Source organism: Pan troglodytes, chromosome 7 (genome assembly GCF_028858775.2).
Source record: "Pan troglodytes isolate AG18354 chromosome 7, NHGRI_mPanTro3-v2.0_pri, whole genome shotgun sequence".
Taxonomy (NCBI): domain Eukaryota; kingdom Metazoa; phylum Chordata; class Mammalia; order Primates; family Hominidae; genus Pan; species Pan troglodytes.
The window spans coordinates 64,447,489-64,735,846 of record NC_072405.2 but is presented as its reverse complement, the minus strand read 5'-3'; the positions used below and the strand labels follow the sequence as shown (position 1 = coordinate 64,735,846).

At 43.3% G+C, this 288,358-nt stretch overlaps 4 protein-coding genes, 3 non-coding genes and 1 pseudogene across 9 annotated transcripts; 7 read left to right on the top strand and 1 right to left on the bottom strand.

Annotated features, from left to right (window-relative positions):
• Positions 1–14,572: 14,572 nt before the first annotated feature.
• On the top strand, positions 14,573–14,683 carry LOC112204284 (small nucleolar RNA SNORA3/SNORA45 family). The gene has a single exon (XR_002937855.1). It is a non-coding gene; the product is annotated as a small nucleolar RNA SNORA3/SNORA45 family (small nucleolar RNA).
• A 7,264-nt stretch (positions 14,684–21,947) lies between these two features.
• On the top strand, positions 21,948–23,073 carry MOS (MOS proto-oncogene, serine/threonine kinase). The gene has a single exon (XM_528144.7). It carries the CDS (start codon positions 21,948–21,950, stop codon positions 22,986–22,988), a length of 1,041 nt encoding a protein of 346 aa, XP_528144.2. The 3' UTR covers positions 22,989–23,073.
• A 10,237-nt stretch (positions 23,074–33,310) lies between these two features.
• Positions 33,311–34,650, top strand: LOC107976312 (nucleophosmin-like; annotated as a pseudogene).
• A 26,373-nt stretch (positions 34,651–61,023) lies between these two features.
• Positions 61,024–62,591, top strand: RPS20 (ribosomal protein S20). The gene is made up of 4 exons (XM_016959501.3): positions 61,024–61,255; positions 61,478–61,577; positions 61,877–61,950; positions 62,373–62,591. The coding sequence occupies exons 1-4, from the start codon at positions 61,253–61,255 to the stop codon at positions 62,553–62,555; spliced, it is 360 nt and encodes a 119-aa protein (XP_016814990.1). The 5' UTR covers positions 61,024–61,252; the 3' UTR covers positions 62,556–62,591.
• Positions 61,744–61,810, top strand: LOC112204320 (small nucleolar RNA U54). The gene has a single exon (XR_002937887.1). It is a non-coding gene; the product is annotated as a small nucleolar RNA U54 (small nucleolar RNA).
• A 21,568-nt stretch (positions 62,592–84,159) lies between the features above and the next one.
• On the top strand, positions 84,160–85,480 carry LOC464183 (26S proteasome regulatory subunit 10B-like). Its single transcript, XM_063817116.1, has one exon. The coding sequence runs from the start codon at positions 84,227–84,229 to the stop codon at positions 85,394–85,396; it is 1,170 nt and encodes a 389-aa protein (XP_063673186.1). The 5' UTR covers positions 84,160–84,226; the 3' UTR covers positions 85,397–85,480.
• Positions 85,481–123,995: 38,515 nt separating this feature from the next.
• Positions 123,996–261,911, bottom strand: LYN (LYN proto-oncogene, Src family tyrosine kinase). Of its 3 annotated transcripts, none has more exons than XM_003311797.6 (13): positions 259,059–259,394; positions 193,541–193,614; positions 188,837–188,882; positions 187,607–187,712; positions 184,775–184,873; positions 184,548–184,651; positions 183,218–183,367; positions 181,346–181,498; positions 168,462–168,644; positions 165,564–165,640; positions 136,873–137,026; positions 135,833–135,964; positions 123,996–125,483 (listed from the first exon to the last, which is right to left on the bottom strand). In XM_003311797.6, the coding sequence occupies exons 2-13, from the start codon at positions 193,607–193,609 to the stop codon at positions 125,281–125,283; spliced, it is 1,476 nt and encodes a 491-aa protein (XP_003311845.1). In that variant the 5' UTR covers positions 193,610–193,614; positions 259,059–259,394; the 3' UTR covers positions 123,996–125,280. The 3 variants fall into 3 exon arrangements, with proteins under 3 accessions (XP_003311845.1, XP_528143.2, XP_016814989.3); XM_528143.6 differs by having other exon boundaries at positions 193,478–193,614; positions 259,059–259,390; XM_016959500.4 differs by lacking the exon at positions 193,541–193,614 and having other exon boundaries at positions 259,059–261,911.
• Positions 235,964–236,096, top strand: LOC112204287 (small nucleolar RNA SNORA1). Its single transcript, XR_002937858.1, has one exon. It is a non-coding gene; the product is annotated as a small nucleolar RNA SNORA1 (small nucleolar RNA).
• Positions 261,912–288,358: the final 26,447 nt, after the last annotated feature.

Genomic DNA, 288,358 nt, shown 5'->3' with positions numbered 1-288,358 from the left:
GTTGCATTCCAATAAAACTTTATTTGCAAAACAAGCCACAGGTAGAATTTGTCTGCATGCTGTAGAGTGCTAATCCCTACCTTAGAGAGTGGCAGCATCATCCTGTTTGCCTGTGTTCCTGAAATAAATATGTAGAATGATCACCTACCCCTCCTGGACTGTTCCATGAAAAAGAAATAAAGAGGTTTTGGGATCCTCTTTCTACAGCAATTTAGTCTTCATCATAACTAATACATAACCTTAAGAAATTAGGGAAAAAAGACAATAAAATGAATCTGAATAAATTAAATAGATAAAAATAAGGTGAATTCAATGAGGTAAAAATACAACAAAAAATAAATGCAAAATTAATTCATTAAACAAAAAAAGATAAAGTAGAAAACTCATGTTGAGCCTTATAAAAAAGAGATTTAAAAAAGATAGAGTAAAAGAATTATAAGAGACTACTAAATCTATGGAAATTATTTTGGAAATGTAGAGGACACTGATAGTTTTTGAGCAAAGTATTAATTACCCAAGGAGTAGAAAATTGAACTAAATTACTACAGACAAGAAAGGAAAAGTGATTTAAAAATCTATTATTTTAAAAAACCAGGACCCCATGGATAAAACTTACAGCTGAGATCCATTTAAACGTGCAAGGGCATGTATTCATTCATTCCACAAATATGTACTGAGTGGTTACCACCAGCCAGGCACAATTCTGGTCCTGGTGAAAAAGCAGTGAACAGAACCCAGGGTTCCCACCCACATAGAGATTACATTTTACTGGAGGGGGACAGACAATAAAGAAACAAATAAATACATGATACATACTGTGACGATAAATGCTGTAGACAAAGACAAAGCAAGGTGTGAGAGAAAATAAATATTCCTAATGATAGTAAGTTTCTCTAATAACACATCTTTGCATGTGATTGTCATCTGTACATCCTCATGCATGAAATGTCTCTTTTTGTCTTTTGCCTATTTAGATTGAGTTTTTTTTTAACTGCTAAGCTTTGAGAGTTCTTAATATATTCCTTAGACTAGTTCTTTGTTGGATATGTGGTTTGAAAATATGTGGTGTGTGGATATGTGTTTTCTCCCAGTCTGTAATTTATATTTTCACCCTTTTAACAAGGTCTTTTGTAGAGCAAACATTTTAAGTTTTTATGAAGTCTAATTTATTAACTTTTTCTTTTATGGATCATGTTTTTGGTGTCCAGTCTAAGAAATTTTGGCGTAACATTAGTTCTTGCAGATTTATCTTATTATTTCTTTCCCTAAAAGTTTTATAGTTTTACATTTTATATTAAGTCCTTGATCCATTTTAAGTTAATTTTTGTATAAAATGTGAAACTCAGGGAAAGCTTTCTTTTTTTGCCTATAGATGTCCAATTGCTCCAGAAATCATTCACTGAAAAGGTAGTCTTTCCTGGGTTTGTTTGTTTGTTTGTTTGAGATGGAGTTTTGCTCTTGTTTCCCAGATGGAGTGCAGTGGCGCGACCTTGGCTCATCGCAACCTCTGTCTCCTGGGTTGAAGTGATTCTCCTGCCTCAGCCTCCTGAGTAGCTGGAATTACAGGCATGCGCCACCACACCCAGCTAGTTTTGTAGTTTTAGTAGAGACAGGGTTTCGCCATGTTGGTCAGGCTGGTCTAGAACTCCTGACCTCAGGTGATCCGCCCACCTTGGCCTTCCAAAGTGCTGAGATTACAGGTGTGAGCCACCGCACCCAGCCATCTTTCCTGTTTTTAATTACTTGTGAATCTTTGTAAAAAATCATTTGGGCACATTTGTGTGGATATCTTTCCGGGTTCCCTATTCTGCTTTATTCATCTATGTGTTTATCCCTCTGCCAATACTACACAATCTTAATTGGTATAGCTAAAAAATCAGTCTTGAGATGGAGTAGACAGATTCCTCTCATTCTTATTCTTGCCTTTCAGAATTGTCTTAGCTCTTCTGATTTCTTTGCAGTCCCATCTAAATTTAAAATATTGTTGTCTATGTCTGCAAAAAAGTCTTGCTGGAATTATGTTACACCTGAATATCCATTTGGGAATTGAAATATTTACTATAGAGTCTTCCAATCCATGAACCATGGTATGTCTCACCATTTATTTAGGTCTTCTTTGATTTCTTTCATCAGTGATTTGTAGTTTTGTAGTATATAGTATACAAGTTCTGTACTTTTTTTTTAGATTTACACTTTAGTATTTTTTAATGATTGTAAGTGGGACCGTATTTTTAATTTTGGTGTGCACATGCTCATTGGTAATTACCAATGAACAATTGAAGTGCAATTGATTATTTTATGTTTATCTTGTATCATGTGACCTTGCTAAACTCACTTATTAGCTCTAGGGTTTATTTTTATTTTTTGTAAGTTTTGAGGGGATTTCTATATATCTAAGTATGTCATTAGCAAATAGGAACAATTTTGTTTCTTCCTATATGATCTTTTTGACTTATTTTCTTTTCTTGCTTTACTGCGCTGGCTACAACTTCTCATGCTATGTTGAATAAGAGTGTTAAGAGCAGACATCCTTGTATTGTTCTTGATCACAAGGGGAACATATTCAGCTTTTACCATTAAGTATGCCATTCAGTGTAGGTTTTTATAAATACCCTGTATCAATTTGAAGATATTCCCCTTCTATTGCTAGTTTTTAAAGAGTTAATCATGAATGGGTGTTGGATTTTTCAAATAGTTCTTCTACATCAATTGCTATGCTGATTATGCACTTGTACCACCTAAATCTATTTTTTTAATGGTCTATTAATGATATGGCATGTAAAATTGAGAGACCTTATCCATTCCCCTCACCCTGCACTGTAGTGATCAGGAAGAAATCAGGAAATCACTGTGGATAGAGCTTTGCACTCAGAACAGGGGCCTAAAATAGATGAGTGCATTGTTCCTAAGTGCACAATGCATTGGCCAGCTTGCTGGTTCTCATACTGGACTTGATGAGTAACACAAGGGGCTACGCTTATGGCTGGGCTGAGGAGGGCAAAGCTAGAGCTGCCTTCATGTTTCTAGAGCTGCCTAAATGTGTCCCCTTCATTTAAATTTCAAATGAATGTCCGAAGGTATTTCTGGGGCACCTGTCAAATTCCAGCAGTTAATGGAAAGGTGATTGGGGCTATTAGCTATCTAGAATTGTTGGTTTGTTCAGATGAAAACCAATTTTGGCACAATAAGTCCAAATACTAAGAAGCTCAATCCCTGCAGGTGGGAGAAGAGAATGTACAGTTGTCTCTAGAAAACAGCAGTTCTAACGTTTATGAAACACATGGGTGTTAATGCCACTCCATTGACTGAGATCAGACCCTGAAAAAATGCCGTGGTCACCACTTGCTCCTGAGTTCTATTAATTACAGGAAATTTATGATTTAATAGCAATTATAAGAGATTCAAAAGGATTATTTCCCAATTCTTAAACCTCTCAGCAACTTCACTTAAATCATCACACAAAGGCTGCGAAGACTCTAAACACAGCAGTGCACACTCCTGGGGGCCACCTCTGCTCCCCACTGTGGCCTCCTGGACCCTCTGGAGTAAGATGGGGAAGGGACCCCGCAGACACTCAGGGCACTGTCTGTTGAGTGCAAGTCCCAGATTTAGCCTCCCTCACTCTGTAAGTGCTTATTCTCCATATGGACATCAGATTTAAGGGGTTCTATAGGAGCTCTTCCGAACTGAGATGAGGAAGGAGAATGAAGAGAAACTGCATTCACTCAATTAGAATTGCGAGACTCCCAAATGAGACTTCCTGTCCTTTTGTTGTTGTTGTTAAAGACAGGGTCTCACTCTGTCACCTAGGCTGCAGTGCAGTGGTGTGATCATAGCTCACTGCAACCTCAAACTCCTGGGCTCAAGCCTGGCATGCCCTAGTCTCCTGAATAGCTAGGACTACAGGTGCATGCCACCATACCTGGCTAATTTTTTTTACTTCCTTTTTTTTTTTTTTTTTGAGACGGGATCTCGCTGTGTCATGCAGGCTGGAGGGCAGTGGCACAATCTCGGCTCACTGCAACTTCTGCATTCCCAGCTCAAGCGATCCTCCCACCTCAGCCTCCTGAGTAGCTGGGACCACAGGCACATGCCACCACACTCGGCTCATTTTTGTATTTTTTTTTGTAGAGACAGGGTTTCACTATGTTGGCCAGACTTGTCTTGAACTCCTGACCTCAAGTAATCTGCCTGCCTTGGCCATTTTTATTTTATTTTATTTTTTGTAGAACCAGGGTCTCACTACACTGCTCAGGCTGGTCTTAAACACCTGGCTTCAAGCGATCCTCCCACCTTGGCCTTCCAAGTGTTGGGATTATAGGTGTGAGCCACCGTGACCAGCAGAATTCCTAATCTTTTGGGGGCCATTATCTATCTATTCCCAGTTGTGTGAGGTCAGGTATCAGCATGGAATGTAAGTAACAGGACAGCTAACTAACTTTGATTTAAGCAATAATGGCAATCAATTATTTAATATTACTGGAAATATGGAAGTAGGCAGTCAGAGCTGTCAGAATACTTGTCACCTTAGTGTGCCACTTCCTGGTTGGAAGGTTTTCGCAGCTTCAGGCAGCATATCTACATCCAGGGCAGGAAGCTGGAGGGTGTAGCTGTCCCAGAAGTGGCCTGGAAGATTATCCTACATCTCTCTCATTTGCCACAAATGGGTCCTTTGACTACCATTAGCTGCAAGAGTAGCTGCAAAATAAATAAGTAAATAAAAATGGGTACGTAGCTTTTTCAAGCTCCTAGACAGAGGCAGGCAAGAGGGTTGGAAATGAGTGTGTGGTTGTGCAGCTCACAGTGCCTGCCTTTGGGGGCATTTTCAAATGTGGACCTACAATTTTGTAGGTCCACACCTACACATATTTTGTTACATTAATCTTTATGTTCATGCTTTCTGATGCTTTTGTAAATTAATTGCTAGTATACTGCCCTTGTATCCTGCTGCCCTGCTAAACTCATTTATTATTTCTAGAAGATGTTTTGTAGATTTCGTGAGATTGTTTATATATACATGATTATTTTTTCCAAGAATAAAGAAAGTTTTACTTCTTTCTTTCCAATCTCTATGACTTTTTTTCTTTGCCTTATTTTGCACTGCATAGGTGATCCAGTATTATATTGATTTAAAGACTGAAAGCAGACATTTTTGCCTTGTTCTCAATCTTTGGATGAAATAATTCAGTCTTTTACTATTAAGCATGATGTGAGCTCCAGGTGTTTTGCAGATGCCCTTTATCAGGTTGAGGGAGTTCCCTTTTATTACTAGTTTGCTTAGACATCTTAAATGGATTTAAATGTTATGTGCTTTTTTTGCCTCTATTTAAATGACAATACAGTTTGTCCCCTTTATTCATTAACTTAGTGACTTAATTAGTTGACTTTTTAAAGTTAATTCAACCTTGGATTTCTGGAATAAACTCTACTTGATTACAGTATAGTCTCTTTTGTATATATTACTAAATTTAATTTGTTAATACTTTTTTTTTTTTGAGACAGTGTCTTGCTTTGTTGGTCAGGCTGGAGTGCAGTGGCGTGATCACGGCTCACTGCAACCTCCGCCTCCTGGGTTCAAGTGATTCTCCTGCCTCAGCCTCCTGAGTAGCTGGGATTACAGGCATGCGCCACCATTCTCCGCTACAGAGACAGGGTTTCACCATGTTGGTCAGGCTGGTCTCGAACTCCTGACCTTGTGATCTGCCCGCCTTGGCCTTCCAAAGTGCTGGGATTATGGGTGTGAGCCACCAAGCCCAGCCTGTTAATACTTTTTTAAAAATTGTGTTTATGTTCATGAGAAATATTGCACTGTACCTGCCTTCCTTCTTCTCCATCTCCTGCTTCCCTTTCTCCTCCTCTTCCTCTTCCTTCTTCCCCTTCTTCTTTGCAATGTCCTTGTTTGCTTTTGATACTAGAATGATGCTATTTCTTAAAATGAGTTAGAAAAATCGATACGCCTCTATTTTCTGAAAGACTATGAATAAGATTGGTATTATTTTTTCCTTAAATATTTAATACAATTAACCTGTGAAGCCTTATGGTCCTAGAGTATTCTTTATAAAAATATCTTTAATTATAAATAAAAATTATTTAACAAATGTAAGGCTATTCAATTTTTATTTCTTCTGTAGTCAGTTTTGGTAATTTTTTTTTTTTTTTTTTTTTTTTGAGACAGAGTCTTGCTCTGTCGCCCAGGCTGGAGTGCAGTGGCGCGATCTCAGATCACCGCAACCTCCACCTCCCAGGTTCAAGCAATTCCTCTGGCTCAGCCTCCCGAGTAGCTGGGATTACAGGCATGTAATCCACCATACCCAGCTAATTTTTTTGTAATTTTTAGTAGAGATGGTATTTCGCCATGTTGGCCAGGCTTGTCTCAAACTCCTGACTTCAGGTAATCCTCCCACTTCAGCCCCCCCAAAGTGCTGGGATTACAGGTGTGAGCCACTGCACCTGGCCCAGTTTTGGTAATTTTTTTCTAAAGGAATGTGTCCATTTTACTTAAATTGTCAAATATATTAGCATAAAGTTGTTCATACTATTTCTTTAATATCCTTTTAAGGTCTTAGGCTCTATAGTGATATGCTCTTATTCATACCAAATATTCATAATTTGTGTTTACTTTCAATTTTTCTTGAGCGGTCTAGCTAGAAGTTTATCAATTTTACTGATTTTTAAAAATAAAGCAACTTCTTTGTTTCATTTACTTTTTCTGTTGGTTACCTTCCATTATTTACTCTATTTCTAGTTTAAGATGAAAACTTACATGAATTACTTTAGACTTCTTTTTCTAATATAAACACTTAAAGCTATAAGCTTTTCACTAAGCACTGCTTTAGCTGCATACCAAAAATTTTTGATATATCGAGTTTTCATTTTTATTCAGTTAAAAATATTTTATAACATTCTTTGTGATTTCTTCTTAAATTCATTAATTATTTGGAAGTTAATGATCTAATTTCCACATATTTAGGGAGCTTCCAGATATCTTCCTCTTAATGAATTTAACTTCATTGTGATGTGAGGAGCACTCTGTTTGATATTCATCCTTTTAAATCTAGTGACACTGGTTTTATGGCTTGTCTTGGTAAATGTTCCATGCAAACTTAAAAAGAATATGTAGTTTGTCAGTTTTTGGGTCAAGTCTGATCAGAGTTGTGATGATTAACTTTATGTATAATATCTTAGCTTGCTGGGCCACAGTGTCCAGATACTAGGTCAAATGTTAGTCTGGATGCTTCTGTGGGAAACATCACTTTTGTTTTCTATGAAATTAACATTTGAATCAGTGGACTTTGAATAAAGCAGACGTATCCAGTTAGCTGAAGGCCTTAATAGAACAAAGACTAGCCTCCTCCAAGCAAGAAAGAGTTTTGCCAGGAAACTGCCTGTGGACCTGACAACTCTTCCCTGAGTTTCCAGCCTGCCGGCCTACAGATTTTGGACTTGTCAAGCCCCTACAATCACAAGTCAATTCCTTAAATGTTGACAGATGATAGATAGATAGATAGATAGATGATAGATAGATAGATAGATAGATAGATAGATAGATAGATAGATAGATAGACAGATCAATCCTGTTGATTCTGTTTCTCTGGAGAACTCTAACACAAGCGTTGTTCCCCTTTTCTGTATAACTGACATTTTTTGTCTGCTTGTTTTACCAATCACTGAAGGAAGAGTGTTTATCTTCAACTATAATTATAGATAGTATCTTTCTGTTTCATCTTTTTTGCTTTATTAATTTTGAAGCTCTATCATGCCCATTTAGGATTACTACGTTCCTTGATTCCTTTACCATTCTGAAGTATCCTTCTTAATTCCTAGTAAAAGTTCTATTTTAAGTTATGCTTTTTCTTGCTGTTAATATAGCCATTCCAACTTTCTTTTCACTAGTCTTTGACTAGTATTTTATCATTTTCTATTCTTTTACTTTTGCTTTATAGGGATATTTATATTTAACTTAGTTTTCTTATAAACAAAATATAGTTGGGTTTACCTATTTTTATTCAGTCCAACAATCTCTGCCTTTTAATTGGACTGTTTAGACCACTTATGTTTAATTTAATTATTGACAGGTTTGGGTTTAAATATATCATCTAACTATTACCTTTCTATATATTATATAGATATTTTGTTCCTTTTTTCCCCACCCTCTTTTGGGTTTATTAAGTTTTGGGATTTTTTTTAACCTCCACTCTTGGATTATTAGCTATACCTCCTAGTTTTACTGTTTTAATGGTTCTTCTAAGGTTTCAATATATATCCTTAACTTACGATAGTCTACCTTCATAAAATACTATGTTACTTCAGTTATAATGTGAACCTTAGAACAACAGGCTTCCATTTTCCCTTCCTTTCCTTTGTGCCATTGTCATCATGCTTTCTACATATGCTTCAAATCCAACAATGCATTATTATTATTACTACTACTACTATTTTAAATATTCAATTGTCTTCTAGAGACAGTTGAAAAAGAAGAAAAATCTTTTACTTTAGCCCATATTTACCATTTCCAATATTCTTTATTGCTCTGTATGTGTCCAGGTTTCTATCTGGTATCATTTCTCTTTTTGTATTTTTGATAGTGCAGGTCTATAGGCAACAAATTCTCTCAGTTTCCATTTGCCTGAAAAACTCTATTTCGTCTTCATTTCTAAACAATATTTTTGCTAGATAAAGAATGGTAAGTTGATGCTTATTTTTTCTCTCTCAGCAGTTTAAATATTATTTCATTATCTCCAGCCTGATGAGAAGTCTGTGAAAGCAGAAGAAAATTATATTAATTATATCAAACCTTACTGCAGCCCCAGCTGAAACCCTGATTGCAGTGTTTTGAGAGTCCCTGAGCCAGAGGGCCTAGCTAAACTGAAACTAGATTCCTGACCAAATGGAAATAATGAGATAATAAATGTTAAATCAAACCCACTAAGTTTAGGGATAATTTGTTTTGCCAAAATAGATACCTAATTCAGAGAATATCCTAAAATCTTCCACACAAAAAAAAGTTAGTTACATGCAGAGTACCAGGAGGGAAGCATTAGACTTCTCCATAGATGTTCTTAAAATTGTGAGAGAAAATTAATTTCAATATACAATTTGGACCAAATTATTAATCAAATGTCAGAGTAAAACACATTATCAGGCATGTAGGGACTGGAACAAATGATCTCCCATGTATTCTTTTTCAGGAAGCTACTGAAGGATGTATTTCACCAAAATAAGAAAATAGGCCGGGCATGCTGGCTCATGCCTGTAATCCCAATACTTCGGGAGGCCGAGGTGGGCAGATGGCCTGAGCTCAGGAGTTTGAGATCAGCCTGAGCAACATAGTGAGACCCCATATCTACAAAAAATACAAAAATTAGCTGGGTGTGATGGCACGAGCATGTAGTCCCAGCTACTCGGGAGGCTAAGGTGGGAGAATCACTTGAGCCCAGGAAGTTGAGGCTGCAGTGAACTCAGTTCACGCCACTACGCTCCAGCCTGAGTAACAAAGTGAGATCTTGTCTCAAATAAATAAATAAATAAATAGAAAGAAAATAAATCAGATGAGAGGAAGGCATGGGATTCAGGAAAAAGTGAATCCAAACCAAGAGAATTCTAGGAATAAAAGTAAAGGGAGGCCAGGCACGGTGGCTCACGTCTGTAATCCCAGCACTTTGGGAAGCTCAGGTGGGCGGGTTACTTGAGGTCAGAAGTTCAAGGCCAGTCTGGCCAACATGGTGAAACCCTGTCTCTATTAAAAATACAAAAATTAGCCGGGCTTGGTGGCATGTACCTGTAATCCCAGCTACTTGGGAGGCTGAGGTGGGAGAATTGCTTGAACCCAGGAGTCAGAGGTTGCAATGAGCTGAGATCGTGCCACTGCACTCTAGCCTGGGCAACAGAGTGAGAGTCTGTCTCAAAAATATAAATAAATAAAACAAAATTTTAAAAAGTAAAGGGAAAACCCAAAACGGTAACTAAGTAGTAGGCATAACAGCCATCAACTTTGGAATAGGAGAGCTACAAAAGTGTATGCCAAAACAGAAGGTAAATACCCAAACATCCATCTCAAAAATTTGAAAATAGTTGCCTCTGGGTGACAGGAGCTAGGTGAGAAAGGGAGATGGTGGTGAGCAGGAGGTTCCTATCTCACCTACCTATAGGGAAATTTTTGTTTTTTTTTTATTTTTGAGATGGAGTCTCGCTCTGTAGCCCAGGCTGGGGTGCAGTGGCTCAATCTCAGCTCACTGCAACTTCCACCTCCTGGGTCAAGCAATTCTTCTGCCTCAGCCTCCTGAGTAGCTGGGATTACAGGAATGCGCCTCCATGACCAGCTAATTTTTGTATTTTTAGTAGAGATGGAGTTTCACCATGTTGGCCAGGCTGGTCTTGAACTCCTGACCTCGTGATCCACCCACCGTGGCCTCCCAAAGTGCTGGGGTTACAGCTGTGAGCCACTGCACTTGGCCCCTATGGGGAAATTCTATCTCAATCCCAATCAGGTCTTCCCCACACTCGCTATTTCTCCAAAGATAATTTATTTCCTGGATCACAGAACTGATGTCTCCATGAAGAGCTCTAACTTTATGCAGAATTAGTCTTAAGAGTTCAAACATTGTTCTGCCTTATTTTACAATCATTTTATTCTCAGACAAGCATACTCCTAAGGGCACTGTTTCTTCATTGCTGTAGAATATTCCAGCAACTGAGACACATTGCACCAATCATGATAACCAAGAGAAATGGAATATGATGATCAGCCAGGCCTGAAGACCCTAAGAAGTGAAAAGAACCTCCACAGCCACTGGAACTTATGGAGCCATGAGTGTGCAATTTGACTAAATCGTGCTGACACTCCAAGCAAGCCGCACAGGCCTGGTGCATTACCTGTCATCACAGGGTCACTCTCCCCTTCCCAGGAGTGGTGTAAGAACGATTTATTATAGTCCTGAGGGGAAAAAGAAACTATCCTTGAATGGGTGGAGAGTAAATTTTGGGAGGGACTGTAACTGGGTTATTCAAAACTAGAGTCTTTGGAATCCTGTATTCTTTTTCTTGAGACAGGGTCTCACTTTGTCACCCAGGCTGGAGTGCAGTGGCAAGATCTCGGCTCACTGCAGCCTCAACCTCCCGGGCTCAAGCAATCCTCCCGCTTCAGTCTCCTTAGTAGCTAGGACTATAGGTGTGTGCCACCACGCCAGGCTAATTTTTTTTAACTTTTAGTAGAGACGGGGTGTTTGTTGCCCAGGCTGGTCTCAAACCCTGGGGCTCAAGCAATCCTCCCTCCTCAGTCTCCTTAGTAGCTAGGACTATAGGTGTGTGCCACCACGCCAGGCTAGTTTTTTTTAACTTTTAGTAGAGACGGGGTGTTTGTTGCCCAGGCTGGTCTCAAACTCTGGGGCTCAAGTGATCCTCTCGCCTCAGCCTCCCAAAGTTTTGGGATTACAGGCGTGAGCCACCACGCCCTGCCAGAATCCTCTATTGTAACCGAAACAATGAGCATGAAATAGCACGAGGGGCTTAGAGGACTGAGACCCATTACAGCTGAATGCAGGAATTAGGTACCCTGGGGTAGCTTAAACCTCCGCTCCCCTCTATTGCTCTGGTCTTTGCCAGAGGTGCATCCCCTGGTAAATGCAGAGGACATTTGTTGCCTTTGGCTGCACATTTAGAGAAATTACTTCCCCCCAAATGCTCATGGTCTGGTTGAAATAGTATTTTTAGGTGCCTGCCTCCCAAAAAAGGAGGCAAAATGATGTACCAGTGTACCTATCGGTACACTGGTACAGCCAGGAAGTCAGAAAATGAACAAAATTGGCCTGTGGGTTGCTTCCTTTGAAGACTAAAGGAAGGGCTGAAGAATCAATCCAGTGGTGGTATTCTGGCCTAGCTTTCTGCTGGGACCACTGCCATAGCTCCTGCTTCCTAGTTCTCTAGGAACTAACTTCTTGCCTACTTTGGAGTATGGTTCTTAAGGTTCCTATTGGGTCTGTAATCCTCCAGAATCTTTCCAATAAATTTCTTTGCTTAAGTTAGGTTCTACTACTTCTTGGAACCTAAGAGCTCTAATTAATACAGTGGTTAACTGTGGACTGTAGTAAATTGAATGCAGCTATTCCTGTTCTGTCAATGCTATGCCTAATTTTGTTTCTATATTGAAAAATTGTCATAAGTAATTCTCAGTTTTCATGAGCCCTCTTAGGAATCAGGCTAATACAGTCTTCTCTCTCCCTGTTAACACCACTAACAACAATATGTTGATGTACCTACTCCAGCTTGATGTCATCATGTAGTGCAATGGAATTTAAACCGATGGCCTAAACTAGAGCCAAATATTATAATTACCCATTACATGGTAATATACTGATTAGGGAGGATAGGAACATGGAAGACAAGGCGTGGGTTATTTAATAAAACAAACCAAGGAGTAGAGAAGTGTAAGTTAAAAGCACAGGAAACAATTAACAAGGGACAACACAATGTAAAACCCAAGTTATTCAAAATGGTGACTAATTTTGAATAATTTCCTATATTTCTTCTAGTGTTTCCCTGCCCCTACTTTTTTGTTTTGTTTTGTTTTGTTTTGTTTTTTGAGATGGCATCTCACTCTCTCGCCCAAGGTGGAGTGCAGTGGCGTGATCTCAGCTCACTGCAACCTCCACCTCCCGGGTTCAAGCAATTCTGCCTCAGCCTCCCGAGTAGCTGGGACTACAGGCACACACCACCATGCCTGGATAATTTTTTTGTATTTTTAGTAGGGATGGGGTTTCACCGTGTTAGCCAGGATGGTCTTGATCTCCTGACCTCGTGATCCATCCACCTTGGGCTCCCAAAGTGCTGGTATTACAGGCGTGAGGCAGCAGCCTGGTCCCCTACTTCTTCTGACACTGGCTGCTGTTAAAATCTGGAGTTGCAGTCTTACTTCACCTGGATCGACAAGGTTGCTAAATACACGAACTCAACACTGATCCTTTTGGTGGAAAAAATGACACTAGCTACAATATGTCTGCTATCTCCTGTGGGGCCATCTGGGGCAAATTATTGCCCTTTCCCCACCATGCTTGGGTTGGGCCCAATGTGAGGACCAATATGGACTCAAGTTATTATAACATCTGGTTATATAATAGTACATAGTAAATGGGCAAGAGCTGCATCAATATTCAATGGTGGAAGAGACCGAGCCATTCTGTTTTGGTAACTGGCAACTCACTTTTTCTGAAAATAAGTGTCAATGATAATTGGGATATATAAACCTCAAGTCAGCCTCCCGCTGACCGTTCCATGGATTGTTAAGAATTACACTGTGGTGAGCTAATAAATACAAAAGCCTAAAGCAAATGTTACTGTGAATAACGGGAACATTTAGTAAGTATCCACTGGTCTGAGTGGAGGAGCAAGGATTTTGCGTGATGATTATCCCACTCCCCACTCCCAGAAGCCCTGCAGCCCCACTTGAGGCAGGTGCCCCTCCCCACATACTTCACTGCTTCCCAGGGATCTCCTGCACAGAGAAAAGCGACTCTCAGTTATATTCTGGGTTACTCAGTAAATGGGTTATGAAAGTCATTAAATTAATTTCTCATATTTATTACATACACACACAAAAATATCAACAGAGCAAACAAAACTTAAGATTCTAAGAAGGCTGGGGAGTTGAGCCACTGGTGTGTGCGTGCTTCTCTATCTCCTCTTCCTGTGTACAGATTAGGATGTGACAGAGTCTTAATTTAAAGTTTGAAACTATAATCCTCATTTCCATGAGAATTTGTAGTAGTAGGGAACCTGAGCTCAGCAAAGGAGGCTGCGGACGAGCCTCCAGTCTTTGGTGAGCCTCTTGTCTTCCTGTGGACTTCACCTCCTCACCTGCCTTTGCTATCCTGGGTTACCATGTTTAGACTCAACTCTAGCTCAGCACCCTCTGGTCTTGGGTAGGTATCAAAAATTAAATCTTTTTGTCTAGCCTTGGTTTCACACCCCCTCCCTTATATCTTTCCTATAACATCCAATAAGAGGATATCCTGCTTTCCTCCCTAGCCCAGATCGACTCGCCATGGGCACCACCATGTCTAAATGTCAGCAGGGCACTTCCAGCCTTCCTCAGTTTGTAACGGACCATTATAGTGCATGGTCTTTTAAATCTGCAATAGGTACACCAGGGGTGACCCCAAATTTTAATTTCGCCTTTATGGATCCTGGAACCATGGTATCCTGAAGCATTTAAAGGAGGACCAGGGAAGTCACCATGCCAACTAGATTGTTTCATGTATACATGGAAAGATTAGGTTCTGACACAAGTTCCCAAGAAAGTAACCAAAACCTCACTAAAGATGTTGAGAGAACCACCGGGAAGTCCTGTCAATTTCCTGTTCAAGTGTGACCCACTAAGACCACACCCCGCCTCCCATCTCACAACAGCTAAAGACCGAATAATTGACTTCCTCCTCCTTCTCTGCCCCCAGAGTCACCCAAAATCGCCTTGAGTAGAGTTCCAACAAGTGTCCTGATGTTCCATTTTCAAAGATGCCAACCGGAGATGCCCAGAGCTTTGCTATAAAGTGTCTCTTAATCGCATATAAAATTCAGCCTCACCAAGACTCAAGTCACATTCTGAGTGTCCCGGTGTGCTAGGGCACTTGCAGAGAATCTGCTGGTCTTGATTCACTGGTGGGGGCAATCGGTGCCCAGATTAGGAACATGCCCTGCCTGGGGTTTTAGACAGCGGGCTGGCAGTCATCTTTCCTCACACCTATCAGGCAGATGGTACCTGCCATGGTGTATTGTAAAGTTTTAAAAAAATAAAAAAATTAAAAAGAACAAAGAAAAATTCAGCCTCAAACCATTAGCACTGCAATCCTCAAGCCATTAAGAAGGCACATCCTAGAAATAATTAGAATATTTTCCATCTAGAAAAGGCAGAATATGGCTGGGCATTGTGGCTCACACCTATAATCCCAGTATTTTGGAAAGCCAAGGCAGGTGGATCACTTGAGGTCAGGAGTTCGAGACCAGCCTGATTAACATGGTGAAACCCCATCTCTACTAAAAATACAAAATTAGCTAAGCATGGTGGTGCACACTTGTAATCCCAGCTACTTGGAAGGCTGAGGCAGGAGAATTGCTTGAATCCAGGAGGCGGAGGTTGTAGTGAGCCGAGATCATGCCATTGCATTCCAACCTAGGCAACAAGAGTGAAACTCCACCTAAAGAAAAAAAAAAGAAAGAAAGAAAAGGCAGAATATTTGAATATTTCAGAATGGCTGAAAATAAAGTTAAGTCTCTTTTCAGATAAGTCTAGGCTGCAGAAGGCCAGGAGAGAAAGGAATTGTTTGTATTTCAAAAAAAAATCTTAGTCGACTAAGAGGCATTAAGAAGATACATTCTATATACATAAAGAGAAACTAGAGAAAAAGGAAAATTAAAGATTTGGGGACTAGATTATGATAAAATCAGCTTAGAGAATCACTTGGATTTATGCATTGTAAACTTTGGTATAATATAATAATATGTTGGTAGGAAATGTTATATATTATAAAAGGAAGCTCAAAGAAGAGAGAGAATAAATTTTAAAGGCTTTAATATCATTACTATTTACTAAATTAAATTGTAATGAAATACATGAAGCTGTGTGGGTTCTAATATTGCCAGAAATTGAATAGTAGAAGATAGAATTGGGTGCCATCCAGAACTTGTGCATACGAACCTTCTGTGTGTAATGTTGCACCTGGTCACTACGTAAGGATCAGATAATGGCTAAATGAAATTTTCATACATAACTGGGGAAATTCGTTTGCTTGATTTTCCCTTCACCCACATCTCATAAGGTAGACTCTGAGAACAGTTTTCTACCATACTCAAAGGTTTATTATCACAAAAGAAAAAAACCTCTTGGCTGAAAACTGCCACCTTCTAGGAAAACTGCCAGCTAGTTATACTGACAACCTCCCAGAACTGAAAACAAATTAATCATACATGGTTTATATAAAACAAAGCCACACAGAATGAGCTATGAGGAGTGACTCTACAAGAAAATAATTTGATTACACATCTTAGTGGCATACAGTATAAGGATAAAAACAACTGCAAAGAAATCTTAAATTTTATTTAATAATTTTTATCAGATAAATTAGTAATTAGATTAATTTTGTTTGGAATCAAGCTTTCAAGTATAAGGAAAGAGAAGGAAAATAATAAAATTTAAATGCTTTAATTGGAAATCATACTGTCAGAACTGAATTAGAAATATCATTAGAAATCCATGCTTTTTAAAAGAAAAAAGAGTATATGTTTTCCAATTCTGTCAGCTAAAATGAACTAATAACAAGGGCTTAGGAGAATGAACCTAATGTGTGCACTTAATGCTGAGATTATGGCATCTTTCCAGGATACCCTGGAGAAATGACTGATTCCAAGAGCCATTATGAGCCTGAGGCAACTTGCTGTATGTACCAAGAGGCAAGAAATAATTCATAGTAATGGGACTGTGTCAAAAGAACACAACAGGGCCCCCCACTGGCCAAAGTGTGTCAATTTGAGCAGCAAAAATAATAATTATTGCAGTTGATTAAATCACATTGAATCTATGAGAGGCCACGAGTCCATAATGATACGCATGAGAAAATTTTGCTTAAAATTGAGTAAAGATGGTGAATTGAATAGAGTATATTACTTTTGGATCCTTTATTCAAACATCCTATTATTTTGACACATTTATCAGTGAAAAATACAGAATTTAGTAAATATTAAATACAAAGTTAGAAAGCATTTTCTGAGGCGGGGCGTGGTAGCTCACGCCTGTAATCTCAGCACTTTGGGAGGCCGAAGTGGGAGGAAAGCTTGAGCACAGGGAGGTGGAGGCTGTAGTGAACTGTGATCGCGCCACTCCACTCCAGCCTAGAAGACAGAGTGTGAGACGCTGTCTCAAAAAACAAACAAAACAAAACAAAAACAAGCAAGCAAACATAGTCTGGCTTGAGGGAAGATGCCAGTATGTGATCATAAATTGGACAAAATCATTCAAGACAGCCGCATTTTAATCAGATCAAATTTCAAAATTTCAAATATCTATAAGCATTTTATGTTCTTAAAAACATGAGAAAATTGCAAGATATCATTAAATTCAAAGGTTTCCAAAACCAGTTTGAAACACATTTGTATGTCTTAAAACCTTTTGTGAAGTTTAGCTGTATTTAGAGAAGTAAAATTTTATTTACGTATCTCCAGAGTCAAAATACAAAACCCAAGCGATCAGGGCAAAGTGGAAGCAACCAACCCCAACCTCCCCGCATGGAAACAGATAGTGTGCGCTGGTCACATCCAGGGACGTGCTCCATGCAATCCACAAACTAAGATCTGCCCCGACCATATTATATGGACCATATAAAAATTAAAGTAGCTGTATATGTACTTTACTGACATAGAAACAAGTCTATGTTATATTGCTAAGTATAAAATTCAAATTTTAGAATGTCAATAGTATAATCCCACTGAAGTAAAAAAAAAATTGATATGTTTTTCAAGTTTGACTCTATAATCTTTGTATGGGAATTTTTAGTAAAGCATATATATTCATCTACAGCTTAACTTTTTAGTCTTAAAAAAGGCAAAAGTGAAATTTCGACGATGAAATCCACGGTTGTAACCAGCAATACCACACTTGCACGGTTGCAATACTCGCGCTCTTCGCACTGTAACCTCTGGAATCCACTGTAACCTCTCGAATCCGCTGTAACCCGAGATCTCTTAACCGGTCGGTCCCCTGCCAGGACTCGGGCGGCCGTCAAGAGTGCGCAGGCGCAAGCGCGGCCGCCGTCGGTGGGGTTTTATGTGCTGTTGAGACTGCTGTTGAGCTTCTGGGCCTTTTTAAGACTGCCTTCCAAAAGACGACGTGATGACTCTAAAGAGAAAGGAAAATTTGTTGCGTACGCAGAAGGGCAGGCTGGGCGCACTCTGAGCGTCTTTCGGGGACCGACGGCCTCGCCCACGTGCTTCCGGGCACCAGCGCGCCCAAAGCCAGTGCACCAGGAAACGCACAAAAGCCCCAGCGGGCGAGCCCGAGGGCGAGCCCACGGGCAGCCAGGAGGCGGCGAGGGCGGCTTGTCTTCCAGAGAGACTGGGGAATCAAGAAAGGCAGAGCCACCTCCTCGGCCCCAGCGCAGCAAGTGCAGGAGGCAGGGAGGGCGCAGCGCCCCGCCGTCCCCGGTACCCGTGGAAACCAGTGCGCGCCCCGGGAGCTGGGGCGGCTCAGGCCCAGCGTGCCCAGAAAGCCAACCACGTTGGTCAGGAGGACGCTCTCCCACGATCCGCGATCCTCAGGCTCTGATTAAAGTCAAATTAAAAGGAGCTATCCGTTCTGGTATCTGTTGTTACTCTTGTGATAAATATGGTGTTTGATACGAAAGTATCTTAATAGTCATGCTGCCAATCAAAGAACAAAACACGTAAAGCCTGTGCGCTAAGAACACGAGAGCATTTCGCTCCTCAGGAGGTGCAGCTTATCTTGTCTCCTTTGTTTCATATATAATTCCAAGGAGAATTCCTTGTTATCAACACATTTTGCTCTTTGCCTTTGGGGGATGACATAGGCATATTGCATTTGATCAGATTAGTGTTAACCTTCCACCCACGTTTTTACTACATGCTGTACCAGTAATACAGCAGGATTTTATACCTTTAACCGCAAAATTCAAGAGCAGAAAAATACTCAAATTTTATGTTAGTTTAACATGAAAACGAGTTATTTCAGCCCTGATAGGATACTTCTAAACCAATACTACCTAACAAATCTGTTTCTTATTCGTATAAGCCCATACACATGGTTTTTTAAATGAGTTTTATAAATAATAATTAGCATTGAGGCCCTGATCTAAGTATTTGAAACTCTGTTACTCTTCACAACAATCCTGAGATGGGCATATTTTCCTCATTTTGCAGATAAGGAAACAGGCACTGGGACGGTAAGAAACCCAGACCATCTGGCCCCTAATAGCCTTTTACCACCATGCTAAAGCTTTACCCATTTTTGAGATCCAAAATATTACATAGTGCACACATATTTGGTAACCAAATCAGGATTAAACATTAAAGTTAAGGGCCGAGCACAGTGCCCTGTAATCCTAGCATTTTGGGAAGCTGAGGCGGGCAGATCGCTTGACCTCAGGAGTTCAAGACCAGCCTGGAAAACATGGTGAAACCCCATCTCAACAAAAAAATACAAAAATAGTTGGGTGTGGTGGTGTGTGCCTGTGGTCCCAGCTACTTGGGAGGCTGAGGTGGGAGGATTGCTTGAGCCAAGGAGGCAGAGGTTGCAGTGAGCCAAGATCACACCACTGCACTCCAGCCTGGGTGACATAGTGAGACTCTGTCTCAAAAAGAAAAAAGCAAAATTAAAGTAAGAACATAATAAGAAATATGTTTGGCACTGTGTTACGGGGAGAAAAAATCAATAGGGAGATAGATCCTGCTTTCAGGGTAAGTGCAATTTGCTGAGTAAAAGAAATATTTTAAGATACCTTAAAAAAGAAAACAAAGGCTGTTGTAAATTGGATATTCAATTAAATATTCTTGGGCAGATTGGCAGATGATAGATCTAATGAACTTGGGGTTTATAAATACACAGAATGCCACATTTTCACTAATACCTTATGTTTTGGGTAAAGAGTAAAACCAACTTTGAAAATGAATTGTGTATACAATTATCTTAAAAATAAAGATTATATAATAAGTCACATTATCTTGCATTATGTGTAATATCTAGGGGGTTAAGGCACTCTTATTCTGCTAATATTCACAGCACTCCTATTATATAATCATTTCAGAGCCCTGAATTATAATCCCAACTAGGTGACAGTTACTGAGTAAATTTTGCAATGTAGATTTATTATAGAATATAATTGTATTACTTTTTCTCTATTCATTGGCATCCTTTTATATTTGGGGTTTGACACAATTGCACACAACAGTCTTTCTACTAAAATATTCCACAGAGTTGGCCAGGCATGGTGGCTCACGCCTGTAATCCTAGCACTTTGGGAGGCTGAGGCAGGTGGATCACCTGGGGTCAGGAGTTTGAGACCAGCCTGGCCAACATGGTGAAACCCCATCTCTACTAAAAATACAAAAGTTAGCTGGGCATGGTGGCATGCGCCTGTAATCTCAGCTACTCGGGAGGCTGAGGCGGGAGAATCGCTTGAACCCAGGTGGCGGAGGTTGCAGTGAGCGGAGATCGTGCCATTGCACTCCAGCCTGGGCAACAAGAGCGAAACTCTGTCTCAAAAAAAAAAAAAAGATTGAGGCTCAAGCAGGTTAAATATTATACACACACTAGATCACATACTAAGCCACACAGGTAGTATAGAATAGAAATCCTATTCCAGGGCTTCACAGACCTCAAATTGCTTCTGTAAATTGTTCATGTTTATTAATTTACCTTCTCAAAGTCAATATACTTCAAAAACAGAACTGCTATCATTAAAATGTGGTTACACATAACCTAGCACATAAGTGCTTTAGAAGAAGGGAACTTTACCATTTGATTTTTTAAAATATAGATCCTAACACTTTTGTGTGTGTGTGTGTTTTCTCATGAATATGGTAATATTATTGGTCCTTTTACCAAAGATATGGTATGAAATTAATTTTTTGCTTAGAGTCAGGATCTTGCTCCATCATCCAGCCTGGTGTGCAGTGGCACGATCATAGCTCACTATAGCCTCAATCTCCTCAGTTCAAGTCTCCTCCCGCCCCAGCCTCCAAAGTAGCTAGGACTATAGGAGTGCACCACCACACTCAGCTAACTTTATTATTATTTTTTGTAGAGGCAGGTCTCAAATTCTTGGCCTCAAGTGGCCCTTCCACCTTAGCCTCCCAAAGCACTGGTATTATAGGCATAACTCACTGCACTTGGTAGAAAATTAATTTTCATTATAAAAATCAGAAAGGAAGATCTTATTGTCTGATGGCCAATACCATGAATTTCATTCCAACTTCTGGTTTTCTACATTATATGTAGGTACCAGTGATTTTGTGCCATTTTTATTTCTTCAGATTTTTTCCTCTTCTACAATTCTCCCATATGTGTTATTATTTGAAGCCCTGATCACAGCTCTGAATCATTTCTATTCTTTTGTCTCCCCCAACTCTGGTTCAAAACTTCGGTAACTCATTTGCTACGAAGTCTAGAATCTCTCTTGCAAGTGAGCTGACCGGTTGGGCCAAATCGCCTTGGAAGGGAAGGATTGTTAGGAAGTCAGTATGTTGCTAAGATGTCTTGCTAATTTGCTGTGTAAGCTGCATAGAGTGTCAGGGGATTCTCCTTTCCACTGATGAATTTAGGTGTGTGTTATGATCTGTATCAGTGATTCTATTTGGATTGATTAAGGTTGCAATTTTTTATCCATATGAATGTTGCACCTAGTTTTTCCCTTTAATTGGTTAAACAAATGTCTGCTGTTTGCATTTTAACTCTTAGCCAATACCTGCTGGAAGTGATTTAATGCAGCTGGAGAATGACACTAACAATCATTACAGCCTGCAAAGTGTGAAACAATTTCATTGTGCTTTGTGGTCTCTTTAGTCTGAGGACTGATAATGTGCAGCGGATGAGACTTGAAAAAAACGTATTTTATTATAATTTAAGAAATAATGTAAAAGAGGGGTGAGTTCTGGGGCAGCTCCATGCTGTTTGTCTGGCATGAGCTTGTTTTTATAAGAATTCACTTCAAGTGTGGAAGGGAAATGCTTTCATCTGAAAGGGATAGCTGTGCTTCATTCCGGTTTCTCCCTCCATCTGATAAAAACTCTTGCTGAGTGACAGCACAGATGTAGCTCATTTGGAACAAGTGAAGGAAAAGGAGAAAAGGGATGAGGTGGAGCGAAGGAGTAGTCAGTCATGTTTCCAAAGTCCCGCGGTTTCCCCTAGTCTCTTCATTCACTCCAGCGGCCCTGGTGTCCCCCTGCAAAGTGCGATGCCCTCGCCCCTGGCCCTACGCCCCTACCTCCGGAGCGAGTTTTCCCCATCGGTGGACGCGCGGCCCTGCAGCAGTCCCTCAGAGCTACCTGCGAAGCTGCTTCTGGGGGCCACTCCTCCTCGGGCCCCGCGGCTGCCGCGCCGGCTGGCCTGGTGCTCCATTGACTGGGAGCAGGTGTGCTTGCTGCAGAGGCTGGGAGCTGGAGGGTTTGGCTCGGTGTACAAGGCGACTTACCGCGGTGTTCCTGTGGCCATAAAGCAAGTGAACAAGTGCACCAAGAACCGACTAGCATCTCGGCGGAGTTTCTGGGCTGAGCTCAACGTAGCAAGGCTGCGCCACGATAACATCGTGCGCGTGGTGGCTGCCAGCACGCGCACGCCCGCGGGGTCCAATAGCCTAGGGACCATCATCATGGAGTTCGGTGGCAACGTCACTTTACACCAAGTCATCTATGGCGCCGCCGGCCACCCTGAGGGGGACGCAGGGGAGCCTCACTGCCGCACTGGAGGACAGTTAAGTTTGGGAAAGTGTCTCAAGTACTCACTAGATGTTGTGAACGGCCTGCTCTTCCTCCACTCGCAAAGCATTGTGCACTTGGACCTGAAGCCCGCGAACATCTTGATCAGTGAGCAGGATGTCTGTAAAATTAGTGACTTCGGTTGCTCTGAGAAGTTGGAAGATCTGCGGTGCTTCCAGACACCCTCTTACCCTCTAGGAGGCACATACACCCACCGCGCCCCGGAGCTCCTGAAAGGAGAGGGCGTGACGCCTAAAGCCGACATTTATTCCTTTGCCATCACTCTCTGGCAAATGACTACCAAGCAGGCGCCGTATTCGGGGGAGCGGCAGCACATACTGTACGCGGTGGTGGCCTACGACCTGCGCCCGTCCCTCTCCGCTGCCGTCTTCGAGGACTCGCTCCCCGGGCAGCGCCTTGGGGACGTCATCCAGCGCTGCTGGAGACCCAGCGCGGCGCAGAGGCCGAGCGCGCGGCTGCTTTTGGTGGATCTCACCTCTTTGAAAGCTGAACTCGGCTGACTGAAAACCTGGTCAAGATAAGTTTTTGTCTGATTCTATTTGTTTTTAAAGGAAGTGGAGATGTCGAAGAAAACATATTTGTAGGATGGAGCTTTAGAAAATAAAGTTACTAAAAACTCCTTTAGTCTCCAGTGCTTTTTCTAGGACACATTAGCAAAGCTACAAGTCTAGTACCTGTTGTCTCAGTACTGTTAGTAACTAATCTTATTCATATAGTCATGTGCTTTGCTTTCCATTGCTAGTATTTCATTTATTTAAATTTGTTATTGATAAAAGTTTGTCCAAAATAGAACTCCACTGCAGAAATGTCAAAATTTTCTATAAATCCATATATATCCCATACCTACCACATAAATTCCAACTATTAATGGTGTAGTTGCTCCCACACCAAATCAGTAAAAACTTTTAAAAAATAAGTAATGCTTTCCTACTACTCCCCCCAGTAAAACTTCTTGTTTGTAATGACCTTCACTCATAAAAGTCATACACTGAGGTACATTTACATTCAAAGGAATTATATCATAAATGACTTATTGTAATATTTTTAACTTGTGCATTGCAATGAGTAGAAACATTTTGCTAAAACACTTCTAAACTGGGTCATTTTTACCTGGTATTGGGACTCAGAAGTAGAAGATAAAGATTATATGATGTGAGAGGAAAATGTAGGAGTAGAAGGTAAAGATTATATGATGTCAGGAATCATGAAATTTAACATTTGGATGGAAGAGAACAGACAAATAGAACTAGATTGCCCACTCTAGACATCAAAACAATGGATGTTGGTACATAGGATTTAAAGGAGAAGGTGATTGGATTTTGTCATTGGGACAGCTTTGACTTTCTTTTAGCAATAGCAGTTTCTGTGCATGGTGGAAAGCAAGGCTGATGCAATGGCTGGCAGAGGGAATGGCAAGGCCCTGAAGCAGAGGCTGTGCATGCACTGTTAAGGAGGGAGAGGCAGGAAGCTTAAAAGGGGGTCAGAGACATAGAAATGTTTTCAGATTTTTTATCTGGTATCATTTAGTTTTAGGTTGAAAGAAATAATTTTATTTGTAAAATGAGCCACCAGAGGCAAAGATAATTGATAAAGTTTAGATACTTGTAGAAGGGATGAAGCATAGTACCTAGGGGAAGAGATTGTCATCTTGGAGAGAAAGGGCATCTCTTCCCAGGATGGGAGCCAAGGGTGGGGGCACACTGGTATTATAGACACATTTACCCTAGGAAAAAGGGGACTGGGGAAGCACACATCTGTGAACTTCTATTTTTTTTCTGTTAAGAGTGGTTGAGGGTAGGGGAGTCTACAGAGTGAGAACATGGTTTGAAACTGTTCTTCAGAAAAGCAAAAGGGAGCTGTCTGTGGCCATGTAAAACACTGACAGAGTGCTGCTAACTCTGTCCAGGTAGTTGGGGGAACAAACCACCTATACCGATAAAGAATTCCCTTCTCTGATTATTATTATTATTTGAGATGGGGTCTCATTCCATCACCCAGGCTGGAGTGTAGTGGCACGATTTTGGCTCACTGCAACCTCCACCTCCCCAGTAGCTGGGATTACAGGCACGTGCCACCACACCTGGCTAATTTTTGTATTTTTAGTAAAGACGAGGTTTCACCATGTTGGCCAGCCTGGTCTTGAACTCCTGACCTCAAGTGATCCCCCCACATCAGCCTCACAAAGTCCTAGGATTACAGGCTTGAGCCACTGTGCCCAGCCCCCTTCTCTGACTATTGTGGCAATAGGAGTTCATGTTGGTAAGTTTAAATTACAATAGTATCTTCCCTTCACCTGGAGACCACATAGAATGACAAGATGAAGAAGGGGGAATAAACACTGTAGGCTCCATAATCAGTGAATCTGGGGTAGAGAAAACAAACTCTAAAATGTGATAACTAAAGATTGAATGGAGCCTTAAGGAAAGAGAGCAGAAAGGATAAGGGGTGGCTGGCGTCAGGGCAAGGGGGTGGGGACCAAGGGACCCAGCAGTGACAGATCCCAGAGAGACCTGCAAAATTAGGGGCCCTGGAGAACAGGAGCCCACTAGGAAGTGCAAATGTTGGGGAAGAAATCAGAGAACAGGAATGAGAGTGCTGAGGTTAGAGGAGTTGGTAGAAAAAGAAGGAAGAGCAGGTGTTACGGAGGATCCAGCCATGCAGAGCTCAGAAATTGGCAGCAAAATTCAGCTGCTGGACAGGAGGGGGTCACCCTGGGGACAGGGCAGGGAATACTGGACAGGCACAGAAGCCTTCTGGGCCCGGTTTGCTTTGGAGAGAAAGAAGGTTGTGGCTGCATGAAGAAATCCACAGAAATGCCATATTGGAAGGAAACAAACAGATGAAAGAAGTCTGAGTTGTTGGAAAACCACCCTGGTGAGAGGTAGAACAGGTGCATGACTGCTCCCTCTGTAGCAGCTAAGAGTCAAAGTATGCTCTTTGACATACACATCAAGTCAGAGGTAAAGGCATACTTAACAGTGCAAAGATAAGTATTAAGCAAGATAATACGGGCGGGCGCGGTGGTTCACGCCTGTAATCTCAGCACCTTGGGGGGCCAAGGTGGGTGGATCACCTGAGGTCCGGAGTTCGAGACCAGCCTGGCCAACATGGTGAAACCCCATTTCTACTAAAAATAGAAAATTAGTCAGGTGTGGTGGCACATGCCTGTAATCCCAGCTACTTGGGAGGCTGAGGCAGGAGAATCGTTTGAACCCGGGATGCAGAGGTTGCGGTGAGCTGAGATGGCGCCATTGCACTCCAGCCTGGGCAACAAGAGCGAAACTCCGTCTCAAAAAAAAAAGAATAACATTTACATCAAAACTCCATAAAGACTGCTTTTAAAAAAGAAACGACAGGTCAATCTTGTTTAAAACTATCAGTGTAAAAAATTATCAGTGTCCTAAGTAAATATTAGCACACAGAATCTAAGAGTTAATTTTTATAATCATGCACATGTTATATTTAATCAAGTGGATTTCTTCTAAGATGCAAAAATAGTTTCATATTAGAAAATCTATTGACTTACTTCATCATATTAGCAGGTTAAAAGAGTAAGAACATACGCTGAGAATACATTTGACAAAATTAAATGTTCATTCCGGGTTTTTAAAAAGAGACTCAAAAGAAGGAGGAATAGATATTTACCTAACCCACTTTTAAAAAAAAAAAATACATAACTAATGTTAATTTCTTATATTTCTTATTTTTTTAAATATATTAATACCATGATTATATAACATAGGGAAAACTGAATAAAGGATATGTTATACAAGAATTTTATGTACTGTCTGCAATTCTTCTATGTCTAAAGTTATTTCAAAATAAAAACTTAAAAATGTATAGAACACCACACATTTCAGCCCAATAGCTACCATATTAACAGGAAATCATTCCACTAAAGTCATGAATAATGTAAGAATGCCCACTACTGCTATTATGATTTAACGTTTTATTGGTCAGTGATATTTAAAAAGAAAATTAAACTTGAGGTCTAAAACTGTAAAGAGAGAAGAAAAACAAATTCTGTTTGCAGATTCTATTTTCAGGATGTATACTTGGAAAAGAAACACAAGACAATTAATAGAAAAACTAAAACAAAATAATTATGTAAGTTTGCAGGATATAAAATTAACATACAGAAATCAGCAGACTTCAACTATGTAAACAAAAATCAGCTAGAATTTATAAAAGAAAGATTCTTTTTACAATACCATTGAAAAAGATAAAATATTCCCTTTGACACAGCCACAGACTGCATGTTTGGTGATAGCAGGGCTGGAGGATGAGATACTTGGCTAATATGGTGGGGACATTAGTCATATACAGAAGGATTAGACAAGTAAGAAAATACATCGAGGAGAATGGGAGCCAGGATTTGTAACTGTTAGAAAAGGAAGTTACAAGTATAGAAATGAGGAAGTCTAGAATAAACCCTACTGAAATTGAAATAGGAAATGTCAGATTGAGTTTAGAAGTATCAGTATGAACATGTAGTTTTTAATAGAGGTAGATGAAAGGAGATATAGGGATAGATATACTAACAGACATTAATGTGTGTGGGTCTGTGTGTGTGTGTATGCACATACATGTATTTCCTAGCTCTTTCCTTTGACAGGACCTAAAGTAATGACACTCTGGAGCAGATTAACACCAAACTTTAGTTCTGAATTCTGACTTTTTAGTTTCTGAATTTTTATTCACAACAGGAGGAAACCAGGGCCTCTTGGAGAAATGGCGATTCCAGAGCAGGGAAAATACAAAATGAACCAGAACATCTTGTGCCTCCAAATAAAGAAATGCTCAGGAATGATAGACACCTGTTATAAGGACACAGGAGCTGGCTTGAATGATCTCCTACTGGCTGACCTGAGATAATTTTAGCATTAAAATGATTAATGATGGTAAATCAATTAGAAATGAATAGTCATAATGAAGGAAATAGGAATCAATAATGATATAAATAATTATATAAATAAATGTTGGAGAAAGGAAAGCTCTACCTTACAATAGAATACCAACAAATATTAATTGCAAATAAGCACAAAATAATTATCCTTACAGTGAAGAAGTCATACTGACATTATCTTACAAGTGATGTAGACAGATATACAGAAAGGTATCTTACTCAAGATAATATCACCAGTAATGGGGCAAACTGACAAACATTACGTGCCTCCTGATATGACGCACTGAGAAGAACATAGCACCACTTCTGTGGTAGTCCTGCAAAAGACATATAACCTTACCCAAATCAAGAGGAAACAATTATACACTCAAATTGGCCTGCTCATGTCAGAAGTATCAAGGTCATAAAAGACAAGGAAAGACTGAGAACTGTTCCATATAAAAGGACATGACAACCCAGTCCAACGCATAATCCAGGATTGGATTGTGGTCCTATAACAAACATTATTAGGACAACTGATGCATTTAAATGAGATCTCTAGATTACACGGGAGTATTATAACAAAATTTCTTGATTTTGATAGTTACACTGCAGTTATGTTGGAGAAAGCCATTGTTTTTAGGAAATACTCAGTGAAATGCTAAAAGAGTAATAAGGTATTATGTCTTCAACTTACTCTCAAATGATTCAGATAAGAAATAATTGTATGTAGAAAGAATAAAGTAAATGTCAAATTTAACAATCAGGGAACCATTGCTGAATGAGGAGGGTCACGTGCATCAGTGTGAAGAGACCACCAAACAGGCTTTGTGTGAGCAACAAGGCTGTTTATTTCACCTGGGTGCAGGCGGGCTGAGTCCGAAAAGAGAGTTAGCGAAGGGAGATAGGGGTGGGGCTGTTTTATAGGATTTGGGTGGGCAGTGGAAAATTATAGTCAAAGGGGGTTTTTCTCTTCCGGGTAGGGGCGGGGGTCACAAGGTGCTCAGTGGGGGAGGTTCTGAGCGAGGAGAAGGAATTTCACAAGGTTAATCGCTCAGTTAAGGTGGGGCAGGAACAAATCACAATGGTGGAATGTCATCAGAACTGGCCATTTTCACTTCTTTTGTGATTCTTCAGGCCATCTGGATGTATACGTGCAGGTCACAGGGGATACGATGGCTTGGCTTGGGCTCAGAGCCCTGACAAGGAGAATTTGGGAGATCTTTGTATTACCGTTGCAACTTTTCTGTAAGTTTGAAGTTATTTCAAACTAAAAAATAAAAATACCTAGGTAAAGCTTAATAAAAATGTGCAAAATCTTTAGGGCAAAATCTTAAAAATACTAGAAAGGTATATAAGAGGCCTCAAAGAAATGAAAAGACTGCTATATACTTGAATAAAGATTTGCCATAAAGATGACTATTCGCCCTAAGTTAACATATATTTAAAACAATTCCAATTTTATATATAAAGTAATATAAACTAGTATTTATATATAAATATAAAACTGATGTGTTTAATTTGGAAATGAGACAAGTTGACTGTAAATTTTTTTTTTTTGAGACGGGGTCTCACTCTGTCGCCCAGGCTGGAGTGCAGCAGTGCGATCTCGGCTCACTGCAACCTCTGCCTCCTGGGTTCAAGTGATTCTCCTGCGTCAGCCTCCTGAGTAGCTGGGATTGCAGGTCCACACTATCACACCCAGCTAATTTTTGTATTTTTAGTAGAGACGGTGTTTCACCACGTTGGACAGGCTGGTCTCAAACTCCTGACCTCAACTGATCACCCGCCTCGGCCTCCCAAAGTGCTGGGATTACTGGTGTGAGCCACCGCTCCTGGCCATAAAATTTATATTAAAGAATTTATTTGTTTAAAAAGATCAAGAAAGTTCAGAAAGAGAGAGGCAATGAGGGAGCACTAGCTCTATCAGATATTAATATGTTCTATAAAACCTAGATAATAAAAATATTGTGGCATGATATATGAATAGACAGACCATTTCAAGAGAATAGGTCAGCCATGGTGATTCACCTCCGTTATCTCAGCACTCTGGGAGGCCGAGGTGGGCAGATTACTTGAGGCCAGGAGTTTGAGACCAGCCTGGCCAACATGGTGAAACCCTGTCTCTACTAAAAATACGATAACTAGCCGGGCATGGTGGCGGGCCCTTGTAATCCCAGCTACTCAGAAGGCTGAGGCACGAGAATTGCTTGAATCTGGGAGGCAGAGGTTGCAGTGAGCCAAGATTGTGCCACTGCACTCCAGCCTGGGTGACAGAGTGAGACTCTGTCTCAAAAAAAATTTAAATTAAAATTAAAATTAAAATACACAGAATAGAAGTCCAAGAAGTCAGTCACAAGCACATATGGGAATTCTGTCTGCAATAAAGATGGTTTCTTGAGTCAGTGGAGAAAAGATGGACTTTCTTTTTTTTTTCTTTTTCTTTCTTTCTTTTTTTTTTTTTTTTTGGAGACAGGGTCTGGCTCTGTTGCCTAGGCTGGAATGCACTGGCACAATCTCAGCTCTCTGCAACCTCTGCCTCCTGGGCTCAAGTGATCCTCCCACCTCAGCCTCCCAAGTAGCTGGGACTACAGGCACACACCACCATGCCTGGCTAATTTTTATATTTTCTGTAGAGACGGGGTTTAGCCGTGTTGCCCAGGGTAGTCTCAAATTCCTGAGCTTGAGATCCTCCTGCCTCGGCCTCCCAAAGTGCTGGGATTACATGCACAAGCCACGGCACCTGGCCAAAAAAGATGGACTGTTCAATAAAATTATTCTGGGAAACTTGTGTGGCCAACTACCAAAATTAGATGTCGACCTCACATCATTTATTAGTGTATTATTCTGTTCTCACATTGCTATAAAGAAATACCTGAGACTGGCCCTCTCCCTCTCCCTCTCCCCTTCCCCCTCCCCCTCCCCCGCCCTCTCCCCACGGTCTCCCTCTCCCTCTCTTTCCACGGTCTCCCTCTGATGCCGAGCCAAAGCTGGACTGTACTGCTGCCATCTCAGCTCACTGCAGCCTCCCTGCCTGATTCTCCTGCCTCAGCCTGCCGAGTGGCGCGCGCCGCCACGCCTGACTGGTTTTCGTATTTTTTTGATGGAGACGGGGTTTCGCTGTGTTGGCCGGGCTGGTCTCCAGCTACTAACCGCGAGTGATCCGCCAGCCTCGGCCTCCCGAGGTGCCAGGATTGCAGACGGAGTCTCGTTCACTCAGTGCTCAATGGTGCCCAGGCTGGAGTGCAGTGGCGTGATCTCGGCTAGCTATAACCACCTCCCAGCCGCCTGCCTTGGCCTCCCAAAGAGCTGAGATTGCAGCCTCTGCCCGGCCGCCACCCCGTCTGGGAAGTGAGGAGCGTCTCTGCCTGGCCGCCCATCGTCTGGGATGTGAGGAGCCCCTCTGCCTGGCTGCCCAGTCTGGAAAGTGAGGAGCATCTCTGCCTGGCCGCCATCCCATCTAGGAAGTGAGGAGTGCCTCTTCCCCGCCGCCATCCCATCTAGGAAGTGAGGAGCGTCTCTGCCCGGCCGCCCATCGTCTGGGATGTGGGGAGCGCCTCTGCGCCGCCGCCCCGTCTGGGATGTGAGGAGCGCCTCTGCCCGGCCGCGACCCCGTCTGGGAGGTGAGGAGCGTCTCTGCCCGGCCGCCTCATCTTAGAAGTGAGGAGACCCTCTGCCTGGCAGCTGCCCCGTCTGAGAAGTGAGGAGCCCCTCCGTCCGGCAGCCACCCCATCTGGGAAGTGAGGAGCGTCTCCGCCAGGCAGCCACCCCGTCCGGGAGGGAGGTGGGGGTCAGCCCCCGCCAGGCCAGCCGCCCTGTCCGGGAGGGAGGTGGGGGGGTCAGCCCCCCACCCGGCCAGCCGCCCCATCCGGGAGGGAGGTGGGGGCATCAGCCCCCCACCCGGCCAGCCGCCCTGTCCAGGAGGGAGGTGGGGGGGTCAGCTCCCCGCCCGGCCAGCCGCCCCATCCAGGAGGGAGGTGGGGGGGTCAGCTCCCCACCCGGCCAGCCGCCCCGTCCGGGAGGGAGGTGGGGGCGTCAGCCCCCCGCCCGGCCAGCCGCCCCATCCAGGAGGGAGGTGGGGTCAGCCCCCCGCCCGGCCAGCCGCCCCGTCCGGGAGGTGAGGGGTGCCTCTGCCCGGCCACCCCTACTGGGAAGTGAGGAGCCCCTCTGCTGGGCCAGCCGCCCCATCCGGGAGGGAGGTGGGGGGGTCGGCCAGCCGCCCCGACCGGGAGGGAGGTGGGGGGGTCAGCCCCCCGCCCGGCCAGCCGCCCCGTCTGGGAGGTGAGGGGCGCCTCTGCCCAGCCGCCCCTACTGGGAAGTGAGGAGCGCCTCTGCCTGGCCACGACCCCGTCTGGGAGGTGTACCCAACGGCTCATTGAGAACGGGCCATGATGACAATGGCGGTTTTGTGGAATAGAAAGGCGGGAAAGGTGGGGAAAAGATTGAGAAATCGGATGGTTGCCGTGTCTGTGTAGAGAGAAGTAGACATGGGAGACTTTTCATTTTGTTCTGTACTAAGAAAAATTCTTCTGCCTTGGGATCCTGTTGATCTGTGACCTTACCCCCAACCCTGTGCTCTCTGAAACATGTGCTGTGTCCACTCAGGGTTAAATGGATTAAGGGCGGTGCAAGATGTGCTTTGTTAAACAGACGCTTGAAGGCAGCATGCTCGTTAAGAGTCATCACCACTCCCTGATCTTAAGTACCCAGGGACACAAACACTGCGGAAGGCCGCAGGGTCCTCTGCCTAGGAAAGCCAGAGACCTTTGTTCACTTGTTTATCTGCTGACATTCCCTCCACTATTGTCCTATGACCCTGCCAAATCCCCCTCTGCGAGAAACACCCAAGAATGATCAATAAAAAAATAAAAATAAAATAAAATAAAAAAGAAATACCTGAGACTGGGTGGTTTAAAAAGAAAAGGTTTAATTGGCTCACAGTTCCTCAGGCTGTACAGGAAGCATGATGCTGGCAACTACTCAGCTTCTGGAGAGGCCTCAGGAAACATACAATCATGGTAGAGGCGAAGGGGAAGCAGGGATGTCTTAAATGGGTAGAGCAAGAGCAAGAGAGAGACTGGGGGGGGCAGGTGGTGCTACATACTTTTAAACAACCAGTTCTCATGATAGCTCACTCACTTCCTGTCATGAGAACAGCACCGAGAGGATGGTGCTAAATCATTCACAGAGGATCCACCCCTATGATTCAATCACCTCCAACTGGGCCCTGCCTCCAACTCTGGGAATTACAATTGAATGTGAGATTTGAGTGGGGACATAGATTCAAACCGTGTCAATTAGGATAGATTCCCAATGCATCAAAGACTTAAGTGTCAAAAATGAAGTCATAAGAAGTACCAGAACAGTAAATTCTTTTATAACATCGTAGTAGAAAAGTCTTCCTAAAGCCGTAAATAAAACAATTGATGTTTTCAACTACAAAAACAGGGAACATGTCTTCATAGAAAGAAAATTAACAATATAAATAAAGATTAACGAGAAATAACAAACTGGAGGAGAGGATTTGTACCTCATATTACAGCAAAGGGTGAATCCCTCTAGTGTAAAAAGAGTTTCTGGAATTTGACAAGGAAAAGACCAACAGATGAATGATCAGTTCACAGACATAGAAATATGAGTGATTCTTAAATATATGAAAATTGCTAATTAAAACTACCTTTCAATACCATTTTCCATTATGGCCAAAATACAAAAATTTGACAAATATAATTGGTGAGGCATGGGGACCATGGGGAAATGCCTAGGCACTCTTGGATATTGCTGGTGGAAGTACAGACTTTAGGGAAAATAATCTGGGAACATCTATTAAAATTACAAAATTGCTGGTGTGATTCCATCCTGTGCAGCTGTTCTCTTGAGCAGTGGTCATTTATCTCTGTCCCCCTTCTCTGCCACCTAAGTGCGTGCTGCCACCCGATGGAAGATTTGATGGACATGGACATGAGCCTCCTGAGGCCCTAGAACTATCTTTTCGGTTGTGAACTGAAGGCCAACAAAGATTATCACTTTAAGGTGGATAATGATGAAAATGAGCACCAGTTATCTTTAAGAATGGTCAGTTTAAGGCTGGGCGCGGTGGCTCATGCTTGTAATCCCAGCACTTTGGGAGGCTGAGGTGGGTGCATCATGAGGTCAGGAGTTTGAGACCAGCCTGGCCAAGATGGTGAAACCCCGTCTCTACTAAAAATACAAAAATTAGCTGGGCATGGTGGCACATGCCTGTAGTCCCAGCTACTTGGGAGGCTGAGGCAGGAGAATCACTTGAATTCGGGAGGTGGAGGTTGTGGTGAGCCGAGATCGTGCCATTGCACTCCAGCCTGGGTGACAAAGCGAAACTCTGTCTAAAAAAAAAAAGAATGGCCAGTTTAGGGGCTGGTGCAAAGGATGAAATTGCACATTATTGAAGCAAAGGCAATGAATTACGAAGGCAGCCCAATTAAAGTAACACTGGCAACTTTGAAAATGTCTGTACAGCCAACGGTTTCCCTTGGGGGATTTGAAATAACATAACCAGTGGTCTTACAGTTGAAGTGTGGTTCAGGGCCAGTGCATATTAGTGGACAGCACTTAGTAGCTGTGGTAGAAGATGCAGAGTCAGAAGATGAAGAGGAGGAGGATGTGAAACTCTTAAGTATATCTGGAAAGCGGTCTGCTACTGGAGGTGGTAGCAAGGTTCCACAGAAAAAAGTAAAACTTGCTGCTGATGAAGATGATGATGATGATGATGATGATAATGATGATGATGAAGATGATGATGATTTTGATGATGAGGGAACTGAAGAAAAAGCACCAGTGAAGCAATCTATACAAGACACTCTAGCCAAAAAAGGACAAAAATTAAATCAGAATGGAAAAGACTCAAAACCATCATTAACACCAAGATCAAAAGGACAAGACTCCTTCAAAAAACAGGAAAAACTCCTAAAACACCAAAAGGACCTAGTTCTGTAGAAGACATCAGAGCAAAAATGCAAGCAAGTATAGAAAAAGTGCATTGAACAGTCCTGGGCACTACTGGTAAATTAAGCCCAAAGATGGGGAGAAAGGAAAAGGAGAGACCAATATAGTCCATACTGAGTGTCATCAACAATCCAGACTGAAGTCTTCTATTTTAATCCCAATCCCCTTTTCTGATTTGCCACCCATGCCTCTTCAGGCTGGAAACAATCTCACTCTTGGTTCCCTAAAGCACTTTCTTCTGACTGCTGTGATTCGGTGAACCTTGCCCTTTGCTTTCTATTACTTGTGCATTTGCATCACCTCTGACCATGTTTTTTTTTTTTTTTTTTTTTTTTGAGACGGAGTCTCACTGTCTCCCAGGCTGGAGTGCAGTGGCACGATCTCGGCTCACTGCAAGCTCTGCCTCCTGGGTTCACCCTGCCATTCTCCTGCTTCAGTCTCCCGAGTAGCTGGGACTACAGGCGCCTGCATGCATGCCCGGCTAATTTTTTGTATTTTTAGTAGAGACGGGATTTCACCATGTTAGCCAGGATGGTCTCGATTTCCTGACCTCGTGATCCACCTGCCTCAGTCTCCCAAAGTGCTGGGATTACAGGCGTGAGCCACCGCGCCCGGCCACCTCTGACCATGTTTTAAATCACCTTTGTATCTCCTTAGCTGTTCAATAAATATTTGAATGAATAAAAAAATTACATTTAACCCTGTGATCCAATAATCACACTTCTGGAGATTTATTTATATAGACATATGAACAAGTTTATTCATTGCAGCATTTTGGTAAGAGCAAAATGAGAGCAGGTCAAGTCTCCATCAATAAGAACTGGTTAGCTGATGATACATCCATATCATAAAACACTATGTACATGAGAAGAAATAAAAAAAGAAGCATTTTACTGTTACTGATAAAGCTGCATAATATGTTTTTAAATTAAAAGCAAGATGTAAGATGGTAATGAATGCAACTGAGTATGTTACAATATGCTTCCTTTTGTGAAGGAAAGAGGGGGAATAAAAATAGATATTCATGTTTTTTGTACTTTTACATAATAACTCCAGAAAGGAAAAAAAAAAAAGTCATTATCTGTGGTAAGGAAAAGAGAGACAGAGCAAGGATAGGAATGGGAGTTTTCACTGCATACCATTTATATTTGATTTTATGTCAATGTATTGCTTGCTCAAAAAGAATAGAATGTAATAGTAACAAATATTGAAACATAAAGTTAAACCTCAATCTGCACAAGCCTGCCTTAAAGCGCCTTTAATCCACTTCCCTAACTGTTCCTTGCTCTCGTGTATCACACTACTTGCCTTCCTTTTCATTCAGTTTTCTCAAGCTAACTGAATCATGGTAAACATGCTTTTAACTGTGCCAGGAATTCACTTTTCTCCAGCCACTTTCTAAAGTCAAAAGTAGAGGGCAGCAGCCCAGGCATGGTGGCTCATGCCTGTAATCTCAGCACTTTGGGAGGCCGAGGCGGTTGGATCACCTGAGGTCAGGAATTCAAGACCAGCCTGGCCAACATGGTGAAACCCCATCTCTATTAAAAATACAAAAATTAGCAGGCATGGTGGCAGGCACCTGTAGTCCCAGCTACTCAGGAGGCTGAGGCAGGAGAATTGCTTGAACCCGGGAGGTAGAGGTTGCAGTGAGTCAAGATCATACCACTGCACCCCAGCCTGGGTGGCAGAGCGAGACTCCGTCTAAAAAAAAAAAAAAGGTAGGGAGCAGCTGACAAGGCCATGAAGGAAAAAGACTAAAATGCACCCGTTTAAGTTATGCCCCTCTGGTAAATGTTCCCGTCACACTACACTTCTCCTTCATAACACTCATCACTCTTGTAATGTCCTCACGGCTCAGAAAAATCATCACTTTTTATTATTGTCATAGCTAAAATTTATTGAGAGTATTATAATCCAAAAACTGTAAAGTGTTTTACATAGACTAAAATCTCACAACTAACCTATTTACTATGATTATTTATTTAAAGATCAGGAGATTGATACCCAGAAAGAGTAAGTAACTTGGCGGAGGGTCATGTACCCAAATGACAGGGCAGAACCTATGTCCTTAATCCTTACACTCCACCACCTGGGATAGTCATGGTGGCAAGAAATACCCTACTTTCACTTTCATTACTTTAAATGTTTAAACAACTTATTTTATCTAATCCATTAAAAAAAAGAAAATTAGTGTCTAAGGCATTACTTGATACAAATATTAGAATACTGTAATTGAGAAAAAGAAGTTACATGAGAAGTATAATGTGGTGCCTGTATTAAGCCATTCTTGCATTGCTATAAATGCCTGCGACTGGGTAATTTATAAGAAAAGAGGTTTGACTGGCTCATGGCTCTGCAGGCTTTACAGGAAGCATGGTGCTGGCATGTGTTCAGCTTCTAGGGAGGCCTCCGGAAGCTTACAATCATGGCAGAAGGTGAAGAGGGAGCAGCCCCTTCACGTGATGAAAGCAGAAGCAAGTGAGAGAGTGTGGGGGAGGTGCCACACACTTTTAAATGAACAGCTCTTGTGTGAACTCAGAGCAACAGCTCACTTATTACCAAGACAATGGTCCAAACCATTCATGAGGGATCTGCCCCCATGATCCAAACACCTCCTACCAGGCCTCACTTCCAACATTGGTGATTACATTTTAACATAAGATTTGTGTGGGGACAAATACCCAAACTATATCAGTGCTCCATGCCGAAAAGGAAATAGTTAAGTGTATACTTATTCCTTTCCTTCACATAAATCCGATCATGGCCGGGTGCGGTGGGTCACACCTGTAATCCCAGCACTTTGGGAGGCCGAGGTGGGCAGATCACAAGGTCAGGAATTCAGGACTGCCTGACCAACATGGTGAAACCCTGCCTCTACTAAAAATACAAAAATTAGCCAGGCTTGGTGGCAGTGCCTGTAATCCCAGCTACTGAGGAGGCTGAGGCAGGAGAATCACTTGAACCCAGGAGGCAGAGGTTGCAGTGAGCTGAGATCATGCCACTGCACACCAGCCTGGGTGACAGAGCGAGACTCCATCTCAAAAAAAAAAAAAAATCTGATCATAAAATAATTCTTATTCCCATATTCAGCAAGCATATATTTCATCATCCACTATATCCTTAGCATCATGCCTGGAACACTGGGGAAAAGCAAAAACATACATAGACCCAAGATTTGATATTATAGTCTAGTACTGAAGAGATCATACAATACTAAATTTAACTCAAGATTTTTATAGATACTTATTTAAGTTTAAATTCACAGGATCAGGCAACCAAGCTAACACCCTCTAGGCAGGAAAATATGAATAGTGCAAGAAAATAGACCTAAAGATACTGATGATGGACGTTCCCCAGTAAAACAGTAGAATAAATGACAGTGAAGCTTTCATTCTTAAAGGTCTGTCCACATGTGCAGAGTTAGCAATCAGCTTTTAGTGCCTTACTCTTTTGTGTGTGTGTGTGTGTGATGGAGTCTCGCCCTGTTGCCCAGGCTGAAGTGCAATGGTGTGATCTCGGCTCACTGCGACCTCCGCCTCCTGGATTCAGACGATTCTCCTGCCTCAGCCTCCTGAGTAGCTGGGATTACAGGTGCCTGCCACCATGCCCAGTTAATTTTTGTATTTTTAGTAGAGACAGGGTTTACAATTTTGGCCAGTCTGGTCTCAAACACCTGACCTTGTGATCTGCCCGCCTCGGCCTCCCAAAGTGCTGGGATTACAGGCATGAGCCACCACGCCCAGCCCGCCTTACTCTTAAATAGAACCAATGAGCCTAATTTATTTCTGAGTAAAGGCTTTACTATGAAAGAGGAAGATTTTTTAAATCTTAACCATCCTTGGAGACATGTGAAAGGAGTGTTGGCTACGTGAAACAAACATAGGATTTTTTTAAAGCTAGAAAATAGTAAAGAGCTCTTGGAAGTTAACACTATAATATAAATAAATAATTCGTTAGAAAAATTGATACATAAAGGTAAGGAAATATCTCAGAAAGTAGAGGAAAAGTAAAAGAAATTGAAAATAGCAAAAACAAGACAATTGGAGGATCAATCTGAGAAGTCCAACATCTAACTAATAGAAGTTCCAGGAAGAGAAAACATGAAAAACAGAAGAAAATTATTAAAGAACCATTTAAGAAACAAATGTCTTCCATTTGAAAGGATGTACTGATTGCCCAAACAATGAATGAAAACAGACTATGAGAAAGTATATAATCATGAAATTTTGAAATAGTGGAGACAATAGCAAAGTCCTAAAAGTTTCCAGAATTTAAAAGCAAAAACAAGTCACATACAAAAGATAAAAACACTAAAAGACAGTGGAGAACATTGCCTCCAAAATTCTAAGCAAAAATCACTTTCAACTTAGAATTCTATACCCAAACTATTGATTTTATGTGCAAGTTGACTAAAGACCTTTTCAGACATGTCAGATCTCAAAAATTTATATCTGTGTACCCTTTTCCAGGAAGTTACTTGAGGGGGTTCATTCCACCAAAGCAAGAACATAATCCAAGAAAGAAGAAAACCTGGGAACCAGGGAATAAATAGGACTCAATAAAGAAACAAAGGGAATCCCCAAAGATTATGGCAAATAAAGACCATGAGCTGTCAGTTGTGCACCAGTACAGATTAGAGCAGGTCCAAAAACTCAAGATAAAACTAATGAATCCCTGTGTTTGAGTGGACTGAAAGAACATTTCCAGAATTTAAGGCAAGTTGGGGGTTAACTTAATGATGAGTATAGAGAAAACAAAGCAAATTAAACAAAAAGTTTATTAACTTTGGAGAAACAAAAAGTTGGGCAACAAAAGGAAAGCAAACATTGCATAAGGAATGGAACAATCCCAAATGGCTTTACGTAGATGTAATACTGTAACATCACATATTGATCTAACCAAAGTTATAACTTAACTATGATGGAAAGACGGAGGGGAATTGTGACCAGATGTACTGGGGATAGGAGTGGAAAAAAAGTAAATCCTCATTTTCCAAAAAGGGACGTCAATAGATAATGCTGAAAACTATAATAATAGTAATAATAATAATAATGAAGTAGTCATATAAGCATGCTATATTTAGAGGTATGCAGTTAAATATCAAAACCAACAGCAAAAAGGAGTTGAGCATGGTTGGGAGACTCTAAGAATTGATGTGGCACCCTAGAGGCCAGCTTTTCTATGCAATAATTCGAGTGTAGCTATTTGACTTGTTAACTGACATTCACGTACAACTGATGAAAATTAAAACTAAATTTAAAAAATGAAAAGAAGAAAATGTATGTATGGGCATGTTTTTAAAAGCAAACAATATCAAAAACCTTAAATTTTTTTTAATACATTCATATATGTGAATCAACTCACGTGAAATTTATACTTTCCTTATAAAGAATATTGAAATAATACAAGCCCCCGTGAAAGGGGAAAACTGAAAAGACGAAACAAGCCACACATTCAGCTAAGGAAAGCAGAAGCAGTTGAGAAGCACTAAACTAAAGCAAGACAGCTTCCTGAATACTGCTGAATAGGGCATCAAATTACAAAGAGGGAAAACCTAAAGGTCTATGGAATAATAGAGTGCAGCCAGCAGAAATTTAAACAGAAGGGAGAAAAAAACTTGACAGAATAATAGCAACCAATGCCAGAAGCACATCCCCTCACATAGGGGTCAAGTTACAGAATTTCCCTGACTTAAAAACTGGAAGTAGATTTTCCCACTTTCAGAAATGGTGAACCATATTAGAACATATTGTACAGTCAGTCTGAGCAAACATTTGTCCAACATTGAAGAATCTTTAAGGCCTTAAGAAATGTTAATTCTGCCACAAAACAACCTGAAGAATAAATTGTTTAAAAAAGAAAGAAAAATAAGCTGCTTTCTCTCATATTCAATTGAATGTTGTGACAAGGGTAATGCTAGTCTACTACGGTAGATGGTCTATTATTAATTGTCTACTGGAGTATATCTTTCCATAATTATCTCATAATTTCCTGCTCTTTTAACTTGAGCTAGGATAAATCCATGGCTAGGACAATTCTGTTTCTGAATATAGAGTCAATTGAATGTAGGCTTGAGTATGCAATTAGTGGATTGTTCAGGATTTTCCCTGCTGGCTCTCTTGCCACTATGTTTTGGCCATTCTGGTACTCAGTACCTCTGCCAGGGTGGTAGGAGAGAAAATGATGCAGATACATTCAACAATTTGTTTTTCTGTTTTGTAACAGGACTGATCTCCAGTGTTGGCTTTAATTAGATTTGAGGACTACTTCTAGGTTTCATTTATTTGAACTCTCCCCCATCCTATTTTATAGATTCCTCCTTAGTGACAAAAATTCAATTTTAAAGAGTTTTATGGTTTTTTCTTTTCTTTTTTTCTTTTTTTGAGACAGAATCTCGCACTGTCGCTCAGGCTGGAGTGCAATGGCACGATCTTGGCACATTCCAACCTCCACCTCCCGGGTTCAAGCGATTCTCCTGCTTCAGCCTCCCAAGTAGCTGGGACTGCCACCACGCCCAGCTAATTTTTGTATTTTAGTTGAGACGGCATTTCTCCATGTTGGGCAGGCTGGTCTCGAACTCCTGACCTCAGATGATCTGCCAGCCTCAGCCTCCCAAACTGCTAGGATTACAGGCGTGAGCCACTGCACCCAGCAAAGACCTGTAGTTCTAACTCTAACAGCAGGAAATCCTCATTGGGATTTTATTTGTACAAAGACCTGTAGTTCTAGCTCAAACAGCAGGAAATCCTCATTGGGATTTTATTTGTACAAAGCTTCAAAGATTTCCTGGGCCGGGCGCGGTGGCTCACGCCTGTAATCCCAGCAGGCCGAGGAGGGCAGATCAATTGAGGTCAGGAGTTCAAGACCAGCCTGAGCAACATGGTGAAATCCTGTCTTTACCAAAAAGACACAAATTAGCTGGGCGTGGTGGCACATGCCTGTAATCCCAGCTACTTGGGAGGTTAAAGTAGGAGAATCGCTTGATCCCAGGAGGTCGAGGTTGCCATGAGCTGAGATCAGGCCACTGTACTCCAGCCTGGGCGATAGAGCAAGACCCTGTCTCAAAAAAAAAAAAAAAAAACCCCAAAGTTCCTGGAAGAGATCACTAAGATGAGGCTAATAGTCGGCCTCCACCCACAACCCCTCTGCCTCTCCATATCAAAAAAAGAAAAAGGCAACCGAGAAATAATGGCTTCTCCTTAACTGAGGAGGAACTGTTCAAATGAAGAAGAAATTAACCCTAAGAGCAATGTCAGCGCAAGAGAATGTCAGCCTAAGCTACCCCAGCGGATGAAGGAGATCTTTTGAGGCGCCTTCCAGGAAAAATGACCAGCGGAGAGAGTGGAGCATTGTGTGAACAATTAAAACGAAAAAGGCGCCAGGGGGCGCTGCTGGCTCAAGGCTGGGCAGCCCCCGGGAAGGTAGCCGTTTCCTTGCTTCTACAGAAGCTCATGGTTGAAGATGTCCACAAGGGACAAGAGACCAGCAACCCCTGGGAGATGTCATGACACCAGCAAGGGGACAGGTGCTTAGTGTCTTCCAGCAGAAAGAGCAGATGGAGGGAGTGGAGACCCATGTTTCCTGAATGTAGCTTAGGCTGCTGGAGCCTGAGGAAACAAAAGCTGCCTTTAGTGATTCTTCTGCCTGGGAAAGTCAGGGAAACCCAAGAGTGAATAAAACATGTTTCCTGTTTGCAAGGAGCTTTTAGCCTTCCACCATTGGTTTTACTAAAATTATATGTTTTTTCAATAAATACTTTACATCCCACACACCAAAATCGCTTCCAGATGGATTAAAGAGCATATATAGAATTGAAAGATTATGAATATGAACACAGAAGCTTAAAAACAATGAAAAAAACTATGAAGGAGATTGCCAGATTTAATTACAAAAAATGGTAACTTCTGATTATTAAAATATGAATAAACTACAGACAATGCGTGGAGAAAAATATTTTGTCAAAATGTGACAACAGGTCAATATTTTTATTATATAAAGAATGCATACATGGCCAGGTGCAGTGGCTCACGACTGTAATCCCAGCACTTTGGAAGGCCGAGGCAGGTGGATCACTTGAGGTCAGGAGTTTGAGACCAGCCTGGCCAACGTGGCAAAACCCTGTCTCTACTAAAAATATAAAATTAGCCTGGTGTAGTGGCACGTGCCTGTAATCCCAGCTACTTGGGAGGCTGAGGCAGAAGAATCACTTGAACCTAGGAGGTGGAGGTTGCAGTGAGCTGAGATTGTGCCACTGCACTCCAGCCTGGGCGACAGAGCTAGACCCTGTCTCAAAAAAACAAAAAGAAGAAAAGAAAGAGAAAGAAAGAAAGAAGGAAAGACAGAAAGAAAGAAAGAGAGAGAGAGAGAAAGAAAGAAGAAAGAAAGAAAGAAAGAAAGAAAGAAAGAAAGAAAGAAAGAAAGAAAGAGAAAGAGAGAGAGGAAGGAAGGAAGGGAGGGAGGGATGGAGGAAGGGAGGGAGGGAGGGAGGGAAAGAAGGGAAAGAAAGAAAGAGAAAGAAAGGAGGGAGGGAAGGAAGGAAGGAAAAAAGAAAAGAATAATTGAAAAAGAACACACATACATAAAAATCATCATGCCCTAATAGAGAAATGAACGAAAATCTTGAAAGTTCAATTCATAATAAAGAATATGCATTTAGGAGACAAATATGAAAAACAGGATAACGTGATCTCACAAGTACTTGAAGAATTGCAAATTTAAAATAGGGTATCTTTTTTTAAAACACCCACACATACACAATTCTTAATTTGAATAAAGTTGTGGTAAAAGAAGATCTCGCCACTCCTAGTGACAATATAAATTATTAAAGCTTTTTGGAAAATAACTGCAGTTTGGCAGTGTATCAAGAACCTCAAAAATATTTATATTCACTGATTCAGTAATTCTGCTTCTGGACCTCCATCCTATGAAATACTATAAAATAAGAATTTTAATTGAAAAAAAATCACCAAGAGCCATTTATTCTGGGAAGAAATTCAAAGAAAGATAAATGTTTTAAACTAGTTAAATAAATTGCAATAGAACAGTTGATTCAAAAGGATATGAAGATTGTGATAACAGAAATAGCTGTACTATAGTGTTCAATGAATGGGGCAGAGTACAAAATTACACATTGTTTGATTATAAGTGCTTTTTAAAATCAAGAAATTTTTCTTAAAACACACAGAGAAAAGACCGAAATTAAAGTTTCGTTTGTCTGGGGTTAGTTGTCTGGAGGGCTGTGGATTTATTTATTTAAAAAAAAACTTTTCTTGTTTTCCAATTTCTAGAAATTCTTTATAATATAAACACCAATCTGAAAAGAAATTAAGAAAACAATTCCATTTACAATAGTATCAAAAGAACAAAATACTTAGGAATAAACCTAATCAAGGAGGTAAAAGGCTTTTACATTGCCATAAAACATTGCTGAAAGAAGACACAAATAAATGGAAGGACATCCTGTGTTTAAATTTTTTTTTTTTTTTTTAGATGGAGTCTTGCTCTGTTGCCCAGGCTGGAGTGCAGTGGCGCGATCTTGGCTCACTGCAAGCTCCACCTCCCAGGTTCACGCCGTTTTCCTGCCTCAGCCTCCAGAATAGCTGGGACTACAGGCGCCTGCCACCATGCCCAGCTAATTTTTTGTAATTTTTAGTAGAGATGGGGTTTCACTGTGTTAACCAGGATGGTCTCGATCTCCTGACCTCGTGATCCACCCACCTCGGCCTCCCAAAGTGCTGGGATTACAGGCGTGAACCACCACACCCGGCCTCATCCCGTGTTTATGAATTGGAAGATGGAGTCTCGCTCTTGTCACCCAGGCTGTAGTGCAATGGTGCTATCTTGGCTCACTGCAACCTCTGCCCCCACCCCGTTCAAGCAATTCTCCTGCCTCAGCCTCCCAAGTAGCTGGCATTGCAGGCGCCCACCCCCACGCATGGTTAATGTTTGTATTTTTAGTAAAGACAGGGTTTCACCATGTTGGCCAGGCTGGTCTCGAACTCCTGATCTCAGGTGATCTGGCCACCTCAGCTTCCCAAAGTGTTGGGATTACAGAGATGAGCCACTGTGCCCAGCTGGAAGACTTAATATTATAAAAATGTCCATACTAGCCAAAGCAACCTACAGATTCAGTGGAATCCTATTTCAGAATCTAAATGTCTTTCTTTGCAGAAATAAAATTACCCTAAAATTCATATGGAATATTAAAAGATCTTTAATAGCCAAAACAATTTTGAAAAGAAAGAACAAAGTTAAATGACTCACACTTCCTGATTTCAAAACATTACAAAGCCATAGTAATCAAAACAGTGTAGTGCTGGCATGAAAACAGACAAATAGACCAATGGAATAAAATAGAGCCCAGAAATAAACTCTTGTGTATATGGTCAAATGATCTTCAACAAATATGCTTCATTTAGTTTTTTTATTATTTCTTTCTTTACCAAAGTAACTTAAGCAAACACAAAAGTCACATCATTTTATTTCTTCATCCTTCTATTAGCATCTCTAAAATATGGACACTTTCTTACATAAACATAAATGTCACTATCACTCTTAATTAACAATTTCTCACTAATGTCAAATGATTTATCAATAATCAAATTTCCCTAATTGCCTCAAAATATGTTCTATGGTTGTTTTGTTTATATCAACATCTAAATAAGATGCACACATTTCTTTTAGGTGTTCTTTTAATCTAGATTCCTCCCCCCATCCAAATGTTTGTTTGCTTGTTTGCAGAAACTAAGTTCATTTTCTTTTCTTTCTTTCCCTTTTTTTTTTTTTTTTTGGTGATGGAATCTTGCTCTGTTGCCCAGGCTGGAGTACAGTGGCATGATCTCAGTTCACTGCAACCTCTGCCTCTCAGGTTCAAGCGATTCTCCTGCCTCAGCCTTCCGAGTAGCTGGGACTACAGGCACGAGCCACCACTCCCAGCTAATGCATTTGTAGTAGAGACAGGGTTTTGCCATGTTGGTCAGGCTGGTCTCGAACTCCTGACCTCAAGTGATCCACCCACCTCGGCCTCCCAAAGTGCTGGGATTACAAGTGTGAGCTACCACACCTGACCAAACCAGGTTTATTTTCTATTAAATGTCCCACATATTGGGTTTGCCTATTGGCTTCTGGGTTAGTCCCTTTGCATTGCTGTAAAGGAACACCTGAGAATAGGTAATTCATAAAGAAAAGAGGTTTATTTGGCTCACATGTCTGCAGGCTGTACAGGAAGTATAGCTCCACATCTGCTTCCAGGGAGGGCTTAGGAAGCTTCCACTCATGACTGAAGGCAAAGGGAAGCTGGCATCCCATGGTGAGAGAAGGAGCAAGAGCCAGGAAGGGGGTACCAACTTCTTTTTTTTTTGAGATAGAATCTCGCTCTGTAGTCCAGGCTGGAGTGCAGTGGCCTGATCTCAGCTCACTGCAACCGCACCTCCCTGGGTTCAAGCAATTCTCCTGCTTCAGCCTCCCAAGTAGCTGGGACTACAGGCACCCACCACCATGCCCAGCTAAGTTTTGTATTTTTAGTAGAGAAGGGGGTTTCAATATGTTGGCCAGGCTGGTCTTGAACTCCTGACCTCAGGTGATCTGCCCAACTTGGCCTCCCAAAGTGCTGGGATTACAGGCATGAGTCACCGTGCCCGGCTGCCAGCCCCTTTTAAATAACCAGATCTCACATGAACTGAAAGAACTCACTCATTACCATGAGGATGGCACCAAGCTATTTGTGAGGGATCCACCCCCATGACCCAAATACCTCCCACTATGCCCACCTCCAACATTGGGGGTCACATTTCAACATGAGATTTGGAGGGGACAAAACATCCAAACTGTATCAGCTTCTTTGTGGTGACATTTAAATCTTTCTATTATCCCCCCATTCCCTGTGAGGGGAATTTGGTTTTAGAGCCTTGACTAAGTTCAGGTTCAACATTTAGGGGAAGAATCCTTCATATGTGGTGCTGTGTGCCTAACCTCAGGAAGAATACATTCATTTTTCCACCTTCAGAGATAATGAGATGGATCAAGGGGTTCCGTAAATCTGTCCATTGTAAGGGCATCCTCCAGCCTTCTCTCATGTAATGGTTCCATCCATTACATATCACCTGACTCAACTATTTAGGACTTACAAAATGAGGCAATCCTAATTTTATCATTCCTACCCTATGTAGTATTTGGAAATTTGTTTAAAAAAAAAAAAACTCTTCCACATAAAATAGAGCTATTTGGTGGAAATGCAGTATGTATAAGAAAGTTAGGGTAGCCAGGTGCAGTGGCTCATGCCTGTATTCCCAGCACTTCGGGAGGCCAAGGCGGGTGGGTCACCTGAGGTCGGGAGCTCAAGATCAGCCTGACCAACATGGAGAAACCCTGTCTCTGCAAAAAAATACAAAAAATTAGCTGGGCATGGTGGTGCATGCCTGTAATTCCAGCTACTCGGGAGGCTGAGGCAGGAGAATTGCTTGAACTCGGGAGATGGAGGTTGTGGTGAGCCAAGATTGTGCCATTGCACTCCAGCCTGGGCAACAAGAGTGAAACTCTGTCTCAAAAAGAAAAAAAAAAGAAAGAAAAAGAAAAAGAAAGAAAGAAAGTTAGGGTAAATGCTAATTTTTTCCTTTTAATTATCATATTTCAGAGTAAGGAATTGGTGTCCTAGTTATTTACTGTGGCATCCAATGAGCTATTAGAGTTATTCTCTTTTTGATCTCATTCTGTCTCTCTCTCTATCATAAATTTGTTTTTTATATATTCAATATCGATCAATTCTAGTCTTAATTCTTTTTGATGCTTAAATGGTTTCATAATTGATTAATGGAGTTTCTTTATATTGGCCCCTGTTCTTTGGACATAATCCGTAAATCTTCCTTGCTTTTTGACACAACAATATGTCCCTAACTCATCTTATAAATTCCTACCCAGATTTAGAATCAAGCATTCCTCCAGTGAGCCCTGATGTTTTTAGTGGGAAATGCTATTTAGAGACTCCAATCCAGACACCAGTTGTGCTCATTGCTATTGGGTTATCATTACCCCTAGGCCTTTTCAGTGGACAGAACCAGAAACTTGTGAAATTTTAAAATAAAATAATCTAGTAAATATGTGCAGTATGTGATTATACCACAATAAAGCTGTTAAAAACAAAAACAAAAATAAATGCACATCAATGGGCTCAATTTCAATCATTATTTTAAGTCAACACTGGTAAGATAAAGATAACCATGTTTTAAACAGAAAAGCACATAACACATAGCACACTCCTATGCACCACTCAGAGTTTAGCCGTCAACTGTTGACCAAGTTATTTTCATACATAAGAGAGAACAATAAATTCTAAGATTTATAAAAAATAGAGTGGAACAATTAGGTAAACATTTAGAAAAAATAATTTGAATCTCCTAATATCTTACACCAGAATACATGTCAGAAACATCAATGAAATCAATGTAGACAATGAAACCTCAGATGTACCATAACAAAACCATGGCGATTTTTTTAAAAAATGAAGTTGTGACAGACAAAGAAGACCCAAAACCCAAAGCAAGAAAAGAAAATATTATTTAATTTGACAACAACAAAAATAAAATTTCTTGATAGTAACAACCATGATGAGGAACTGACAAATTGAAGACAGACTGACAAACTGAAATAAAATTTCTGCAACTCAGATCACAGATTAAGAGCTAATTTTCGGCCAGGCACAGTGGCTCATGCCTGTAATTCCAGCACTTTGGGAGGCCAAGGCAGGAGCATCAGGAGGTCAGGAGATCGAGACCATCCTGGCTAACATGGTGAAACCCCATCTCTACTAAAAATACAAAAAATTAGCTGAATGTGGTGGCATGCACCTGTAGTCCCAGCTACTTAGGAGGCTGAGGCAGGAGAATTGCTTGAACCCGAGAGCTGGAGGTTGCAGTGAGCCGAGATCATGCCACTGCACTCCAGCCTGGGTGACAGAGTGAGACTCCATCTCGAAAAAAAAAAAAAGAGCTAACTTCCATAACAGAGAGCGCTTATCAAATCAATGAGTTGAAATATCAATAACCTAATAGAAAAAAACTGGTACAAGATATGAACAGACAATTCACAGAAAAGGAAATATGAACGACTCTTAAATAAATGAAATGATGCTTAATTCACTCTTAGTAATAGAAACACAACTTTGGGTGGTTGTTAAAATTAGTGGCAAGCAGTAAAAGTGATGAAGTTTGCTAAATTTCCTTTTTTTTTTTTTTTTTTGAGACAGTTTCTCTCTTGTTGCCCAGGCTGGAGTGCAATGGCGTGATCTCGGCTCACTGCAACCTCCACCTCCCAGGTTCAAGTGATTCTCCTGCCTCAGCCTCCCAAGTAGCTGGGAGTACAGTTGACTGCCACCACGCTCAGATACTTTTTTGTATTTTTAGGAGAGACAGAGTTTCACCATGTTGGCCAGGCTGGTCTCAAACTCCTGACCTCAGGTGATCCACCCACCTTGGCCTCCTGAAGTGCTGGGATTACAGGCATGAGCCACGGCGCTGGGCCAGATTTTGCTAAATCTTGATTCTTGTCCTTTTAATAATCTATGTGATCAAATGGGAGAACGCATACGGTGCTTGCTGCAAGCTGTTTTATGGTTGTTTGGAGGGAAAGCACTTGTGAACTGAGTTGCAAACTGAACCAGCCTCTTTTTCCATGGAACACCATAAAAGTCTTTTTTTTTTCCCAATTACTGGTTTGAATTATGTTGTATCAAAGCATCTTTTCCCATCCCTTAATAAAAATCTAGGAAGAAATCTATTATTATACTTTCTGGTAACTTCAGATTATTACAACCCAGTCCAGTTCAGTTTAAAACCCTGAAATGATATCCAGTTCAATGTTTTCTCCTCCACTATCAGTGGTTACACTTGTGGCTTGAGTAAATAGACTATTTAATTTAAAATAGAAACTGGGACACACTTGAGTGAAAGTCGGCACTAATAATAATAATGATACCTTGGTCATGTGCTGAGGCTACCCTGGCCATTTTGGATGAATGGTCACCCTAGGTGGAAGGACTTGAAATAGGGAGAAGGGAGTTTCCTCTGTTATTTCAAAACTCTCCCCCTGTGGATTCTAAGCCTAACTCTAGTGCTGGGGAGCAGGAAGGAGGATAGAGAAGGCAGAAGGCATCTCACATGTCTAGCAGTATGTTGGTGGTGGGGAGCTACCCTTGGATCTGTTCAGTTCCATGCCTTGCCATTCAAAATTGGGAGATCATCTGATTGAACACCCTCCTCTCACAAAGGAGGAAACGGGGACCCACGGAGACGATGACTCTTGTGAGGCGCATGCCTAATAAGGGGCCAAGCCTGGACTCCAGCATGTCCTCCAACTTCTCCCCAGGGTCCCCTGTGCTGCACTAAGGCAGCTTCTCTTGCATGCGCCCATCAGAGCCAGGACCAGGATGAGGCTTTGGGCTTAGTAGTTAAGGGGGTGGCAAGAAACCCAGTAACAGAGGTAAATAATATTGGAATGCATTCTCTTAAATGTCAAAATCAAAGCAAAACAAGCTATGACAAGCAGAAACACAATTTTAAATGAAGACGGCATCAGTATTACTCACTTTTCCTTTTGCCTCAGTTTCCAGTAACCACAGTGCACATAATTTAGATGTCTAATGTCCATCTTGGACTGAACACGTCTAAGACAGAACTCTCTGGCTGGGCGCAGTGGCTCATGCCTGTAATCCCAACACTCTGGGGGGCCAAGGAGGGTGGATCACGAGGTCAAGAGATCAAGACCATCCTGGCCAACATGGTGAAACCTCGTCTCTACTTAAAATACAAAAATTAGCTGGGTGGGGTGGCGCACACCTGTAGTCCCAGCTACTCGGGAGGCTGAGGCAGGAGAATCACTTGAACCCGGGAGGCAGAGGTTGCAGTAAGCCGAGATCGCACCACTGCACTCCAGCCTGGCAGCAGAGCGAGACTCCATCTCAAAAAAAAAAGAGACAGAACCCTCCATTTGCCACCCCCAACCTGTTCCTGCTTCAGGCCTCCCCATCTCGGTAAATGGCCTGGTTCATCAGGCTCAAAACCCAAAAGTCACTGTTGATTCCTCCTGTTTCCTCACTACATATATCCAACCCATTAGCAAAGCATATAGAATCTGCTTCCAAACAATGTTTCCAATCTCCAGTTGTCTCTGCCTTCAAGGTTTCCATTTTTGTGCCCCTCACCAAGATCATCCCTCACCTACATCCCTGCAAAAGGCTACTACCTTCTTGTTTTCACTCTTATCCTCCTATAGTCCATCTCTTCAAAATGTAAACCAGGCCAGGCGTGGTGGCTCACGCCTATAATCCATCACTTTGGGAGGCCAAGGCCAGGCAGATCACCGGAGGCCAGGAGTTTAAGACCAGCCTAGCCAACATGGTGAAACTTTGTCTCTACTAAAAAAAAAAAAAAAATACAAAAAAAAAAAAAAAAAAAAGTAGCCGGGCATGGTGGCATGTAGCTGTAGTCCCAGCTACTTAGGAGGCTGAGGCAGGAAAATTGCTTGAACCCAGGAGGTGGAGGTTGTAGCAAGCAGAGATCGCACCATTGCACTCCAGCCTGGGCGAGACAGCAAGACTTCACCTCAAAACAAATAAATAAATAAAAATTAAAATAAACAAAATGTAATCACATCCCCTACCCACCCTGCCAAAAATCCTTAGTGCCACCCAAATGACATGTCCTAGTCCTCACATCCAAAACCTATGAATATTTGGAAATATGGTCTTCGCACAGTGTGGTGTTTTGTTGTGTTGTGTTGTGTTGTACTGTGTTATATTGTTTAAACATAGGCTCTCCCTCTGTCCCCCAGGCTGGAGTGCAGTGGTGCAATCATAGTTCACTGCAGCCTTAAACTCCTGGACTCAAGGGACCCTCCTGCCTCAGCCTCCCAAGTAGCTAGGACTACAGGCGTACCATCATGCATGGCCTGGAAATACGATCTTTGCAAATCTAATTAAGGATCTCAGAATGAGTTCAGTCTTAGATGTAGGTTGGGCCCCAAATCCAGTGACTAGTGTCCTTAGAAAGGAGAGAGAGATTTGACACAGACACACATGGAAAAGGCCCTGTGACGATGAAAGCAGAGATTGCAGTGATGTGTCTACAAGCCAAGGAATGCCAGGTGTTGCCAGCAGCCAGCAGATGCTAGGAAAGCAGCACAAACAAATTATCCCTCAAAAGGGTTCAGAAGGCTCAGCCCTGCCAACACTTCCATTTTGTATTTCTGGCCTCCACAACTCTGAGGGAATAAATTTCTGTTGTTTCAAGTAACCAACTTTGTGGTAAATGTTTACAGTAGTCCTAGGAAACTAGTACAGGAATCTTCCCATTGTGCTTAGAATAAAATGCAAGCTCCTAATCCTACTTCACAAGGTACTACATTACCTGGCCCCTGACTTCTTTCTTTCTCATCTCCTTCCCCTCCTCTCACTCACTGTGCTGAACTGCACTGGCCTTCTCTGTTCCGCAAACACAGCAAGCTCACCTCCACCCAGGGAATTTGCATCTGCTCTTTCCTGTTTAGGAAGCCCCTCCCCCAGATTACTGCATGGCTGGTTCCTCCTGGTTATTCCACCTTTGCTCTAATACCTCCTCCTCTGTAGATATTTGTTATTCTCTTCAGTTACACAGCTGAAAATGCGAGATGCTCACTTCCCCAGACTCCCTTGCAGCTTGGCCTTGACTATGTGAGCTAGGCTTTACCTGTCACAAGTTGGCATAAAGAAATAGGAACACAGCACTGCAGGCTGATGGTGTGAGAACTCACCCTTAGAGTTCCTTCTTCCTGCCTTTCTGGAACATTGTTTACCTGCCAGCAGCATGGAGGCTGCACTTTCTCTTAAACATCAGGTGCGGAGTCGTCCTCCAGTTTGTCCATCCCCGGCGACTTCATGGTAGGCTGGGGGGTGACCTCAGAGTCATTTCAATACCTCTAGTATAGCTCTTCTAAAGCCGAATTCTTAATCATAATCTGAGCTTCTTTACTGTTAACTTCTTGGTCACCCGAAACCCACTTAAAGTTTAGTGATTGCCTTTTTTTCAAGTTCTTTTAATAAGACTATTATTTTTACAGACATGTATAGGCTGGCTACAGTGTCTGGGCAGGGTTCCAGGCACTGGGAATACAATCAAAGACAAGACATGGTGGGGCGTGGTGGCTCACACCTGTAATCCCAGCGCTTTGGGAGGCCGAGGCAGGCGGATCACCTGAGGTCAGGAGTTTGAGACCAGCCTGGCCAACATGATGAAACTTCATCTCTATTAAAAATACAAAAATTAGCTGGGCGTGGTGGCAGGTGCCTGTAATCCCAGCTACTCCGGAGGCTGAGGCAGGAGAATAATTTGAACCTGGGAGGTGTTCACTACAAGAGCATAGGCAAAACAGAAGCACTGTCGAATCATGCATTGCCCAGGTCCCTTTGAGAGTCTGTTATACAGCAGTCCTCCTCTTTGCCCTTTCGCTTTCCGTGGTTACAGTTACCTGCAGCCTGAAAATATTAAATGGAAAACTCCAGAAATAAACAATTCATCAGTTTTAAACCACATGCCATCTTGAGTAGCGTGATAAAATCCCACGGCATTGGCCGGGCACGGTGACTCATGCCTATAATGGCAGCTGAGGTGGGTGGATCACCTGAGGTCAGGAGTTCGAGACCAGCCTGGCCAAGATGGTGAAACCCTGTCTCTACTGAAAATGCAAAAATTAGCTGAGTATGGTGGCAGGCACCTGTAATCCAGCTACTTGGGAGGCTGAAGCAGGAGAATCGCCTGAACCGGGGAGGCGGAGGCTGCAGTGAGCCAAGATCGTGCCATTGCACTCCAGCCTGGGCGACAGAGCGAGACTCTGTCTCAAAAAAAAAAAAAAAAATGCTGCTCTGTCTCTCTCAGAACATGAATCCTCCCTCTGCCCTGCGTCTCACGCCGTCCACAATCCCCGCCCATTAGTGACTTAGTAGCCGGCTTGGATGTCAGATCAACTGTGGTGGTAGCACAGTGCTTGTGTTTAAGTAACCCTTATTTTACTTAATAATGGCCCCAAAACGCAAGAGTAGTGATACTGGCAATTCAGACATGCCAAAGAGAAGCCAAATATATGCCAAAGAGAAGTCGTTAATCTCTTAATGTACCTCATTTATAAATTAAACTTTATCATATGTACGTATACATGGGTGAAAAAACACAGTGTATACAGTACTCAGTCCTATCCTCAGTTTCAGGCATCTACCGAGGTCCTAACTTAAACCCCCTTGGATAAGGGGGGACTACTGTAATCTGATTTCCTCAGTATCAAAGTGTTGTGTAGACATATGTATTAACTACCTATTGCTGATAACAAATTACCACAAATTTAGCAACCAGCACACATTTATTACCTCACAGTTCCTGTGAGTCACGGATCCAGGCATGGCTTAGGAGGGCCCTCTACTTCAGGGTCTCTCATTAGGGCTTCAATCAAGGTGTTGGCCAGTTCTGAGGTCTCATCTGAAGACTCAGGGATCTGCTTCCAAAGTCATGTCATTGTGGGTGTAACTTCAGTTCTTTTCAGGCTGTTGGGCCGAGAGCCTCAGCTCCTTTCTGTCTGGGCCACCAGCCACCCTTATGTCCTTGCTACATGGGCTTCTCCATAGGGCAGCCTCCAACATGGCAGCTCCTTCCTCAAGGCTGGCAAGAGAGAGTCCACTGGCAATACAGAAACCAGAATCTTATTTAATCTATTTGTGAAAGTGATATCCCAGTACTGTTGCCAAATTCTAGTGTTTGGGAGCAAGTCACGGTTTCCCACACTCGGAGAAGGAGTTTTCACAAGGGCATGAAAAGCAGGTGGGGACTCTTGGGGCCATTTTTGAGTCAGTCCAAAGCACAAAAGCAACACAGCAGAATTAGTATGTGGGGAGAGCCATAAAGTCCAGTCTTCTCACAAAGGAAGGCAAATGGTAGAAATATTTCCTAGAGTTATATTAATTCTGTACAACATGAAAAGCACAAGCCCAGCAAAAGTGACTGGTAAATCACATATCCCTAGCTTTCCCACATGATGTCTGGATCACAAAGCTGTGCCATGGAAATCCTCTGCAGGTCCTCTGCTAGAGCTAGGAAACAGCTCTAGCTGGGACAGAAGTAGACCAGTGACTTTTCAGATTTTATGCAGGCTGGGGAGCAGGACAAAGAGAGGAGACAGGGGGCACTAGTGAGGCCTGTGGGCAGGACATTCAGCTCCCACCCGCACAGAGAATTCCGTGAGCTCTGCCATTAAATATGATTGTAAATTACCAATCTATCATATGTTCCATATGAATCATTCTCCGTAGAAAGACATTATTGTATCCCTACTTCTGTTCTTTTGGTCACTTTAGTGAAATGATTTTAATGAGCAAATAGGGTTGAATGGCCTTGGTATCTATGGAACTTCAAATGAAAGGATGAGAACTTTAAAAGGCATTCTACCTTACAATGGACACAATAGTAGCTCAATAAAATTTCTAACCTCATCGCTTCTCAGCCTTTTGGCTAAGATCAAGTGTAAAATTTCTAACCTCAGCTATAGGGAAATGTATAAAGCCCTTCTATGCCATGTTCTTTAATACAACAGGATTTTGTATCTCTCAGATATACTGCCACTGCTAATGATAAAGATGACTGCTAACATACACTGATAGTACAGAGCTAAGAGTGCAGGCGGCTTTGATCCAAACACTAGTTTTCCTGTGACCTAACCTCAGCTTCCTCATAAATAGAAAGTGAATAACAGCACTTATCACCTACAGTTGATGTGAGGATCAAATGGATTACTATTACAGTTAGAACACTCCCAACAATAGTGCTGGTTCTTCTCCTTCTCCTTCCGCCTTCTCCTTCTCCTCCTCCTCCTCCCCTCCCCTCCCCCTCCTCCTTCTTCTTCTTCTTTTTCTTTTTCTTCCTTTTCTTTGAGACAGTCTCACTCTGTCCAGGCTGGAGTGCAGGGGCATAATCTCGGCTCACTGCAACCTTCACCTCCCAGGCAGGCAATTTTCATGCCTCAGCCTCCCAAGTAGCCAGGACTACAGGTGTGCACCACCACACCTGGCTAATTTTTGTACTTTCAGTAGAGATGGGGTTTAACCATGTTGGTCAGACTGGTCTAGAACTCCTGGCCTCAAGTGATCCACCTGCCTCAGCCTCCCAAAGCGCTGGGACTACAAGCATGAGCCACTGCACCTGGCCTGGTGCTAGCTACTCTCATATGCCGAGTACCGTTCTAAATCTTCACATACTCTCTCTGGTTTTTATTCTTAAATTTCAGACTGAAGAAGTTTAACACAAAAAATATGTATTTAGATAAAAAATTCTGCAAATAAAATACAGGAGTTCCCCCTTATCCACAGAGGTAGTGCCAAGCTCCCCAGTAGATGGCTGAAAGCATTTCAGACTGAAGAAGTTTAACATACAAATGTTGTATTTAGATTTTTAAATTCCACAAATAAAATACAGGAGTTTCTCCTTATCCACAGAGCTGGTGCCAAGACACCCTGGGTGCCTGAAACCACAGATAGAACCAAACTCTATATATACTACGTTTGTTCCTGTACATACATACCTATGATAAAGTTTAATTTATAAGTTAGGTACATGAAGAGATTAATAATATTTTATTATACTTTAATAATAAAATAGGACAATGGTAGTCATATACTGTAATAAAATTATGTGAATGTGGTCTCTCTGATTTCAAAGTATCTTACTGAACTGTGCTGCAGGTAACTGAAACCTCAGAATGTGTAACCAGGGATAAGGTGGGGACTACTGTTGTGTCTAAACAGACTCATCCACATTCATTCGACAATTTGCCTTTTTCAGTGTGATTCAGACATTTACACATGTGTACCATGAATTCAGTAGTTTTTGACTGCTGTAAATTTCCTTTTGGAAAAAGTAGGATTACACTGTCATTGCAGTGAAAGACCAGTAGATGGCCATCCACAGACCCACACAAATACCTGCAGTATTTACAAGATAATTGTCTTTACAAGATAATTGTCTTTACAAGATAATTGTCTTTACAAGATAATTGTCTTTACAAGATAATTTTAAAAGATCTGCAAAAATTAGTAAAGAAAGGCTATACATAGGGATATTGAAAACACAAATTTCATAAAGTTGTTAGGAATATTTCAAAAGTTAAAATGAACCTGCTATCTAATTCAATGTTTTTCACACCGAAATCCTCATTCGGCTGTTGGAGGAAATATCTGTTTGGGTACAACCTTCCCAGAAGGCAACTTACTTAATACCAAAGTATTTTAAATGTGCTTATTCTTTGATTAAGCCATCAGAGGATAAGTTATTTAGTAATTGACCTAAGGCATTAAGTAGGAGCTAAAATATTCATCTACAATAGTGGCTCTCAACCGGGCATTATTTTTACCCACAGGGACTGCTGACAATGTCTGGAGGCATGTTTGATTGTCACCAGTGGAGGAGTGGGGTTGCTCCTAGCACCTAGTGAGTATAGAGGCCAGAAATGTTGCCAAACCTCCTAAATGCGTAGGACAGTCCCCCAAAGCAAAGAATTATCTGGCCCCCAAAATGTCAATTGTGCTGAGATTGAGAAACCCTGATCTACCAGGATTTGCCTCATGATATTGTTTATAGACTGCAAAATGGGAAAACCAGCCTAAATGCCTAAAAACAGAAGACAGGTTCAACAAATCCTAAAAGAACCATTCATACAATTCATGATAACACCGTCATTAAAAGACATGTTGGCCTGGCGTGGTGGCTCATGCCTGTAATCCCAGCACTTTGAGAGGCCGAGGCCAGTGGATCACCTGAGGTCAGGAGTTCGAGACCAGCCTAGCCAACATGGCAAAACACTGTCTCACCTGAAATACAAAAGTTAGCTGGACGTGGTGGTGGGTACCTGTAATCCCAGCTACTTGGGAGGCTGAGGCAAGAGAATCACTTGAACCTAGGAGGCAGAGGTTGCAATGAGCTGAGATCATACCACTGCACTCCAGCCTGGGCAACAGAGCAAGACTGACTCCTCAAAAAAAAAAAAGAAAAGAAAAGAAACATACATTGAATGATGGAATTATGTATTTTCTTCTTATTTTTGGCTTATTGTTGTTACTTTTTTCTCCAATGGATATCTCACATCTAGTATTCAAACATAACTTTTTTTTTTTTTTTTGAGATGGAGTTTCACTCTTGTTGCCCAGTCTGGAGTGCAATGGCACGATCTCGGCTCACTGCAACCTCTGCCTCCTGGGTTCAAGCGATTCTCCTGCCTCAGCCCCCTGAGTAGCTTAGATTACAGGAGCCCGCCACCACACCCAGCTAATTTTTGTATTTTAGTAGAGACAGGTTTTCAGCACGTTGGTCAGGCTGGTCTCGAACTCCGATGTCAGGTGATCCACCCACCTCGACCTCCCAAAGTACTGGGATTACAGGTGTGAGCCACCGTGTCTGGCCCAAACATAACATTTCAAAGAGAAATTGGGGGCCACAGAAGCTGCTAGTTTTCAAGAGAAAAATACGGCAAAGTGTTTGAAACTAAAACTAATAAACTTTAAAATTCCCAAACCTCACTAGATCCGACCTCCTGACTCTAGTAGTCTACTGTCTGCTTCTACAAATTTGACTTTTTTTGACTCCACATATAAGTGAACTCACACAGTATATTTATCTTTAGTAGAGACAGGGTTTCACCATGTTGGCCCGGCCGATCTCGAGCTTCTGACTCCAGGTGACCTACCCGCCTCAGCCTCCCAAAGGGCTAGGATTACAGGTGTGAGCCACCATTCCCGGCCAGAATTTCCTTCTTTTTAAAGGCTGAATAATATTGATCCATTCAGGCTGGGCACGGTGGCTCACACCTGTAATCCTAGCACTTTGGAAGGCTGAGGTGGGCAGATAACCTGAGGTCAGGAGTTCGAGACCAGCCTGGCCAACATGGTGAAACCTCGTCTCTACCGAAAATACAAAAATTAGCCGGGCATGGTGGTGCCCGCCTGAACTTCCAGCTACTTGGGAGGCTGAAGCAGGAGGATTGCTTGAACCCAGGAGGTGGAGGTTGCAGTGTGCCCAGATCGCACCACTGCGCTCCAGCCTGAGCAACAGAGTAAGACTCTGTTTCCAAAAAAAAAAGATCCATTCATCTGTTGCTGGACACCTAGGTCATTTCCTGACCTTAGCTACTGTAAATAATGCTGCAATAAACATGGGAGTGCAGGTATCTCTTCTAGATACCAATTTCATTTTCTTTGGGTATATACCCAGAATTGGGATGGCTGGTTCATATGGAAGTTCCATTTTTAATTTTTTGAGGACCCTCCATACTGTTTTCCAAAAAAAAAAAAAAAATTTTCCATTACTTTTGTCTAATATTATCTTAACCATTTGTTTCCTTAGTTCTAGTCACATCAGCCATTTTTCACATACCTGCCGGGCCACATTTTGCTTTTCTCTATAATGAAATTTCCTCATTTACTATCAAAGTAGTTAACTTGTTCACCAGTTCCTCAAATACTTAAAGGATGAGGTAAGCCTAAGAAAAAGATGTACCAGATTTGTTATAAAAAAAAAATCACACTTGTACAAAATTACAATTGTACTTCTCAATGAAATTCCTTCATTGAATTTCCAGTCATCTTTGAGCATTAGTAAAACATGAATGCCGCTGTATATGTTCACTTAAAATATGCACAGTCACCTCCAGGCAGTACTACAGCGGTGGCTGATCACACCCCAGGGAGCAGGGCAATTGTGCTTTTGTCTATTTGTCGCACACAGCCATACCAATAAGTTAAACCTCTAAGTTATGAAGTCTCAGGTTACAGCTAGCACAATAAGAATGCAGGTTTTCAGAATTTCTGCTGAAAATTCTACTAAAAGAGTATTTACAGACAATGGATTACATTTAAAAATAACTGAACTGGGGCCGGGCTAGGTGGCTCACACCTGTAATCCCAGCACTTTGGGAGGCCAAGGCGGGCAGATCGCGAGTTCAGGAGATTGAGACCATCCTGGCTAACACGGTGAAACACCGTCTCTAGTAAAAACACAAAAAATTAGCTGAGAGCGGTGCCACGTGCCTGTGGTCCCAGCTACTCGGGAGGCTGAGGCAGGAGAATTGCTTGAACCCAGGAGGTGGAGGTTGCAGGGAGCCAAAATCGTGCCACTGCATCCAGCCTCGGCGACAGAGCGAGACTCCATCTCAAAAAACAAACAAAAAACCCAAAAAACTGAACTGGAAAACATCCAAATTTGAAAATTTAAAATAATTGTTAAAATGGCAGCAAAAAACCTCATACGTATCGTGAGCCAAAGAAACCCAGTTATTAGTTATGTTCCAATTATCACCAAATAAGACAATGCTATTATTTGATTAAAGTTTCAAACATAATTTCCTACCAAGGAACAGAAGACAAAACCTCAAGAAAGAGTCCTGATGGGGCGAGCGCGGTGGCTCACGCCTGTAATCCCAGCACTTTGGGAGGCCGAGGCGGGCCTGAGATCTGGAGTTTGAGACCAGCATGATCAACATGGAGAAACCCCGTCTCTACTAAAAAAAAAAAAAAAAAAAAAAAAAAAAATTAGCCGGGCATGGTGGCGCATGCCTGTAATCCCAGCTACTCCGGAGGCTGAGGCAGGAGAATCGCTTGAACCCAGGAGGCGGAGTTTGCGGTGAGCCGAGATCGCGCCATGGCACTCCAGCCTGGGCAACAAGAATGAAACTCCGTCTCACACACACACACACACAAAAAAAAAAAAAAAAAAAAAAAACAGGCCTGGACGGAGGGGTCAGAGCTCTGTCCCTCCCCATTTCAGAGTGTTTGAGCAAATAACTCTTTCGGCTCAGAGCTTCAGGTGGAAAGTAATATGAGATGATTTTACTCTTCTTTCTGCCCTGTATCAAAATCCATCTCAGTGATTTCCACGTATTTAGCCCCGGCTTCTTGCTCAGGTGTAGGTGAGCTCACCCTGCGCTCTCTCCCACTGCTCAGCTCAGTTGACCATTCGGGTTTTCCACTATACTTGGTCACTTATGTGATTATGAACAGATGTTCAGTATTAAGAAGACCCTGGGGGATCTTATCCAATGACTTTATCCAACAGAAAGGAGATGAGGTATCAGGACTGGGTGGCTAGCCAGGTTCCAGGCCGGGCCTCAGGATAGCTGCGCAGCCTGGCATTTTCGCCTCACTTTCCAGAAGGACGAGAAGCCAAGTTCAGGTCCTTTCCAGAAATAGTTGTAGATACTTCTGCTGGACTGGGAAGCCAGGAGCTGAAATATCACAACAGGACGTTTCAGGCTATGAAAAATAACTGCTTACTAATTCTAACGTAAGTTGTCCAGATTACGAGAAGCATTTCTGCCAATGCTCATGTCAGCTAAACTCAGAGAAGTTACCTCATCCTCAGAGAGCAACGAGTGGTATGGTCTATGTAGAAAGCAAAATTTGCAACGGAAAAACCAGAGTTCGTGTGCACTTTATGAGGAAGAGGGTTAGGTGCACCAGACAGAGGAGTTTCTCAGGTTTCCGTCTCCCCTGTTCTCTCGACCAGGTGGCCCTCTCGGCGCAGGCGGGGACCCCACCCTGCGGGACTTCGGCTCCTCCGTGCGGACAGGGGGCGCCCGCAGCCGTGCCTTTCCCGCCAACTCCACTAGTGCTCCAGCTCGCCCTTGTGCGACCGCCTCTAGGGCCCGGGATATTTCCTGTTCCGGGGCGTGTGGGACCCGGATGCAAGCGGGCTATATAAGCGTTGCTCAGGTCCCACCCCTTTCTTTTTTGAGGAAGACGCGGTCGTAGGGGTTGAGGATTTTTGGTCCGCACGCTCCTGCTCCTGACTCACCGCTGTTCGCTCTCGCCGAGGAACAAGTCGGTCAGGAAGCCCGCGCGCAGCAGCCATGGTGAGGCGGCAGTCGGCGGCGGGCGGCGCAACGCAGGGCTCGGGCGCCGGGGGGACGCCGGTTTCGAGTTCGTGCTCCTGTAGGGCAGATGCCGGGGCGTGTAGGGGCGGAAAGGCGCTCCTGAAATGGTGGGGAAACGCGGGAAGCTTCCGGAAGTTGCCTTTCTCCAGAAGTGGCTGACCATTTTTGGCTTATTGTTCTTTCTCATGTATCTAATAATAGGCTTTTAAGGATACCGGAAAAACACCCGTGGAGCCGGAGGTGGCAATTCACCGAATTCGAATCACCCTAACAAGCCGCAACGTAAAATCCTTGGAAAAGGGTCAGTGCATTCGTTATGCGGTGGGGCGGGGGGGAGGGGGAATTGGACAAAAAGCGACGAGCTTTACTCGTTAATGTTAGTGTAGAAGGTGGACTCCAAGAACTAAAGTGACAAGTTACTTAAAAAAGTAAAGCATGGCCTAAAATTGCTTTTACTGTCATACAGCTGGCGATGAGGAGGTACCTATTGTGTTGAGTAACGGTGATAATTTTATACGCTATTCTGAGCCAGCAGAAGTGAAGGCCTTAGGCCGATTTTAATTGTTTCGATTATACTGAGAGGTCTTTTATTTCCTATAGTGTGTGCTGACTTGATAAGAGGCGCAAAAGAAAAGAATCTCAAAGTGAAAGGACCAGTTCGAATGCCTACCAAGGTAAAGTAAATCGGAGGGGCAGGAAGTAGGAGTTGCTTCCGGATGTTGCATAAATTCAGGTTCTTTAAGGAGTTTGGCTGCCAAAATTGTTAACACTGATGCTGTCTACAAACGCACATAGAAATCGGTGGTAGATTGCGGTTCCTAGTAAGTAGCTAATGTTTAGATATGATTGTTGAATTATTGTTGCTGTGTTCTTGGTGTGCTTTGGTGCTTAACAGGCGCAAGCTCTAAGGGTGGTGTCCTAGCACAGTGAAAACAGACCTGGCATTTTCAACCCATGGTACCTGAAAATCTATTAGTGTAAATTGGAATCATACCAAAGGGAAACTAATGAAATGATTAAAAGTAATGATTTTCCAGATGTTCTAGGGATAATTATAAAACGATAAACACTTGGTTTCCTTTGTCTTTTGTTACAGACTTTGAGAATCACTACAAGAAAAACTCCTTGTGGTGAAGGTTCTAAGACGTGGGATCGTTTCCAGATGAGAATTCACAAGCGACTCATTGACTTGCACAGTCCTTCTGAGATTGTTAAGCAGATTACTTCCATCAGTATTGAGCCAGGAGTTGAGGTGGAAGTCACCATTGCAGATGCTTAAGTCAACTATTTTAATAAATTGATGACCAGTTGTTAACTTCTGTTGGTTTTTATTCAGAATACTGGCAGATTTTAGGAATATAAAGGTGTACTATGAGACTTCCACTTTTCAGGTGGAATATATGGGTATCTTAGAGTGGTCTATTCCTGTTTTCGTTGTCGTTTGAGTCATTTGAAAACTGGATTCCGTTAACTACATAATATGTGAGACCTGACCGGTTTTATTGGACACTGGCAGTTTATAACTTTGGCATACTCTAGATAAATTCTGATTGGTATGGGGTGTTAAGGTTTCTGGGGCGTTTGTAATGCACACCCATGGTTGAGAACCTAGTGCGCTAGTAGGCATGTGTTAAAAAACTAGTAACTAATATTTTTAAATTAACCAAGTTTAACGTCCTTAAAAAAGGATTAAGTGGCAGAGGCAGGACTAAAACTAAGTTTTAGGGTTTTAGGAACTAAAACTTAGTTTTAAAATACTTATATTTTCAGTGTTTTATATTTTAAATATAAAATTTTCACTTTTTTGGGGGGGTGGGGACGGCGTTTTGCTCTGTGGCCCAGGCTGGAGTGCAATGGTGTGTTCTTGGCTCACTGCAACCTCTGCCTCCCAGGTTCAAGCAATTCTCCTGCCTCAGCCTCCCAAGTAGTTGGGATTACAAGTGCCTGCGACCAAGCCTGGTTAATTTTTTATTTTATAGTAGAGACGGGGTTTTGTCCTGTTGGTCAGGCTGGTCTCAAACTCCTGACCTCAGGTGATCCACCTGCCTCAGCCTCCCAAAGTGCTGGGATTACAGGCATGAGCCACCATGCCTGGCGCATTTTCACTTTTACATTTTTTAAAAATACTTATATTTTCAGTGTTTTAGACAGGGTCTCTGCAGTCCAGGCTGGAGTGCAGTGGTGTGATCACTGCAGCCTTGACCTGGGCTCATGCAATCCACCTCAAACTGCCTAGTAGCTGGGACTTAACAAGCATGTGGCTACCATGCCCAGCTAATTGTTTTTTGTGGAGGTGAGGTTTTGCCATGTTGCCCAGGCTGGTCTGGAACTCTGAAGACTCAAACCATCAGCCTGTGTTAGCCTCCTAAAGTGCTGGTGTTACAGGAGTGAGCCACTGTACCCAGCCTAGAATTTAAAATCAGATAGATACCCTTACAGGTTTGCTAAACTTACTGGGGAAAGTTTCTATAGATTTATTTTGGAAAAATGGAACATCTACAAATTGTTAAGATTGCCTTCAGAAAATTTTTGAGATTTTTAATAGGATCAAAGTTGGGTAATTCAAGTTTTTTCTTTTTGGATTTGGGCCTAGGCTTTCACGCCGAACTCTGCTATCTTTTCAAATTGACCTTCAGTTGAGATTTCTGTATACAACCAACTGCATGCTAGGCACCTGCAACCCACAGCTAAAAAGCTAATGTGTCTAAAATGAAATCTTGCCTCCCAGAAGCTCTGTCATGTGTTCCTAGTCTGAATCCATTGTCTACTGAAGTCTCACAGTTCAAACTGGAGTCACCCCTTGCCCCTCCCCTACTGCTGTTACCCAACATCCGATTCCTTCTGAGTCTACTTCAGATCTCAAGACAAACCCAGTTAACATCAAGGATTTGAATGGAACTGAGTCTGGAATGAATTATGCCACATTGCTAAATTTAAACCAAACAGTTGATCTTTGGGAGCTGTTTAGCTATCAGTTAATAAGACCATTTTAAAATGGAATACCTATCAATACGTGGCCCCCAGACAAATACCTATGAACTTTTAGTGCAGCATAGCAGTCTTTAGAGCACACATGTCTTGAGAACTGACTGAGGAAATGAAATTCTGAAAAAAATGTCACTAAAGACCAGAGAACATATACTGTGAAAAATACACTTCAGTAAATCAGAAAATAGTGGAAGGACAGCTTCATGGCTTTCACGGAATTGTGAACATGAGCAGTTGTGTTTTTTCACAATGGTGAAAGTGTTGGATTAAAGCTATACGTAATTGAGAACCTGTATTACAGCTAAAATAGCACTAAATAATTTGAAACTGCTGTTATCTTCAATTTCTCAAACACTTAAAAATACCTGCATGGAAATAAAACTGCAGGGCCTTTGAATATAGGGAATTCAGGATAGATTAAATAGTGGTAATGATGCCAATAATTCTATGCAAGTTAACAGGCCATCTTGTATGGATGGGAGTTAAAGGAAGGTTGAAAATAGGATATCTCTCCAGTGCTTAACTCTATTTGGATTTGCAGAGCACTGCTTCTGGTGTAGAAATGTAAGCTAGCAATAACCAAGGGAACAGAAACCACCATGGCTGTTCATTGCTGGGTCAGAATTTTTTTTTTTTTGTTTGAATTTAAATGGAAACAGTCTCGCTGTGTCACCCAGGTTGGAGTGCAGTTGTGCGAACATGGCTCGCTGCAGCCTTGAACTCCCTGGCTCAACCGATCCTCCTGCCTCAACCTCAAGTAGCTGGGACTACAGGCTCACACCTTGACGCTTGGCCTGGCTTTTTTTGTGGAGATGGGGTCTTGCCATGTTGCCCAGGCTGGTCTCAAACTCCTATGCTCAGGCGATCCACCCTCCTCGGCCTCCCATAGTGCTAGGGTTATAGGCAAGAGCCACTATACCCAGACTGGATTAGATTTCTTCACATGACATCCGTAGAGTGCCTGTGTGTATGCTCTGTGGATGTAAAATGAACAGGCAAGAGTACAGAAGTAGAATCTCTAGCCATGCAGTCAAGACAGATGGCTCCAAAATTAGTTACTTGGTTATGGAGACGATCAAGTTACTTGACTTTGAGCCTCAGTTATGTGCCAAATGAGGATACTAATAGTATCTATCTCAAATGCATATATGGGTGTTCACTGTCTCTGGGAGACATTTTCCAAAGAAACCAAGACTAACTTGTTAAGGGAATAGATTTCTCTCACTGATACAGGATGTGCTCTAGCTGGCCCACGATACTGCATTGAATTACAGTGTTTCCTAAGTATCTGTGGGGGATCAGTTCAGTACCTCTCTTGAATACCAAAATTGAGGAAGTTCAAGTCCCTGATATAAAATGGCATAGTATTTGCATATAATCTATGGCATCCTGTATAATTTGTCATCTCTAGATTACTTGTAATACCTAATACAATGTAAATGGTATGTAAGTAGTTATGCTGTATTCAGGGAATAATGACAAGAAAAAGAATGTCTGTACATGTGCAGTAGAGACAATTTTTTTTCTGAATACTTTTGATCTACAGTTGATCGAATCTACAGATACAGAACCCATGGATACGGAGGGCCAGCAGTACACTTTGAGAAGTGTATTCGAATCCCCGGGGACATGTCCTTTTTAACTGCATTCTCCTCCGCCAAAAAAGTGACCAAGCAGGTATAAGTGGAGAAACAGCCAAAGCTGAAGTGTATTCTTTTTTTGTTTAATTGTACTTCAGTGGATGCAAATGAAAATTTATCTTTTGAAAGTAAGAGGAACTATGGCTGGGCGGGGTGGCTCACACCTGTAATCTCAGCACTTTGGGAGGCCAAGGTGGGCGGATCACCTGGGGTCAGGAGTTCAAGACCAGCCTGGCCAACACAGTGAAACCCTGCCTCTACTAAAAATACAAAAATTAGCCAGGCGTGGTGGCACGCTCCTGTAATCCCAGCTACTTGGGATGCTGAAGCAGGAGAATCTCTTGAACCTGGGAGGCGGAGGTTGCAGGGAGTTGAGATTGTCGCGTATAGTGGATTGAGTGCCGTGGAGCCGAGATTGCCAAGTGCAGTGGATCGAGTCCACTGCACTCCAGTCTGGGCAATAGAGCTAAACTCAGTCTCAAAAAAAATAAATAAATAAAGGAAAAAGTAAGTCAGAGGCGCAAAATCAATCCTTATTTCCTTTAACCTAGGAATAATAGCATATTTCACTTTCATAGAAATTAAACTCTTAGAGAACCAAATCCTTCTATACCTTTTGTTCTGTAAACTGCTATTTATTTACTTATTTTTGCCTTACATATTGTGCATATCCTTCTTCATTAACTTGAACTCACCCCATGGATCATCTGAGGTCAGGAGTTTGAGACCAGCCTGACCAACATGGTGAAACCCTGTCTCTGCTAAAAATGCAAAATTAGCTGGGCATGGCAGTGCGTGCCTGTGGTCCCAGCCACTTGGGAGGCTGAGGCATGAGAATCACTTGAACCCGGGAGGCAAGGGTTTCCAGCCTGGGCGACAGACTGAGACTCTGTCTCAAAAAAAAAAAAAAAAAAAGATATTTTCACCAAGAGAATATGGAAATTTTTAATTTTAAGAAACACTGTCAAATTGATGCTTTCAAGCAACTGTGCAGATTTGTATTCCTCCCAGGAGTCAGTACAATATCATATATCTGGTATACAAAAAAAAAATCGCTCATTATTTTAGCCCTACCCTCCATTTGTCTCTTTTCTTTCTGGGACTCCTATTGATTGCATGACCTTCTGAAGGTCTTGTGTGTGTCTTACCTTTTTTTCATAACTTCTCTTAATTTTTTTTTTTTTTTTTTTTTTAGAGTCTTTCTCTGTCACCCAGGCTGGAGTGCAATGGCGTGATCTCAGCTCACTGCAACCTCTGCCTCCTGGGTTCAAGTGATTCTCGTGTCTCAGCCTCCTGAGTAGCTGAGATTACAGGTGTGCACCAGTGTTCCCAGCTGATTTTTGTATTTTATGTAGAGATGGGGTTATGCCATTTTGGCCAGGCTAGTCTCGAATTCCTGAGCTCAGGTGATACACACACCTCAGCAAATCTTCTAAATTATACATTCTGTGGTATTTCCTTGACTTTCTTATCCAGCACTTGTATTGATTATTTTTCATTTTGATAATGTTGGGTTTTTAAAAACTCCTTTATGATGGAAAATTTCAAACATACACAAAAGTAGAGAGAGAATGGTATAATAAACCCACTCAGTTTTAAGGATTGTCAACTAATACCAGTTTTATTTCATGTATGACTCCAACAACTTCCCCAACCAGCCTTCAGATTATTTGAAAGCAAATTTCAGACATCGTATTTTACTCATACATTTTCTAGTATCTAAATCTGAAAGAGACTCTTTTTTAACAGTTCTGTAGCATTAATTATACTCATACTGTTGTGCAACAAATATCCAGAAATCTTTTGTCTTGCGAAACTGAACCTCTTACCCATTAAACACTAACTCCCTTTTTTTTAACCCTGAACCATTGGCAACCACAATTTTACTTTCTTTTACTGTGAGTTTGATTACTTGATACTTCATGTGAGTAGAATCATATAATATTTGTCTTTTTGTGACTGACATTTTATTTAGCTTAATGTCTTCAAGTTTGACCCATGCCATATCATGTGGCAGGATTTTTCCCTTTTTTTTTTTTTTTCAGACGGAGTCTCGCTCTGTCGCCCAGGCTGGAGTGCAGTGGCGCGATCTGGGCTCACTGCAAGCTCCGCCTCCCGGGTTCATGCCATTCTCCTGCCTCAGCCTCCTGAGTAGCTGGGACTACAGGCACCCACCACTTCACCCGGCTAATTTTTTTGTATTTTTAGTAGAGACAGAGTTTCACCATGTTAATGAGGATGGTCTCCATCTCCTGACCTCGTGATTCGCTCGTCTCGGCCTCCCAAAGTGCTGGGATTACAGGCGTGAACCACCGCGCCCGGCCATGATTTTTCTTCTTTTTTAAGGCTGAATAATATCTCAATGTATGTATATATACCACTTTTTAAAAATTCATTCATCTGTTGGACATTTAGATTGTTCCCACCTCTTGGCTATTGTGAATAATGCTATAATAAACATGAGTATGCAAATATGTCTTTGAGATTTTGCCTTGAATTATTTTGGATATATACCAAGTGAGATTGCTGGATCATATGGTATTTCTATTTTAAATTGTTTAAGGAATCTCGATACTGTTGCACCATTTTGCATTCCCATCAGGGGATCCAGTTTCTCCAAATCCTCACCAACACTTCATTTTTTTTTTATGGTAACCATCCTAATGGGTGTGAAGTGATATCTCATTGTGGTTTTGATTTGTACTTCTGTAATGATTAATGAAGTTGAACATTTTTTTATATGCTTGTTGGCCATTTCTTTTTTTTTTTTTTTTTTTTTTTGAGACAGAATCTTACTCTGTCACCCAGGCTGGAATGCAGTGGCACGATGTTGGCTGACTGCAACCTCTGCCTCCCGGGTTCAAGCAATTCTCCTGCCTCAGCCTCCCACGTAGCTGGGATTACAGGCGCATGCCACCACGCCCAGCTAATTTTTGTATTTTTAGTAGAGACAGGATTTCACCATGTTGCCCAGGCTGGTCTTGAATTCCTGACCTCATGATCTGCCTACCTTGGCCTCCCAAAGTGCTAGGATTAAAGGCGTGAGCCACCGCTTCTGGCCAGCTTATTGGTCATTTCTATACCTTCTTTATAGAACTGCCTATTCAAGTCCTTTGCCCTTTTTTTTTTTTTTTTCCTTTTTTTTGAGACGGAGTTTCGTTCTTGTTGCTAAGGCTGGAGTGCCATGGCGTGATCTCGGCTCACTGCAACCTCCACCTCCCGTGTTCAAGCGATTCTCCTGCCTCAGCCTCCCGAATAGCTAGGATTACAGGCATGCACCACCACACCCAGCTAATTTTTTGTATTTTTAGTAGAGACAGGGTTTCACCATGTTGGCCAGGCTGGTCTCAAACTCCTGACCTTAGGTGATCCACCCACCTTGGCCTCCCAAAGTGCTGAGATTACAGGCGTGAGCCACTGCGCCTGGCTGTTTGCCCATTTTTTTGAAGTGAGTTATTTTTGTTTTTGTGAGTTGTATGAGTTATTTATATTTTCTGGATATTAACCCCTTATTAGGTAGATGATTTGCAAGTATTTTCGTTCATTTTGTAGGTTGCCTTTTCACTCTCTCAGCTATGTACTTTCATGGACAAAAGCTTTAAAGTTTGATGTAATGTAATCACATCAAACTTTGAAATCTTTGATTTCATTGCCTATGTTTTTGGCATCATATCTAACAAATCATTGCCAAATCCCATGTCATAAAGCCTTTCCTCTATGTTTTCTTCTAGAAGTTTGATAGTTTTAGGTCTTACAGTTCAGTTTTTAATCCATTTTGAGTTTATTTTTGTATATTGTGTAAGGTAAGCATAATTTTTGTGTATCATGTAAGGGTTCCACTTTATGGCTTTTGCCTGTAGATATCCAGTTTTCCCAACACTATTTGTTGAAGAGACTGTTCTTTCTCCATTCAGTGGACTTGGAACCCCTGCTAAAGACAATTTTACCACATACACAATAATTTATTCCTGGACTCTCTATCTTATTCCATTGGCCTGTTTGTTGTTATGCTCATGCCACCTACCAGAGCTTTAATTATTGTGACTTTATAATATGTTTTGAAATCAGAAGTGTGAGTCCTCCAATCCTATTCTTTTTCAAAACTGTTTTGGCTATTTGTTATCCCTTGAGAGTCCACATGAATTTACAGATACATTTTTCTATTTCTGCAAAAATGCCATTGGTATTTTGATAGGTATTGTGTTGAATCTGTAGATAGACCTCTTTGGGTAGTATTGACATCTTAACAATATTCAGTATTCTAATCCATAAACATAGGATGTCTTTACATTTATTTGAATCTTCTTTTATTTCTTTTAGCAATATTTTGTGGTTTTCAGTGTATAAGTCTTTCACCTCCTTGGTTAAGTTTATTCCTACGCATTTTACTCTTTTTGGTGCTATTGAAAATTGGATTGTTGCCAGGAGCAGTGGCTCACGCCCTGTGATCCCAGCACTTTGGGAGTCCGAGATGAGTGGATCAAGAGGTCAGGAGTTCAATACCAACCTGGCCAAGATGGTGAAACCCCGTCTCTACTAAAAAATACAAAAAAATTAGACGGGCACGGTGGCAGGCACCTGCAATCCCAGCTATTCACGAGGCTGAGGCAGGGAATTGCTTGAACCCTAAAGGCAGAGATTGCAGTGAGCCGAGATCATGCCATTGCACTCCAGTCTGGGCGACAGAGTAAGACTCCATCTCAAAAACAAAAACAAAAAAAGACGAGAAAATTGGATTGTTTTCTTAGTTTACTTGCCAGATTATTTACTGTTAGTGTATAGAAATGCACCTGATATTTGTATTAATTTTGTGTGCTGCAATTTTGCTGAATTTGTTCATTAGTTTTCAATCTTTTGTGATATAATACCGTGTCATCTGTGAATAAATACTTCTTTCCTTTCAGTTTGGATGTATTTTATTTCTCTTTCTTGTGTAATTGCTCTAGGACTTCCACTGCTATGTTAAATAGAAGTTGCAAGAGTGAGCCATCCTTGCCTTGTTCCTCATCTTAGAGGAACAGCTTTCAATTGTTTACTATTGAGTGTAATATTAGCTGTAAGCTTTTCATATATAGCTTGTATTACATTGAGGTAATTTCCTTCTATCCTAGTTTATTGAATTTTTTTAAATCTTAATTCTTCTTAAAATGTTTTGTAGAATTCACCTGTGAAGGTCTGTGGTCCTGGGGTTTTCTTTGTTGGGAGGTATTTTGGTTGCTGATTAAATCCTTACTAGTCATAGGTCTGTTTGGGTTTTTTATTTCTTCATGAATTAGTTCTGGTATGCTGTATATTTCTAGGAATTTATCCATTTCTTCTAGATTACCCAATTTGCTGGTGTATAATTGTTCATTGTATTCTTGTTAATCCTTTTAATTTCTGTAGCATCATTTATAATGTCCCATATGGCATTTCTAATTTTAGTTATCTTCTCTCTTTTTTCTTGGTTAATCTAGCTCAGAGTTTGCCAATTTTTTGACCTTTTCAAAAAACCAACTCTTAGTTTCATTTTTAAATTCCATTTATATCTCTGTTCTAATCTTAGTTATTTTCCTCCTTTTTTTTTGCTAACTTCGGGTTTCATTTTTTCTCCTTTTTCTTGAGGTTTAAAAGGGTTTCTTGCAGGGCGCAGTGGCTCACGCCTGTAATTCCAGCACTTTGGGAGGCCGAGGTGGGTGGATCATGAGGTCAGGAAATTGAGACCATCCTGGCTAACACACGGTGAAACCCCATCTCTACTAAAAATACAAAAAAATTAGCCGGGCATGGTGGCGGACGCCTGTAGTCCCAGCTTCTCAGGAGGCTGAGGCGGGAGAATCGCTTGAACCCGGGAGGCGGAGCTTGCAGTGAGCCGAGATCACGCCACTGCACTCCAGCCTGGGCGACAGAGCAAGACTCCGTCTCAAAAAAAAAATAAAAAAATAAGAACAATAATAATAAAAAGCGTTTCTTGAGGTATAAAATTAGAGGTTTCTTGAGTTATAAAATTAGGTTGTTTCTTTTAGCTATTTCCTCTTCTTTTTTCTTAGAGATACAGTATGGCTCTGTCACCCCAGCTGGAGTGCAGTGGAAGGGTCACAGTTCACTGCAACCTCGACTCCTGGGCTCAAGCAATCTTCCTACCTCAGCCTCCTTAGCAACTGTAACTACAGGGCCACTATGTCCAGCTATTTTTTATTTATTATTTTTTGTAGAGATGGGTTCTCACTATGTTGTCCAGGCTAGTCTTGAACTCCTGGTTTTAATCAATCCTCCTACCTCAGCCTCCCAAAGATCTGGGAGTACAGGCATGAGGCATCACACCTGGCCTATTTCTTCTTTTTTAATGTAAGCATTTACAGCTATAATCTTCCTTCTTGGTAATGCTTTCACCGCATTCCATAAGTTTTGATATATTGTATTTTCATTTTCATTTGTCTCAAGATATTTTCTAATTTCTCTTGTGATTTATTTTTTTCTTTTTCTTTCTCTTTTTTTTTGAGACAGAGTCTCACTCTGTTGCCCAGGCTGGAGTGCAGTGGCACAATCTTGTCTCACTACAACCTCCGCCTCCCAGGTTCAAGCAATTCTCCAGCCTCAGCCTCCCGAGTAGCTGGGATTACAGGTTCCTGCCACCACACCCGGCTGATTTTTTGTATTTTTAATACAGACGGGGTTTCACCATGTTAGCCGGGCTGGCCTCGAACTCCTGACCTCAAGTGATCTGCCTGCCTCAGCCTCCAAAGTGCTGGGATCACAGGCGTGAGCCACCGTGCCTGGCTTAGAAATGGGGTTTCACCATGTTGGCAAGGCTGGTCTCGAACTCCTGATTTCAGGTCATCCACAGGCCTCGGCCTCCCAAAGTCCTGGGATTACAGGCGTGAGCCACTGTGCCCGGCCTCTTGTGGTTTCTTCTTTGACTCATTGGTTGTTTAATAGTTTGCTCTTTAATTGCCACATGTGTGTGGATTTTCCGTTTTCCTTCTGCTACTGATTTCTAGTTTCATTCTATCGTGGTTGGAAACGATACTTTGTATGATTTCAGTCTTCTTAAATTTGTTAAGACTTGTTCTGTGGCCTAAGCTGTGATTTATTCTGGAGAATGATCTCTGCACTTGAGAAGAATGTGTATTCTGCTGTTGTTGGATGGCGTGTTCTCTATATGTCTATCAGGACTAATTGGTCTATAATGTTCAAGTCTTGTTTCCTTATTGATCTTCTGTCTGGTTGACTTAGTCTACTTCGTCTGACAGTAGAATGGCCACCTCTGCTCTCTTTTGGTTACCATTTGCATGGAATAACTTTTTCCATTTTTTCACTTTCAGCCTATGTGCATCCTAGATCTAAAGTGAATCTCTTATAGAAAGCATACAGTTGGATCTTGTTTTTTTTTTTTTAATTCATTCAACCAATCTATGTCTTTTGATTGGGGAGTTTAATTCATTTATATTTAAATTAATTACTGATAATGAATGACTTACTATTGCCATTTTGTTGTTTTCTGTGTATCTTGTAACTATTTTTTCTCTTCCTCTTGTACTGCCTTCCGTTATGTTTCATTAGTTTATTTTTATTTATTTATTTATTTTTGAGATGGAGTTTCGCTCTTGTTGCCCAAGCTGGAGTGCAATGGCGCGATCTCGGCTCACTGCAACCTCCGCCTCCTGGCTTCAAGTGATTCTCCTGCCTCAGCCTCCAGAGTAGCTGGGATTACAGGCATGCGCCACCATGCCCAGGTAATTTTTTGTTTTTAGTAGAGACGGGGTTTCACCATGTTAGCTGGGCTGGTCTCCACCTCCTGACCTCAGGTGATCTGCCCACCTTGGTCCCCCAAAGTGCTGGGATTACAGGTGTGAGCCATCTTGCCCGGCCTCATTAATTTTTGTAGTGACATGCTTTGATTCCCTCCTCTTTTCCTTGTGTGTATCTTCTATAAGTATTTTCTTTGTAGTTACTATGGGGATTATATAAAACATCTTAAAGTTAAAATAATCTATTTTAAACTGATACAACTTAACTTTAATCACTTACGAAAACTCTACTTTGTTACATATTTGTCCTCTGGTGAATTTTTCAGTTCAGCTATTTTTCCACTCCAGAATGTGTGTTTTTCTTTTTAATAGTTTTAATTTCTTTATTGATATTCTCATTTTATTCATGCATTGTCTTTCTGACTTTGTTTAGTTGTCTATTTGTGTTCTCTTTTAGCTAATTGAGCTTCTCTATAATGATTATTTTTAATTGTTTATCAGTTAATTCATAGTTTTCTACTTCTTTAGAGTTGGTTGCTGAAGATTTATTTTGTTCATTTGATTGGGCCATTGTGTTGGTCTGTTTCTGTGTTGCTGTAAAGAAACACCTGGGGATGGGTAATTTATAAAGCAAAGAAGTTTAATTGGCTCATGGTTCTGCAGGCTATACCAGCATGGCTCCAGCATCTGCTTCTGGTGAGGGCCTCAGGAAACTTAATCATGGCGGAAGGCAAAGTGGGAGCAGGCACATCACATGGCAAAAGTGGGAGCAAGAGAACAAGGGGAGAGGAGCCACATACTTTTAAACATCTAGATGTTGTGTGAATTCAGAGTGAGAAATCACTTATAACCAAGGGTATAGTGCTAAACCATCCATGAGGGATCCACTGCCATGATTCAGTCACCTCCTATCAGGCCCCACCTCCAACACTGGTAATCACATTTCAACATGAGATTTGGAGGGGACAAACATCCGAACCGTATGAGCCATGTTTCCCTCTTTTGTATGTCTTGTGACATCTTGTTGGGATCGTCTCTTCCAGTCCATATGGACTGGCTTCATATAGGAGATCTTCACAAGAAGCCTGACATAGATGGTGGGCGACTTCTCAAACCTTTCTTGGGGATGCATTTCCTTTCTTTTTTTTTTTTGAGATGGAGTCTTGCTCTGTTGCCCAGGCTAGAGTGCAGCGGCATGATCTTGGCTGATTGCAACCTCTGCCTCCTGGGTTCAAGCGATTCTTCTGCCTCAGCACCCCTGAGTAGCTGGGACTACAGGCATGCGCCACCGCACCCGGCTAATTTTTGACTACAGGAACGTGCCACCACGCCCGGCCAGGGATCCATTTTCTCTGGGCCTGTGTGTGTAATTTTCTTTTATTTATTTTTTATTTGTAGAGACAAGTTCTCACTATGTTGCCCAGGCTGGTTTCAAAACTCCTGAGCTCAAGCCATCCTTCTGCCTTGGCCTGCCAAAGTGTTAGGATTATAGGCATGAGCTACTGCTCCTGGCACGGGTGTGAGGGTGTGTGTGTGTAATGTTCTAGTTAAAAAGCTTGTGTGTGTGTGTGTGTGTGTGTGTGTGTGTGTGTAGTGTTCTAGTTAAAAGGTTTGCCCCTGTTTTCTCAGGAGTTCATGATCTCTTACTCCCTCTGGTGTCTGTCTTCAGTACTGCAGCTTTCCTGTAGCAACTCATGTGACACTTATCTTTGTTCAGTGGTCCCCAACCTATCATCCAAACTATGCGTCTTCTGCTCTGAGTTCACTGAGTCAAGCAGGGCAGAAAGTAGTCTGTTGGACGGCCCCCAGAAAGCCAGGATGTTGGGCTCATGTTTCACTCTTCTTTTTCCCTTGGCAGGGAGAAGCTGGGAGTTGTGAGTTTTCTTCCACTCCATGTTGCATTGGGAACGCAGAGGGGTTAGGGTTGGCAAAATGTAAGACATTTTCCTACCCACTTTGATGTAGTTAGTCTTGGTTTGTACGCACCTGAGTACTGCGACCTCTTTGGTTTCTGGAGCTCTCACAAAGGCAATTTGGTCCGCATATTGTTGTTAAGTTGGTGTCTCCGTGGGAAAACGGGACTGGGGCTTCCTATTCTGCCACCTTGCTATTATCACTCTAATGACTCTTTTTTTTTCTTTTGAGATGGAGTTTCACTCTTGTTGCCCAGGCTGGATTGCAATGGCATGATCTCGGCTCACTGCAACTCCGCCTCCTGGGTTCGAGCGATTCTCCTGTCTCAGCCTCCTGAATAGCTGGGATTACAGGTGCCCGCTACCATGCCTGGCTAATTGTTTTGTATTTTTAGTAGAGACGGGGTTTCACCATGTTGGCCAGGCTGCTCTTGAACTCCTGTCCTCAAGTGATCCACCTGCCTTGGCCTCCCAAAGTGCTGGGATTACAAGCGTGAGCCACTGCGCCCCGCTCGAATGACTCTTTTAAAAACATAATTATATATCATTATAACAGCTAACAGTAACAATTCTTAAATTCTTTTTTTTTCTGTTTTTCTAAATGAGATGGGGGTCTCGCTCTGTTTCCTGGGCTGGAGTACAGTGGTGTGATCACAGCTGATTGCAGCCTTGACCTCCCAGGCCCAAGTGATTCTCTCACCTTAGCCTCCTGAGTAGCTGGGACCACAGGCGTGTGCCACCATGCCCGGCTAATTTTTTTTTTTAGAGATGGGTGTCTCATTATGTTGCCTAGACTGGTCTCAAACTCCTGGGCTCAAGCTATCCTCCCTTCGTGACCTCCCAAAGTGCTGGGATTACAGGCATGAGCCACTGTGCGGGGTCAACAATTCTATTTTTTTTTTTTTTTCGAGACGGAGTCTCGCTTTGTGTCTAGGCTGGAGTGCAGTGGTGTGATCTTAGCTCACTGCAACCTCTGCCTCCCAGGTTTAAGCGATTCTCCTGCCTCAGCCTCCCAAGTAACTGGGATTATAGGCGTGTGCCACCATGCCCGGCTAATTTTTGTATTTTTAATAGAGACAGGGTTTCGCCATGTTGGCCAGGCTGATCTCAAACTCCTGACCTCAGGTTATCCACCCACCTCAGCCTCCCAAAGTGCTGGGATTACAGGCATGAGCCACCACGCCTGGCCCTCAACAATTTTTAATATCATGAAATATCCAATGGCGTTCAAATTTCCTTGAGTATTTTTACTTCTTGTTTGAATCAAGATCAAATAGGTTGACGTGTTTCTTAAATCTCTTTTAATCTAGTAGTTTCTTTCCATATAAAAAGGCATATAGATACAGACAGTCCTCATTTTGCTCAGTAGTATGACACCAAAGAAAATAACCATACAGCCGGGCGTGGTGGCTCACACCTGTAATCCCAGCACTTCGGGAGGCTGAGGCAGGTGGATCATGAGGTCAGAAGTTCGAGACCAGCCTGACCAACATAGTGAAATCCCGTCTCTACTAAAAATACAAAAATTAGCCGGGCATGGTGGTGCTCGCCTGTAGTCCCAGCTACTCGGGAAACTGAGGCAGGAGAATCACTTGAACCTAGGAGGGAGAAGTTGTGATTAGCTGAGATCACCCCACTGCACCCCAGCCTGGGTGACAAGAGCAAAACTCGTCTCAAAAACAAAAAAACAAAAAAAAAAAAAAAGAAAAGAACCATACAAGCTGAGAATATGCAAGAGGATAATAATAATCAATAGGGAATTTTTTTATTGTTCTATGGACCTGTAAAATTTTTGTGAAAACATTAAAAAGCCTCTTACTGTGAGTTATAAATGTAAAGGGAAATGGAAAATAATAAAAAAGTAAAACTAATATTTAACACACTGTCATCTAATACGTTAGCAATATTGAGAATTAAAGCATTATATTTCTTTCTTCAAAATATTCAGTTGTTATTTGAACAGTGTTTGCTTTCTTCACTCATCATATAACTTATAAGAATTTTTTAGGCTCGGTGCGGTGGCTCATGCCTGTAATCTCAGCACTTTGGGAGACCGAGGCGGGTGGATCACCTGAGGTCAGGAGTTTGAGACCAGCCTGGCCAACACAGTGAAACCCTGTCTCTACTAAAAATACAAAAATTGTCTGGGCATGGTGATGTGTGCCTGTAATTCCATCTACATGGGAGGCTGAGGCGGGATAATTGCTTGAACCTGGGAGGCAGAGGGTGCAGTGAGACGAGACAGCGCCACTGCACACCAGCCTGGGCGACAGAGCAAGACTCCGTCTCCAAAAAAAAAAAAAAAAAAATCGTTTTCTGTGACCAAATAACCAAGAAATATTTTTTCTTCCCTTTTGCTGATAGAAAACACATCCTCCTCTTCCTTCCCTGTGGTCCTTCCTATCCACCAGGAGGCGGAGGTTGCAGTGAGCCAAGACCAAGCCATTGCACTCCAGCCTGGGCAACAAGAGCAAGAAACTCTGTTTCAAAAAAAAAAAAAAGAATTTTTTTCCATGCCTTGAGGAACCATCATACTATTAACTTTGAATCAGCTTCCAACATTTTATCCTTTGTGCTTTCAATGTCATGAAATATTTCTAGATTTTCATTATTATAAAGTTTGCTGATGGCGTCACTTCTTCTGGGGAATTTTCTTTCTTTTTTTATTTTTTTTTGAGACAGAGTCTCGCTCTGTTGCCCAGGCTGGAGTGCAGCGTTGCGATCTCGGCTCAGTGCAACCTCTGCCTCCTGGGTTCAAGCGATTCTCCTGCCTCAGCCTCCTGTGTAGCTGGGATTACAGGCATGCGCCACCACACCTGGCTAATTTTTGTATTTTTTTTTTTAGTAGAGACAGGGTTTCACCATGTTGGCCAGGCTGGTCTCGAATTCCTGACCTCAGGTGATCCACCCGCCTCAGCCTCCCAAAGTGCTGGGATTACAGGCGTGAGCCACTGTGCCCAGCCTCTTCTGGGGCATTTTCATTCTTTTCATCACAACAACTTTCCTCATTCATGTCAATAAATCTGCCTTCACTAAGTTCCTCTGGCTACACAGCCAGAGGAACTTCTCAGATGTTAGTAGTATCCACATGCTCGTCGTCAACTATTTTTTCTAAACTCCATTTACATTTGATTTAAATTTCACTTCCAGCATTATCACTTTTTGTTTCTTTGATATGCTTTTGTCTTTGTTGTCCAGTTCCCTGTTCTGACATTCATTTTTGTGAAATGTTATGTGGGTTTATCACTGGGAGATAAGGAGGTGATACAACTACACACTTTGCTATCTTTGCAGTCTCCATGAGAACTGAATGACAGTTGTGTGATGACCAATCACCAGACTTTGAAAGAAGTGACGTGATCATGATTGATGACTGATCATTATGTGTATGTTATTTACTTAGTGATTTGTGGACTGAAGAGCTAGCCATGAAATTTGTACTTTATGCAGTTACTCATAATTAATATACAGTGCTAACTGATGTTTGAAATGTGTTGTTGAAGGATTGGTATTATTTAACTACACTATTATAATTGAAATTCATGCTTATCAGAACTTTGAAAAGCAACGAGTGCCTGTTTTAGGATTAGCTTTGATTCTTCAGGGGGCAGTTGTCTCATTTGGCTTTTCTCTCTAATGCTGCTTTTTTCCTTATATTTCTGGGAATCTTGGATTTCTTTTATTTATAATTAAGCGTTAAAATTAAATTTTTCTTTCTAGGAACAGGTTTGGATTTTCCCTGTCCTTATATAGATATGCCAGTTTCTCTTATAATGTCCTCCTCTGACATTTGAAGGATTTGCATGGACTTCCCTTTCGGGTACACCTGTAGGAAGCGATATGGGGGGATCCCTCACAACAGACACCACGAAAATACTAAAACAAAGAGCAACAATCCTCACACTTGAGACCTTAGCTCTTCCCAGGGTTTTTTCAACTTATAAATGGGTACAGCTTCCTTTATCCTTGGTGAGGCTGGAGCTTGTGGCAGAGGCTACCTGGCATAGGTATTTCATTAACACACTGCTAAGTCTTAATGTAAGCCCCTTTTTCAGGCTCCTTCAAAATCCTACATTCTGCACCAGACTTATCCCCACCTAGAGCTGCCAGAGACCCAGGAAAAGCAGTTCCCACCACCACACCCCAATATGACCATATTCTTGGGTGTGGCCTCCTTCATTCTGTTTCATCCTTCAGCAGGCCTTCCACCACTTTTTGAATTCCAGAAAGTTGTTGAAATCACAAGTCCGTATCCATTCTCTTTGTTCCTTGGTTTTCCTCTGCAAGAATTTCAGTGAGGTCTCCAGGCAGACAGAAAGCAAATATCATTACTGAGTCTGCAATTCTGAGCTGAGATTTAATTGATTCTTAAAGTTTCTCAAGTGTCTCTTTTATGTAGATAACTCCTCAAGGACCCTTCTCATTATGAAGAGAGGGAGGGTAGCACAGTGCTTAAGGGTAGAGGCTCCTGAGCCAGACTATGTGGATTTCAAATTTGACTCTGCTCTTTCTCAGCTGATACTTTGGCTATGTTACTTACACTCTTGTACCTTAGTTTTCTCATCTATAAAATAATGCCTCATGGAATTGCTTGAAGAGTAAATTAGCTAATATTTTTAATGTTAGCTAGGACGGTGCTTGGCAGAGAGTAGGAGCTATGTAAGTATTTGAAAATGAATGAGTCCAGGCACAGTGGCTCACGCCTGTAATCACAGCACTGTGGGAGGCCAAGGCGGGTAGATCACCTGAGGTCAGGAGTTCGAGACCAGCCTGGCCAACGTGGCGAAACCCCATCTCTAGCAAAAATACAATAATTAGGTGGGCATGGTGGTGCGTGCCTATAATCCCAGCTACTTGGGAGGCTGAGGCAGGAGAATCTCTTGAACCCAGGCCGGAGGTTGCAGTGAGCCCAGATCGCACCACTGCACTCCGGCCTGGGTGACAAGAAGAAAACTCTGTCTCAAAAAGAAAAAAAAAAAAGAAGAAAATCAATGAATTTGAACTTAGAAACAAAATGTATCTGAAAATGCAATGCCTTGAATTTCTTGTCTCGCTCCTATCTGGTACAGCATTCCCTGAACACAAGAAGTTTACATTTTTTCTTTCTGCTTAGAAATCAACCTGGGGTGACTGCTTTTGCAGTTAAGTAGGTGGTTAATAAAAACTAAATTTTTCTCTATTTGAATAACTATGTGTATCCCTGATAAGACACTCAGGCACCTTGGTAGCCACTGAAATGAATTCACCATACATCAAACTAATAGAAGCAAGAGAAACAATCTGGCAAAGAAACACTCAATGAAATAAATTCCAAACATCTGTTTCCTTTTATATTTATTAATCATTGCATTCTCACAATATTTCAGCCAAAGCCTGGGGAAAGTGAGAACTCTACCTATTTAAATAAGTTCAACAAAAAGCCCATAATAAAATATTTAGCATAAGACACAGATCTAAAAAATGAAAAGACATAGATCTAACAAAACTGCAATTAAAAAAAGAACTGTGCATTGTTTTCCTATAAGTGATTTGTCAGATGTTTTAAAATTATATATTTCTTATTATTTGTTCACTTAAGATTTATCACTTTGTACATTAATCAAGTCTCAAGTGTTTTCATCTCCAAGAGTCACACTGTGAGCTTGAATCTTTTTCAAAGAAAAATCCCATTAAGCTTTGCTTTAAAGAAAATAAAGGAAAACTCACAGGAGCAAAAAGTATTTTGTCTCCTAAAATTGAAGAAAGAGGCCAGGCGCGGTGGCTCACGCCTGTATTCCAAGCACTTTGGGAGGCCAAGGCGGGTGGATCACCTGAGGTTGGGGTTCGAGACCAGCCTGGCCAACATGGTGAAACCCTGCTTCTACTAAAAATACAAAAATTAGCTGGGCATGGTGGCAGGTGCCTGTAATCCCAGCTACTCAGGAGGCTGAGGCAGGAGAATCACTTGAACCTGGGAGGTGGAGGTTGTAGTGAGCTGAGATCATACCACTGCACTCCAGCCTGGGAGACAGAGCAAGACTCTGTCTCAGAAAAAAAAAAAAAAAAGAGGGAAGAGACATAAACCAGTGCTATAAAAGCTGTGAGCCTGATTTATCACAGTTGTTACCACAATGCCAGAAAATAATCTTGACAAGCACAAGTTCTTTAAAGATTCTTCTTTTTATTTTTCTTTCAAAACAATCTCAAATTTACATAAAAGCTGAAAGAACAGTACACAGAACATTTTTCTCAGCCATTTTGTATAAGTTGCTAACATGATGCTCCATTGTCCTAAACACTTCAACATGTATTTTTACAAAAACATACATTCTGCATCCCAACCCTAATGCAAACATAAAAATTAGGAATATTACAATGACACATCATACCTAGTCCTCCTTATTCAATTTCACCAATTGTCTTCAACTTGCCTTTAGAGTGCAAGGATCCAGATGAGATCAGGCATCACGCTGAGTTAACATAACAGGTCTCTTTAGTCTCATTTGGCTCAGAACAGCTCTTCAGCCTGCCTTTGATTTTCCTGGCCTTGACACTTTAGGAGATGACAAGGCACTGCCCCACTTGGACCCCTTTCTAGCACCACTCAGGCTCCAGCCCCTCACTCAGGGCTGACTCCATGTCCCCTTCCCCCATATAGGCACCCTTTTTACCCATTGGGACACCAGCACCCTGCACCTGGGAGCCCCTTCCACAGACACCCACTTTGCCCAGCTCAGGCTCTGACACTCTGCAGCAGGGCCACTGTGGCTCCCTACTGCCCTGTAAGGATGGTCACATGCAGGGGCTGAATTGCTGACGGAGGGAAGGGAAGGGGAAGAAAAAGAAAAGGAAAAGGTGCTGGGCACGGTGGCTCAAGCCTGTAATGCCATCACTTTGGGATCTGGAGGAATGGACTAGTAGTTGCAATAATCACAAAAGGACTCCTGTGGGAACGGACAGTTTGCCATTGCAGAATATAAATCCACATTTCACAATCTCTTACTACTTTAAATGTATTTATACAATAATTTACTGATTTCATTTCAGTTTGAACAAGGTCAATAGAATATCATTTTTGTCTACACACATGTTTAAGACATGTGAATTCTGTGTGTGCTTTTAGTCAACCATGACTTTTTTTTTCGAGACGAGGTCTTGCTGGGAGGCCCAGGCTGGTGGATCACTCAAGGCCAGGAGTTCCAGACCAGCCTGGACAACATGGGGAAACCCCGTCTCTACTAAATATACAAAAATTAGCTGGGCGTAGTGGCACGCGCCTATAATTCCAGCTAATCCGGAGGCTGAGGCATGAGAATCTCTTGAACCCCAGAGGCGGAGGTTGAAGTGAGCCGAGATCATGCCACTGTACTCCAGCCTGGATAACAGAGCAAGACCCTGTCTCAAAAAAAAAAAAAAAAGTCATGTTTGACTATGATTATTAAAAACACACACAGAAGCCACATATCTTAAACGCTTGTGTACACAAAAATGATATTCTATCTACTTTGTTCGAACTGAAATGAAATCAGTAAATTATTGTATACATACATTTAAACTAGCAAGAGATTCTGAAATGTGGATTTATATTCTGCAATGGCAAACTGTCCGTTCCCACAGGAGTCCCTTTGTGATTATCGCAACTACTAGTCCATTCCTCTAGAGCCTCCTGCCTGGGCTGTTGCAATGGCTTCTTTGCTGGTCTTCCTGCTTTCACCCTTGCCCCCATCCCCAGGCTCATTCTGTGTTTTCAATGGAGGCTAAAATTATCTTTCAAATATTTAAATCGGACCATATAACTTTTCTGTTTAAACTTCTGTAATAGAGACTTCTAGTTTCTGCTCACAATATACAGAACTAGAAAGGGAGTCACCTTCACCTGAACCAAATGCAAGTTCGTGACTTTTCTTGAACCCATAGGGGAGCTGAGGTTGGTTTGTTGTTGTTGGTTTTTGTTTTTGTTTTTGAGACGGAGTCTTGCTCTGTCTCCCAGGCTGGAGTGCTATGGTGTGATCTCAGCTCACTGCAACCTCTGCTTCCCCAGTTCAAGCAATTCTCATGCCTCAGCCTCCTGAGTAGCTGGGATTACAGGCGGTGGCCACCACACTGGCTAATTTGTGTATTTTAAATGGAGACGGGGTTTCACCATGTTGACGAGGCTGGTCTTGAACTCCTGACCTCAAGCGATCTACCCGCCTTGGCCTCCCAAAGTTCTGGGATTATAGGCATGAGCCACCACACCCAGCCATGCTGTTGTTGTTGTTGTTGTTGTTGTTTTGAGATGGAGTCTCGCTCTGTTGCCCAGGCTGGAGTGCAGTGGCATGATCTCAGCTCACAAAGCCTCTGCCTCTTGAGTTCAAGAGATTCTCCTGCCTCAGCCTCCTGAGTAGCTGGGACCACAGGTGTGCGCCACCACACCAGGCTAATTTTTGTGTTTTTAGTAGAGATGGGGTTTTGCCATGTTGCCAGGCTGGTCTCCAACTCCTGGCCTCAAGTGATCTGCCCGCCTCGGCCTCCCACAGTGCTGGGATTACAGGCATGAGCCACCATGCCTTGCCAAGCTGAGATCTTAAGGCAACCAACTAGCTTGAAATCTAAGGAGAGATGGGGGCCTGCTGAGAGAGACAAAATGTAAGCATTTGCTTCCCTAGGCCAGATGCAGTTGCTAAGACAAATTAAATATTTTTCATTCTTCTTCTCATCATGGCGGACCCTAGAGATAAGGCGCTTGGGGACTACCGCAAGAAGGTGCTTGAGCACAAGGAGATTGACGGCCGTCTTAAGGAGTTAAGGGAACAATTAAAAGAACTTACCAAGCAGTATGAAAAGTCTGAAAATGATCTGAAGGCCCTACGAAGTGTTGGGCAGATTGTGGGTGAAGTGTTTAAACAGTTAACTGAAGAAAAATTCATTGTTAAAGCTACCAATGGACCAAGATATGTTGTGGGTTGTCGTCGACAGCTTGACAAAAGTAAGCTGAAGCCAGGAACAAGAGTTGCTTTGGATATGACTACACTAACTATCATGAGATATTTGCCAAGAGAGGTGGATCCACTGATTTATAACATGTCTCATGAGGACCCTGAGAATGTTTCTTATTCTGAGATTGGAGGGCTATCAGAACAGATCCGGGAATTAAGAGAGGGGATAGAATTACCTCTTACAAACCCAGAGTTATTTCAGCGTGTAGGAATAATACCTCCAAAAGGCTGTTTGTTATATGGACCACCAGGTACGGGAAAAACACTCTTGGCACGAGCCATTGCTAGCCAGCTGGACTGCAATTTCTTAAAGGTTGTATCTAGTTCTATTGTAGACAAGTACATTGGTGAAAGTGCTCATTTGATCAGAGAAATGTTTAATTATGCCAGAGATCATCAACCATGCATCATTTTTATGGATGAAATAGATGCTATTGGTGGTCGTCGGTTTTCTGAGGGTACTTCAGCTGACAGAGAGATTCAGAGAACGTTAATGGAGTTACTGAATCAAATGGATGGATTTGATACTCTGCATAGAGTTAAAATGATCATGGCTACAAACAGACCAGATACACTGGATCCTGCTTTGCTGTGTCCAGGAAGATTAGATAGAAAAATACATATTGATTTGCCAAATGAACAAGCAAGATTAGACATACTGAAAATCCATGCAGGTCCCATTACAAAGCATGGTGAAATAGATTATGAAGCAATTGTGAAGCTTTCAGATGGCTTTAATGGAGCAGACCTGAGAAATGTTTGTACTGAAGCAGGTATGTTCGCAATTCGTGCTGATCATGATTTTGTAGTACAGGAAGACTTCATGAAAGCAGTCAGAAAAGTGGCTGATTCTAAGAAGCTGGAGTCTAAATTGGACTACAAACCTGTGTAATTTACTGTAAGATTTTTGATGGCTGCATGACAGATGTTGGCTTAGTGTAAAAATAAAGTTAAAGAAAATAATGTATGTATTGGCAATGATGTCATTAAAAGTATATGAATAAAATAACATCATAAAAATTAGTAGTTCAACTTTTAAGATACAGAAGAAATTTGTATGTTTGTTAAAGTTGCATTTATTGCAGCAAGTTACAAAGGGAGAGTGTTGAAGCTTTTCATATTTGCTGTGTGAGCATTTTGTAAAATATTGAAAGTGGTTTGAGATAGTGGTATAAGAAAGCATTTCTTATGACTTATTTCGTATCATTTGTTTTCCTCATCTAAAAAGTTGAATAAAATCTGTTTGATTAAAAAAAATTTTCATTCTTTATAATTTCTAAGTTTCCTCTGTATTTTGTAATATTTACTATGTATTCATATAGTAATTTGTATAGGTCAAGTTATAAAAGTTTGGTCTCATGAGTTTAATGTAAGTCATCTGAATAGTCAATAGTTAAATACATAAACACCTCAATTAGGGAATATTGTATTCTGAAAAATTATTTTTCAGACAATCAAAGTTTAATCCCATAATTTCCAAAGCTTTGTTTTTATCAATTCCCAGTGGAACTCTTCTGAAATGTGCTATACTTTTCCCTCCTTTGTTAAATAGAGTATACTAATAATTACACATGTATAGGCTAGCAGATCCTCTGAACTTTCATTGCTGCACTGTGCTTGAAGACCGTCATGTCCTTAAGGGCCACTGCACCAGGAGAAGCCCTTGAATTCATTTAAAGATATGCTAATCTAGCTATTATTTTCTTACTTCAGGAAAACCTCTAAAGGCCATCTTCTGCAATGACATAATGCCTAGCGGATTACCCTAGCTCTCAAATGGAATGGAGCAGTAGAGCAAGTAGGAGTAGAGTGGACTAGAACCCATGTAGGTCCCTGGTCAGCTTTGAGGGCAAGGCTGCCCTTCCAAGGCTTTGAGGGCATATCTGGGGCTGCACAGCCACTCAACTCAAGAGAGTGTTCACGACCATCCAGGCCCAGCCATAGGCTTTCTTAGTATTCTTTTTTTTTTTTTTTTTCTGAGACAGAGTTTTGCTCTTGTTGCCCAGGCTGGAGTGCAATGGCACAATCTCGGCTCACCTCAATATCCGTCTCCCAGGTTCAAGCGATTCTCACTGTCTCAGCTTCCTGAGTAGCTAGGTCTACAGGCATGCACCACCACACCCGGCTAATTTTGCATTTTTAGTAGACATGGGGTTTCTCCATGTTGGTCAGGCTGGTCTTGAACTCCTAACCTCAGGTGATCTGCCCGCCTCGGCCTCCCAAAGTGCTGAAATTACACGCATGAGCCACTGTGCCTGGCTGCTTTCTTAGTATTCTGTATGGTATTGCACCTTGAGCTCTTGCTTGACAAAAGGCTTGTAACTTAGGATCTTTGGATCTCTGTAAATTGTGGATGGACTTCAGTTAATTCACTTTGAGGTTATAGGTAAAAATGACTGATTTTACTGCATAGAAGATCCAAAACTTTTATTGGATTCTCAGAGGGAATGAGATGGGCTGAGATGTTACTCTTGTAACTCCTAAAAAAAAGAAGTGATGGCAAAAGCTGCCCTAGTCTTGTGGACTAGGCTCAGTCTGAGCTGAGCATGGGGCATAGCTCAATTCTGAGTGAAATGCAACTGCCCACTATAGAAATAGCCCCTGAAGCCTGTGTAAATGTGTATCACACTCAAATTATAGCACTGTCTACACACATCCTGCACCTTGCTTTTTTTCACTTAATGTATTTGGAAAAATCTTATTTTTGTGTTTATAGAACTATTCTTTTTCAGTGATTACCCAGGATTCCATTGTATGATTACAGCACAATCTATTTATCTGGTACTCTGCAACAGATTGAATGTTTGTGTCTCTTCAAAACCCCTATGTTGAGATCCTAACCCCCAAGGTGATAGTATTATAATGGAGATGAGGCCTTTGGGAGGTGATTGGGTCACGAGGGTGGAGTCCTCCGGAATGGAATTCACACCCTTATAAAAGAGGCTCCAGGCCGAGCGCCTTGGCTCGTGCCTGTAATCCCAGCACTTTGGGAGGCCAAGGCGGGTGGATCACCTGAGGTCATGAGTTCCAGACCAGCCTGGCCAACATGGCAAAACCCTATCTCTACTAAAAATACAAAAAAAAAAAAAAAAAAAAATTAGCCGGGAGTGTGGCACGAGCTTGTAATCCCAGCTACTTGGGAGGCTGAGGCAGGAGGCTCGCTTGAACCCAGGAGGCAGAGGTTGCAGTGAGCTGAGATTGCGCCACTGCACTCCAGCCTGGGTGACAAGAGTGAAACTTGGTCTCAAAAAATAAATAAATAAATAAGAGGCTCCAGAGGCTACAAGGAGAAAGGCAGCAGTCTGCAGCCCAGGAGAGGGCTCTCTGCAGAACTTGAATTCTTTTTTTGTTTTTTTGTTTTTTTTGAGATGGAGTCTCACTCTGTTGCCCAGGCTGGAGTGCAGTGGCACAATCTCGGCTCACTGCAACCTCTGCCTCCTGGGTTCTAGCGATTCTCCTGCCTTAGCCTCCCAAGTAGCTGGGATTACAGGCTCGTGCCACCACACCCAGCTAATTTTTGTATTTTTAGTAGAGACAGGGTTTCACCATGTTGGTCAAGCTGGTCTCAAACTCCTGACCTTGTGATCCACCTGCCTCGGCCTCCCAAAGTTTTGGAATTACAGGCATGAGCCACCGCTCCCAGCCCAGAACTTGAATTATTTCAAAGCATGTTAAGAATTTGATTCTCTAGGAGGAAGAAGATTAAGCTCTGTGTTGAGGCAATACTTAGTAAATCATATGTTTTTCTGTAAACTTCAACTTGGTTTTGCTAAAATCATGGTTTCAATTTAACAAGAATTTGTTTTATTATCTGCACAACTCAAAGCTAGATGTTTCTCCTAACTCAGATTTTGGAGTCTTCCAAGGACTCATTAGTAAAGTAAAATATAAGAAGGAATCAATTAGATTGGGGGTGGTGTAGTGAGGAGGAGGAAAACATGTGAAGTGGTGTTTCAGGTGGATGGAGCAGCTCACAGGTGAGCAGGAGCACAGTCTGAGAGAAGTCAGTGTGAATGGAGCCTCAGGTCTGGAGTTCATGTGCACAAAGAGGGCTGGAGAGATACGAAGGACCAATCATGCAGGGCCTTTCCTCTATGCTGAGGAATATAACCTTTATCTTCATAGGGGAGAATATCGGGGGGTTTTGGTGAGAAGAGTAAGTTGATCAGACACACTATTAAAAATGGGCTGGGCCTGGCGCTGTGGCTCATGCCTGTAATCCCAGTGCTTTGCGAGGCCAAGGCAGGCAGATCACTTGAGGTCAGGAGTTCAAGACCAGCCTGGGCAACATGACAAAACCCAATCTCTACTAAAAATACAAAAATTAGCCAGGCATGGTGGCACTCGCCTGTAAACCCAGCTACTCTGGAGGCTGAGGCATGAGAATTGCTTGAACCCTGGAGGTGGAGGTTGCAGTGAGCTGAGATCACACCACTGCACTCCAGCCTGGGCAAAAGAGCAAGACTCTGTCTCAAAAAAAAAAAAAAAAGACAAAAAAAAAAGGAAGAAAGGGAGAGAGAAGTCTGAAGTTGGGGAGACCATCAGAGGAGTTCAGGCCAGAGCTGAATGCAACTTGAACTAAAATAGTGGGCGTTGGGATAGAGAAAGCGCTATCACTATGAGATGTTTTCAGAAGTATAATCTACTATATTTGGAAATCGATTGAATCTGAGAAAGACAGATAAATGAAGAGTGATGCAGGTATGGGGACCTCGCACCAGGATGATAATGGCAGTCTCGGGGATGGACAAGAGGCCCCGGGGACTTGTGTTGAATGAGATGAGAAGAGGGGCTGAACGAAGCCCTGCAGGACACCAGTCCTGAGAGGAAACAAATGCATAAGTGTAATGGAGAAAAACGAAGGGATTGCGGAATGAGGGAAGCCAAGGGACATATTTCAAGATGAGCAAGGTATCAACTGGGTCAGATAAAGTACAACATAAATAAGAGTCTTAAATTTAGCAAAAATTTATACAGAGATAATGTCAAAGAGGTGTGGAGATGGGAGGTAGACAGAAGAAGACTGAGAGTGGGAGGAGGCTGAGAGAATGGAGAGAGAGTGCACAAAGAAATCCTTTGGAATGTTTGGCTCTAGAGGAGATAAGAGAACAAGAGCCAGGCACAGTGGCTCTCCTATAATTCCAACTACTTGGCAGGCTAAGGTAGGAGGATTGCTTGAGCCCAGGACTTCAAGGCCAGCCTGGGCAACATAGCAAGACTCCCATCTCCAAAAGTAAATTAATTAAAAAAAAAAAGAGGGCAAATCTGGAAGGCAGCAATGCAAGGTTTGTGTTTTTCAGATGAGGTTTCAGCTGTTTAAATGCTGATGGGGGGCCGGACACGGTAACTCATGCCTGTAATCCCAGCAGTTTGGGAGACTGAGATGGGTGGATCACTTGAGGTCAGGAGTTCAAGACTAGCCTGGCCAACATGGTGAAAACTTCTCTAATAAAAATAAAAATATTTGCCGGGTGCGGCGGTGGGCACCTGTAATCCCAGCTACTTGGGAGGCTGAGGCAGAAGAATCACCTGAACCCAGGAAGCGGAGGTTGCTGTGAGCTGAGATCACGCCACTGCACTCCAGCATGGGCGACAGAGTGAGACTCTGTCTCAAAAAAAAAAAAAAAAAATGCTGTTGGGAAGGAGGCAGTTGGGAGACAAGAGGTGAACAGCGTGGAGAGTAACGGAGTGAGCCTCCCAAGAATGTCGGAGTATGGAATATAAGTTGGCAGGAGAATGAGCTAGGAGAGGAGGGGGATACCACAACCCCTTTCTGGTTGTAACTAGAAGGAATGAGATAAGGACAAGGCCTGTGGCAGGTCAGTTCACTTGTTTATGCCCAGAGTTCAGAAAGTTCTCCTATGTGATTCTCAGTGTCTCTGTGAATAAGAGAAAGCCTCAGATGCTAAATTAGGAGGGATCTGGTGGGATCTAAGATTGGCAGAGCATGCAGAAGTTTGAAAAAGCATGGGGATGAACAGGAGCAATATAGAGCTGATCAGAAAACAGAAGGATTACTGGGATATATGACCTCGTTTTTACAGTGACACCAATATGAGCAACTTTGTTATTTTTTTTCTCCAGTTGCCCTTGGTGATCAAGATTTAGACACAGGGCGGCTGGGTGCAGTGGTTCACGCCTGCAATCCCAGCACTTTGGGAGGCTGAGGCGGGTGGATCACCTGAGGTCAGGAGTTGAAGACCAGCCTGGCCAACATGGTGAAACCCCATCTCTACTAAAAATACAAAAATTAGCCAGGCGTGATGGTGGGTGCCTGTAATCCCAGCTACTCTGGAGGCTAAGGCACGAGAATCTCTTGAACCCGGGAGTTGGAGGTTGCAGTGAGCCGAGATCGCGCCACCTCACTCCAGCCTGGGTGACAGAGTGAGACTCTGTCTCAAAAAAAAAAAAAAAAGGGCCGGTTGCGGTGGCTCAAGCCTGTAATCCCAGCCCTTTGGGAGGCCGAGGTGGGCGGATCACAAGGTCAGGAGTTCAAGACCAGCCCAGCCAACATGGTGAAACCCCATCTCTACTAAAAATACAAAAATTAGCTGGGCGTGGTGGCGGGCGCCTATAATCCCAGCTACCCAGGAAGCTGAGGCAGGAGAATCACTTGAAACTGGAAGGCGGAGGTTGCAGTGAGCTGAGATTGTGCCATTGCACTCCAGCCTGGGCAATAGAGTGAAACTCCACCTCAAAAAAAAAAAAAAAAAATATTTAGACACAGGGAAAGCAAATTGTTATATTAATCCAAGATTGGGGTTTACTAGATTATGGCAATGGTGAAAGAAATGACAAGGGAGTGGAATATATTATCAATAATATTACCAAGTGATGGACCATGAAATCAATGAATGAAAGGAAAGATGCCCAGCAGAGGCAGATCCTGATAATTACATCCTGGTACAATGAGAGAGCATTGAAGTACGTGTCAATAATATAGCAGCAGCATTCAAGTTGTGGTTATATATTTGTAATCAACCATGCAACATGGAGTTTTTGGATCACAAGATTTGGTATTGAAAGACATGTGTTCCAGTTCCTGTTCTTCTCTCAGGTTGGTCCTTCAGCAAATCATTTAACCTCTGGGACTCAGATACCTGATGTATGAAGGTTTAAACTAAACGACCTCAGAAGTCCCTCTCAGCTTTGAAATTCCAGAATTCTGATTATATTGAAGATAAATCATTTTTCCATGATCCCAAGTAGATGTGATGCCAATTTTCTCTTCTGGCTATAAAACACAATTAGTGACTGGCACGGTGGCTCACACCTGTAATCCCAGCACTATGGGAGGCCGAGGTAGGTGCATCGCTTGAGCCCAGGACTTTGAGACCAGCCTGGCCAACATGGTGAAATCCTGTCTCTACTAAAAATACAAAAATTAGCCAGGCCTGGTGGTGCCCGCCTGTAATTCTGAGGAGGCTGAAGCACGGGAATCTCTTGAACCGAGAAAGTGGAGGTTACAGTGAGCTGAGATTGCTCCACTGCACTCCAGCCTGGGTAACAGAGAGAGACCCTATCTCAAAAAAGAAAAATAAAAAGAAAAAAACCACAATTAGTAAGGGTGATGTTATTATGCTCCATGAATAATTACAAGAGGTTTTACTGTTTGAATTCTGATGAGATAACTGAGAATATTGGCATTAACAAGTTTAGAGAAGTGTTACAAGTTTTTATTTTAAAGTAGCCATAGCAAAGAGTCTAGTAACATTCAATAAAACAAGTTTTTGGGTTTTTTTAGTCTGGGCAAAATAGAAAGGCCTTGTCTACAAAAAAATAAAAATAAAAAATTAGCTGGGCATGGTTGAGCACTCTTGTAGTCCTAGCTACTCAGGAGGCCGAGGTGGGAGGACCCCTTGAGGCTGGGGAGTGGATGTTGCAGTGAGCCCAGCTAGTGCCACAGCACTCCAGCCTGAGCCACAGCAAGAACCTGTCTCAAACAAAAACAAAAACAAAAACAAAAAAACTAAGAAGGCACTGAAGAGGAAAAGTTGTAAAAGCTAAATAAGGACAGATAGTTTTTTTGTTTTTTTTGTTTCTGTTTTTTTGTTTTTTGTTTTTTTGAGATAGAGTCTTACTCTGTCGCCCAGGTTGGAGTGCAGTTGCACAATCTTGGCTCACTGCAACCTCCGCCTCCCGGTTTCAAGCAATTCTCCTGCCTCAGCCCCTCGAGTAGCTAGGATTATAGGTGCCCGCCACCATGCCCGGCTAATTTTTGTATTTTTAGTAGAGACAGGGTTTCACCATGTTGGCCAGGCTGATCTAGAATTCCTGACCTCAGGTGATCTGCCCGCCTTGGCCTCCCAAAGTACTGAGCTTACAGGCATGAACCACCTTGACCAGCCAGGACAGAAGTTTTATGTCTTAGAACTAGGAGGTTCCCCAATCCTATATATTATATAGAAGGTGCATACCCCATGGCCCCGTCCACAAACCATTAGGCCATCATATATATATTCAGGTGAGACCAAAGTTACTAACCATTTTATTAGGTTGGTGCAAAAGTAATTACGGTTTTTGCCATTTAAAAGTAATGGCAAAAACAGCAATTACTTTTGCACCAACCTAATACATAGTGGAAGGTAGTAAATGAAATTTTATTTATTCTACATATAAGAACACTAACCTTTACAATTAAGTATAATTCCCATTAAAAAATATTATTAATATTTCATGTGGCTATAGTCCTAACTAGTCTGGAGGCTGAGGCAGGAGAATGCCTTGAGCCCAGGAGCTGATGTTCCCGTGGTATGATCATGCCTGTAAATAGCCACTGTACTTCAGTCTGAGCAACAGAGTGAGACCCTGTCTCTAAAAAAAAAAAGAAAAATAATCATAAAAATTAGAAAATACATTTACAGTACTTGATCTAAGTTTTTCTTGTCTGTTTATAAGATGAATTGTCTGTCTAAAATGGCCCACAACTGCAGCTGCAGACCTCAATCTATGGTACATATCAAGCAATTCAGCTTTTTCTTGTAATGTCATCACTTTTGTCTGCTTCTTGGGATACTTACTTCATCGCTAGTGGCATTTTGTATGGGTCCCATGGTGTTATTCAAGGCTTACAGTTTTGCACTAAACAGGATAAAAAAGACGAGGGAAACACAAGAGATCACTTTTTACTGCTACATGCAATTTACTGGAGAGACTGCTCATGGGAAGATGATTAGCGGGACAGGGCATTTTAAGTGGGTACTCGCACACTTGAGATCAGTGCAATAGCAACAGAAGGCGGCTATGAAATTATTAGAGTACAGCATGTACTGTAGTTAATTTTATGTATCAATGATTTAATACTGCATCTTTACATTTGTTTACATTTCTCTCAACTATAAATGGTGCCATGTATGGTCTGTAAGTGTGTGCATGTAAGTTTTGATAGATTTTTATAATAGATTTGTGTATATTTTATGGTAGCAAATAATAAAATCGAATAGTATCTACATGCATTTTATGCCTTAATGACATATCTACGTTTTTAATTTTTTTTTTTTTTTTTTTGAGACAGAGTCTCACTCTGTTGCAATCTTGGCTCACTGCAACCTCTGCCTCCCAGATCAAGCGATTCTCCTGCCTCAGCCTCCTGAGTAGCTGGGATTACAGGCGTGCACCACCACCCCTGGCTAATTTTTGTATTTTTAGTAGAGATGGGGTTTCACCCTGTTGGTCAGGCTGGTCTTGAACTCCTGACCGAGTGATCTGCCTGCCTTGGCCTCCTTAAGTGCTGGGATTATAGGCGTGAGCCACCGTGTCTGGCAGTTTTTCTTAATTTTTTGATATTTCTAGGCTATGAGGTTCATCTTTGAGTTTTTCAAATTGTCACAAATCTCCAAAAAATTTTCATATATATATGAAAATTCTCTCTCTCTCTCTAGATATATACAGAGAGAGAGAAAGAAAGAAAGAGAGAAAGAGAAAGAAGGAAGGAAGGAAGGAAGACGGCCGGACACGATGGCTCATGCCTGTATATCCCAGCACTTTGGAAGGCCAAGGTGGGTGGATCACCTGAGGTCAGGAGTTCGAGACCAGCCTGGCCAACATGGTGAAATCCTGTCTCTACTAAAAATACAAAAATTAGCCGGGCGTGGTGGTGGGTGCCTGTAATCCCAGCTACTCGGGAGGCTGAGGCAGGAGAATTGCTTGAACCCGGGAGGTGGAGGTTGCAGCGAGCCAAGATCGCGCAATTGCACTCCAGCCTGGGTGACAAGATTGAGACTCCATCTAAAAAAGAAAGAAAGAAAAGAGAAAGGAAAGAGATGCGGTGTGTCGTTATATTGCCCAGTCTGGTCTAGAATTCCTGGCCTGAAGCAATCCCCCTGCCTTGGCCTCCAAAGTACCTGGAGTTACAGGCACACACCAATACACTGGCAAGCAATATATTGTGGACCTTTGCAGCATAAACCTGTGTTGTTCAAAGGTCAACTGTATGTGATGGAAACGTCCACAGAAATGTATGACTTATCGCTCTTCTTGGCTTAATTGGCTTAAGGATAGCTCTCTCTTGTGTGATTCTGGGAGTGACTGGTGAGGCTAATCTTGGACTCTTGGACACCCTTTTCTCTATAAGGACCTTGGAAAAAGCTCTACCTTCCTTAATTGTATCTAAAAATTCTGTTGTTCATCAATCCATCCTACAGAGCTGATTTGGTCAAAACAAACCAGAGCATAAGAACGTGCCACTATGAGCCTGCAGCCTGTGTGGAGAAACGGTGAGCTTTTCTCATCCCTTCTTTATTCTTCCACTTTTACTTTAAAAAAAAATAAAATAAGTATTTTCTTTTCATTGCCACGTCAGCTGTTCCCTTCTTTAAAAAAAAAAAAAAAAAGAAAGAAAAAAGAAAAAGGACCAGTGGCAGCGGCTCACACCTGTATTCCTAGCACTTTGGGAACCAAGGCAGGAGGATCGCTTGAACTCAGGAGTTCAAGACCAGCCTGGGCAACATAGCGAGACCCCGTCTCTACAAAAAATATAAAAATTAGCTGGGCATGGTGGCTCACACCCATGGTTCCAGCTACTTGGGAGGCTGAAGCTGGAGTCTGAGCCTGGGAGGTGGGGGCTGAAGTGAGCTCTGATTGCACCATTGCACTCCAGCCTGGGCAACAGAGAGAAACCCTGTCTTTAAAGAAAAATAAAAATAAACAATTTAGAAACTGGAAAAACTATTTTTTTCTTTAATTTGATGAGAACATAGATATGTTCTCATCGTAAAGCACTTAGCATAGTTCCTGACATAGAGGGATGAACTGCACCTGTTGATTTCTATCCCTTTCCCTAGAAAGGATTAAAACAAAATCCAACCTTCTTGCTTTCTGGCTCCTCTTGCTTTCTGGCTCTGCTGATTCCTCTTGGAAGAAGGTCCATCTGTAAGAACATAAACAATCTGATTTTGTCAGGAGTGCTTCTTTCTATGCCTTCACTTGACTCTGGGGCCCCCATGGGCTGCACCCATCTCAGCCCAGAGTGAGTTTTCCACACTTTCAGAGGTCGGGGCGGGAGCCTGTCATTGGCTGAGCCTGGCCTCTGGCCTGTCTGTCAAAGCTCTCTTCAGATGATATCACTCTCTGCTCTTCAGCCTCTTCTGCCCCATCATGGACTTAATCCTGAGGAAGTATTTTCCTCACACTCTCTTCACTCAGGACAAGTCTTTCAAAAAGATGCTTTGTTTGATGAGAATTTAAGTTGATGTGTGATTTCGGGGGGAAACAGACAAACCCAACTTTGCACTGGTGTTTTATTCCCTCTGCCCAACACACTCACTCCATGTAACCTGATGGTGGCTTTCAGTGCCTCTGTCACCTTTGCTAAATTCTTAGGCCAGGATAGAGTTCGCTGTGCCTGGACATCACTCTTTTCATTCCCTCCTCATGCCAGGCTGGGAGGGAGATCTTTGAAAAGGCAGAGTGAAGAGTTGTCCAAGTTATGCTGAGAGAGTCCTAGAAGTCTTCTAGAGGCTCCCTTTTGAAGACCTTGCAAGGCAGCCAGCTGTCAATGTGACTGGGGGGCTTTTGCAACCACGAGGGTAGGGTTGCCAGAACCATGATGACATCTGAGGGACACAGGGACCCAGGAAAGGACAGGTGAACCCCCAAGTAATTCTTCCTTAAAAATGAAGCAAAAAGTCTTCGCACTATATGATTCTATGTCTGCGAAATTAGAAAAGGCAAAACTATGGCACAGAAGATAGAGGAGCGGTTGCCTGGGGTGGGATAAGGGCGGAGGGTGCAAAGAAACAGGGAGGAACTCTTTGGGATGATGGAAATGTTCTACATCTTGATCGTAGTTGCAGTGACATGATGGCATAGACATGTCAAAATATCGGATTGTGCATGTAATCAATAAAAAGTGAAAATGCCCTCACGTGAAAACAGCTGGGAGAGCCATGGGGAGCAAACAGAACTGCCTGCCTGTAATTCCCTCCCTGCATCTCCTGGGTTGTGGATTCCTTTGTTGGAGATCCATGGTCCAATGTCCTGGATTTGACCAAAGAGAAGCAGCCTCACTCAGTGGAGCCAATTGCTTTGCTTATTTTTTCTCTTTCTCCCTTGAGGCTCCCAGGGTGCTGTGGAGGGTGTCTACAATACACTGTAGCAACAAAATCAATCTGGAATTGAGGTCTTCTTTCTCCTCCTCCTCACTGGATCTGCCCAAGAGCCAAGGGAATCAGACCAACACCCCTGGCTCCATTTCCCACATTCTCTAAATAGGGTGCTCATGCTTTCCTTCTCATGGGCCGTTTTGTGGGATCAGAGACTACAGTGTCCTGCGCTGGCACTCTGTGGCCCCTCACTGGGAGTGGAGTTTTAGACCAGCTCTCAGGGTCCCCTCTCCCTCTCCACCCATCCTGTTTCTTTGAAATGTCTCTAGTTCCTCAGCCCCCAGAATTCACTCACAGCACAATCTATCTTTCTATGTTTTTATTAAACCCAGGGATTCAGGATTGGTATAACATTTATTAGAGCACATTTAGATCATTGCACAATTTAATTTCAACATTGAAGAGATTCCTGAGGGGGACTTTTTTTCCCTGAAAATTTAATAACATAACCCTGGGTCAGGAATCTGCCCGAGCAGTCAGTGGAACGTGTGCACACCTGTAGTGAGGCACACTCCACACCTCATTCCATTATAAATCTCTGGGACCTCAACCCACCTACCCATGGCACTGAAAGTCATGACAACGCTGTAATGTTTTAAATCTACCCAATTCTTAAGGGATAGCTTTATAACTACAGTTATGTGTGACATTTTGTAAAACCAGTGAACAATTTCTGAAATTATTGTTCAACAAACACCAAAATGGTGAGGAGTTTCATTACAACTGAAATCACACTTCATTCATAAGGAAACACTTTTGTTGTCTATAATTTTTACTTATTTTTAAGTTGACTTACAAGTTGATTTATAAAAGTATATAACCATATGTCCTTTCATAAATATCCTTATAAACTTTTTTTTTTTTTTTTGAGACAGGGTCTGGCTCTGCCACCCAGGCTGGAGTACAGTGGTGTGATCTTGGCTCACTAGGTGTGATCTTGGCTCACTCCGCCTCTTGGGCTCAACTGATCCTCCCACCTAAGCCTCCCAAGTAGCTGGGACTACAGGCACATGACACTACACTTGGCCAATTTTTGTATTTTCTGTAGAGGTGAGGTTTCCCCATGTTGCCCAAGCTGGTTTCTGAGCTCCAGTGATCCGCCCACCTTGGCCTCCCAAAATGCTGGGATTGTAAATGTGAACCACAGCTCTTGACCCTTATAAACATTTTGCAAAGAAAATTCCACTAAATCCACCCCACTTTCTGATGTTGAGAGTGAAGGGAGGTGTACTTGTTGAAAGCTCACTCTGTCAGGGGACATGAAGGGACAGCCCAGGTCCATTGGACCTTCTCTCTGTTGGCTCAGAATTTGGGCACTACAGACCAGCAGTCACTATGTCAGGAGTTGGTGACTATTTTGTAATTTTTATTCCTCTATGATAAGAAATCTTTAAAGGAGAAAGGGCCTTGTATTCATCTTTGGAGAGAGCAAGAAGTGGGAGCTGAGGAGAATCCTGTTTTGGAGGCCAAAAGCCCAAAGCATGGACCCAGCGGTGGCACCATTGAGAGGAATTCATTCTTGGGTATCCTAGGGGCACTCTGCAAAGAAGAGAGGAGATGACAGGGAGCTGCCTGGGTGTAAGGCGCAGGTGAGGAGTAGAAAATGCTCCCCACGTCATGGCCTGAGGGTGCCTGGTTGCCTTGTAGGGGAGGGGGGAAGTCTTATTTCACTTGGCTGGAGCCCCACCTGACAAAATATGCCCACTGGCTGCTGTATTAGTCAGAGTCCTTCAAAGAAACAGAACCAATAAGACGTGTGTATATAAATACACACACACACACCCCCCACACATTTATTCTGGGAATTGTCTCGCACAATTATGAGGTTGAGAAGTCCCATGATCTGCTGTCTGCAACCGTGGGAGTTCTGAGGGTTCTGGTTTCCGAGTCTGAAGACCCAAGAACCAGGAGCTCCATGTCTGAGGGCAGGAGGAGGTGGATGTCCCAGCTCAAGCAGAGAAAGCCAATGCGCCTTCCTCCACCTTTTGCTCTGTTCAGGCCCCCAGCAGATCAGTGACGCCCACCCATGCTGTGAAGGGGAGCTTCTTCACTCAGCCTCCCAGATTCCAGTGTGAGCCCCTCTAAAGTCCATCACAGACACACCCAGAAATATGGTTTTCCCCACGATATGAGCTTCCCTCAGCCCAGTCAAGTGGACACAAAAAGTTAACCAGCCCAGTCCTTCTCTTGTCCACTTCTTACCATCTCCTTAAACCATACTTCATCTCCAAATAAAGACAGTAACAAGGTCATACTTGGGTCTAACATGATACAACTCCACTGTACCAGGAGAAACACACTAACTCCTTCCTAGGAGGAGGAGGCAAAGTCCTAGAGTGATGTTTACTCTTCTCCTGATAGTTCATGAATTAAATGCTATGACGTAAAATTAACAATACTTAAATATTGATATAAAGTCAATACTTTTTTTTTTTCTTTGAGACAGAGTCTCGCTCTGTCACTCAGGCTGGAGTGCAATGGTGCAATCTCGGCTCACTGCAACCTCCACCTCCCAGGTTCAAGTGGTTCTCCTGCCTCAGCCTCCTGAGTAGCTGGAATTACAGGCACTGCCACCACACCCTGCTACTTTTTGTATTTTTAGTAGAGACGGGGTTTCACCATGTTGGTCAGGCTGATCTCGAACTCCTGACCTCGTGATCCACCCACCTCAGCCTCCTAAAGTGCTGGGATTACAAGCTTGAGCCACCATGCCCAGCCTTCATTTTTTAAAAATTGAGACAGAGTCTCACTCCGTCATACAGCCTGGAGTGCAGTGGCATGATCTCAGCTCACTGCAACCTCTGCCTGCCTCACGCACCTCTGCCTGCCTGCGCACCACAACGCCTGGCTAAGTTTTGTATTTTTAGTAGAGAAGAGGTTTCGCCATGTTGGCCAGGCTGGTCTCGAACTCCTGACCTCAGGTGATCCACCAGCCTCGGTCTCCCAAAGTGCTGGGATTACTGGTGTGAGTCACGGCGCCTGTCCTAAAGTCACTGCATGTTATGTCACATGGTAAGGGAATAAGAGAGGAAAGAAATAATCTGTGTATACAGACCCACAAACATATTTGTAACAAAATAAGGAAGACATACTCATGACAGTTATAGCCTGGCATTACTCACTTGCAAGTATCCTTATCATCACTTTCTTAGATAAGAAAATTACAATCTTTTTTGAGTGCCTGTCCTGTGTCAGGTCCCGTGTTAAACATCTTCACATGCACTGGCCCCTGCGTATGGCCTTCTGAGGTAGATGGCTTTATCCCCACTTTAGAGACGGGGTGTAACCAACAAAATGCAGTAACAACAAATGTCACCTCTGTCCTTGGTGGACGGTGATTGGAGAGTCCCACGGAGCCCACACATCACTGCAGGGAGCCCTGTGGCGTGCCCCTTGGGCTTGCTGCTGCATCTCATCATGGCCTGCCAGCTCTCCTGGCCCTTTGCTGGCTCTGCTCTCTGGTGAGGAGATGAATTCTGTCTTCCTCACCAAGGACCCACTCGCTGTTCTTAGTAAGCACAACTTGGCACAGCAAAAGGCCACTCCTCCCAGCCCTTTCTTCTTGAAGGCCCTACCAGTACACTTCGTTGTTTCTATTTCTGTGAGACTTGGCTGTGGAGTCTATCTCCATCTCACAGCATTTTTCCTTTCTGTCCTGTACACCTTTCCCAGCCCAGAAAAACTGCCTCTCTGTTGCATGCATTGGAGGCTTGTTTCATTCTCTTCTCCACGTGTCAACACTCTTGACACCAATAGGTCTCAAGGTTTGGAAACCCTGAAATCAGTGGAAACCATCAGAGTACAGAGCATTTACAACACCAGTTCCACAGAAATGCACCATTGCCCATGCTTTTATTAGCATGATAACACAAAAATAGTCCCAGTCTTTTCTTTACCATGTCCTGGAATTTGAGATGAAAGAGCAAACTCTATACTCATGAAACCTGTGTTACTGCAAAACAAAAGTTCTCTATCTTCAGACATCATAAAACCCAGGCTCTATTCTCCTTCTGGGGCCTAGAGGGTCAGTCTCAGGAGTGTTTCTTGTACCTTGGGCAGTTGTGGGCTCTGTCAGGTATTGGCTCCAGCTTATACTTGGACCTGCTTTAGCTCAGGAGGGAGAGCAGCGTGATCGAGCATTGATAGTTGTTCTGATGTGTTCATGTTGTGAAAAGGAAAATGTTTCTGGAAGGACTTAAAAGAATTGTGCCCCGGGAGTAGCTGGCGGGAGGAAGCCCTTAGATCTGTGTCCCTGGGGACTTGTCTGGAGCATTGGTACAAACAGGGCCTTCTGCCAGATAGCTCTGTTGCAGGTCACCTGTGTCCTGTGTGTAGCCTCTTTAGTAGTTTTACCTGTTGTTTGCACTGTTTAGAGCCTTGCAGTAAGAGACTTGTCAATTGCTTCTTGGTTTTCTGCAGATTCCTAGTGCATGTCAGAGCCATTGCCCAACCAGACAGCTGACTGTCCCATATGCCCTTATTTCCTCAGTCAGAGGCATCACTTTCTCAGATGGCTTCACTTTTTGTTCATTTCTATCACCAGGAAAACTATTCAGCTTTCTCTATCAGGGAAAACCAGCTGTGTTTATACCATATGGTAAATGTCACCATGAATAAGACAAGACCTGGAGAACAAAGCATCACTTATCTTGTGCTGTGGACAATGGAAAGGCACCTAGCTCAGGGGCACCTCTTTGCAGTCCTGATTTCAGGGTGGATTTGCGTGGGGTAAGAGTCACCCTGAACGGGGAAAGTGAGTTGCAAGCTCCGGGTAAGAAGGGGGTTCAGGGCAAGGGCATAGTTGGAAAGGAAAATTTTCCAGTAATCATCAAGTTTGTCTGTCAAATCAACTTTGTCCAAATTCTTGTACTGCGGTAATACTTAGTCACCCTATTGTGCTGATGAACACTAGAAATTATCCCTTCCATATCAACAGACTTTTGTACCCTTTCACCAACTCCCCTTCATCCACGTCCCCACGCTCCTTCACCATTCTATTTACCACCTCCATGAGATTATTTTCTTTTTAGTTCCCACATACAAGTGAGAACATGTGATATTTGTCTTTCTGTGCCTGGCTTATTTCACTTAACATGGTGTCCTCCAGTTTCATCCGTGTTGCCGAAAATGACAGAATTTCATTCTTTGTTATGGCTGAATAATATTTCATTGTGCACATGTACCACATTTTCATTATCCATTCACCTGTTGATGGATACTTAAGTTGCTTCCATATCTTGGCTACTGTGAATAGTGCTGCAATAAACATGGGAGTGCAGACATCTCTTCGATATATGGATTTCCTTTCTTTGGGGTATATACCTAGCAGTGGGATTGCTGGATCCTATGGTAACTCTAATTTAGTTTTTTGAGGAATCTTCATAGTGTTTTCCATAGTGGTCGTACTAACTTACATTTCCATCAACAGGGTACAAGTGTTCCCTTTTCTCTGCATCCTTGCTAGCATTTATTATTTTTTGATTTTTTGATAATACCATTCTAACTGGGGTGAAATGATATCTTATTGTGATTTTGATTTGCATTTCTTTTTTTTTTTTTTTTTGAGATGGAGTCTCGCTCTGTCGCCCAGGCTGGAGTGCAGTGGCGTGATCTCAGCTCACTGCAAGCTCCGCCTCCTGGGTTCATGCCATTCTCCTGCCTCAGCTTCCTGAGTAGCTGGGACTACAGGTGCCCGCCACCACGCCTAGCTAATTTTTTGTATTTTTGGTAGAGACGGGTTTTCACCGTGTTACCCAGGATGGTCTCGATCTCCTGACCTCATGATCCGCCCGCCTCAGCCTCCCAAAGTGCTGGGATTACAGGTGTGAGTCACCGCGCCCGGCCCTGATTTGCATTTCACTGGTGATTAGTTGGTCATTTTACCATATACCTGCTGGCCATTTGTACGTCTTTTTTTTTTTTCTTTGAGACAGAGTCTCACCCTGTCACCCAGGCTGGAGTGCAATGCCACCATCTCGGTTCACTGCAACCTCTGCCTCCTGGGTTCAAGCGATTCTCCTGCCTCAGCCCCTGAGTAGCTGGGATTTCAGGCGTGTGCCACCACGCCCAGCTAATTTTTAGTAGAGATGGGGTTTCACCAGGTTGGTCAGGCTGGTCTCGAACTCCTCACTTCGTGATCTGCCTGCCTCGGCCTCCCAAAGTGCTGGGATTACAGGCACGAGCCACTGCGCCTGGGCCTGTATGTCTTCTTTTGAAAAATGTCTGTTCAAATCATTTGCCCATTTTTAAATTGGATTATTTGTTTCTTTGCTATTGAGTTGAGTTCCTTATATATTCTGCTTATTAATCCCTTATTGGATGGGTAGTTTGCAAACATTTTCTCCCATTCTGTGGGTTGCCTCTGCATCTTGTTCATTGTTTCCTTTGTTGTGCAGAATCTTTTTAGCTTGATGTAATCTCATTTGTCAATTTTTGCTTTGGTCACCTGTGCTTTTGAGGTCTTACTCAATAAATCTTTGCTCAGACCCATATACTGAAGAGTTTCTCCAATTTTTTTTTCAGTAGTTTGATAGTTTCAGGTCTTACATTTAAGTCTTGAATGTATTTTTGTTTGGTTTTTGTATATAGTGAGAGTTAGGGGGTCTCATTTCATTCTTCTGCATGTGGATATCCAGTGTCATCGACACTGTTTATTGAAGATACTGTCCTTACCCAACATATATTCTTGGTGCCTTTGTCAAAAATGAGTTGGCTGTAAATGTGTGGATTTATTTCCGTGTTCTCTGTTTGGTTCCATTGGTATATGTGTCTGTTTTTATGCCAGTTCCATACTGTTTTGATTACTATAGCTTTGCAGCATATCTTGAAGTCAGGTAATGTGGTGCCTCCAACTTTTCATTTTGCTTAGGATTGCTTTGGCTAGCTGGAATCTTGTGATCCTATGAATTTTAGGATTTTTTTTTCTATTTCCAGGAAGAACGTAATTGGTATTTTGATAGGGATTGCATTAAATCTGTAGACCGTTTTAGGTAGTATAAACATTTAAACAATATTAATTCTTCCAATTCATGAGCGTGGGATACTTTTCCATCTTTCTGTGTCCTCTTCAACTTGTTTCATCAATGTTTTTCTAACTTTCACTGTAGAGATCTTTCACTTCTTTGACTAAGTTTATCCCCAGGCATTTTATTTTATTTTATTTTATTTTTTTAGATGGAGTTTCACTCTTGTTGCCCAGGCTGGAGTGCAATGGCGCGATCTTGGCTCGCTGCAACCTCCACCTCCCGGGTTCAAGCAATTCTCCTGCCTCAGCCTCCCGAGTAGCTGGGACTGCAGGCGCCCGCCACGATGCCTGGCTAATTTTTTGTATTTTTAGTAGAGACAGGGTTTCACCAAGTTGGCCAGGATGGTCTCCAACTCCTGACCTCAGGTGATCCGCCCACCTCGGCCTCCCAAAGTGCTGGGATTACAGGTGTGAGCCATCGCGCCTGGCTAGGCATTTTATTTTTTTGTAGCTATTGTAAATGGGATTGTTTTCTCAATTTCTTCTTCAGATTATTGGCTGTTGGCCTATAAAAATGCTACTGATTTTTGTATATTAGCTGAATAGTTTTAATATTTCCAGAGCAAAAATGTCAACTAATAGCACAAATTAATAGCAGACACATGTCATTATTTAAGTTAGGTAGTAAGTTTCTTGCTTTCAGGAAAACTTTTTTAACCTCCAATCTAAAAGAAATTATTATGTGAAAAGCCAAACCAAAACACCTAGAATAACCTGGACATATTGCTAGCAATGCCTTTGCACTCTCTACCAACTAAGTATTAGTGAAATCTGGAAAAAAAATAAAACAATAATAATTTTAAAAAACTTATTTGAAGATGATTTCCTACACATCGGTACATCTCTTAGTCCAAAGTGTGACGGAGATAATCTCTTTTTTTTTTGACACGGAGTCTTGCTCTGTCGCCCAGGCTGGAGCACAGTGGTGGTGTGATCTCAGCTCACCGCAACCTCTGTCTCCTGGGTTCAACCGATTCTCCTGTCTCAGCCTCCTGAGTAGCTGGGATTACAGGCACCTGCCCCCATGTCCAGCTAATTTTTGTATTTTTAGTAGAGATGGGGTTTCACCATGTTGGCTAGGCTGGTTTCAAACTCCTGACCTCAGATGATCCTCCTGCCTCAGCCTCCCAAATTGCTGGGATTACCAGTGCTGAGACACCATGCCCGGCTGGAGATAATCTCTTTAAAGGCCTATCTCAGTATGTCACTGTGGTCAGAAGAGGGCAAGAAGTGGCACTCAAATTAACTAGAGTGGGGTTTTTTATTCCATATTGCCAAATGTATAGGAAATAAGGGGAAAAGGTCAATTCTTGCCATTTATGTTGTAAGCAACTGCTACATTGGTAATTTGCAATTGCAAGGTGCCAGTTATTTCGGCTGTGTTTCTTTCTTTTATGACATATTTTGAAATTTATTCAGGTTCAATAAACAATATATATTAGCTAATCATTTGATTTTTTCATTTGCATGTTTTAGACTTTGATCAAATTCATTTTTCTCTTACTGTTTATTAATAAAGGTTTAACTTTATAAACAACAATCTGATATTAAAATAACCATGCAGTTATTAAGCAAGGGAACTTTATGTGAGTGTTGGATTAAAGTTAAATAACAATGTTAACTTGTTGTAGCTTTACAGTTTCTAGAACTGACACTTATAATTGAGATCAACCATCTTATAAAGCTTAAGCTATTTTGTAACTTTAAAAAATTGACTCAGTAGGGCCCAGTGGCTCATGCTTGTAATCCTAGCACTTTGGGAGGCTGAGATGAAGGAATCGCTTGTGGTCAGGAGTTTGAGACCAGCGTGGTCAACATAGAGAGACTCCCATCTCTATTTTAATAAATAAATAAAAATAAAAATATAAAATGACTGTATTATTTATATAGTAATATGTTATTACTATATTACTTTTTTGTGAGCTTGTATTTCTGATAACATCTCTTTCATTCACATTATTTTTGGACTGGATTTTTGAAAATAGGAATAGGTATTTTATAAACAGAAAGATTCTAGGATGAGGTTGTGAATAAATCCAAGTAATATAAATTTAATTACCCAGCAGTTATTTGAAATTATGAATGCTTTCTTGAGGGGTGGAGGGAAACACATTTTCGAATCATTATTCTTTTCATTTCTGAAGAGGGCTTAAGGTAATGTACAGCTGTGGAAAGTCAAGTGACCAGAACCACCACTGGTCATTTATGTGACAGAACACTAGGTGGCACTGTTCCTCGAAGGAATTGACTAGAATTGCATACCAAGAGTCCTTTTTTTTTTTTTTTTTTTTTTTTTTTTGAGACAGGGTTTAGTGCTCTGTCGCCCAGGCTGGAGTGCAGTGGCATCATCATGGTTCACTGCAGCCTCAACTTCCTGGGCCCAAGCAATCCTCCCACCTTAGCCTTCCAAGTAGCTGAAACTACAGGCATGTGCCACCGGCTAATTTTTTTAAATTTTTTTGTAGAGGTGGGGGTCTCACTTTGTTGCCCATGCTGATCTCAAACTCCTGGGCTCAAGCCATCCTCCTGCTTCGGCTTCCCAAAGTGCTGGGATTACAGGCGTGCTCCCCAGTGCTTAGCCTCGTTCATTATTATTAACTGAAGTCCACACTTTATTCAGACCTCCTTAGTTTTTACCTATTGTCCTTTTTCTGTCTCAGGATCCCACATTACATTTGAGTCATCAAGTCATGTCTCCCTAGGCTTCTCCCAGTAGTGGCAGTTTCTCAGACTTTCTTTGCTTTTGATGACTTTGCTGGTTTTGAGAGCTACTGGTTGGGTATGCATGCCCCTCTATTGGAGTTTGGTGTTTTTCTCATGATTAGCAAGAGGTTACAGGATGAAGGCGACAGAGGTAGTGTGTCTTCATCACATCATGTCAAGGGTGCATAGTATCCACATAACAGATGACTGTTAATGTTGACCTTGATCACCTGGCTGGGGAAGCATTTGTGAGGTTTCTCCACTTCACAGTTACTGTCCTCCCTCCCTCCACACTGGAAGGAAGCCGCTTTGCACAGTGAGCACCTAAGGAGCAGGGAGCTATGCTTCAGCTCCTTGAGGGTAAAATATCTACATAAATTATTTGAATTCTTCTGCACTGGAAATTTTTCTCTTCTCTCCCATTTATTTATTTATTGAATTATTTACTTATACTAGTGTGGACTCGTGGATATTTATTTTACACTACGGATTATAATCCAATACTATTTTATTTATCTTGTTACTCAAACTGTTCCACGTTTGGCCCCTGGAGGCTCTTTTACTTGGCTCCTGTGTCCCATTGACAAATCCCTGTCATCGTGGATTTTTGTTTGTTTTAGCAACTTGTTTACTTTTTAATAGACAGCTTTTGCTTAGTCTACAAATAGAATTTAGCCCTGTTGTTGTATAAGCATTTCTCTTACTAAAGTGCTATATAATAATGAAAACTGAAAGAGACATGAAAGGAAGAAGAAAAATATTTGTTATTATTTCAGTGTGTTCTCTCGAAATGTTTTATTTTTCTTCTCTTATTTTCTGATTTCATTTTTATTACTTGGCATACTTTTTAACTTTATTTTAAAAATAGGCCAAATTATTTTTTCTAAATAATATATATTCTGATTATTTCTATTTAACAATACACTATGAACATTTTCCACTTTCTTACATTTATATAAAATATTCTACATAGTTCAATTAACCTTCTCTTTATAATTGACTAACATTCGCCTTTAAGTATCCTCAGTGCATTGCTTGATTCTGGACACATAGCTGACTTTTACTACATAGTAATTGGGTGAATTAGCCATTTAGAGATTTTCAATTTTTTTTTTCTTTTTTATTTTTGAGACAGGGCCTCTCTCTGTCACCCATTCTGAAGTGCAGTGGTGTGATCATGGCTCGCTGCAACCTCTGCCTTCCAGGCTCAAGCAATTCTCCCACCTCAGCCTCCTGAGTAGCTAAGACCACAAGTATGTGTCACCATGCCTGGCTAATTTTTTTTATTTTTAATTTTTTGTAGAGATGGAGTCTCACCTTGTTTCCCAGGCAGGTCTCAAACTCCTGGGCTCAAGTGACCCTCTTGCTTTGGCCTCCCAAAGTGCTGGGATTAAAGGCGTGAGCCACCGTGCCTGGCTGTGTTTCAATATTTTTGAATCATAAATAGTGATGCAATTACTACATCTGAGCCTAGAGTTATTTAAGCAGTTGTACATTATTTTGCATATTTAAGATTTGTAGAAGGTGAGCTGGGTCCAATAGCACCAATTTATTTTTTATTTTTTATTTTTATTTTTTTTTGAGACCGAGTCTCTCTCTGTTGTCCAGGCTGGATTGCAGTGGTGCGATCTTGGCTCACTGCAATCTCTGCCTCCTGGGTTCAAGCGATTCTCCTGCTTCAGCCTTCCAAGTAGCTGGGACTGCAGGGATGCACCACCACACCTGGCTAATTTTTGTATTTTTAGTAGAGATGGGGTTTCACCATGTTGGCCAGGCTGGTCTTGAACTCCTGACCTCAGGTGATCCGCCCACCTCAGCCTCCCAAAGTGCTAGGATTACAGGCATGAGCCACCATGCCTGGCCACCAATATTTTTGAAGCTTTTGATTCATAATTAGATTTTACAAATGGGGTAAATTGTATGAGACTAACCCAAGGAAAGAAAGGGAAGGATATTTTCCAGTCTATAAAAATAAGCAAGGGGTCACTGGTTGAGAATCTAAACAAAACCAGTTGATTAACGAGAAATAACACTTCCTAGAAAGTCTAATTCAAAGGCTGAGCACTGCCCTTCTCAGCTCCCATTCTCACTGCTATGCTGAGACTCCAGGAAATTTGTGCAGCTGATTTAATTCAACTCAGTTCAACAAAAGGCAAGAGGAAAATAATCCATGTCCTGTGCAGCACGGGTCGCCGAGCCTCTCCACAGCTCTGTCAGGTGGGCAGAATACCAAGAGGCCAGTGTCAGTCTTCACTGAGAATTCCCATTCTCCCTGGAATCTCTGCCTGGCTGTCCAAAATGTTCATTACAAAGTTAACATAGATGCCTGAAAACACCAGAGAGGCCGGGCGTAGTGGCTCACACCTGTACTCCCAACACCTTGGGAGGCCAAGGCGGGAGGATCACTTGAGGTCAGGACCTCGAGGCCAGCCTGGGCAACATGGTGAAACCCCCATCTCGACTAGGAATACAAAAATTAGCTGGGCGTGGTGGTAGTGCACCTGTAATCCCAGCTACTTGGGAGGCTGAGGTGAGATAATCACTTGAACCTAGGAGGTGGAGGTTGCAGTGAGCCGAGATCGTGTTCAGCGACAGAGCGAGACCCCATTTCAAAAAGAAAAAAAGAGAGAGAGAGAGAGAACTCTGGAAGCTAAACTTGTACATTAGATAGAAGCTGGTATGTCAAAGAAATGAAAACAGGTTTCTTTCTGCTTTTTTAAGTATAAAAAGTATTATTATTTTCTTAAAGATCAGTCCAGTCCTTGTTTGGCATTCCTTGGTGTAATAACATGGGAGTTTTCTTGTGGAGTTTTACATTCACATTTACATAAGATTTTATTTTATTTATTTTTTTTGAGACAGTCTCACTCTGTCGCCCAGGCTAGAGTGCAGTGGCACAATCTCTGCTTACTGCAGCCTCCGCCTCCCAGGTTCAAGCGATTCTCACTCCTCAGCCTCCCAAGTAGCTGGGATTACAGGTGCCCGCTACCAAGTCTGGCTAATTTTTCTATTTTTAGTAGAGACGGGGTTTCACCATGTTGGCCAGGCTGGTCTCTAACTCCTGACCTCAAGTGATCCACCCACCTCAGCCTCCCAAAGTGCTGGGATTACAGGCATGAGACACCATGCCTAACCTATGTAAGACTTTAAATCTCATGCTCGCTGTTGAGCGTTGGTTTGGGATGTGTGCCTGGGGGAAAATCATCCCCCTCAGATTCTCCTCTGTGAGGAGCTGCAGGGTTTTTCCTTCTTCCTCAGCCTCAGGCTTAGGCTGTGTCCTAGAAAGAAGGCCCTGTTGTTTTAGTCCATAGCACTTGCCTGGAAGTTTGTATATCTGTGAATTCACTTCCTAAAGGAATGCTTTGTGACTTTATTAATTAAGAAGAAGAAAAATATTTTTTATCTGACTCTTTGGAGTTGATAGTTTTAATCTAATTATCTAGTTTTTACATTTTTCATACTTCCTTTTCCTTTATTTCCTACCAAGACTGCATGGAATGTAGAATATGGTTCTCACTCTGTCACCCAGGTTGGAGTGCAGTGGCGCAATCTTGGCTGACTGCAACTTTCGCCTCCCAAGTTCAAGCGATTCTCCTGCCTCAGCCTACCAAGCAGCTGGGATCATAGGCATGTGCTACCACATCCAGCTAATTTTTGTATTTTTAGTAGAGACGGGGTTTCACCATGTTGGCCAGGCTGGTTTCGAACTCCTGACTTCAGGTGATCCACCCTCCTCAACCTCCCAAAGTGCTGGGATTACAGGTGTGAACCACTGCACCTGGCCTGGTTAGAATATTTTTAAAGACAGATGAGAAGCTGCTGTTTGGAGAGCTAAATAACATAAACCACTATGGGATTTTGTGTGTGTGTGTGTGTGTGTGTGTGTGTGTGTGTGTGTGTGTTGGGGGGGTGATGTTTCTGCCTAGGTATTCTTTAAAATACGGTCATGTGTCACTTGAAGACATGGATATGTTCTGAGAAATGTGTCATTAGGTGATTTTGTCATGTGAATATCATAGAGTATACTTACACAAACCTAGATGGTCCTGCCTACTGTACACCTAGGCTATATGGTACAGCCTATTACTCCTAGACTGCAAACCTGTACCTCAGGCTACTGTACTGAATACTGTAGGCAACTGTAATCCAATGGTAAATGTTTGTGTATCTAAACATCTCGAAATATAGAAAAGGTCCAGTAAAGATACGGCATAAAAGATAAAAAATGGTATATCTATCTAGGGCACTTACCATGAGTGGAGCTTGCAGGATGGAAGTTGCTCTGGGTGAGTCAGTGAGTGAGTGGTGAGTGAATGTGAAGGCCTAGGACATTACTGTGCACCACTGTAGACTTTATAAACACTGCACACTTAGGCTACACTACATTTATGAAAACATTATTGAATAATGTTTTCATATTCTTCAATAATAAATTAGCTCTAGTTTACTATAACTTTTTAAATTTATAAACTTAAATTTTCAAACTCTTCGACTCTTGTAATACCTCTTAGCTTAAAACATAAACACATTGTACAGCTGTACAAAAATATTTTCTTTATATCCTTATGCTATAAGCTTTTTTCTATTTTTAAATTATTAAAAAAAAATTTTAACCTTTTAAACCTTCTTGTTTTTTAACAAGAAGAAACAAACACATACATTATCCTAGGCCTGCACAGGGTCGGGAATCATCAATATCACTGTCTTCCACCTCCACATCTTGTTCCACTGGAAGGACAAGCATGTAGCTGTCATCTCCTGTGATAACAGTGCTGTTTCTGGACACCGCCTGGAGGACCTGCCTGAGGCAGAAGGAGTACATTCTAGAATAATGATAAAGGCCAGATGCAGTGGCTCACGCCTGTAGTCTCAAGACTTTGGGAGGCTGAGGCGGGCGGATCGATGGAGATCAGGAGTTCAAGACCAGCCTGGCTAACATGGAGAAACCCTGTCTCTATTAAAATATAAAAATTAGCTGAGTGTGGTGGCAGGTGCCTGTAATCCCAGCTACTCAGGAGGCTGAGGCAGGAGCATTGGTTGAACCCGGGAGGCAGAGGTTGCAGTGAGCCAAGATGGTGCCACTGCACTCCAGCCTGGATGACAGAGTGAGACTCTGTCTCAAAAAATAAAATAAAATGACAGTAGAAAGTATAATAGAGTAAATACAGAAAGCAGGAACTGTCGTTTATTATCAAGTATCATGTACTGTGCATAATCCTATGCACTGTACTTTTTTTTTTTTTTTTTTTGAAGTGGAGTCTCCCTTTGTCGCCCAGGCTGGAGTGCAGTGGGATGATCTCGGATCACTGCAACCTCCGCCTCCCGGGTTCAAGCAATTCTCCTGACTCAGCCTTCTAACTAGCTGAGATTACAGGCGTGCACCACCATGCCTGGCTAATTTTTGTATTTTTTAGTAGAGACGGGGTTTCACCATGTTGGTCAGGCTGGTCTCGAACTCCTGACCTCGTGATCCGCCCGCCTCGGCCTCCCAAAGTGCTGGGATTATAGGCATGAGCCACCGTGCCCAGCCGCACTGTACTTTCATATGACTGGCCGTGCAGTAGGTTTGTTTATACCAGCATCGCCACAAACAGGTAAGGCAGACATTATGACGGCTATTTTTCAGGTCCTTTGTAATCTTATGAGACCATCATCATTGACCAAAACAGATTATTATACCCTAAGTCACTGTACATTCCAACTAGTCCCAGCACCCAGCACAGGGCTTGACAAACAGTAGGTCATCAGTGAATATAAGCTGGGGACAGGGGCACACAATTGTAATCCCAGCGCTTTGGGAGGCTGAGGTGGGAGGATTGCTTGAGCCCAGAAGTTTGAGGCTGCAGTGTGGTATGATTGTGCCACTGCACTCCAGCCTGGGTGATAGAGTGAGAACCTGTCTTAAAAATAAATAGCTGGGGGCCGGGTGTGGTGGCTCAAGCCTGTAATCCCAGCACTTTGGGAGGCTGAGGCGGGCGGATCACCTGGGGTCAGGAGTTCGAGACCAGCCTGGCCAACATGGTGAAACGCCATCTCTACTAAAAATATAAAAATTAGCCAGGTGTAGTGGCTCATGCCTGTAATCACAGCTACTGGGGAGGCTGAGGCAGAAGAATCACTTGAACCCAGGAGGCAGAGGTTGCAGTGAGCCGAGATCGTGCCATTGCACTCCAGCCTGGGTGACAAGAGTGAGACTCTGTCTCAAATAAAATAATAATAATAAAATAAAATAAATAGCTGGATGTAGTGGTCTGCTTGTAGTTCCAGCTACTTGGGAGGCTGAGGGAGGAGGATCACTTGAGTCCAGGAATTCTGGGTTGTAGTGTGCTATGCCTATCAGTTGTCTGCACTAAGTTTGTCGTCAATTTCATGGCCTCCTGGGAGTAGGAGACCACCAGGTTCCCTAAGGAGAGGTGAATCAGCCCAAGTTGGAAACGGAGCAGGTCAAAACTGCCATACCGGTCAGTAGTGGGAGCTTACCTGTAAATAGCTACTGCACTCCAGCCTGGGCAATGTAGTGAGATCCTGTCTCTATTTTAGATAATAAATAATTTTTTTCTTTTTCTTTTTCTTTTTTGAGACAGGGTCTCTCTCTGTCGCCCAGGCTGGAGTGGAGTGGGATGATCTCAGGTCTTTGCAACCTCAACCTCCTGGGTTCAAGCGATTCTCGTGCCTCAGCCTCCCAAGTAGCTAGGATTATAGGTGCGCACCGCCATTCCTGGCTAATTTTTGTAATTTTTTTTGTTTTTTAGTATAGATGGGGTTTCTCTATGTTCCCCAGTCTGGTCTCAAATTTCTGGGCTCAAGTGACCCACCTGCCTCGGCATCCCATAAGTGCTGGGATTATAGGCGTGAGCCACTTTGCCTTGCCAATAAATAAATATTGGTTGACTGAATAAACTGATAAAAGAGATTATGGTATTCTATTGTTATACATTTTCCAAGATTGAGAATAATTCACTCCCATTTCTTGTCCAAGAGTTCTGGTTTCTTTAGGAAAGGTAAATGGTTTTAAACAACAACACTGACAACGAAATACACAATCTCTGAGGATTGTGCCAAGAAATAATAGCAAAGAGTTCTGGCTCCCAAAATCATTTTATGTTAAAAAAAAAAAAAGCCTGGAATATTTACATACCCCCTGGAATAATGACATAGTGGAAGGTGATCACTCAGGACAGTAATTACTACCTCTGCCTATGTGGGCGCAAGAATGTGGCTGACACGAGTGTGTACATAGTGTTTTTCCATGAGCAGAGGAAAGATGAGTGTCTATCAAGGGGATGGCATGGCCCTCGCACAGTTGCAACTCCACCATCCTGTTTGAAGCTGGGGTCCTGCTGCCTGAGGAGCTGACAGGCCCAGCTGGGCACCTGCTCAGGGAGCCAGAGGAGTATTTGAGGAGATGCTGCCCCTCTCTCGCTTCTCTCTCTCTGGCTTAAACTGTCCTGGTTTTAAGCCTCCACGAAGCAGCCAATGAGGCCGCGCCACTGCACTGGCCCCGATAATCACATTTCCTTCTTGTAAACTGTATCACCACCCAGTGTTCGCAGTGATTTTAGTGACACCCCTTCCCACTTACTAGGAACAACATAGTCTGATATGCACTCACAAATCTTTTATTTTTTGTTTTTTGAGATGGAGTCTTGCTCTGTCGCCCAGGCTTGAGTGCAATGGCACGATCTCGGCTCACTGCAACCTCCGCCTCCTGAGTTCAAGTGATTCTCCTTCCTCAGCCTCCCCAGAAGCTGGGATTACAGGCACCTGCCATCATGCCCTGCTAATTTTTGTATTTTTGTAGAGACGGGGTTTCACCATGTTGGTCAGGCTGGTCTCGAACTCCTGACCTCAGGTGATCCAACCACCTCGGCCTCCCAAAGTGCTGGGATTACATGTGTGAGCCACTGTGCCTTGCCTCAAATCATTTTTCTGAGTTGAGATGCAACAGTCCCCAAACCAGGCAGAACAAGTCTTCAGTAAACCCAGGCTCAGGGAGGCTCACACGGGCCACCCAGGCCCCAGGCCTGTGGGTGGGCTGCAAAAGGGGCCATGGCAGTGACCAGGCTGTGAACTGTCCCCGCAGGAGGCCAGGGCTGAGTTGGGGAAAGCTTGGCATCCTCACGCATCGGCGCAGTCTGATGTGCTCTGGTTGCCTCTGTTTTCTGAGAGACTGCGTGTTGTGGGCTGAATGTGTCCCCACGATTCATACATCAAAGTCCTCAGCTTCAGTGCCTCAGAATGTGACTGCATTTGGAGATAGGGTCTTTACAGCAGTCATTCAGTTCAAATGAGGTCATTTGGATGGGCCCTCATCTTCCAGGACTGGTGCTGTTATAAGAAGAGGGAATTTGGACACGACTCACACGAAGAGAAGACTGAGAAGCACAGGGAGAAGGCCTCAGGAGGGCTAGGCAGGGGCAGAGGCCGAGAAGAAAGCAGCCCTGCCTGCACCTTGATTTCCACTTGTAGCCTCCAGAACTGGGCAAGAATAAATGTCTATTGTTGAAGCCTCCTGGTCTGTGGTACTTTGTTATGGCAGCCCTAGCAAACTAAGATGCTGAGCTTCAGCAGAAGTCCTTGGTGCTGGCTGACATTGTTTTTACCACGAGCATCCTGGTAAAAAGATCCAGGATCCGAGGCGAGTGCTGTCTTGGAGATGGCCAGAGCACGGCTTCCACACTGGGCAGGATGTGCATGCTTGGCAGTGCGCACCGATGGCTCAGAGCAACCACCAGGATGTCCCAGGGAAGCTACCACGGCTTTCTGCCAGTGTGTGGCTCTAATGGCACCACGGTGCAGGACTTCTATTCGCTCATTTCTCCCACACTTCCCTCAGCTGTTCTGAGCTGTTTGCTCTGTGTGTACAGTCAGTTCTGGGGCTTCCGGGATGCTGCGTGGCTGCCTCTGCTGCACAGATGGAGCCATCCACCAGCCCCACCTGAGGCCCAGCATCTCTGCCCTTCTCCTCTTCCTTCCTGGCTATCTCAGCAGGGACATTCCCTTTTCTCCCTTCTCTTTAACCCTTTGCAAGCCTTTCTTTCTGCTGCCACTTTGCAAAAATAGCTTGTTTCAGAGGCACTGTAAGTGCTGGGGGTGAGAGGCCAGTGTGGCCCAATCCCTGCCCTCAGGGAACTTATGCCCTTCTGAGGACAAAACCCCCCCCCTGGTCTGCCCTGTTTTTGTTCCCCTGCCCTGCTGCTGCCTTTGACATGTGCCTTAAGCATGTTTTTTATTTCCTATATTCTGATGCTTTGACATTGGGGCCCTGCTGACCTGGAGATACTGCCCCTTCCAGGGTAGCAGACTCCTAGAGAGAGCAAACAACTCACCGGGGAGCTCACCACTCAAATGCAAAGCAACCAATCCGGAGCCGCCCATTCCCACCCCCTCCACTGTGGGGTTCTACCTTTATCTGCCCTCCTAATCCTCCAGGGCCAGAACCAAGTGACTCGGGACAGCCCCTATGCCCCAGCCCTTAAACTCTTCAAACCAGCCAACGCTGAGTCTGCTTACCTGCTGGGTCCTTCCCGTGGAAACCACAATAAAAGCTCTTTCCCACATTTCCCCTTGGCTCCCTCTGCCTCCTGACCCACCCTGGTGCTTCCCTGTGTGGCCTGCATGGTGTGGTGAACCTCCTCCTCTTGAGAACTGTGAGTAGCAAACTCTCTTTTCAACAACAGTTGTCTCCTCATCTGTTGGTTTCACCACACCTGAGTAATAATAAAACCCACATGTAAACGCAGTGTCGAGCAGCCACTCCTCATGGAGCCCTTGCCCCGGGCCCTGGGGTCCAAAAAGTGGGTGGCCCGCACAGCAGAAATTCCTCCTCTCACAGTTCTGGGGACAGGGAGCCTGAGATCAAGGTGTCGGCAGGGTTGGTTTCTCTGAGGGCTTGAGGGAAGGTCTGTTCCAGCCTCTCTTCTTGGCTTGGCGATGGCCGCCTTCTCCCAGGCTCTTCACATAGTCTTCCTTCTATGTGCGTCTGACTCTTCCCATGGTTCTTTTCATAAGGACACCAGTCATACTGGATTAGGGGCCAGCCTACTCCAGTGTGACCTCATCTTAACCAGTTACATCTATATTAACCCTATTTGCAGGTAAGGTCACATAAGGTACTGGCAGTTAGGACTTCAGAACGTCATTTTGGGGGAACAAAATTCAACTCATAATAGCTGCCAACCCCAAAATCTAATTCCCTAGTTGAGTTTCTTCAGAGTTCTTATTTGAATACTAAAATCAATGTCATGATGGCTCCCGCAGAAGTCCCAGCTCACATCTGAAGTCCCTGCCTTAGGAGGCCGAGGCAGGAGGGTCACTTGAGCCCAGGAGCTTGAGGCTGTAGTGAGCTCCGATTGCACCAGTGCACTTCAGTCCACTCCAGACACAGTGAGATCCTATCTCTAGAAAAATTAAAATAAGGCCAGGCTCAGTGGCTCACACCTGTAATCCCAGCACTTTAGGAGGCCGAGGCAGGTGGATCACAAGGTCAGGAGTTCGAGACCAGCCTGGCCAACGTGGTGAAACCTCGTCTCTACTAAAAATACAAAAATTAGCTGGGTGTGGTGGCGGGTGCCTGTAATCCCAGCTATTTGGGAGGCTGAGGCAGGAGAATCGCTTGAACCCAGGAGGTGGAAGTTGCAGTGAGCCAAGATCATGCCACTGCATTCTAGCCTGGGCGACAGAGGGAGACTCCATCTCAAATAAATAAATAAATACATACATACATAAATAAAATGTCACAGATGGCGGAGGTGTTAAAAACAAAACAAAACAAAAAACAAGCAGACTTTTGCACCCTACCCCAAATCCAGAGAAACTCAATCTCTGGGTGCTGGAGAGCACCCTCAGAGGGTCTGCTGCTAGAACATCTCCCACAGCAGGCCACATGGAGCTTGGGCTCTCATTTCTCCTCCATTGGGACCGCCATAATGGCCTCTTCATAGGATTTCCTTCAATCTCTCCCTCACACTGCCCACTGACTGGAATTCATAAGATGCTTTTCCGACATTGCATCTTATTTAACATCTTGATTCAACAAACTTCTTGATTTCATGTCTTTATTTCACAAACATTGGCTTCACTATATGCCTGGCTTAAAATGAAATATCCTTGCATTTAATCCTCACAACAGCCCTATGAGGTAAGGACTCTCATCATCCCCACTTTGCAGCTGAGCACGATATGCAGAGCTGGGCTGGGACACCAGCAGTGTGGCTCTGGGCCATGGTGCGTCACCTCTGTGCTGCGCTCCTTGGAGAGGCCGTCCTCCACCGTGGAGTGCTGCCACCAGCACGGTCTGAGAAGCTCACGCTCACCTGGGACAGTACCTTCTCTCCAAGGCGTGGCCTCACGCTGCCTTACCAGGTTTCCCGCCGCTCAGCACCTGGACATCCAGTGGGTCTGAAAGGGGGTCCCTGACCAGCAATGTCAGCTGCCATTCCTCACTTCCATTCCAGATCTACATCCCAGAGCAGAAACCCTGGCGGGGCGCCCAGCGATCCATTACAATGTGCCTTCCTGGCGATTCAGAGGCATGCTCCAGCCCTCATTCTACAAGTCTGGGGGGCTCTGTCCTTTGATGACCCCATATTTCCCTGCCCTCCGCCACCCTGACTGTACTCCATTCCTGAAACTTCTCCTTGATGTCTCCCTTTTGGCTGCCACTGACCTGTCCATTCTTTAAGGCCAAACCTGAATGTCACTTTATTTAGGAAGCTTTTTTTTTTTCTCCTTATCTCCTTTCCTGTCCTCCTAACCATACTTTATACCTATTTTTTTCTCCCTGTAACAGTTTCCTTGCTGTACCTTATGTCATTGTACTTGTCACCATAAAGCAGGCCATTTAAGGCCAATGTCTGTGTCCCTCACACACCTACTGCGGTTCCTGTGTTCCAGGAAGCACTGGATTAACCATTGTATGGAACCAATACCATTAGCCCACGGAGGACATGAGTTCAAGTTAAATTACAGTGACAGAAAAAGACCAGGGCAATTACTTTGAAAAAAAAAAAAAGAGTTTTACAAAGCAGGTTTCAAAACATAATTCTTTGACAGAGCCAATGTTTTAAAATGATTTCATTGCTCTCTCCCATCGAATGGAGAAACTTCGGTGCTGTGGTATCTGGCAAGTCCTGTCCTTTCAGGCACAGCCCAACACTTACACCAAAGTGACTTGTCCAGGGCAGGTAAGACTGGAGGAGCTGCCATCAAGCCTTCAGACCTGAAGGTTATGCTCCTGTGTGGTCTGACTTCCATGTGACAGAGGAGCATCTCTTCTTGGGTGTGGCCTTTCAGCGCTCCTAAGGTAGCCTAGGACTGCACTTCTTCACCATCTGAGCTCCCATAGCATGCTGGGAGCTCTTGTGGTCAGCTGAAACCACCAGATTCACCCCCCCGCCTCTGCTACTTGGACTGCTACATCTCAGACTATGCCAGGGCAGTATTTGATAAGAGATCATATGATTAATAGCATACATATATGATTAGCAGCATACATATTTTTGCATTTTTGAATGTGGATGTATAAAATGGGTTTTTCTGGGCCACAATCTGGATGTCCTCCGTTTGAATCAAATCAACCCCTGAGACTAAAAGGTCTTGCATATTCTTCAAGCTGTTGAGGTGCAGGTCCACATGCCCTTATCCATAATGCCGAAATCCAAAAGACTCTACAAATCAAATGGTCTTTTAAGAACTCATTTGGTGGCAAAACCTGAGCCGAAGCTATTTATAGGCTATAGTCAATTCCACTTAATGTGAATATTCAGGCATTTTTATGCATATATGTTTTAATTAAAGATTTCTTCCTTGGCTGGGCGCGCTGGATCATGCCTGTAATCTCAGCACTTTGGGAGGCTGAGGCAGGCGGATCACCTGAGATCAGGAGTTCAAGACCAGCCTGGCCAACATGGTAAAACCCCATCTCTACTAAAAAATACAAAATTAGCTGGGCATGGCGGCACATGCCTGTAATCCCAGTTACTCGGGAGGCTGAGGCAGGAGAATCATCTGAGCCCGGGAGGTGGAGGTTGCAGTGAGCTATCTTACCACTGCACTCAAGCTTGGGCGACAGAGCGAGACTCCATCTCAAAACAAAACAAAACAACAAAAAAGATTTCTTCATCAGTGTTCACTGAGGCTTTACCACCAAATATTCAATATACTCACTGTATTAATCTTTTTTTATTTGTTTTTATTTTTATTTATTTATTTATTTTGGACGAAGCCTCGCTCTGTTGCTCAGGCTGGAGTGCCGTGGCATGATCTCAGCTCACAGCAACCTCCGCCTCCCGGGTTCAAGCAATCCTCCTGCCTCAGCCTCCTGAGTAGCTGGGATTACAGGCATGTGCCACCATGCCCAGCAATTTTTTTTGTATTTTTAATAGAGACGGGGTTTCATCATGTTGTCCAGGCTGGTCTCGAACTCCTGACCTTAGGTGATCCACTCCCCTCGGCCTCCTGAAGTGCTGGGATTACAGGCATGAGCCACCATGCTTGGCCCTAATCTTTTTTTAAAAAACCTGAAATCAAAAACATACCTGACCCTAAGGGTGGTAGATAAGGGATAAAGGACCTATTGTCAAAGCCCAGCGTAAGTCTAACAATAATAATAATAATAATAATAATAATCACAGATAATTTTCTTGCTGTGTGACATGGTATCTACTTTTGGGGCTGTAGATTAAGGCCTCTTTTATTTCTAAAAGTTCTGCGTTAACATTGAACATTGGCCAATCTAGATTATTTCTAAAGTCCTTCCAAAGACCTAGAGATAGAGGCCGCCAAGATTCCCTGTCATTTCCCACTTAAAGAGAAATATTCAAGATCTGTGAATATCTGTGGCCATCTCGGGAATTCTGTGACACTTTTTGGCACTCTGACTTGAAGTATTTAATAGATTTATCAGCACACAGAAAATTAAATTGGAAGGCTTTCCTCTTACACGTCTATCAAGTTAAAACTTTTCGGGATAAAATTTTTATCAGTTTTAGTAATATTCATGTTATGAAATGGAACATAAATGCGATTGAAACTTAATTTTTTTTTTGTAGAGACAGGGTCTCATAATGTTGTCCTGGCTGGTCTCAAACTCCTGGCCTCAAGTGATCGTCCTGATTCAGCCCCCCCAAAGTATTGTGATTATAGGTGTGAGCCACTGTAGCTGGCCAAAACATTTTATTCTGTAGTCTCTACAAATTGTCTTTAAAAGTGTGAATGGTAAGTTAAATTCTTGCATGACTTTTCTACCCAAATAAAATTACTTAAGGAAAAATTTCCCCTCCCATCTGTGTGGGCTCAAATGGTGCATCTTGTAAGTAATACCCTTGCTTACTCAGAACACTCAGCTGAGTCAGGGAGATTCTACACAAAGGTGTTTCACTGGTTTTATTTCACAAGGAAACAATATGAAGCGAAGCCAATCTATTCCTTCTGTGGCTTTAAATGCTCCCGATCTCTCAGCTGTGAAATAGTGATAGCATTGTCCAGATCTTCCAGGGTCGTTGTGTTAGAGATAATTTTTATAATTTGCCAAAGCACAAGAGGGCCCTGAGTAAAGAATGTGTATATGGGTATCTTTGTATGTTTATAATTACCATTTCCATCAGGAAGAACAGCAAGACTTCACTTAATCTAAAATATTCGTGGAGTTAAAATGTAGGGAATAGAGAACTACGATCTCTCTTCCACCAGCCAGAAGTGGAAAATAAAGGAAGATGCTAAGAGGAAAGCTGGGCGGTTTGATCTCATCTGAGAGGAGTTCTTGGCTGAGGAAGCAGGAGACGTCCGACAACTGGCTGCGGAACCTGGCAGTGACGTCAGAAGAGCTGGGGAGCGAGCCCTAGGACCAGCATTTAATTTATTTGAAGGTGTCAGAAGCTGAGGTTGCAGAATTGGGTCCTTTTAGCAGCTACCGCCCCTGGATGTAGTTTGTGAGAGGACGGGGAATAAAGAGAAAGCAGACCCCGACCGGGCACAGTGGCTCACACTTGTAATCCCAGCACTTTGGGAAGCCGAGGCAGGTGGATTGCCTGCGGTCAGGAGTTCGAGACCAGCCTGGCTAACATGGTGAAACCCCATCTCTACTAAAAATACAAAAATTAGCCAGGCGAGATGGTGTGTGCCTGTAGTTCCAGCTACTAGGGAGGCTGAGGCAGGAGAAAAATCGCTCCAACCAGAGGGGGGGGGGGGTTGCAATGAGCTGAGATCGCACCACTGCAACTCTAGCCTGCGTGACAGAGTGAGACTCTGTCAAAAAAAAAAAAAAAAAAAAGAGAGCGAGAAAGCAGACTCCACAAGCTGACGTGGAAATGAGTTTATACTTATGATGCTTTCAGTACCCTCGATCTATCCCTGGTATAGGCAACAAAATTAATTCCCTCCTTTTAGTTATTATCCTTTTATACACCCTTGGGACAGCCAGGGCTGCTGGCTTCTGTGGCAGTGAATTTCCCCTAGAAGGGGGCTTGGACAGTACACGTTCCCAGTGGCTCATCAGAAGTACTTTCTGCAAGGGGATTCTGTGGAACCTCAGGAGGTATGCCTGGAGAAGCCACGGAAGCCCCAGGTGGCCCCTACTACTAAGGACACTGGTTTCTAGCCTGTGAGTCTCCTTTAGGTTCAGTGAGCTTCATGTTCACCAGGAAGGAAGGCACGTTTTTTTCCTCCTTCCTTCTCTTCCACTCCCCTTTGAGAAATGAAACCATCTGAGGAAAAAGAAGGCTGGGCTTTGTAATATGGGTCAAACCAAATGGTGACTCTCAAGACTGAGCATACATTATATTCACCAGGGAAGGGTTTTTTTTGTTTGTTTTTTGTTTTTTTTTTTTGAGACAGGGTCTCTCTCTTGCCCAGGCTGGAGTGCAGTGGCACGATCATGGCTCACTGAAGCCTTGACTTCCTGGGCTCAAGCAATCCTCCCACCTCAGCCTCCTGAGTAGCTGGGACCACAGGTGTGTGCCACCACGCTTAGCTAATTTTTAAAATTTTTTGTAGAGACTTGCTATATTGCTCAGGCTGGTGTCTAACTCCTGAGCTGAAGCGATCCTCCTGCCTTAGCCTCCCAAAGTGCTGAGATTACAGGCATGAGCCACTGTGTCTAGCTGACTGGAGAAGCTTTTAAAATAGACTGACATACATCTCCCGCTGCACAACAGCTAAGTCAGAATCTTGGAGGTAGGGAGTATGGATTCTGTCTTTCCAGTTCTCTACAATAACCTGAGGTGTGATGACATGAGCCATTTTGCACACCACTGGATACCCGAAAATGCTACAAACACCTATTCAGCCCCTCATTATGCCTGTCTGTCACAGGGAGGCTGGAAACCTATAGCTAAGTAAAGGGACTGTGTGTGCTGTTCATCAAGGGAACATGTGACTTCCACACATGCTGGACACCAGAGATGAGGCCCAAGCTGGTGCAGGGCCCACATGGAGGTAAGGATCACATGCTTGATTGGGAGGGAAAGTCAAGTGGAAAATGGCAAGAAGAGGAGGAACTGGGAGAAGCAAAACAAGGTGAAGATAAATTTAATAATTTTCTTTAAATAAATTTGTTATGCTAAAAAAAAAAACCTCTAGTCATTTTCTAGAGACTTCTTTTTGCCTTAGGGATTCTTTATAGTTCCTCTCCATGTAACATATTGGGTAATACTTGTGGTTCTGAAATAAAATGCAAGCGGGGGGTGTACACAAAAAACTTACCACTGAATCAAGGGACCAACTGTGCAGACATTATGTAACGGTAATATTCTATCGTCCTGAACATGGCACTTGTGAATCAATAATTTTAGAATATTTTAGAAAGGACATTTTAAAAAATCACATAGGAAACAAAGTTAAAATTTAGAAAAAAGTAGAATATCTTATCCCATCTTCTAAGCACCTCAAGCCTAAACAAAACACACAGAATGAAATTTTAATGATGCCTGTTAAGCCTATTTGAAAACAAATTCTATCTGGCCCCCATAAACGGATGTTCAGGTGTTCAGGCAATCAACTCCTTGGTTCTCCAATCTGAAATGTTCAAAGGAAGGAGGTAGAACTTGGGCAGGTTTAAAGCATGTAGCTCTGTTGAATCACTTCTAACCACCCCGCCCCCAGCTGATGACCAATTTTTACACTGACCACAGCTGAAAATGTAAATGCAAATAAAAAGCTTGAGATGTTATTGGACGAGGTGTATTAAAATAAAATCAAAAATAGAAATATTAGGTATATACACAACAGCATAAGTGAAACACATCATGTGATACAGAAGTTTCCATTCAAAGCTTACAGGAGAAAAATTTAGTGAACAGAACCGCTTGAACCTCCTGCCACCATGGCTTATTAGAGCCTCGTAGTCACTTATGTTCCTTCATATCCTTGGGTATAAATAGTCTCATACACATGCTACACAATTTAGAAAAGATTGCTGAATCATAAAAATAGCCCCGAATGTGGCACTTTAGCTTTCTAGAGTACAACTAAAATTAATACTTGATCTTTAACATAATGTTCAAATCTTTGAAGCAACAAAGGAAACTCTTATGTTTTAGAAGGCCCTATAAGGTTCTTCAGAGATTAGAATCTTAGTTCTTCCAAACTACATTGTCAAAACAAATCTGGATATAGGAAATTGTGGAAATGAAAAAGCTGGACTCTTAAAAATATTCCTTCTGAACACAGAGCAGTTTCTGAGGCTCTTCTCCCTTTCCTGGGAGGTCCAGGTGAGCCCGCTGCCTTCGGGTGAGCAGACAGGGCAGCTGTGCGTGCTCACGGGCTCCTCCTGCTGGAAGAGAGAGAGAGATGTGCACGCCACTCCTATGGCATGTCTAGCAGGTCTGAGCAGTGTTCATAGAAGAAAAATGTTTTAACAGTCTCAGATTTTGGGAGGTAGGGGGAAAAAAAAATCATTGAAATCTGGGAAAGACATTTTTAAGCTGCTGACTTCACCTGCAAAATCTAACAGGTTGGATTAGTTTTTTTTTTTTTTTTTTAAATAAGTAAGCCAAAGCATAGAGAAAATACAAAGAAATGTCATGCTATGTATCCGGTTATTTTAGCTTTATAAATGAGTTTAGTTCTGCAATTATTGGGGATTCATTGCAATGGTCTCTGAAACTTTGAGTCCTATGTCCAATTGTAAACATAGAGCTAGTTGGGTGCATTTTTGGAGAGAATAGATGTTTTCTTCTCAAATGGCTGCACTCAGATGTTGTCAAGCAGAGCAAGATTACCAGCTGCTGAGGACAAGTCCGAGTTGCAACTGAGTGGATCATCCGTCTAAGAGTACAGAATACTTTCCCATTTAGAGGGTGTTCTTCCTGAGTAATTTAGCCTCTATTTCAGGATCCAGGCACGGCAGATGATCCCCGCACATGAAATCATAAGTGCAACCAGTGATGGTTACTTTTCCTCTCTAAATGAGGCAGCCACCCCTGCCAAATGGACGGGTCTCCCTGTGCTCTAAGGCTGCTGCTGGTATTGCCCTTCCGTGGCTGTGTAGAAATCATCCAGGACGCTCTGTAAGTAATCAAACGTTGGTCTCTCTTCTGCCTTTTCTTTCCAGCACATTTTCATAATGTCATAGAGCTCATCTGGGCAGTTCTCCACACGGGGCATCCTGTAGCCCTGGGAAAGGGCGGTCATCACGTCGGCATTAGTTCTCCCTAGGGTGGAAAAAAACAAAAAGAACAAAAACCCATGCCGTTTAGAAACCTGGCAGAGGGTCAAGCACTGCAGTGGTCTTTTTGCTCCTCACATCCTGCAACCATGATTGAAACAAGCTTTACTGAGGCTGTTAGGGGTTGGACAGCATCCTCCCAAAATTCCTAGGTTGAAGTCCTAACCCCGAGTACACCTCAGAATTGACAGCACCATATTTAGAGATAAGGCCTTTATAGAGGTAACTAAGTTAAAATGAGGCCATTTGGGTAGGTCTTAATCCAATATGACTAGTATCCTTATAAGAGGAGATTAGAACACAGACTAGTACAGGGGAAAGACCATGTGAAGACACAGGGAGAAGGCAGCCATCTACAAGTCCAGGAGAGAGGCCTCAGGAGAAACCAACCTGGCCAGCACCTTGACCTTGGACTTTGAAACTCCAGAACCCCGGAAAAATAAACGTCTGTTGTTTAAATTACCCAGTGTGTTGTATTGTTATGGCAGCCCTTGCCAACTAATATAGAAGCTAAGGAAATTTCTGCAAGCAACTCAATAAATAAATTTAGCATGGAGGGGATCAAGACAGCATTCAGTTTGCCAAAATTTGTTAAGTAGGAGCCACAGCCAAGTTCTCTTTAATAACAAAAGGATATTGGACTTGCCTCACATTTCAAATAAATCACCCAAATCTAATCCTAACTCTCAACTTTAATTATGTTTGCAGGGTAGCATGCTTTCAGCTTCAACCTGTAGTATATTTATGAAAAAAATAATTTTACCACATATTATCTTATACAGACATTTTTCAAAAATTGGCTTTTCATTTAATAATTGGTATTTTCATTTACTTAAAGTCAGCATCCTTAAGTCAGCCCAACAAATTGGTTACATGCTTGCCAAATAGTTAAAAACTTAGGGATTAATTTGGAAAATAACGATGGTTCAGTTAATCTGAAGGACACTTGTCTGTAGTTTGTGCTACATATCTTGTGGATGTCACTGTCTTTTAAGAGCAAGATATTAATTGAGGAGGAAAACTGAACCCCAATCATAGTCTCAAGTGGAGCTACTTCACAGACGCAGTTAACTGTTCCAATCTGCAGTATCTGGCCAGAGTGACAGCTCACTCTGACTCTGGATTTGCATATTCCTGACCTCCAGGAGAGAAGTAAGGTGCTCATTACTCCTCTAGAGTTCTGCAAAAGGCCTGGTAATAGAGAATGTTTTTAATGTGGTCAAATGTCTCAGAGTAATTCAGAAGCTGAACTGCCAATCTTTGATCCTGAGAATAGCTTTAAAGGGTAAAAAAGATCATTATAATAATAACATTTTCCTGCATGATAAAGGAGATTAATCCTTCAATTATGTGCTCATCTAGCAGTATCTATCCACACCTGTATGTTTTGCATATTTCATGCATACCCTGTTCTGTAGGATGTGAACTTCTCTAGAGAAGACTGTATGTCATGCAAAGTATATACAATATCTGGCATATGAGAGGGGCTCCATTCCTCACAACGAATTTCCTTTCCATAGCTATCTCTTTTTCAAAGCTGTAGATTATACCATCAGTGGTCACTGGAAGGATTCTAAATAAGTGGCAGCTTCAGGGGAAATGGTTTTTTACCAGATTTGAAACAGAACCTTCTTTTGAATGTATTTTCTAATCAGTGTTTTTCAAATTGCGGGGCACTATCCGCATTTGGGATCAACAATTTGGGATCAACAAATTGATTTTTTTAGGGTACTACCAGTATTTTCTTTTCTTTTCTTTTCTTTTTTTTTTCTGAGGCAGAGTCTCCCTCTTTCACCTAGGCTGGAGTGCAGTGGAGCGATCTTGGCTCACTGCAACCTCCGCCTCCCAGGTTCAAGCGATTCTCCTGCCTCAGCCTCCCAAGTAGCTGGGATTACAGGTGCCCACTACCATGCCCGGCTAATTTTTGTATTTTTAGTAGAGACGGGGTTTCACCATGTTGGCCAGGCTGGTCTCAAACTCCTGACCTCAAGTCGTCTGCCTGTCTCAGCCTCCCAAAGTGCTGGATTAAAAGCGAGAGCCACCGCATCCAGCCAATTACCAGTATTTTTTAAAATGAATTATAACAGAATAAAACAGAAAAGGTCAGAAAGCACTGCACACAGGAAAGGTCAATATGGTTTTATGAAACGTTTGCTTTATGTACAGAGTAGGTTTCTATGTATTTCCCACAATGGCTTATGGCCAATAAACTTTGAGATCCTCTGCCTTTAACTTACCTTTTTTCATCTAAGGACACAGTGACCTTTCCTGAATTTAAACCGCTGAAAGAAGACATGATCATTTCTGTCTTGGAAGAGCCCTTGTTTTTGAAATTGAAAGATCTAAGCAAACTTTATAATGATTCAGATCTCTTGAGAATTATTTATACAGCGAATCCATTTTCCTGAGTCTAATTCTGAAACACTATCTTCAAATATTTGTGTGACTAGAATTTTCTAACTAAAAGACTTCATTTGATTTTCATTGCTTAAAGCGAAAGACAGATTTGTATCATCCTCTTTATTTGGGAGTTTTAGTCTCCACAAAATGATATGGCCTCAGCATTGCTCTGGCTCTTATAACTTGGATAAATTTCAGAAGAAAGATCTGTGTATACTTCTGCTTTCTTGGGTGAAATTCTGGGATCGTGGTGGGAGGACTAACATCCAGTATGATATAAATAGCAATTGGACCTGCACACTCAGTTTGGAATATCTCTTTCACTTCCTTCCTGGAGATCCCTCATTTGCATAAAAGGTCAGAATGCAGCCACAGCGGAAGATAAAGCTTTCTAGGTCACCCTAGCCCCACAGCAGATTTTTTTTCCCTGGTTCCAGTATGTTCTCCTAGCTCTGAAGGACTCTCAATGATGCTGGTAAAGGCCGGACATGCACCACCCTGTTTGGGGAATTCGACTTGATAAGAAGAATTGGAAGAAGGGAATCTGAAGCCTATCTTTTTATGTACAAGGAAAGCAATAAATAAAATCCGCTATTAAATGACAAGTCTTGTGAAAGAAAGAAATAGAAGAGGAGAGGGACCTCAACCAGACCCTAAGATTACATGTGATAGTTGGTGTTGGCCTGTCGCTAAGTTAAAGAAAGTAAACACCCATTGGCTGGTGATCCGCTTAGAAGGCACACGGTTTCACTTTCCATCCTTCCTCCTTTCAACAAACACTTACTGAGTGCTCACTACGGGTCATGAACTAGCACTGAGCTCTGAGACATGCAGAGATAGTTAAGACAGAGCATCATCCTCAAATGGCACACAGCCCAGTCAGGACAATGCCCTCACTAGAAGGAGGTGGTGGGGAGCAGAAGGTGGCATCTGGAGTGGGTAGAAATCAGCAGAGACTACAAGTTGGTAAAGAAGCAGAAGAAGGAGAAAAATGTGGTACAGTAGAGAAAAGGAACAGATAGCTAGTGACAGGGAGGAGCACAGCTGTACCACAAACTATGACAGTCTTCAGTCACACAGGGCCCTTTGTGTGTATGTGTATCAGGAAGAGCTAGATACCCTGGGAGTACAGTCTCCCACCCAATCATACTCCTTCCAAAAGGGCAAATTATTATTACTATTATTATTTTCTGAGCTTTGCTTGTGACCAAGGTGAGTGTTTGCAGCAGGACAAATTTCTTGATTCTAATTCAGCTGGCATTAAGATGTTAGATATATCTGGTCAGAAACAGCCAGAAAAGACATGATGCTTCAGAAAATTTTTTCACTTTCAAACCTTTTGCTTTATATAAACAAAGCAAAACAAGACCCCAACCAGGACCCCAACAAGACACCCCCACCTTTTTTTTGAGATAGGGTCTCACTCTGTTGCCCAGGCTGGAGTACATGGTGCAATCATGGCTCACTGCAGCCTCAAACTCCCTGGGCTCGGTGATCCTCCCACCTTAGCCTCCTGAGTTGCTGAGACTACAGGTGCGTACCACCATACTCTGGTAATTTTAAAATTATTTTGTAGAGGCAGGGTTTTGCTATGTTGCCCAGGCTGGTCTCAAATTCCTGGCCTCAAGCAATCCACCTGCCTTGGCCTCCCAAAGTGCTGGGATTACAGGCATGAGCTACCATGCCCAGTCAGACCCCTCTTTTTTTCTGTATAAAATTGATAGAGAAATATAATCATAGTTTTGGTTTTAAGATAATGAAGTAAAGATCTTTTGCCTCCTCCTCACTATTTTCTTTTTTCTGTAATTCATCCCAAAACAAAAAAGAGAACAAGAAATAGAAACTTAAACTCCATCTCTGATGATGCTAAGAGACATCTGGCAGCCAGAGGAAGAAGTGGTCTGAGCCAAGAGGAAGAAAGTGTAATCAACGTGCCTGCAGAGAGGGGCACTGACAATGGGCAAGGCGGCCCATCCCAACTCAGCCCAGGAAGGCACACACTGTGTGGTCAGCATATACCATGAGGGAGGGAGGCCAGCGCCGAGGGCAGGACAGTACCTGGAGCCCATAGTACCAGTGCCCAGGCAAATGCTGGAAGAAACAATGGAGAAGCTTCATGCAGGGAATGCTGGGCCCAAGTGGAGGTGGGGAAAGTGTGGTATGGAAGACCAGGAGTGAGAAGAAAGACTGAAGACATGGGCCACACCATGCATGGACCTTGAGGGTTATGCTGAGTGAAATAAACCAGACATTAGGGCAAAACTGTATGACTCTCCTTATAGGATGTCTCTAAAGTAGAGACTGAGAACACTGGTTGCCTATGGGGAGAGAATTGTGTGGCTGGGAATAGAGTGGGGGACCTTTCAGCTTACACCTCTTTGTATCTCTTGAATTTAACACCATGTGGCTGGCTGGGCGTGGTGGCTCACACCTATAATTCCAGCACTTTGGGAGGTTGAGGAGGGAGGATCAGTTGACCCAGGAGTTAGAAACCAGCCTAGGCAACACAGTGAGACCCTGTCTCTACAAAAAATTTATAAATTAGCTAGGTGTGGTGGCATGCGCCTGTAGTCCTAGCTACTCAGGAGGCTGAGGCAGGAGGATCACTTGAGCCCAGGAATTAAAGGCTACAGTGAGCTATGATCATGCTACTGCACTCCAGCCCGGGTGACAGAGCAAGACCCTGTCAAATAAATAAATAAATGAAAAATAACAGTATGTGGCCATATCCTTATCTAATAATAAGTGGAAAAAACTTAATTAAGAGATAAAAGTTATGAGTAGAATATTTAGAACTATATGCAGCAAACGCTAGAATAAGGAATCAAAATTCCCGAAAGTAGATTACTTTGAGGAACACCCGCAGGCATGGGCAATTTTTCATTAGAAGTCTTTTTGTGGCTGCACACGGTGGCTCATGCCTGTAATCCCTGCACTTTGGGAGGCTGAGGTGGGTGGATCACCTGAGGTCAGGAGTTCAAGACCAGCCTGGTCAACATGGTGAAACCCCGTCTCTACTAAAAATACAAAAATTAGCTGGGCATTGTGGTGCACACCTGTAGTTCCAGCAACTCAGGAGGCTGAGGCAGGAGCATTGCTTGAACCCGGGGGATGGAGGTTGCAGTGAGCCGATATCACACCACTGTACTCTAGCCTGGCTGACAGAGCGAGACTCTGTCTCAAAAAAAAAAAAAAAAAAAGAAGAAGAAGTCTTTCTGTACTACATTTTTAATGTGCATATATTACTTAGATAAGAATAAAATATTTAGGCCGGGCGTGGTGGCTCACACCTGTAATCCCAGCACTTTGGGAGGCCAAAGCAGGCAGATCACCTGAGGTCGGGAGTTCAAGATCAGCCTGACCAACGTGGAGAAACCCCATCTGTACTAAAAATACAAAATTAGCTGGGCATGGTGGCACATGCCTGTAATCCCAGCTACTAGGGAGGGTGAGGCAGGAGAATCGCTTGAACTCAGAAGGAGGAGGTTACAGTGAGGTGAGATGGCGCCATTGCACTCCAGCCTGGGCAACAAGAGTGAAACTCCATCTCAAAAAAAAAAAAAAAAAAAGAATAAAATATTTAATAACAATATCATTGTAAAAAAATTAGAAATTTCAGAAATTCATCAAGAAGAAAATTAATATAACCTATTATCTCTTGACCCAACGCTAACATTTCAGTATATTATCTTAGTATTTCTATCTCCTCTAAAAGTGAGTTTGCCTTATATGTGACTTTCTTTTTTCTTTTTCCTCCTTTCTTTTATTTCCTTTTTATTTTACAAAGCTAAGTATATGATATGACTTCTTCTTTTTTTTTTTTGAGACAGAGTCTTGCTTTGTAGCTCAGGCTGGAGTGCAGTGGCGCATCTCGGCTCACTGCAACTTCTGTCTCCTGGGTTCAAGCATTCAAGCGATTCTCTGCCTCAGCCTCTCAAGTAGCTAGGATTACAGGCGTTGGCCACCACGCCGGGCTAATTTTTTTTGTATTTTTTGTAGAGACAGGGTTTGGCCATGTTGTCCAGGCTGGTCTCGAACTCCTGGCCTCAAGTGATCCACCCAAGTTGGGATTACAGGCATGAGCCACCACACCTGGCCTGTATAGCTTCTAAAGTACTTTAAAAACAAACAACACAGGTTGAGTGAGGTGGCTCGTGCCTGTAATCCAAGCACTTTGGCAGGCCAAGGCGGGAGGATCCCAAGGTCAGGAGATCGAGACCATTCTGGCTAACACGGCAAAACCCTGTCTCTAGTAAAAATAAAAAAAAAATTAGCTGGGCGTGGTGGCGGGCACCTGTAGTCCCAGCTACTTGGGAGGCTGAGGCAAGAGAACGGCATGAACCCGGGAGGTGGGGCTAGCAGTGAGCTGAGATCGCGCCACTGCACTCCAGCCTGGGCAACAGAGCGAGATTCTGTCTCAAAAAAAAAAAAACAAAAAACAAAAAACAAAAACATAGCCAGCAGTTTACTGTGTAAAGAAAGTACTTTCAGATAATTCCATTCATCGTGGATTCTCTCCCATATGCAGTTTTATAACCGTGTGGAAAATGGCATATTTTGGCAATGTTTACCGATTTCTGTGCTATGAATCAAGTCTTCTCATGTGAAGTAAATAGGATTGCTTGATTATGTTTATAACCCTAATGCTAGAGGCTCTCGTCACATACAACTCTCGTGACTAAAAAATTTACTGATCCCGATCTCCTGAAGATATCTCACATCCCCAGTCCTTCCAGGGACAAGCCAATCAAGGAACAGACTAGTCGACGGATTCTGGTGTGTTCTTCCATATAGAGAGAAACATATTTTTATGATTCTCACCATTTTTCTACTGGTTCTCTTTTTATTTTTTAATTTAATTTAATTTAATTTGATTTAATTTAATTTAATTTTTGAGATGGAGTCTCCTTCCTGTCGCTCAGGCTAGACTGCAGTGGTGCAATCTTGGCTCACTGCAACCTCTACCTCCTGGGTTCAAGCGATTCTCCTTCCTCAGCCTCCGGATTACAGGCGTGCACCACCACACCTGGCTACTTTTTATTTTTATTTTATTTTATTCTTTTTTTTTTTTTATTTTTTTAAGATGGAGTCTCGCTCTGTCACCCAGGCTGGATTGCAGTGGTGCAATCTCAGCTCACTGCAAGCTCCGCCTCCCAGGTTCATGCCATTCTCCTGCCCCAGCCTCCCGAGTAGCTGGGACTACAGGCGCCTGCCACCACGCCTGGCTAATTTTTTTTATTTTTAGTAGAGATGGGGTTTCACCATATTAGCCAGGATGGTCTTGAGCTCCTGACCTTGTGATCCGCCCACCTCGGCCTCCCAAAGTGCTGGGATTACAGGTGTGAGCCACTGCACCCAGCCTAATTTTTATATTTTTAGTAGAGGTGGGGTTTCGCCATGTTGGCCAGGCTGGTCTCGAACTCCTGACCTCAGGTGATCCACCTGCCTCAGCCTCCCAAAGTGCTAGGATTACACGTGTGAGCTGCCGCGCCCAGCCAGTTCTTTTTTCAGAAAATGATTTTTCACCCCAAATATTTCCAAGTCCTGGGCATTGTGCACATTGGCTGAGGGGTCTTGGGAGGCACATGGATCTGGGGCTCAGAGCAGCTTTGCCACCAGCGAGGGGCCCAATCACCTTCTCTAAGCCTCAGGGGCCATGGTAGCACATCACATGCAGCACACCACGCATATCACAAAACATTCTTTTATGAGATTATATGTTTATCAGGTGTCAGATTATATACATAATCTGACTATATAATCTTTCTCTACAGACAGATTATAGAAAGAGATGTAGGCATAGATGGAGATAGAGATATATAACATCAGACACTGGGGCTGATTAGAAATATTTTTCCTATTTTGCAGCAGTGTTAATTCATTAATCTCAGTGTCTAGAGCAGCTAGAAGATGAAATGCTGGCACTAAAGGGATTTCCTGGGACAGCCGGTCCACTGTGCAGGCAGACACCACCCAAAGGCTTTCAGCTGCCAGCTGGTCCCTGCCCCAGTTTCTCTGTGGCTCATCCCCACATGAAACAGTAGTGATGGGAGCACGCAGACTGTGTGGCTGCTCTGTCCAAAAGCCTTCCCTGGTTTGCATCTCAGCAGAGTAAGAGGGGCTGCTCTTACATGGCCAGTAAGTCTCTCCCTGAGCCACTCTAACCCCCAGCTACATAGCCTTCTTTCTCATCCATCGACTGTCTAGAGATCAAATGGCCTAGGTGCGTCATTCATTCATTCATTCATTCACCCATCCATCCATCAAATACTCACAGAGGCCCAAACCACGCTGGCCTCCTGCTCCTGTTGGCCAGGCCCATGCTCTGGCTGCTCTCCCCATGGGGACATGCAGACCTCACAGAGCCCAAGGCTCCCTTCCTCTGTGAGTCCCTGCTGCTGCCAGGACCATGGAATAAAACCAGCAGCTCCCCACCCCCTTCTGTGAGTACTCGCCAATCCCTAAGCCACTCCACGCAGGCTCCACACTACTCTCACCACCCTACAGGCTGGCTGTGTGTTTGATAATCATCAGTCTCTCCCCACTACAATATTCACTCTCAAGGACATGGGCAGATACCATGGCATCCTAGCAGCTGAGAGTGCCTAGCATACTCAAATATTTTTTGAATAGGAGAAAGATTTAAACATTAAAAATTTAATTTTAAATTCCCCTCATGCAAATATTTTGTTAATAGTCAAACAAAAATGAAAATATGAAGGCTCTGGGAGAAATCCCTCTTTTTTTTTTTTTTTTTGAGACAGAGTCTCACTCTGTCGCCATGGCTAGAGTGCAGGGGTGCAGTCTCGGCTCACTGCAACCTCTGCTTCCCAGGTTGAAGTGATTCTCCTGCCTCAGCCTCCCAAGTAGCTGGGATTACAGATGCCCACCACTACGCCCAGCTAATTTTTTGTATTTTTAGTAATGACGGGGTTTCACCATGTTGGCCAGGCTAGTCTCGAACTCCTGACCTCGTGATTCACCCACCTCAGCCTCCCAAAGTGCTGGGATTACAGGTGTAAGCCACCGCACCTGGCCGAAATCCCTCTTCTTAACCATGCCAGCACAGACCATGGAAAAATGGAGGGATGGTCAGAATCTGGCTCTGCAGGCTTCAAGTGTTAGGAATCTGGAAATAAATACTGAATGATGCCCTCACTGATACCAGTATGTTAAAGAGCAGAAGGGCCTCCCACTGATAAACAAAGGTGGTTATTTCCTGAAGAGAGAGAGACTCCAGGGCACTTATTACAAAACCAAGCATCGGAAATCCTTGTCTCCATGTGGGTTTCCTCCTTCCAGTCAGGGGGACTGCCTTGGAGGAGCCCCTGTGTCTATCCATCCTCATCTCGACACCAACAACCATGCCCGGAACATTCTAGTATGTGGTGGAATTAATCAGTGCAGAACAAGAACACACACTCAAAATAAGGAGGCAAAGAAGTGTCTAAGCACTCTTAGAACAATTTATGCTAAAGATAGTGAAAATAAAAATCAAGTCTTTTTTTTGTTTCGAGATGGAGTCTCACTCTGTCGCGTAGGCTGGAGTGGAATGGCGCGATCTCAGCTCACTGCAACCTCCACCTCCCGGGTTCAAGCAATTCTCCTGTCTCAGCCTCCCGAGTAGCTGGGATTACAGGCATGCGTCACCATGCCTGGCTAATTTTGTAATTTTAGTAGAGACGGGGTTTCTCCATGTTGGTCAGTCTGGTCTCCAACTCCCGACCTCAGGTGATCCACCTGCCTCGGCCTCCCAAAGTGCTGGGATTACAGGCGTGAGCCACCATGCCCAGCCCGTGAAAATCAAGTTCTGGCTCAAAGCACTTATTCTTTGCTATCGGGTAGATGAAGTAATTATTACTTTTTAATGCCTTCATGCAACCTGACTTTTTCTCATTTATACAGCTTGATTGTAAATAGCTAAGTAAACCATACCTGGGTAGGGAATTTTCCCATAGGTGACGATTTCGTATAGGAGGATTCCAAAGGACCACACATCAGACTTAATAGTGAAACATCCAAAGTTGATTGCTTCTGGAGCCGTCCACTTAATAGGGAACTTAGCACCTAAGGAAGAAGATATGTGGTTCTTACTTGGGTATTTAAACAAAAAAGTCATGAACATGTGACCCCATACTTTCTTTTCTTTTCTTTTTTTGAGGCGGAGTTTCACTCTCGTCACCCAGGCTGGAGTGTAATGATGCGATCTCGGCTCACTGCAACCTTCACCTCCCAGGTTCAAAATAATAAAATAATAATAATCCTTGTTCAACAATGCTTAGGAATTTCAAGAAAGTGCTTGTCTCTTCCAGAAGACAGTGAGCACTGCAAAAATATTTGCTCAGCTCTCGTGGGTGAGAGCATAAGAATCCTCAGTCATAACCACGTGGGCAATCCTAGCCCAAGAAAGGCCCTGCAGTCCCGACCATGCTTGGCCCCCTGACAGTGTGCCACAGGCTGGGGAACTTAGGCCTCTCTGTGCATTTTTGGTTCATATATATAATACAGAATGTGGGAAAATAAAGAAGTAGATTTTTTGCATTATATTTAGTTCTGTGTGTATGGTAATGTTCATGTTTTAATTTGTAATTAAAAGGCTGGAATAAACAATATAGAATTAATGTTACAAATATTTTCTCCACAGCCCCGTATATTATATTCATTGTTTGAGTGAAAACTTTAACAATATAAAATAAGAATCATCTTGCTGAATCTATTTGTGTTTTGCATTGCTTAACTGAAATACAACTGATAGCATTTGTAAGCCTAACAAAAGTATCATGTGGAGTTAATCAAGAGAGTACCTTCTAGAAACTATTAGAATAGAACCATAAGCAGACAATTATGGTACAGCTTAAATGTTGTACCAAATAAGTTTTTCTTAATGGTGACTATTGTAATTGCTTTGTCAAAAACAGACAAAAACAAAATAAAACACAATAATAAAACATCTAAAGATCGTTACTGCAACATACCTTCCCTTGCTGTGTACTCATTATCTTCAATTACTCTAGCAAGGCCAAAATCTGCAATTTTGCACATGAGTGACTCGGAGACCAGAACATTAGCTGCTCGCAGGTCCCGGTGAATGTAGTTCTTCCGCTCGATGTATGCCATTCCCTCTGCAATCTGAAAACAGAAATAGGCTCCCATTTTCATATGTAGGGTAGGTGACTGGAAAGTGCCATCAAGGAAAACCGGAAAACTTATGAATTCCTGAAATCTTTTCATGTATACTATTTTGATCATTCAGCTTTTAAAGACAGTGGGTAATGGCAATCGCCATTTGAGCCCTTTCTAAAATAACTGACCACCCTCTGCCAAATCTCCAATAATGGTCATCTTTAAAAAAAAAAATAGGAACATGTCTTAACATTTTCTTTTTTTTCTTGAGACAGAGTCTCGCTCTTTCACCCAGGCCGGAGTGCAGTGGCGCTATCTTGGCTCACTGCAAGCTCCACCTCCTGGGTTCACGCCATTCTCCTGCCTCAGCCTCCCGAGCAGCTGGGACTACAGGCGCCCACGACCATGCCCGGCTAATTTTTTGTATTTGTAGTAGAGACGGGGTTTCACCATGTTAGCCAGGATGGTCTCGATCTCCTGACCTCGTGATCCGCCCGCCTTGGACTCCCAAAGTGCTGGGATTACAGGCGTGAGCCACCACGCCCGGCCATGTCTTAACATTTTCTAATGTGTGAAGAATCTTTTCAAGACCCTGATAAATTCATCCATGTAGATACATAGATGTTATTATGCCAGTTTCTCAAATCAGAAAACAGATGCTATGGTCTGAATGTTTGTGTCCCATTCCCCGCCCCCTACCCCAAAGTTCAAATGTTGCAATCCTGAACCCCGAGGCAATAGTATTAGGAGGCAGGGCCTTGGCAGGTGATTAGATCAGGACGGTGGAGCCCTCACGAATGGGATTAGTGCCCTTGTAAAAGAGACCCCAGAGAGCTGCCTTGCCCCTTCGACCATGTGAGGACACAGCTATATGGTGCCATCTATGAACCAGGAAATGGCCCCTCATCAGACACGAAACCTGCCAGGGCTTTCCTTGCCCCCAAAGTGTGGGAAATAAATGTCTCTCGTTTAAGCCACCCAGTCTATGGAATTTTATTATGGCAGCCTGAACCAACTATGAAAATAGAGTTGGAGAAAGTGACATGTTAATACAAATAAATTATTAAGGTATCAAGAACAGGATGTCGTTTCTGTCAGGTTAATCAACAGCCCATGGAACTGGCTCTCCAAGTTCTCTCTGCACATTCCCTCCAGGACAATCACAAAGATTCACTCTTTTTTTTTTTTTTTTTTGAGACAGTCTCACTGTCTCCCCCAGGCTGGAGTGCAGTAGCATGATCTCAGCTCACTGCAACCTCCCGCCTCCTAGGTTCAAGTGATTCTCCTGCCTCAGCCTCCCGAGTAGCTGGGATTACAGGCACGCACCACCATGCCTGGCGAATTTTTGTATTTTTAGTACAGACGGGGTTTCACCATGCTAGTTTTTGTATTTTTAGTAGAGATGGGGTTTCATCAGGCTGGTCTCAAATTCCTGGCCTCAGGTGATCCACTCACCTCAGCCTCCCAAAGTGCTGAAATTACAGGCATGAGCCACCACGCCCGGCAAGATTCACTCTCATGACAAAGTATGACAGCAGGAAGGAATCCAGGATTTAAACACAACAATAACATAGGGAGGCAAAACTACTACTCGTTGCTGAATAGAAAGTGTAATATCATTCCAAAGTCAGGTTTTTAAGGAAGACATTACCAAATTATAAAGTTAAGGAGAAGGAAGGAAGAAAGGAAAGGAAGGAGGGAAGGAAGGATGGAAGAAAGCAAGCAAGGAAAGAAGGAAGGAACAAGGAAACGAAGGAAGGAAGGAAACAAGGAGAGAGGAGGAAGGGAGGGAAGTAAGAAGCAAGAAAAAGGGCAAGAAGTAAAGAAAGCCAAGTAGTAGTTTATCTGGTAAGCAGTTAGAGAAAACTCTGATTCGAATTTTTCACACAGGAATGAATGTATTCTGCCAGATTCTACCTTGAATTGCAGGTGGCTCGGCTTGGAGGATCTGACTTTCCCCAGTCATCTGCAACAGCATCCCTGGTAATCAAGCACTTCAGGCCGCCAGTACCAGACCACGTTGCTTAGCAAAAGATTAGCTCCTTGGTATTGGGTCTGCCTTTGCTTCCCCTCTAGGCCAATCCCTGGCCTCACCTTCTGCCCCGTGGGCCTTCCCTGAGCTCCCCTTTACTCACCCTAGATGGTCCATGTGTACAAAAACCATCTGCAGCTGCTGATCACAGCTTTGTCATTATTGTTATGCTGTTTAATGCTCTCAGTGGTGTCATGTTAGCCAGTTGATAAACACCTCTAGGGCTGAAAATATCTTTTCTATTCTCACTTGTATACATTGGAGCCTTCAAACTTGTCACCAAACCTCTTATCAGAGACAAAGTAAGTCCTTTGGGAAATGGGCTGGGGTTTTCACATGACCAGAATACTATCTTGTTAGCCCACTACTACAGGGATTTGGCAGATGACATTCTCATGGTCACAAAAATCTCAAGTAAAATAATCAGTGTGGCCTACATCAGTCTCAAAGACTATTCAGTCCAGTATTTCACTTCCGAGTGGAAACAAAGAATGTGGTCCAAGCTGCTTTGCACTGCTGCCAAGGCCCCGTATGACCCGGCCCTGGCTCAGCCCTCCACCTCCTCACCACGACCCCCTCCTTTGTGCTTCTACACCCCCTGCCTCTGTGTGGAACGCTCATTCCCTCCCTGCCCCTTTCACCCGACCTATGCAGTTTGCCTGTCTCGGCTGAGATTTTACTTCTCCCGGAAGCCATGCCTGGCACACCCTCTCCTGCCAGGTGTGCATGCATCCCCAGTGCTCCCTGCTCCTCACCTGACTACCTGTCCACAATTTCTGCAGGAACATGAACCCATCCCAGCACTGAGCACAGCACAGCACTAAGCACAACAGGAGGCTTCATTTCATGAGGGACTTGAGAAGTGGGACAGAGGCTGAGTGGAGCAGAAACCAGACGGACAGCAGGAAAAGGACAGGGCAGGTTTGGAGAGCAGTGACTTCGTGTCCCCTGCCTTTCTCCAAACTGTCACAAACCCTGAGCACTGGGGAGATGCACAACTTTTACCTGACCCTGGAAAAGATTCAAACAGCCTTGATGGGAAGTCAACAGAAGGTGGGCAGTGGTGATAACCAGGTGAGGGCAGAGCTCCCGAGCCTGACTTTCTCTAGGAAGCCTCTGCTGCCCAGAAACAGCAGGCAGTGGCATGGTGAGGGCGTCAGGAAGTTCAGGATAGCTCTTCCTAGAGTGGGCACTACTGAAACAGATGACACGGGGTGGCAATTTTGGTGGCGGCTGGGAGAGAGGAGCCCTGCCTCTGTTTCCTTTTGTCTGCTGGTAACCCAAGTTCAACAAGACTTGCTAGAAAAAGCCAGTAAAACTGGGAAAAGTGGAGAGCGAAGATCAGGCTGAGCATGTGTGAAAGAAAGGAGTGTACGATTATAACAAAGTAGGCTTTTGGCGATAGAACCACGATGCCTGGCTCAAACAGACCAGAGTTGGTTACAGGAGCCCAGATGAGACAGCAGCAATTGAGCGGTCATAGCTGACTCTGTCCCAGCCTCCCGGCTCCACTCCATGGTAGTGCAGCCTTTAAAAATTCTTAGCTCTTAGACACTCATCTACCTAACATTCCAATAATTATATATAAACTGGGCCAAGAACCCAAAGAAGCCAAAGCTGGCTGAAGTCCCAAATTGGGCCTGAAACCGCAGTTGACAATAGCAACCAGGAACCTGTGCTGCCCCTCTCCCAACGCTGTTGATCGGCCACACAGGTGGGTGTGATGGCAGGGACCCAGACTCCCACACAGCAGCAAGGACACACGTGATGATCAACTCATTACAAAAAACACTCCAGGGACTTGTTAGTAAGGCTTTTGTCACACCTACCCACATCCCGCATTTGCATAAATCTGAGTGCATTTAAAAAAATGATTCTCAGAAATAATAACAGACTTGCAACAAGCCTAGTGTATTTTGGCCTTCTTTTCCATGCCAGAGTGCTTTAAGGAGCTCAGATTCCAAACAGTAATAAAAGCGTTCACCAAGACAGGATTAGAAACAACAGCATTAGCCAAGTTGAACAAATAATGAATATGGGAGCAAAATAAAAGCTCTCAGATATGACTTGCTTTTCAGATGATAAATATCACACCTCTCCTTTTACATAAAATTAATTCATTCTCTTTATTGTTTCCCTGGTCTTTGTGTATTGTTCTTTCTTGGTTTATTTTTTTTAAAACCTTAATTTGTTGTTGTTGAAGGTGGTTTATTTACTACGGCTAAGTAAATCCAGCTCTATTTCAAACAGCAGGAAGAAATCAGAGACTCCTTTGGCTGATTGAATGTCGGGTCAACTTTTCATGGAATAGCTTCTTCCTCTTCCAGGGCCATGTAGCGTTCAGCACTACAGAAAGAGCTGTCACACAAATACATAAACCAAGGCTCAGCTGTCCCCAGGGACTCCCACTTCCTATTGTTCCAGCAGCTTGGAAAGCTTGACTTCTGTGGGAGTTACATGGAGTTGGTCAAGCTTGATGAGAAGAGGATGTGTTTGATTCAGAAGATTGTTTTGTTGTTTTGTGCCCACAGACATTTTACTAAGATGATGATGATAGGTAGGTGGGTAGGTAGATGGATATTAATAATCACCATTTCCCCACCACTAATTGAACACCTACTATACAACAAACACTGCTTCACATCCTTTACACTCAATTCATGTTTCATCTTAATAGCAAATTAACCAGGTAGGTTTTACTTCCATTGTACAGATGCAAATGAGGCTTTGAGAAATTAAAGAACCAGTTGAAAGCTGCAGAGTGAAGGGGAATGCTCCCATTTACACCAGGTGTGTCTGACCTCAAAGTCCACGCTTCTAACACCACACTCCAGAATGTCAGACCCACAAGAGAGCTCAGTACCAAGAGAGCTCAGTACTCATAACTAAATGCTTCTGGAACCCAAAGATTTCATTGAGAGAGTACTTCTTCTCTGAGAAGATAAAAAGAGACTTCTGAGGTTTCCTCTCATTGTTGTTAAGTACAAATTTCACCCCTCAGAAAGGGAATCACAAGCTCTCCCCAGGCCAAGTTCTGGTTCCCATTTCAGGAAGTACATGCAAAACTTTGTTTAGGTTGTCTCTGTCTAGAACATTGTTTCTCAAACTTTTTTTCATTATTATTCCTCCAGGAAGAATTACTGAATTAAAATTAAAATTTAAAGTTAAGGCATCCTTAACAGGAGAAATTAAACATGAGGAAAGAAGGTTGTATTAGGTAGGTATGAACTTTGGAGGGCCACAAACTATTGTAATATCTAAGATTTTTATCACCCCTAAGGGATCAATTTTTGCTCCCTTGGGGGCAATCTTACCCCCATTGCAAATGCATGATGCTATGGTCTGAATGTGTCCCTCCAAATTCATGTTGAAACTTAATCTCCAATGCAATCGTATTAAGAGGGGGGGCCTTTAGGAGGTGATTGGGTCATGAGAGATCCTCCCTCATGAATTGGATTAAGGCCCTTATAAAATAGGCTTCACAGAGAGTTTGACCCTTTTTTTGCCCTTCCATCTTCTTCCATGTGAGGACACAGAAAGAAGTACCTCGCCAGGCACTGTATCTACTGGCGCCTTGATCTTGGACTTCCCAGCCTCCAGAGCTTAGAGTTTGAGAAGCAGAGCACTAGATCATAGGCTTGAAAGCTTAAGCTATTTTAGGATTGCAACAAAATCTTAGTCTCAACATGTTGCCTTTGAGCAACCTCACAGGTGGACTGTTACCATCATAATGGTTGGGGAGGAAGTCCGGATGCAACTCAGCTTAACAAAAGAAGGAGTAAGATGTGCAGGGCCAGCATAAGGAGCCCAGGCAGGGAGGAGGCGGCTCCATATGGAGCTGGGGTGAGGGAAAGGGCAGGTGAAGAAGGTTTTCCAAACACCTTGGAAGAATTCCTAGCCCATCAACTGTTTGGAACACATGGCTTGAGCTTGTTTTTCCTGCAACTTAGGTCAGGACCCTGTGGGCCTCATGGCTTGGAGGCAGGGGATACAGGGTCAGGCCTCAGCTCCTCTCCCTCTCTATCATGGCTCTGGGCCCAGAGACATTACTCACAGGGCTTGGGAAACCGATACAATCTTTTGGTTCTAAACCAAATGAGGAGATTCTCTCCATCTTAGGCCGTGTGATTCTCATTATAATGTCAGGCCCAGGGGTGAACAAAGACAAGAAAACCCCAACTTTCTAAACCACCTGCCGACACCAAAGAACTAATTTAAACTGTCTCTTTCACCCAGTGCTGATGTCTAACTCTGTCTTAGAAAGTTATGTGTGAAGCTACTGGAAATCTGAAATAAAAAGCATCCCTATTACCAAAAGTGAGACTAATCACGTAAAGAGATGATGTCAGTGAGGTTTCCATACTCTTGACTTAAGCTGAGATGTGCTGATGCTTCTTGTGCTCTTTGATTCAAATAGCATGGCCAATGCACATTTTTTAGTTTCTTTTTTTGCCTTCAGTGAAAACATATGATGGTATTTTCTACCTGTGCTGTTTCTGTGTTTTTCATTTTCATTTTTAAAAAGCGGTTTACTGAGCACAGGGACAAGGGAGCCTGTGGGGGTGCACCATGACCAAAACTCTGAGTGTGGAGCAAGGTGATTGTTTCCTGAAAACGCCTGTGCCTGAAGCCGATGACAAAGAAGACCATGCTGAGCCCACTGCTGTCCTGGGAGGAGGCACAGAACTACTGGGTCAGAGAGCAAATCCTGGGGGTGGGGGGTTCTGGTGAAACTCTCGGCATCTTGTACACAATGAAAAGTCTAGGTGCACAGAACATATTAATAATAATGCTTCCTGAGTTAATGGGCAGGCTTATCTTGTTTGGCTGGATAGATAGACTTCCAGTCATCTAGAGTGGACTTTGTAATATACAATGAGAAGAAAAGGAGCTAGTCACCAAGTGTCTGCCTCTTCCTCCACTGCCAGTCAGCTGAACAGATGCCTTCCATAAGTCAGGGCTTTGAGGCAGCTAGAGGCACAAGTGGACCAGAGAAAGAGAGAAGTAAGGTCTTACCCAACGTTCTGACCCCAAAGGGGCAGGACTTTCTCCCCCACTGCTGGTGTGAAACAGGAAGTGTCAACCCTTCAACAAAGATACCCTTGGGGCCACAGCAGGTGAGAAAAGGTGCCACTTCCTCCAGGTGGAGGCAACCCAGCTGTCAGGGCTGGTGGCAGAGTGGGATCAGGGATAGACCTCAGACCCCGAGCAGCATCTCAGAGGCCACTATGGACACAGCTGCTTAAGTTGACATGGTAGTACTGCCGGCGTGTCTCTATTTGTTGGTATATTCACATCTCTAGTATGATTTCACACACACAGACACCCTTAAATAGGCACACACTTAAGCTGGGCAGAGTGGGGACAGAATACAAAATTTAGAGTCCTATTTACTTTGCAAATAACTTTTTCCCCAGGGTATGAGGTTTAAAATATGTAAAACAAAATTAAAATTCTAAGCCTCTTAACCAACTGGGTAGACCCTCCCCTTGGCCCAGGGGATTTCAAAGAAACCTGAAAAACTAGTTCAGGCCATGATGAGAAGGGGGAATTGGACATGACTCATTATGCCCTTCTCCCTTTTGGAGTGTAGACACCAATGACCAGCATTTACATTAAAATGGAGATCCTGAGACTGATAAACAGACTCTTTGTAGCAATAAGATACCAAATTCCAACCAGACTTTAGTATAACATCACATGACAGATAACACGTTCTAAAGAAGATCAAAGTATTTTACCTTAAAATATATTTCTTTGACAAATTTTGAAACGGCCCTGCAAAGCCATCTTTTATGGGGAAATTTATATTCTATAGAGAATCCCATTCCCTTTCCAGGTCTTTTCCTGATCCAGGAGAGATTTAACTGACACCTTTTAAGGTCCCATAAGAGACATTCACATCTCTTCTCTCTGAGGCCTGCTACCTAAAGTCTTTATCTACATAATAAGAACCTTTGCTTCTACAACCACCACTTCCCATACCTTAACTCAAGCTTACTACAACTCTTCAGGCAAAGCTTAACTCCTTCAACCAATGGCCAATCAGGACTTTTTTTTTTTTTTTTTTGGAGGCAGAGTCTCACTCTATCACCCAGGCTGGAGTGCAGTGGCACAGTCTCAGCTCACTGCAACCTCCACCTCCTGGGTTCAAGCGATTCTCCTGCCTCAGTCTCCTGAGTAGCTGGGACTACAGGTGTCTGCCACCATGCCTGGCTAATTTTTATATTTTTAGTAGAGACAGTGTTTTGCCATGTTGGCCAGGCTGGTCTCAAACTCCTGACCTCAGGTGATCCACCCACTTCGGCCTCCTAAAGTACCGGGATTACAGGCATGAGCCACTGTGCCTGGCCAATCAGGAAATTTTTGAATCCACTTATGGCCTGGAAGCCTCCCCTCCCAGCTTCAAGACATCCCGCCTTCCTGGGTTGAACCAATGTACACCTTCTGTGTACTGATTTATGTCTTTGCCTATAACTTCTGTCTCCCTAAAATGTGTAAGATCAAGCTGTATCCCAGCCACCTTGGACACATGTTCCCAGGATCTCTGGTGGCTGTGTCATGAGCCATGGTCCTCAACCTCGGCAAAATAAACCTCTAAATTGATGGAGACCTGTCTCAGATGGTTTTTGGTTTGGTTAAATTAGACCAAAGTTTTAGAAACATTTGAGTGGAATGCACTCATTTAAATTCCCTCTCCTCTAACAGTGTTAAAGTAGAAAGTCCAAGTTGCTATTTCCTGAATGGGGAGTGCCCATGTGAGTAGGCTCAGCAAGCCCTATCCACATGCACCTGCCTGGACCTTCTCGAGGAAAGGCAACTGGGCTCTCCCTCATGAGGGACTGTGGTTTTGTGTCATCAAACACACCCACTGAGAAGTGGTTGCCTATGACCACACCAGAGATGGGAAATTCCTAACCACCAAGGCCCTAGGTAATATATCAGATGGACTTATTCTATGCGGGTTTGATAGAGAGCACAATCTCAATTATGTTTTACAAATCCAAGCAGAGCTCAAATAATGCCCCTGCCTAGTAGCTTCCTAGTGATGACCATCCAGGTCATTCATCTTTTCCCGCTTTTCTCAAAGGCCCAATGAGAAGTCTGTCAACCCCAGCATCCCACACAGTGAAATCGGCTTCCAGCAAGCTCTCTCCCACCCGAGGCACAGGCTGTGAGCCATCACCAGCCTTGCTGGGTATGTGCCCTGTGGACTGTTTGCTCAGCACACATACCCGGCTGCTACCACCAGAGAACATGAGCAATGCTTTGGACAAATAATGAAGTGTTCTGTGGATGACCTCACTCTGGAAATCTTGCTTTAGTGCTCTTCTGTTCATCCTAATTACTATCGCTTTTTGAGAAATTGGCAAAGACAAGCAAGGCTATCTTGCTTGGTGAGTTTTTTGTTTTTTGGGGGTTTTTTTTTCACTTTAATGAGAAGAACCCCCATTTCTGTCAGATGACTGAGGGAAAAAAGGGATCAAAGGAACCTCACTGAAGGGCTGAATGTGATCTCTCAAGCAAAGCTAAAAACTACCCCAGGAAATTCCAGCCTAAATGAGAAACTGGAACTGAAAACGCAACCTGTCTTAGAATTGGCTGCTTGGAAAACATTTGTCATCTAGACAAGCAGTGAGAAAAATTAAATGAGAAACCTGTCAAAAAGTAGGAAAAATGAAGATCTGATTTTCCTGGTGCTTTACCTGTTTTAGTAGACACTGTTTACCTTACTCTCTAAGGATGTATTGTCTTCCTATGCTTGAGAAAAAGAAGAATTCACATAATTAATGATGTTCAAAAGCCCTAGGATGCCTATAAAATAACAATATTAATAAGTTGGAACTGAAAAATAAGTAGAAATTGAGTAAAACCTACAGTCTCTCTAAAGGATTTTTTAATAACAGGAAGCCCCTGGAGTCAATCCCAAACTGACCTAAAAAGACCATTTAATGATAACAACAAAAAAATAGGATGTAAACACACACACACACACACACACACACACACACACACACACACACCAGGGAGTTTGCAAAAAGTTTAAGAACTCAACTTGTCTGTACTGCAAATATGACAGCATTTGTTTTATACCTCTCAACAGTTGTCACAGAAACACTTTTCTACTTGTTAATAATATTCATTGATTCCCCAACACTAGATTCCTCTAATCTCCAATCCATAATTTGGATGGAGGAAAGGGATGGAACAGAGAGCTCATGCATTCTTGTTTGTACTCTATTTTTTGGGGATCAAAATTTCTTGGAAATTTTATTTTAGCTTTATTTGGTTATCATAACAATCTCCTTTTCCAAGTATAACTGCTAAGAAATAGTGAAATCTATACTTTGATGATGATGATGATAGCTACCATGTATTAGCTACTACTTGCCCAGGCACTGTGCTAGGCATGTTAGTCGTTAAAATAAGCCCATAAAGTAGGTTATATTCATAGTAACGAGGACGAAGCTGAGTCTTGGAGAGGTTACAATTTCCCTAGAAAGGCCAGGATTCCAACCTGAGTCTGGCTGGTCCAGGCTTGAGAGTCTGTGCTCTTAAGCATTCATCCACACTGGCTCCTTCCTTTAAAAAGAAAGGATTTGAGCCGGCCATGGTGGCTCATGCCTATAATCCCAGCACTTTGGGAGGACGAGGTGGGTGGATCACTTGGGGCTAGGAGTTCGAGACCAGCCTGCCCAATGTGGTGAAACCCTGTCTCCACTAAAATACAAAACTTAGCTAGGTGTGGTGGCGGGCACCCATAATCCCAGCTATTTGGGAAGTTGAGGCTTGAACCCAGGAGGCGGAGGTTGCAAGACAAGATTGCACCACTGCACTCCATCCTGAGCAACAGAGTGAAGCTCTGTCTCAAAATAAATAAATAAACAGAAAAGATTTTTTTTTTTTTTTTGAGATGAAGTCTCACTCTGTAGCCCAAGCTGGAGTGTAGTGCCTGATCTTGGCTCACTGTAACCTCCACCTCCGGGGCTCGAGCAATTCTTGTGCCTCAGCCTCCCCAGTAGCTGGGACCTACTCACCACCACACTCAGCTAATTTTTTTTATTTTAGTAGAGACGGTGTTTCATCATGTTCCCCAGTGTGGTCTCGAACTCCTGATCTCAGGTGATCCGCCTGCCTTAGCCTCCCAAAGTGCTGAAATTACAGGCATGAGCCACAACGCCTGGCAAGAAAAGATTCTTTTTATTCTATTCTAAAAATACAATGCTCACCAAGTTGGCAGTGGAAAAAAAAGAGGCAAAAAGAAATAAGAAAGTCAGATAATTTAAAAAGTGGTCAACTTAGGCCGAATGTGGCGGCTCCCACCTGTAATCCCAATGCTTTGTGAGGACAAGCAGGAAGGATCACTTGAGTTCAGAACACCCTGGACAACGTAACAAGACCCTATCTCTACAAAAAATTAAAAATCAGCCGGGTGTAGTGGCATATGCTTGTGGTCCCAGCTACCTGGGAAGCTGAAGCAGGAGGATCGCTTGAGCCTAGGAGTTTCAGGCTGCAGTGAGGTATGATCACATCACTGCTCTCTAGCCTAGGACAACAGAAAGAGATCCTGTCTCTAAAATAATAATAATCATAATAAACAGTCAAGTTAAAGCTTGCAGTCTGTTAGACTACCTTCATAGCTCAAAGATGAGGCAGTGTTTGGCATATCCAAGCTTAGGGCTGGTGGAGATTTCTGTGACTGCTCAAAATCTAGTCAATCTGTCAGCATGCAAGGACCCGCAATGCCTTAGGGAGAGATGATTTTCAAAACGACAGCTTCACCAAATACCCATATTTAAATCATTAAGTGTCCACGAAACAGAATTACCTTCTTTAGAAAACAGGAAGAAAAGTTTGTCAATGAATACCCGTTTACTTTCTCTTGCAAAAACTCACGGAACTATGTCATTGGGATAGATATTTCAAAACTCACTGTACTACCCCGAAGATGCATATTATCAAAACCCAGAAAATAACAAGTGTTAGTGAGGATGTGGAGAAACTGGAAATCTCACACACTGCTGGCAGGAATGTAAAGGGATATGGCTGCTATTTGTAATGTCACTAGGATGCCATGCCATGACTACTCTCTTAGTATATACATAAGGTAGCGTTTTTTTTGGTGGGGGGGATTCTGGTGGATTTTTTTTTTGAGACAGGGTCTCACTCTGTTGCCCAGGACAGAGAGCAGTGGCAGGATCACAGCTCACTGCAGCCTCAACCTACAGGACTTAAGCAATCCTCCTACCTCAGCCTCCTGAGTAACTGGGACCACAGGTGCTCACTACCACACCCAGCTAATTTTGTTAATTTTTTTGTAGAGATGAGATCTCACTATATTGCCCAGGCAGGTCTTGAACTCCTGGGTTCAACTGATCCTCCTGCCTCAGTCTCCCAAAATGTTGGGATTACAGACATGAGCCACTGAGACTGGTCACCCTTAGTATATTAAAAGACTGAAGGTCAAGGTATCTCCATTAGCTTACGAGAACTGACATTCCCCCTTCCATCCAACCACACACAGTCCTGCCTGTATGCCACAAGCCCCACCCAGTTGCAGGTCCACTAAACAGTCCTTGCCTGCAGAGTTTACTCTTTGATGGGGGAAGACAGAAAATAATAATCCAGCACATGAATATACACCATGTCAGATAGCTGAGAAGAAGAAAATACATAGCAGGCAGCTGTGCTATATTTCAACTAAGACAAAATACCTTAAAGAATTTGATGTGTGTTATTCTGAAAAGAATTCCTGTATAAAGACAGCGCCTGGGCTCCGAAAACAATCCCTGACTTATTTGTCCTGTGACAAACTTAAAGGAAATCTGTAACAAGATCTAACAAATTCCAAATATATCTGAAACAGATTTGCTATCCTCTTTATTTATATTTCAACCCCTTTGAAGTGCGTTTTCAAAATACCATGTGTTTGCGAGGGAAGCCTGTGACGTCTGCTCTCTGTGGCTGCTCCTGCATTTTCCTTTACCTAAGGATGTGGGGGCAAGAGCGGGTGGGTGTGGCTGCAAGGGCCGAAGCTGAGGAAGAAGCAAGGTCAAGCATTTTGCTCACCAGGTAGGATTTGTCCATGCCTAGTGATTTCGGCAAACAATTACTGGGCTTCACTCACTTAGAGCAGTGAGAGAAGTACAGTTCCTCCCCAGCAGTGCAGCTTTCTAATGGGGAAAAGCAGCATTCCCTTGCAAGATGTGTGACCTAGAAAAAGGATCACTTGCTCAGTTCAGCAACTTCTCAATGGCAGTGTTTCCCGACTATTGAAGCCCACAGGACCCCTGCGGCTTATTCAGGGCCCTAGTCCTTAATGACTGCTAACAGGGAGAGGGACCTACCTAGACACCTGCAGATTTTAAACAAGAATCCAAGGTGAATTTAATGATAAGCATATGAAACCCTGAAACATAGATTTCCAAACAAATAAGACAATAAAAAATGTATGAAAAGGAGTAACTTCTGAAAGCAAATCTACATCACGACTAACACACACTGCAGGCAAATGGCCTTATGGGGGCTTCCCCCTGCATTCCGAGTGAAGCCAAGAAGAACTGGAGGGCTGAGAGTGAGGGGTTTATCTGATTTATGCCTCAAGGATTGCTCTGACTGCTGTGTGACCACTGGGCTGGGGGGAGCCACAGGTGAGCACAGGAGTAGAGAGCCAGCTCCTAGATTACTCACTTTGAGTGTATATTCAAGTTGAGTCAGAGTGACCATGTGCAGGACTTAGGAAGGTGAATCTACTTTGAGGGTAGAACTCCAGACTTGCTGACGAATTGGATATACAATGTAAAAGGAAGAGGGTCAAGAATGACTTTGAGTGTTGGGACCTGACAGCTCCAAGGACAGAGCTGCCATCAACAAAAGGGAGAAGATGGCAGCTGGCACAGGTTTTGGAAAAGGGGGTAATAGGCACTGAGTTGGGGTGCATTGAGTTTGACATGCCCAACACACATCTTTGGGCAGATGCTGAGCCAGCAGGGGCTCACGGGAGCAGTTTGGGCTGAGCTAGAAGCTTCGGAGTAGCCAGAGTCTAGACAGCTGTGCTGGATTAACTAACGTCCCCCCAAAACTCACGACCACCCGGAACCTCAGAATGTGGCCTTATTTGGAAATAGAGTCTTTCCAGATTTAATTAAGGATCTCAAAATGAAACCTCACCCTGGATTTAGGGTGGGCCCTAAATAGAACCACTGGTATCTTTATGAGAGAAGGCAGAGGAAGGTCGGAGGCCACCGGAAGACAGAGGTGGGAAGAGGAGCAGTGCGGTCAACAAGACATGGAATGGAACATCGGAGCTGCCAGAAGCTGGAAGAGGTACAGAAGGATTCTTCCCAAGAACCTAGAAGCACAGCCCTGCCTACACCTTCATTCCAGACTTCTGGCCTCCAGGACTGCAGGAAAATACATTTCTATTGTTTTAAGCGCCCTGACAGCCCCAGGAAATTAATACAATGCTTTCAATGGAATCACTTAGGAGACTTAGTGTGGAGAAAAAATAGGTTGAAAGAGTGAGTTCTGGGACCCTGCAAGGTTTAACCACTGGGCAAATGAGGAGCTGGCTGGTGAGGGGGAAGGAAAAGCAGAGAACAGTGTCCCAGAAGCCAAATGAGGAAAACGTGCCATGAGGGAGTGAGACTGACAATAGCAGACCCTGCTGGTGGGCAGCTAGGAAGATGCTGAGAGATGGGTGCCCTTTGGATGTAGTGTCCTGAGGGTCACTGCTGACTTGTGCTGCTGGGGTCGAGGGGTGGGAGGTTCAAGAGAGGGCAGGTGGGGAAGAACTGGGGGAAACTGAGCATAGTTCCTAAAACACTTCTGTTGTCAGGGGGAGGAGACACCTGGAGGCTGAGGTAGCTGGAGAGGGATGTAGGGGAAAGTGAAGGCTTTACTTTGATTCCTATGGAAAGTGCAGAAGTGAGGGAAAACGCTAATGCGGAATTTCTAGAACAATGTCTTGAAACAGCAAGAGAGCACAAGACCTGATGCACGTCAGGGCTCTTGGCTGGCAGCTTCTCTTGTCTCAGGGAAAGAGACAGCAGGGAATCCACAGAGAGAGGCAAGTAGGGGAAGGTTTGAGGGCAGAGAAAGGGAAGGTGGGGCACTGTTTCTAGCAGGCAGTGAGAGGGAGCAGACTGGGCACATGTCGGGGTTCAGGAGGCTCCTCAGGCTGGTGCTCTTGAACTGGAAATGCAGAAAGCTGCTAGGCACCTCAGTGCAGGTCACAGCTGTTGTGTGGACATGGGGGCAAAATAGGTGAAGGGTTGGACTTCCATAGGGCTGGGATTTTACCAGGTGCGTGTGACATGGGAGAGGGGCAATGAGTGTCTCCAAGCTAGGGGAGGAAAGAAGAGAAGCAGGAGCAGAGGGGAGGTAGGGACAGGCAGGTTCAAGGGACGGGAAGTGCTGGTGACAGGCTGAGGCTGTAGGGGCTGGAGCGGCTGTAGGAGGGTGAGTGGACAGAAGGGAGGCGATGGCTGAAGTGGAAACGATCAAATGAAGCAATGAGCAGCGGAATTGGTCAGCCTGCAGACTGGCTCGAGGGGAGAGGACAGAGTCTTGGAGGGGAGGAAGTCAAGACACAGAGAAGCCAGCATTTGAAGGTGGGGATGGCTACAAATGATGGAATGATGACAGGGCTGTGCTGGGAACAGCAAGCCAGCCGGAGCTGAGCACAGCAAGGAGTGTTCGGGGATCCGAGGACCACAGCAGTGAAGTGAGTCAGACTAGCACAGTCTGATGGCGTGGACTCCAAAGCTGGGGGTCCTGGGTGGGGGAGGTAGAAGGTCTGGAAATGGTAAAGAAGATCAAGCCGTACAGCTCCTTGTAATGCATCAAAAATACCTCAGCACACCATTGGTTCCACTGACAATACTACAGGTTGAACATACCTAATCCAAAAACCCAAAATCCATATTGCTCCAAGATTCAAAACTTTTTGAAATGGTTAATCAGTAAGTATAATGCAAATATTCCAAAATCTGAGGATTAAAAAAAAAAAAAACCCAAATCTGAAGCACTTCTGGACCTAAGCATTTTGAGTAAGAGATACTCAACCTGAAGTATAAATGTAATTTTAATAATCATCCAAGTAGTTGGCTCTGTAACATATAACATTGCCAGATAATGATGTTACAGACACTGGGGGTGCTGGGTGGAAAATGAACAAGAGCTGGAAATCCTGACTTTGTTAAGAATCCGCTAGCCCATCACCCTGGGAACTCTAGCATCAATCTCTGCCAACAGGTGCTGAGAAAGGGCTCTGTTCAGCGCCCAGGGAGAGGCCACGAGAGGCCCTGCATGACACTGGGGGAGGACAAACCTGTTCAGTTGTGGGGTTTTTTCCCCCCAAATTAAGCAGAATGCATCTGCCATTGGCTTCAATGTCAAATACTTCATTTATAATTTCTCATTCCTCCTGGTGTTCTTTATGCCACAAGGAATGCAAAACAAAGCTGCACTTTGTTTTTCCCACAGGCCCAGATACTTGTATTCTACTTCCTTCTTCTTTTCTCACTTTTATTTCAACCAATGAAGTAAGTTTTGTGCAGGAAAGTAAACCTATAGTTAGAGGAAGGGGAAGAAGAAAATACTTTATGGTTAAATACACCTGAATAATGACTCAGAAAACCTTTTCAAAAGCATGAGTTCTGGCCGGGCACGGTGGCTCACACCTATAATCCCAGCACTTTGGGAGGCCGAGGTGGGAGGACTGCTCGAACTCAGGAGTTCAAGACCAGCCTAAACAACGTAGTGAGACCCTATCTCTATATTAAAAAAATTTTTTTTAAACACACAAAAAATATGTTCTTCTAGTTACTCATTCAGAGCTGTATGAAGCAGAGAATAAAGAATTTATTGTTTTAAACGGAATATAGTCAATTCCCATTTTAAGTGGCCAGTATAGTCATCCAACAAGCATTTTTGAGCATCTACTATATACAAGGCACTGCACCAAGTGCTGGGGATAAAAAGGTAAAGAAGAACTTATCAAAAAATTCAAATTGCAGTACATGCTATGGAAGAAATGGGCGGGGGCCGAGACTGAGGAGAATGGAGTAAGCAGGAGTTGGGATGGAACTGCTTCAGAAGGAAGGTCAGGGAAGGCGTCTGTTGATAAGAGGTGTGGTGTGGCTCAGAACAAAGGGTGGGAGCTTCCAGGAAGTGGGCTCTGGAGAGGCACTGGGATAGGGAAGAGCGTGGTGGGCTCAGTGCTGAGGAATCAGTCACATGCACAGGTGTTGGGAGTCTCTCTGGGTGTGGTGGGAACCCACTGAACGGAGCTGAGCAGGGATGCAAAACCATCCAGTCTGTAAGATTCACAGAGACCGAGAACAGCACGGGGGTGGCCAGGGGCTAGCAAGCGGCCGCGGGGAGCTGGCATTGAGTGGGCAAAGAGTTTCCATCTGGGAAGATGAAAGAGTTCTGCAGGTGGATGTTGGTGATGGTTTCACAACAATGTGAATGTTCTTACTGCCAACAACCATAAACTTAGACATGGTTAAAATGGTGTAATTTGTGTTTATTTTACCACCACAATTTTAAAAAGGCAAAAATTTTAAAACCATCCAATTGTCCCTGCCTACTTTGTGGAGCCTGGAAAGAGGGTAGCCAAAGAGACAGGAGGGAGGCTCATTAGGAGCAGGGCTGCCTGGGAAGACACGGGCACCCTTCTGTTAAAAGCTATTGTTTATCCAAAATCCAAATTTGACTGTATACCTTGAATTTCTTCTGTTTGCCAAACTGGACAACACCAGTTAAGAAGCAACTGTGGGGCACGATGGTGTGTGCCTGTAATCCCAGCTACTTGGGAGTCTGAGGTGGGAGAATGGCTTGAGCCCAGGAGCTCTGGGCTGCACTTTGCTATGCCCATCCGGTGTCTGCACTAAGTTCGGAATCAATATGGTGACTCCTGGGAGTGGAGGACCTCTAGGTTGGTTAAGAAGGGGTGAACCGGCCCAGGTCAGAAGCGGAGCAGGTCAAAACTCCTGTGCTTAGGAGTAGTGGCATCATGCCTGTGAATAGCCACTGCACTCCAGCCTGGATAAAATAGTGAGACCCCATCTCAAAAAAGACCAAAAAAAAAGCAGCAACTGCAATAGTGCAGATGAGAGACAATGGTGACCTGGAGGAGAGAGATCTATTTTGGAAGAAGAAATGAGAGGACTTGATTATGAGTGAGGAGGGCTGGGCAGACCATTGGCTGAGAAAGCCATGGCTCAGGGGGACCCTGTGTGGCCACCTCCCGGGGACTGTGGCCTGCCTAGGTGGAATGCTGCCTGTGCACATGGGCTCTGAGCCCCACTGGGGCAGGGCCTCTGGAGGGCTGTCAGCTGCAGGCCTCATCTCCAAGGAACAGGTCTTGCTGTGGGGAGGGGAAGAGGCCAGGAGGCAGCAACTATGGCAGGAGCTCGGTTGGGGTCTTCCGCACCAGGGTGGGTGGCCCTCTGGCAGCCCCGGAGATGCTGTGGCATCCCTCTGAGCCTTGGGCAGGGTGTCAGGCTGCTGCTTGGCAGAGAGGAGCTGCCTTAGAAACCATACCAAGGAGCCCAGACACACCATTTCCTGGGGTGACGCTGAATCAGGGTGAGATCTGCAGAGCTGTGCTGGGTGGAGGTCTGAGACGGGAACCTCAGTGAAACCTGGGGAACGCATTCCAGGCACCAAACTGACCTCAGAATACACATTTCAGTCAAACTGGTCTTAAATGGGGGCAAGGGCTACTTTTGGTGACTCAGTTTTTAGATGCTTCTCATTGTGTTTCACAAAGCCCCACGAGCTGCAGAGCTACAGACACAAATGCATAGCTACAGCACGTGCTCCGAGGGTAGGCGAAGAATGCTGTGTTTCTACAGAAGTCTACAAAACCATATATTTTTAAAAACCAATAATTTAAGTTCCTCTCTCAGTAATTTTATTTTATTTTATTCCATCACAGAAGAAAACCACTTTAAAAAACAAGAATGAGGCTGGGCACGGTGGCTCACGCCTATAATCCCAGCACTTTGGGAGGCCGAGGCGGGTGGATCACCTGAGGTTGGGAGTTCAGGACCAGCCTGGCCAACATGGTGAAACCCAACTCTACTAATAATACAAAAATTAGCTGGGCGTGGTGGCACACGCTTGTAATCCCAGCTACTCGGGAAGCTGAGGCAGAATTGCTTGAGCCCGGGAGGCGGAGGTTGCAGTGAGCGCCATTGCACTCCACCCTGGGTGACAAGAGCAAAACTCCATCCCAAAAAAAAAAAAAAAAAAGAATGAGAAGTGCATGGTTTCATTTAAGTACAAAGAGAAATCACATTTTTTCAAGAGTGAGGCGTGCTGAGCGGTCAGGGAAGCATGGAGAGAAAAGCGGCAGCAGCGGAGAAAGAAAAAGGAAGAGGAGTCAGCCAGGGCTATGGAGAAGCCTGTGCAGGCAGAGAACAGGGTTCTAGGAATCAGGAAGAGGGAGAGAGGCCGAGGGCTTGGCTTCCACCCAAACCATGTCGCTGAGAAGGGTGTCCAGCCAGGTTCTCAAAGACTTCCCTGTCGCAAAGTCCCGTGGCAGTTTCCCTGCTCTCTGACTGCGTGTCAGAACTCCCTGTCGCCTGTGCTGCAACCCCACCTCCTCCTTACAGGCCACTGTGCTTCTGGTGTCCCCAGCCTGCTCTCTGACTTGTCCCTCTCAGCCCTTTCTTTAGGGTCTGTCTGGGGCTGTCCTCTGCCCCTTCCCACACTCTCTAGGGGACCTCATCCAACCCCTATTTATATGACTGTCTGCAGCGCCAGCCTCCCTGAAGCCTCTAGCCCCAGACCCCTATACTAAAATGCCTGTCCACGCTAGCTGCCCATCTCTAGCTGATGTTTCATGGCACTTCAAACCCAGTACAGCAAAACTAATTTCATCAGCCACCTCAACCCCATGCCCGCAATGGCGGTCCTCAGCTGCCCCATGCACATTCCTTCTCTATTTCTATGTGCCTGTGATAGGGAACACTGACCTTGCTCAGGCCCATCCTCCCTCCCTCATCCCTGGACTCTAGCTTTCACCCCTTCTAATCATTTTTGTATACGGTGGCTGGGGCAACTTTTAAAGCACAGGTCTCATCCTATCACATTCCTGCTGAAATGCTCAGTCGATCCCCATTATCCCCAGGCAACCCACCTCAGTTTCATAACTCAGGCCTCACACTTGCTTCAGGGACAGCACCAGGAAAGCCACTTGGTTGAGAGGTTTAAGTATCTCCAGACTTGGGCTGAACTCCTTCAGGTGCTTCTTGGCTTTAGTGAGGGGTTGGGGAGAGGGCCTGAGAATCTAGCTCTGAATTGAAAAAGCTCAGAAGAAGTCCTGTCCGTTTCAGAGTGTACCCCTTAGACACGAGCTCTGTTTGCTTTTGTTTTGTTTTTTTAGAGGCAGGGTCTTGCTCTGTCACCTAGGCTGGAGGGCAGTGGGCGTAATCATAGCTCACTTGAGCCTCAACTTCCCGGGTTCGATCAATCCTCTCGTCTCAGCCTCCTGAGTAGCTGGGATTACAGGCACGACCATCAGGCCTGGCTAATTTTTTTTTTTGGTAGAGATAGGAGTCTCACTGTGTTGCCCAGGCTGGGCTCAAACTCCCAGCCTCAGGCAACCCTCCCACTTCAGCCTCCCAAAGAGTTGGGATTACAGGCATGAGCCACTGTGCCAGAGACGAGCTCTGGGCTAGAACGCAAACTCTCCCATTCCTTTTCCACCCCACCCTTCCTGGTCTCAGTTTTAAAAAACAAAACAAAAACAGCAACAAAAACAGTAATAAAACAAAATGTTAGGAGCATGAAAAGCTGAGAACTCTGTGATTCTCCAATAGTCAAAACAGACCAATTTCTATAAAGAACACCCTGGTGTGCTGGGGGAGAAGAGAGGTAACATGAATACATATTACAGTAAATACAAAAAGCATCCACTAATGATGAAAAGGCCTACTTTGACTAAAAGGGTAAAACTGTAAGTCCTGTTGAAACTATTTGCTGAGTATAAGCATTTTTATTTTGTACAGATACATTTTTTAAACCAGAGTTATCTACAAAACAGTTTAGTCTTCCACAACTGAGAATGAACCGGTCTAGTTTATTTTTATTTTTATTTTTTTTTGAGACGGAGTCTTGCTCTTGTTGCCCAGGCTGGAGTGCAGTGGCACGATCTTGGCTCACTGCAATCTCCACCTTCCGGGTTCAAGCGATTCTCCTGCCTAAGCCTCCTGAGTAGCTGGGATTACAGGCGCACACCACCATGCCCGGCTAACTTTTGTATTTTTAGTAGAGACCGGGTTTCACCATGTTGGCCAGGCTGGTCTCAAACTCCTGACCTCAGGTGATCCACCCACCTCGGCCTCCCAAAGTGCTGGGATTACAGCCATGAGCCACTGTGCTCGGCCTAGTTTCCTTAATGTCCATGTCTCTCAGAGTGCCCCCTAAGCTGTTCTCTCCATATACCCCCACTTGCATCCCCGTGTACTCCTTTTCTGTGCCTTTATGCACCAGGTTCCTACAACTGAAGACCCATCCCTGCAGCCACACCCCTTCCCAAGCTAGCAGGGCTAATCCTGGCTCTCAGGGTCACCTCCTCCAGGAAGCCCACCTTCCACCTGCTAGCCCACCCTACTACGCTCCATCCTCCTCCATGTACTCTGAAAGTAGCATGCGGTGCCCGCTCTGACAGCCCTTGCCATATCCCAGGGCTGTACCCTGTCTTTGCCTGCAACTCACCTGTCCCCCACTCCATGCCATGTGCCGTTTGCTCATCCCTCCTGACACAGTGCCTGGCTGTGCTCAGGATAGCTGTGTGAGTGAAAGGGAGCGGGCCACACCAAGAGGGTGAGGGGGCTCAGGGAGAGCAAGCCAAGTGCTGGAGACAAAGGTCAGCTGGAATTTACTCGCCACTGCTCCCTTCAAAATGCTTTCTTGCTTTCTTTCTTTCCTTCCTTCCTTCTTTTTTTTTTTTTTTTTTTTGAGATGGAGTCTTGCTCTGTCACTCAGGCTGGAGTGTAGTGGTGTGATCTTGGCTCACTGCAACCTCTGCCTCCTGGGTTCAAGTGATTCTCCTACCTCAGCCTTCGGAGTAGCTGGGATTACAGGCACGCACCACCAAGCCTGGCTAATTTCAAACTGCTTTCATCTCCACTTTTCAACTGTGACCAGCTGGTGATAAACTCTGCCCACTCCTAAACCACTTCAGTTGAATTCTAGCCCTGCAAGCTTCCATGATGAGTACCCAAAGAGAATAGCATTTTGTGACTTACGGTAGCACTCACCAGAAATTGCCACCCCTGGTCAAAATAACATTAAGATAAGAGACAGATCTTGCCTGCAGGCCAAAAGCACCACCACCTCTGCCATACACTAACCCAAAGCTTCCCAATCAAATTTAAAGCAAAAATAAATTCTGCCTTATTTGCTATTTTAACAGCCAGTCATGATTCCTCTTGCTTAAATATGCAAAACAGCCCCACCCCCACCTTACCAAAAAAAAAAAGAGTTCCTGTTTTATACTATTTTTAAATGACAGTTTCCTATTCCTTTGGCTTTTTCAGAAGGAAACTGCATATGATCCACTTTTGCAATTCTGACAGTAACTAGTTTCATTTGTCCATTTTCTAAGTTTTCATGGTCAAAGTTTAAGCTGAAAACATAACACTCATTATTCAAAAAAGATAAATAGAGCATTTAAGTGCCCAACATGTAAGTACTGCATTAAAGTGATATATTTGTGTTCCTTTATTTAGAACAATGCTAAAATCTTATATCAATGTCATCTGTATAGCCTCAGAATCATTAGTTGCAACTTTTGGTGACGATTCACATAGATAGTCTAAATAGAAGGAGATGTCCTTAGTCATGCAATATTAGAGCTGAGGCTGTGGGAAACCCAACCTGTGCCTCCCATCTCACAGACAAGGACACTGGTGCCCACAAAGTGATTTTCCCCATGCAGAAGCAGGTTTTCTGGTTCTTGGCTCAGTGATTTCCCCATCATTAGCATAATCTAGGCTCCATTTACAAAATCATGGCAACATTTCTCAAATTCTGAGAAAGAGCTAACCACCAGCTGTGTTAACGTTTGTATACTGAGAAAGCTGAGGTTTCCAAGCATCAGCTCCAAGCAATGCCCACTCAGGGACCATCACATCCTGACCACTATGTGGCCCCTGAATCCACAGCGGCACCCGGCTCAGATTCCTCTATGAAATTCATGAATGCCTTCTTCAGTGCTGGCTGTTTTTCTCTCTAAGGAGCCTCTTGTGCTTGAAAGAGTGATTGGGAATGTGTAGGCCTCAGTAAGAGTCATGTATGAGAATTTCCACATGGAGGGGAGATTATATATGGAGTGGGGAGCGGATCTGGCCTCCTGGTTAAACCGCAAACCATGTCAATCACCTGCGGCTTCCACTTGCCACCATGTCTGACTCGACATCTCAATGCAACTCTCCCTCCAGCTTAAGTGAACTAAACATGAGGACGCTATCAATCAAAGGTTGTTACTAATCAAGGCTTTGAAGATAAAGCAGTTGATTCACTGGGATAATAGCCTTGAGGTGGAATATGAGCGTCTAACACATCTCTTACGTTCCAGACAAAGAGACAGAAGAAGAGACCCACTTTGGATGATATTGGCAAATATTCTAGAAACTTCCCAAGAACTTCCCCCTCTAGACCCTTCAAGCCTGACTTACCACCAACATACTGGTGAGTTTCAACCAAGAGATATTACAAGGGATTCCCAATCTATACACCGTTTTCTCACTCAGTAGCTACAACCATGAGGGTGTGCTCAGAAAGCTCTGCTGTTAAAAGGCCCTCCTACTCAAAAAGGTCGAGAACTTCCTAGATAGAGTTTTCCTACCTTCCTCATTTTACCAATTTCCACCTTAAAATGTGGCTTTAAATTTAATACTGGGGGTAAAATATACCTTGAGCATAACCTCCATCTTGGCAATAAAGACTTTTGAAGTGGAAAAAGCTAAAGAAAACATTAATTTTGATGGTCAAAATCCATAACGGGGAAAATGCATATCACAGTAGTGTTGAGTGCAAAATGACCATAGCAGCGACTGTAACCATGAGACAACAGCAGGCTGCAGAGGAAAGAATCAGTTATCTTGAGTCAGAAGTCCCTGGATCAAGTCCCAGCAATTCCGCATACTAGCTCGGTAACCTTGGCCAAGTCCAAGTTCACCTCGTTATCTGTAAGAGGTACTAAACAACAAAATATATGCTTTCAAGGCTGTTGGGCTCAAATTAGATAATGGAGGTAGAAGTGCTGTATCAACCAGAAGAAGCTAAAATAAATGTTACTTGTTGCCATGATAATTACAACAACTCTGATTTTGCAAGTTTTTTGTTTTGCTTTGTTTTGTTTTAGAGAGACAGATTCTTGCCACATTGTCCAGGCTGGTCCTGAACTTCTGGCCTCAAGCAATCCTCCCGTTTCAGCCTCCCGAGTAGCTGAGACAATAGGTGCATGCCACTTTGTTTGGCTTGATTTTGCAGTTTTTACTGACATTTAACTCACAAACAATTGTTCCGTTTTTAGTAATTTTTGCACTTCAGAGATACCACCACCAAAGAGTAATAAATGCTTTGATTCACTTGGTCTGAATTACAAGATGATTTATTTGCTCTCCAAACTGCAACTGTAAATTTTTCACTTCTTTTTCCTCTCAGTTTGACATGTCTATGATTCCATCTCAGCTTCTGGTGAAGGAAATCCCCACTGGTTTTAACCCCTTTTCTTTCCAAGCTCATTTTTCTTCTCTGACATAAGGCCTAACAGCCAAAAGGGAATTATGCAAAGTCTCTCTGCTCTGAAAGTATCAAACTTCCTTTGCAAAGAGGTATTTTCCTATTTCAGCACAAAAAGCACTACATTGCTTAATTTAATACAAAGAGAAAAGCAATGGGTAAAGCTGCTGTAGTCAGGATTCCTTGATCTATGTTGAATGGGCTATGGATGGTTGGAGAGTGTGGATTATTACACTTGAGCTCAGACAAGTCTTTCAGAACTCATCCTGAGACAGGAAGTGATGAAATCAGCTCTCACATGAACTGTGAGGCTGTCACGTGCACTTAGCCACTTTCTGTCTCAATGGGCGACAGGGGAATGCGGAGGGGAGTGTAGGGCATGGGGAAGTGGGTAGTGGGGAGCGGGAAGAAGAGGCCAGATACAGATGGTGGGAAAAGTCCCAACTCTGCCCCTCACAGTTTCCCTTATTCTTCTAGGGCTGGGATTAAGTAAACTGGGTTATTTCTACTCCCAATGACCAATCTCTCATCGTGACAATCTGCTGAATTTAACCACCTCTTGTGAACATTCAATTTCCCAACTCTGACACTATTGACAAGGGTTATGGAAGACAGCAAGTCGCATCATTATCGCACAGCCTACTAACTGTTTAGTTAGAGCTGACACAGCAAATGGACTTCTGTAATTCCTCTTCTGCTTTATCCCTAAATTTCCACCCTAAATAGTAAAGTGGGGGGAAGATATGGAAAAGGTTGGATTATCGAAGTATCTGGGCCCCAGGGATCTCTGTCACCGTGGGGCAGCTTTAATAATAATTCTATTGTCATGTTATTCACTATGGAAAAGTGATAGATTTAATTAGTGGCACATGATAGAGAAGGAAAGGTAAGATAATGCAGAGATGGCCTTCTTGGCACAGACAGATCATTTCAGAAAGGTGTGTGAAGGAGGAGGAGGAGCACTGGGCAGCAGTGGTCATCAGTGAGGGCATTCCAGGGGGACGAGGGAGCAGGCGCAGTGAGCAGAAACTGGAAGTGGAAGGTATGGGATTTCAGGCTGAAGCTGAAACGTACAGGCCCTACTCCTTGTTGCCAAGGGTAAGACCCCTTTCTCAAATTATCTGTATTATAATAAGAAAAGCCACAGGTACAAGAAGCAGATAATGATTAAGGATGGAGACCAGGTGGTCTCACCAGCGCCACCTTGAGGGAAGGGCTGGGAAAGAGTCTGAGTGAGGTTTGCAGCTTGAGCAAAGATGAACTCAAATGGAGCCAGTGCTTAGTTGTAAGGAAAATGAATTTTGTGCTGAATGAACATACTTAGGGTCCTGCAGGCTGCTGCTGACCCGTGACTCTCCCAGTGACACTGAGCAGTTCATGCACTTGAGCCAGATGTCCTATGGGTTCCACCAAGGGGCCACTGCTAGGAAAGAGACCCTGGACCTGTGAACATGAGTTCACCTGGCACGGGCTGGATTCGGTAAACTGGCTTGGATGGAGACCACTGGTGCTAGCCTTGATTGCCCCCAGGCCCTCCTGTCACCGAGGGGGCTCAGCCCCATCAGTTGACAGGAGAGTCAACTGAAGCCCCCTGGAATCCACAGCACAACAGTCACAGTCAATGCCAGGCTCTGTGGTAACCTTCCTCGTAAGCTATGAAGGTCTAGAAAGTAGCTTCTCCCCCTATTCATTTCTAGGTTAGAAAAATTACTCTTCGAGGTTAGAAAAATTACCTTTCGAGGTAATGGTAGTAATTCACTAAATTAAAGACTCAGCATAGAGGCTTTGACTTGGACCTTAAAAGCTTTGACTATGTCAAGATAAAGTCTTACAAGATAAGCCATGCAAAACCCAATACCAAATACCCATGTGACAAAATAAAGTCATTCTCTGGGTACAGTACATACCCAATGTGTGTAATTTCTACCCTAAAGAACTGTGGGTACAGATCAGACCCCCAGCAGATGGAACGGCTGTGACCACTCAGGCCCTCCAGGCCATGTGTCCCGATGTTCCATAGCCCTGTACAAGTGTGACAAACCTTTGTTACACTCCTCAAGTCTCTTGACCCATGGGGACACCCAAATCACCACCTGAGTAGAGGGCCTCATTGATCCGTGTAAGTATGGCCCAAGTTTATCAGACTTCTGCTTTCTCCATTTCCTGATCTGTTTTCTACACGGGTTCTAGAGCTGTGCCCAACCCCACCTATTCCTCTTACTGCAGAGAGGTGGTTTTCAAACTATAGTTCTGGAAACCTTGGAATCCCATGGAGCCTCCCAGGGGCCAGCATAGACTTTGAGGACAGGGCTAAAAAGGCAGGGCTGCTGGGTCCTTTCCTTGCCCCTCTGTTCCACCACAGCAATTATGCTTCTTTCTTATTAGATGTTGGCATTTCAGGGCACACTTGAATATCCAACACAGATGAGGAACCTGTCAGGCTTGCCAAGTCCCGGAGGCGGAGAGGATGCCTGAGCAGTGTGACTCACCCATCACACACCTTTACTGGAAGGATGGGCATTGCCCTCCCTTGGGTTTTCCCAGCTTCCACCAGCAGGCTCTGAGGTGCTTGTGTCCGTGCCAAGCATGTGACACAACAACATCTGTGTCTGATGTGACTCTCAACAACATCTCCTTAAAGCAGGAATTACCATTCTGTTTTACAGGTGAATAAAGTAGCCCAAATAGGCAAAGGGCTTCTGAAATGGAAGCGGTATAGCTATCGAGTGGCAGAGCCAGAACACAAACTCCAGTCTCCAGGTGCTGAATGCCAGCTTAGCCCACGATGCTCTACTACAGAACCTGTGTCCAGCCCTACCTTAGGTGAGGTGCTTCACCTCTGTACTCATGCATTCCTTGGATCTCGTATTCCCAAGAAGGCCGTAGCAATTTCCTAACTAAAAGAGGGTGTGAGGGAAGAAGTGGGAGTGAAAAAGGAAGACTATAGGGACCAGCCTTCCCTAGAACTTCTATAAATCTCTTTTGCTACATACACTGGGCTTCATGAAACCACTGATTGCCGATACTGAGAAACAAGCAAGCAAACTGCTGAACATTATTAATGGACACAAGGAAACTAGTAAAAGCCAGCAGCTGGCATCATTCAAGTGTGCATTTCCTTGATATTTTGGGCACATTGTGGGGCTTCTGGATAACTTGCTTCTGCTCTTAAATACACTTCAGGAAACATGTGATTCCAAAGTAAATAAACAGGCAACTCCTAGGCTAGTACTAAAAATAGTACAAATGAATATTTCACAGAATCCTGATGGCACATCCAACAAGAAGGAGCGAGAAGAGGAGCAGGAAAGTGACATAGTTCCTCTGTTTTCAAGAATACAGAGGACTTAAAAGTATCCATACATTCGATTCGTAACTTAAATAAAACATATGCCTCATTTAAAAGCTGCTGTGCTTACATAGCATGGAACTGCGTCTCCCAAATGCTGAGAAAGTGATTGATTCAGCTGCACTGTTTCTATGACTTGTGAAATGAACATAAAGAGGTTGACTTGGCTTATAGAAGATGATATCCAGGTCAAAACTCAACACGTACACACAATCCATGTGAATCTCCTATTACTATCTCCAAGAATTGTATTGTGGAAGGTCTTTTTCTCATAACTGCTGCTGGGAAACATTCAACAGAAATTCCTTCTCCCTGGAACAATAACTCCTTCATGAATTTGACACAGGGAAGTCTTTGCAAATGCACGTGCACACGGGGCTTTTTGCATATGTTACCTGAGCAGAAAAGTCAATGAGCTTTGGAAGCAGCACTTTGCCACCTTCATCGCTTTTCAGGAAATCCAACAAACTGCCTATGGAGAAAGAAAGAACGAACAAGTTAGTGCATTTCAAATACACAAGAAAAAATCCAAACAAAATTCACATCATCATTACTATTACAGGGGAATCACCCACAAAATGATTGGCTTTGCAATTCTGTATGGTTATATAAAGCCTTTTCCTGGCATTGGTCAAACGCAGTCCCCTCTAATCTGTTACCTTTGACCTGATGTGAAACATGGCATGTGCTCCAGGTGAGAAAGAATGTGGGTGGATACCACTTTTCTCACTACAGGTGTCTGAGAACCATGCATTTCAGAGTACTTGCCACCATGATCCACTCACTGCCACCTCCCAATCTTTAGCGAGCTCACTGGAAGGCCTGCCCTCTGCAGACACTTGGCCAGGCTCACTCCCATCTGTATTCAGCAAAAAGCACAGAACTTGGCACTTACTGTAGGTGCTCAATGAATGTTTTCTGAGACAGGGTCTTACTCTGTCACCCAGGCTGGAGCGCAGTGGCATGATTACAGCTCACTGCAGCATCAGCCTCCCAAGCTCAAGCAATCCTCCCACTTTCAGCCTCCTGTGTAGCTGAGGGTACATGCCATCACACCCAGCTAATTCTTTTTTTTGTAGAGATAGGATTTCACCATGTTGCCCAGGCTGGTCTCAAATTCCTGGACTCAAGCAATCCTCCCACATTGGCCTCCCAAAGGGCTGGGATTATAGGTGTGAGCCACCACGCCCAGCCTCAAAGAGTATTTGATGAGTGAACTGTGCTTTGGAAAAAAGTGAAACCTACCTAAGAAGGACTGTGCTGCTGAACAAACTCTCCAACCTCCTATGGCTTCATCTCTAAAGCAAGACCTGTTTTTCCCCTAGAACTTTAAGTACCAGCCTCACGGTAGCCTTGGTCAAGTTGTTTACCTCATCTAGGTCTCTGTAAAATGGGCAGGTACTAGAGGCTATATTAGAGTTTTGGGGGGTTGGAATCAAAGGTTGCATCCAAAGCACATACCATGATGGTTGACAGGTAGCAAGTGCTCAGTAAACGTTATGCTATCTCATCTATGACACAGAACAATAGTACTTAGCCCTCAGGCTGCTGAAAAGACTAAGTGAGATCACCCATGGAAAGCACCAAGAGCAGTCTGGCATATAGTAAGTGCTCAATAAATATTAGGCATTGTTGGCCAAGCTTGGTGGCTCACGCCTATAATTCCAGCACTTTGGGAGGCCAAGGCAGGCAGATCACCTGAGGTCGGGAGTTTAAGACCAGCCTGGCCAACACGGTGAAACTCTGTCTCTATTGAAAAACACAAAAATTAGCCAGGCATGGTGGCAGGCACCTGTAATCCCAGCTACTTGGGAGGCTGAGGCAGGAGAATCGCTGGAACCTGGGAGGCAGAGGTTGCAGTGATCCAAGATAGTGCCACTGCACTCCAGCCTGGGTGATAGAGTGAGACTCTGTCTCAAAAAAATTAATATATATATATATATATATTAGGCATTGTTACATAGGAAAACCCATATTTATACCTATCATTAGGAATACTCTAAGTTAATTAATTCAACAATATTTACTGAACTCCTATAAGGTGTCTGGCCCTGAGCCTGGTTTCTGGGCTATATATGGCAACCCAAGCTACAAGAGCTAATTGGTTTGTTTGCTTTAAAACAAACAATGCCATTGTTTGGAAAGACTCTGAATGACTGATATTTTGAAATACTCACAGATATTAAATAAGAAAATGTAATATTCATCTTTTGACTCTATTCAGCTATGACATCATACTATCATCTCCATTGTGCATGAGATGATTGTTAATCCTGGATCATTGCTTATGTTTCTTCATTACTTCTGAGGACTTCGTAAAAAATAATTTGGCAGTTTATTAGTATGTTTCCTGAACTGGAGGTGAACAAAGGAAGAAGGATGTTGATTCAAAGTCTTCTATATGAAGGTGATCACAGTAGAAGAAAAATTGATTGCTTGAAGTCTATTCTCCAGCAATTCTATGATTACATAGGACTTTAACCTCCACAAGTTTTAAAAAACATTAATATTTAAAAGTGACACCCTGAACATTTAGATAATGCTGAAAAGGAAAATGAATATTAGATAACGCTAAAGAACAAATAGAGGCTGGGTGCTCATGCCTGTAATCCTAGCACTTTCGGAGGCTGAGGCAGGCAGATTGCCTGAGCTCAGGAGTTCGAGACCAGCCTGGCCAACATGGCGAAACCCCATCTCTACTAAAAATACAAAAAATTAGCTGGGCATGGTGGCACGTGCCTGTAGTCCCAGCTACTAGGGAGGCTGAGGCAGGAGAATCACTTGAACCTGGGAGGCAGGGGTTGCAGTGAGCAGAGATTGCACCACTGCACTCAGCCCGGGCAACAGTGTGAGACTCTGTTTCCAAAAAAAAAAAAAAAAAAAATGAAAGAGGAATTTGGTACTGAACAATCTGTACTAAATCTGTAGTATTAGAATTCTGGGAACTCTTCACATTTTAAGCATATGTATTTCAAAAATTCCTTTTTGAAATACATAGTAATTCATTTGATAAATATTTATTGGGGGCTACTAGATATGGGGTACTATTCTCAGGGCAATAGGTACACGCAGGCAGATGCAGAGAAAACAGGAGGATTAGATTTCAGTTCTGTGACATGGATTACTTCTGGTGATTAGGTTTATAAACTGCTTTGTCTTCCCATATTTCCTGATTTTTCGGTAGTGGGTATACTGTTTGATAATTAAACTAGTTGAGTGACCTCTGAACACTTACACATTTTACTTTTTGAGGTTGAAGCCCTTGCAAGCTCTGGGCAGTGGGAGGAACTCACCCTTGGCCATGTACTCGGTGATGATGTAAATGGGCTCCTCCCTGGTGACCACAGCATAGAGCCTCACGAGCTTGTCATGCTGCAGGGTCTTCATGAGGTTGGCTTCTTCCAGGAAGGCTTGCACAGACATAGTTCCTGGCTTCAGGGTTTTCACAGCCACCTTGGTACTGTTGTTATAGTAACCTAGGAAGAAAAAAGAAGGCGGGCATGCTTTACAAAACAGAAAATCTAGCCGGGGGCGGTGGCTCACACCTATAATCCCAACACTTTGGGAGGTCGAGGCGGGTGGGTCACCTGAGGTCAGGAGTTCGAAACCAGCCTGGCTAAAACAGTGAAACCCCATCTCTATTAAAAATACAAAAATTAGCTGGGTGTGGTGGCAGGCGCCTGTAATCCCAGCTACTCAGGATGCTGAGACAGGAGAATTGCTTGAACCCAGGAGGTGGAGGTTGCAGTGAGCTGAGATCGCACCATTGCATTCCAGCCTGGGTGACAGAGTGCGACTCCGTCTCAATTAAAACAAAAAAAAATTAAAACTTCACTTTGTAGATGCAGAGTTAGCAAAAAATTTAATTACAGATAGAAAAAGCCTGAGTTAAAACTCTATATAGTGATAAAATTAGGGGAGGCTAGATGAAAAGTATCTAGGAATTTTCTTTCTTTACCAAAAAATGTTTAAATTATTCAAAAATCAAAAGGTTTCTATGAAATAGTAGCAAAAAAAGTTTTTATTGGCACTCTACCATGAGGACTAATATTTATTTATTTATTTTTAGACTACGTCTTGCTCTGTTGCCCAGGCTGGAGTGTAGTGGCACGATCTTGGCTCACTGCAACCTCCACCTCCTGGTTTCAAGCGATTCTTATGCCTGAGCCTCCTGAGTAGCTGGGTTTACAGGTGCCCACCACCACACCTGGCTAATTTTTGTATTTTTAGTAGAGACGTGGTTCCACCATGTTGGCCAGGCTAGTCTCAAACTCCTGACCTCAAGTGATCCGCCAGCCTCAGCCTCCCAAAGTGCTGGGATTATAAGCATGAGCCACTGTGCCCAGCCGAGGACTAATATTTTTCTCTAATAATAAAATGTTCTTTATTCAAGACCAAAACAAAACAAAACAAAACTCTATATATGCTATAATCCCTTACATACGTATACATACACATACAGGCATACACTCACATTATAATCCCCATTTTAAAATACAGACATATTTTATAGATACACAGACACACACATATAAACAACAGTCTGGAAGAAAAGACACCAAAATATATCAAATGCTGGTTATTTCCAATGGTGTGATTACGAGCGATTTTAATTTTCTTCACCATATCTTTAACTATTTACCACATTTTCTTTAAAAAAGGTGTTCTTTATAAAAATTACTTATATATACTAACTTTAAAGTACAATATGCTAGAGTCAAACAAGCACTTCCCAAAATTTGCAGACAACTGGACTTGGGTGACTGTTAGTGAAAAAGGATCCCCCACTAAAAGGACAGGGAGCCACTCCCTCCACTCCTCCCCAACCCAGGAGATGCAGCAGGTGCCCTGGGAGGCCTTCAGGGGAAAAGCCTGCATTTGTTCACCCCAGCGTTTCCCACAATTTCTTGACCTCAGAACACTTGTTCAAGTAGCCTCTTACACCGCATGGAACATGCTCTGGGCACTACTGACTCCTTAGTATAGTTCCCCTGAGGCACCACCCTTCTGGGACTGGGATTGAGCACTTTAATCCTGACTTTCTCTTGGGAAAGCCTTTTCTCAGTTATTTGGCAAAGCAGAAATATTAATAATCATACTCTTCCTTCCTGTCCTCTCTTCTGCTTCCATCTTTCTCTTGGAAATGTTAAAAAAAAAAAATGGGGAGAAGGCAGTAATAGCTGCTGGTGTCACTGCAAATCTTCCTGCAGTTCCTGCTGCCTGGTGCGCAAAAGCTGGATAGCACCTGCCCTATCCACCTAAGGAAACGTGACGTGGAGTGGACGGTCCCCTTTTTAGGGTGCAAGAGTATCTGTATGTGAATAGCATAGAAAGATGACTGGAAGCCTGCTGAGTAAAACAACAGTGATTATCCCTGGCTGGTAGAATTTGGAGTGACTTCTACTTTCTCTTGTTCTTTTCTATTCTGATTGGATTTGTCAATGAGTATGTACTCTTTTCTTTTCTCTTCTCTTCTCTTTCTTTTTTCCAGGAGAGACAGGGTTTTGCCATGTTGGCCAGGCTGGTCTTGAACTCCTGACCTCAGCTGATCTGCTCACCTTGGTCTTCCAAAGTGCTGGGATTGTAGGCATGAGCCACTGTGCCCAGCCAAGTATGAACTTTTTAAAAAATGATTTTTTTAAAATCGTAAAGAAATGTATTATACATCTATTTCCAAGCCTTCAAACAAATAAGAAAAAGTTTATTTATAGCTAGCAGTCAACCTATCCAATGATGTTTCTTTTGGTCATCAAGACTGATTCCTCTATTAAAATGTTTTATTTTGTATTCCACTTTGGTTAATACTTAGGAGCTTGCAGTGCTCTATAGAAAAATGAGGCTAGACAAGGTGGTTCACGCCTGTAATCCCAGCACTTTGAGAGGCAGGAGGATCGCTTGAGCCCAGGAGTTCAAGACAAACCTGGGCAATATAGTGAGACCCCCTTCTCTAAAACAAACAAAAAAAGAAAAGAAAAAGAAAAATGCAGTACAAAATAAGTGTTAGAACATATGGAGAAGATAGTAACATAAAGCTGACAAAAAAACCATCCTAGGTCCTTTTAAAAAGCTACCACCTACCTAAAATAATGGAATTATGAATATATTAAATTGTTCTGCCATCTAAATGCCTAATTACAAGCAATATGGCCTTTTCTGTAGATCTTAAGAGTTATTGTAAAGTACATTCCACCAACAAAAGCCTTTTAATATTACATTTAAATCAAAAAGGTTTTATTATAAATTTTTTAACGTTTATAAACCGTAACCTTAACCCCAGCCCTAACTCTAACCCTAAGTTACATGAGCATATCCATAGCAAATCACAGCAGGAAAATACATGATATAAAATAGATGAAAATACATAAACTATATGATACATATAACTGCAAGGAACTTGCATCCAGGATATAGAAAGAATTCTCACACATCAATAAGAAAAATCAGAAGAAATAGGCAAAGGCTTGGAAGGGCATTTCAAAGGAAGAAATTCATATGAGTAATAAACACGTGAAAAGTACTCAATCTTATTAGTAACCAGAGAAATGCAAATAAAGTCATGAGAAACCACTGCCGAGCTCAGCCAAAAATTTTAAAGTCTGGTAATATCAAGTGCTGATGAGCACCTGCCCCTTGGGAGGGACTCTGGAGCAGCTGCCCTAGGCCTCATTCTGTGTTCTTTGCTGAGCATCACTGAAATTCAATTGCAGAGCTTCTGTGACAACATCCAAGGTGTCCATGAAGGATGCTGAGTGCACACTTCCTTCCGGATAACCACCCACTGCCTGTGCTGCCTTGGGGCCCACATCTCTCTAAGTACAGCTCTGCTAGTCAGGAAAGGGGACATGGGGACTGGCATATTGCTGGTGAGAATCTAAGCTGGGACCAGCACTTTGCAAAATAAGTTGGCAATAACTTAGACGAGCTGAAGATTCATACACCTTACGATCCAGCAAATCCACTCCCACTCACCCTAGAGCTCATGCATGCTTGCATCAGCACAAAAATGTGCAGCGCATTGTTCATAGCAGCCCAAACTGGGAAAAACTCTGATACAGTTTGGATGTTTGTCCTCTCCAAATCTCATGTTGAAATTTGATCCCCAGTGTTGGAGGTGGGGCCTAGAGGGAGGTATTTGGGTCATGGGAATGAATCCCTCATGAATGGCTTGGGGCCATCCCCATGGTAAAGAGTGAGTTCTCGCTCTATTAGTTCACAAGAGAGCTGGTTGTCTAAAAGCATGGCACCTCTTCTGGTCACTCTCTTGCTCTCACTGTGTGACATGCTCACTCCCTTTTGCCTTCCTTTTTGAATGGAAGCTTCCTGAGGCTTCACTAGAAGCAGAGACAGGTGCCATGTTTCTTATACAATCTGAAGAACCGTAAAGCAAATAAACATTTTCTTTATAAGTTACTCAGTCTCGGGTATTCCTTTAGCAAAGCAAAATGGACTAACATGAACTCCAATTTCATCAGTAAATGGTGAAATAAATGGATAAATTATCGTATATCTTGAAAACACATGCAGCACAGCACAATATGGCATGAAGATGAATAAACCATAGCCACACCCAAAAGCATGAATGCATCTCACCAATACCATATGGAATGAAGAGGAATGAACCATAGCCACAGATGCATCTCACCAACACGACATGGGATGAAGACGAATGAACCATAGCCACACCCAGAAGCACGAGTGCATCTCATGAACACGACATGAGATGAAGATGAATGAACTGTAGTCACACCCAAAAGCACGGATGCATCTCACCAACATCATAGGGACTGAAGATGAATGAATTGTAGCCACACGCAAAAGCACAGATGCATCTCACCAACACCATATGGCATGAAGATGAATAAACCATAGCCACACCCAAAAGCATGGATGCATCTCACCAACACAACATAGGATGAAGATGAATGAACCGTAGCCACACCCAAAAGCATGGATGCATTTCACCAACACCATATGGAATGAAGATGAATGAATTGTAGCCACACCCAAAAGCATACATGTATCTTACCAACACCATATGGAATGAAGATGAATGAACTGTAGCCACACCCAAAAGCATGGATGCCTCTCACCAACCCGTTGATTAAAAGAGGCAAGACGTAAAAGAGCACATTTGGTATAATTTGTTCATACAAAGTACAAAAACAGCAAAACTGAGCTATATTTTGGGGGGATGCATACATCCCCATATACAAAAGTGGCAAAATTAAGAAGAAGTCAGAAAACCATCAGGAAGGTCGGAATAGCTGTTGTCTCTGGGGGACAGGTAGGGTGTGGGTGGGAGGGGATGGGTGGACAGTGGGGCCTTCTGGGGCTAGCAAGTTTCCTCTCAGAGGTTGGCACACCAGTTTTTGCTTTGTAATTATTTGTGAAATTAGATATTTGTGTTTGCATTTTCTGTCTGCTTGTTACATTACGTAGCAATAAAAGTTAAAGAAACAAAACCATTTCCCTTTTGCCATCATAAAAACAATGAAGCTCATGGAGACTTATACAATAGAAAAGTATGAGTAAAGGACGAAGGAAAAAAAACGCTTTCCAAGGTTGGGGGGGAAGTTATCAGGAAATATTGCAGCTGCATATATTTTAAATACTGATAAGGAGTTTGAGGTGAGTGGTAGATAAAGCAGCTGTGTCAAACATGGCCCAAGAATGGCGGCAGCTCCCAGATGATCTCTTAGGGCTGTGACATTGAAACAATAGGGTGGTTTTCATCCCTCCGTTAAAGGCATGATTTTTATTCAGTGCTAAGGATCAAATCATAGGTTTCTAAGATACTCTCTGGTAGTTTGAAGGTTCAAATTAACCTAGTCATGGAGATTTGGATTGTCAATACAGATGAAAAATTATGTTAAAAAAAACTTTTTGAGCTAGTAAAAAGTGTCTTGTGAAGTGACACTTTGCCACAGTTAAAGAAAGCTGATGTGGCACCTTGAGAGCACTCTAATTCCGGCTGTGACTGGCTTGCTAAAAAGTGCCCACGTACCACAAAAGGGAGAGTGGTTTTTAAAAAATGCATGCAGTTGATTTTGGAAGTGGGTTGGTGATTAATCTCAAGGCAGTTGGCTCAAATGAGAATTTATCAAGCAAAATTCAATGTAAAATAAGTTTCCTTCCTTCCTCAGGGTCTCTTCATAGACCAAGCAGTCAGAGGAAACATCGTCCTTAGCCTCGCTGCCCAGTTGATTCCCTGGGAATAGGACAATCCGCAGAGGAAGCATGTCACCCAACTCAGATGTCACAAGGATCACACAAACAAGAGGAAACAGCTTGAAGCAGAGACACCTCTTTCTTTTATCCCCACCCAGCCCCTTCCCCCAAAGAACAGGTCACTTCCTAGTATTTGTTCACTGCATTTCAGGCCAAAAAAAAATGCAGACCATAAAATGAAATGGGTTGTCCATGAACAATTCCTTATGTTTAACAAAAATATTAACTTACTTGGTTAACAGTGATAGAACTTTAATTGTATTTTTTTCTATCAATGAGAAAAGCTGGCCTGCTTATCCTTTGAGAAACTAAAAAGGGTAAGAGAAAACTAAATTCTAGCAGCTCAAAAATGGGAGAGGGAGTATCCTTCAGCCTATTTGTAACATAAAATCACCAATCACAACTCTTTTGGTTGTATTCCCAATATTCCTCTGCTATGTGTATTCAACATATTTAAATTATTTCAGGAGTGAAGAAGGAGCTCGCTGACTGACAGGCAAACTCAGTCCCTACAAGCAAAAGATCCCAAGTCAAAATTTTCTATTTTTTTCTCTTCTATTTTCTTTTCTTCCCCTTCCCTTCTTTTCCTTCCTTCCTCCATTCAATATAAGACTGGAAGAAAAGCACAATTAAAAAATGAACAGTGATCAATGCCAATATCCTGGTAGTGATGTTGTACTATAGTTTTACAAGATGTTACCACTGGAGGAAACTGGGTAAATGGTACATGGGATCTCTCTGTACCATTTCTTTTATATATTTGCCAGCTTTATTGAAATATAATTCATATGCCATGTCATTTACCCATTTAAAGTATATAGTTCATCAGTTATTTGCATATTCAGAATTGTACAATCATCACCACAATTAGCTTTAGAATGTTGTCATGACTCCAAAAAGAAATCCTATGCTCATTAGCAGTCACTCCTACCATACTCCCAGGCCCCCCAGCCCCAGGCAACCAGTCATCTACTTTCTAACTCTAGATTTGCCTATTCTGGACATTTCATATAAATGGAATGGTATAATATGTGCTCCTTTGGGCCTGATTTCTTTCACTTAACATAGTGTTGTTATAAGTCATCCATAAAACAGCATGGCATTCATGTTGAAGTATGCCAGGTCTTTTTTTTTTATTGCCAAATACTCCATTGTATGAATATACCACATTTTATTGACCCATTCATCATCTGATGGACATTTGAGTTGTTTGTACTTTTTGGCTATTACAAATAATGCTACTATGAACACTCATGTACAGGTTTTTGCATGGACATATGTTATCCTTTTTGTATTATTTCTCACAATGGCATGTAAATCCACAATTATCTCAAAATAAAAAAAAATTAAAAAGCAAAAATACAAACAACTTCTATTTAGTGGGAAACCCTGGGCAATTTCTTTCCTCTACTGTATAGCCTTTGCACTAATGTGACATATTTTCCTACTAAAGATATTATTTAATAACAGTGCTTTGAATGCTGTCAATTGAACTTACCTGCACAATTTCTTTCAATTGTTATGTAATCCCTCTGAGATAGGTTCCATTAAACCCCATTTTAGATGAGGCTCTACTGCCTCTGTCATTTAAAACGTTATTAGTAAATCAAGTAAAGAACACAATTTAAAAAGCGAGAAAGGGACTTGAACATACGTTTCTCCAAAGAAGATGTAGAAATGACCAGGAAGGACATGAAAAGATGCTTCGTCACTAATTATTAGGAAAACACAAATCAAAACCACAGTAAGATACCATCTCACATCTATTAAAATGACAACTATCACAAAAGCCAACCAGCCAACAACAAAAAAAATCCCCAAAACAGAAAATAACAACTGTTGGTGAGGCTGTGGAGAAAGGGAACACTTACACACTGTCAATGGGAATGTAAAATGGTGCAGCCGAAGTAGAAAACAGTACGGCAGTTCCTCCAAATTTTAAAGATAGAAGAATTACAGGATCCAGCCATTCCACTTCTGGATTTATACTCAAAGGAATGGAAAATAAGGTCTCAGAGAGGTATCTGTGCACCCATGTTCACAGTGGCAAATTCACAATAGCCAAAAGGTAGAAACAACCTAATTGTCCATCAACAGATGAATAAACAAAATGTTATGTATGCATATAAAGGAATATCATTAAGCCTTAAAAAGCAAAGAAATTCTGACACATGCTACGACATAGATAAACCTTGGAGACATCATGCTAAGTGAAGTAAGCCAGAGACAAAAAGACAAATACTGTATGATTCTAATTATTTGAGGTACCTAAGGTAGTCAAATTCATAGAGACAGAAAGTAGTCGTGGTTGCCAGAGAGGGGATCAGGGAGTTGGTGTTAAAGAGTACACAGTCTCTCAGTTTTATCAGATGAAAGGAGAGTCTGGAGATTGGTTGCATAACAATGTAGATGCATTTAACACTACTGAACTGTACACCTAAACATCGCTAAAACGCAAATTTTATGTCACGTGTATTTTACCACAATTTTTAAAAACAGAATGAGCAAATCTATTCAAGTGATGTATTTTCTCAAGATTTTTACCCTGTTTCAGTCTAAATAAAAAGTAACAATTTGTATAGAACAATCAGATACTTTCCAACACTCCATTCTCTTCTCTTCTAAACTTGTTTCTCCTAGGCACCACCTGGATATATGTTAAGCAAAAGTTCTCTAAAATTAAGCTGTGTGCAGGAAAGAAGAGAAACTGGAGGATTCAGTGTATCTGGAATTAGAAGCAAGGAGGTTTTCCCAATCCCAGAAAGGACCAATGTTCTTAAGCTCCAGGTGTACAATTTTAGTGCAGACTTACACCTTACGACAGAACAGGGGATGTAAGCAGGTCTGCTGAGGTGTGTGCTCCAGGCTGCCTAGCTCCTGACTTCCTGCTCCCAACCTCGCCAGGCACCCCCTGCAGGACGCACTGACACCACAGCGGACAGCAGCACTTTTGATGCCAGGCATCCAGGCTGGCAGCAGCTGCATATTTATTTATTTATTTTTTGAGATGGGGTCTCACTCTGTCACCCAGTTTGGTGACAGCGGCGCAATCTCAGCTCACTGCAACCTCTGCCTCCCAGGCTCAAGTGATCCTCCCACCTCAACCTCCTAAGTAGATGGAAACACAGGTGCAACACCACCATGCTCAACTAATTTTTTTTGTATTTTTGATAGAGACAGGGTTTCACCATGTTGTCCAGACTAGTCTTGAACTTCTGAGCTCAAGCGATCTACCTACCTCGGCCTCCCAAAGTGCCAGGATTACAGGTGTGAGCCACCGTGCCCTGCCAACAACTGCATCTTTAAAAACAGTGTTACTAAGAAATAATTCACTCAAGCAGTTGGATTTGAATTACTTGGTTCACTTTACTTGTCTCTCAGGAGCAAATAGCATGCAATTTGACGCTTTATCCTGGCTTCACAGCTGAACAGGAGAGGCTGGAACAAGATTCCAAGCCATCACTTTATATGCAGGGCTACTGATTTAGGATGAACCAGTACATCCTGATTAACCTCCCTCTACATTTCTTTTCATGACAGACACGTTAATTCCTTTGCCAGCAAATATCCATAGGAAAGTCTAATTGGATTATTTATGGCTCTGTTTTTTGATTAAAATTGGGGGAAATACATCAAAATATAGCTTCCAATAACTAGAATAAAAAACAAAAAAGTGACAATAATAAAATAGGGCACACGGAGTCAGACTCTGGGAAACATCCCAGGTGCATAATCTCATTCTTCCTTTGAACAACTGATAAGATAGGAGTTTGTCCACTTCACTGATGTGGAAACTGAGGCTAGGGAAGTCAAATTAGCTTAGAAATAGTGTAGCAAATAATTGAGTCCAGGGTTCCCAGATGCCAGAGCAGCCTGGCTCTCTCACTGCCTTGAATGACCTTGAGTAAGTTGCTTATCTGATTCTCAGTGATGTTGTTTATCAAATGATCACAGTAATGCCTCTCATTCACAGTGCTACAGCAATGAGTAAGTGAGAATGTCAATGCAAACACACTTAGAGCAGGGCCCGTAGAGCCTGTACACTCTTTTCTCCCTTCCTCCTGTCTTCTCCTCCTTCTCCCCACACAAAGTCACAGTAAGTAAGCAGATGGACTAAGAGCACAATTAAGTGTGATTGTGATCCTGGTTTTCCTGCCAATACTCTCAGTGAACAGACGGAGAAGCCGGGAAGAGAACGCAGAAGTCCCTGGATCTTGACGTGAGCCAGAGGGGTTGGAACAGACATGTTCAAGGAGCAAGGGAGGAGGACAGAAAGGACCGGAGCTTTATAGAGAAGTGACGGCTTCTAAGAGGGAAGAGAATTCACAGATCGTGCTGAAACCATTTGGAGAAAGTTCTATTTACATAATCTTAAACTTCCCACAGAGTATTTATTTACTACAAAAGGGAGTAAAAAGTTGCCATGGAGAAACTAAATTTAAATGATCCATTTAAACTTTTGGATCACTTTAAATAAAAGTCATGGTGGATTACTGTAGATAAAATCAAATAGAACATCATTAAGAATAGGACCGGCTAATACTTTGCCTCCTGACAGGTGCACTGAGAACACAGCACTGCTTAGGTGCTTAGGCACTCTTCACAAAACTCAGCAAGTCATGTCTGCACTTAATCTCAGGTGGTCAACGGCAATGATAACATCTATGTATGTGTACGTATATAAAAGAACAAGAAAATTAGGACAATATTGACAACTGGTGAATCTATGTGAAGGGTATACAATATTCATTATACTATTCCTGCCCCATTCTGTAGAGTTGGAAAAAAATAAATATAAACATCAAAGGAGGAAAAAAGAAGCCAAGTCATTTTTTTAAATGAGCATATAATAGTTTTGTGGTTCTTCAAAAAGTTCAACAGAGGCTTATCACATGCCCCAGCAATTGAACTCCTAGGTTTATACACAAGAGAAATGAAAATGTGTCCACATAATAATTTGTATGTGAACATTCATACAGCATTATTCATAACAGTCAAAAGGTAAAAACAACTGAAAGGTCCACCAATGGATAAGTAGATAAACAAACTCTGTTATAGTCATGCAATGGAATATTACTCAGCCATAAAACAAGAAAATTCTAATACATTCTACAACATGGATGAACCTTGAAAACATTATGCTAGGTGAAATAAGCCAGACACAAAAGGGCAAATAAATGATTCCACTTATATGAGGTACCTAGAGTGGTTAAATTCACAGAGACAGAAAGAATGGTGGTTGCCAGGGGCTGAGGGGTGGGGCGAATGAAGAGTGATTGTTTATTGGGTACATTGTTTCCTTTTGGGATGATAAAAACATTTTGAAAGTAGATGGAGGTGGTGGCTACACAATATTGTGAACGTACTAAATGCCAGTGAACTGTTCCTTTTAAATGATTAATTTATGTCAGGTGAATTTCATGTTAATTAAAAAAAGAGCACATAGAGAAATGAGGAGGAAGACAACAGAGTGTGCATGGGAAGAGACAACATTCAGAGTGAGCACTCACACCCATGAATCTGCTGAGTGAAACAGAAACTGAGGACCTGATTTGCACTGCCAACCAGTTCTGACACATGCCGATCCACACGGAGAATGTGAAGTCATGTAATTACAGTTTACCTGAATTCTGCAAATATGTGCAGAAAGACTTACAGTGCAGTAAGAATTAATTAATGATAGGCTGGCTCAGTATGTGCCGTGTTTAAAAGTCACTTCTGCTCAAGAGGGGCCAACAGGAGAAAGTGAGCAAGGCTATGATCCCAGGGGCCAAGACTGTAGAGGGAAAACCTGGATGCAGAGGTGACATGTCCACGTGGCTGCAGCTTCTGTTCTGCCGGGGCCGGAGAGTGTTTAAAAGCCATCTGCCCCTTCCATTTAGAAATCACATTTGCTTTCACTCAACAAAGCTGACACAGAAAAAGTGACCCAGTCAGATGTGTGTGACCTAACATGTTACTCTTCCCAGAAATAACCGCACATTCCATTAGAACCATTAAAAGAATGTTATGCTTTAGCATTTTTGTTCTAAAAAACTCTTATCACCAAAGAAGTTCACATTCACTATGAAAACTTTTCTTTCTTTATTTATTTATTTTGAGGCAGGGTCTCACTGTGTCACCCAGGCTGGAGTGCAGGAGTGCCATCTCGGCCCACTGCAGCCTCTACCTCCTTGGCTTAAGTGATCCTCCCACCTCAGCCTCCCAAGTAGCTGGAACTACAGGCACATACCATGGCACTTGGCTAATTTCTTTATTTGCAGAGACAGGGTCTGCTATGTTGCTCAGGCTGTTCTCAGCCTCCTAGGATCAAGCAATCTTCCTGCTTCAGCCTCCCAAAGTGCTGGGATTACAGGCATGAGCCACTGTGCTCAGCCCACTATAAAAACTTTTTTTTAAAGTAGGTAGATGAAAAGAATCCCCTGGAAAAAGCCACTGCTATAATCTTGCTGCACTTCTTGCCAGCCTGAGGAGGCAATACTTAATGTTAAGAAATGATTTCTTCATGACGTGATTTTGAGAACCTTAGAAACTTTCTTGGTGACCCTCAAATTGTAATACATTGAGGCTTTCTATTAAGCCAATGGGTTCCAGCCCTAAGATAACCCTTCCCAGAGATGGAAGCAAATTTCTTGCACTTGAACCGTGCATCCAGAGAATCTGGCGATGAGGGAATCGTGAAGAAATGGGCAGATGATCAAGATAAATACCCATTACTCCCCTCCTTACAAACATTAAGATAATTACTAAGTCGCAAGAAAGAGCAAGAGCTGAAGTAAATAGATTTTGCAGGCCAGTTCTCAGCCCCAATGGACAGAGGAAAACAAAATAAATGATGCTTCTGACATAATTTAGTGTCTGGCTCAGAAGCTGATCGAAATTGGCTTGAGCCTTTACTTCTCCTGTCACCATCTCTAGAAGGACATAGGTCCCCGAGCCGCACACTTACCCATCCAGACTTCCCCAAACTGCCCAGCGCCAAGCCTTTTCACCAACTTGATGGACTCCCGGGGGATCTCCCAGGCATCTTTATCCCATGGCTTCTGTGGCTTGGGACTAATACAAGCCTTCTCCAATCTTCTGCACAAGCCATCTGCCTGCTCTAATTTGAAAGGGAAAAATGAAGGTTAAGAAATGCAATACTTTGTACTTTACGTGTCTATAAAGAAAAGTTTGAACTAGGAGCCTTATAGTGTCCAACCTGCTGCAGTCTGTGAACTAAAATGCATCCTTGACATAATTGTGACTTTTGAAATTTGTGGGTTTTTTTGTTTTTCTTTTTTTTGAGATGAAGTTTCGCTCTTATCGCACAGGCTGGAGTGCAATGGGCGATCTTGGCTCACTGCAACCTCCGCCTCCTGGGTTCAAGCAATTCTTCTGCCTCAGCCTCCAAAGTAACTGGGATTACAGGCGTCCACCACTATGCCCAGCTAGTTTTTATATTTTTTAGTAGAGACAGAATTTCACTACGTTGGCCAGGCTGGTCACAAACTCCTGACCTCAAGTGATCCACCCGCCTCGGCCTCCCAAAGTGCTGGATTACAGGCGTGAGCCACCATGCCTGGCATGAAATTTATATAAGAAAAACCATTTAAAACATACTTGATTGTATTCATCAGCACTGCTAACATACATGAACAAAAACAACAAAGCCAACAGACAACCACAGGCTGACAGATTGTCACACTTAATAAAATGTGATTTCAGATTACTAATCCCACATTAAGCTTCACAGGGCACCATAGTGGGGACTCGGTCATGTCACCACTGGACCCCAGGCCCCAGAACACAGCCAGAGTACCACAAGCCCTCAGCATGTGCCGGATGCACACAGGAATGGGAGGGCGGAGGGAGGCAAGAATCTACAAAATTGGAAGCACGTTGCTCTCTCCATGTTTTGGGACTCAAGCAAACCTATAATGTGCATCCCCTTCGAGCAGGTCATAGAAAGGAGCCGGGGCAACAACCACTCAACTGACTCCAATCACACAGGAAAGGGACCCAGAGTCTCAGGCCCAGGCTTCTCAGGACTGCAAACGGGCACTGGAGACAGGGACATTGACCTGCCACTTCTAAATATTTCAGTGGTAGTGTTATATCTGTTTGAGTTTACCAAGAATATACATTACTTTTACACACACACACACACACAAACACAGATCTGCAAATCTGCATTCCTATTCCAGGTATTCAGATGCATTGTAAAAATATATGCAAAGATAATATATATTTTTCTCTTGGTAATTTTGGAACACTGAATGTCAAACAGCATGTACTAGGTGGGAAGGACTGGGAGAATTATTCACAAGGATCAAATCTCACTTTGTGTATTTAACTGTAGATTAATTAATTGCTTTTATTTTAGTATTTGTTTTTTGAGACTGAGTCTTGCTCTGTCACCCAAGCTGGAGTGCAGTGGCGCGATCTCAGCTCACTGCAATCTCCGCCTCCTGTGTTCAAGTGATTCTCCTGCCTCAGCCTCCCGAGTAGCTGGGACTACAGGTGCGCACCACTATGCCTGGCTAATTTTTTTTTTTTCTAGTAGAGATGGGGTATCACCAGGTTGGCCAGGCTGGTCTCGAACTCCTGACCTCAAGTGATCCACCTGCCTTGGCCTCCCAAAGTGCTGGGATTACAGGCGTGAGCCACTGTGCCTGGCCTAACTATAGATTAATTTAGAACCACTTATAGAATATGACCTGCAACTGTATCTAAGAGAAATACGATGCATAAAAAGTTTTAATATAAAAATAGTGTTTGATGTCTTATACATATCATAACAAATATATTTTGTCTTGTTGAACCTTCAGTTTTTACTTACTTTGGTAATGTTTAATCATGTCGCTGATACAGGGAAAAGTGATTCGTGGAGAGATGTAATAGCCCCCATTATCCAGACTTCTAATTTTGTAGTGCTTAATAACATCACCATGCACAGGGTCAAAGTCTCTGACAGACAGAGAGAAGCTTCCTATGGGGGGAAAAGTGTAAGTAAATATTTATATCTCACAAATAAGATTTGCATTATACAACAACTGCAGTACACATTTTGTGATACAAATATGCAAAATACATATATATATGAAATTTGTATAAAATGCATAATTTTAAAAGTCCTATAAAAATTCTACTTGACAAATGAAGCTGGCATTTTGTTTGCTGTGTAGCTTGCCAACATACCATTTTCTTTCTTCATGATAATTTTTAAAAATTATTATTTAGCTACATTTAAATTTTTTAAAGTTACTTTGATTTTCTTTTTTTTTTTTTGAAATAGGTTCTTGCTCTGTCACCCAGGCTGGAGTAGAGTGGCACAATCATAGCTAACTGCAGCCTCGACCTCTTGGGCTCAAACGATCTTTCTACCCCAACCTCTCAAGTAGCTGAGACTACGATCATGCACCACCACAGCTGGCTAATTTTTTAATTTCTTATAGAAACAGGCTCTTGCTATGTTGCCCAGGCTGGTATCAAACTGCTGGGTTCAAGTGATTCTCATGTCTCGGCCTCCCAAAGCATTGGGATTACAGGCCTGAGCCACCATGCCCAGCCTAATTTTCTTTGTCTTAAAATTTCAGGATTTATTCAAATAATAATCCAAAAGGCTCAGCAAACAAAGCCTGGTAAGAACTGGCCACAATCATGTGTGCTTTCCACAGTACTTTTCTTTTCTTTTCTCTTTTTTTTTTGAGACAGTGCCTCATTCTGTCACTCAGGCTAGCTAGAGTGCAGTGGCGTGATCACGGCTCACTGCAGCCTCCCTTCCCTGGGTTCAGGTGATCTTCCTACCTCAGCCTCCAGAGTAGCTGGGACTATAGGCATGCGCTGCCGGGCCTGGCTAATTTTTGTATTTCTTGTAGAGATGGGGTCTTGCTGTGTTGCCCAGGCTAGTCTCTAACTGCTGGACTCAAGTGATCCTCTCACCTCGGCCTCCCAAAGTGTTAGGATTACAGGTGTGAGCCACCACACTCAACTATATTACTTTTAGTAGCACAACTAATCACTGAAGTTTGTTATTTGTTATCAAACCATAAAACTTTTACTACCAGAGCATACTATATATCCTTTTATCCCCTTGAGTAGCTCTAGAATAGTTTCTAAAAATAATTTCCTAAATAGTGTTTTAAAAGAGGCTTTGAACAATTTCCTACCTTTTAATGTTTCACTTTCTCTAATAAGGAAAGCTCCAGCGCTATTTCCTGGTGCCAAAAGCTGCCTTTCTGCGTCCTTCCTGGTTATATCCTTGAAAAACCACCTGTGAAGACATTTCAACATTTCCTGCATATTATGTTCCACGGCAAGAAAAAGGTGAAGAATATTAACAAGAAATCCAATGTGGCAAACAAAGCCACCAAGATGACAACACATGAGGACTCACTCTTCTGTTTCTAAGGTGTTGAGTTTGGCCACATAGTTGCTGGGGATGAAGCCTTCTTTTTTTGTTAAAAGGGACTTTGCTTTCCACCATTCTCCATGCCTAGAATAGAAATACACATCAAAAAGAAGCTAGAAGATTACATACTCCATGCATGTATCAAAATATCACAGATATCCCATAAATATGTATTTATGTACAGATATTACATATCAATTAAAAAATTAAAAATAAAGAAAACATAGAGTTACCACAGGACCCAGCAACTACACTCCTTGACATATACCCAAGAAAGATGAAACCATAATGTCCACACAAAAACTTGTACATGAATGTTCAAAGCTTCCTTATTTGTAAAAGCAAAAAGTAGAAACAACCAAAATGCCTATCAACTGATGAATGGACAAAATCTGGAATATCCATCCAGTGGAGTATTACTCAGCAGTGAAAGGAATGGAGTGCTGAGAGATGCTACAACAGGGACGAACTTTGAAAACATTATGCTAAATAAAAGAAGGCAGTCAAAAAGGACCACATATTGTATGATTCCATTTATGTGAAATATCCAGAATAGGTCAGTCTCCAGAGATAAAAAGTAGATTTGTGGTTTCCTAGGGCTGCAGAGAATGGGAGAGTTGAGGTGACAGCTAAGGGGTGCAGGGTTTCCTTTTGGGGTATTTAAAATGTTCTAAAATGGATTGTGGTGATGATTGCACAATTCTGTGACTATACTAAAAAAATCACTGAATTGTACACTTTAAGTAGATGGATTGTATGGTATTGTGAATTCTCAATAAAGCTATTAAAAAGAGAGAGAGAGACAAAGAAAAGAAGCCAGAAGTGAGGGTTTTGACTGTTCACAACACAAAGAAAGAATAAATGTTCCAGATGATGGATATGCTAATTACGCTGACTTGATCCGTACACACTGCATACATGTATCAAAATATCGCTCTGTATCCCATGACTGCATATAATTATTCCATGTCAACTAAAAATAAAAGGAAAAAAGTGTTTATATCCAAGACTCAACAGCTACAATAGCAATTGTCTCAAGATGTTTGTTTAGGATGGTGAAGGCGGGTGGAGAACATCTCTGGAACCCCAGAATCCAGTGGGAAAATTCACTTTTCGTGATGGAATTAAAATATGTTTAGAGACAGAAGCAAAGGAAAACAGCCTTACAACTAAAGCATGCATCACTGCGATCAGGGGTGCACAAAGAAGAGTTGGTACAAATGGCTCCCATCTCACAGAAACAAAAGGTTTGTAACTTGCCCCAGGATAGCTAAGAAATGCTTTCAAATCCTTATAGAAATGAGAGTCAAGGGAATACTGGTCCATAGTTCATGCATTATAAACTCCTTTGTTCAAACATCTAGTTATCATAGAGATGGACACCTTGAAAAGAAGAAAACCAAAAGACAATTCCAAGCAAGTGAGCTTTATCACCATGCTCGAGTCCTCAGCAGAAAGGCAGGCATGGAGCCAGGGAGGAGGCAGGGATGAGCACTGGAAGAAGCAAGCAGGTAAGCTGGTAATGGGGGAAGGAATGGGTCCCTTTGAGCCTTAACTGCATTCCTCTATAAATTCCACACGCAGACAGGATCCTTGTCTGTAAGGCATGAAGGCAACTAGAACTAATACTAAGCTCTGCCTCCTCTTTGCTTATGTCATGTTTAAACACATGCATCATGCTCACATCAACCCCATGATCTAGGTACTGTCATTCCCATTTTATAAGTAAAGAAACCAAGGTATAAAGTTTAAGGGTCTTGTCAAGGTCATACAGCTATCAAGTGGCAGGGCCAGGATCAGGCTTAAGTCCCTGTTCAACCCATATGCAACATTGCTCTCAACCACGGAACACCTTCTCCTTAATAAGGGAGTCTCCCCCTCAAACCCTATTTGGCAGGTCACAGTGACATTTAATGCAAGATTAGTAAGAAAAGCAAGCTAGAATTAAAGCAACTGGAGTTTCTTATTCTGAGCACTGTCCTGCATGCCTATGGTCTGACACTGCCACATGTCTGAGTCAGCAAGAGGGGGTTGAGGAGATGACGACACTCAGGCGTCCTCACAAAAGCATGGCAGCTGCTGAGTTGAGAATTTCCCAACACAGCTGCTGTAGCTCAGTACCCTTAGAACTCAAACTAGGCTGGGCCCATGAACCCAGTCTAAACATGAGTAATATAACAAAAGAAAAGTGACATTTCAAGTATCATGCATGGGCCACACAGACCCAAATTTCTTAAGGGGGCAAGAGTGGATAAAGAAAGAAACCAGGCTGGGTGTGGTGGCTCACACCTGTAATCCCAGCACTTTGGGAGGCCAAGGCAGCAGAATTGCTTGACAGCAGGAGTTCAAGACCAGCCTGGGCAACATAACAAGATCCCATCTCTACAAAAATTTTAAAAATTAGCCAGGCATGGTGGCACATGCCTGTAGTCCTAGCTTCTCAGGAGGCTGAGGTGAGAGGATTGCTTTAGCCTAGGAGTTCAAGGCTGCAGTGAGCTATGATCATGCCACTGCATTCTAGCCTGGATGACAGAGAGAGATCCCATCTCAAAAAAAAAAATTGTTTTAAAGAAAAACCACTGTCTGTCTTCAAAGGGAAACCCCCTGCAGTGTGCTCACAGACCGACTTAAAAGGAAAATCCCTTTGGCTCTATTCCTTCCACTGCCCACTCCCTGTGGGTAGCAAGGAGGCCTCATACCCATTAAAAGAAAGGGGCCGGGCTATGGCTGTAGCACCAGAAGCAAGACAAGGGGACAGCCTGCAGGGCTCAGTGGCCTGAGGAAATGAGCAGCCATGGCGTGCTTGAGAGCACTTACTCCTCCAGGACTTTCATCTTCTCTCCTTTCTTGAAAGACAAGTCGTCCGGGTGGATGCCATCATAGGGGTACAAGGCTACCACAATGTCTCCTTGTTCCTCTGGATCTAAAGATGAACACAAGAGAACACCTGTAAGAATCCATCAGCAGAAGCGTTTTAACAAACCTCATGGGGCACAAAGGATGAGAGGAAGCACTAAGAGGGGGCGACTGGAAGAAGGACATGTGCTTCCTGCCTAGTGGGCTCAGGGTCTGCACGGCCCACAGAGAGTACCTTGCTGTATACACTGTGTCCAGTACTTGTTATTGCAAATCACTTAAATCTAAAACTATAAATACAACTCTATATTTAAGAAATTATACACCCATGTTCACAGCAGGATTATTCAAAATAGCCAAGATGTGGAAATAATGCAAACGTCTATTGATGGAGGAATGGATAAACATCATGTAGCATTTTGGTTTTTCTCTTTTGCGACGGAGTCTCGCTCTCGTCACCCAGGCTGGAGTGCAATGGTGCAATCTCGGCTCACTGCAACCTCCACCTCCTGGGTTCAAGCTACTCTCCTGCCTCAGCCTCCCCAGTAGCTGGGATTACAGGCGCCCACCACCACGCCTGGCTAATTTTTTGTGTTTTTAGTAGAGACGGGGTTTCACCATGTTGACCAGGCTGGTCTCGAACTCCTGACCACAGGTGATCTACCTAACTTGGCCTCCCAAAATGCTGGGATTACAGGCGTGAGCCACTGCACCTGGCCGGGGCATACACTTACAAGGAAATATTATTCACTATTAGAAGTAAATAAATTCTAACACTTTCTACAGCATGGATGAACCTTGAGGACATCATGCTAAGTGAAATAATCCAAATACAAAAGGACAATTACTGTATGATTCCACTTCTAGGAGGTACCTAGAGTAGTGAAATTCATAAAGACAGAAAGAGCGGAGGTTGCCAGCGGCTGGGGGAGGAGGCAATGGGGACTTATTGTTTAATGGGTATGGAGTTTGAGAAGATGCGTTCTGGAGATGGAGGGCGGTACTGGTTGTACAACAATGTGAATGTACCTAATGCCGCTGAAATGTATACTTAAAAATAGTTAAGAGGGTTAATTTTTATGTTATATATGTCCCACAATAAAAAAAAATAAAAACATTTAGGACAATCACTTTATAGAAGCTCTAATAGTAAAGAAAAAAAATTTTAACTATGTTGCTATGAAAACATACCTTTAGTTTGAAACCTCTGTCCAGGTAAAAGCTGAGATTCTGGAACCTACGAGAGAATATTTGTTAGAAAAAAAAATTCTGTTTAGCTTTTCTTACTCACATTCATGTTGTATATATGATTTTTGTAACAGTAGCAGATGCTGTTAGGATGGGCTCATTTATTAAGTTAGAAAGAACAGGAGCACAGAGGGGAAAACCTGTAGAGGTGCGTCCTGCCCTGCTCGGCCAGTGACAGGGCTCTTTATCACTTGCTGTGGGTGGCAGGAAGGGAGCGAGGTTCTGGGCAGGTGCTAGGTGCTCACCTCATCTTAGCTCCTCCTCTTATTTGGTGACAGAGCCCTAATATTATCTGGGGTGGCAGTTTGCCCAGCTCAATGAGTGTGCTTCCAAACTCTCCAGCCCCGGGCAGAGGGCAGAGGGAGTTTTGGTCCGCAGATCGGTTGTGCAGGGCTTTGCTGTCAGCTCCCCTTTTCCCTTGCCTCTTTCTCTCTCCCTAGAAACAAGTGAAGGCTGGAGTCTTCACATAGAAAGCAAACACCAGCGGCAGCAGGATGGAGACGGAAGTGGCGGGACCCTGGTGATTTTGTGGAGTTGCCGTCCCAGCCTGGGACTGCCCATCTGAGGCTTCCCCAATTGCATGGTCAGGGCTCTGTCCCTGGAGACTGAGAGCAAGTCCCATCCCATCCAGGTTTTCTTGGGCTGACCCTGACTCCATCACGGGGACAGATGGCATCCCCTGTTATTTCAGTGGGGGGGGGTGAGTTATTGGGAAGGATTTGGTGGCACAAAAGACCACCTCAATTACCTTTAAAATCAAATTCTTTTTTTCACAGTGCCACATGAGGCTGTGTGAGGCCTCTGGGCCTCTTGTAAGATAGATGCTGTCAGAGGCCTATACCACAAGTCATGTAACTTTTCTGTCTCTCTTTGATTAAAGTGGCTTCACAGAATGGGACCAAAACAGTTTGTACTGAAATTTAAATTTCTGATGAAAGCCCATAAAATCTCCATTTCAGTGAGACAGGGAAAATTACTACATTGTAGAACCAGAAAAACCCATGGCTGCATACTATCCTTCAAATGTTTATGTCAGGAAGTTTTATGTTGATTTTTTAGTCATTCAGATTTGCATAATTTGGATATATGATCTATTTCATGTAACTTAGAGGAAATAACTAGAAGACTAGAAACTAATTACATCATTTTAAAAGCAGCAAGCTGATTTTTCCAATTTCAAAAAGCCCTTAACTTACAAACATTTTAATATGCTTTTTATAAGACCGAAACACATGTACGCCACACATATACTATTGCTCTAGATTTTCCCTTAAAATGGCTTTTTCTAGAATGTTGTTGAATTTGCATCAACCCTACCTCACCTTCTCATCAAATTCCCCTTTTAGTCAATCCATAGCGTGCATTTTGGCATATCTGGCCAGGGCTGAGAGTGTTGGTTATGGCCATGGAATAAGGCCAAGCTAACTGGCTCATGAGTGGAGGGCATCTGTGACCACAGAAGGGGCAAAAAATGGTATACAGGAGGGAATTGAAAGACTTCAAGCGTGTTTACTACTTCTGCTTTCTAACTTGATTTTTAATCCCCTTTATTTTGAACAAGAGGAAAAAGTGGTGTGTGGGTTTGCACACTATTCTCCTTGACTTTTCTGAATAAAGGACATCTTTATTCATCATTTAAAAACAAAAAACAGGCTGGGTGTGGTGGCTCACGCCTGTATTCCCAACACTTTGAGAGGCCGAGGTGGGTGAATCACCTGAGGTAAGGAGTTCAAGACCAGCCTGGCCAACATGGCAAAACCCCGTCTCTACTAAAAATACAAAAATTAGCCAGGCATGGTGGTGCATGCCTGTAATCCCAGCTACTGGGGAGGCTGAGGCAGGAGAATCGCTTGAACTCAGGAGGAGGAGGTTGCAGTGAGCTGAGATGGTGCCATTGCACTCCAGCCTGGGCAACAAGAGCAAATCTCCACCTCAAAATAAATAAATGAATAAATAAGTGCAAAACGAAAAAACCTGTGTTTTAAAACATACAAAATCTATAGCATATGGTATGAGAAAAATCAGATCTTTTTTTGAGAACTCTGATGTCTATAAGAAAACTATTTGTGACTCTAATTTCTCTTATTTTATTTTCTATTAATCATATTTATATATGATATGGTTCTATATCTGTACATACTTATGTAATGTTTCTTTCACTGCCTGTAATAGGTTTTTAAATTTTATATTTATAAGCACACAATTAAATCTATTAATATTCTTATACATTTTAAGTACATATATTTTCTATATATAAAATTACAATGTTAATTTATCAAGAAACATCATGTATGATAACTTAATAGCATGATATATCCACTCTTTATCTCCACTTCCTTTTTTTTTGGAGACTCTCACTCTGTAACCCAGGCTGGAGCGCAGTGGCGTGATCTTGGCTCACTGCAACCTCTCCCTCCCGGGTCCTGGTTCAAACAATTCTCCTGCCTCAGCCTCCCAAGTAGCTGGGATTACAGGCATGTGCCACCATGCCCAGCTAATTTTTGTATTTTTAGTAGAGACGGGGTTTCACCATGTTGGCCAGGCTGGTCTTGAACTCCTGACCTCAGGTGATGCACCTGCCTCGGCCTCCCAAAGTGCTGGGATTACAGGCATGAGCCACCGTGCCTGGCCTATCTCCACTTCTTAAGAAGATCGATGTTGATTTCTTTGTCTCAATGATGACATGTGACTTTGATACATGGCAGATATTTCCTACCTTCAGGATAATGGGGACATATTGAGGGGAGGGCAGGCAGAAAGGCTTGATAATGGGAATACATTTCTAAAACACCCGAGCATTTAAAAACATGTCAGACTAGAGAAACTACAAAAATGCCTTTTTTTTTTTTTTGAGACAGAGTCTCGCTCTGTCATCCAGGCTGGAGTGCAGTAGCGCAATCTCGGCTCACTGCAACCTCCACCCTCTGGGTTCAAGCAATTCTTCTTCCTCAGCCTCCCAAGTAGCTGGGACTACAGGCACGCACCACCACACCCGGCTAATTTTTGTACTTTTAGTAGAGCCGAGGTTTCACCATGTTGGCCAGGCTGGTCTCAAACTCCTGACCTTGTGACCTCCCAAAGTACAGGCATGAACCACCATGCCCAGCCTGAAAATTCTTAATAATGGGATTTGGGCTAATCTGGAATAAGCTGTTTCCAGCTTAAATGCTGCAGAATTCCATAGAAAGCAGGCTATGGGCGGTATACATGTATACAGTGAGAGAATACATATATGCAAAGGATATAAGCTCGGAAATGAAGTAGATTTCAGGTTATAATTGTTCAAAGCTCTGTTCTTCCTTTCCATAAAATGTGATGTTAGTTCTTTCTTTGCCAAGTATTTCCGAAATACACCAAATAGCACATCACTCATAAAATATTTCTAGTCCAGCTATTTCTCTAAGGTTAGGGGACAGAATTAGAGGTGTTTTTCCTTAATATTTTAATTCACTAAAATAACAGATGACAACTTCAGGATCTGTACTATTTTGAATTAATTGAAGAAATGACAGGACAGGATAAAGTATGATACAACAAAAGACACATTAGCACCTATTTTAGTTTCTGACTTGCACCCCACATTTCCTTTTGCTTCTAAACCACTGAGCTAATCTCACTACATCTTTTTTTTTTTTTTTTTTTTTTGAGACAGAGTCTTGTTCTGTCACCCAGCCTGGAGGGCAGTGGTGTGATCTTGGCTCACTGCAACCTCTGCTTCCCAGGTTCAAGCGATTCTCCTGCCTCAGCCTCCTGAGTAGCTGGGATTACAGGCGCCCGCCACTGTGCCCAGCTAATTTTTGTATTTTTAGTAGAGATGGGGTTTCACTATGTTGGCCAGGCTGGTCTCGAGCTCCTGACCTAGTGATCTGCCCGCCTCAGCCTCCCAAAGTGCTGGGATTACAAGCGTGAGCCACTGCGCCCGGCCTCTCACTACTATCTTGAGTCACACAAGCCTATGTATGTATGTGTGTGTATATATATATACACACACATATATATATACACATATATATACACATATATACACACATATATATACACATATATACGCACGTATATATACACATATATACGCACGTAAATATACACATATATACACACGTATATATACACATATATACACGTATATATACACATATATACACACGTATATATACACATATATACACGTATATATACACATATATACACACGTATATATACACATATATACACATGTATATATACACATATATACACATATATATACACACACACATATATACACATATATGTGTGTGTGTGTGTATATATATATATATATATATATAGTGGGGTCTTTGCACCAGTAATATGAAAGATGGCTTTCTTCACACAAAAGAATGTGACCAAAGGCCCTTTTAATTGCACAACGAGTGGCCTAGTTATCCCTAAAATATTTATACATTCTTCAAAGGATAAAGTTACAAAGCATATCAAAAATTATTTGAGGACCAAGTAATCAATGGAATTTTTTTGCATGCACATATTACAGACTGGTGTTTAAATTATGTAGCCATGCTTTGATCTTGCTGTGGGAATTCTCCCCTGAGACTATCTACTTACTGGCCTTTGCTGTTTATTGGACGTTGGATCTCTCACATAAATAGTTCTTTCAGTATTACGTACTGGTTGAGTCTTCAAATCTACTCCATCGTCACTCAAGCTGTCTTTCCCTTTTGATTTTATACATCCCATATTTCCTGTTGAAACATAAAAGCAATGACATTGTTTTACCATTCCAGAACTGCTTCAAGCCATCAAAATGTCTCCAATAAAAAAGAGTAGAAAAAATATACTTTTATTCTTTATCATGTATAGATTAATAAACTCAAATGTGAATACTGTTCCCAAATAGGTTTGCCTGTCCATTGATTCACTCAACAAATATTTATTGAGCATTAATTTTCCATCACCCAGACAAAATCCAGCTCTAACTCTGCTCGTATTCTTGTGGCAAAGATGTGTAAAGACTCGATGACAGAGGACCCACAGGATCTAAGAAAGGACATGTAACTCAGGCAAGAGGAAAAGGAGGTGGTCAGGGAAAGCTTCCTAAAGGAAATGCTCTGTGAGTTGAAATGGGAGGGATGGCAGCCAGGTTGCAAAGTCAGCAAAGAGATTCCAGGAAGAAGAAACTTCATATGCAACCACCATGAGGTCAAGATAACATGGCCCCTTCAGAGAGCTAGATCAACCTAATCTCTTCAGAAAATGAGCTCTATGTACAACACTAAACACTGCAGTCAAGGAGCAGGTAGGGAAGGTCAGGAGTCAGGGCCAGAGAGGGAGGCACATGCTGGATGTGAAGCTGAGTGGTTGATTTTTTACCCTGAAGACAAATGACACATCCAATCTGCAGTGTGCAAGGTGGAGTGGGGTGGGGGCCCTTGAGACTTCAAGGGCAGGTGATGAAGAGCTAGAATCTGCAGAACCTGGCTTCAGCTAAACATAGCTAGGGGCCTAGGAAGATGGCCTGGCTTTCATCAAGACTGGAAATGAATTGAGGAAACACACTTATGGGAGAGAAGATACTTATGAAAACATTCAGATGATCAAATCCAGTAGGGCTACTGAGTAAGCTACTTGAGTCAGGAAACCAGGAGTACTAGCGCAGGTAAAAGCAAAATGAAGGTCTCCGCAAGCCATGCTAGGACAGTGGAGGAAAGCCACCATGGCAAGAAGGGGGCTGGTGCCTGACCAGGGCAGAACAACACACGGTGCACATCTAAACATGAACTCTGTCATCCAGTGATTCCATTAACGCGGGACGGCTGAGCACTACACACGCACTCTGGGGACTGCAAAGGTGATTTTGAAAATTTGAATCAGACACAGTTCTTGTCTTACAGTATTGGGTCAAATCTATGCATTAAAAACAAAACAGCCGGGCGCGGTGGCTCACGCCTGTAATCCCAGCACTTTGTGAGGCCAAGGAAGGCGGATCACGAGGTCAAGAGATGGAGACCATCCTGGCCAACATGGTGAAACCCCATCTCTACTAAATATACAAAAATTAGCTGGGCGTGGTGGCACACGCCTGTGGTCCCAGCTACTCGGGAGGCTAAGGCAGGAGAATCGCTTGAACCCGGCCCGGGGAGGGTGCAGTGAGCCGAGATCGCGCCACTGCACTCCAGCCTGGGCGACAGCAAGACTCCGTCTCAAAAAAAAAAATAAATAATAAATAATAAAAAAATAAAATCTCACAAACTTCATTAGAAGGTGGTTCTCACCGAACAGATTCTCTGGACACTGTCCGGGAAACTCTTCTGGGGCACAGTGGGAGCATGCTGCTCCCCATGTGATGTGTAATTCTGAAGCACTGCCAAATCTGGTGCCTAGGGCTTAGAGTTAAGTCTAGAGGAAGGAGAGATGACAGGAGTTTGGGGAAGGGGGAGAGGTGGTGTGACTAGGCAATATCTCGTGGGGGAGGAATTGTACTAAGAAACCTCAAGAGCTCTTCTGGGAACTCGGCCCTCTCCTGCATCGCTGCCACGTGTCCAGGCCTGCGTTTTTTCCTGCAGGCTTCCAATTGGTCTAGGAACTTCAACTTGTTTATCATTTCATTACTTGAGGTATGAAGCCTCTAAAGAGCAGCCACACCTCTTTCTGAAACTAGCGAGCTGCAGTTCCCAAAATAAAGGGGAAGCAAGTACTTCTTTGATTCAAAACAGCACATTTTTTAATACACTAAAGTTTCTGAAATGGCCATGGGTTTAGAGTTGATCTCTAAGTAAGCATGGGAGTTCTTTTTTCACCAGTCTCATCCCTCCCACGCCCCGTCACCCTCCCCGAAAAAGCGGTGTTTAACTCATCATCCCTTAAAATCGTGCTTTACAAATGGGCAAATACGTTAATAGCAGCACGAGGACCCTGCGAACGCCGCGAGCTCCGGGGCAGGAGCCCTGCATGGGTGCGGCCAACCCACAGCAAACCGGGCCGCTCGATCCAGCTCCCTCCCAGCACGGACCGAGCCCTGACTGAGCTGTGCCACAACCAGGGCACAGGGAATCCCCTGTCCCCACCCCACCGCGTTCCTGCAGTTCCCCTGCCCTCGCTGCTCGCTCCAGCGTTCCCTCACTCTCTCTCTCTCTCTCTCTCTCTCTCTCTCTCTCTCTCTCTCTCTCTCTCTCCTCTCTCAGATCCTACAGGAATGTTATCGCCCCAGACAGGTCTGCACTAATTCTCACTCTTGTCTGGTTACCACCCACGGTCCATCATGTATCAGTTTATTTAGGGTCAGCTCCCTAAGCTAGCATCTAAGCTGACTGGGACAGCTTCCCTCTACTTTGCTCAGGGCAGTACCCCCAGCACCTAAAACAGCTCCGCTCCACGCAGGTGCTCAAAGAGTAAGAATGAACGCACTTTGGGAGGCCGAGGTGGGCGGATCGCGAGGTCAGGAGTCCGGGACCAGACCGGCCAACATGGTGAAACCCCGTCTCTACTAAAAATACAAAAAATTAGCCGGCGTGGTGATGGGCGCCCGTAGTCCCAGCTACTCGGGAGGCTGAGGCAGGAGAATCACTTGAACCCAGCAGGCAGAGGTTGCAGTGAGCAGAGATCACGCCACTGCACTCCAGCCTGGGTGACAGAGTGAGACTCGGTCTAAAAAAAAAAGAACACCTGGAGCAGCTGTGGCTGGTGGGCTTGGGACTCCCAGGTGCCCCTCAACACCCCTCCTGAGGAAGGTGAGAGAGGAGAAGGAAAGGAGGCAAAACCCACCTGGGTCTGCTGTTCTAAAACAGACAGAAACCTCTAAAATAACTTCCAGTTTATGGGAAATACAGGGAAGAGAGGAATAAGATAATCAGAAAAACCCATAATGTGCCATTTTCTAAAGAAAACTTGCCTGGATACTCCAGCTAAAGGGAAGGGATGGAACCATTCCATATCAGAGAAGACCCAAGAGACAATGTACCAACCTTGATGGAATCTTGGGGGCCTGGGAGGAGGGGAGGACACATAGCTGTGATATGTGACAACTGGAGAAGTTGAAATTGACTTACACATGAGATTATGATATCAGGGAACTGTTGTTGTGTTTTGTAAGTGCAATATGATGGTATTGTAGTTATTCAGGAGAACATCCAGTGTGCATCAGATGTTGAGATCTCTATTTCTGAGCAGAAACTCTGTAGGAAGTGTTGGGGGGAGAGTGAGCTACTGTAAGGAAATCCATCCCCGAGCCTCTGAAGTGGACAGAGGAAAACATGGAGGTGATTGTCCAAGGGCAGTGGTCTTGGGAAAAGGAAGGACGGAAACAAAAAGCAGGTGGATGTGGGTGGGGTGGTGACATCCAAGACAGGAAGATCGATAGATGGCCATTTATTTATGCTTAATTTCTTTCCGCCATTGTCATGGATAATTTAACATCGAATGTATGCACTGTAAATGAAAAAATTAAAGCCACGTGGAGAATTAGCATGGCCTCACTGCTCAGGCACAGCTGATCTCTGCTCACAAAGTGTTTGGGGTCCCCCATTCAGACACTCTCCCACCAGAAACCTCAAGAGAGGTCCTCCATGTGACATGGGGATGAGCAACCCAAAATCAGAACAGGTCTTGCAATTCCTTATGCTGTATGAAAGTACCAGAAATGTAGAAAATACAATATACTCCTGACAAAAACTGAGAGTGATTACATGTTCCAAGTGATATGAGCTACACTTTACAATGATTTCCACCTTAGTATTCTTCTATTACACATTTATAATATATTGAGCATCTCATTTAATCCTTGAAGAAACCATACGGCCAGATGACTTTACAGAGGAGAAAACTGAGGCTCAGAAAGGTTAAAAGACTCGTGCACAGCACAGCTGGGAGGGGTGAGGCTAGGACTCACTCACACAGGAGTGTGCTCTCAAGTCTAAGTCAGAAGCTAAGTCTACAGCCTGGGCTCTTACCACTTTGCCATACAATGGCTATTTTGAAATGCATGTTTCATCTATTTATTAACAATGCCAAACAAAGAGATTATTTTTATAGGCTACCTCTTTCTCAGAGAAAAAAGCTTTAAAATGTTTTACCACAAAAGAGTCAATAATGAAGTTAATAAAATAAAACCAGAAAACCAGAGCCAAGGCAATGAGAAAAATGCGAATGTGGTAACATTGTAGGGAACAGGTCTGCTGTAACTGACCTGCACATTTGCCCTAGGTTTTCTGGCAAGAAGGGCCAGGGACGTCCTGAGTCACAGCAGGAGAGAGGAAGCAGACCAGGTTCCTGATGGGAATGTGTGTCCCCAACAGGAATTCCAAGTTTGCTTATAATGCACTTTATATCAAGTGCTGTGGATGATGTAGTCAGCAGTGCCTTCAAAACCATTTTTTGAACAGTAAATAAAGACATATTTTATGCATAGAGAATTTGGTTAAAACAAGATAGTAACTGAGGCTTTGACATGCAAATACAACTCTAGTCTGTTCATTGCAAAAGTTTTACAATATGGTCTAAAGAGACACAAACGGCCAGGCAGCCTTTTGATTACAAAGCAACACCCACTGACCCATCCAGAAAATGTGAGGCAGGAGATTTCTCTTTCTAAAAAGTCTTTCTTTCATTGGAATGAATATCCATTAGGGGTGGCTCATCCTCATTCAAGAGCCTTAGAATATTAGAAGAGTGATTTTAATCCCTCTTTTATTTTATTCCCAGACTCTGGGATAATTTTTTGGTTTTTAAAAATCACTCTTACCTTGGCCAGGTGTGGTGGCTCACAAGTGTAATCCCAGAACTTTGGGAGGCCGAGGCGGGTGGATCATCTGAGGTCAGGGGTTCGAGACCGGCCTGGCCAACATGATGAAACTCTGTCTCTACTAAAAAACACAAAAATTAGCCGGGCGTGGTGGCACCTGTCTGTAGTCCCAGCTTCTCAGGAGCCTGAGGCAGGAGAATCCCTTGAGCCTGGGAGGCAGAGGTTGCAGTAAGCCAAGATTGTGCCACTGCACTCCAGCCTGGGTGACAGAGCAAGACTCCATCAAAAAAACAAAACAAAACAAAACAAAACTCACTCTTACCAGAGGCAGTAGGGTTTTGGTTTCATAAAATCTAGCAATGTCTTACCATTATCCAGCTGTTCAACAAAGATGCAATCTTGCATTGGAATTCCACTTCTCGAAATCTGTTCTTTAAATACACTGCACAGGGGCACAAGGATGTTCCCACTGGCATGACTTATAGTAGAGACAATCTAGATGTCCTCATTAGAGGTTAGTTCTTTAAGTTAGAACAAAGTGACACATTATGAGTGGGTTAAAAAGAGAGATCTGTATATTTGGACATTCTTAATCAAACAATCAAGAATTGCTGATTGAAAAAATTATATATACATATTTAAATTAGGCTGTTGCAAAAGTAATTGCGGTTTTTGCCCATTACTTTTGCACCAACCTAATATATGTACACAATCCGTATATATGTATATATATTTAATGTCCACAGGAAAAAAATCTAAGAGGACATCCACCACCTTGTTGGTTAGGTTCTAAAGTCCACTTGTGAGGTAAAAGATCCTGTATAGAAATTTTGTATTGAAATTCCTAAAGAAGACACTATACAATTCACAACATATTCTGAAGTAAGGACTATGGAGTTGGATTGCTGAACTCAACTGCTGGGTCTATTGCCTGACTTTGCAATATCAACTGGTCACCCACCTAAAGCAAACAGAGTAGCTATAAATGTCTATGAGGGTCAGAGACAAAAGACGTGGGGGTATAAAGGGATAAACACGTATGTGCCTACTTTGTCCCTGGTACTTTGTGTATGAGGAAAGTAAAACCCAGAGATGAACCTGTGCTAGGTAATCAAAGGTCTCAGGTACAACTGGAACTTGGTCTGGCTTCAAAGCTGTACTTTTTCTCTTTTTGTTGCTTTTATTATTTTTAATGTATTATTTCTTTGTGTTGGGAACATTCAAAATTTGCTCTTCTGGCTATTTGGAATATACAATACATTGTCTTTAATTATAGTCACCCTACAGTGCTGTAGAACCTAGAATCTATTCCTTCTATCTAAAAGCTGCACTTCTTTTTTGTTTGTTTGTTTTTTGAGATGGAGTCTCACTCTGTCACCCAGGCTGGAGTGCAATGGCGCGATCTCTGCTCACTGCAAACTCTGCCTCCCGGGCCCAAGCAATTCTCCTGCCTCAGCCTCCCAGGTAGCTGGGATTACAGGTGCCCACCACCACACCTGGCTAACTTTTGTGTTTTTAGTAGAGACAGGGTTTCACCATATTGGCCAGGCTGGTCTCAAACTCCTGACCTCAGGTGATCCTCCCACGTGAGCCTCCCAAAGTGCTGGGATTACAGGCATGAGCCACCGCGCCCAGCCTAAAAGTTGCACTTCTTTACTGATGCAAGGTCTTGCTGCCTTTCTGTGGAGGAAGCTCCAGCTCCAAGAGTTTTCTGAATTAGAGAGCTTAGAAAGACACGAGGAAGAGAAAGGAAGCCTGGAGAAATAGAGGTGGGTGGTGTCTATCTGAAACAAAAGTGATCTTGAGTTTCAAATTACGTCCAAGCCTGGTTCAAGCATCATTTATAGGAATTCGTCCCTAAAAGTATGTTCCCTACACACTTGCATTCCAGTATCAGTTCTATAACTCAAGAGATTTACTTTGCCCACCAACACAGAAACCTTTAGATACCCTTTATTTGTCCTTCTTACTTTACTTTCGGAAAGGAGACTCAGATTAGAGAAACAAAGTCTTCAGAAGAGTTGAATGCTTTCTCCAAACTGCTTATCAAAGTGACATGGGGACATAATAGCCTGGTTGGCAGCCTCAACAGCGTTGGAGAGACTTGGTGAGGGCACTAGCACTAAGCTCCACCACCAACCCCATTAATTCCCAACTCAAGCAGTTCAGTCTTGCATCAATTTTCCCAAATTCCTGTTTTTTTTGTTTTTTTTTGTTTTTGGATGGAGTCTCCCTCTGTTGCCCAGGCTGGAGTGCAGTGGTGCGATCTCGGCTCACTGCAACCTCTGCCTCCTGGGTTCAAGCGATTCTCCTGCCTCAGCCTCCTGAGTAGCAAGTAGTAGGGACTATAGGCATCCGCCACCATGCATGACTAATTTTTGTATTTTTAGTACAGACAGGGTTTCACCATGTTGGCCAGGCTGGTCTCCAACTCCTGACCTCAGGTGATACACCCACCTCGGCCTCCCAAAGTGCTGGGATTACAGGCGTGAGCCACTGCACCCAGCACCTAAATCACTTTTAAAAGAGAGAGAACTGAAAAGGACCTAGCCAGACCGTCTTTATTTAAACAACTAAGATTTTTTGCCTTACATACCATGGTCATTATTTTCAAACATTCTCCAATATTTTTCCTCAATAAAATCTCCCAGCAGCCAGGGTGGGCACAGTTGGTGAGCTGGTAACCCGGGCTGGCCAAGCTGCATAGCATGGCTTTCTCTATCTGACTAGCCTGCAACATAAGGCCCTACTTAAGGCTTTTTCAGTTTGCTTTTGTTTTTGTTTTTTTTTCTTTAGGCAACCTAACATTATGAATGTAACTCCCTAAGGTTTAAATGTCATGTGTAATAGGAACAGTGTTTGGGGGCAATTAAGGCAATGCTGTTTTGGTGCCGGGAATCCCTCAGATCACAGAGCTGCCTCCATGGTGTGGGCGTCACCTCTAGGCTATGACCATGGCCCGTGGAGCTGCTTCCGTCCATGGTGTGGGCATCACCTCCACCACAGAGCTGCTTCAATGGTTAGGTGTCAGCTCCTGTCTGTGACTAAGGTGAGCCATCAGGCTCCCCCTAGAAGGGAGGAGGATATGATTTAGGAGAAGTGAGAAAGAGGTGTCTGAAGGAGTGTTGGAAAGAGTAAAGACTGGGATAGAACCTGTGTCCAAGATGCCTGCCAGCCTCCATTCACTTTGACTACTAAGGGTCAATTGGGAAAGGGGGGTGAGGTGGGAAGTGGGTTTAAGACTAGCTAGCTAGTTACAGGGTGCACCCCCCTCAACACAGGAGGGATGTCTCTGGGTCTGAATAAGGAGTTGGCTCTTCTCTTCATGTCTCATGCAGGGTTGAGCACTGAGGAAAGGGGTGTCAAGACAAAACAGCCAGATGCTGTCTCAGGGCTCCCCTCATTCTGCCTGTCAAGGTTTCCAGGGGATCCACAAGTTTCCCAGTTGCATGCACTTGCACGGTGGGTGTCCATTTAACATCCCTCGAATCAGCAGTGCCCAGTCAAATCTTAGCGGGCCGGTGAACGGCATACACAGAATATGGAGAGAACCTATGGCTTCTTTCTACCAAACAGCACAGCAGCAACCCTGTACCTACCTAAACACCAGATTGCAAAGGAGTAGCGGATAAGAAGAAGAAACAGTAATGATGGAAGACAGACTACATTTGAAAAGATTTAAACCCTGTTGGCAAACTTAAGCTGCTTGCCAACTTCTTTTTATCTTCTGTTTACTGTGTTTACCTGATTTGAAGCTCCTTCTTTTTTTTTGAGACGGATCTCGCTCTGTCGCCCAGGCTGGAGTGCAATGGCGCAATCTCGGCTCACTGCAACCTCTGCCTCCCGGGTTCAAGCAATTCTCCTGCCTCAGCCTCCTGAGTAGCTGGGACTACAGGTGCTCGCCACCATGCCTGGCTAATTTTTGTACTTTTAGTAAAGACGGGGTTTCACCATATTGGCCAGGCTGGTCTCAAACTCCTGACCTTGTGATCTGCCCGCCTTGGCCTCCCAAAGTGCTGGGATTACAGGTGTGAGCCACTGCGCCTGGCCAAAGCTCCTTCTTTATTATTTGCCACAAGACATAAGCACAGCCGTAGGTAGACCCAGGGGTCACCTAGTTATCCACAATGTGAAGGGGCAGCAGCACTGGGTACAGTTTTAATCACTGCATTTACTAGAATGTTTCCAGAAAAGACTTGCAAGCCAATTAAAGAGGTATATGGAAGATTGGCATCTAGAACAGAGAAACTGAAAGGGAAATGTGGCTCTGCCTGGAAGGGAGTGCAGAGAGGATAATGAGACAGTGGTGAACTCAGGAAGCCTGTCTGTGGAGCCCAGCCTTGACAGTCCTGTAATTATCGATAAAACCACTCTTTTCTCTGGACTGTAATTGCCTCACCATAAAATGAAATCACTGGGCTTGGCATGAGAGGGTAAGTGATACAATCTTTAACTTGACAGTACATATTAAACTCCGTTAGAATGTACACACTTCTTAACCCAACATGACCACTTCTTGGAATAAATTACTTATAAGAAAATAACTGGGGGCTACACAAAGTTCTACACAAGAGAATACTTATTGTGGGACTGTTTGGAATACCATATAGAAATAGGCTTGTTTGTCAAATTATAGGTCACTGGTTAAATAAATGCAGATCAGCTCTCAAAATTCACATCACCAAAGCCAGTTCTGTGAGGGTTTTCAACTTACAAGATGATCAGTTCACCAAAATTTGTATCTTTTAATTATTTCAGATTTACGTAATGTCATATTAGATGGGATAGTTTTAACAGCTTAAGTTTATAACAGTTGGTATTAGTTGTGGTGCTTTCATAGCTTAAGAGTATAGTAATTCTTTTTTAAAAATAATTTCAACTTTTATTTTAGGTTCAGGAATACATGTGCAGGTTTGTTACATGGGTATATTGCAAGATGCTGAGGTTTGGGGTACAGATGATCCCACCATCCAGGTAGTGAGCATAGTACCAAATAGTTTTTTGGTGAATGTCTCCCCTTCTCCCTCCCCCACTTTAGTAGTCTCCCATGTCTATTGCTCCTATCTTTACATCCATATGTATTCAATGCCTAGCTCCCATTCACAAGTGAGAGCCTGCAATTTGGTTTTCTGTTCCTGCATTAATTCACTTAGGATAATGGCTTCCAGCTGCATCCATGTTGCTGCCCAGGACATGATTTCATTTTTTATGGCTGTGTAGTATTCCCTGGTATATAAATGCGAGTATAATAATTCTTATCAAATATAATTGTTTTAAGCCTGGTGTGGTGGCTCATGCCTGTAATCCCAGCACTTTGGGAGGCCCGGGCAGGAGGATCACCTGAGGTTAGGAGTTCGAGACCAGCCTGGCCAACATGGCGAAACCCTGTCTCTACTAAAAATACAAAAATTAGCCAGGCGTGGTGGTGCATGCTTGTGATCCCAGCTACTCAGGAGCTGAGGCAGGAGAATTGCTTGAACTTGAGAGGTGGAGGTTGCTGTGAGCCAAGATAGCACCACTGCACTCCAGGATGGGCAAAAGAGTGAGGCTCCGTCTAAAAAAAAAACAAAAACAAACAAACAAACAAACAAAAATATATAATTGTTTTAAAAGATTTTGACGAATGTTCTATTTTTTAGAAAGCTAAGGATTATTGAGTCTTCTTAGACTCAATATTAATCTGTTACTAGTAATTAGTAGCTTAAGTTTAATGTGAGATATGGTTGTTTCTGTAGTTTCCTAATTCACTTCTTGCTTTACCTCTCCTTACATTTTTAGAATTGTAATTTTTAAAAAATTCTTCAACCTTAATGTCATCTTTTATTACATTTGAGATTCAAGTCTTCTGCTTCTTTCTGGTATCCCTATGCACAGGAACGCTTCCTTTCCTTATTTCAGGATGGTTCTATCCTTTCAACTCAAATGGTTTTGCAAACAGCTGCCAGGTTAACACATCCTAATTTCACCTTCTCAGAAACTAAAGTTTAAGCATGTCATATATGTTGGAAATGCTTTGGTCACTTACAATCTCTTTTTGAGGCTTATAAATTTAAATTTTATTTTTTCTAATTGCAGAAACAATGTTGATATGTCATTTGAAGAACTAGCAGAAGCACATTAAAAATGCATAAAGTTTTTAAAATAAAAATAATATTCAAGTAGTTAAAAGAAACAAGTCTTCTGGTACGGTGTAACATTTGAGAAAACATCAAATTGCCCTTCTGGTAACTGGCTTTTGGAAAATTGATCTAGAACATGATACTTCAACACAAAAGAATACTATGTGACTATTAAATTTTAATACATATATATTTATTGACATAAAAAGATATTCACAATATATTTAAGTGAAAAAATGTAAAAACAGTATATATAGCATGATATCATTTTGTGAGGGAAAAGGTACAAATGAATAGAAAAAAGTCTGATAAGAAATAGGCTAAACTACCGCAATGTTCATCTACAGCTATTTTTGGTTTTGCCCTTGCAAATTTTTAATTTTCCCATCATATATACCTTATTTAAAAGGTATATTATATATACATATATGTATAATTTTATATATGTATAAAATCAGAGTTTGGAGGCCCTTAGGTTTTGTGCTCAGTTCCCCTTAGTCTAAAATTTTAAAAATGTTTTCCATTGTTACAAATTATGTATACAAGTATACAATGTATTTTATTATAATACATAATATATAGACAAGTTATACATGTACATATAGTACAATAGGTAAACAATATACATATTTATGTACAACATAAGGTTATGTATAGGATACATTACATATAATATGTGCTATGTACGAGTTACATATTATATTTAAAAATATAATATATTTTATTTAAAAATATAATATATTTTATTATATATAAAAAGTAACATATACAAGTTATATATATATAACTTAGTTATATATATATACACACACATATATGTATATGACAGAAAAATAAAAAAGTTTTTAAAATTTTGAAGCAAAATAATATAATCTGAACCCATGGCCTAAGGTCCTTCAAACTCTTAATTGTCCGTGGGAGTAAGAACTTAGAGAGTGGCCATGCATGGGGGCTCACACCTCTAATCCCAGTGCACTGGAGGCCAAGCTGGGAGGATTACTGGAGCCTAAGAGTTTGGGGCTTCAGTGTGAGGTAAAAGAAACAGGCCCTGCCAAGGTCCTGGGATGAGCTGACGGCCACAGCAGGAGCTGGTATGACCGGAATGAAGCCAGCAGGGGGAGGAGGAAGAGGCAAGACCAGGTCTTGGTCCCCCATCAACATGCCGCAAGAAGCCTCCACCACGTGCCGCATCCCCATTTGCATAACTCTTAGTTGAGCAATTTCACACAGAGGAAGACAACAGGGCATTGCTGAAACAAGTGGGGTTTTTTGGTTTTGTTTCTCTTAACAATAAAAGGGAACACTATGAAAACAAGATGAGCTCATGGAAACTTACGTAAGGTAGGGAAATAGACCATTTAAAGGACCAGAAGGGGACATTCAAAGCAGAGTCTGAATTATGTATATCCAGCCAACCAAGGAGAGTTATTAAACATCAACTTTGTTTCCAGATTCAGATTTTTATGATCAACAATCCAGCCACCCATATTCAGAAATACATATAATAGTGTATTTATGTCCCACTTTAAGAGTTGTCAGCTTATCTAAATGCATGTAACATAATAGAAATTATTATGAAATTACAAAAAAAAGAAACTCAGCTCAAGACACCTAAAAGAAGTGGAATGTTGTATCACACCATAAACTTCTGCTGCTTATTAGCTATAGATGGCAAATCATCAGGAGTCTAGGTTAGCTAGAGCAGTGGTCCCCAACCTTTTTAGCATCCGTGACTGGTTTCATGGAAGGCAATTTTTCCACAGAGCGGGGTCAGGTGGGGGGTGGTGGTTTCAGGATGAAACTGTTTCACAAGGAGCACATAACTTAGATCCCTCACATGTGCAGTTCACGATGGGGTTCACGCCCCTATGAGAATCTACTATGGCACTGATCTGACAGGAGACAGAGTTCAGGCAGTAATGCTTGCTCAACTGCTGTTCACCTCCTGCTGTGTGGCCCAGTTCCTAACAGGCCACAGACCAGTACCAGTCCATGGCCCAGGGGTTGGGGATGCCTGATCTAGAGGACAAGGCAAAGAGGAAAACATATCCATGGATATAAATAAATCTGCTTCTCTACAACAGGGTTTGTCAACCTCAGCACTACTGACATTTCAAGCCAGAAAATTATTTGTTCTAGAGGGCAGTTCTGTGTATTGTAGGATACTTAGCAGCATCCTTGGCCTCTACTCACTGGATGCCAGTAGCACCTCTCCAGGCCTCCCAGCTACCAGTTGTGACAACCAAAAAGGTCTTCAAACATTGCCAAATATCCCCTTACGAAAGCTTCATGCCAGGAAATCTGATGTTTTAATTGCTGGTAATAACTCAATTATTGATATTTTCTGTTACAGATTGGGGCAAAATATGCTTTCTTACTCATTCATGAATGTTAAGTTTAATATCCTGTTATAAAATGTAAAGGACATAACCAGAAATCACGTCTGCCACTATGCCTGTACACACACAGACAGACACAAAGACACATACACAGATCTGGTAGCTGTTGAAACAGATCCAGAGATTTTCTATGAGAAAAGCATCATCCCGACTGTATTCTTAGTCTCACTAAGTCTTAGTCTCACTTAGTCTCACTAATCTCACGCAGTAAAGATGGAAGAAACAGTAAGAATGATCTATTCTACGGATCCCCGCTTCTCATGAGGAAACTAAGAGTCAAAGACAAACCAAGATTAGCTACAAATAGATTTTATCTTCACTGAAAGTAACAAAAAGACTCAGCACATATGAATAGAATAAACAGCCCAGAAATAGAACCACACAAATATAGTCAACTGATCTTTCAAAAAGAGCAAAGACAATTCAACACTGAAAGGATATTTTTTTTCAATAAGTGGTACTGGAACAACTGTATATCCACATGTAAGTAAATAAATAAGTATGTAAATAAATAATCTAGACCCGGATCTTACATCTATTACAAAAATCAACCCAAAATGAATCACAGACCTAAAGGAAAAACACAAAACTATAAAACTCCTAGGAGATAACATAGGAGAAAAGCTAGATGACCTTGGGTTTGGTGATGACATTTTACATACAACATCAAAATGATCCATGATCATGAAAGAAAAAATGATCCATGAAAGAAAAAATGATCCATGAAAGAAAAAATTATAAATTGAACTTCATTAAAATCTAAAACTTCTGCTCTGTGAAAGACACTTTCTTAAGAAAATAAAAAGACAAGCCACAGATTAAAATAAAATCTTTGCAAAATATATATCTAATAAAGGAATGGTATCTGAAATAGACAAAGAACTCTTAAAATCAATAATAAGAAAACAAACAACCTGATTTTTAAAATGGGCAACAGATCTGAATAGACACCTCACCAAAGAAGAGCTACAGATGGCAAATAAGTACATGAAAAGATGCTCCATATCATATGTCACCTGGGAATTGCAAATTAAAGCAACAATGGGCCCCGCGTGGTGGCTCATGACTGTAATCCCAGCACTTTGGGAGGCCAAGGTCGGCGGATCACCTGAGGTCAGGAGTTGGAGACCAGCCTGGCCAACATGGTGAAACCCCATCTCTACTAAAAATACAAAAACTAGCCGGGCGTGGTGGCGCTTGCCTATAGTCCCAGCTACTCCGGAGGGTGAGGCATGAGAATCACTTGAACTCAGGAGGCGGAGGTTGCAGTGAGCTGAGATTGCACCACTGCTCTCCAGCCTGGGCAACAGAGCGAGATTCTGTCTCAAACAAAACGAACAAACCAAGCAACAATGAGATATACTCTACTACTATATACCTATTAAACAGGAAAAATCTAAAACACTGACTGCACCAAATGCTGGCAAAGAGGCAGAGCAACAGATACTCCAGTTCATTGCTGGGGAACGTAAAATGACCCAACCATTCTGGAAGACAGTCTTGCAGTTTCTTATAAAACTAAACAATACTCTTACCATATGACCCAACAACTGTGCCCCTTGATTTTTACCCAAGTGAGTTGAAAACATATGTACACACAAAAACCTGCACACAGATGTTTATAGCAGCTTTATTTCTCTTTTTTTCCCCCTTGGGACAGAGTCTCACTCTGTCACCCAGGCAGGGGTACAGTGGTGTGATCTTGGCTCACTGTAACCTCTGCCTCCCAGGTTCAAAAAATTCTCCTGCCTCAGTCTCCTGAGTAGCTGGGCATTACAGGCACCCGCCACCACACACAGCTAATTTTTGTATTTTTAATAGAGACAGGGTTTCACCATGTTGGCCAGGCTGGTCTCAAACTCCTGACTGCAAGTGATCCGCCTGCCTCTGCCTCCCAAAGTGCTGGGATTACAGACGTGAGCCACCGCACCTGGCCAGCAGCTTTATTCCTAATTGACAAAACTTGGAAGCTACTGAGATGACCTTCATTAGGTGAATGGATAAATAAAATATTTATCCATTTTATATCCAGACAACAGAACACTATTCAGTGCTTAAAAGAAATAAGCTATCAACCATGAAAGGACATAGAGGAACCTTAAATGCATATTACTAAGTGAAAGAAGCCAATCTGAAAAGGCTACATACTGTGTGATTCCAACCGTATGACACTCTGGAAAAGGTAAAACTATGGAGACACTAAAAAGATCAGTGGTTGCCAGAGGTTTCGGGAATAGAGGAATAAACATGGGAAGAATGGAGGATTTTTAAGGCAGTGAAACTATTCTATATGACTGTAATGGTGAATACATGTCATTATACACTTGTCAAAATCCATGAAATGTACTACACCAAGAGTGAATCCTAATGAAAACTGTAGATTTTAATTAATGTATCAACATTGGCTTATCAGTGATAACAAATGTACCACACTAATGTAACATGTTCATTACAGGAGTTAATTATATGTTAATAATAAGCTGGTTGAGGGTGGGAAGTCAGTGATGGTTAGATGGCAATTATCTGTAATTTCTGCCTAATTTATCTAAATCTAAAACTGCAGCTCTGGGCGCACTGCCTAGGAGTTAGCCGGGCTCCACAAGGAGCAGTAAAAAACAGACAAATGTAAAACTGCTCTAAAAAATAAAGTCTATTAATTTTTTTTAAAGTATATTGTGGCAGCACAGACACCAGCCCACATGCTTGGGAATCAGTATTTCTGAAAAGGGATCCTCCATTTTTAAAAAGAGGGCTGCCTGAAAATATTTCTACAAGAAGTTGCATGTATCCACATAATGTGCTTCTTCTTAACACCCAATAGTCTTTACAATTATCAAGGGCAGGCCGTTACCTGCTGTGTCTTAATAATTATGGTTTAAAATACAATAGAATTTCATTAGATCTTCTTGGCTTAATTCCCAAACTTCTTCAATTTTAGGTTCGGAAAATAACTGATAACAGCTGGGAGATCTATTAATGTTTAATAATAAAGTCATCACTCCTAATACGCCCATAGCCATTTATGATAAATGAAATGCACAGTTAAATTAGGCTTATAAAATGGCAAGGCAAAGTACATCTGATAATGTAGCTCTGAACTTACACATCTATACGTGCATAGTGAACAGGCCTTTATCAGCGTTTAGTAATCCTGCAGAACCATTGCTCTCAATCAACCATTCAGTAACTCAATTAAGTAAACACAGGATGGGCAGCAGGTACACAAACTGCATGATGCCATTCAATGGATATAATAGAGCCACTGAGTTGAAGATAAGGAAGTGGTTGGATCTGGGGGGTAAATCTACGTGGGAGAGGCTTCAGGAAGGTAGGGCAGGAATCTGCTGTTTTATGTTAAAGCTTTGTAGTTATTTGGTTTCTAAATTATGTGCAAGAATCACCTTGAAAGTGATAAAGATTTCTTAAGGATGGCTAAAATAATTGTGGAATTAAATAAAAAATGCTTATAATTTAATTTTTATAAAACAAGATAAAAAGTTTTATATACATTATGATTACATAATAAAAATGTTTGGAAGCAATATTAAAATCAAATTAAACTGAATCAAAAATTTTTACATAAACACTTTTATGCTTCTGTGGTGAGTTGGTTTTTCTTTTTCTTCATTGCTAAAGTGTCCACAATGAGCTATAATGATTTACTTTTATAAAAATATAGTTGTAAAAATTAAAAATCAAACACAGCAAGACACTTATTTATACCAGTCACCAGCGTCCAGGGTGTCCTCAGGAACCTGGCCATAACTGTGGACAGGCAGCACCTCTAGATGGTGTTTCCGTTCCATTCTGATGCCTTGGTGTCACGGGCGGCCTGCTTCCTCACCCATGAAAAAGGTAATAATAACGCCCATCCCCGCATGGCTGTGGTGGAGTTTAAATGGGTTCACAGAAGACAAAGACATAGAAAGCCCTTCTCCCTTAAGGCCTGGCATATTCATGAGCTTGTGGTAAAGTATGAAGGTCAAAAGCCAGGCAATAATTTGAACCTAGCCAAGGATTTTAAACGCAAAAGAAATATGGTGGAATGAGAGTTGGAAAACATTCTGGTGGAGCGCAGTGGCTCGGACCTGTAATCCCAGCACTTTCAGAGGTGAGGCGGGAGGCCTGCTTGAGCCAGGAGTACGAGACCAGCCTGGGCAACATAATGAGACTCGTCTCTACAAAAGAAAATTTAAAAATTAGCCAGGCATGGTGGTGTACGCCTGTGGTCCCAGCTACTCCAGAGGCTGATGTGGGAGGATTGCCTGAGCCCAGGAGTTTGAGGGGGCAGTGAACGGTGATTGCACCACTGCACCCTAGCCTGGGCAACAGAGTAAGAACCTGTCTCAAAACAAACAAAAAAAGAGGCCGGGCACGGTGGCTCACGCCTGTAATCCCAACACTTTGGGAGGCTGAAGCAAGCGGATCACCCCAGCTTGGCCAACATGGTGAAATCCCGTCTCTACTAAAAATATAAAAATTAGCCAGGTGTGGTGGTGGGTGCCTATAATCCCAGCTACTTGGGAGGCTGAGGCAGGAAAATCGCTTGAACTTGGGAGGCGGAGGCTGCAGTGAGCCACGATCGCACCACCGCACTGCAGCCTGGGCAACAGAGAGACTCCATCTCAAAACAAACAAAAGGGAAACCATTCTTTGGACTAAGCTTGAAGCCAAAGCAGTGACTTACCAAGTGACATATCTGCAGTATATGATACTAGAAGTGAACTGGAGAGTCACTGTAAACTCACTCTAGGAGTTTAAAGGTGAAAAAGAGGAAATGGAAGGTCATGGCTGGATCCAGTTATTTTCTTAAAAATGAGGATGCAGCTGGGCGCGGTGGCTCATGCGTGTAATCTCAGCACTTTGGGAGGCCAAGGTGGGTGGATTACGTGAGGTCAGGAGTTCAAGACCAGCCTGGTCAACATGGTGAAACCCCGTTTCTACTAAAAATACAAAAATTAGCCGGGCATGGTGGGTGGATGCCTGTAATCCCCGCCACTAGGGAGGCTGAGGCAGGAGAATTACTTGAACCCAGGAGGTGGAGGTTGCAGTGAGTCAAGATTACACCATTGCGCTCCAGCCTGGATCATAGAGTGAGACTCCATCTCAAAAAAAGAAAAAAAAAAAAATGAGGATGCCAAGAAGTGCCATAAAATTGAGAAGGAAAACAGATGGTATAGAACAGGCCTGTACCATGATTCCCAAACTGTGTTTTGAGGCCCTCCCGGTGCCATGGTGAAGTCACGGGGTGCCCTGGGATATTTCAAATTTTCAAGGGAAACACAATGACATCTCTCACACATCGTGAGAGCTACTCACTGAAGGTAGTACTGTTTCAACATTAGATCATGCTATCTTCCTTTCGACAGCAGCATATATTTGTAAAACTGGGTTTTCTGTGGTTGCTATAATAAAAAAAAAAAAAAAGAAAAAGAAAAAACAAGTACCACCAGAAAGTGAGAATGTGAGCGTCCAATATGATTCTAAGGTTGGAGAAGTTGTGCGGCAGGGTGTACACATCCCATTTGAGAATAACTGTGGTCATTTAAGAATAATATAAAAACATCTTTTTCTTTCAATGTATGTGTATTTTTTTTTCAAATGGCACTAAGTCATTATAACAAACATTTATTAAGTTGTTTGATCTTGGCCGGGCGCGGTGGCTCATGCCTCTAATCCCAACAATTGGGAGGCCGAGGTAGGCAAATCATTTGAGGTCAGGAGTTCGAGACCAGCCTGGCCAACATGGTGAAACCTCATCTCTACTAAAAATACAAAAATCAGGTGGGTATGGCAGCAGGCGCCTGTAATCCCAGCTACTCAAGAGGCCGAGGCAGGACAATCGCTTGAACCCAGGAGGCGGAGGTTGCAGTGAGCTGAGATTGTGCCACTGACTCCAGCCTGTGGGGACAGAGCAAGACCCTGTCTCAAAAAAAAAGTTGTTTGACCTAAATATTCACTAACTGAAACTCTCCTGTATTTCTTCTGCTGTCGGGTTGCCTTGAAAAAATTATAGACAATCAGAATGCTGTGAAGCAAGCATATTTGGGAATCTGTAAGCAAGAAATTTTTGGAAGTGGGAAGCAGTGGATGGCAGGTTAGGACAGAGCAGGTGTAGCTTGACAGAGAGGCGGAAACTGAGCAGATGTGCTGGGAAGGGGAAGCAGTTCTCCTGGCACCGGGACCCACCGGCTTTATCTCTCACATTGCCCACACTGCCATTAGGAGAAACTACTGACTCTCGGAAAGGATCAGTACCTTAGAGGCCACCCCCAATTCGTTTCAAAAAATTTTTAAATTACTTAAATAGTATGACAGACAATTCTACTGAATTTCCATCTTCCTTACCGAAAATTGTTTCTTCTCACCATCCCAGTCACCCGAGGCTCAAACCCTCAGTCATCCTGTCATTTTCGCGTCACATTTTACTCATTAGGTCCACCCTCCCTCAAGTCCTGTCAATTTTGCGATATAATTGCACTTGGATTCTAGGCTCGGAAAGGCATGGAGCAGATAGTGAGTTTTGATTTCTTTTCCCTATATTGGTCTCCTTTCTCTACTAAACCCTACCTAATATTAATTGCTACAACAGCCCTGCTACATCTAACCATCCCAGGATGCTGAGGTTGCCTCCCAGCTGGCACCCTCCCATTTTGCTACACTCATCTTTATGAATTCTATTTTCACGTTACTTCATATTCAAAATTCTTTTTTTTTTGATGGAATTTCGCTCTTTTTGCCCAGGCTGGAGTGCAGTGGCACATTCTCAGCTCACTGCAGCCTCCGCCTGCCAGGTTCAAGTGATTCACCTGCCTCAGCTCCCCCAATAGCTGGGATTACAGGCGTGTGCCACCACTCCCGGCTAATTTTGTATTTTTAGTTGAAACGGGGTTTCACCATGTTGGCCAGGCTGGTCTTAAACTCTTGAGAGTTCACCCGCCTCGGCCTCCCAAAGTGCTGGGATTATAGGCATGAGTCACCACACCCAGCCTACGTTTATAATTCTTCAGAGACTGTCTTCTACCTATTATTTACCTGATTGGATAAATTAATACACTGGCACACATAGAACCAGGCTTTAAAATTGTGATGTCAGCCAGGTGTGGTGGCTCATGCCTATAATCCCAGCACTTGGGGAGGCTGAGGCAGGAGAATCGCTTGAGCCCAGGAGTTTGAGGCTAGTCTGGGTAACACAGTGAGACCCCCTCTCTATAAAAAATTTAAACACATTAGCTGGGCGTGGTGGCACATGCCTGTAGGCCCAGCTACTCAGGAGGCTGAGGTGAGAGAATTGCTTGTGTCTGGGAGGTTGAGGCTGCAGCGAGCTGTGTTTACGCCACTGCACTCCAGACTGAGTGAGAGTGAGACTCTGCCCAAAGAAAAAATAAAAATGAAACTGTGATCTCCCTTATCCATTCATTCTCCACCCACTCCTTTCCTTATGCTTCCCTACAGCACCCACGGAAGAATGTACCTATTTTATCATCTGTCCATCTCTCCTCTGTTACTGTAAGCTCCATGAGAGCAGGGATTCCTGTCAGTTTTGCACACCCTTGTATTATGTGCAAGAAACATTGTTCTGCACTTGTAAATGCTCTGTAAATATCTGTGGAATAAAGAGTATCCAGTGGAATAAATGCTCAATAAATTTTAAACATTATTATTACTAATATACCATCATTTGTAATACTGCTATCAACACTCCTGCCAACAGGACAAAACCTGAAATATTCAACCTGCCCCTCCCTGCCTCTCCCAGGATGGCCTCAACCTGCCTCACCATCACCTGTGTTACTCCAAATGTTAGACTCCTAATTGGCACGGTGGCATCACCTGCCTTTTCATCTCGGCTCATGCACTCCTACCCATTTATGCAAATCTCACCTGTCTTCCAAACGTAACTCAAAACCCATCTTGCCTGGTCTCCAGCAGCCCACATCCTTCTCCCCTCAGATTTCTTCTCTCCACAATCAATTTGGAATTTCGTCCCATGCCCCAGGACATCTCTTATAGTACAACTTTATGTCTATTATGTACAACTTTATGTCTGTTATGTAACTCTAGAGGTGTCTATCAGTTAATACGTGTATAGCTCTCTCCTCGATAGACTGTAAACCCCTTGAGGACAGACCCTGTCTATCCCGCTTCTTTGCAGACAACTTGCTTCAATAAAACATACACAGTGGGCCACCTGGTTACCAAGTCAGCAACAAAGCACCAGTTGTTGAATTAAAGTGAACTTAGAAATTCCACGTGCTTATTTCATAGTTTGTGGTCAGCAGCAATTCCGTAATAGAATATATTTTAATTATTAGCTACAATGTATTTGGTTTATAATAGATGATTAATAAATGTTAACTCCCAAAATTGTTTTAGTTTCAGACGTATCTAGACCATGAAAACAAACAAAATGTCCCCCATTATCTGAGAATCTGTGATCATTCAAAGAATGTGGGCTGAAAATCTTTTACTTAAAAATCTTCCTGGCTGGGTGCGGTGGTTCACGCCTGTAATCCCAGCACTTTGGGAGGCTAAGGCGGGCAGATCACCTGAGGTCAGGAGTTCAAGACCAGCCTAGCCAACATGGTGAAACCCTGTCTCTCCTAAAAATACAAAAATTAGCCAGGCGTGGTAGCACATGCCTATAATCCCGCTGAGGCTGAGGCAGGAGAATTGCTGGAACCCGGTGGGGGGGGTGGGGAAGGGCAAGGGGGGGAGGGGCGGAGCTTGCAGTGAGCCAAGATTTATGCCACTGCCCTCCAGCCTGGGCAACAGAGTGAGACGCTGTCTCAAAAAAAAAAAATTCCTGAAGTAAAGCAGCAAAGGGCTTTGGAATGAGGGGAAATTGGGTCTATCCTTGTTCTTCCATTTATTAATAGACATATAAACATAAGCAAGTTACTTCATTAAACTTCATTTTCCTCATCTGTGAAGGGTAGATAACAGTCCTCCATCAGGGGTCACCATGAGGATTAAATGAAATAGCATATGTTAAATGCTCTCTCAGAGCAAGTAAACAATGCGTTACTTCCCATTATCCGCCCCCGTCCTCCAAAACAAGGAAAGCCAGGTTATAGTGACATGATCACACTTAAGAAATGTTGCTGTGACATTCTGCACAAACAAAATTGTTAAACAAAAATTGCTAAAGAGGCTTTATGAATGGGAATCCTGCTAACAAAGAAAGCGGTGTAATTTTCACAGCACTCCAGATAATGTCTGATGCGTCCCCAAGTCCCCCAGCTCTACCTCAATTCTATCCCTCTCTTCACTTTACTGGAATTCTAGTGGTCCAGGTTTCAGATTCTTCCCCAACTCACACTGGCCTTCCCACAATTAATCTGCTGAATTATTTTACTATATTTACAGCCCATGCTCACATATTTGGCAGAAAAAATAGTTCTATGTTTGCAGATGTCTTTTTCAATTGGCATCGACTTTTTTCTCTGATTTTGTCACTGAGTAAAAAATGAGGAATTCTGTTTTTCAGCCTCAAGCCATGTTAAGTTGGAGGACAGACAAAGAAGCAAAGAGTGGGGCCACGTGACAAAGCTCCCACCCCCACTCCCCCCGCCCAACCCTTCACTTTCCCAGGTACAAAGAATTATAAAGTTGCCTCCAAGCAGCGTCTTTGCCTGGAGAGCCATTTCCCGAGCCTCACACCTCAGCCAATGCACGTTCAACTGCTCACCCAGACGGGTGCATTCTCCCTCCCCAGGGCCCGCTGTGGCTTTTTGGATGCCCCAGCCGGCCTCCCGCTGAGAAGGGAAGGGACTTGGCCTAGTGAGAGGAAGATTAGGGTTTTCAAGCAGCCCCAGGAGGAGGAAGTTACTTGTTCCCACGGGCATGGGTTTTTCTTTTTGTGGGTGTGTTTTTTCTTTCTGAGACCAGGAAGCTAAATTTGCCTAATAGTTAAGACCAAAAGGATTATAGATTCTTTCTTCAAACCCCAGCCTGTGGCCCATCCCATTCCTCCATGGTAAAATCAGTCAATTTCTAAATCACCCTGACAGAGGGAGGGTTTCCAGACCTGGCAGTGAAGCGTATTCTATTCCATTATTTCTATGAAAAGCACTATATTAACAGAGCATTCATATTTATGTTCTTCATTCTTCTCACTCAAACTCTACACTAACTTAAAGTACGAACACTAAATTATATCCCAATTTCCTAAAAAGGCAAAAATCAAAACTTCATTTCCCTCTCCATTCTTTCTCTTCTTTTCAATAAACAACTGTTAGGTTTAGATTCTCACACATGTTCACTTTTCCTATTTCCTTTAATTAGCCCAGAAAGCCCAGCAAGTTCTGCTTTTCTTGAAATAATTGAGATCCTCTTTCTCCCCTATTATTTCTGCTTAAAATGTGTTATCTCCTGGTAACACAGACCAACGTTCAATAGTCCTGCCTGTCGGGAATGTCTGACTACTATCACTTTTTTTTTTTTTTTTTGTAGAGACAGGGTCTCCCATGGTCTCGAACAACTGAGCTCATGCAATTCTCCTGCCTCGAACTCCCAAAGCACTGGGATTACAGGTGTGAGCCACTGCACCCAGCCCATTCTCGCTGCTGAAGTCCACCTCCCCTGGGTACCACCTCCGTGAAAGTGGAGAAATCTCACCACCACTTTTGCACAGCCCATCATGGGCACCCATCAGGACCCGATCAGAATCCCCGTGTAGTTGGCTGGCCCAGTGGTGGGGTTTGCCAAAGAACTGTGGGCATACACTAAGCCTGAATCCCTCAGCCTCAGTGACTCATTTGGACAATGAGGACACTGCCCCCTACCCCGCAAGGCCATAGTAAGGATCAACTGAGACAACCCCGAACACCTGGCACCACTCAATCTGGGAGGGCTCTGGTCAACATCACTTATGTGTGGTGATGGACAAAATGCATTATTATTCCTTAACAATCGTTTCTAGATCTGTCTTCTTGATTCACTTAAACATATATTTTGCTGCACATTTTGTATTTGTCCTGTTGATGCAGAAGGCAATGATTCTTAATCCTGGCTGCACATTAGAGCTTGTAAGAAAAATGCAAATGTCCCAGCTCCATAGCCCAGACCAGTTCAATCAGAGTCTCTGGGAGTTAGGCCTGGGCATCAGTGTTTTTACATCTCCACAGGGGAACAAACACATAGGCTTCTGCATGGTGATAAGTGCAATTAAGGAAATAAAGGCAGGTTAACAGGAGAGGGAGGAATGGAGTGGTCTGTCTCAGAGGCCTGTGGGAGGCTGGCTTGCTCCCACTGAGGCCTTGTGGAAGGAAACAGCCACACAAAGTGTCCTGTCTGAGCCAGAGACAGACAGCAGAGAGTGGAGACCTGTCTGAGTCGAGCCAGCATCAGCGCTGGGAGATCTGCAAGCTGCTGCTGCCGCTACCACAGCCCAGACCACCCTGGTTCCTTCTTAGTGCAGCCTTGCTTAGTCAGCTCTTCATTCAATTTTGTGCAGTTTGGTGCAATATCTCAGCTTCCTTCCAATAAATCCCCCATTTCTGCTTAAGCTAGCAAGAGGAGGTTTCCATAGAAACCCGAAGAACTTCTATGAATACAACACGTCATTAAGTTTAAATTCATCTTTTTACACAGTCATGTTTGACAAACACAGAACTTCACATCAGGAGATTTGGGAAAATCTATTCCAGCCTCTGCCATTGAATATCTCAAGCATATTCCTTAACTTTTTCAGGGTCAAACAAAATATCTATCCCTTTTAACTCTAATTCTATAAATCTTTGAATCTGGGATCCTTCCTGAACATATTATACAATAGACACTGGAAGAGTAAGTGCCTAAAAGGCAGGGCCCTGTCTCCATGTGAGTGGAGGACACCCAGTAGGAGCTTATTTAGGGAACTCTTTTTCTTTCTTTCTTGCTAGCCCCTGTCACAGTTCATTAGCACTATCCTCCCCTTCCCTACTCCCTCCACTCCACAAGTTGGACAAAATGCTGTTAGTGTATCCAGATATAAACACTTTTAAACGGCAGTTTTTGGTGGTTCATGCCTATAATCCCAGCACTGTGAGAGGCTGAGGCAGGAGGATCAGTTTAGCCCCAAAATTCAAGACCAGCCTGGGCAACATAGCAAGACCCTATCTCTACAAAAAGCTAAAATTAGCTGGGTGTGGTGGTGTATGCCTGTAGTGCCAGCTACTTGGGAGGCTGAGGCGGGACGATCACTTGAGCCTAGGAGTTCAAGGCTGCAGTGACCTACAATCACACCACTGCACTCCAGCCTGGGTGACAGCGCAAGATCCCATCTTTGTCTCTCTCTTTTTTTTTTTTTTAGACAGAATCTCACTCTATCACCCAGGCTGATGTGCAATAGTGTGATCTTGGCTCACTGCAGCCTCATCTCCTGGGTTCAGGTGATTCTTGTGCCTCAGCCTCCTGAGTAGCTGGGATTACTGGCATGCACCATGGCGCCTGGCTAATTTTTGTATTTTTAGTAGAGACGGGGTTTCACCGTGTTGGCCAGGGTGGTCTTGAACTCCTGGCCTCAAATAATCCACCTCCCTCAGCCTCCCAAAGTGCTGGGATTACAGGTATGAGCCATTGTGCCCAGCCCCATCTGTTTTTAAAAAAGAGAAAAAAAAAATAGCAGTCTCAAAATAATAACTATCCCTGACCTCACTCATCACCCAAAATTAACAAAAATCTGATGTTTTATTTTTCTGTCTGACACACACACAGCCTAAGGTGCCATTGCAGTATTGGGCATGGGGTAAAGGGCAATGCTGCCATTGCCACACACATTTCCAGTATGGAGCCAGAGAGAGGTCAGCCTGGCTCCACTCCCAGGGGAGGAGGGAGAGGCATTGTGGAATTCAGGACATGGTGAGGGATTTATATTTTCCTTCACATCTGGCACTCAGGGATCATCGTCAAACACAGGCTGGCCATCTAAAACAGTTGTTGCAGTGTAGCTCACATGCTGTCCTCGGTGTAGATACATGTCTTCACTGCTTTTGTGAACCATATTCACACGCACCCTTCCAGAGCAGTATTATGTATGGAAATCTTTCAAAATCACCCAAAGTAACCTGACAAAGTCCAGAAGAAATTGAAAGTTTAGCCTTAGAAGCACCATTTTTAAGTTAGAAAACAGGGCCATTTAACAGTAGGTAATAGGAAACAGCCTTGTCAGTTGCAGTTTACTGATGTTAAAAGCATAACATTGAACACAGTCACTATTTTTTCTCAATATTCACTTTCCCCTCAAAAAACAAAATAAGTGTCTCTTTAAAACCAATCAAATACCACCATTTTTTTTAGCCAATGATCATCTCAATAAAAATTTTTTCTGAAGATTTAGTTAAACATGAAACTATCGTGAGATAATTTACCATAAAGGGGAATTATCAAATTGACTTACTCAAAGTTCTATATTTACTGAAGATAGCTCTAATTTTTATACCATTATTTTATATGCTTTTAAAACAATGGCTACCCTTTAAAATATTAAGATGCCATTAATTGTGAGTTTAGAGGTATTAAAATAGAAACATACTCATGTCATATCTTAGAGCTTATGGTGATAGTAAGTACAGGCTTATTGAATATCCATTCCTTTTTTTCAGAAATCATCATCTTTGTCCTCTCTTATCCTCGATGTCTCTTGCTCGCTCGCTCTCTTTCTCTCTTCTCTCTCTCTTTCCTTCTCTTTCTCTCTCTCTCTTTGGCAGCACTGCCTCATATGTTTTATATGTAAGGAGAATTTACTTATTTTTCTTAATTTTTTATTATTTTTTGAGAAGGAATCTTGCTCTTCTCGCCCAGGCTGGAGTGCAATGGCACAATCTCAGCTCACTGCAACCTCCGCCTCCTGGGTTCAAGAGATTCTCCTGCCTCAGCCTCCGAAGTAGCTGGGATTACAGGCATCCGCCACCATGCCCAGCTAATTTTTTGTATTTTTAGTAGAGACGGGGTTTCACCATGTTGACCAGGCTGGTCTCAAACTCCTGACCTCAGGTGATCCGCCTGCCTTGGCTTCCGAAAGTGTTGGGATTACAGGCATGAGCCAGGCCCAAGATCATAAAATTTAAAGATCCAGGACCTCAAATACTTCTTTGTTTGGTTCTGGTTTCCCAGAAGTATTTCTTTTTTAAAGAGTTTAATAAAATATATTTAAACAAACTATAGTTAATATAAATAAACCTGGATAGCAGAGGCTTAATGGTATCTGGAATTGCAGTGTGTATGTTCACAAGACATCAGGCAAAGAACCTTATGAGTTGGAATATGGAAGGCAGGCAGCATCCATTCTAGAATGCCAGAGAGATTGGACAGCTGCAACACAGCAATGGAAACTGAAATAAAAGAGATTTTCAAAAGAAAGAACAGATAATAGATAAGGCTTTGACACAGGGTACAAGCAGCGTCATCAGCCCATGGTTAATACAGTAAGTACTATAAAATGTAACTTTTTAATCTAATTAACAAAACCATTTGTACTCTCCCAGTCTAATTCACAATTATTAAATTACCCTAATTCAAAGCAGGTGAAACCCCAGGCACACAAACAGATGGCTAAGAGGCAATTTCAAGTTGAGTTGTCCCTGAATCCCATCTGAAACACATCATTAGCATTGCTCACCTTTTCTACATTTGTTTGAAACTTGGCTCTATTGTTACAAACAAAATGAACAGGAGGGGTGGGAGTGAAGAGAATAGCAACTTCCTTGGCCTTTCTTATTTTACCAATTAGGTAAATCTACTGGATATTGTAGTGAAACTGTTTTCTCATGTCTGGAAGGGTAAGGTGAGCGAGGCTGATGAAAAGGAGGTAGAAGGAACATAATCACCACTATGGCCATTCTGTTATCTGGATTCCTAACAAAATTCCTGAAAATGGAGGCCTCAGGAAAGGTTCCAGAGATTGGGGTGTTCCTGGAAGGCATGTGGATGGCCGGCAGGGCTGTGACCTACCCAGGCCCCTAGTCCCAGCAGCTGACCTGGCTTGATTCACTGCATAGTGCCTCTCTGAGCTCTGAAGGAACTGTACACGGCTCACATGAGCAAATAAGTGCCTTCTCCTTTTTTCTTCTTCCACTCTCACTTTAGGGGAGCATTTGCACCCTAAAGTATGGGGGCCATCTCAGTATATTTCATGTCAAATACATAAAGTGCTTACAGGGAGCAGCAGGACTGGCCCCCTTAGAATACAGTGTCCCCCTTCCCCTTAGATTAGTGCCTGAGTCCTCAATCTCTTCTCCACTCCACGGCCGACCTCCAGACCCTCCTACAACTCACAGGCCATCCTAAAAACCCTCTGACCTGGCCTGCCTTTCTCTTATTTCCCATGCCATTCATATTCCCTCTTCTTTCTCTCTCTGTCATACGTGCACACACACACACACACACCAACAACAACCCTCCACCTCTCCATTCTCCATGCTGCATGCTAGTCCACTTATCTTTCCAAAAGCAGCCATGATTTCATCTCTCCCCTGTTTCCTCACTGCTCATTGCTCATCTGATAGAGCTTAGCAAGTCACTCCTCCACAATAACCTGTCTTCCTGGTTTCATAAGCTGCTCATCTCATTCCAACTCATCCTCTCTCGCAGCCATAAGAAAGCCCAGTACTCCAAGGCCCTTCATACCTTCTGGTGCCCTCGCACTTGCTTGCTTCCCAGAATCACCCATCCCATAAGCAGCCTCCTTCATGTCTCAAATCAGCCATTTCACAGACCACATCCTCCATAAAAACTGCCGAATCCCCAGACAAAACTACACATCCCTTCTTCCACGTCTGTGCTTATTTCAAGTAGAGCACTTGTCTCACGTCCTATTCTACTCAGTACCTTCAGCACCCAGGACACTGCCAAGCCCATTACGGGTGTTTACACTTTGCTGAATCATTTCATTAATAAAATAATTTATGTGTAATTATTTCTCCTCAACCCCTCAAAAATCTCCTCCAGCACTGGTACCTTTAATGTAGTTGAAATTCAGCAAGCACAACTTTAATCGTTTTATTCAAGTTGGTGTTTTCTAGATTTGCCAGTCCCAAGAATGACCAGAGTATTTGTTAAAAATATAGATTCTTGGGCCCTGCAGTAGGCAGCCCCTGAATGAGACTTTACAAGGGGGCTGTGGGTATTTGCATTTGTAGCAAACAATATAGGTGATTCTTATACTCACTTGACTTAGGGGACACTTTTGTCCCCTACTAAAATCTGAATACCTTTGGAAAGAAAGCAACATAGCAAACTTTAAAACTATTTATATTTCAATGTGAATTATTTGGTAAAATCTTTTTGCTAAAAGATTTTAACAGAGGGGCTTGGGGAAAAGGAAGCGAACACAGGATATATCCAGTTTTGATTTTTGCAAAAAGGTTTTTGGATATGAGGCCAGTTTATATCCAACCCCTTTGTAATAAAAATACTTACCTAGTAAAATGATTTCAACAGGCAGACATCCCACTAACTCTATTACATCACTTGTCATTTTTAATAAGTAGCATCATCAATTCTTCTAGTGGTTAAATATTGATAATACAAAATATAGATTTAATTATGAAATTTCATTACTATATAAAAGTAAAGTCAAGGGGAATAAACTTTTTACACACGGGCCATTTTAAGAAAAATTATAATATTTGTAGTCCATTAAAAGAAGACATATTTTTAATCAGGAAATATAATATTGTAACTGTGCTTATGTGCATTTCTTTTTTCCTTATAATGAAAGAATTTCTTCTCTGTTTTGTTTTGTTTTGTTTTTTCAGATGGAGTCTCACTCTGTCACCCAGACTGGAATGCAGTGGCATAATCTCGGCTCACTGCAACCTCTGCCTCCCAGGTTCAAGAGAGTCTCCTGCCTCAGCCTCCTGAGTAGCTGGGATTACAGGCATGTGCCACCATGCCCAGCTAATTTTTTGTATTTTTAGTAGCGACGGGGTTTCGCCATGTTGGCCAGGCTGGTCTCGAACTCCTGGACCTCAGGTGATCCGCTTGCCTCGACCTCCCAAAGTGCGGGATTACAGGCATAAGCCACCATGCCCAGCCAAGAATTTCTTATTTGGGTTAAAATTTCAAAAACTACTTAAGCGCAGGCATGGTATAGTCTAACCATAACGTTAGATTTTACAAAGGTTGTGACTAGGAGTATTCAAGCCTGATTTCCTTCCTTGACTGGCTTTCATTGCAAAATAACCACTTCATTACAAAAAACATTTTGTTTCATTATGCCTAGCAATGCATCCTTAATGATACATTGCAAAAGGGGCACACAGAAATCTGTTACACGGTGAAATATTCTTTAGTCAAATTCCTTTGGAGTACATTTATTTTTACCATCATTTCTTTTCTTGCAGCAGTCTAGCTGGTGTTTAAATGATTATCTCTAAGGTAGCTTGCCCCAGTCACACTGTGCTCTAAGTTGTTCCTCTCTCCTTCCATTTGAGCAGGGAAACACTAGATGGGAGAAAGCGCGGAAAGGGCTAGAAGGGATGTGGTAGAACACACCACGACTATATTGAGCTCACTCAGAATCAAACTTCCACATCTCCATTTGGACGCCCACCACACCCCATCAATAAGACCTGTCCATATCACAACACACTTGAAACCCACTCCCCTCCCATCTTCTCCATCTCAGTAAAGGGCACCAGGTGCTGAAGTTTAAAACCAAGAAGTCGCCCTTGATTCCTCTGTTTCTCAATCTTCAAATCAAATTCATCAGCAAGCCCTTTCCACGGACATGCAAAACCTATCCCCAATCTCATGTCGCTTTGACTTCCTGCCTCAGTCTCCAGGGCAGGTGCCCCGCAGCTCATAGGACTGCCCCCAGGGTTACCAGATAAAATACAGGACACCCTAGTACAATGGAATTTCACATATGTATAAATACTTCCCCAATTCAGACTTCTTTCCACCAAGTAGTGAATGTACATTTCCACCTGCTGCCCCTACGAGTTCAGGGTCACCAGGAGAGTCATCTCAGTCTGTACAAAAGAGATGGTTGACGCAATTCCTTGAGTATTTCATTGTATTTTAACCTTGTAATTTTTAAAATTTAGTAAAAAACCGGTTGGGTGCGGTGGCTCACGCCCGTAATCCCAACACTTTGGGAGGTCAAGGTGGGCAGATCACTTGAGGCCAGGAGTTCAAGAGCAGCCTGACCAGCATGGTGAAACTCTGTCTCTACTAAAAAAAAAAAATATATATATATATATATACACACACACACACACACACGTATATATATATGTATATGTGTATATATATACACGTATATATATACGTATATATACACGTATATATATACGTATATATATATACACGTATATATATATACGTGTATATATATATATACGTGTATATATATATATATACGTATATATATATATATACGTGTATATATATATATATACGTATATATATATAAATTAGTCGGGCATGGAGGTGGGCGCCTGTAGGCCCAGCTACCTGGTAGGCTGAGGCAGGAGAATCGCTTGAACCCGGGAAGCGGAGGTTGCAGTGAGCCAAGACTGCGCCACTGCACTCCAGCCTGGGCGTCAGAGCGAGACTCTGTCTCAAAAAAAAAAAAAAAAAAAAAAATTAGTAAAAAGCCAAAAACCAAGGTGTTGATACGAAAACTACAAAAAGCAGAGGTGCCACAAACCTAATTCAACTGCAACAAGATGAAAATCACAAGGCAGGCTGAAAGCAGGGACTCTTCAGCTATAAGCAAAACAATTTTTGACTTAAGCTTATAGCCTTATTGGGAAGAAAATACATAAAATTAAAGAACAAAAGTGAAACCTGAATATATCTTAGAAATTATGTCTAACAACCCCAAAATTGATATGGAACCAAAAGACAGCACAAATACCAAAGCAATCCTGTCCAGAAGGAGCAAAGCTAGAGGCATCATATTACTTGACTTCAAATTATTCTGCAAGGATATAGTCACCAAAACAGCATGGTACTGGCATAAAAATAGATACACAGATCAATGGGACAGAATAGAGAACCCAGAAATAAAGCTATAAATCTACGGCCAACTGATCTTTGACAAAGTCAACAAAAACATACACTGGGAAAAGGATACCCTTTTCAATAAATGGTGCTACAAAAACTGGTTGCCATATGCGGAAGAATGAAACTGGACTCCATATCTCTTACCATATACAAAAATCAACTCAAGATGAATTAAAGACTTAAATGTATGACATGAAAGCATAAAAATACTAGAAGAAAATCTAGGGAAAACACTTCTGGACATTGGTCTAGGCAAAGAATTCATGACTAAGACCTCAAAAGCACAGGCAACAAAAACAAAAGTAGACAAATGAGACTTACTTAAACTAAAAAGCTTTGCACAGCAAAAGAAATACTCAACAGGAATGAACCGACAACCTGCAGATGGGAGAAAGTATATGCAAACTATGCCTTTGACAGAGGACTAATATGCAGAATTTACAAGAAACTCAAACAACTCAAAAAAAAAAAAAAAAAAAAAGACACACACACGCACAAACAACCCCATTAAAAAGTGGGCAAAGAACATGAATACATATTTTTCAAAAAAAATACATACAAATAGCCAGCAAGCATATGAAAAAAATCCTCAACATCACTAATCATTAACACCAATCATCAGAAAAATGCAAATTAAAACCACAATGAGACTTCATCTTACACCACTCAGAATGGCTATTATTCAAAAGTGGAAAAACAAGAAGTCAATAGATATTGGTGAGGTTGCAGACAAAAGGCAATGCTTACACACTATTGGTGGGAATACAAATTAGTACAACTACTGTGGAAAACAGTATGGAGATTTCCCAAATAATGAAAACTGGAACTACCATTGATGCAGCAATCTCACTGCTGGGTATCCACTCAAAAGAAAAGAAATCATTACATTAAAAAGAACAAGTGCTTGTATGTTTATTGGAGCACTATTCAGAATAGCAAAGATATGCAATCAACCTAAATGTCCATCAGCGGATGACTAGATAAAGAAAATGTGCTGAGGAGCCAATGGGGCGAATCTGCCATCTGTGGGATTATGACTGAACATGTCCAAGTCAGAATCCCACTCAGGCGGAACCTATGGCAGCGCCACAGAGCCTCCATGGGCCTTGTTGGCCCTGGATGGCTGGTCCCCACTGTCCCCACTAGAGGACTACTCTCCCCAATGCCAGGACTGGGGTACAGTGCAGAGGGGCCCTCCTCCTGGGAAACAGGGTGCAGCTGGAAATGCAGTCGCCCCCTGGCCCATCACGTGGCACACATTCATGGGGAACCTGGATTCTGGGTCCTAGACCCACCTGCTTCTGGGTCAGGGTTTCCTACTTAGCAGAGCAGCAAATTCACCATGATCTACTGAAAGCCCTTGACACTAGTGTTTGAAATAAAAATAAATGAAGAAATAAAAGTAAAGAAAATGTGGGGTGTGTGTGTGTATATATATATATATATATACATACACAATGGAATACCATTCAGCCACAAAAAAGAATAAAATTATGTATTTTGCAGCCATAAAAAAGAATAAAATTATGTATTTTGCAGCAACATAGATGGAAGAGGAGGTCATTATCTTAAGTAAAACAATTTATAAAGTCAAATACTGCATGTTCTCACTTATAAGTGGGAGCTAAATAATCTGCACACATGGACACAGAATGTGGAATGACAGGCAATGGAGACTTTGGAGGGTAAGAGGATGGGAAAGGGGTGAGAGAGAAATTACTTAGTGGGTACAATGTGTGCTACTCAGATGATGGTTACACGAAAAGCCCAGACTTCACCACTCTGCAATATATCCATGTAACAAAACTGCACTTGCACCTCTTAATATTGTATAAGTAAAAAAGAAAGAAAATTATATCTAAAAAGGAATGTGCAATTATAAAAGGTTTAAACAGCCTTGGCACGGTGGCTCAGGCCTGGAATCCCAACACTTTGGGAGGCTGAGGTGGGCGGATCACCTGAGATTAGGAGTTCGAGACCAGCCTGGTCAACATGGTGAAACCCTGTCTCTACTAAAAATACAAAAATTAGCAGGTCGCGGTGGGGGGTGCCTGTAATCCCAGCTACTTGGGAGGCCACAGCAGGAGAATCACTCGAACCTGGGAGGCGGAGGTTGCAGTGAGTCGAGATTGCACCACTGCACTCCAGCCTGGGTGACACAGTGAGACTCTGTCTCAAATAAATAAATAAATAAATAAATAAATAAATGGTTTAAACAGCTTAGCTGTCTGGGAATTGATGCCCTTATCACCTTTAATTCTATTTTTAGCTTTCAAGCTTAGGAGGAAAAAACGGGTTGCCTGCAAATCATCCATGGTATGGCTAATGAGCAGTGTGACCTCAAGCAGCATATGCTAATCCTTCCCAGGATTTTATAATCCTCTTTATTCATTAGAACTGTTGGAGTTTCTAAGCAAGTAAAACTTGAAGTTTTGGTTTCAACCCTTACAATCTGCTAAGGTAATAAAATGTTTGCAATAGTAATTAAGCCCTTTCTCTTATTTACATATACATTTTTAAAAATTTGTATTTATTTATTTATTTAAACTACTTACTTATTTATGTGAAACAGGGTCTCACTCTGTCACCCAGGCTGGAGTGCAGTGGCCCTATTACAGCTCACTGCAGCCTCGACCTCCCAGGCCCAAGCAATCCTCCCACCTCAGCCTCCCTAGTAGCTGGGACCACAGGCGTGCACCAGCACGTCCTGTTAATTTTTTTATTTTTGTAGAAACAGGGTCTCCCTATGTTGCCTAGGCTGGTCTTGAACTCCTGGGCTCAAGCAATCCTTCCACGTGGGTCTCCCAAAGTCCTGGGATTACAGGCGTGAGCCACTATGCCCAACTAAGTTTGATTTTCCACCAAAAAAAAAGCACCTACAATGAAAGGTAAAGATCCTAACTGTGCTGACATCAGTTCTGGTAGATGTATGTGCCCACGTAACCACCTTCCAAAACCAGACACAGAGCTCCCTTGCCACCTCACAGGCCCATGGTGCTCCTTTCTAAGGCATCCCCTCTCATGACCCTGTTCCTGAACTTCACAGAAATGAAGTGCATATTCTTATCTGTTTGACTTATTTTATTGAAAATAATGTTTATCATAGAATACGTTATAGGTGAAAAAAAAAGTTTTTGAGATTCAATCAGTGTTGAATATATCAGTGTCTCATTTTTTTGGTTGAGTAGTACCCCATTTTATGAACATATCAAAATGTTTTGAACCACTCTTCTGATAATGAACATCTGAGATATTTCCAGGGTTGCATAATATTATGAATAAAGCTGCCATATATAGAACTGGACATGTCTTTTTGTGGACCTATGTTTTTCTTTCTCTTGGATTAATATCTAGAAGTGGAATTCCTTGGTCATGAGGTAGATGTATGTAGATTTTCTAAGAAATGACCAAAGGGTTTCCTGCAAGTGGCTATACCTGTTTATACTTGTCTCCCTGATCCTTGCCAGCATTTGGCCATTCTGTTTTGTAAGGGATGGCAATGGCTCACTGAGCAAGCATTCATGATCCAGGAAGAGGAAAAATCATTCTCAATAGGACAGGGTTATTAAGGACAGGGCTCTCAGCTTACAGGAGGGCTGCTCCTTCTTCCTTCATCTGGAGGCTTACACCTCAGCTCAACTGTTGTTCAACTGGGGTACATTTCATTTATTTCTCTCTCTCTCTCTCTTTTTTTTTTCTTTTTCTTTTTTTTGGTAGATACTGGGTCTTGCTACGTTGCCCAAGCTGATCTCAAATTCTTGACCTCGGCCAGGCGTGATGGCTCACGCCTGTAATCCCAGTACTTTGGGAGGCCGAGACAGGTGGATTACCTGAGGTGAGGAGTTCAAGACTAGCCTGGGCAACATAGTGAAACTCTGTCTCTACTAAAAATACAAAAATTAGCTGGGCGTGGTGGTGGGCACATGTAATCCCAGCTACTTGGGAGGCTGAAGGTGAATCACTTGAAGCCAGGAGGTGGAAGTTGCAGTGAACTGAAATCACGCCATTGCTGGGTGTGATTTCACTCCAGTCTGGGCGACAGATTGAAACTCTGTCAAAAACAAAACAAAACAAAACAAAAAAAACAAATTCTTGGCCTCAAGCAATCCTCCCACCTCAGCCTCCCAAAGTACTGGTATTACAGGCATGAGCCACTGTGCCTGGCCCACTTATTTTCTTTTTTATCAAAGCATGTTCATATACTCTTTCACAACCAACCCCGATTAAATCCTGATCAGAAATTCTAACAGATGGCAAAAGATGGCTCAGAAATGGAGTAATTTGCCCAGAGTTTACAGGGCGACCTCACCATCCCAGCCCTCTGACTTAACAGGTGCTGCATATCTGCACATATCAGATGAACTACTGTATGGAAAAAGAAAAGCAACAACACAAAACTACTGAATGCTGTGAGTTATGTAGAACTATGCTGCACTTGGTGGTTTCTGACTACATGCTCCTTTCTCACTATGGGCTTCTTTCGAGAAGTCAAGATGAATGGGCAACCTCTGGGACTGCCAGAGGTGTGTCCCAGGAACAGAGGAGTGGGCTCTTTGCATGGGAGACACTCCAGGCCTAATGGGAAGTCCCTGGAGCAAGGGACTTCATGCACTCACATGATGCATATGACACAGACAAGGCAACGCTGTTTTGGTGAGTGAGGCTCTCCCAACAGATGGGAGAGGAGTGAGGCTCTCCCTGCTCCCCTGCCCATCCCATAGGCCTCTTAAGTGTTTGGGGGTGACTAGGAAAAGAAAGGACTCCAACCCTGGGAAACTATCCATCCTCTTAACTGGGACATTTGTGGTTCCCTTTTCCCCAGATGACCTTGCGGTAGCTTTTCTAGCTGGGTAGCTAGCAATTCTGGACACATCTCAGCACTCCAGGACATCTGACATTCAGGTGGGAACTGACTGGATATTAACTGGGCCACCTTAATTCACTGACCACCATGTTTTCTTTTGTCTTTTTTTCTTTCCTTCTTTCTTTTTTTTGAGACGGAGTTTCACTCTTGTTGCCCAGGCTGGAGTGCAATGGCACTATCGGCTCACTGCAATCTCCACCTCCCGGGTTCAAGTAATTCTCCTGCTCAGCCTCCGGAGTAGCTGGAATCACAGGTGCCTGCCACCACGCCTGGCTAATTTTTTGTATTTTTAGTAGAGATGTGGTTTCACCATGTTGGCCAGGCTGGCCTTGAACTCCTGACCTCAGGTGATCCCCCTGCCTCAGCCTCCCAAAGTGCTGGGATGACAGGCACGAGCCACCACACCCAGCCAGGTCACCATGTTTTCTAAAATAGCCGAAAGATTCCCACATAGCTGAATCTAGTAAAATGATTCTCATCCTTGGTACACAAGCAGAATCACCTGGGGAACTCTAAAAAATACTGATGCTTAGGCCCCCACCATTCCCATTTCATTGGTTAGGGAACAGCTTGGGCATGGGGAGGTTTAAATGCTCCCCATTGATTCTAATGAGCAGCCAGGGTTGAGAATCACTAGCCACACTCTACACTACAACCTTACCTGCTTTTGAAAAAGGGTAAAATGCGCAGTCTAATAATGTAGGGAACCTTGCCAAACCCTGAGCTCCACCTTAGAATTGAAATCATAGCAATGGAAACCATTTATGTTTATCTTCTTTTTTTTCTTTTTTGAGATGGAGTCTCGCTCTGTTACAAGGCTGGAGAGCAGTGGCGCAATCTCGGCTCACTGCAAACTCCACCTCCCGGGCTCAAGCAATTCTCCTGCCTCAGCCTCCCAAGTAGCTGGGATTACAGGCATGAGCCACCGCACCTGGCCATTTCTTTATCTTTTATAGGTGCATGATCTGCAGGGTAACACATACAGAAATTATCTTGTGTGGCATCATAATTCCATGCCCTATTAAAGAGTGGGGACTGGAATTTATCCACCTCCAACCTAACCCCATATGTGAACTCAGAACAGAAAAAATGCTCAGAAAAAAGGGTGGTCTGTGATTGACAAATAGAACCCAGGATTGTAAATACATTTGCTGGTGTTCAGTAAAGTTTAGTGAAGTTGAATTTCATATCATATTTCATATCATATTCTAAGAAATTTATTTTCATTCCATCAACCCGACAGCCAAATAATTGAGTTACTTACTCCTGAATTTGGTTACGCTATAGCCATAAAGAAAATGTTGGTATTTACAAAGTATTAGCTTCAGGGTATATTTTATTTAAAAAATTGTTCATCGTACTTATTTCAGATTTATCTATTAAAGTCCTGCTATTATTTTTTTTAATTTCAGGAGTCATTCTACCTCATTGTTTATCAACTTTCAGAGAACACATTTTTTACAAGTGATAAAGTAACTCTACTTTATGTTTGAAACTCCAAGCTCTATATAAATGATAAAACACTTTTTTTTTTGAGACTCTGTCTTACTCTGTTGTAATGGCACAATCACAGCCCAGTGCAGCTGCAACCTCCGAGGCTCAAGCGGATCCTCCCATCTCAGCCTCCCAAGTAGCTAGCTGGGACTACAGGGCCATGCCACCATGCCTGACTAATTTCTTTTTATTTTCTGTAAAGATAGGGTCTCTCTATGTTGCCCAGGCTGGTGTCAAACTCCTGGGCTCAAGTAATCCTCCTACCTTGGCCTCCCATAGTGCTGGGATTACAGGTGTGAGCTACCATGCCCAGCCTGGATAAAACACTTTAAATTCTACATTTAGAATAATAGCCAGGTTAATCATACATAGGTAACAAGTTACTTTCAAAAGGAAGGTCTCAATAAAACTTAATTATTCAGATTAGATTATCAACATAGAAACAGAAAGAGCTTACAGTGAAAAATATCCTTCCAGGAAATGATTTATCCCTGATCTTAAAGGGAAAACTTAGAAAAGTAGCAAATTTTCAACCTATTCAGCTCATGAAAAGTTGGTAATCAAAAACACTCAAGTAGTTTTTTAGTCTCTTGTTGAAGTTTATTTCCTCTTTGTCTACTTTCCCTCACAGGGCATGATATAGAAGCCTTAATATTTTCATTGTTCCCTACTGGAATCTCTCTGTTCTTTTGAATACTTTAAATAAACACCTCCCCCTCCCCCTCCCCCTCCCCCTCCCTCTCCCCCTCCCCCTCCCCACGGTCTCCCTCTCCCTCTCTTTCCACGGTCTCCCTCTGATGCCGAGCCAAAGCTGGACTGTACTGCTGCCATCTCGGCTCACTGCAACCTCCCTGCCTGATTCTCCTGCCTCAGCCTGCCGAGTGCCTGCCATTGCAGGCGTGCGCTGCCAAGCCTGACTGGTTTTCGTATTTTTTTGGTGGAGACAGGGTTTTGCTGTGTTGGCCGGGCTGGTCTCCAGCTCCTAACCGCGAGTGATCCACCAGCCTCGGCCTCCCGAGGTGCCGGGATTGCAGACGGAGTCTGGTTCACTCAGTGCTCAATGGTGCCCAGGCTGGAGTGCAGTGGTGTGATCTCGGCTCGCTACAACCTCCACCTCCCAGCCGCCTGCCTTGGCCTCCCAAAGTGCCGAGATTGCAGCCTCTGCATGGCCGCCACCCCGTCTGGGAAGTGAGGAGCGTCTCTGCCTGGCCGCCCATCGTCTGGGACGTGAGGAGCCCCTCTGCCTGGCTGCCCAGTCTGGAAAGTGAGGAGCGTCTCTGCCCGGCCGCCATCCCATCTAGGAAGTGAGGAGTGCCTCGTCCCGGCCGCCATCCCATCTAGGAAGTGAGGAGTGTCTCTGCCCGGCCGCCCATCGTCTGAGATGTGGGGAGCGCCTCTGCCCCGCCGCCCTGTCTGGGATGTGAGGAGCGCCTCTACCCGGCCGCGACCCCATCTGGGAGGTGAGGAGCGTCTCTGCCCGGCCGCCCCGTCTGAGAAGTGAGGAGACCCTCCGCCCGGCAACCGCCCGCCTGAGAAGTGAGGAGCCCCTCCGCCCGGCAGCCACCCCGTCCTGGAGGGAGGTGGGGGTCAGCCCCCACCAGGCCAGCCGCCCCATCCGGGAGGGAGGTGGGGGGGTCAGCCCCCCGCCCGGCCAGCCGCCCCATCCGGGAGGTGAGGGGCGCCTCTGCCCGGCCGCCCCTACTGGGAAGTGAGGAGCCCCTCTGCCCGGCCAGCCGCCCCGTCTGGGAGGGAGGTGGGGGGTCAGCCCCCCGCCCGGCCAGCCACCCCGTCCGGGAGGGAGATGGGGGGATCAGCCCCCCACCCGGCCAGCCACCCCATCCGGGAGGTGAGGGGCACCTCTGCCTGGCCGCCCCTACTGGGAAGTGAGGAGCCCCTCTGCCCAGCCAGCCGCCCCATCCGGGAAGGAGGTGGGGGGGTCAGCCCCCCGCCCGGCCAGCCGCCCCGTCCGGGAGGGAGGTGGGGGGGTCAGCCCCCTGCCCGGCCAGCCGCCCCGTCTGGGAGGGAAGTGGGGGGGTCAGCCCCCCGCCCGGCCAGCCGCCCCGTCCGGGAGGTGAGGGGCGCCTCTGCCCGGCGGCCCCTACTGGGAAGTGAGGAGCCCCTCTGCCCGGCCAGCCGCCCCGTCTGGGAGGTGAGGGGCACCTCTGCCCGGCCGCCCCTACTAGGAAGTGAGGAGCCCCTCTGCCCGGCCAGCCGCCCCGTCTGGGAGGGAGGTGGGGGGTTCAGCCCCCCGCCCGGCCAGCCGCCCCGTCCCGGGGGGAGGTGGGGGGATCAGCCCCCTGCCCGGCCAGGCGCCCCGTCCGGGAGGGAGGTGTGGGGGGTCAGCCCCCCGCCCGGCCAGCTGCCCTGTCTGGGAGGTGAGGGGCGCCTCTGCCCGGCCGCCCCTACTGGGAAGTGAGGAGCCCCTCTGCCCGGCCACCACCCCTTCTGGGAGGTGTACCCAACAACTCATTGAGAACGGGCCATGATGACAATGGCGGTTTTGTGGAATAGAAAGGGGGGAAAGGTGGGGAAAAGATTGAGAAATCGGATGGTTGCTGTGTCTGTGTAGAAAGAGGTAGACATGAGAGACTTTTCATTTTGCTCTGTACTAAGAAAAATTCTTATCCTGTTGATCTATGACCTTACCCCCAACCCTGTGCTCTCTGAAACATGTGCTGTGTCCACTCAGGGTTAAATGGATTAAGGGCGGTGCAAGATGTGCTTTGTTAAACAGATGCTTGAAGGCAGCATGCTTAAGAGTCATCACCACTCCCTAATCTCAAGTACCCAGGGACACAAACACTGCGGAAGGCCGCAGGGTCCTCTGCCTAGGAAAACCAGAGACCTTTGTTCACTTGTTTATCTGCTGACCTTCGCTCCACTATTGTCCTATGACCCTGCCAAATCCCCCTCTGCGAGAAACACCCAAGAATGATCAATAAAAATAAAAAAAATAAAAATAAAAAAAATAAAAAAATAAAAAAAATAAACACCTCAAAGAAGAGCTGCTCACCATGAAGACAACTTCCCATTCAAGAAAGTACAAGGCCCAGCACGGTGGCTCACGCCTGTAATCCCAGCACTTTGGGAGGCTGAGGTGGGCGAATCACTTGAGGTAAGGAGTTCGAGACCAGCCTGGCCAACATGGTGAAATCCCATCTCTACCAAATATATAAAAATTAGCTGGGCGTAGGCCGGGCGCAGTGGCTCACGCCTGTAATCCCAGCACTGTGGGAGGCTGAAGTGGGCGGATCGCGAAGTCAGGAGTTCGAGACCAGCCTGGCCAATATGGTGAAACCCTGTCTGTACTAAAAAATACAAAATTAGCTGGGTGTGGTGGCACACACCTGTAGTCCCAGCTACTCAGGAGGCTGAGGCAGGAGAATCGCTGGAACCCAAGAGGCGGAGGTTGCAGTGAGTGGAGATTGCACTGCTGCACTCCAGCCTGGGCAACAAAGAGAGACTCTGTCTCCAAAAAAAAAAAGCCTCATGCTAGATGAGAATGGGCACTGTTGATCATTGTGTCCAAAAATAGTTAATGTGGCTAAATTGAGATAGGTTATGCTTCCATCACAGTATGCATATTGCAGTGGTGACAATGAGACCTGTAACATTTTGCCATGCTTATGAGTAAAATATGTAGGAGAAAAATGTTGACTTTCAAAATAACATTTAAGTAATAAGGAATTTTCAGCTCTTATCTCATAGGACTACTGTTGTTGTTTTTTTTGTATGCTATATATTGATTGAAACATTGTAATGTGGTACATGACTGTGTCTTGGATCAGGTGTCAAAATATAAGTGTACTTTGTACAATTCAACTTCTAGAAAAAAAAAATTAGCTGGGCGTTGTGGAGCGCACCTGTAATTCCAGCTACTCAGGAGGCTGAGGCAGGAGAATTGCTTGAACCTGGGAGGCGGAAGTTGCAGTGAGCTGAATTCACGACACTGCACTCCAGCCTGGGCTACAGAGTGAAATTCCGTCTCAAAAAAAAAAAAAAAAGAAAGAAAGAAAGTACACTGTTACGGCCAGGCGCAATGGCTCACGCCTATCATCCCAGCACTTTGGGAGGCAAAAATGGGCGGATCACCTGAGGTCGGGAGTTCGAGACCAGCCTGACCAACATGTAGAAACCCTGTCTCTACTAAAAATACAAAATTAGCCGAGCAGTGGTGGCACATGCCTGCAATCCCAGCTACTCGGGAGGCTGAGGTGGGAGAATTGCTTGAATCCAGGAGACGGAGGTTGCGGTAAGCCAAGATCGCACCATTGCAGCCCAGTCTGGGCAATAAGAGTGAAACTCGTCTCAAAAAAAAAAGAAAGTACAGATACGTTTTTTAGAATGATGATACATCATCACTGACCCACTTGGTTTCTGCAACCAGATCCTTTCCCGTGTCTGTGCAGTCATGACTCCATTGCTGCCCTGAGGTGGTATATTAACCCAAATCACAGTCTGAAAGTCATTTTTGATTTAGGTTCTTCCCTATTTATCTTTGGTTGAGCCAGGAAATGCAACTTGATAATGACTCAGCACAAGCTATTCAGCTGGGAGCCGGTTCCTAGCCACATCCAGCTCCGCGTTGGAAATATCTGAAGTGGTCAGTCTAGGATAGAGCAGTGCTGCTGTAGCTTCCAGGTAGGGTTTCCTGAAGTGTATGCCCAATGCTCTTTCTGAATCAGCACTGAAAATATTCATGCAGGACCTCCCCCGGCCCTACCTGACCCCACAGAGCAAGAGCAATACATTCCTCTGCCTGTCACCAGGCCCTAGGCTGCCAGGTTTGGGGGATACTAAGTCCAGGGAAACCACCAGAAGTAGTTCCAGGGAGGCCACAGGTGTGCAAAAGAAGGATCCCATGCATGAGCCCAAGAAGGAGTCCAAAGCCTGGCCTTGAGATGAAACAGTTCAATTAAACAGTTCCTTTCATATTAAAGTCAATGTAAAAATACCATCACTTACACTGACTTCATCAGACAAGAGAACACTGGGGTTTTGCTTAAAGAATCATCTGACAGCCTCAGTAATGAAAGGAGGTGGAGGAATTCTATCAATTTTCCTGTTTTAAAGGACGAGGTGAAGTCTTACCCATTTTGTAACTGCTATTCTAATCGGAGAACTATTCAGAAGTGGAAACATCTATTCATAAAGTATTATGGGGTGAAGGAGAGGGAAAAAAAGCATTATGAACATCATATGAGACACACGGCCACGAAGTGCCCAAGTGCTGAGCAAAAGCACTGGCAGTATGGTTTACATCACTTCCCAATAAACCAGTTTTGCTCAGGCATCATAGAGGCACTGCTGCAAATGCCACCAAGAAACCAGAACAGGAAAGGGGCTATGTGGCTCACTCAATCCACATCTTCTTTGCCAATTATCCTTCTTTTTGTTGTTAGTAAACTCTCAACTAGAACCTTAATAACTTTTCAATGTCTAAGATTTTGTGGCAGCATTTTAAGATAAAGAGTTAGGAGAATATAAGATTTCCAAAAGCTATTCTCCTTAACGTGGAAAAAAATGCAAGCTAGATAAGTATTTAGCAAAAGAAAAGTATGAGATACATACTGAAGAGAAGGTTTAATCCAAACATAATTAAATCTTAGCTATAAAAAAATTATTAGCTTTGCTTTGGCAAAAGAAAAAAATTAAACTGGGCACAATGGCTCACACTTATAATCCCAATACTTTGGGAGGCCAAGACTGGAGTACCATTTGAGGCCACGAGTTTGAGACTAGCCTGGGCACCATAGTAAGGTCCTATCTCCACCAAAAAAAAAAAAAAAAAAAAATTAGCTGGGCATGGTGATGTGACTCTGAAGTCTCAGCTACTCGGGAAGCTGAGGCAGGAGGACCACTTGAGCCAAGGAGTTCAAGGCTGCAGTGAGCAATGATTACATCACTGTACTTCAGCCTGGGCAACACAATGAAATCCTATCCCTAAAAAAAATTAAAAACAAAAAAGAGGAAGATTATTTTTCCCTCAATAAATAGTGACATTTATAATAGATATAAACTGAGTTGTCAGCTGAAGTTAGTGCAGAAAACTCAACTGGCTTGACAGTCATCATGCTTTAAACTTGACGCAATGTTTAAATATTCATTGCAACTCCAGTGAATTTTTTTCTTCTTCATTTTTCCAAGCTATGGTTATAGTAAAAATTGCACCAAGTTGGCAGAACTGGGGGCTCTCTTGTTTTGGCCATGCTGACTGGTTTTCAGTGTCTGAGCTCTTGTCTTCCTCAAGTCAGAGTGGCAGCACATTAGATTCCTGGAGCAGTAGTTAAGCTTGAGCCAAACATCCTAGGCCCAAGTTCCAGCTCCACCTCATACAGTGACATGACATTGGCAAGGTAATTAATCTTTACTTATCTGCAGAAAAGGGATGATAAGGCTGGGCACGGTGGCTCATGCCTGTAATCCTAGCACTTTGGGAGGCCGAGGCGGGTGGATTGCCTGAGCTCAGACCAGCCTAGGCAACATGGTGAAACCCCATCTCTACTAAAATACAAAAAATTATCTGAGCATGGTGGCATGTGCCTGCAATCCCAGCTACTTGGGAAGCTGAGACAGGAGAATCACTTGAACCCAGGAGGCAGAGGTTGCAGTGAACTGAGATCGTGCCATTGCACTCCAGCCTGGGTAACTGTGTAAGACCCCATCTCAAAAAAGAAAAGAAAAAAGAAAAGAAAAGAAAAGGGATGATAACTGTACCAACTTCACACACTTGTTATAAGGATTGGTTGAATACAATCTTGACGAGTGTTTAGAAGAACGAATGACATACCGTGTGCACTCAATAAATGTTCCCTGCATTATATTTATTATACATTTCCCAGAAGTGGTCTTATTCCTGCGTTTACATTTATGTTAATGTAAAAAGTCTGCTTGATAAACTAAAGTCAAGGACATTATGTTCCACATATTACAACTGTGATTTTTTAAAAAATAACCTTTCAAAGTTAAATAAAACAAACACATCAGTTTAGGGGTCAGGCTGACTTGGGTTCCATTTACTTAGTAGTTAAGTGAGCATAATATTTATTATCCCCAAGCATCTGTTTCCTTATCAATAACAAGAATATCAATATTACACCTTTTAAGGAATTGACTACCTGAGGACAAATATTTAATAAAGGATTGCTATTTTTACTATATTTTCTGTGAAAGGTAATTATTGCCTGATACAAAAGTAAAACAGGTAGTAACTGTGCTGGCATCATTGTAAAACTCTTCCAACTAAGAAAGAAACTTAGCTGGGTACAGTGTCTCATGCCTGTAATCCCAACACTTTGGGCAATATATGGAGACCTCATCCTTACAAAAAATAAAAAAATTAGCCCAGCACAGTGGTGTACACCTGTGGTCCCAGCTACACAGGAGGCTGAGGCAGGAGGATTGCGTGAGCCCGGAAGATCAGAGGCTACAGTGATCGTGATTGTGCCACTGCACTCCAGGCATCAGAGCAAGAAACTGTCTATTTAAAAAAAGGAAATCATTAAAACCAGTTTCCTGAAATTTATTATAGAGCTAGAAATAGATTAGTGACTGCCTAGGACAAGGGGAAGAGAGTAGTGAGGGATAAAGGATACAGAATTTCTTTTTGTGTAATAAAAATGTTCTAAAATTGATTGTGGTGATGATTGCACAACTCTGTGAACATACTAAAAATCACTGAATTGTATACTTTAATTGAGTGAATTATACAATATGTGAATTATATCTCAATAAAACTATTATTCGGCTGGGTGTGGGTGGCTCACACCTGTAATCTCAACACTATGGGAGGCCAAGGCAGGTGAATCACTTGAGTCCAGGAGTTCAAGACCAGCCTGGGCAACATGGTGAGACTTTGTCTCTACCAAAAATACAAAAATTAGCCAGGCATGTTTGCACGTGCCTGTGGTCTCAGCTGCTTGGGAGGCTGAGATGGGAGGATTGCTTGAACACAGAAGGCGGAGGTTGCAGTGAGCCAAGAGTGTGCCACTGCACTCCAGCCTGAGTGACAGAGGGAGACTGTGTCTCAAAACAAAATTAAAAGTAAAAATAAAGCTGTTATTATAAAAGACAATAAAACGATCACATACAGTATGAATCTATTTATATGACATTACAGAAAACACAAAACAATGGGGACAGACAACAGGTCAGCAGTTGCCAGGCATTGGGCTGGGGGTGGCACAAGAAAGTTTTTTTTGGGGGGGAGGGTGTGACAGAACTTTTCTGTATTCTCATTATGAAAATAATTCAGTGAATCTGCACATGTATTAAAATTCATAGAGCTATACAGCAAAATTTTAAAGTTGATTTAAAAAACATAAAAAGTTTTCTTAAAATCGCCTATTTTCATTTTAATTTTTTCCAAAGAAAAAAATTGCTTACTAATCTTTAAAAGTTTTTGTTGTTGTTGTTGTTGTTTGTGAGACAGGGTCTCACTGTCACGCAGGCTGGAGTACAGTGGCGCGGTCTCGACTCACTGCAGCCTCCACCTCTCAGGCTCAAGCAATCCTCCCAACTCAGCCTCCTGAGTAGCTGGGAATACAGGCCCATGCCACCACTCTTGGCTAATTTTTTTAATTTCCTATAGAGATGAGGTCTCACTATGTTGCCTAGGATGGTCTCAAACTTCTGCGCTCAAGTGATCTTCCTGCCTCGGCCTCCCAAAGTGCTAGCATTACAGGTGTGAGCAACTGCACCTGACCTTAAAAGTTATTCTGATGGCTAAGAGTGCTTATATCCCATTACTAAAGATTTTGAAATATTTTAGATACATATGAAGTAGTAGTAGTAGGTTTTCTGTTAAAATGGAGGAGAAATTGAGGTAGAAAAGGCAAATTTGAACAGTAAGACAGAACTGTTACTAGACTCTGGAGATCTTCTGCCGTCAACCCCTCGAAACCACCATGTGCAAAGTCAGAGGTGTGCTCAGCGTCAGAATGCTCCCTCCTGATCTCAAGTCTTGGTAAAACTTCCAGAAGCATGTAGCTTATTATTATGAGGAAGAGGGAAGTACCTTTTAAGGTACAACAGAGAAAGCTTTACTGTTCTTAATCTAAACTCTGAATTTTCATTTATATGGCATGATAGGCGTCACATGAATCAAAGTTCTAATGTACTGTTGCTTGATTTTCAGCTCCTTATCAGGAGAAATTAGGTCAAGACTGTAATGCGATCAATCAGAAGATACCTGTGGACGTTGAAACTGCATAAAGCCAGCATTCGGATGAGTAATATGGTTCTCCGACCAGCTCATTCCATTGCAGTTATTTCCTCATCATTTAAATGAAGTTTAGGCCGGGTGCAGTGGCTCATGCCTGTAATCCCAGCACTTTGGGAGGCCAAGGCAGGCGGATCACCTAAGGTCAGGAGTTTGAGATCAACCTGGCCAACATGGCAAAACCCCGTCTCTACTAAAAATACAAAAATTAGCTGGGGGTGATGGCGGGCACCTGTAGTCCCAGTAACTCAGGAGGCTGAGGTAGGGAGAATTGCTTGAACCCGGAAGGCAGAGGTTGCAGGGAGCCGAGATCACGCCACTGCACTCCAACCTGGTTAACAGAGCGAGGCTCTGTCTCTAAATAAATAAATAAATAAATAAATAAATAAACGTGAGGAGCTTGGGGGGAATGCCTCTCTTACTAAATTAGGTATGGTTTTTATTCTATGTTTCTTTTTTTTAAAATTTTTTAATTATACTCTAATTTCTAAGATACATGTGCCGAACATGCAGGTTTGTTACATAGGTATACATGAGCCATGGTGGTTTGCTGTACCCACCATCCCGTCATCTACATTAGGTATTTCTCCTAATGCCATCTCTCCCTTAGGCCCCCCACCCCCCGACAGGCCCCGGTGTGTGATGTTCCCCTCCGTGTGTCCATGTGTTCTCATTGTTCAGCTCCCACTTATGAGTAAGAACATGCCGTGTTTGGTTTTCTGTTCTTATGTTAGTTTGCTGAGAATGATGGTTTCCAGCTGCATCCATGTCCCTGCTATTCTGTTTCTTTATTTATAAACTTGCTTTTGTTTCTTTGTTTGATGTTGTTGTTTCTTTTTCTTTTCTTTTTTTTTCAGAGATGAGAGTCTTGCTCTGTTACCCAGGCTGGAGTGCAGGGGCATAATCATAGCTCACTGCAGCCTCCAACTCCTGGACTCAAGGGACCCTCTCACTTCAGCCTCCAGAGCAGCTAGGATGACAGGGGCATGCCACCACGTCTAGCTAAAACTTGTTTTTTTTTTTTTAATTGCTTTACCCCTAACGAGATGCTTAAGGATGAGCTAATGATAAAAGAAAAGGTGTTCTCTTTGCTATTTGTCATAACATTTTGAGAAGAATGAAAGTGCACCTGGTATGTACACCAAATTTCCACTTCCCCACAGGACTGGTGACGACGCATGAGTGAATCTACCAGAACAGGCCAGGGGTACCATGAGTAGGGAGTGGGCAGGGATCCTCCAAAATCAAGAAAAGGCTCGGGGTAGTACAGTTTAATCTAAAACAACAGCCAAAACTGGGTAGAAAATTAGACTCTTCAAGGAACTCCCAGGTACATTACTCCATTTAATCCTTGCAACAACTGGATGAGATACCAAACAAAAATCTGTTATTACTGTTTTATGTATTAGAAAAACATTAGATGAAGGAACTTCATCTAATGTCCCAAGACTGGTATTTGACAAAGCATTGACTAGAAGCCAATTCCTTTAAAAAAAAATTGTAGAGATGAGGTCTCACTATGATGCCCAGCCTGGTCTTGAATTCCTGGCCTCAAGTGATCCTCCTGCCTTGGCCTCCCCAAGTGCTGTGACTACATGTGTGAGCCGCCACACCCAGCCCAGAAACCAATTCCTGACTCTCAGTTTATGACTACGACATCATGCTGCTCCTCAGACACCCCAAAGTTCACAACCTGGAATATTTTTCATTAGCTACTACAGTGTTACTAATCCATACCTATATTCTTCACCAAGATTAGTAAGGAATCCAGCCAAGTTATTTCCCCATCTCTTCCTACTTTATTTCCAACTAAGGGACTCACTTCTTCACTTGGAAACTGTTCTGCTCTGGTCAGGCTCCTTAGTCCAATATTCCCTCCATTCTCAGGATTCACTCTTTGTTCAAATCCTCTGTAGCATCCAGCAGTTGCTAACAGAGACAAGCAGTTAAAACGCAGAGATGCCAAGCATCAGGAACTGTGGCTGGAGGAAATAAACTGGAGGTTTTGGGGCTGGCTGCAGTGGTTCACGTCTGTAATCCCAGCACTTTGGGAGGCTGAAGCAGGTGGGAAGATCGCTTGAGACCAGGAGTTCAAGACCAGCCTGGGCAACATAGTGAGATCCCCAACTATACAAAAAATTTTAGGCTTGGCACTGTGGCTCATGCCTGTAACCCCAGCACTTTGGGAGGCTGAAGCACATGGATGGATCACTTGAGCACAGGAGATTGAAACCAGCCTGGGCAACATGGCAAAACCCCATCTCTACAAAAAATACAAAAATTAGCCATGCGGGCCAGGCATGGTGGCTCACGCCTGTAATCCCAGAACTTTGGGAGGCTGAGGTGGGTGGATCACCTGAGATCAGGAGTTTGAGACCAGCCTGGCCAACATGGCAAAACCCCGTCTCTACTAAAAATACAAAAAAATTAGCTGGGTATGGTGGCAGGCGCCTGTAATAATAGCTACTCAGGAGGCTGAAGAAGGAGAATCGCTTGAACACACGAGGCAGAGGTTGCAGTGAGCCAAGATAGCGCCAGTGAACTCCAGCCTGGGCAACAGAACAAGACTCCGTCAAAAAAAAAAAAAAAAATTAGCCAGGTGTAGTGGCACATGCCTGTAGTCTCAGCTACTTGGGAGGCTAAGGTGGGAGGATCCCTGAAGCCCAGGAGGTTGAGGCTGCAGTGAGCCAAGATTGAGCCACTGCACTTAAGTTTGGGTGACAGAGTGACCACTGTCTCAAAAAAAAAAAAAAAATTAAGAAAGTTAATCTGGCACAGTGGCATGCACCTCTAGTCCCAGCTACTCAGGAGGCTGAGGAGGGAGGATCACTTAAGCCCAGGAGGTGGAGGCTGCAGGAGCCATGACCATGCCACTGCACTCCAGCCTCAGCAACAGAACAAGACCCTGTCTAAAATAATAAAAAGTAAAAAATAAAATAAAAATAAGCTGGGGGGGTTGGGGGATGCAGACAGGCAAACTACAGGCTCAGCATGTTCTCTTGGGGTATGGTTATTCCTTGCATGGCCCAGACTTCACTTGTGACTTTTTCACAGAAAGATGGGTCCCTTAGTGGGTCCCACAGAAAGATGAACCCACAGATGGGTCCAGTGCCTGTGCATGTTCTTCATATCTTGTGTGACACAAAAATTTATACTAAGCCAGGTGCAGTGGCACATGCCTCTAGTCCCAGCTACTCGAGAAGCTGAGGCAGGAGGATCACTTCAGCCCAGGATCTCAGGACCATAGTGTGTGAGTGATAATCGTGCCTGTGAATGGCCAGTGCACTCTAGCCTGGGCAACATAGTGAGACCTTGCTTCTAAAAATAACAAAACAAAACAACAAAAATAAAAGGAAAATTTTCTTTAAAAAAAAAGTTTTTTAAACATTTTAACTTTCTGAGTATATCTGGAACAGTTTTGCTATTGAGAACTCATGGCTTTGACTGCAAGTCATATGCATGCATATTCATGAGTAGTGAGTATCCAAGAAGTGTTTTCTGAATGATGCATAAGTGAAGCATGACTTCATGGATTAACAAATGCCACGGGTCAATTATGCCTCTCTCTGTCACCCCCAACAAAAATAAATATCAAAACTACATGAAACAGAAGTTGAAATAACAGTCAGTAACAAAGGTGCTGTGTTCCTTAACATCAGAAAAATGAGTCCTTATTTTACTGAAGAATAGCATCACTGAATTCACAAACCCAGTTAGTACTTTCAAATGCCTATGCACAGACTGGCACTGTGTCATATAACAGGATGTTTGATTACATGTGGGTCAGTGGAAACCACCCTTATCACACCCACATATTTGCATTTATAAATTTACTTGGCTGTGCAGAAAAACCAGCTATATATGGCTTATGCCAACTAATTTTACTAATTAATGGATGAATAAAAAGGTATTTAAATAAGGCTCAGATCAAACTCATGTGTGAGAATTTTAGCAACTGAATCGCCAGGGTAAAACAGGACGAGGTCTTGCTCTCCAGTTGAATTGCAAGTAAATTCCACACACAGAGAGATGCCGGTGGTAGCCAAACCCACAGCTTGAAAATCTGTTTATTTGCCAAACCAAATGGCTTTGTACTGCTTTTCAATTCCCTACACTTTATTGTTTAGAAGCCTACACTGGAAACTAAACAAAAACTAGAAGTAGAATGGCAGATGCCTTTCAGGGGAGTACTGCTTGGGGGAGGGTCAACATCATTCTGCTTTTTGATCATGGGGGTGGTTACACAAGCCTTTGCATTCAGCTAGATTCTTCTGTTTTCTGCACTTTTCTATGTAAGTGTTATACTTAAATTTTAAACACACATACACACACACTCCTGCATTGGGAAAACTTTTTAAAAAATTCCCTCGAATCCTGTTAGAAAGAACTGTGTCAGAAATATTCTTTCTTTGGCAAGGCACAATGGCTCATGCTCGTAATCCCAGGAGTTTGGGATCTCGAGATGGGAGGATCATTTGAGCCCAGGAGTTCAAGGCTGCAATGAACTATGATGGTATCACTGCACTCCATCTTGGGTGACAGAGCAAGACCCTGCCTCAAAAAAAAAAAGAAAGATATTTTCTTATTATGTAATTTGGAGTTAATGAGTGCATGGCTAGAAATATTAATATAACCGTATCATCAAATCAGGAAGCACCTTTTAGAGCCATCTAATGCAACTTTTTTATTTATGTTTTTTTTGAGACGGAGTCTTGCTCTGTCGCCCAGGCAGGAGTCCAACGGCGTGGTCTCAGCTCAATGCAAACTCTGCCTCCTAGGTTCAAGTGATTCTCCTGCCTCAGCCTCCCAAGTAGCTGGGACTACAGGTGTGTGCCACCACACCTGGCTATTTTTGGATTTTTAGAAGAGATGGGGTTTCACTATGTTGACCAGGCTGGTCTTGACTCCTGACCTCGTGATCCGTCTGCCTCGGCCTCCTAAAATGCTGGGATTACAGGTGTGAGCCACTGCGCCCCGGCCTTAATGCAACCTTTTCTAAGAGGTCTTGTAAGAATCTCTTAGCCTTTGCTGACAAACATTTAATGATGGAGAAGGACCCTTCTCCAGAACCCATGCAGGCAGCTTTGATGGTTAGAAGTTTCTCCTTACTTTGTAATCCACAATCTCTGCCTTTGTAAATTTCTCCATTATCATTCCCTTTCCCACATCACAGCCATTTCAATATACTGTTGGCCAGCAATCCACGTGGCCATGTATTAAATGACGAAGAGTAAAGATCCTGTCCTCTCTCTGCCAAAAAAGTGAACACCCGTCTGCTTGGTAGGTAAATACCCAGCCAGAAGAAGGGCAATTTAACAAACTTAATGAAATATCCTCAAGGACACCTCTGTCTATTTGTACACGTATCTGCTCATCAAGCAACTTTTTTTCATTCTTTAAAGTTGTGGTAAAATAAACACAATATAAAATTTATATAGTAACTATTTTAAGTATATAACTCAGTGGCATTAAGTACATTCATATTCTTGTATAACCATCACACCATCCATCTCCAGAACTCTTTTCATCTTGCAAAACTGAAACTCTGTACCCATTAAGCAGTAACTTCCCATTCCCTCCCCCATCAAGCCCCTGGAAGACACCATTCTATTTTCTGTCTCTATGAATTTGACTATTTGAGGAACCTCACATTAGTGGACTCATACAGTATTTGTCTTTTTGTTTCTGGCTTATTTCACTTAGCATGATGTCCTCAAGTTTTGTCCTTGTTGTACCATGTGTCAGCATTTCCTTTTTTTTTTTTTTTTTTTTTTTTTGAGCCAGAGTTTCGCTCTTGTTGCCCTGGCTGCAGTGCAGTGGCGGGATCTCGGCTCACTGCAACCTCCGCCTCCCGGGTTCAAGTGATTCTTCTGCCTCAGCCTCCCAAGTAGCCAGGATTACAGGCATGCACCATCATGTTCGACTAATTTTGTATTTTTAGTAGAGATGGGGTTTCTCCATGTTGGTCAGGCTGGTGTCAAACTGCCGACCTCAGGTGATCCGCCCACCTTGGCCTCCCAAAGTGCTGGGATTACAGGCATGAGCCACCGCACCCAGCCAGCATTTCCTTTTTTTAAAGGCTGAATAACATTCCATCATATGGCTGGGCACGGTGGTTCATGCCTGCAATCCCAGCACTTTGGGAGGCCGCAGCAGGTAGATTGCTTGAGCCCAGGAGTTCAAGATTAGCCTGGACAACATGGCAAAACCTTATCTCTACAAAAAATACAAAAAACTAGCCAGGCATGGTGGCATGCACCTGTAGTCTCAGCTACTCAAGAGGCTGAGGTGGGAGGATCACCTGAGCCCAGGAAGTCAAGTCTATAGTGAGCTGTAATGGTGCCACCACACTCTAGCCCGGGTGACAGAGTAAAACCCTGTTTCAAAAAAAAAAAAAAAAAAAATTCCAATGTACGTGTAAACCACATTTTATTTCATCCATTGATGAACATGAGTTACTTCTAATTCTTGGCTATTGTGAATAATGCTACTATGAACACAAGTGTACAAATATCTCTGAGACCCCACATTCAGTTATTTGCGGTATATACCCAGAAGCAGCATTGCTGCATCACATGGCAATTCTATGTCTAATTTTTTGAGGAACTACCATATGATTTTCCATCATAGCTGTAGCATTTTACACTCCCACCAACAAAGCACAGGATTCCAATTTCTCCACATCCTTGGTACCACTTGTTATTTTCTGATTTTTGTTGTTGTGTTCTTTTTTAACATGACATGATTTCATCATGATTTCTCATTTTTTATAGTAGCCATCTTAAGCAACTTTCTTTTTATTATTGTTATTATTATTTTACAGACAGGCTGTCGCTCTGTCACCCAGGATGGAGTGTGGTGGTGTAATCATTGCTCACTGCAGCCTCAATCTCCTGGGCTCAAGCAATCCTCCTGCCTCAGTCTCCTGAGTAGTTGAGATTATAGGATTACATCACTGCACTCTGAGTAATTTTTATTTGTTTTTCTTTTTTCTTTTTTTTTTTTTGTCTATAGAGGCAGGTTCTCACTTTATTGCCCAGGCTGGCCTTGAACTCCTGGCTTCAAGCAATCTACCTGTCTCAGGCTCCCAAAGTGCAGGGATTATAGGCATGAGCCACTTCACCCAGCTAAGCAACTTGCTTTTGATAACAATACCAATGACTACCATTTAGCTATGTGCTTCACTTGTGGCTAGTTTGGAATCCACTGTAACCTAGAACACTCAAGACAAACTGCTGAGGTTTAAACATGAGGACTCTGAGGCTAGCAAGGCCAGCACCTTGCCAGCAGCAGCCCACAGTTAGGAAGGGACAGACCTGGGATTTCAGCCCCTACATGAAATTAATTCGACACCCTGTGCTCTACCGCCCTGCCCTGCCTTACTTTTGACCATTCAGAGTGATTTCTGGGCACTCATTTGGGTGCCAGGGATCTCCTGAGCAAGTCGCCCACCCACAACCCTAGCAAAGTCATTGATCGGCATTCTGGTTTGTGAACAATCCAGAGAGAACAGAGCACAATAAACTCCTCTAGGATAGAAACCTCCCACTTATTTATGTTGGTATTCCCCCAAACCACCCACTATCATCACATACAGCACTCGATAAATATACATGGGCTGGGTGTGGTGGCTCACGCCTATAATCCCAGCACAGCACTTTGGGAGGCTGAGGCGGGTGGATCCCTTGAGCTTAGGAGTTTGAGACCAGGCTGGCCAACATGGCCAAACCCCATCTCTACAAAAAATAAGCCAGGCATAGTGGCACACACCTGTAGTCCCAGCTACTTGGAGGCTGAAGTGGGAAGATGGCTTGAGCCCAGGAGGTCAAGGGTGCAGTGAGCTATGACTGCACCACTGTACTCCAGCCTGGGATTACAGCCTGGTCTCAAACTCCTGAGCTCAAATTATTCTCCTGCCTTGGCCTCCCAAAAAACAAAAAAATTAGGCAGGCCTGGTGGCGGGGCCTGTAATCCTAGCTACCCAGGACTGAGGTGAGAGGATGGCTTGGGCCCGGGAGGTGGAGGTTGCAGTGAGCTGAGATAGCACCACTGCACTTCAACCTGGGCGACAGAGTGAGACCCCATCTCAAAACATACAAATAAACAAATAAATAAAGAAATACACATGAGGGAAAATTTTTGTTACATACATTGGGCATCTATCAAGTTTGAAACAATACAAAAAGCCAGTGTGGTTCTGAAAGACAAAAATCAACTGCTATGGTGCCGCATTTCATTATACCAACAACCATAAACTCCATATTAAAATTTTGCTTAAAACCAGGGATTCGGCCAGGCGTGGTGGCCAAATCCCTGGTGAGTGAGATCGCGCCACTGCACTCCAGCCTGGATGACAGAGTGAGACTCTGTCTCAAAAACAAAACAAAACAAAAAAGCAAGGATTGTATCCATTACTGTATCTGTCACTCTCCAGGTCACTTAGGGGAGGTGTCAAGTACCTACTTGCAGATGACGATTACAAGCTTAAGCCTATTGCTGTCACAGAAAACAGAAATAAATGTTACTTTCTAGCTTCAAATTAATCTCTAGAGAAGTAGCCTTGAGTCATTCAACTCTCCACCTACTCAAAGCATTAAGTCAGTGTTCAACGTGTCTTCACTCTTGGCTATGTCATAAATGCCATATTGTAAAAGAGTGTAGGCAAGAAGTTGCCTGTGATGGACAAAAAAATTAGCTTCATACTAAAAGGCTCCAGTGATTCCCCTTCGTTAATGCCATGAAGTCCAACATTTGGTATTAGGGCCAAGCACCCTCCAAGCCTGCCTGTGGAGCCTCCCACTGCCTCTCTGGAACAAGCTCCGGTAATGTGGAATGATCCCTGCATAGTCAGGCTGTCCTTCCTCAGGAAAGCCCCTTCTTCCAGGGTGTGTGGCCCACTCCCTTCAGGATTTCCACCAACATGGCAGGTGTGTACCCCAACTCCTAACACTGTGCGGGACTCCCAGTAGTTACCCAGGAAAAGTTTGCTAAACTGAATACTAAACATAGCAGTGGAAGGTTCTTTAAGAAAATGTTCTATTTACAACATTTACAGCGCATCAGCTCTCCTGAGACAGGACTCTTACAATTATATCCATCAAGCGTCCTTCAAGTCACTCTAGCTCCAAAGTTCCCTGTCTGCTTCCACCTGCCTTCTGCAGTCCCACTGGCTTCATTCCATTGCTCCTTATATCCTGCCGTTTTAAAATCATATAAGGAGCCAGGCGCAATGACTTATGCCTGTAATCCCCGGATTTCGGGAGGCTGAGGCGGCCAGATAACTTGAGGCCAGAAGTTCGAGACCAGCCTGGCCAACACAGCAAAACCCTGTCTGTACTAAAAATACAAAAAGTAGCTGGGCATGGTGGTGTGTGCCTGTAATTCCAGCTACTCAGGAGGCTGAAGCACAGGAATCACTTGAACCCGGGAGGTGGAGGTTGCAGTGAGCCGAGATCATACCATCACACTCCAGCCTGGGTGACAGAGCAAGACTCTGTCTCAGGAAAAATATATATATATATATGTGTGTGTGTGTGTGTGTGTGTGTGTGTGTGTGTGTGTATTTATATGGGATTTATGTATATATTTATATGTGGGATTTATATATATATTTATGTATATATGGGATGCTCATTCTTTTAAATATAAAGATGTACAGAAGTAAAAACAGCACTCAACTGTCACCCAGAAATAATCACTATTAAGATCTTAGTATAAAAATTGTTTGAAATGCAGTTTATAGATGATGTGTCCATATATGAATATTTTATTTCAGAAATGGTATCATGTCATCTACTAGTTTGTGTTCAGCTCTTTTGCTATTGTTTGTTTGTTTGAGACAAATTGCACAGGCTGATTTCGAACTCCTGAGCTCAAGCAGTCCTCCTGCCTCATGCTCCCAGAGTGCTGGGATTACAGGCAAGAGCCACTGCGCCTGGCCGCCTGGCCGTGTTCAGCTTTTGAAAAAAAATTTTTCATATTAGTAACTGTAATTGAATGTTTTATCTTTTAAGATATTTACAAAGTATCCCATTATATGAATGTGACTTAATTTGTGTTTGTTTAATAAACCTCCCTATTGGACTGCCCATCTCTGTACGTTGGAAGGGGGGGATGAAAAATGTTGATTAATGGATACAAATATACTGTTTGATAGAAGAAATAAGACCTGGTAGGGTGACTAGAGTTCACAATTAACTATTGTGCATTTCAAAACAGCTAGAAGAATTCAAAAGATTCAGCATTTAAAAAGAAAACAAATATTTAAGGTGATGGCTATCGCAAATACTGATTTAATCTTTACAAATTATATGATGTATTAAATTATCACATGTGCCCTGAAACTATGTATATCTATTATGCATCAGAACAAACAAACTCTGATGGAGCTGGCCAATCCTACCTCAGAAAAGCTGCTCCAGGCCACATTCCCCTGCAAGTTAAGGGGAGGGGCTGTTCCACCAGATTGTATTTTCCTTTTTCTATTTTGTTTTGCCTACAGATATGTGTATTTGAGCACAAGGTAAAATGTTTCTTGCTATGGGTTGTGGTCAAATAAGTTTGACAGGCTGGGCGCGTGGCTCATGCCTGTAATCCCAGCACTTTGGGAGGCCGAGGCAGGCAGATCACCTGAGGTCAGGTGTTCGAGACCAGGCTGGCCAACATGATGAAACCCTGTCTCTACTAAAAATACAAAAATTAGCCGGGCATGGTGGCGCATTGGCGCATGCCTGTAATCCCAGCTACTCGGGAGGCTGAGGCAGCAGAATCGCTTGAACCTGGGAGGTGGGGGTTGCAGTGAGTGGAGATCTCACCACTGTACTACAGCCTGGGCGACAGAGCGAGACTCCATCTCAAAAAAAAAAAAAAAAGATGTTTGACAGCCACTGTTCTATCCCAAGAATTTAACAAGGAATTTAACAATTTTTAAAATAGTCCTGAATTATTATAGTTAGTATTTAAAAATTATTATGTAGCCTGAACATTAAAAGATTTCGAAACGTCTACCCAAGAGTTTCATAACACTTTCCATGACGGGGAATTTCAAAATGTACATTTTTCCGTTGCTGAAAAAGTCAGGCGTGGCCAGGGTGGGCTTCGCAAAGCAGGCTCTGCCCTTAAGACTCTAGACTGCTCCTCTCTCCCACCCCGCCCCACCCCTCACTTAAGGGCAAACCGAAAATGCAGAGGGCAGCAGAGGGTAGAAAGAACCCCGAGGAAAACGCAGCATTGGGTGGTAAGGAAGGTGGGGCTGCAGGCAAATGACCCAGGGGCCTGGGGTGGAGGAAGTATCACTTCCTTGCCTGCCTCCTCTGGGGCCTTTTCTCTCCAGCATCAGGCTACAGTTCTGCTCTCCGTGACACAGCTTCCCCCTGGAAAGCAGAAGTGGTCCTCCCTCTCCAGAGAGCCTCTCTGAGATAAGCTTCTCCATTCCCCTCACCTCCGTGGGGGTTAACATTTACAGGAAGAGTGGGGGCACCCAGAGACCCAAACACCAAGAAGACGTCATTGCTTCAGTGGGAGGCAGAATGAATACACACCCATCTCTCCAGTCTCACTGTACCAGCGCCCAAGGGTAGGCCCAAAGACCACACGAAGACCTCCCCACCAGATGTTTTACCAATGGAGGGAGGAAAGCGGGGACTGGAAAGAAGCTTCCAACCAGTATGGTCTGGTGTCAATAAAGAGGAGTGAGCAAGATTTCAGATGCTCACAGAAAGGTGTGGGCAGGCAGGCAATATGTAACTTTGCCTGAAGCATGGACTGTAGAAAGGAAATGAGACCAACTAAAAAACTATCTGAGCTATGAAGACTTCTTCCCAGTGTTCTACAACCCAAAAGCAGAGCCTCAACCATCAAGAAACAGCCACTTAACTGGATTCTTTAAATGTATCCCGATTCATGCAGTTCTATAGGATGTCATTTAAGTAGCAGCATTCTGAACACTGAGCATTTACAATAATAAGATTAACTGACAATCTCTTCCCATAAACGGTCAGCTCATGCCAATTCCTGGTTGAAGAAGCCTTTGTAAGATGATAGGGAACGAACTGGGGAGAGCAGAAGAAGGGGTACTGGAAGCCTGAGGGTTAATAAAGCCCAGTGAAAGAGCAATGCCATGGAAGAGTTCTATACCAAGGAAAACTGTATCCTGAGTGTAAGTACAGCTTTTAAGAAATAGCTCTGTGGCAAATAAGGAATGCTGCCAGCTAATTCAGTAATGAGAGAAAATGAAGTACAGAACAGGATGAAGAGGATAAACAACAAAGGCTACTACAGGCCCTGCTCTTGTCAGCATGGATGAGGCTTTTTAATACATCATCCCAAGTATTTAAACTTGCTCTTCTAAATTACAAGACAGGGCCAGGCACAGTGGCTCACACCTGTAATCCCAGCATTTTGGGAGGCTGAGGCGGGCTCACCTAAGGTCAGGAGTTCAAGACCAGCCTGGCCAACATGGTAAAACCCATCTCTACTAAAAATACAAAAATTAGCCAGGCATGGTGGCGGGCGCCTGTAATCACAGCTACTAGGGAGGCTGAGGCAGGAGAATCACTTGAATCCAGGAGATGGAGGTGCAGTGAACTGGGATCACACCAAAGCACTCCAGCCTGGCTGACAAGAGCGAAAACTCTGTCTCTTCAGTGGGAGGCAGAATAAAAAATAAAGAGAGCCGTTCCAACTAACTTAAGCCAAAGATACCCCAGAAAGGCCAGGAGCAGTGGCTCACACCTGTAATCCCAGCACTTTGTCAGGCCGAGACGGGCAGATCACTTGGGGTCAGGAGTTCAAGACCAGCCTGGCCAACATGGTGAAACCCATCTCTACTAAAAATACAAAAATTAGCCAGGCATGGTGGCGGGCGCCTGTAATCACAGCTACTAGGGAGGCTGAGGCAGGAGAATCACTTGAATCCAGGAGATGGAGGTGCAGTGAACTGGGATCACACCAAAGCACTCCAGCCTGGGTGACAAGAGCGAAAACTCTGTCTCTTCAGTGGGAGGCAGAATAAAAAATAAAGAGAGCCGTTCCAACTAACTTAAGCCAAAGATACCCCAGAAAGGCCAGGCGCAGTGGCTCACACCTGTAATCCCAGCACTTTGTGAGGCCGAGACGGGCAGATCACTTGGGGTCAGGAGTTCAAGACCAGCCTGGCCAACATGGTGAAACCCCATTTCTACAGGAAATACAAAAATTAGCTGGGTGTGGTGGCATATGCTTGTAAGTAATCCCAACAACTCAGAAGGCTGAGGCAGGGAGGATTGCTTGAACCCAGGAGGCGGAGATTGCAGTGAGCTGAAATTGCACCACTGCACTCCAGGCTGGGCGACAGAGTGAGCCTTCATCTCAGAAAAGAAGAACAAACAAAACAACAACAACAAAAATCTCAAAAGGTTCAAGTCTTTAAACTGACAAAATTTCTAATCCCTCCATTGGCAGATTTCCATACCATTCTCTACACATGGGTATCTCCCCCGAAAGGGAACTTATTCAAAATAAATTTTAGAAATGATAATGGAGTGAACTCAAAGTTTCACAATTTAAGTATCAGGAAACCAGACAGCTGTAAGAAATCTTTCAGTATTTCTGACTGGAAAAAAAAAACCCAACAACTTCCTCTTCCATGTTCTTCTCTTCATTATCAGCCTTAAAAGATGGGAGGCAATGTATATCTATACTGTTGGCCTAGAACAGTGCCTTGCATACAGCAGGTGCTCAAAATGATCAGGTGTTTTAATGTGCGTCCTATGAGCCCTGTCTCCTTAATTTATATTTTCACTTAAATGATGCTCTCACTGATAAAATAACCAGGAGGTTGGCAAAGTTTACAGGGAGACACTCCCAGCACAGGTCGGGGAAAGTCCTTCTGCAAAGTATTACTCAGGTACTTCTGTATTAACCAATAAGCAACTGATTGCCCCCAAGACAGTCACTAGAGCTGCTCGGACAGCAGCCAGTATAGGTGTCATCTTAGCAGTTACTGGAGACCACCCTTTCCCACCCCCAAGCAAAAAGCAGTGCTAAAAAGCACAGAAATTCATTTCTAGAAGACAGCTTGAAGTGCCCAGCTTGATGGTGCATCTGCTATGTCCTGAGCAGTTAGCCACTTAGTTCAGACAATTAAGTGATAAAAGAAAATTAACTCATGATTTCACTTTTAAAATGTTTGTTAAATGAACTATTTATTTGCTTTTAAGCACAGATGGTCTGCAACTTAATGATTTTTCAACTTTACGATGGTGCAAAAGCATTAGGCATTCAATAAAAACTGTACTTCAAGTACCCATACAACCATTTCATTTTTCACTTTTAATACAGTATTCAATAAATTACATGAGTTATTCAACACTTTATTATAAAATGGGCTTTGTGTCAGATGATTTTGTCCAACAGTAGGCTAATGTGAGTGTTTCGACCATGTTTAAGGTAGGTTAGGCTAATCTATAATGTTTAGTAGGTTAAGTGTATTAAATGCATCTTCTACTTTCAGTATTTTCAACTTACAATTGGGTTTATTGGGACACAGCCTCATCATAAGTTGAGAGGCATTTGTAATTGAGCACACACTACAAGTCCAAAGGTGGACAAGTAGAAAGAGCCAAAAAACATACCTACTACTCCTAATGGTACCACTTAACCAAGCCTGTGACCTTAGACAACCCCCTGAATCTTTTTCTGTATCTGTCCCTCTCCATCCTATAGGAGCCACAAGAGGTTCAAATGAAATTAGAGTTCAGGAAGACTTCAGAGCCCTGAACAAATGAAAGGTGCTAACACCTTCACCATCATCGTTAGGAAGAGCCAGAAAAGGTCTGAGGCTATCTCTGCTATCAATGTGACATTGATCAATGTCCTGACTAATGATTGTGGTGGCCTTTCAATGTTAACACTCATCCATGCATCACTGAGATCATCAGTAGGAGTGAGCTTATAACAATGTTCCCTGCTGTGGGCATGTATACATGGTGTCCTTATTTATAAAGTTAGTATGGGTTTGTACATGAATAATATGATTTAATTTTGTTAAGTTACAACTCCACATAGTCATGTGAACCAACTGGAATCTCAGATGTTTTTGGTGATTTATTTCTAAAAACAAATATTGCAGATAGAAGTAAAAGGCTTTCAAAGTCATTGAACAGTGCTGGACCACTTTTCTGCTAAAAGAAAGCTATTGGAGGGCAGGGGCGGGATTACAAAGTTTCCACCTACCTTTGTAACACCAATGACTCTAAAATAATGTAGGTCTTCTGGATTGGGCCAACTACCTTTGCAGGAAACATCTTAACCACCCCACATCAGGACCTCTCTTCCAGTAATAAGTAGAGAAGAGCGGTGCTGAGTGGAGACTCTCATTTAGAACACTAAATGTGGGTAACTCAGTGCTGGGTAACTTTACAGTCAACAAAGCCTCTCAAATCCCCGTTTTAGAAACCACAACAGAAAGGGCCAGTAGGCTTCAAACACCTTAGGGACCAGCTCTATTTCTTCATCTCCCTATGTCCTCAGTTTTGCATAGGGCAAGCTCACAGGAGGCCTTCACTCCTTCTTCCAAGTAATCTCTAACTGAGCACCTACTATGTACCAGGCACTGGGGCTATCATTTTGGACAAGACAGATGAAGCAGTTTTCATGGAGCTTCCACTGTAATGGTTAATACAGACTATCAACCTGCAGACAAATCAATGTAACTCTGGCTGCTGCTATAAAGGAGATCTTGGCTGAATAAATGGCCCAAGTGGCTTATCCCAAATCACAGCATATTAAATGATGGAAGAGGCCAAAACTCAAGGTTCCTGGCTCCTACTTTCTCTCCCCTTACATCTGCTGCCCTCTATCCTTCACTCAGCAAAAGGGCCACACATTTACATCCAAAGAGGCCCAGTCACCAAAGACTCTATGATGCAGTGAAATTTATTCAGGCCTCAAAGCGCTTACCTGCTTACCTCCAAATGAGAATGGAGGGACTAACTGGATCCCACCCTTTCCCAACAAAGCTTACTCTTACAAAGAAGGGCTTAGTAAGGCCTGGGTTCTTGCAGTGCCTATTCCCCAGGGCATGGCTTTAGGTGTTGGCTGTACAGAGAAAACATCCCTGTAGCCCACCAGTTTATTGGCTAGTTCTTTAGGGAAAGTCAGACTACTGGGCCCTGCTTTGGGACAGCAAATCCCTCATGTATTTATTAAGCAGATTTACTAATAAGGTCAGATGGCTAAATCTGACATGGTAGTCTTAGCTTCAACATCACCAAGCTCAAAGAACCAAGAAGCCTCGTTTATATGAATAGAATTAACTGCAATAAATAACAGTAACATCGTTTATGAAATGCTTGGTACGTACTAGGGGCTTTGTGTGTGCTAAACAGCCCCTGAGGTATATATGCTCTCTCAAAGATGAAGAAACTCAAACAGGGAATTTCAATAATCGGTCCCCTAAATATACAGCCAGAAAAGTGCAAGGCCTAGATTCTGAGCTGGTGAAGAAGGGCGAATTTGGGATAATTAACACACACGGATATACAAAGACACAACCGCTAATCTACATGACAGGCAGGCTGTTGGAAAGTTACGAATGCACCGCAAGCAAAAGATGCCACCATGGGCCCAGAGAATGCAGGAAAGTGGGAACTGACTCTTAAACGCCCTTCCCCCAAGGCGAAGGAAAGGCAACCCCTGAATTCTTAAAATAACTCTCGCTTCCTCTCAGCCGGCAAAAGCACCGGACTGCTCCTCGGCAGGCCGAGAGGCGCCGCAGCGGGAGGGTGAGTTCCAGCCTCCGCCGCAGCCCCTCGACGTCACGCTCCTGCCCGGGGCCACCAGGGAGGGCAACTGTCCGCGGGCCTCGAGAGGGCGCCGGCCGAGCCCCATCTCCCACTGCCAGGGGACCCAGGGTCCAGAGGGGAGATCAGATTGCACAATCCCAGGAGTCCTCTCTAGTATCCCCGCCGCGCGCCCGCTCCGCAAGGGCAGCGGCTTCCCCACTGTGTGCGAGGAGCGGCCGGAGCAGGGACAGAAGCCGGCCCTCGGGCCCTCACCGGGCAGGACACGCGGTGAGCCCGCCCCCGCGCCCGCACCTCCCACCGCTCCCCTGCGCGGCTCCGCGGCGGACACCTGCGGAGCCTCAGACCCCGCGCCCTGGCTCCCGCGGGCCCGGTCACCCGTCGGCTGAAGACATCTGAGAGCCTTCGCCGCCGGGGCCCGGAGGCGGTGCGGCCAGGAAGCCGCCGCGGGCCGCGCCGATGCCCCCGGCCCCGAGTCTACCCTGCGCCCGGGACTCCGGCTGGTGGCACAGCCGCGGCCCCTGCACCCACTGCCCGCGTGCCCGCGCCCACCCTTGGGCTCGCGCAGAGGACTCACCCGCTCGCAGTAAAAGTTTCGGGGCGGCGGAGCTCCACGGTGACTTGAGTTCAGAGCGGGGGACGCGACGGGGCGGCCCAGCAGGACCTGCGTATGGGGAGGCTGCTGGCCGGGAACGCTGGAAGCGCGGCGAGGGGCTGCTGGCGCGGGGCCGGGGGTGGCGCGGCCGCCCCGCTTGCCGCGGGCTGGAGGCTGCAGCGCGTCTGGCCCGGAGGCGCCACGGCCGGGGAGCGAGCGGCAGCGCGGCCCGGCGCGGCGGGAGAGGAACTGGCTGTCTCTGGGCTCGGCCGAGAGGTCCCAGCTACTTCCTGGTGCTCGGATTTGCATATTGAGCCCGGAGGGCGGGGAAGTGACCGTTTGGTCCCTGCCCAAGATTTGGGTGTTTGGTGTGGCCGTCGCGCAGGGCTTTGAAGGCACAGAAACCTGGCGACTCAGTCTGCAGCTCCGGGGAGTGGAGCAGCCCGGGCCAGCCTTCTCCTGTAGGGACGGACGGAAGGATCTCCGGAGGAGCCTGGGCTTCGCAGGCACATCGACTACACCTCTCGCGTCTCCTTTCCTTTCCTTCCGACCCATCCCCAAGGTATTATTAGGAAGGGGGTGCTCCCAGGAGCGGAGGAGGTGCGCTCTGATCCCTTCCAACATTAGGGGTTCTCTAGAGAAAGGATGCGATGTGCCGAGGTGATGCTCGGGGTCTCGTTGAGTTCTTAATAATCATTACAAAGTAAGTTCCTTAAGGGTGTACAGGAGGCTGTTCAGGGCATTGATGGGGGAGGGGATGACGTAGAGTCAAATGGCCCGGCAAGTTCTCCGTTTCTCAAAGCCTCAGTTTCCTCCCAGGACAATGGATGTGAGGATGCCTATCTCGTGTACCTTTCTGTACAGGGCCCGCACTGCCCGCATGCAGGAATGCTGGCGTTATTTCATTCCTACTACAGCTGCGTCCCAACATGTAGGGCAGTGCTTGCACGTAGCAGCTGGTGCCTAACCAGTGTTTGCTGAAAGAATGTGTGACCGCGTGCTCAAGCTCATGTTCAACTCAATAAATGCCACTTACAAATCCAAGATGTAAGATTAGGCTCGGGCACCGTGGATACCCACTTCTTCTAAGCCAGATTCTGTTCACTGGGATCTCAGCATTGCATTAATAGCAAACATTTACAGAGGGCCTGATGGGCCAGACACTGCCCAAAGCACTTCCTTTCTCTCATTAACAATGTTCTGAAGAGGCTGGCCCCAGCTACAGAGCAATAAGTCAAAGCAGCTGCCTTGTGACACAATCTGATACAGCAGTTATTTGTTACTAGGAAAAGAGTACTAAAGTTTGCATACTAATTCCTTAAAAGAAGAAAGGTGGTTTATACCTGTGATGTTCACTGGTATGTAGTTGTTAGTTTACTGCTGAAGAGAAGGGGTGGGTTACCCATGGAAATACCCATGGGAAGGTGTGTGATTGAAACCTATCAAGAATCCTATGGAGAAAAATAGAAAAATGAAAACAAAACAAAACAAAATGAAACAAAAAACAATGAATCCTACGGAATAATTCACTACCTGAGGGCCTATTGCCTAGACTTTTCTTAAGAATGACCTCTCAAATATATTAACCCTACATTAAAGTATCTGCTGCTACTGATGAATCCTTGAGATCCTGACTAAACGTGTGTGGCAAATAAGAATAGGATTCAAAAACGTTTGGTATTGGTTAATCTATCAGGAATGTCTGTCAGTGTTTTTGGTAAAATGTCTCTCGGGGTAAGGAACAAAGCATCATCAGGCTGACCTGAGCTTGCACCCAGCTCCCCAACTCCCTAACTCCTCACAAAATCGTCCTCACTAAGTTCATCTCTTCATTCTTATTTGGAAAAAAACGATACGATGCTAATTTCCACTTCTTAGGCTGCATTTATACTTGCTGAATACTTCATTCAATCATTCTCCATATCTGTCTTTCCTTCTTAATGTCCCATGAAAGTTCTATTTCTCAGGAAAGTTTTATTTAAAGCTCCTATTGATAGGCAACTTTTTAAAGCATCTGTAGCATGTATGGTGTGCAACATTTTATTTTAAACTAGACCTAGGTAATTTTTAGCATTGTTTGCCCATGTTAGGCTTGTCTCCTCAACTACTGGTAAACTCCTTTTGGGAAGGCACTGCCTTTTATATTTATCTATTCCCCACTCTACCTCCCAGAAATTATGTTGGGTGCTTTAAAATAGTTCATTAGTATTGATTGATTGGTTAATTGATTGATGACTGATTTATCTCACCAGTTTTCTCTAAATTGAGCACAGAAGGCAGTGATCAGAGGCAGGGTGCAAATCAATTAAGGCTCCTTGACAGGATAGGTGGGCCTTTGAAGAAAGGAAGGAATACGATGGGCGGGGCAAGAGAAGGCAGTATTGTAAATACGTTATGTACAGTGTATCCTCATTTTTGCAGATATCATATTTGTGAACTTATCTACTTGCTAAAATGTATTTGTAATCCCAAAATCAATACTTGAGGTGTTTTCCCAGTCACTCATAGATATGCACATCCCAGAGCAGTAAAAATCTTGAGTTGCCCCACGCACACCCTCCCAGCTATAGTGGAACAAGGCGATGCTCTCTGCCTTCTTGTATTCTTTTTGCTGTCCATTTAGTTTATGCTTTCCACACTTCTGTGCTTTTTGTTGGTGATTTTGCTGTTTAAAATGGCCCCCAAGCAACTGAGCTCAGTGGCTCATGCCTGTAATCCCAGCACTTTGGGAGGCCGAGGTGGGAGGATTGCTCGAGCTCAGGAGTTCAAGACCATCCTAGGCAATATCGTGAGACCCCCCCCCCACCATAAAAAAATTTAAAAAATAAAAATAAAAATAAATGGCCCGAAGCGTAGAGCTTGCTAAAGTGCTGTCTGTTGTTGCTAAGCACCAGAGGCTGTGGCGTGCCCACTGGAGCACCGTCCTGCAGGCAGGAGCTACTGTGCTATTGGCTGTGAACTCAACGTAATGAATCAGCCATATATTAAATAAGGTGTCCATTAAACAGAAACACACACCATATAAGGTTATGTATTAATCATAATGTAATGAAAATGTTGTGTCCAGAGACTCACAGGAACCTAAGAAACAGTGACTCAGTATTCGCTAATTCAGTGTTCACAGTGACTATAGAACATAACTACCACAAATAATGGGACGCAGCATACAAGAGCATCCCATCATCCATTGTGGGAAAATGAAATATCTGACCTCTAGGAACTTCTTCATTAGCACCGCCATCATCATCTCATGAGTGGTCATTGTGCTTAAGGCCAGGATTGGTCATGCTGCTCACCTGTTCATGTTGGTCCACCAAATCATCTGTGCTGCAACCCATCCCACTGCCACTGTGTGGGCTGCCCCTGCTGCCTCTTCTAGTATTCTTCCACCTAACTCTTGCCAACTTGGCCACAGACCTAACTACCAAGTAGCAAATAATACAGAGTAGTGGTGCTCAACCCTGGCGGCACATTAGAATCACCTGAGCTGCTAAAATATCTCCATGCCCAGGCCCTACCTAGACCAGTTAAATCAAAGTCTTTGGGGGATGGGGATGGTGAGGGGAACCCCAATTATCAGAGACTGAAAACTTTGCCAGGTGGTTCCAATGAGCAGCCAAGTTTGGGAACCACTGGTGGAGTGTGCTCCGCCCTCCCCTAGCCTGGAGCTCACGTCTCTGAACAACATCCACCTTCCTCAAGCCCTCACGCCCCCAGGTCCTCTGTCTTTAAGAGAGTAGCATGTGGCCAGGGGCAGTGGCTCACACCTATAATCCCAGCACTTTGGGAGGCTGACGTGGGTGGATCACCTGAGATCAGGAGTTTGAGACCAGCGTGGCCAACATGGTGAAACCCTGTCTCTACTAAAAATACAAAAATTAGCTGGGTGTGGTGGCTCACACCTGTAGTCCTAGTTACTCAGGAGGCTGAGGCAAGAGAATTGCTTGAACCCAGGAAGTGGAGGTTGCAGTGAGCCGAGATCACGCCACTGCACTCCAGCCTGGACAACAGAGTGAGACTCAGTCTCAAAAAAAAAAAAAAAAAAAAAAAGTAGCATGGATATATGCCTCTGTGTGAGGGCAAAGTGGTAAGGATTGAGAATATTAAACCTGTATTACTGGGGAAAATGGGTGACTTTAGCACAAGTGATTATAGATACAAGGAATTAATAAAGAAAAACAAAAATTGCTAAGAATTATTTTAGGCTACAAAAAAATTTTAACAACTGTGTGAAATATTATTTATACATAAATTGCCACAAGGTAGATTTTTTCTTAAATACTTATCCAATGTTAACCGGTATTACAGGCCAGGCACGGTGGCTCACGCCTGTAATCCCAGCACTTTGGGAGGCCGAGGCGGGCAGATCACGAGGTCAGGAGATCGAGACCATCCTGGCTAACACAGTGAAACCCCATCTCTACTAAAAATATAAAAAAAAATTAGCCGGGCATGGTGATGGGCACCTGTAGTCCCAACTACTCAAGAGGCTGAGGCAGGAGAATGGCGTGAACCTGGGAGGCAGAGCTTGCAGTGAGCAGAGATCGCGCCACTGCACTCCAGCCTGGGTGATAGAGTGAGACTCCATCTCAAAAAAAAAAAACAAAAACAAAAAACAGGTCTTACATGGAGAAAGTATTTATGGTCAAGTAGGTTTGGCAACTTTTTGAGCTGAACCCAGTCTCACAAAGCTCCTTGTAGCACAGTGATGTCACTGTCAATCTCCATGAAGGAGCTAAGTGTATTTTTGTCCCAGCTCATAAACCCAGGTGATGGATTTGCTGAAAGCTGCACCTGGGACCAGCTGTCAAGCAGAAGACAGCTATTGATGTGAATAGAGACCTCTCAGAGCCACCAAGCTAGCCGTTGTTTCATCATCACCCTAAACTAAATTCAGAAAAGCTGAATGTTCATACACCGTAAGACAGCTGAGAGTGGGCAGGAATGTCATGCATTACTGCCACCTGGCACCAGCAGAGCTCCTGGAACTGTGCTCGCTGATGTGCTGCTGTCTTGGCCACTGGCATAGGCATCACAGCAAAATAGTTTGTGTGTGTGTGTGTGTGTGTGTGTGTGTGTGTTATTTATTTATTTTTTGAGATGTAGTCTCACTGTGTCACCTGGGCTGGAGTGCAATGGCACGCTCTTGGCTCACTGCAACCTCCACCTCCCGGGTTCAAGGGATTCTCCTGCCTCAGCCTCCCAAGTACCTGGGATTACAGGCGTGTGCCACCATGCCCAGGCAATTTTTTTGTATTTTTAGTAGAGACGGGGTTTCACCGTGTTAGCCAAGATGGTCTTTAACTACGGACTTTGTGACCCGCCTGCCTTGGCCTCCCAAAGTGCTGGGATTACAATTATTATTTTTTGAGATGGAGTTTCACTCTTTTTGCCCAGGCTGGAGTGCAATGGCACGATCTCAGCTCACTGCAACTTCTGCCTCCCAGGTTCAAGCAATTCTCCTGCCTCAGCCTCCCGAGTAGCTGGGATTACAGGTGTGCACCACCATTCTTGGCTAATTTTGTATCTTTAATAGAGACAGGGTTTCACAATGTTGGCCAGGCTGGTCTCGAACTCCTGACCTCAGGTGATCTGCCCGCCTTGGCCTCCCAAAGTACTGGGATTACAAGTGTGAGCCACCGCACCTGGCTGACAGTGAAATAGTTTAAATCGTGAGCATGGAGGTGACACATTTGGGTGCCTGCACTCCTTTCCCAGTATGACAGCAAACCCAGCCTCCTTCATTGAGCTTTACATCACTCTGTGGGGATGGAGCTTGTCCAAAGTAACCTTTCATGATGAACCATCGGGGACCCTTCAGGGTCCAGTCAAGGCCATTGCCTTCCATTTATTCCTTGACCATGTGAGCCAGACTATGTTTCCATTCACTCATCACCCCCTGTGTGCCAGGAACAAGATGGGGTCCCATATTCAATTCTACAAAAACAGTTTGGTAACAGCCATCAGATGATGATGGAGCCAGATGAGGATGTTTGTGTAATACTAATAATGATTTTATGTTCTGGTAACATTGTCTGCCTTGTTTGATGTTATGTTGTTTTCATGTATGTATGCGTCTGGTTTGGTGGCCATCTTGGATGTTCAGTTTCTGTCTATGGGTTTTTTTGTGTGTGTGTTTTTTGTTTTTGAGATGGAGTCTCACTCTGTTACCCAGGGTGGAGTGCTCTTGGTTCTCTGTAACCCTCACCTCACCTCTCAGGCTCAAGTGACTCTACAGCCTCAGCCTCAGAGTAGCTGGGATTATGGGCATGCACCACCATACACAGCTAATTTTTGTATTTTTAGTAGAGATGGGGTTTCACCATGTTGGCCAGGCTGGTCTCTAACTCCTGACCTTAAATGATCCACCTGTCTTGGCCTCCCAAAATGCTGGGACTATAGGTATGCGCCACTGCACCCGGCCTGTCTATCTATGTTGCCTTTGAATAAACGCAGCTTCAAATGCTGCTTCTAGTTTTTGGCTCGGCAGGAGGCATTGGCTGAATCCCTCCTAGTGCTCAAGCCTCATAGTATGATGTAGTTATTACCACTTCTTGTATGTGGCCAGCATTGCTGTAAGACAAGAGATATTTCACAGAAATCAATAGGACCTCTCAGAGCCACCAAGCTGGTTGTTGTTTCACCGTCACCCCAAACTAAATTCAGAAATGCTGGATGTTCATACCCCGTAAGACAGCTTGAATTATGGGTGAAGAGGTGTAGGTATGCTTTAATATGAACATCATTGGCTGGTTTTCCCAGACCCATAAGCTAGTGATATCATGTGCCCAGCAACAGTGCTAAGGACACCTTGATGGCTTCATTATAGTCACTTTGCATTCCTTACTTCCACCTCCAGAAAAGTCCAGAAAATGCAGAGCATTGCTCCAGGTGACTCAGTAAAATCTCAGCCACACTCTACAAGGTAAAGCTCATCCCAGGGTAGGCTACGGTTTTCTCTGACTCCGGGCACGTCCTTTCATTGATCTGAATGGTTTATGTGTGTCTGTTCCACGGAAGTCCTGTTTATCTTGATTAGTTATTCTTAAGCTCCAAGAATACCACTATCCTAAAAATACAACTGTCCTATGACATATAGTATTTGGTTCTTAGTTAGTGATTCTTCAAATCAGATTGTGGACAGGATGCAAAGTTACAAGTGGAAAAACTTGCACTCATAAAGTCAGAAAGGGAGGTGTATTCATTTACCTTCCAACCCAGCAGGAGAGTTTTGACTGAACTAATATGATTTTGAACCTGAATTGCTTGCTTACATGACCCAAGGATGTCAGAAGAGGTTCTTTCTGTACCTGTGATTACTGGAAAAACTATACTCAACAGGACTCTGTTTGCTCATCTATAAAATGACCCACATCTAGCTCACACAGGTGCTGGGAAGGTAGCCAAGTGGCCCAGTGTTCCCAATCTAAGGAGAAAAGTGATGGCATGAGGTGGAGGAGGAGGTGGAAGGAGGAGTAGGAGGTTGGCTAATACTATGAGTATACACGATATTGAGAGTATTTTGGGGTGGCTCAGGCCACAACGACAGACACCTTTATGCCTTTGTTTTCACTCACTGCCTTTCTTGACCTCCATCCTCACACAGCTTGGTCTTACCCATCTTTCAAGGACAGTGTAAATGCCACCTCACCAAGGAGGCCTTCTGCAGACACAGCATATCTCTTCCTTCCTTGAAATCCCACAGAAAGGTCAGGCACAATGAATTACACCTGTAATCTCAGCACTTTGGGAGGCAGAGGCAGGAGGATTCCTTGAGCTCAGGAATTGGAGACCAGCCTGGGCAATATGGCGAAACTTCTCTACAAAAAATATAAAAGGCCAGGCGCTGTGGCTCACACCTATAATCCCACCACTTTGGGAGGCCGAGGCAGGTGGATCACTTGAGGTCAGGAGTTCAAGACCAGTCTGGCCAACATGGTGAAACTCCGTCTCTACTAAAAAATACAAAATTTAGTTGGGCTTGGTGGTGCATGCCTGTAATTCCAGCTACTCAGGAGGGCTACTCAGGAGGCTGAGGCAGGAGAATCGCTTGAACCCAGGAGGCGGAGGTTGCAGTGAGCCAAGATCATGTCATTGCACTCCAGCCTGGGTGACAGAGCGAGACTCTGACTCCAAAAAAAAAAAAAAAGAAAGAAAGAAATCCCATGGAAAGTGATGTCTAGTTCTTGTTGACACTTGTCAGTTTATATCTTTATTCTAGTATTGTTATTTATCTACACAGAGTTCTTAATACCAGATGGTGAACTCCGGAATGAGGATCTGGGCCTGTCTGTTTGGTTTCATTTTGATTATTGTTTGTTACCCTAAGCATTAAGTGCAGTGCACGTAAGCAGAAGGTACTCAGAGCGAGTTTGCTAAATGAAAGGTTAGTATGGTGTAAGGGGAAACGCCTACTGTGTCGGAACCCAGAGAGGCAATATTTTGCTTGGTTTGTGGTGAAAAACCTAATGGTGATTGAGTCTTCAATCTGCCTCACAGGCTGGGCAAGTCACTTCTGTACATTTTATACACACACACATAATAATCACAGTAATCTTTGAGGAACATGCTATTAACCCTGTCTTACTTTCAATGCAACTGAGTCACAGAAGGGTTAAGAAAGTTTTCCGAGATCACACAGGTTACTCACAGCTAGTGAGTGATCGAGTCAAGATCTGACTGTGGGCTTAGCTGGCCAGGCCTGTGGCCTTTCTACTGTGCTGCCACACTCCCTCTCCTCATCTCCTTCCATTGTACAGATTCTTCTGGAGCTTTCTGGGATGTTAGCTACCTTGGGAGCACTCATACATAGGTCCTGTGTATTCCATAAAGTGGGAACTGTGGAAATATTCAGGCTCAACCCTAATACTTGCGGGGCGATTTGTGAGAGTAAAAATGGAGGTCCAAGTACCATGTGTCTCATCTATGTATATCAAGTGGCAAAGGTTTTGTTGTTGTTGTTTGTTTGTTTTGTTTGGTTTGTGAGACGGAGTTTCACTCTTGCATGATCTCAGCTCACTGCAGCCTCCACCTCCTGGGTCCGATTCTCCTGCCTCAGCCTCCCGAGTAGCTGGGATTACAGGCGCCTGCCACCATGTCCTGCTAATTTTTGTATTTTTAGTAGAGACAGGGTTTCACCATGTTGACCAGGCTGGCCTTGAACTCCTGACCTCAGGTTATCCACCTGCCTCGGCCTCCCAAAATGCTGGGTACAGGCATGAGCCATCGCACCTGGCCTTCAAGTGACAAAGTATTAAATAAAATATGGTCTATCCTTCTACTTGGACAAATGTACCCTTTTTTTTTTTTTTTTTTTTTTTTGAGATGGAGTCTCACGCCCATTGCCCAGGCTGGAGTACAGTGGTGCAATCACTGCTTACTGCAGACTCAACCTCCTGGGCTTAAGTGATTCTCCCACCTCAGCCTCCCAAGTAGCTGGGACTACAGGTGCATGTCACACATCACTAGGCCCAGCTAATTTTTATATTTTTTGCAGAAACTGGGTTTCACCATGTTGCCCAGGCTAGTCTCCAACTCCTGGGCTCAAGTGATCTGCCTGCCTTGGCCTCCCAAAGTGCTGGGATTACAGGCATGAGCCACTGCCCCCAGCCTTAAATGTACCTTTTTATTGGTCAAGGCTCTCCAGAGAAACAGAATCCATAGGAGATATCTCTATTCAAAAGAGAGAGATTTATTCTAAGGAATTGACTCATGTGATTTTGGGGGTAGTGAGTCTGGAATCTACCAGGCAGGCTAGCACGCTGGAGACCCAAGGCTGAGTTGATGTGGCAACTCAAGTTCAGAGGCAGTCTACTAACAGAATTCCCTCTTCTTCATAGAACCTCAGTCTTTTTCTCTTAAAACCTTTAGCTGATTGGATTGTACCCACGCACGTTATGCAGGGTAATCTGCCTTGCTTAATATTTACTGAATTAAATGTTAATCTCATCTACAAAATACCTGGTCTGCCCACGAACACATGGGCAGGGACTTTGGGGTTTGTGGTGCATAGAGCATGGCCTGGGAAGGTTCATGAGCTTCAGAAGAACACAAATCCACAGACTTCTCTCCTGACAGGAGGGCCTACGCAGAGCAGGGCCTTTTATGATGTAGGGAATGGGATCAGGGTTCTTCTTGTAAGCTCCAGGAATGGAACACATTCGTGCCAGCTTCTCTTGTTGGGCATGAGAACCTGAGATTCCAAGAGCTTCCATGACATGCCTCAGGGACTGAGCTCATTCGGCTCAGGACAAGCACCACGACTGCCACTTTTACAGGTTAAAAATAATTGAACATTGGCAAATGTACATGGTTCAACATAGTACAAAAGTATTGTACTTAATGCTAAATGTATTTTTATTATAAATATAGGCCAATCTTTGAATAAGCTCCCTGAGAAATAAAACAAAAATAAAATCTTGACAAAAGTAGACTGATGATGAATTGCAATTACTATGTAATCTGTGTTGGAGCTTAGTAAATGAAAAATTGACTGGACCAATAGAGATACGGTCAGGAACATAGAAACACAACTTCTGACTTGGTTTAAACTCCTACCTCTTACTTTTTCTGGTCTTGGTGGGCTTTAAGGCTAGTTGGGGCCACACAGATGGATTTTGTTTAAGTGGTTGGAATGCTTGGGCTGGAAAGAAACAAGGAGTAAGATGGTGGTTGTAATAATATTGGGGTAAAAGAGACTAATATTTTACAAATTATTTTAGAATGTATAATGTCAATAATTTTGATAAATCTACAAGGCCGAGAGGGTGGATGTGATTTCCACCCAGTTTTTCAACAAGGGAGAAAGTAACTAACATTTATTGTGTGATAGGTATCATCCAAGGGGCATTACATGTATGTCATTTAATCCTCAAAGCCATACCAGTGTGGCTACTCTGTACCTCATTTTACGGATGAAATGATAAGACTTGCTCAAGGTCACATAGCTGGTGAGTGAGGAGCTGCGCCTCAATTCAGGCCTCCTGAGCCAGAACCAGGGTGCTTCCCAGCAGTCTCTGTGCCATCGTTCAAAGATGAGCCACCTCATCTGTCATCTCTTTATCTCACATGCACATGGCACATGGCCACATCCCAAGTCAGGGTTTCACAGGCACATCCAAGAGGATCCTGAGCTTTTAAAGTTGAGGACAGACCCTTGCCCACCTTTACATTCATGTGCCTGGCTCGGTGCCAGGCACAAAGGTGTCCAGTGAATGTCTGTTAGATGAATGCATTTTTCAATGTATTAAAGATTAATTTTATAAACAAAATAATTTTATGGTTTTATAAATTGATTAAAGGCTAAGTTCTCTAGGGTGTCAGTTAGCCACAAAAATAACCTTTCTCTGAGTAAAATATTGTATGGGAATTATAAGATGTCAGTGCTGGCCCTAGCTCCACCATGTATTAGCTGTGAAACCCAGATTTGCTCATTTTTAAGAGGTGGGGTTGGTCCGGATGGCATCTGTAGTAGCCTCCAGGTCTCAAATGCTATACTTCTTAGAGGAGCACTGAGTGTGAGGACTTTCGTTGCCAGTTCAGGGCATTTTACCTAAGAAAATGATTCACTGTGGCCTGGAGCAATGAACTGGGCAGTGTAAAGCAGTAATTTTGCTTAGGCCAATTCGGAGGCTGCTTTTCAATAAGGAAAAACACTTGAGGGGCATCTGCATACAAAAACAGGGGTAAGAAGATTGCCAGGATGAAGAAACTTAAACCTCCACCATCCTTTATGAGCCATTCCAACTAGATACCCGTGCTAAACAAAAGAAAATCTTACAGGGACTAGAAAACTAATATGAAATCTTCTGAAGTTCCTTGAAGAATATTTTGTGATCTGAACCTGAAAACTTAGAATACTGCTAAAATATATGGCTGAATAAGGCACATTTCTGATAAAGTGCAAATAGTTGTAAGAGAGTATTTTTCAATTTTAACTTATCCCTTTGGCAGTACCCAGTTTTCAACCCTAAGAGAAAGGTGTCCCAGAGAGATGGGTTCAGGAAGTGATTGAGAACTAATCAAATAAGCTGTAGTAATCAAATACCTTATGCTAAACACAGATTGAGGGGAAAAAATTCAAATTTTAGGACAATGTATTAAAATAAATTAAAGAGGCCGTACTATGTATGTATATATAGATATACACATATACATCCACGTGTGATGATACATGTGTCACCTAAGTGTGAAAACAGGAATAAGAAATGGGGACCCCTGAGAAGGCTCTATTGGAAATAGCTGGAGGCTTCAGACTAAGTTTCTGAGCAGTAGGTTTTAAGTCCGAGGCAGTAATTGGCAAAGCTCTTCTGTCAAGAAGCAGAGAATTCCAAGACACTACATGTTTTCAGAAAATTGGATTGTTTCCAGCTTTTTCATTAATTTACACATTTTGCATGCCTGGCATTGTACTAATCGAACGGTGGCCTAGCCAACATAAACAATGTTGAATTGGCTAATAACTAGCTATAGGGTTGGTGATAAAATGGAAGTAAGTGAAAGCTACAAATATCAGCCAGGCTGTGTGGTTCACGTCTGTAATCCCAGTATTTGTACTCAGGAGGCCGAGGTGGGAGGATCCCTTAAGCCCAGAAGTTCAAGACCAGCCCGGGCAATATGGCAAAACCCATGTCTACTAAAAATAGAAAAATTAGCCAGGTGTGGTGGCACAGGCCTGTAGTGCAAGCTACTTGGGCGGCTGAGGTGGGAGGATCACTTGAGTCCAGGAAGTGGAGATTGCAGTGAGCCGAGGTCACACCACTGCACTCTAGCCTGGGTGTCAGCAAGACCCTGAAAAAAAAAAAAAAAAAAAAGAAAGAAAGAAAAAAAGAAAGAAAGAAAGAAAGAAAAGGAAAAAAAGGAAGCTACAAATATCAGAGACCCTTTCTGTACATAATTATTCTGCATTTGCCACACAAAGCTCTTAGATGTCACCTCTTTTTAATATAAGCTTCATCTGTATGAAGCTATGATTTATTTGGGGGGATACTGTGGTTCCTCTCACAGACTGAGATAATCTCTGTATGATAATACTACAACTTTTTTTCTTTCCAATAAAAATAGTCAAGTTTTGTTGCCATTTTTCACTTTAATATCATAGCTAGAGAATCAGAGAGCCAAGAAAGTGCAGGAGAAGGAACACAGCAGCTGCCGCCACAGCTAGGTGGATACTGGGTGCTTCACATGCTCATTTTTTGTTTCTTCTCACTATAAAGAAATTGAGGTGCAGAGATGTAAAATATCCTCATCTGATATCATTAAACTAGCAAATCTGTTGTTCTGGGATGGAATATAGCCTTTTTTTTTTTTTTTTTTTTTTTTTGAGACGGAGTCTCGCCCTGTCACCCAGGCTGGAGTACAATGGTGAGATCTCGGCTCACTGCAACCTCCCCCTCCTGCATTCAAGCAATTCTCCTGTCTCAGCCTCCCGAGTAGCTGGGATTACAGGTGTGTGCCACCACGCCTCTCTCATTTTTGTATTTTAGTAGAGACAGGGTTTCAGCACATTGGTCAGGCTGGTCTCGAACTCCTGTCCTCGTGATCCACCCGCCTCGGCCTCCCAAAGTGCTGGGATTAGAGGCATGAGCCACCACCCCAGCTTTTTTTTTTTTTTTTTTTAAAGCGACAGGATCCCAGCCTTGGCAACATGGTGAAACTCTGTCTCTACTAAAAATACAAAAAATTAGCTAGGCATATTGGCGTGCACCTGCAGTCCAGCTACCCAGGAGGCTGAGGTGGGAGAACTACTTGAGCCTGGGAGGGCGAGGCTGCAGTGAGCTGTGATCATGCCACTGCACTCCAGCCTGGGTGACAGAGTGAGACCCTGTCTCAAAAAAAAAAAAAAAGAGACACAGGATCTTGCCCTGTTGCACAGGCTGGAGTGCAGTGGCATGATGACTGGTTTGCTGCAACCTTCAACTCCTTGGCTCAAGCAGTCCTCCTGCTCAGGTTCCTAAGTAGCTAGGACTACATGCATGTGCCACCATGCCTGGCTCATTTTTGTAGAGGCAGGGTCTTGCTATGTTGCTCAGTCTGGTCTCAAGCTCCTGGGCTCAAGCTGTCCTGCCACCTTGGCCTTCTAAAGTGCTGGGTTTACAGGCGTGAGCCACCAATGCCTTTTTGGCCCCAGAGCTCATGATCCTCCAGTTACCACATGCTTGCTTTTTCTCATTACGTGCCAACCACAATACTTGCTCTATGTTGTTGTATTTTCTTCTCACACAATGATTTGTAATTGGTATTGTTAATTCCTAGGTTGCAGATGAGGAAGTAAAGCTCAGAGAAGTAACTTGCCAAATATCACACAGCCAGTAATTGTCAGGAAAAAATAATTCTCAAATTCATGTATTGCCTTTGTGTAATATATTAATATCAACAGTCAAATGTTTAATCACAGTGAACTGATTACGCATTCATCCTTTGTCCTATGGATTAGAGTGGTGAATGTAACTTTCTGGTATGAAATAAAATGCTTAAGAAATTTGAGAACACTTGTGAAAGTGAAGTGCAACCTAATTTGTTAATGTTTTCTAATAGTCTCTATCATCATCAGTAGCTAAAGAAACCACAAATTTAATTCTTTAAGCAAAACCAAAATAATAATTCATTAATTTGTTAATTATTTCTTCTTTCTATACATATTAGCTGACTTTTGTCCTATTCTTGCAAATCCTCTACCATTTTGGCTGGTAGCCCAGTAAGCTTTGCCTATTTATCTGATGATTCTCTCACCATTCTATTGGGAAGAAACAGAAAATCATTTCAAAATCGATATGAGAACTCTGAGTAAAATAGCATGTTACCAAAACAAAAGTATATACCTTTTAGCTTTTTAGAGAAGTACCTATTTTCCCATTAAAAACAAAAAGTAATAGCCAAAACCAATGTCAAGAGTGGGTGTGAGGCCAGATGCAGTGGCTCACTCCTGTAATCCCAGCACTTTGGGAAGCCAAGGTGGGTAGATCACCTGAGGTTAGGAGTTTGAGACCAGCCTGGCCAACATGGTGAAACCCCATCTCTACTAAAAATACAAAAATTAGCCAGGCGTGGTGGTGCGCACCTGTAGTTGCAGCTACTCAGAAGGCTGAGGCAGGAGAATTGCTTGAACCCAGGAGGCAGAGGTTGCAGTAAGCCAAGATCATGCCACTGCACTCCATCCTGGGTGACAGAGTGAGACTCTATCTCAAAAATAATAGTAATAAAGAGTGGGAGTGAGAGGTGAGGAGAGTACAAATGAACAAAAAATCAATAAAAAGAGGATTTGTACTCTAAAATAAGAATCTAGTTTGTGGGGATTTTATCAGAAATAGTATCCTTCAACAGTGCCTTTAAAATTATTTCTTTTTGTGCAAAATTGCAACTATAATTATAATGTTTTAGTCTCTGGCTAAAATGTGGTTGCCTTTGCATCTCATGCAGGGCCAAAAGAAAAAATTAGAAGCATTGGAAAAACTGCACAGTGACTACAGGATGTCCTGTTGCATTTATCTGAGTAGACAGACCCGTGACTCACTATAAAACTTGACACGTCGGAAATGGTTTTATTGTGCATGGTACTTTTCTCTTCACAAATATTAAACACATAGATTTGAGGATAACAAGTTATATTTGTCCAAATATAAAGGTGTCTGCTATAATTCTTTTTGAAGTGAGAAGTTAATTCTATGCAATGATAACTCAGAAAGTATATGCAGCATCCAGTCAAGCCTTGTCTCAGAACTCTCAGAAACTCTCGTAATTACCCCTTCTTAAGTAGATGATAATAAATGATATGAGGAAGATGTCTCTTGATTAAATTGATATATTTTACCATTGTTTGGCAAAGTCAGGGTAGCACTCGCTCTATTGAAAAACCTCTTTAGCCTTGAGGCATACAAAAGTGATACATTGCAAAAACTCATCAGTAATCTAATAATAATAATAAGAGCAGCTTCACATGAAAAGGAATGGCAACACTTTCACATTGTGATAAAGCAAAACAAATTCCATGCATTCAGTTTTCTGAATCCTTTAAAAAAAATAAAATAAAATGAAGAACACATACATCTGTTATCTTCCTCTTTTTTTTTTTTTCTTTTTTTTCAGAGACAGGACCTTGCTCTGTTGCCCAGACTGAAGTGCAGTGGTGCAATCATAGCTCACTGCAGCCTCCAACTCCCGGGCTCAAGCGATCGTCTGGCTTAGCCTCCTGAGTAGCTGGGACTACAAGTGTGCACTACCACACCCAGCTATTTTTGTTTACTTTTAATTTAATTTAATTTAATTTAATTTAATTTGCTGCTGTTTTGTTTTTTTGTAGAGACAGTGTCTCCCTATGTTGCCCAGACTGGTCTCAAACTCCTGGCTTCAAGTGATCCTCCTGTGAAATGCTGGGATTACAGGTGTGAGCCATTGTGCTGGGCTGCTTTCTTCCCTCCCCTCCCCTCCCCTCCTCTTCCCTCCCCTCCCTCTCCCCTCCCCTTCCCTCTTCCCTTTCTTTTTTTTTTTTTTTTTTTGAAAGGGAATCTCATTCTGTTGCCCAGGCTGAAGCGCTGTGGTGAGATCTTGGCTCACTGCAACCTCCACCTCCCAGGTTCAAGTGATTTTCCTGCCTCAGCCTCCCAAGTAGCTGGGATTACAGGCACACGCCACCACGCCTGGCTAATTTTTTTTTTTAGTACAGACAAGGTTTCGCCAGGCTGGTCTCAAACTACTGACCTCAAGTGATCTGCCCACCTTGGCCTCCCAAAGTGCTGGGATTATAGATGTGAGCCACTGTGCCCAGCCTCTTTTTTGTTTTTTTAATATTGGTTTACACCATCTTATTTAGGGAGCCTAAAATGTCTCCTCTGCATAAATGCTTCCCAATTACCTTAGCTCAAACAATCTTTTTCCTTTCAGTGTACATTTATTGCCAAACAACTCTTAAAAAAAGAAAAAGAAACAAACAATTTAACAAAGAAAGATTTCCCTTAGTCACTGGAATTGTTAAATGATAATATTTGGCCCTAGTTTCTTCCATTTTTCATCCTTACGCAAACAAATATTGGCATATTTGTGTGTGTGTGTTTGTGTGTATCTGTACAGGTATGTGTGTGTATGTAGAGTGTGTGTTTAGGGGTGTAGGGATGGTATTTGTATATGTGTAGGTATATGGTATTTTGTGTGCAAATACAGGTACGTGTGCAGAGCTGTGTGTATGGAGTGTGCATACAGGGATCTATGTATACGCACACAGATAGGTGTATGTAGAATACCTGTGTGGGTAAGAGTGTGTGTGTGCAGGGCTGTGTTGTGTGTATGGGTGTTTGTATGTGTGTATGCAGGAGTGTTGGCATGCAAGGATGTATGTGGGAGGTGTTATATGAGTATATGTAGGTTTGAGTGCATGCAGATACCAGTGTATGTGTGTAAGGATGTGTGTGTGTGTGTGTGTGTGGAGTGTAATGTCTGGGAAAGAAGTTTTGAAAAGTGGGCCAGCCATGGGAAAGGATTGAGGTGAAATTAGAAAATAAAGGTGACAGGTGGGAGGCCAGATTGTGCAGAATCTTCGATATGGAGGCAAGGAGTTGACATGCCATTTAATGAGCAGTGGAGAGTCACTGCTGGTGGCTGGCAGGGGCAGGGAGGGGACTGATTATCAGAATCATCATGGGGCATCACTAGGGTTGCACTATTCCTGGGCATTGAGGGTTTGGATTTCATGGGGTTGGGGTTCATAAGACTGGCCTGAGGATTAAATTAGATACTACACATAAAGGACTTAACGTAGCTTGGCTCATGGGAACTTCTCCAAGGAGAAGGAGAGGAGGTAGAAGGGAAGAGGAGAAAATACAGGGACTTGCAAGGAATGGTTCACTTGGGTAGAGAAAAGAACTTTGCATTCTGTTTTCAACCTTTCAAACCATTCCTACTGTGTCTAATTCAGCCTCAGAGTCTGAATGCCTCCAGTCTGCGTGGAATAATACTCAATATAACTCATACTCAAGGAACTCCAGAAGGGAAGGAAATGCCCTTCTATTCACGTGGGATGGCACTCGCTGCCCATCTTGGGTGGAGTGTTGTCCACTCAGACTTTGTCTTCCAGCCATGGCAGGTGAGGGGCGGCTCACTGATGGGGGGAGGAAATGCAAATACAACTGCAGGACAAAGAGTCCGGCTCCACAACTCCACATCAGCCCTATGTGCAAAATGAAATAAAAAGAAAGAATGACAGCTGTGTGACTTATCATATCAGGATAAGGATAGGGGAGTGTTTGTCCACAGGAAATGGACTGTAGTTCCTCCAATTTCTACCTTATGCTCTTATAGCAGTTACTTTATCTTTTATCTATTGTTATGGACTGAATGTTTGTGTTGTCTCAAAGCTCATATATTGAAATCCTAATCCCAGTGTAATGGTATTAGGAGGTGGGGTCTGGGAAGGTGATTAGGTAATGAGGGTGGAGCCCTCATCAATGGGATTTGTGCCCTGATGAAAGAGACCTCACTAGGTGCAGTGGCTCACTCCTGCAATCCCAGTACTTTGGGAGGCCGAGGCAGAAGGATTACTTGATCCCAGGAGTTCAAGCCCAGCCTGGGCAACATAATGAGACCTTGTCTCTTTAGCAAAATCATAAAATGAGGCAGGAGGATTGCTTGAGCCCAGGAGGTCGAGGCTGCAGTGAGCTGTGATTATGCCACTGCTCTCCTACCTGGGTGACAGAACAAGACCTTGCTTCAGAAAAAAAAAAAAAGAAAGAAAGAAAAGAAAAGAAAAGAAAAGAAAAGAAAGAGACCTCAGAGCTCTGTCCCTCCCTCTTTCTGCCAAGTGAGGACACAGCAAGAAGACGTGGTGCATCCTAGAGGCAAGGTGCCTAAGTATTTGCATACATTATCTCTTTTTCATTCCCATATTTATTCAACGTGAAGTTATTGTTGAATGTTTGCTGTGTGCCAAGTGCTCTGACAGGTAGAAATGATCCCCGTTTTGTAGCAGAGGAAATGGAATGTCGGTGAGATTGAGCGACTTGCCGCTAACAACACAGCTGGCAGGTGAGAGCGCAGCTCACAGCCCAGCTCACAGCCCAGCTCATCGACTGAGCACTCCCCCATCCCACCCCACCCCCAGCTTGGTCAGCTGACCTGATGCACAGAAACTTTGTGAAAAATCTGTCCTGACAAACAAAAATTAGCTTTGGCCAGAAGATCAAATAACGCACTTGCACACTTGTGTTATCCAGTGTGAAATGCAAATGAATGTGGTGACATCCCCAAACAAGACACCTCTGCAGCTGCCTTTATAACATTATATAATATAATGTTATAGGGTAACATTCTCTACCCTACATATTGCCTCCTTAGGATACAGAAACCCAAGCGGGAGGGAATACTCTTTGGTCTTTTTCAAACACTGTGACACAAGGAGAAAAGAGAGACTAGGAAAGAAAAGAAACAAAGTATCTGGTTAACCATCAAATCAAGCTATAAATTCATTAGAAGATAATTTTTTTTCTAAAAATAACTTTCTGGTTGACTTTGAGGTTGCTGACAAGTTTCAGTCTAATGAATACTAGTTTCTAAAAAAAGTCAGATGAAAATAAATGAAGAAGAAATTTTGTTTCTGATCTGGTTTAAATGTTTTTTTTAAAAGTGAAACTTTGGATTAAATGTAGAACTGGCAATACTGTGAAACAAAGAAGACAATTTTTGAGAACTTGAACTCTCTCAGTACTGTATCTGCTTAGCTTGAGGGTCAAAGTAATAAATTTTTAATAAATTAACAAATTATAAAAGGACACTTTTCAGGATATTAAATTTATTTATTTATTTATTTATATTTTTTGAGACAGGGTTTCACTCTTTTGCCCAGGCTGAAGTGCAGTGGTGTGATCATGGCTGACTACAACATCTACCTCCTGGGCTCAAGCAATCATCCCACCTCAGCCCCCCAGGTAGCCAGGACTACAGGTGTGCACCACCATGCCCAACTAATTTTTTTATTTTCAGTTGCCCAGGCTGGTCTCAAACTCCTGAGCTCAAGCGATCTGCCTGCCTCAGCCTCCCAACGTTCTGGGATTATAGGTGTGAGCTACCGTGCCTGGCTAAAAGTAAAATTTTAAATTATAAGTTGACTATAACCACATTATACATACTATGGTAAATAAAGCCGCCGCTGGCCTGAGGATGTCCTGGAAGGGAAAGAGGTCATGAATTGAGGGTGAGCTCGACCCATTGCACAGTTTAGACTGGGCTCCCCACTCATCGGGGTGGGTGGGAATCATAATCTTGTTTGTTTCTTAATTTTTGTTATTGTTTGCTTCTTTTAAGCCTAGATCCTCTGGATTTAGAACACACAGACTTTTGCCAAATTGCGTGCTGATTTTTCTGGTAAACCAAATGTTATAAAATTCCTATGTTGAAGTCTAACCCCCGGTACCTTGGAATGTGACCGTATTTGGAGAAATGGCCCAGTCTGCGATACTTTGCTGTGGCAGCCCTAGAAACCAATATGCCAACCAACCCATAAACAGTCAAAAAACCAGGAAAGAACTAAATGCACAGGATTCCAAATCCAGTGGCAGCATCTCCCCTATCATGTCCTTCTTCCAGGATAAAAATCACGTTAGGGAGAAATACACAGATGGAGACACAACTGTAAATGTAGTGCATGTACAGATACACCCTCCCTCTGCTCACAAGGAGGCCCTAGGAGATGCTGCACCTCAATCAAAATGAACACCCAGTGCCCAGGTCTTGACTTCTAAGAAGATACAGGACTCCCTGGGGAAGAGGCCAATGCTAGGGCTGGAGCCAGGAAGGTACAAGATGAGCTTGGAACACCCAGTTGAGGCTGAAAGTGAGGACTCAAAACATGATGGGAACAGTCCCAAAAGCATACCAGGGCCACCCTAAAACAGCTCCCACTTGCCAAAGCTGGGTCAATTTAACCAGCTTTGGTTAAATTATAAAATAATGTAAGTAGCAAATTATAATGGAGTGTAACCTGTAGAAGAAAATACAAATCATAAATCTATGCTGACATTTACTTCTATTTATTTATTTATTTAGAGACAGAGTTTTGCTCTGTCGCCCAGGCTGGAGTACAGTGGCGCGATCTTGGCTCACTGCAACCTCCGCCTCCCAGGTTCAAGAGATTCTCATGCCTCAGTCTCTGGAGTAGATGGGATTGCAGGCACGCAGCGCCATGCCTGGCTAATTTTTTTTTATTTTCAGTAGAGACAGGGGTCTCGCTATGTTGCCCAGGCTGGTCTCCAACTCCTGGTCTCCAATGATCTGCCTGTCTTGGCCTCCCAAAGTGCTGGGATTACATGCATGAGCCACCGCGCCTGGCCTGTGCTGACATTTAAATGGGAAGCTTGATGAGGAACAGAATACTTACCTACTTTCAAAGCTTCTCTTCAGAAAATACTTACTTATAAAGGGGAAAAGAGTTAACCATTCAGTGGAAAAACCTGGCAGACATCAATTTCAAGGGGTCAAAATAATCATCAGACAAACTGGTATTGCTACCATCTTCTAGGACACACAGAAAGACATGGCATCACCAAGGAAGCAGAGCCCGAAGCATCAGACATGCCTGAGTGAGGGGCTTTCTTCGAAATAACTGACCTGTAATCTCCCAAAGGGTCAAGGTCCCAGGAACTGTCCTAGTCTAAATGATACTGAAGAGATCTTCGCTCAATGCAGTGCCTGACTCTGGTCTGGAAGTCTTGCTCTAAAGGACATGGTTGGGACAACTGGCAAAACCTAAAGGGTATCTGAAGATTAGATGGAAGTAATACATCAGTGTTAATTACCCAATTTTTATCCTTGTGCTGTGGTTTTGTAGGAATTGTGTAGAAAGTATTAAAGGGTGATAGCGTTTTAAAATAGGATTTATTTATTTATTTATTTAGAGACAGAGTCTCCGTCTGTCACCTAGGCTGGAGTGCAGTAGCACAATCATGGCTCACTGCAGCCTCTGCCTCCCAGGCTCAAGTGATCTTCTAGCCTCAGCCTCCTGAGTAGCTGGGACTCCAAGGCATACTCCACCATGCCTGGCTAATTTTTGTATTTTTTGTAGAGATGGGGTTTTGCCATGTTGCCCAGGCTGGTCTCCAACTCCTGGACTCAAGCAATCCTCTCACCTCAGCCTCCTAAAGTGCTGGGATTACAGTTGTGATCAACTGCACCTGGCCAGGTTTCATTTTTATTTAGGTATAATGAGGGCAACAGATCAGGAGACAAAGAGTTTTTTGGCTAGGTGCAGTGGCTTATGCTTGTAATGTGTTCTGGGAGGCCAAGGTGGGAGAATCACTTGAGTCCAGGAGTTTGAGACCACCTTGGTCAACATAGCAAGACCCCAGCTCTGCAAAAAAAATTTTTTAATTAGGCCAGGCGTGGTAGCTCAAGCCTGTAATCCTAGCACTTTGGGAGGCCGAGGCGGGCAGATCACAAGGCCAGGAGTTCGAGACCAGCCTGATCAACATGGTGAAAACATGTCTCTACTAAAAATACAAAAATTAGCTGGGTGTGGTGGGGCTTGCCTGTAATCCCAGCTACTCAGGAGGCTGAGGCAAGAGAATCGCTTGAAACCGGGAGGAAGAGGTTGCAGTGAGCTGAGATTGCGCCAAAAAAGAAAAATTAGCCAACTGCCAGGCACGATCACTCATGCCTGTAATCCCAGCACTTTGGGAGGCCGAGGCGGGCGGATCACCTGAGGTCAGGAGTTCGAGACCAGCCTGGCCAACATGGCAAAACCCCATCTCTACTAAAAATACAAAAATTAACCAGGCAACAGAGTAAGACTCCATCTCAAAAAAAAAAAAAAAAAAAGAAACAAGAGAGAGAATAATTTCCGACTGTACCCACTTTCTCTGCTATATTTAACTTCTGGAGGGCAAGGAGAATGTCTTGTTCACTCTGCATTCCCCAAGGGCTCAGAACTTTCGAACACATAGCGTGAACTCAATAAGGGTTGAACAAAAGAGTGAATGCATCAGTGAGAAAACGAAAGGGTCAGGCCGGGGGCAGTGGCTCACACCTGTAATCTCAGCACTTTGGGAGGCCGAGGTGGGCACATCATGAGGTCAGGAGATTGAGACCATCCCGGATAACACGGTGAAGCTTCGTCTCTACTGAAAAATATAAAAATTAGCCGAGGCCGGGCACGATGGCTCATGCCTGTAATCCCATCACTTTGGGAGGCCGAGGCGGGTGGATCACGAGGTCAGGAGATCGAGACCATCCTGGCTAACATGGTGAAACCCCGTCTCTACTAAAAATACAAAAAAAAAAAAAAAATTAGCCGGGCGTGGTGGCGGGCTCCTATACTCCCAGCTACTTGGGAGGCTGAGGCAGGAGAATGGCGTGAACCCGGGAGGCGGAGCTTGCAGTGAGCGGAGATCGCACCACTGCACTCCAGCCTGGGCGAAAGAGCGAGACTCCGTTTCAAAAAAAAAAAAAAAAAATTCGCCGAGCATGGTGGCATGCGCCTGCAGTCTCAGCTACTCGGGAGGCTGAGGCAGGAGAATCGCCTGAACCCGGGAGGCGGAGGTTGCACTGAGCCGAGATTGCGCCTCTGCACTTTAGCCTGGGCAACATAGCAAGCCTCTGTCTAAAAAAAAAAAAAAAGGTCTTGCTGTTCACTCTGTGTGGTTAGCTCCTGACCAGTTTCTGTTCTCTCTGTTCATGTGGTGGACAGTTTGGTGTCACAGCTTGGGGTTTTCTCCTAAATCACAGTCTACTTAGTTTTTCAAGATTCTCTAGGCTGGGCGAGGTGGCTCACGCCTGTAAACCCAGCACTTTGGGAGGCCGAGGTGGGCAGATCATCTGAGGTTGGGAGTTCGAGACCAGCCTGACCAACATGGAGACACCCCGTCTCTACTAAAAATACAAAATTAGCTGGGTGTGGTGGAGCATGCTTGTAGTCCCAGTTACTCAGGAGGCTGAGGCAGGAGAATCGCTTGAACCCGGGAGGCAGAGGTTGCAGTGAGCTGAGATTGTGCCATTGCACTGCAACCTGGGCAACAAGAGCAGAACTCTGTCTCCAAAAAAAAAAAAAAGAGTCTCTAGCAAGTACAAGAGGTCAAATTGTAAAATTGTCGTAACTCTGATTCTCCCTCTTTCTTCTTTTGCCACTGGACATTTACTTAGACCCTAAAAAGTACAAAATCAGATTTAATCTTATGGGTGTTAATAGCAGCCTTTCATTCTGTTCTGTACTGGACAAGTGGCCATAATTTCTCAAATGAGAGTTAGCATTTGGCAAACAGAAAATTTTACATTAGTGAGCCTAGGAGTTTGAGGCTGCATTGAGCTATGATCATGCTAACCTGGGCAATAGAGTAAGACCCTGTCTCAACAAATAAATAGATAAATAAATAAAAATTTTATTTTATTATTGTTATGATTTTCTTTTGGAGATGGAGTCTCACCCTGTCGCCCAGGCTGGAGTGCAGTGTCACAATCTCGGATCACTGCAACCTCTGCCTCCCAGGTTCAAGCGATTCTCCTGCCTCAGCCTCCCAATAGCTGGGACTACAGGCGTGTGCCACCACACTCAGCTAATTTTTATATTTTTGGTAGAGACGGAGTTTCTCCATGTTGGCCAGGCTGGTCTCGAACCTCTGAACTAAGATGATCTGCCTGCCTCGGCCTCCCAAAATTCTGGGATTACAGGTGTGAGCCACCACACCTGCCCATAAATAAAATTTTAAAAGAAACAATTGGGACTTTCTGTCACATCTGGTCATCGTATCACAGGAGCTGCAGTGGCGTCTCTTGCATGTGCTATGGAACAGAATCTCCTTGGAGCAGGGAGGGCGGCCATGAGACCAGCTTTGAGGCTGACAGAAGGAGGAAGGGAAAGTGTGCCCAGGGAGGGACATCATGTTTCGTTCCCAGTGACCAATCCTCCATGGGTCTTGAGGATGGTTGTGGACTGAGGGAGAAGGGGGAGAAGAAGGAAGGGCACCCCAAGCTGAATGGGAAAGAAAAGGAAGCCCTGGGGTCAGAAAAGCCATCTGGCTGGGACCCTGCTCACTGGTCGGTTACTGTTCAAAGATGACCATAGGTTGGGACACGTAAGACAGCTAATCAGGGGCCCTTGTGCCACCCTCAGAGATACCAAGAATGACAGAAACTGATAAATGGAATGTTGTATGAGGGGCAGGGTGTGGATAGATGATTTTGTCACTTTAGAGGCATTCATGGAAGGTAGAACCATAATGAACTATGTAGGAAGTTAAAGAGTGCGGAGATGCAAGAATATTTGAAGGTGAGGCCAAAGCTGGGTTACTCACCAGGCAGCCTGTGCAGGTGCACGGGCCATGAGCAAAGCAGGGAGGGGCAGAAAGAAGGGAAATAGAAGGTGGGAAGCAAGAGAGGGAAAGCATTACCTCGAATTTAACAATCAGAAAATCTAGGCCAGGCAAGGGAGCTCACGCCTGTAATCCTAGCACTTTGGTATGCTGAGGCAGGAGGATCTCTTGAGCCCAGGAGTTCAAGACCAGCCTGGACAACATACCAAGACCCTGTCTCTACTTAAAAAAAAAGAATATCTAGAATGAAGGTATGTTGTTTCAGCATACATATATTTTTGTATTTTATGGCTTATTCTTCTATCCCTTGGGTTTTGCCCCACATGTGAAGTGTGCTGAGGGGCAGACCAAAGGAGAAGGGAATGCAGCCACCAGGGACAGACCCTGTCAGTGAGGGAGATGTCCACCTGTCTGACCTGGCAAGGCATGGTTTATGTTTACAAAGGTCAGTTCAGGCTGGGCACGGTGGCTCACGCTTGTAATCCTAGTGCTTTGGGAGGCTGAGGCAGGAGGATCACTTGAGCCCAGAAGTTTGAGACCAGCCTGGGCAAGGCAACATAGTGAGATCTTGTCTCTACAAAAAATAAATTTCAGTTTGGCCTTTCAATCATTTCAAAATAGAACTTTACACCTGGGATACAGGTTTTAAAAAATATTGGAAAAGCTTCACTGTCTTCAAGACTTTGCAAAATTAAACAGCTACTTGAGAGGTGTTATGATCTTTGTCTAATTCGCCTTGTCTAACTGTTGCAGGACGTGTGTGATTATATAACTAGGAATGTGAGACACTATTCCTTGAAACAATTTTTGGGGAAAAGCTACAGCCCTGTGGTGACTGAAAACAGACAGCAAGGTAGCATGTCCTGAAGACACACAGGGCAAGAGAGGGCTGGCTGGCAGACCTCCCTCTGTCACTGCAGCCATCCTGCAGGCTCCCCACTGAGGAACCAGTTCCTCCAAGAGACTTCCACATTTTCCTGGAGATTCCACATCCCCACCCCACCCCTACCCCACCCCCACCCTGCTGTCAGCCTGGGGGTTGGGAGACTTCTGGTAGGTCCTGTGGCTGAACTTGAGCTGGGCCTAATCCACTTTACTGCGCTCTCCTGGAAGGACCCCGCAGGGTAAGCAGGCTTAGGATTGGCTGGCTTGGATGATTTCAGGGTCCTGGGGAATATGGGCTGTTCCATAGTTGTTTGGTCCCTGGCCCTGGGCGATTAGAACAGGTACATAATGGCCCCAAGTGTGAGAGCCCTTTAATAAAGGAGGTGGCGGGGAGAGGGCTCTGGATTGGATGCTGTGTTCTTCTCCATGTATGACCAACTGCAGCCTCTCCCAAAACCTTAGCAGATGGTTTGCTTTGTGCTCCATTCCGGAAATAACTTTTGGCCACTTGGAAAGGAGCCGATCAATTATCAGGAGCCATCTGTATTTGGGTGTTGCTGTCTGTTTCCTCACGCTTCTATGACCAGGAACTGCCTCGGCCTGTGCTGCGCTGTCTGTGGTCAGTATAAATCTAGTTTCCTACAGTCTTTTCAGACTATACTGCTTTAATAAATCTACAGCTGTCTTTATACCAGGTCCAAATAGGTAAATGAAAAGTTAAAACATTTAATCAGGCCAGATGTAGTGGCTCACACTTATAATCCCAGCATTTTGAGAGGTCAAGGCGGGTGGATCACTTGAGCCCAGGAGTTCGAGACCAGCCTGGGTAACATAGGGAGATCTCCTCTCTAGAAAAGAATAATAAATAAATAAATAATTTTAAAAAGAAAGCTTTTTTTTTGGAGATGGAGCTTCGCTCTTGTTGCCCAGGCTGGAGTGCAATGGCATGATCTTGGCTCACTGCACCCTCTGCCTCCCAGGTTTGAGCAATTCTCCTGCCTTAGCTTCCCAAGTAGCTGGGATTACAGGCACCCACCACCATGCCTGGCTAATTTTTGTTTTTTTTAGTAGAGACAGGGTTTCACCATGTTGGCCAGGCTGGTCTCAAACTCCTGACCTCAGGTGACCCACCCGCCTCGGCCTCCCAAAGTGCTGGAATTATAGGCATGAGCCACTACACCTGGCAAGGAAATATTTAATCAGATTTTTTGGTAGACATAATGGACCATTCAGATGTTCCCAGACGCCCAGCTGTTCAGCATCATGTAGATGCATCCTAAGAGGAGCTTGTTGTCCTAACAGCATGTCAGTTATCTCCCTGTCTCTTATCATCAGGCATTCTAACCCCCTAAAAGGTAGAGAAAATCTTATCCCATGGGCAAGTCATAGTAAAAAGATTACACTTTATGGGCACCAAAAGAATATGAAGTTAATTTTCCTCCTTTATATGCACCAAAAAAATATGAATTAGATAGCCCAGATGCGGAGGCTTGTGCCTGTAATCTCAGCTCTTTGGGAGACTGAGGTGGGAGGATTGCTTAAGCCTGGGAGTTTGAGGCTGCAGTGAGCTATGATCCAGCCACTGCACTCCAGCCTGGGCGAGAGAGTGAGACCCTGTCTCTAAAAATACTTTGAAAAATGAAAACAGTACAACTTAGACAGAAATCCAGACAAGGCTAGAGCTGAGATGCCTGCTCCTTGAGGTCGCCATTGCTCTCCTAAGCTCTGTGCCGAAGGATGTTCCGAGGCCCTGTGGCTCTTCTACGTAGACACGCGCAGGCTGTGTCGGTAGAATGGGGTCCTTAACTATCCAGCAATAAACAATCATCCTGGATGTTGCATTTTCCTCAGAAAAGACCTGAAAGGGATATGGAGTTTGGGTGGGGGAAGGAGATGTTACAATCCTCATGGTAGGGCTTTGGAGATTACGGAACAGTGAAGCCGGCCTGTAAGGGGCAGACCATTCCTCCCTTATAGATTGTAGCTGATCACTGCCGTCCATCTGATTGGCTGTGAATGAGGTGACTGCCTCCAAATGAAGAGTGGAACAGATCGGGAGGTGGGGGGCGCAATCAGAGGATTTTTGTCCCTATGGTTCCAGGAAGTAGGCACATTGCTGAAGAAGGCCAGGCCGGAGATAAGGCCATTGTTTGAGCAGCAACATCCAACAGAAATATATCACCAGCCACACATGCCACTTTTCATGTTCTTTTCTTTTATTTTTTTGAGACAGGGTCTTGCTCTGTCACCCTGGCTGCCAGGCTGGAGTACAGTAGTGTAATCATAGCTCACTGCAGCCTCGAACTCCTGGGCTCAAGTGATTCTCCCACCTCAGCCTCCAAAGTAGCTGGGAATACAGGCATGTGCCACCTCGCCTGGCAAATTTTTAATTTTTTGTAGATACAGGGTCTCAGTATGTTGCCTAGGCTGGTTCATTTTTCATGTTCTAATAGCCATGTTAAAAAAGGAAAAGAAGCGGCCGGGAGCGGTGTCTCATGCCTGTAATCCCAGCACTTTGGGAGGCTGAGGCGGGCGGATCATCTAAGATCGAGAGTTTGAGACCAGCCTGACTAACATGGAGAAACCCCATCTCTACTAAAAATACAAAAAAAAAAAAAAAAATTAGCTGGGCGTGGTGATGCATATCTGTAACCCCAGCTACTAGGGAGGCTGAGGCAGGAGAATTGCTTGAACCTGAGAGGCAGAGGTTGTGATGAGCTGAGATCACACCATTGTATTCCAGTCTGGGGAACAAGAGTGAAACTCCATCTCCAAAAAAAAAAAAAAAAAAAGGAAAAGAAGCGGGCCGGGCACGGTGGCTCAGGCCTGTAATCCCAGCACTTTGGGAGGCTGAGGTGAGCGGATCACAAGGTCAGGAGTTCGAGACCAGCCTGGCCAGCATGGTGAAACCCCGTCTCTACTAAAAAATACAAAAAACTAGCTGGGCATGGTGGCATGCACGTGTAGTCCCAGCTCCTTGGGAGGCTGAGGCAGGAGAATTGCTTGAACCCGGCAGGCTGAGGTTGCAGTGAGCCCAGGTTGCGCCATTGCACTCCAGCCTGGGCAACACGGAGAGACTCCATCTCAAAAAAAGGAAAAGAAGCAGGGGAAATTACT

What these genes read in the sequence shown, in the direction of transcription:
- RPS20 (XM_016959501.3), top strand. An exon ending in CGTAAAATCCTTGGAAAAGG is followed by an intron (nt 61,578 to 61,876) that starts GTCAGTGCATTC and finishes TATTTCCTATAG; the next exon opens with TGTGTGCTGACTTGATAAGA. An exon ending in CAGTTCGAATGCCTACCAAG is followed by an intron (nt 61,951 to 62,372) that starts GTAAAGTAAATC and finishes CTTTTGTTACAG; the next exon opens with ACTTTGAGAATCACTACAAG.
- LYN (XM_016959500.4), bottom strand. Translation starts at nt 259,700, where the DNA reads ATGTTGGAAGGGATCAGAGCGCACCTCCTCCGCTCCTGGGAGCACCCC. An exon ending in AGAAAGTGAAACATTAAAAG is followed by an intron (nt 183,368 to 184,547) that starts GTAGGAAATTGT and finishes TTCCCCCCATAG; the next exon opens with GAAGCTTCTCTCTGTCTGTC. An exon ending in TGGGAAAATTCCCTACCCAG is followed by an intron (nt 125,484 to 135,832) that starts GTATGGTTTACT and finishes TTTCCACCCTAG; the next exon opens with GGAGAACTAATGCCGACGTG.
- MOS (XM_528144.7), top strand. Translation starts at nt 21,948, where the DNA reads ATGCCCTCGCCCCTGGCCCTACGCCCCTACCTCCGGAGCGAGTTTTCC.
- LOC464183 (XM_063817116.1), top strand. Translation starts at nt 84,227, where the DNA reads ATGGCGGACCCTAGAGATAAGGCGCTTGGGGACTACCGCAAGAAGGTG.